The 286,152-nt window shown below is 44.1% G+C and overlaps 16 protein-coding genes and 4 long non-coding RNA genes across 27 annotated transcripts in view; 14 read left to right on the top strand and 6 right to left on the bottom strand.

Moving 5' to 3' along the window:
- Window positions 1–22,413, top strand: part of cecr2 (CECR2 histone acetyl-lysine reader) — a 35,511-nt gene extending 13,098 nt beyond the window's left edge. Inside the window, exons 2-19 of the mRNA XM_030365439.1 lie at window positions 1,508–1,602; window positions 3,763–3,946; window positions 6,460–6,587; window positions 7,494–7,577; window positions 8,139–8,197; window positions 8,327–8,487; window positions 11,283–11,372; window positions 11,574–11,724; window positions 12,376–12,505; window positions 12,612–12,649; window positions 12,762–12,853; window positions 13,006–13,132; window positions 14,553–14,917; window positions 15,222–15,371; window positions 16,105–16,921; window positions 17,325–19,266; window positions 21,035–21,124; window positions 21,270–22,413. Of these exons, the coding sequence (XP_030221299.1) occupies window positions 1,508–1,602; window positions 3,763–3,946; window positions 6,460–6,587; window positions 7,494–7,577; window positions 8,139–8,197; window positions 8,327–8,487; window positions 11,283–11,372; window positions 11,574–11,724; window positions 12,376–12,505; window positions 12,612–12,649; window positions 12,762–12,853; window positions 13,006–13,132; window positions 14,553–14,917; window positions 15,222–15,371; window positions 16,105–16,921; window positions 17,325–19,266; window positions 21,035–21,086 (4,665 nt within the window). The 3' untranslated portion in view covers window positions 21,087–21,124; window positions 21,270–22,413. The remainder of the gene's footprint in view (window positions 1–1,507; window positions 1,603–3,762; window positions 3,947–6,459; window positions 6,588–7,493; window positions 7,578–8,138; window positions 8,198–8,326; window positions 8,488–11,282; window positions 11,373–11,573; window positions 11,725–12,375; window positions 12,506–12,611; window positions 12,650–12,761; window positions 12,854–13,005; window positions 13,133–14,552; window positions 14,918–15,221; window positions 15,372–16,104; window positions 16,922–17,324; window positions 19,267–21,034; window positions 21,125–21,269) is intronic.
- LOC115550431 (uncharacterized) lies at window positions 418–7,072 on the bottom strand. The gene is made up of 3 exons (XR_003977898.1): window positions 6,993–7,072; window positions 6,347–6,530; window positions 418–600 (listed from the first exon to the last, which is right to left on the bottom strand). It is a non-coding gene; the product is annotated as an uncharacterized LOC115550431 (long non-coding RNA).
- LOC115550430 (uncharacterized) lies at window positions 22,330–33,979 on the bottom strand. The gene is made up of 2 exons (XR_003977897.1): window positions 33,863–33,979; window positions 22,330–22,780 (listed from the first exon to the last, which is right to left on the bottom strand). It is a non-coding gene; the product is annotated as an uncharacterized LOC115550430 (long non-coding RNA).
- On the top strand, window positions 24,261–29,609 carry ada2a (adenosine deaminase 2a). Of its 2 annotated transcripts, none has more exons than XM_030365440.1 (10): window positions 24,261–24,418; window positions 25,051–25,377; window positions 25,835–26,054; window positions 26,155–26,368; window positions 26,461–26,588; window positions 26,700–26,790; window positions 27,050–27,158; window positions 27,655–27,812; window positions 28,129–28,331; window positions 28,839–29,609. In XM_030365440.1, the coding sequence occupies exons 2-10, from the start codon at window positions 25,080–25,082 to the stop codon at window positions 28,924–28,926; spliced, it is 1,509 nt and encodes a 502-aa protein (XP_030221300.1). In that variant the 5' UTR covers window positions 24,261–24,418; window positions 25,051–25,079; the 3' UTR covers window positions 28,927–29,609. The 2 variants fall into 2 exon arrangements, with proteins under 2 accessions (XP_030221300.1, XP_030221301.1); XM_030365441.1 differs by having other exon boundaries at window positions 24,263–24,359.
- On the bottom strand, window positions 29,432–33,355 carry ribc2 (RIB43A domain with coiled-coils 2). The gene is made up of 7 exons (XM_030365442.1): window positions 33,132–33,355; window positions 32,929–33,010; window positions 31,667–31,987; window positions 31,435–31,553; window positions 31,094–31,273; window positions 30,071–30,237; window positions 29,432–29,878 (listed from the first exon to the last, which is right to left on the bottom strand). Exons 1-7 carry the CDS (start codon window positions 33,243–33,245, stop codon window positions 29,800–29,802), a joined length of 1,062 nt encoding a protein of 353 aa, XP_030221302.1. The 5' UTR covers window positions 33,246–33,355; the 3' UTR covers window positions 29,432–29,799.
- A 15,424-nt stretch (window positions 33,980–49,403) lies between the features above and the next one.
- On the top strand, window positions 49,404–66,613 carry LOC115551486 (solute carrier family 41 member 2-like). The gene is made up of 10 exons (XM_030367269.1): window positions 49,404–49,793; window positions 50,048–50,155; window positions 50,842–50,913; window positions 51,959–52,103; window positions 62,783–62,929; window positions 63,131–63,278; window positions 63,469–63,548; window positions 63,671–63,802; window positions 64,316–64,464; window positions 66,160–66,613. The coding sequence occupies exons 1-10, from the start codon at window positions 49,437–49,439 to the stop codon at window positions 66,358–66,360; spliced, it is 1,539 nt and encodes a 512-aa protein (XP_030223129.1). The 5' UTR covers window positions 49,404–49,436; the 3' UTR covers window positions 66,361–66,613.
- A 6,805-nt stretch (window positions 66,614–73,418) lies between these two features.
- si:ch211-106e7.2 (uncharacterized) lies at window positions 73,419–89,226 on the top strand. Of its 2 annotated transcripts, none has more exons than XM_030366143.1 (4): window positions 73,419–73,677; window positions 84,771–88,244; window positions 88,424–88,483; window positions 88,848–89,226. In XM_030366143.1, the coding sequence occupies exons 2-4, from the start codon at window positions 84,809–84,811 to the stop codon at window positions 88,979–88,981; spliced, it is 3,630 nt and encodes a 1,209-aa protein (XP_030222003.1). In that variant the 5' UTR covers window positions 73,419–73,677; window positions 84,771–84,808; the 3' UTR covers window positions 88,982–89,226. The 2 variants fall into 2 exon arrangements, with proteins under 2 accessions (XP_030222003.1, XP_030222004.1); XM_030366144.1 differs by having other exon boundaries at window positions 73,450–73,677; window positions 84,774–88,244; window positions 88,848–89,204.
- Window positions 89,227–103,264: 14,038 nt separating this feature from the next.
- Window positions 103,265–110,048, top strand: LOC115550237 (uncharacterized). The gene is made up of 4 exons (XR_003977871.1): window positions 103,265–103,347; window positions 103,661–103,763; window positions 109,632–109,728; window positions 109,900–110,048. It is a non-coding gene; the product is annotated as an uncharacterized LOC115550237 (long non-coding RNA).
- Window positions 110,049–114,252: 4,204 nt separating this feature from the next.
- Window positions 114,253–120,213, top strand: amn1 (antagonist of mitotic exit network 1 homolog (S. cerevisiae)). The gene is made up of 7 exons (XM_030366433.1): window positions 114,253–114,373; window positions 115,129–115,261; window positions 116,038–116,167; window positions 117,995–118,212; window positions 118,679–118,735; window positions 119,273–119,384; window positions 119,814–120,213. The coding sequence occupies exons 1-7, from the start codon at window positions 114,348–114,350 to the stop codon at window positions 119,882–119,884; spliced, it is 747 nt and encodes a 248-aa protein (XP_030222293.1). The 5' UTR covers window positions 114,253–114,347; the 3' UTR covers window positions 119,885–120,213.
- On the bottom strand, window positions 119,769–121,369 carry etfbkmt (electron transfer flavoprotein subunit beta lysine methyltransferase). The gene is made up of 3 exons (XM_030366432.1): window positions 120,938–121,369; window positions 120,677–120,807; window positions 119,769–120,601 (listed from the first exon to the last, which is right to left on the bottom strand). Exons 1-3 carry the CDS (start codon window positions 121,228–121,230, stop codon window positions 120,243–120,245), a joined length of 783 nt encoding a protein of 260 aa, XP_030222292.1. The 5' UTR covers window positions 121,231–121,369; the 3' UTR covers window positions 119,769–120,242.
- Window positions 121,370–145,140: 23,771 nt separating this feature from the next.
- On the bottom strand, window positions 145,141–168,589 carry si:ch73-62b13.1 (Carbohydrate sulfotransferase 1-like). 2 transcript variants are annotated; one of them, XM_030366147.1, is made up of 3 exons: window positions 168,461–168,589; window positions 148,862–149,032; window positions 145,141–146,791 (listed from the first exon to the last, which is right to left on the bottom strand). In XM_030366147.1, the coding sequence occupies exons 2-3, from the start codon at window positions 148,998–149,000 to the stop codon at window positions 145,665–145,667; spliced, it is 1,266 nt and encodes a 421-aa protein (XP_030222007.1). In that variant the 5' UTR covers window positions 149,001–149,032; window positions 168,461–168,589; the 3' UTR covers window positions 145,141–145,664. The 2 variants fall into 2 exon arrangements, with proteins under 2 accessions (XP_030222007.1, XP_030222006.1); XM_030366146.1 differs by lacking the exon at window positions 168,461–168,589 and adding an exon at window positions 151,695–158,152.
- Window positions 161,018–163,221, top strand: mterf2 (mitochondrial transcription termination factor 2). Its single transcript, XM_030366148.1, has one exon. It carries the CDS (start codon window positions 161,315–161,317, stop codon window positions 162,437–162,439), a length of 1,125 nt encoding a protein of 374 aa, XP_030222008.1. The 5' UTR covers window positions 161,018–161,314; the 3' UTR covers window positions 162,440–163,221.
- zgc:153031 (dihydrofolate reductase) lies at window positions 163,137–168,539 on the bottom strand. 3 transcript variants are annotated; one of them, XM_030366151.1, is made up of 6 exons: window positions 168,408–168,539; window positions 165,083–165,132; window positions 164,102–164,201; window positions 163,761–163,887; window positions 163,511–163,626; window positions 163,137–163,308 (listed from the first exon to the last, which is right to left on the bottom strand). In XM_030366151.1, exons 1-6 carry the CDS (start codon window positions 168,494–168,496, stop codon window positions 163,209–163,211), a joined length of 582 nt encoding a protein of 193 aa, XP_030222011.1. In that variant the 5' UTR covers window positions 168,497–168,539; the 3' UTR covers window positions 163,137–163,208. The 3 variants fall into 3 exon arrangements, with proteins under 3 accessions (XP_030222011.1, XP_030222010.1, XP_030222012.1); XM_030366150.1 differs by lacking the exon at window positions 168,408–168,539 and adding an exon at window positions 165,309–165,529; XM_030366152.1 differs by lacking the exon at window positions 168,408–168,539 and adding an exon at window positions 165,232–165,451.
- Window positions 168,590–172,178: 3,589 nt separating the features above from the next.
- Window positions 172,179–223,536, top strand: btbd11b (BTB (POZ) domain containing 11b). Its single transcript, XM_030366909.1, has 17 exons — window positions 172,179–173,299; window positions 201,399–201,551; window positions 207,906–208,110; window positions 211,500–211,652; window positions 212,202–212,367; window positions 212,807–212,896; window positions 214,623–214,724; window positions 215,733–215,826; window positions 216,242–216,377; window positions 216,646–216,869; window positions 217,143–217,321; window positions 219,224–219,329; window positions 219,660–219,762; window positions 220,415–220,496; window positions 220,703–220,771; window positions 221,252–221,365; window positions 221,730–223,536. The coding sequence occupies exons 1-17, from the start codon at window positions 172,423–172,425 to the stop codon at window positions 221,937–221,939; spliced, it is 3,063 nt and encodes a 1,020-aa protein (XP_030222769.1). The 5' UTR covers window positions 172,179–172,422; the 3' UTR covers window positions 221,940–223,536.
- A 1,922-nt stretch (window positions 223,537–225,458) lies between these two features.
- On the top strand, window positions 225,459–232,297 carry mlc1 (modulator of VRAC current 1). Its single transcript, XM_030366024.1, has 12 exons — window positions 225,459–225,823; window positions 226,459–226,958; window positions 227,881–227,970; window positions 228,173–228,226; window positions 228,354–228,455; window positions 228,693–228,794; window positions 228,906–228,977; window positions 229,060–229,176; window positions 229,819–229,875; window positions 230,279–230,401; window positions 230,736–230,897; window positions 231,504–232,297. Exons 1-12 carry the CDS (start codon window positions 225,784–225,786, stop codon window positions 231,579–231,581), a joined length of 1,497 nt encoding a protein of 498 aa, XP_030221884.1. The 5' UTR covers window positions 225,459–225,783; the 3' UTR covers window positions 231,582–232,297.
- Window positions 232,298–233,151: 854 nt separating this feature from the next.
- Window positions 233,152–242,094, top strand: panx2 (pannexin 2). The gene is made up of 6 exons (XM_030366021.1): window positions 233,152–233,420; window positions 236,512–236,997; window positions 237,964–239,075; window positions 239,604–239,739; window positions 239,846–240,028; window positions 240,174–242,094. Exons 2-6 carry the CDS (start codon window positions 236,769–236,771, stop codon window positions 240,494–240,496), a joined length of 1,983 nt encoding a protein of 660 aa, XP_030221881.1. The 5' UTR covers window positions 233,152–233,420; window positions 236,512–236,768; the 3' UTR covers window positions 240,497–242,094.
- A 72-nt stretch (window positions 242,095–242,166) lies between these two features.
- On the top strand, window positions 242,167–249,587 carry trabd (TraB domain containing). Of its 2 annotated transcripts, XM_030366023.1 has the most exons (11): window positions 242,194–242,238; window positions 242,349–242,421; window positions 242,683–242,726; window positions 243,060–243,126; window positions 243,481–243,647; window positions 244,786–244,926; window positions 245,184–245,294; window positions 245,748–245,887; window positions 246,449–246,621; window positions 246,811–246,907; window positions 247,028–249,587. In XM_030366023.1, exons 3-11 carry the CDS (start codon window positions 242,703–242,705, stop codon window positions 247,200–247,202), a joined length of 1,095 nt encoding a protein of 364 aa, XP_030221883.1. In that variant the 5' UTR covers window positions 242,194–242,238; window positions 242,349–242,421; window positions 242,683–242,702; the 3' UTR covers window positions 247,203–249,587. The 2 variants fall into 2 exon arrangements, with proteins under 2 accessions (XP_030221882.1, XP_030221883.1); XM_030366022.1 differs by lacking the exon at window positions 242,349–242,421 and having other exon boundaries at window positions 242,167–242,238.
- Window positions 249,588–252,498: 2,911 nt separating this feature from the next.
- LOC115550861 (uncharacterized) lies at window positions 252,499–253,908 on the top strand. Its single transcript, XR_003977953.1, has 2 exons — window positions 252,499–253,010; window positions 253,209–253,908. It is a non-coding gene; the product is annotated as an uncharacterized LOC115550861 (long non-coding RNA).
- Window positions 253,909–267,405: 13,497 nt separating this feature from the next.
- Window positions 267,406–275,900, top strand: selenoo1 (selenoprotein O1). The gene is made up of 9 exons (XM_030365827.1): window positions 267,406–268,066; window positions 268,176–268,379; window positions 269,384–269,561; window positions 270,577–270,707; window positions 271,086–271,363; window positions 271,635–271,791; window positions 272,761–272,946; window positions 273,344–273,500; window positions 275,046–275,900. Exons 1-9 carry the CDS (start codon window positions 267,525–267,527, stop codon window positions 275,241–275,243), a joined length of 2,031 nt encoding a protein of 676 aa, XP_030221687.1. The 5' UTR covers window positions 267,406–267,524; the 3' UTR covers window positions 275,244–275,900.
- Window positions 275,901–276,397: 497 nt separating this feature from the next.
- On the top strand, window positions 276,398–283,420 carry mapk12a (mitogen-activated protein kinase 12a). 2 transcript variants are annotated; one of them, XM_030365828.1, is made up of 12 exons: window positions 276,398–276,719; window positions 277,721–277,850; window positions 278,124–278,182; window positions 278,755–278,866; window positions 278,954–278,983; window positions 279,137–279,184; window positions 279,388–279,502; window positions 280,038–280,109; window positions 280,660–280,739; window positions 280,865–280,943; window positions 281,122–281,295; window positions 282,225–283,420. In XM_030365828.1, the coding sequence occupies exons 1-12, from the start codon at window positions 276,601–276,603 to the stop codon at window positions 282,290–282,292; spliced, it is 1,086 nt and encodes a 361-aa protein (XP_030221688.1). In that variant the 5' UTR covers window positions 276,398–276,600; the 3' UTR covers window positions 282,293–283,420. The 2 variants fall into 2 exon arrangements, with proteins under 2 accessions (XP_030221688.1, XP_030221689.1); XM_030365829.1 differs by having other exon boundaries at window positions 276,686–276,811.
- The last annotated feature ends 2,732 nt before the right edge of the window (window positions 283,421–286,152 follow it).

The following is a 286,152-nucleotide window of genomic DNA, read 5'->3' as shown; positions in this document are numbered from 1 at the left end:
ACGAGATTTGGAATTCTTCCTGCGCTGGGACAGGGACAGAAAGGGCCATTAGAACCTGTTTTACGAGCTACTGCAAGTAGACTGACCACCAATAGCTTTTTGAATTGGCCATTAAAAAGTGCTTAGGGGGCTTGATGAGCTGTGCCTTGTTTGAGTAATGACTTAACCGTTGGGTAATTTCTCGCCACATACTGCCTCCTCTGGTTAGCTCCTCAACGATGCAACCTTTCTGCTTGGACGTCCCTTTTTGTTGTGAAAAGCTGTATAACTTCAGGTTCGACATTGTTAGATCGTTTTCCTTTGTCACAGGATAAAATCAATCGGCACTTCTTAAACTTCCCAGGTTAACCAAGGTCACATTGTGCAGGTTTAACTTCTAGTGAGGCTTACCATCTTGTTTCATTTCTTCCCCTATTCTATTTTACAACCATATTACCAAACCATTTGTCGTATCCTGCTTTTCAACGGGTTGTTTGGTCCCTTCTGCTGTTTCTCATCATGCTGACTCGTTGGCTCCTGGCTTCCGTCTCCCTCTGAGGCCAGGAGGAGTGGAGGTCGACCTTTGAACTCTCCGGGGATCCTCTGGAGAGGGGCTGCAGTCTGCACACAGAGGGGGTACATGCGAGTGCAGAGTGAGAAACCTCGCCTATGTGGGTTATTCTCAACCTACAGGGCTCTAGCTGAATTATTGCCAGAAGACAAGCATATCCTGGCAAAGGGTCCATTCTGGTACTGATGTGGGGCACTTAACATTTATATGTCTGCAGTCTCGTCCGCCTGCTCCTTCTCATCAGTGTCCTCCCCATTAGGGCCTTGAGGCTGTCTTTGGGGACAGAAGTGCATTCTGGGAAACCCTGTGGTTTGTTTTTCAGGGGGTGGTTACCAGGAGGGGCCCGAGGCTGTGATGTGGCTCTAGGGTTCCTGCTGCCTGCTGTTTCTCCTCGGTTCTCCCAGGGCTTTAGAGTTTGCTCTGGCCGTTATTACCGCTTCATAAAACCTCAATGGCTGTCACACAATGCATGGCAGGAGAGGGGTGGGCTGAACTTGAACCTTGTCTCCAGTCAAACAGCCAGCGGCGAAACAAGCAAACCCTTGCCAGAACACTTTGAAATTCCTTTCCACCCACCTGCTGACTACCTTTGCCAGCCTACCTCCCTTGGTTTCCAAGACTACTAAGCTTCCCCCTAGGAGCGGTTAGCTTTTTCTGGGTCTTGCGTTATAAATGTCTGACACAGACAGGAACTCCTTGCCTTCACCTCACCAATGTTCCCCTTCCCCTCTGTGAGACAGCCTGAGTGTTCCATCTCTATCGGCCCATTCTATCTATTTAATTATTATTTTTATTTTTTATTTATTTTTGTCTAATTCCGCATCCTATTGTATCATAAAACTGCATTTTCGAACGTGTGTTCACACCTGTGAAATGTGTTAATACTACTGAATTCCTCACTCCGGTCCTTTTGTTATGCTATGTGTTGTCTGACCACTGTCTTTCTCTGACTTGCAGGAGCTGGAGAAAGCCCTGTCGGAGCAGGACTTTGATTTCCTGGGTGACCTCATCGCCTGTCTTTTACAGGGATGCTACCAGCGCAAGGACATCACGTAAGCTGCCCCATGTTTTACAGGAAAATGAGTTGCCATTGTTGACATATCATCTAGGTGGGGTTGTAACTCCTCACCTAATCAAAAGAAGAAGCTGACAAATGTACCATCCTCTGTGATGCGGCTGACGGAGAGACCAGAGTTCCCCACTGTGTAGGACGGGGCGACAGGGAATTAAGGCCTTGCTTTCTGCCCGGTTCAGAGAAGCTAAGACGGTGTGCGGAAAGACTGAACCTCGTCCTGAAATTAATCTTGGATCTGCAGCTCCCTTTGTGTGAACATAAACACCACTTTGCGTCACTATTTTTTCTTCTTTTTTGATTACACTTGAAAATAAATTCTCATATGTTTAGAAATTGACATGCATGAATCATCACAAATGGTTCAGAATTTGATGACTTGTAACATGAGGTTTTCCTCCTATGTTTAAGTAAAACATCAATAAGAGATGTGTACAGAGCGTATATATTTCATACATTACACAGATTTCTTTGTATATATTTTGCATGCCATGATACCTATCCATAGCTGGCATGAAGCTATTGCACCATCCTTCTTTGTGATTATGAAGGTAGGCACACGGAACCAAAACTACTGTTTGGTACAACAGCTGCAGACACATCAAAGAGTGAGCATGGCTCTAGAAGGAGTCAAATTAAGCTCCGGCCGCCTTTCAAAACGTCCTCATAAAGCGCTAGGCCAAAGATCTGCTTTGGTATTCAGTAGTTCAGGTGGTTGCTATTCAGATCTACATTCGGGTTTCTCCAGACACCCCCCCCCCCCTTTTTCTATCTCCTTTTATTCCTGGTCATCATCAGCAAGCAGCCCAGTAGTGCCAGTCAGGCCATAATAGAAAGGCAGGAACCATTCCAGGCGTCCACCTGGAGCGGCCGGCAACAGAAGGACAACTGGCTTTATTGGAGCGGACAGGCGCTGGCGTCCTGGGGACGGCTGCTCAGGCCTTTCACTGAGCTGCCCTTTTCATCCGCCCGCGCTAAACGCTCCGGCAGAGCGGGGGCCGGGGGAGGTGTGAGTGTCCGCGGGGCCTATCGGAGAGAATAAGGAGAGGCAGGAGATAGAAGGAGAGCCGGCAGTGCGAGCGGAGGACAGAGGGAGGGGGTGTGCCTGCAGCTGTGTGAAAAGTGCACGCTGCTCTTTCAAGATAAGCCATTTTTTTTTTTCCTCTTCCTCTTTCTCTGGGCTGTTGCGGGCATGCTGACCCCTGCCTCAGGCCCTTGTTCCTGTTCAGCTGAGCAGGAGCAGACAAAAAAGTGCAGATTAATCAGCCTCATCTGAGCTGGAACCGACGTTTATTTATCGGCTCACCCCACCCCACCAGTCCCCTTTCTGCAGCCGACGTTTAGGTTTGAATCGCTTTCTTCTCTGAGCTGTTTAAATCAAAAATATTCCCCCACTGCTTGCTTAACCACAGCCTGCTACAGTACCCCTTCTGATTTCAGTGCTAAGCATACCTATGCTGGCTGAAAGGTTACCTAGCCACATGTAGTGAGGCAGAGGAAACCCATCACTAGGCCCTTCTAGCAGTATATGTAGTACTAAAAGATTAAATCTTGCAAAGATTTAGAACATTTGATCGAAAATCCAGTCAATGGAAAGGAGAACAGCTTGCAAATGACTGTGGCCTTCGAAACGCAGGGCTGCACTTGGGTCTCAAATAGGGGGCAACATTCCTACAATAGCTGATACTTTGATTGCTCACGGTGTTAGAAAAGAGGCTAGTTTAAAGTCGAAACTTGGGTTAAGAAAAAGCATTTTTAAATGAATAGGCGGTATTGAGTGAAAAACATATCTGGGGCACTGGTTTACCAATGGATAACCTAATAATCGAATGTAACATGATCCTCTTCATGTTACATTTTCATTTTGGAGTGAATGGTCACTACTACTGTGGAAGAACATGAGGAATCCATACATCACAGAAGTCATTGAGTCATACACTAAGATGGTGTTCTTCGATCAACATCTCAAATACGCTGTAGCTTGAGCCAATGGCTGTTCTTTAATACGCACTATCGAGGAATCTCAGAGTGGCCAATCACCATTTAGTCGACTGGCGTATTGTTCCGTGGCGCGGTTTGACCCCATTTCAGGTTCAGACCCCTTAATGGCCCATCTCTCTCGCTCTCGTCTCCCTTGCAGCCCCCAGGCCTTCAGCGGTTACCTCGATGACATCATCAACTATCGCTGGGAGCTGGAGGAGGGCAAGCCCAACCCCCTGCGGCAGGGCCCCTTCCAGGAGCTGCCCGTCCGCACCCAGGTGGAGCTGCTGCACCGCCTGTGTGACTACCGGCTGGACGCCGCCGACGTCTTCGACCTGCTGAAGGTAGCACGCCTCGCCGGCACCAGGCACCCCCCCCCCCCCCCCCCCCCCCCCCCCGGCTCCCAACTCTGGTTCAGAACCCACCCGAGCAATGCCGATCCATCTGGGCCTTTGACTTGACACTAACTGGTGAAGCACCCATTTATCCGGCACCGTTCATCATCGGTCGATATACGCCCTAAACACCGTGATCGGTGATTGGCTGATCAACTTGATATTTGCCCTTCCAGGAGCCGATCCAAGACTCATAAAATGATTGTGCACAAGAGGTGCCATTATCTGGTTCAGTCACTGAGAAAGTATTGTTATTCTGCTTTAACATAAGTCGTAACGTAACCATAGAAATGGATTTTTGTTGATAGGATGCCATAACCTGCCTGCATCACGCGGTGCTTAACTCTCCCTATGTTTTTAGTTGTGTTTTTTTATTTATATAGGTTTAGCAGTAAATATAATAGCAGTAAACCTAGACATTTCGTTATTCACGCATCCCCATGTTAGCTATAACTACTAAATTACCTATAACCTGATACGTCAAGACTGCCTCGCTCACCTTCTCTGCTTTATGTGAAACTAACATAGTTCTTTCATTTCAACGTAGTTCCTACAATCTTAAGCATTGGCTACAGATTAGGGATTTTACTTTTGCCCAAAAATCATATTCGAAGTTTGTTTGTTTATTAATATTAATATTTGAATGTATTAGAATATTTATTAATAATATTTTGACCTGGATTGGGCTTCGCAAGGTTTGTTTACCGCGTTGCTATGGTTACCGATCTTGCGTGTTCCAACGGTTTATTAGGTTTCTAATAAATCGCTGTCTGATCAATACTTCATTCACTGCCTCTTCCGTGGTCATTACAATATTATGAATAAACTGCGTCGGGTTCTCCGACGTCTCTCCCTCTTGGCCTGCCCATAACCGGTTTGAATATTAAGGGCTGCTTGATATTCATTCGAATTTTGATTTATTTTTTGATATTCTAATTATATTCGAATATCGAAGTTCGGAGTCAAAGCCCTACTACAGATATAGGCATCTCCTGCGTAGCTTACATGCAAACGTTTCCAATCGCACCATCTTTATAAACAATCCAGAAACGCAGTATTTTCGGTTACACTATTAATTCTATAAACCCTTACAATCATAACCAAGGAACTGTCAGTCATCATTTGTTATCACAGCCTAGTGACAGAATTTGCTTTTTCCGGGTAGCTGTCCTTTTCTGTGCCTGTGAATATTGATGCGTGCCTACTGTATCACAGGTGATACACTTACATTTGATCATATGTTGGATTAAATCAGTGTTGGGCGTGTATTATCAATAAAAGCTATGTTACTATCCTTTTTAGCTCCTTTCCTTAGTGTGCAAGTAAGAGTGTGTTGGCCTTACAATTATTTAATGCTCCTTTACATTTAAATCTCTAGAAAACGGCTCCTAACTAGGGCAAACTAAACTCTGTAGTGCTATGTGTGGTTTGACTCTTATCTAGTCCAAACTAAACTCCATAGTGCTCTGTGTGGTTCCACTCTTAACTAGTCCAAACTAAACTCCATAGTGCTCTGTGGTTCCAATCTTAACTAGTCCAAGCTAAACTCTGTAGTGCTCTCATATATTGCTGACTAACTAAGAACCCTTATATAATTAATTATTCTATTAATATATATTTCACTATTAAAAGAAAATTGGTCCTTTGTATTTGATCGACTGATCACACATCTAAAAGATCGCTGGACGGGATCGGCCTAAAAAGACCTGATCGGGGCATCTCTAACATTGTATGCATGCTTTATGTCCTGGAAATTGCGTTGAATTTACTCATTCAACGCATAGTATACAAACAATTCATGTCCTTCCTATTTGTGATAATAGGGGTCATAGAGACACTGATAAAAGGCCTTTTGAAAAGGCTATTCACTGTGGAGTTCACTGAGGGAAGGGTTGTAAAGTTCAAAGTCTCCGAGTGTTTATCACATCGACACAGATAGTGGTTCTTATGTAACCTAGATGCTGGGGGCATGCAGAACCTTCATCCATTATTATGTTGCAGGTAGGAGGTTAATGACTACGCTAACTTCTTGTTTAATTCATTACATAACAGCAGCATAGTAGCTTGACACGCAACATTAAGAAATCCCACTTGCCCAATCCGATAAATAGGAAAGTGTGTGTGTGTGTGTGTGTGTGTGTGTGTGTGTGTGTGTGTGTGTGTGTGTGTGTGTGTGTGTGTGTGTGTGTGTGTGTGTGTGTGTGTGTGGTGGATATTGCAATCGTTCAAGATGACAAACTGGCCACAAAACACTCTTTGGCCCAATCCCATTTCTACCCATACCCCTTCAAAACAAGGGGTAAGGGGTAGAAATGGGATTGGGCCTTTGTATCCAGCCCTCCTTGGTACCAGTAATGACGCCTCTGTAGTTATTATTTGGTGCTTGATTGGGGCGGTTCGTGTCGTCAGGTGAGGTGCATCCCGTAGCCCTGGGTGTTGATCTCTCCTCTCCCCTCCTCCAGGGCCTGGACGCTGACAGCCTGCGGGTGGAACCCCTGGGGCAGGATGGGAGCGGGGCCCTCTACTGGTACTTCTATGGCACGCGCATGTACAAAGAGGAGCCCGTCAGATGGAAAGCAGAGCCGCTCAGGTAAACTGTGTGTGTGTGTAAACTCTATTCAACCGCCCATTCATTATACTTCCTTGTAGCAAACCTTGCCAGACAATGGTGAAGCATACTGATGTTTCCAAAGAGTTAATTAATGTACAGCCGTTCGTTCCTTATTTTGTACATTAGTCCTTTCCTTTCTGGAACACCGTGAGAGCTCAGGACAGACAAATAAACGAAATGAGCTCTTAGAAACAAAAAATGAGCTCTTAGAAGCGAAAATCGAAAACCTTACTTAAGCTTACCATCACCGCATAGTACATACACTCTACAGAAGCTAAAGTTAGTATGAACAGCAACATAAATATTAGCCTGGAGAATAAACAATCTTACATTAAGTCCGCTAAACACACATAACTCCGCATAAAACATATTTTTACAACATACCTTGTTCCAATTCTAGCCAGGTGCTTAACACATACAGGGAAATCCTTACAATCGCGGAGCGTTATTGATCTCTGACCGTCACATGTTATCGTCTGCTGCGTGCAAAGTCGTGGACTTCTGGTCCGGGAGTACCAAAATAAAAGCATGTAATAGTAAAGTAGAAACGACAATTAAAAGCATACAGGCAGCGATAATCTGTTATTAAAACCCCTTTTTAATAGTTAATTACATTCCTTGTTAATCAAGTATACAGAGTACTGTGTGTTTATTCGATTATTGCTACCAGATATGCTGTACTTGATTCTACAGTACCATTTTGTGACAGGGCTGCAATGTTTCCTACTTGGTGACCTTGTGTCAGGGAGGGTGGGGGGGGGGGGTGTTTGCATTGTGTCCCCCCTGACACAAGTTTTAACAAGGCCATTAGAGGTTGATTTGTTGGTGTTCTGCTCTGTAAAAGAGCCTGTGATATTCACCTCCATTCCCATCGGTGCTCTACAGTGAACCGCCTGAAGGGAACCCACCGGAGAAGAAGAAGAAGAGGGGGCGGCCCCCGAAGAAGAGGGTGGAAGACCTCCAGCTGAGGTGACACTAGTGAAAGTTTGTCTCAACTCTGACTTTTCTTTTGCATTTCCGTCGTCATTTTGCCTCTTTCTTCCAATTGTAGCTCTCTGTATCTCGTTTTCTCCAATGGAGGATTTATAGGAGGATTTATAGTTGGTCTTTCAGCAGAGACTTTAATCCACCCTGGAACAAGGACAGCCTTGAATCAGCCTTCTGGAACATACAATGCATCTCATAAAATGCATTATTTAGTTAAGCAGGATAATTGGTAGAACTGTGGCACAGCAGAAGTATAGTTGTAGGGGTGTACACATTCAGTTTACTTATAGTCCCATACAGCATCATATACAGTGCCTGGAGATTAGGTTAATTGTTAATTGTATTATTCTTTTTCTTCTTTGTGTTTTGACAATTTGGAAATGGAACAATACTATAACTATTACAAGAGGCATTCCATTGTCTTACTGTCTTAGTAAAAAAGTTAGATGATAAGACTAACTAAATAAATAAATACAAATCTCTCCCTTACAAAGAAGTGACGCTGAAGAGATCGTCATCATCACATTGATGTTTGTGTTTCAGTGAGGCGGAGAGCGAGGTTCAGACTGACACCGCCCTGGACAGCCCCCCCCCTGGCACAGGTAGGAGTCTTAACCGCCAGACAAGGCCCCGTTTTCAAATGGGAGCCGTCCAACATTCCACTCGGTGTCAGTAGTGCAGGGCCGGGGAGGCGGTCACCTTGGACCTGAGTCTGTCTCTCCTCCCCCCAGACCGCCAGAGAGGCTGCTGGTCCCTGGTGTGCGACACGGAGCCTCAGTGGGTCAGTCTTGCGGAGAGCATCAAGGACAAAACCTCCCCGCAGGACCGCCATCTCCACCGCATCATCAGCCAGAACTTCCTGCCAGAGATCAGCAGCATGATTGAGCACAAGGTCGGTCCTGCCGCGCGTCGCCATTGGTCCTCGTCGCAGCCGTCTGTTTCCCTCGCTCTATCTCCCACTCTCTCTCTCTCCAGTGTTCTTGTCGTTACATTTTGAGAAAAATGTGTATAAATGCTCTTTACTTGATTAAAGTAGGGTCATGTTCAGTGCTGTTTAAAAGAACGGCGTTAACGCTGTAATTTTTTCAGTAACGGGGTAATCTAACTAATTACTGTTTCCGTCGTTACAACGCCATTGCCTTACTGTACTTTAAATGCAGTGCGTTGCTTTGAATCGATTGAATGTATTGCGTAATCCTAACGCACCCCTGGCTCCAAACACAAACTGCTAGTGAGGAGTTGCTTTTTGGAACAAGTAGTGAGTAACTTTAACTAATCACTTTTTTTAAGTAACGTTCCCAACATCGTTCGTGTTACAAATAGGAGTTTAGAGAGCTAGTTTGGGAGAGAGGCCACTGCAATCATGTTCTGAGTCATTCTGCTTGCTGTTGAGTCACAACAAACTCGGGTTCAGACAGTCCAGGCTTTGAAGACTATCAGGAAGGAGGGAGTTCTTTCGGGAATTCTTGACTTACCGCTGTGAGTCAGGGAGCAGGAAGAGAAGCATGTGCTTGTCCTCCATGCAGCGCACAGATGAAATTTGGATCGGGTTCAAGGCCTTGAGCCAGATCCTGACTGGAGGTGGAGTAGAACAGTGCACAGCGTGTCTTTCACTGGCTCGGAAGTGATCTGCTGAAGCCCACCTGTCAGGCCTGTAGGACACCAACTGGTTATTATGGGAACTGGAATTATTCTCCTGGGAGTTACTCTCTCTTCTGGCTTAGTTTTCCATCATATTTTTGATATTTATAGAAATGGAACTCGTCACTGCTCCATTACCTTTTCTATTTCCTTCATGGGAAATAATAAGTCTGCTGTCATTTGATGTGTTTTACCACTGTTCAGGTTCAATGTTTTAACATAAGGTTTGTGGACTTGCATTACCCTCTGCTCATTTATAGCCAGCCCTTTTGTTGCGTTGCTATGGAAACCATTGAACTCAAGCGGTTGTGTAGGGAGCCGAGCTCTGCAGATAGGTGTCGGCACAGGGGTCACTCCCTTATTGTCCCTGGACAAATGTGTTCTTGTCCTTCATGGTCGCGTAGCTCCGCTGTAGCGCTTCCCACTCCCAGATTACCACCGAACAACCTTCAGAGAAGCAGTCTGCTGAACGCAGCGCCTCTTAAACCCACTGGGGATTTCCGGGGACTATTCCCGGGCTCGTGCAATAATTGGAAGAACAAAATCAGAATCAGTATGCGCAGACACGCACGCCGATGCGCACGCCCTCAGATGCACACGAGGCCAACGCCCGCACCCTTTTGGGGTGCGGGCGTTGGCCTCGTGTGCATCTGAGGACGTGCGCATCGGTGTGCGTGTCTCAGGCTGCTGTCACCCACGGTCGGAGGAGGTCTCCTCACCTTGAGGCAGGACGGTGCCTCTTGATTGACGGCCTGGCTGTGCTGCAGGATTCTCCCCGACCTCTTAAGTGGCGACAGCAGAGGCACTCCATCTTGTGTGCGGGGGCAGGGGTAATTGTGTGTGTGTGTGTGTGTGTGTGTGTTTGTGTGTGTGTGTGTGTGTGTGTGTGTGTGATCGCACGTGTGGGGGAGGCTTGGATTGATAATGCACAGCGCAAGGGCCCCCAAGACATGTTAAGACTAAGCTGAAATAGGGTGTGCTGTGGCGGTATGGAGGAGGCTGGTGCGAGGTTACTGTAGCTCAGCTGGCCCGTTTTGCGGTGACAGGCCATCAGAGTCATCGTCCCTTTTGTCTCACTCTCCACTCACTCTGGTCCTCACTCCAGACCAGCAGTAGTTTTTCGGTGGCAGCCAGGGGCCTGGCTCTGACACGTCCCTGTGCTGCCGGCAGCGTCTGGCTGACAGATTTGCTCTCACTGATGCACCCTGACATGAGCCGCGGAGGCCAGGCCCTGATATAGAAAGCCTTTAAAGAGATCTACTTAAACTCCCTGGTGGGCGGCTCTCTCGCTCTCTCTGCCTCCTATATGCTATGTCCTCACCGTACAAGCATGAATCAGTCCCCCCAGAAAAACGCAGCGTTTTTTTGTGATTGTTGCGGCCAAAAATCCTTGATTATACGGCACGTTTTCTTAAAAAAATGCGATGAAATATGCGGCAAATTTATGCAATTTTATGCGAAGAAATTGCAAAAATTGCGGGAACTTCCGATAAAAATGCGGGAACTTGCGAAAAATGCAGCAATTCAAAGACGTTCACGTCGCTTAATTACGTCACTTCATAACGTTCCCATGGCAACACGGGGAAATGGCTGCTCTTGTGTGAAGTAAACGTAACATTTTTCAACTTCTTGCTAAGATATATGTGACTTTTTTGCAACGAAAATGCAGGGATTATGAAATCATTCAAGCCCCGCATATTTTGTGCGGAAATCTACAATTTATGCGGTGAAAGTGCGGCATATTTGAAAAAATGCGGCCCCCGCATGAATCTGCAGACTGGCTGATTATGCGTTGAATTATGCGATCGCATAATCACTTTTTTCTTGAGGGTCTGATGAATTCTGAATGCCATCTGACATGCTGGCTTACACATGTTTGTATTACCGCATTAGAATTACTCCTTCAAACATTCAGAGATGAAGGCATCTCGGCATGTGCAGGTTGCCCAGGTAGACTGGCAGGGAAGGCCATCTCTCTGGGTGTAGACTCTGTCACCTCTATGGTAGCCAGGCTCAGCTTCTCTGCTGTTCTGTGTTGATCTACAGGAAAAGGAGCAGAAGCAGAAGCTTCTGGAGCCCTCACCAATCCGCGCATCCGGGCGCCACTCCGAGAAACGGATCCACCAAGAGGAAGAGGTGCGTCTCACAAAAATGCACTTTGACCTCATTGAGGGCGTCGACGCAGGAACTATGTGAACCATGATGTTTTTTTCTAATTCTAATAAACAGTAACCTTCAATCATTCTATTAAATATCTTATGTGTGTAGTAACCTAACCTAACACTGGGTGGCAGGATGGGCCTTTGGATGTAATGTTTCCTGCATGTCTGCCTTCAGGACGACCTGCCAGCCATGGCCGAGGTGGACAAAAGGAAGGACGGGGATTTGGACCGGCAGCTCCTGTTGGCGGAGCAGCGACGGGAGGACGAGCGCTTCCTGCAGGAGGAGAGGCAGAGGGAGGAGATGGAGAAGGTCAAGGCCGTGGAAGGTAACGGTGGCGCCAAAGACAGATCTACACCTCTATGACGGGTACACCGACCCAGATGACCTTTGCAGTGGGATCAAGAACAGAACCTTTGGAGTGGGCCCTCCATATCCATGGGTCCTCACTGTATGCCTGTTGGGGGGGCGGCGCCTCTGGCCGGGTGATTTATATGAGGGGCGCCCGGACTGAGAGGGGCAGTGTTAGCAGGGGCCTTTTAAGCACAGTATCTCTTCTCCTTCCCTCTGATGTCATCTGCCAGGGTTAATGAACTGCTGATGGTGCTTCAGAGGAGCCTCATTAATGCGTTCTAGATGAACAGCAGGACCTGCTCTCTGTGTGGATTGCCGATGTGGAATACTCCTTGAAACGCCTTTAATCCACACAGCAGGGGACCGGCAGCCCTCTCTGCCTTTCATGTTAAAGATAAAGTGTGTGTGGGTGTGCGTGCATATATATAGTGCTCTCCCTGTACTGGCCTTTTGATCAACTGATCCTGATAGAAGATGGCTAGCTGATAAATAGTCTATGTTGAAGTGGTGTGGGCCTGGTTGGTAATGGCTCTGCTCAGAACCCAGGGGTTCCAAATGGATGCTGTTCAAGAGCGACAATGCGTTTTAGATTTTAATGTTTGATCCAATACCGTTTTGTTTGCAGAACGAGCCAAACGAAGAAAGCTGCGGGAAGAGAAGGCCTGGTTGCTCTCTCAGGGTAAAGATCTGCCCCCAGAGCTGATGAATCTGGACCCTCACTCGCCCATCCGCAGGTCGCGCAAGACCAAGGAGTTGTAAGGAGCCCCTTTCATTTCAGCCTCTTCAGGGCATGTTTCTAAAACGCATTGTTTCCTCTGCTTTGAAATGGCTGGTAACATTTGATGCGTGTCCAATTTTCAGTTATGAAATCGACGATGACTACACTGCGCTTTACAAAGGTAAGATATGGGTTATTTTTGTAGCTGTTGCACCAGGCCAATAACAAGACGGCTGTTGATATTTTTCTGCATGGTATGCTCTCTGAAGTCGTACCTGGTTTGTTCTCTCCAGTGTTGGAGACCCTCAAAGCGCATAAAGACTCCTGGCCCTTCATGGAGCCTGTGGACGACTCCTACGCCCCCAACTACCATGAGCTCATTCAGGTACTAGAGGCCGTCTAGTACAGACCAGCCCCACAGCAGCAGCAGGCTCTCATGTTTGTTTTGACTTCAGAAACCTCTGGCATGCTCTTCCATCGCTTCAGAAGGGATTAGGTCCTATTGTAGTTTGGTAATTGTGCTACTTTGTCATTTAGACTCCCATGGATCTGTCCACCATCGAGAGGAAGCTGAACGAAGGCGACTACATCGCAAAGGAAGAGTTTGTAACCGACGTGAAACTTATGTTTCAAAACTGCATGGAGTACAACGGGGAAGACAGCGGTGAGAGCGATTTGAACTGCAGCCTTCCTCACGTCCTTCGTGGGCGAAAAAAAGAGGATGTTGTTTTCTAACCTATGAGGATGTAGATCTTATGTACTAAAAGTGTGTGTGTGTGTGTGTGTGTGTGTGTGTGTGTGTGTGTGTGTGTGTGTGTGTGTGTGTGTGTGTGTGTGTGTGTGTGTGTGTGTGTGTGTGTGTGTGTGTGTGTGTGTGTGTTGATGGCCAGGCAGGGCAGTCTTGACAGTGATTAATGGGGAGTGATTGAGCTGTGCTCCACTGCTCAGAGGGGGGTGTGGGGGGGGGGCTGGCTCCGGCCCTGCAGTGCCAGAGAGACATTCCAGCCCTAAGCCCCCTGTCTGGAGCCATCCATCCGACTCAATGCTCTCCCCAGGGGAAGAGGAGGAGGAGGAGGAGGAGGATGGGGGGGGAGAGGTGGGAGGAATCTTTTCCAGAGGGGGCTGAAGGAGCCTAGGGGGTCAACTGACGCCCTTTGACCTGGTCAGCAGCAACGGCCCCTTCGTGTGTGTGTGTGTGTGTGTGTGTGTGTGTGTGTGTGTGTGTGTGTGTGTGTGTGTGTGTGTGTGTGTGTGTGTGTGTGTGTGTGTGTGTGTGTGTGTGTGTGTGTGTGTGTGTGTGTGTCATGCTGATCGATCAGTGGTGTGGAGTGTGAGGAAATGAGCTGGTGAGAGAATGTTTGTGACTGGAAGTGTTTTTCCTGGCTAATGCGGTCACATGCCACACCCCGGTGACTTCATAAGAACAGCAAATATTAAAGGTGCAAGTGTGGGTTTGAGGGGCATCTAGCGCTGAGGTTGCAGAGGTCAACCAACTGAGTACCCCCTCCTCAAACCTCCCTTTCAAAAGATGTAGGAGACACAATGGTGGCCTGTAGTGGCATGTTTTGTGTACTTCCAAAATGGTGTCATCGTCTCCGACAGCATCCAAGTGTGAATTAATGAGGCTCCTTGATCGATTTATAAATTCTATAAACACGTTATTTATGTTATGTTATTTATGTAAAATTATAGGTCATGTCTTAGTAAGTAGGATTTTGATTCTTAATGTAGAGGGACAGTGAACCCAATTTTTCTTTTTCTTTTATACGTATTAGTTGATTGTCCAAATAGTTTGCAATGCCATTTTGTCACTGATACTCAAATGAGACTATAATCAGAGAAGAAGTCTGTGTGTGTCGTTCATATCCGTATCTGAGAGAGGGTAAAGCTTCTGGGACACTTGGTATACTACCTTGGTCATTTAGGGAAACCATGCTCACAAGCGCGGTACGAAGAAATATCCCAAATGGGCCATGGTCCTGGGGATAACACCCCACCCCACACCTCCATAGAACTTGGCCCTAAAATGAATTATTCTGAATTTTGAGTGTCTAAATGAACTTGTGTGCTCGCCCTCCCCCCAGAGTACACCAACATGGCAGACTCTCTGGAGCGCTGCTTCAGCCGCGCCCTCCTGAAGCACTTCCCCTCGGAGGACGGCGACACGGACGAGGAGTTCCACGTGAGCGGCGAGGACCGCGAGCGCAAGGAGCGCAAGCGCAGCCGCGGCAGCAAGCAGCCGGGGCCCGACAGCCTGATCAGGGCCACGGAGCAGGCCCACCGCAAGCGCAGCGCCCCGGGGGGCAAGGGCAGCACCCCCTCCGCCGAGGAGGAGGGCAAGAAGCCCGGCCGGCCGCCGCCCCCGCCCCACTGGGCCACCGGGCCGCCCCATCACCCCCTGGGCCCGCAGCACCTGGGCGGCGGCGGGATGTACCGCCCAGGACCACAGGTAGCCCGCCACAGCGTCTCAATCCCGTCGGATGTCTCTGGAAGTAATGCGCCCGTGTTCAGATCAGTACCGCGCTGAAGCAGCTTGGTTTATCAGTGCACTACTTTCAATATATAAGATACCATTCCAGTGTGGCTGATCTGATCATGGTTATCGATCAACATGACAGTATGTTGTGCGGAAAGAGGACCAAAACGATAGCAATTAACACATAATTTTTAATGGTGTTAAAAATCAGAGTTGCAGTCTCTTAATTAAATTGACCCCCCCCCCCCTAACTCTTTCATAACTGTTTCTCTGGTAGATGCATGGACCTCCTGGCCCCCACGGTCCGCCCATGTATTCCCAGAGGATGGCCATGGACCCCCGCTTTGCCTACTCTGCTCAGGGGGCTCACATACCCAGGCACGGCGACCCCGGTCTGCATCGCATGCCGCACAACTTCAGCATGCAGGTGCGTACCCCCAGGGCAGGGGCGGGGTTGGGGGGTCATGGGAAACACTGATGACCAAGGGCTTGAGGCCTTTTCCAGCTAATTGACATGCTTTACTTCACGACACGGACAGCGTTGTTCAGGGGTGCAGCCTTTCCACTTTAATTGTAAATGTGCTTACATTTGCTATGCTATGAAGTACTATCGTTTTGGCGCTTGCAGATACAGAGAACCGATCTGCGTACTTCAAAATACCATAACAGTGGTATGTGTTGTGGGCTGAGAGTTGGAGGAAAGATGGGGGTAGTGTTATCGCCATGGGGGCCACGGCATCTTTGAGATGCTTTTTTTATTATGTGTATGTGCGTTATAATGAGCTCAGGTTGCTCTCATTCATTAGTGGTGTCGGGTGGTTTTATAGAAGAAGATTTATGAGTACGAAATACATGAGCACAGTATCGGGTCTGAGTTCGGCTATTTGTGAAGCGTCTTTGAGTATTTAGAAATCCGCTATAAATAACTGATCAATTACTATTATTATTAACGGTATCTGTGCATCCCTAACGTTGTTAGACGGCTCCACATTATACCATTCCAATTTGCCTCATAGTTGGCCCCCTGCCTGGGGGTCAAAATGTTTTTTTCTTTAGATTGTGCGCATAAGTTGCTTGACCTACTAACTATTGTTTATGTTTGAGGTAGTAAGGAATACCTTTGGTGAAACTCGACTGACACAAAACATTTGTACTTTCAGCATCACCTGCGTGACGGTCTGCACGGGGGTCTCCGATACCCCATGGGTCCAGACGCCCACCAGCCACAGCCCCAGCACCAACAGCAGCACCCCTACGTCGGCCCCACGCACGGGCCCTCGCTAGGCCCGCGCCCTGTGGCCCTTCAGCCCGGGCCCCCCTCCGAGGCCAGCATGTACCCGACCCGCCAGCGGCCAGAGGGGCACACCATGCACCCCCTGGCCAACAGATACCCCATCCCCGAGGGCCCCCCGCAGCACAAGTACCCAGGCTTCGGGGCCCCCGGTATGGGCCTGTCCAACATGTGGCCCGGTATGCACCACCAGCCCCAAGAGAGGCCGCACGGGCCCCACATGCATGACCCCAACATGGCCGGCCAGCCCCATTACAACCAGGGAGGGGTGCCCCCGCCGCTAGGACAAAAGCCCTGGCCAGAGCCCGCCGCAGGATACCCCCACATGCCCGCCCCCAACGCCCAGTACCGAGTGCCCCCGGCCGGGAGCTCCCTCGGCGGCGCGGCCCCCCAGCCCGCGCCGCACCCAGACGCTGGCCGGCGGCGGCTGGCCTCCATGCTGGAGAGCCCAGAGATGCTGGCCCTGCAGCAGCTGTCGGCCTCCTCCGGACCCCCCGCGGGGCCCCCTCGCCAGCACATGGGCACCCTCCAGCAGCAGAAGCCCGGGCCCCCGTCAGCAGTTGGCAGCGCCCCAGCATATGCCCCCCGGCCGCCCCCCCCTCCCCAGGAGGTTCAGCTGCTGCGGCCCGCCAGAGACAATGGGCCAGACAGACGGCCTCCCCAGCAGACGGACACGCCGCTCAGAGGTACCCCGCCACACATGGGCCACGTTGCCTCCTCTGGCGTTTGTTACACTCAGAGTCTAGAGTGGAGAGTTTAAACACAGCCACACATCGGGGACACACACGTCTACCGTTTGTTTCTTCAGTGAGGACAGGGTCATTACTGTTATATTCAAGGTTTCAAACCAAAATTATTATTTTCATTTTTTTAACATGTTTGTGTCATGTCTTTGTGTCTCTTCATTGCAGTCATAATGAATATCAATCAAACCTATCTTCTGTCGTTTATGTGGTTTAATGGGACAATTTACTGCTGCCGTTTCAACTCCCAATTCTTTGGTTTGTTTGTTGGTGCTTGTGTTGCAATGTTCCGGATATTGATTGACAGGGTATTTCTTTAACGCGCTCCATGCTTCTGTGTTCACAGCTGAATCTCAAATGGCGGCCAAACGCAACGACCCCACAACCCAGGCCTCAGCACAAATGACCTCTCTGTCCTCGGACCACGAGGGCCGGCCCCCGCCCGGCCCGGCAGAGTGTGGCCCTCCTGGGGGAATGCACGGCCCTCCAGGGCCCGGCTGGGGCCGAACCCCGGAGCGTCGGACCGCCCCGGGACCCGCGGCGGGCCGAGCCCAGGAGTCGGACTACCAGGGACAATCCCACAGCCACGAGGCCGCCCAGCACGCCAACCCAGCCGCCGCCTCGGCCCGGTACGGCAGCAGCAGCAACAGCAGCCCCGTCCACCCCAGCACCGCCAAAGACCCAGAGCACCCACACAGCCATCCCCAGCACTGCAGCCCTTCAGACCGGCCGAACGCACCTCAGCACGCCCCTGCGCCGGTACCAGAGAGGACCCCGCCACACAATCTGAACGGACGTCCTCAGAGCCGGGGACACCAGGACAGCCCCCAAACCCTCCAGCAGCCACCCCACAACGGCGCTCACTACCTCACCTCGCCACAACACCCCCCCCAGCACGCGCCCCAACAGACCAGCCCTGTGCACGGGATGCCCCAGGGGGGTCCCCAGGGGGGTCCCCAGGGTGCCCGGCACCCTCCGTCCCAGCCCGTCCCTCTCACCTCTCTGCCCCCCAGCCACCCCGTCCCCCAGCTGCCCCCCCAGCCGAGCCCTGCCGACCGCGGGGATCAGAGGCCCTCGGAGCCCTCTGGCCGACGGGGGGACCCGGGCGGCCCTGACTCCCCCCAGCGCAGCCTGCAGCCCGTGGACCGCGCCGCGGGCGCGTTGAAGCAGCAGTGCTACAGCCCCACGCCCCACCAGACGCCACTGGCAGGCGGCACCCACGGGGGGCGGGCCGTCCCTCGACCCGCCCCGTCCGGCCAGCACCCGGCGATGCACCCCCAGGGCCAGGGGAACGGACCTATGGGGCAGTACGGCCTGGCCAGCCCCCCGCACCCACACTACGGCCATCAGAACATGGGCAGGCCCATGCCGCCGGCTGCCCAGCACCCCTACCCCAACCAGACCATGAACCCAACCCACTACCCGGCCTACCACCACCCCCAGCAGGGAGGCGCCGGGTACCCCTTCCACATGGCGGGCCAGCAGCACCCGCAGGCCCACCCCAACATGTACCCCCAGTACCAGCAGCAGCAGCCCTACTACGGCCAGCCCCAGGCCCTGGCTCACGCTCAGCCCAGCGGCCGGGGGGGCTACCCCTCCGAGGACTGGCAGCGCGCTCAGTACCAGCCCCGCCACCCCATGGCCCCCGCCGCCTACGTCCCCATGGCGACCGCCGGGGCCACCGCCAGGCCCGTGGAGAGGGGCATGTCGCCGCGAGGGCCCGAGGCCCCCCCCGCGCCCCTGTCTGAGGCGGGGCCCAGGCCTCAGTCCGGCGGCGGGGATGGTAAAGAGCAGCTGTGTGGCGCCGGTAGCCCGGCCAGGCAGGTCCGGCCGGAGGAGAGCACGGAGCGGCCCGAGAGCCCCAAGGAGATCCTGGACCTGGACAGCCACAACGCGGCCGCCCGGCGCCGCAGCCTGCAGCCCACGCTGCTGCAGCAGCAGCAGCAGCAGCGCCAACCCACGGCGGCCGCCGCCCACCTGGCCGCCGGCTTCATGTACGACCCCCGCGCCGTGCACCCAGGGATGCAGCAGGGCGGGGTGCCCCCACCCCACATGCTGTCCCGGGCCGGCGGGGGCTCGCCCTACCCCGGTCAGCCTTATCCCAGTCCCTACGCCGCCCAAAGACCCCACCCGCACCTCATGGAGGCCCTGCAGAGGCCCCAGCAGCTGCCCTACTCCCCAGGGCAGACGCGCATGGCCGTGTACGGACACCCCCAGGGCGGGGGGCACTTCCAGGGCATGATGCTCCAGCAGAGGGGGCTCGCGCCCGACCACTTCCTGCACCCTGGGTAAGGTAGTCAGTATAGTCCTGAGGCACTTAATTAGAGCTTGTTTCGAATTAGCTGTGCATTTTTAACGGCGTGTACGTAGAATGCCTTCCATTTATTATGTAAATGCATACACATATGTTGTAAACCATCTAAACTTTTCTTGTTCGTTTAGTCAATGATGCTCAATATCCTCATTGCAAACAATGAGATCAAGGCAATTACAATCACCAGTAGAGGGAACTATAAGACCGGTTTGAATGAAAATACTTAATTAAACTTCAACAGTGTCTATCTGAGGTCAAACACGTTGAACTAATCCTCCTCCTCTACTTTATTATTATTTATTATGAATGAGGTGGGAACAAACTATGCCCTTTGGAAACCGACAGAGACAACAAGGAAAAACTGATTCTTAAAGGAGACATATTATGGTGTTTTCCCAACAAGTAAAACTAGTATTTGAGTTCCAGAAAACATGTTATTGAAGCCGTTTGCTGGAAATAGCTTTTAGGAAAATAAATCGTGGCTCCCGCTATTCCCCTCTGTTCCAGTCCCTTCAGAATGCACTGTTCCTGGTGTCTGTAGCTTTAATGCAAATGAGCTGCTGCCCATTGACCAATGAGCTGTCAGACTGAACCACAGCATGGAGGAGAAGGGATGGTTGACGTTAGCTGTATATCTATATAATATAATATAATATAATAATAATAATAATAATAATAATAATAATAATAATAATAATATTATATATGGGTATTTATATAAAAGTATATCTAATATGACGGCCAAAAGCTATGTGCGCCTCGGATGATATTATGAATCATAACGACTGCGTCTGACGTCTCTGGCGCTTCCACAACAAGTAAAGACTCGTAGTGGGGGACATCTCGGCCATGGTTGAGAAGAATTGGGGGAAAGGAAATTTGGCCTGGACTCTCTGAAGTCCATGGACCCTGACATGGAGGAGAAAGGGATTGTACTCCGTGAGCAGAGCTATCGGACTGTCACCGAGCTCCCCGCGCTGGAGCTGCCGGACTGCCGCCGAAGCTTCGGCTGCAGTCCGGCAGCTCCGGCGGTGTACTCCGGGGGATGAAATGCCGCCGAAGCTTCCCGGCTGCTCCGGCGGGTGTCCTTCGGGAGCTGAAAAGTCTGGCGGGGGTAGCTCGGCGGCAGTCCGGCAGCTCAGCTCCGGGAGTACAATCCCTTTCTCCTCCATGTCTCCTCCTCCGGCGGGGGGAGCGCGGCGGCAGTCCGGCAGAGAAAGGGATTGTACTCCCGGAGCTGAGCTGCCGCTGAGATCCCCCTGCCTGAGCTTCTTGTCCGCTGGTCCACAAAATCTTAGCTATGCTCTGATTGGAGGGCAGTAGGGAAGTGGGAGGTAATATTCAACTGTGCCCCCTTCCTACGTAGGAGGGGCGCCGAAACTGACTCGCTCGTTTGGTAACTGTGGGTGGGGTACTTTCAGAAATGCATATCTCACTCCAAAAATCATGTACAAATTTTTTTCAAAGTCTCTGTGTGTGGGAGCACCAGAGACCCAAAACATCACCCCAAATCCCAGGAAAAGTGTTGTTTCATAATATGTCATCTTTAAACCTAAGCCTTTATTTCCGTCTGTACTGTATGGCTGTATTCATAGCAATTGTACTTCGCTATGAAATCATAAAAGATATATTCTGAGTTTCGGTTTACTACTTGGTGATTGCTAACAGTTCCAGGTTTCTATGACTCTCGATAAAGCCATGGTATTGAAGGCTCTCCTGACTCTGGTTCCTCTTTGTCACAGGCAGCAGATCATGGGTGCTCCTGGTGCCCCGGGCAATAAGCAGGGCGTGTGAGAAGCCCCGGCATGAGGACCGTCGCTGCAAGGGAGACGGTACATGTCTTTGTGTTATCCTTCATCCCATAGCCATGTAAACTCTTTCAGGGCAAAATCTTGGTAGCAGATATTAGGACATTTTCTTTTCATTGTCCGGTTGTGAAGTGACACCCACTCGATTTGATTTTGTTTCCCCTTTTAGGCCAAGGATGAGCAGCACACTGCCAAACAGATGTTACCACGTGTTGTAACTCCTACAAAAGTCCGCCATGCTGCACGCTGCTGTTGAGGACGGCTCTGCAGGGAGAAGTGGTTCAACATGGAGTCCTGTTGTTCAGGGGTGTCTTTAAATTCATCATCGGGCCTGGTGGAACAACAAAGGAGAGCGCTCCCACCTGATGGATCACTGTATCTGAAACTAAACAGCTTAAGTCTCCTAACTGTCCAGTAAAGGGAACGCAATACACCCTTTGATTTCGTTTTTGTTTTTCTAGAGACTCCGTAGAATGTATGATTTTACTGCTGCCTGTGTGGAACCTTTTTTGTTAAATTTATAACAGTGGGACAAAAGGATGGATATTGCTTCCATGCCAGAGGATTTTCAGCTCTGGTCCAGTACAATGTGACAGTGTAAAGACCCTCTCATGGATATTTAGGGTCTGCTCATGGAGCTGGCCAGGGCTGTGCAGCCTGTGGGACTTCAACCCCAGGTTCTGCCTCACAACAGGACAGAGAGCTGTTGCCAGTAACTACTGGATCACAGTCGGTCAGGACAGCACAGAGTAGTTGTAGAGTCACACTGGACGGCCCTTTACTCTTCACTGGACTGTCTTGTCACCTCAATCTAAAATTGGCTTACTTGCCTTTTTTGATAGTTTGTTAGTTTGTCCTCCAAAGTGTGGCTGCTGGTCTGGAGCAGAGGACGTGTTGTTGTTGAACTATTATTTTTCTTAACTCAGGTCTAAGTAACAAAACATGGAGGTACTTAACAACCGATCTCTGCCGCCCACAGACGTCGGCCTCGCCGGAAGCCTTGGTCTTTGTTATTGAATGTATGTATGTGTGAATGACACCAGCCTTTAATGCAAGGTTAAGATGATTATCGCTCGCATTAAGCAAACAAAACTGTCCCAAGCTGAAGGGTCATTTTCACCTGGTCCAGTTTCACCAGAGTTAAACACATCCCCCTATATTTGTGTGTGTGTGTGTGTGTGTGTGTGTGTGTGTGTGTGTGTGTGTGTGTGTGTGTGTGTGTGTGTGTGTGTGTGTGTGTGTGTGTGTGTGTGTGTGTGTGTGTGTGTGTGTGTACCTGCCCTACCCCCGTGGTGCCATGTTCTCGTCGTAAAAAAAAAAAAAAAAGGATCCTTCCGATGCGCCCTCTGCTTTGAGTTTCCCCCTGAACCTGCTGGGCCCAGCCTGATGTAATAAAGGACATTATTTTGGGTGTTTCATACACCGCCCTGCAGGGTTGTTCAGCCAACTGCTTCTGTTCTGCTCTCCCCTTTTTATAGCTTAAGTAGATCAATAATAAATCCTCAGGGCGTACAGTTTATCTATACGGGTATTTTTATTGAATTGATCTGAGCAACAATACGATGGAACTCGGACTTGATTGAAGTGTGGAACCCAGTGATTACATGTGTAGGGTTGTGTTCATGTGGTCCACCGGGCTCCACTCGCTGTCAATGGATTTGCCGGTTTCTCTCTCTCTCTCTGTGTGTGTGTGTGTGTGTGTGTGTGTGTGTGTGTGTTCTCTATGTCGTTGGCTCGAGTTTGATTTGAACACTTCACCTGCATCTGTTTTTGATGCGAGGTGATTAAAATGTAAGGAAATCCACTTTACTCTATTACACACAATGGTAGCCTTATGTTGTCACACTTTTCCTTTTAAGTTGGAATGCAAGAAGCACCTGATGTGCTTTCTTGGGAAACAGTCGTCCATGCACCTTGTCCCAGAGGTGCAGTGAAGAATCTACCTCATAACGCCGCTTGGCAGTTCCTGGCCCCCACCGAAACCATCCACTTCCTTGTTTGTTATAACACAGTTGCGCAAGTCAACACTTCTGCATTGGCCTGTCATTTATATACACTTTATAGCTTAAAAAAAAACAACAACAGTACAGGCTCTTCCTGTCAACTGTCTGTTGCAAATAGCTGCACTGCTGTCCTTCAACAAAGCAATGTGGGAATTGTAAATGATGTGACACTATGTCAGGAGCAATGCTATCTTCAGCACTCCCTATTGTAACATACAAGATGGGGATGATGTGTGTGCATGCCTACAAGGGGACCATCAGGTGGCGAGGTGGTGAATATATATATATATATATATATATTTTGCTGTACAGCTGGCGATCTATTGATCTCTAAGACCGACTTCTAGAACCTAAAGACACACGAGATATGGTGGAACTCGGTGGACCATTTAGTAGTTGTATTGCCGTACTATACTAGTGCTGCAAAGTCTTGACTTTCTTGCCTGAATAGGAAAGCGTTGTATTGTGGGCATAATAGAGTTGGCCTTATTCAAGGCAATCTTTTCACTTGGGCTGTCTAGTGTATTAGGGATGCTGGGGTGTTCTTTGTTTTTGGGGAATCTTCCAGATTGTGATAGTTGTGAACTTTACAGACTGTTTGTAATGTTGGTGTGTAGACTTTGCAAATGAAGACTGGTAGTCTGCATACAATCCCCACCTCTCACCTTTACTCTGCTGTCTCAGCACTAGTGAAAAGCATGTTTAAATGTGAATCCTATTTATTTGTTCATTTTTTTTAATGAATTTTTGTACATTTATGAACTCGTTTTTAATATAAGTGATGTCTGTTTGGGGTTTGTTTTCTTTGGAGAAGTTTACTTTTACCTCAGTAGCATGGCAGCATTGGAAGAGGCCCTGTATGTTTATTTCTTATGTGACGTTTACAAGTTCTTATCTGACTGACATAGATTATTTTGGAAATGGACCGAAGTGTTTTCTATACTGTACAATTCTTAGAAATAAAATACTTTTTCTGAATAAGAATGTATGGATCTAAGAAGTTCATATAATCCAAAGAACAAATGCATGACACAGAGGAACTATTGAGTGAGAAGTGAAAGACGAATAGGGAAATTTAAAAAAGGATTAAAAGATGCAAATGCAGGTGCGATGGGCCACAACCACAACGCATACGTCATTAATGACCCCAATGTGCAACCCCCTCAGTGACTCACAGTTGGTTGGTTGCTTTCGGCGCCCGAGGGGGTCATCACTGGCTGGGAAGAAATCTGAAGCAGAAGTGTTTGGCTAAGTTGGTGTGTATTTAAATATTTCTGCAAGCTAGGCTTTTGGATCTCAAAGAATCGGCGGAGAGGTACGGTAAATCTTCCATTGCGACAGAGAGCGATGAAGCTCGCTGAACACCACATTTAACATCGAAATCCGGTTTGATATGGCTCGAGGTTATTGACAATGCGCGTAACATAACAATGGCTTTATTTCATAACTATAGCATTTAAATAGACGGGTGGTTTATCATAGCCACGTCTAAAACCAATCACCAATGCGTCAAGCGACGTTTAGTGTTATTTGTCGTGGACGCCACTGTTAACCGTTTACATTGCTTGTGTAAATAATACCTCCAACGCAAAAGCGTTGCTGTTCACCATGTGCAAACAAGGGGCGCCCAAGTCCACGTATCACAACACCCTTACACGCAAATAGTTTCTAATTTACAAGATGCCATTAAATGACAAAAATGCATCTACATTATCTCTTTTAAGTAGGCCGATATTGAATTGAAACCTCGGTAGAAACCCAGAGGTAGAGCTATCCGGAACAATGTGAATCATGCTTTAATGGATATAAAAGTGCTGTTATGTTCGCATGTGAAGGTCACTAGCTCATGCCAATAAAATCGTATATGATAGAGGGTGTTTCCACTTTGCATTGCCACGAAAAATGATTTGTACTTTAGTCGGCTTTATATCACTTTCTTGTCTTTAGTTCTTTCGCCACTGTGTCTCTTCCGAGAGATGGAGCTCCAGCGCCACTCTGTGGCCATTTTGTGCGTACTGTCCTGCTTCCTGACCCTGGGTATGAGCTACCCAGACCCCAGGCAGAGGGAAGAGTTCATAAAGATGGAAGCCTCCATGCGCATAGGGGGAAATGTTAGCCTTTCGCCGGAGGAGCAGCAGCTGGATGCTCATCTAAGCAAACTGATGCTCGAGGAGATGGCAAGAGAAGACTTCCTTCCTGCCTTACATTTCTTCAAGGCCAGGCCTCTGATCAGGAGCAGCCCCATCTACGGCCTGCTGCAGAAGATGCCCAAAGGTATCAGTTGAACAGTTGTTTAGTGTAGGCCTTTGATAACCAACACAGAATGTTTGTTTAGTAATGCTGCGTGTTGGTGAGTGCTGCTAGGCTGTTATTTAATCTACAGCACCCACTGCCTTTTCTAGTTTGGTATTGTAGCTCCTAGTGTATTTTCTCCACACAAGTACTGTAGACGGGAAAATTAAGCCACTAAATAAATTGTATCTTTTAGGCGGGCCTCACATCACTGTCTACGTTGACAAGTGATTGGTTATCATTGTACAAATATGCAAAACAACTTAATGAATGACCAAGCAAATTCTCACTGGTTATATCATGGCAATGCTGCAATTCTTGGAGCGATGGCACTTTGCTAATGTAGCCCGTCGTTTAGCCCCCAAAAACTGGTGAAAAGCATAAAATGTCACTGTAAACTGCCAAATAATCCAACCATCGCCTCTCCATGTGGCACCAGGGGCTGCGCTCCATGTCCATGACTTTGCAATGGTCGATGTGGAGTGGCTGGTGAGGAACGTGACTTATCGACCCCACTGCTACATCTGCTACACTGATGACCGGTCGGTCCGTTTCTACTTCTCTTCTGGGCTGCCGAAACCGTTGTCAAACTGCTCTACCTGGACCCTGCTGGAGCAGCTGAGGGCCAAGACGGTCAACGTTACAGACCTGGATGACAGGTAGGCTCCCCCTGTAGGTCCATGTCATCTTCTGTGTGAGGCGCTGACATGTTAAACATAGATCGTCTAGCTAATTGGTTCTTCTTCTTTGCGTGCCCAGCCTCATGTCCTACATGACCCTCTGGACCCTGGAAGACCCAGAGTTGGCCTATCCTAGCCTGACCGTGGTCTGGAAGAGGTTCGAACAGGCCTTTAAGGCCACCTGGGGCCTGGTGACCTACGCGCCTGTCTTTAAAGACTACTTCCATGAAGGCCTTTTGCAGTTCTACAGAGACAACATTCTGTATGTGGAAGTGCGTGCTTTACTCCCTGAGGTAAACGTTTGCCATTTGCCCTCAAATCAATCCATCTTCTCCAATTATCTTTTTGGGTGAGACTCCTCAGGGCTTTTTTCTGTTGCAACCAGACGTACGAGCTGGACGGAAGTACCCACGACACAGAGTGGACTATGAAGACCTACCAAGATACCGCGCGGCAGTTCGTGGAAGAGAACCCAGACTTCTTCGGAGCCAGAGTCATCTTCACTGTAAACAGGTTGAATAAATACTCGTGTCCCACACTATCATACAATTGTAGGATCACCTTCTTATTCTGATTATCTCAATGATTTTATGCGGAACTTTCTGATGATTGTGTGTTCTTCAGGGAGATATATCCAGCACTGCTCACCAAGGAGGTGCAGAAGGCCATGAAGTTACAAGTGGACTTTCCTGAGACGATGGCTGGGTTTGACCTTGTGAGGGATTTGCTCCTCATTCAATGCTAGCACAGGGTTGGCTTCAAACATGCCTCATCAGGGGGGGGAAGCAGTGGGATGTTGTATCAACCCAATGAATCAAGTGTTTATCCTATGGCTGTCATTTAAAATGTAATGCTATTGAATTTTCGGTTTTGTGTGTTTTAGTGGTCATGACAGAATAACAAAAGAGTAGTGTTAAGTGTGTGTGTGTGTGTGTGTTTGTTTGTTTGTTTGTTTGTTTGTTTTGTTTGTTTAGGTGGGTCAGGAGGACACTGGCCGGCCACTCTGGGAATACAAAGAGGCCCTCTCTCTACCAGCTGCTCAAGGCTCCAATCTCTCTTATTTCTTCCATGCCGGAGAGACTGGTGAGCTCAGCCAATCCCTAATCCAAAGTCAAGACTGCCAAGGCCCCGTTTATGGGAGTCTTAAGACCACAGACGTGTATGGATAAACTTGCAGGTTGTGATTTATAATTTTCTCCCCTCTGCTAAGGTCGCCATTAAGCATTTTGCACCAAATTTGTTCACGGTCGATGCAGTAGTCAAGAAAAAATAAGCAACACATCCATTGTGTGAGGATCTGTCAGTGTTCATTTAATCAAGTGTCCACCATCTGCAACAATAAACCTGTCCCTTTCCTGTTGGAAGTTGTGGCTTAGGACCTAATCAATGTTGGACTGAGATTTTACTGACTGAGGTTAGGGGAGGAAGGAAGGAACTAAAGAAAGAAAGAACCAAACAATGGCAGATATCTGAGCTGAGTCGGTGTAGTTCCAATTACATTTTTGCATCAGCGCATTCGGCTTTAAAACCCTTCCTATATGAAGTGAACAATCAGAGTTACGTCTTCTGTCTCATGCAGATCTGCAGGGCACAAAGTCGGACCAGAACATGTTGGATGCTTTGCTCTTCAACACCTCCCGCATCGGCCACGGCTTTGCTCTTTTGCGCCACCCGGTGGCCAAGATGCTATCCAAGATGAATGCGGTGCCTCTGGAGGTTTGCCCCATCTCAAACCAGGTATGGAGTCATGGAAAAGGGCACTTGTTGTCACCAGAACAACGTTTGTGCAGCTGCTGACGTACTTTCAAATTTCAAATTACGACATGGCTCACCTGGCTCCAAAAATGATAAAAATAAAAAAAAAGACCTGCGTTCATCTAATTCTAAAATATTCATATGCATACTATATTACATGTAATATAATTTTAAGAGTAGGGACTTGCATGGGAATAAAGTGACCCGGGGCAGGCATAGCTCGGTATGAATGACAACCAGTATAATGGATTACAAATGAGAGTTTGAATTGGACCAAGACCGTGTGTCTCTGCTGCAGGTCTTGAAGCTGGTCAAAGATCTGCGTAACCACCCAGCTGCGGCGCTGATGTCAGAGGGGCACCCGCTGGTGATCAGCTCTGATGACCCCTCCATGTTTGGGGCCAGCGGCCTCTCTGATGATTTCTACGAGGCGTTTGTGGGATTTGGAGGACTGAGCAACCATTTGGGCACTTTAAAAGAGCTTGCCATGAACTCCATTAGGTAGGTGTTTGTTTCAAGGTTCATTGACATTCAAACCCCCTGACTGGTCACTGCAGTATCTATTTATATATATCCATGGGTTTTGTCAACTACCCTTTGCATGAACATTAAAGTATCAAGAGAAATAAGCGACCCTGAATTCAAAAAGAAAATTATGAATTCAGTTGAAATTAGCGGAGGACAGTTGTGTTCTCAGCCATCTCAGCCAATCTGAGATTATGCATGCAACAGCATGTATTTTCCTCGAGAGGGAGCCATCCACTGCAAACCAACCTGCAGGTGATGTTGGATTTGGTTATCCTTAAGAATGGCCCATGTTCACAAGTCAACTTTTCTTAACAGATACAATTGATTTATAAAGAAAAACCTGGGTTCTGGTGTCGCGCTTTAGACACTCATTTTAAATAGACAGGTTTAACCAAATTAATGATTTGATAGATGTAAGTGTGTTGCATATGTTTCTAAATGTCAACAATATTTTTTACTAATATTCCCTACATTTTGCAGGTACAGCTCCTTGCCACCAAATCTGCAAGAAAAAGCCATGGCCTTGTGGCAAAGAAAATGGAACAAATTTGTGACTGAAAATCTATAATCTATCTCTTTTTTTTTTTTTTTTTTTATCCATTGAATCACGTGATGCCTTGTTTACTGCCGTCATGGAAAAGGGAATAATGACAAGCGCAATTGTAAACTTGTCTGATATAATTTTTGTATATCTTCAGGGATGAACAGTAAACAGAATAAAACGGTATCTGGAGGAGGCTGCACAGGGCAAACATGATAATACAGTATCTGGGTGAGGCTGTGCCCCTCAGGTGCATTGGGTAACCAGGGCACACGGAATGAACCCAACAGTGGAGGCACAGCTCTGACATGTCCGCACGTAACACCTGCTCAGCCAGAAACCTTTAGGTAGACTGTCAAATAAACTGGTTTAAAATACTGAAGTACATAGACGCCCCATTGACATTTACATGGGTTAGTGTCATTGACGATGACATTTACCCAAGTCCTGAGTGTCAGAGCCACTTCAGTGGTGTTTGGGAGGGTTTACTGTGACAACTGTGCAACTTAAGCTGTAATGATGCCTACCTCTGTTTCGTTGAAGACATGTTGGAGGTTTTTAATAATGCAGTAATTGAAATATCTTTACACTTGCCCTAATTTGCGGAGGATTTGCAACTGCTGTGATTTGTTCTACACTGCACATTTTTTAACATGTGAAATTGAATGAAATTGTACTTTTGAGATGTTGAATAAAGATTTTAGATTTTTCTTAAATGTAAATTTCTTGGAAAATATAGGCCATGAAGTAAATATTTCCGAAATAAACGACTGAATGCACACATTGCAGATTAACACATTTAACCTAATACGACCAGGTTAAAACAGCAATTGCAGGTATTTTGAAGCATGGTTAGTTCAACACAATCGCTGAATGGACCGGATCATTGCAGATGTCATCCTATCGGCTGCTGGTATTGAACTTGGAGAAGTAGCTGTCATCAAAGTCGCCAAAGCATTCCTTCTCCAGGGCTTTTTTCCTGATGATGGAAAGGGAATGAAGATGGGAGAGATCATTTATTTATCACATGAATGACAGTTGACTGATAGTTTCCAGCTATTCTACAGAAGACATCTAATTTGTGCTAGTGGATAAAGCTTTCAGAAGGGGATTTGATTGATCTAGGGACTAGGTGGTTCATTGTAAACGAGTGTGATAGTGAGCCACTGACTGCTGCCTCTGCGCCTGGGCCAGCTGAGCGTTGGTCTGGTCCAGCTCTTGTCTCTGCATCCTGTGAGTCCGGCTCTGCTGTCTCTCCAGCAGCACAGCCGAGCGCGCCAAGTCCACACGAAGCTGCTCCTCCCGCTGCTCCTTCTGCTGCTTCTCCCATCGAGTCCTCTGCAAAAACAGTCAGTCAGACACACACAAACACACATGTTGTACAACAAAATACTAACATCCGTCCATGATACATTTGCCATTGCCTTTAGGATTCATTCAAGATATATGCTTACTATTTTTTAGAGGACCTTTTGTTCAAAACAACTCAAATTGCCAACTTCCATTGCAGTAGCAATTTATGCTTATTTTTTAAACACACGAAGAAGAGTGGAGACAAACAGTGGCTATCTTATTCCATCTGTCCAATAGCTGGTAATCCATCTATTGCAATAATCAGGGAATTCAACTAAACACACACATATTGCATCTTGACACATAAAATTGTGCTGAAACGTCAACGTAGAATAACTTAATTTTTATTAACTGTGAAGGCCATCATGTTGGATGTTGTTACTGTTGACAAGTCGGAGCTCTGAAATATTAGCCACATTTTCGACCTGTAATTCTGAGTAAGAACCGTTCTCTCGTCTTGAACGCAGCATTATTCCAATTTTGCACCTACCAAACTTTGAATCATGTGATTGTATTAAAGGCATATAACAAAAAAGAAAACAACGTCTGTTTGGATAATTAAAGCCTGCATTGCACTGTAATACAAGGTTATATATTGTAATCCCTTTAAATTGTGTTTCCTGGACGTGTGTGTGTGTGTGTGTGTGTGTGTGTGTGTGTGTGTGTGTGTGTGTGTGTGTGTGTGTGTGTGTGTGTGTGTGTGTGTGTGTGTGTGTGTGTGTGTGTGTGTGTGTGTGTGTGTGTCTAAGGACTTGTTTCAACACTCTTTTGAGCACTCTGAAACCAAGTATTGTTGTTCCTCTCATAAAAGGTGCTAGGTGCACATGACTTGCAGACGGACCGTCTTCTCCTCCACTTGGTGCAGGTTGAAGTGGATCCTCTGCCTGAAGGCCTGCAGAGCTGTTTCCTGAGAGGCCTCCATCTCCCGGTCAGCCTGGAGGAGCATCAGGACGTCGGCTTGGTGTTTGTCTTCCTCAGTCTTCTCCCTGGCCCGGCGATGCGTCTCTCTGTTCTCTGCTGCCTGGGAACGTCACAACACCCGTCGTTAACATCCAGGTACGTACAGGGATGTCTCAAACCTATACAAAAACTCAGAATAGAATAATGAGAAATATTGTCCAAACATTATTTGCTCCTAGATATTTGGTCATGCACTTCTTCAGGTGTTTGCGTGAGACTCACCTTGGCCAGATTGAAGTCTTTATCAGCATGAGCTAGTGCCTTCCTAGTTGCTTGCTCAACCTCCTGAAGCTGAAGAGCTTTGCTGTCCACGCTTATTCTGCTCTGATTATAAAGCTCATCTGGGGGCATGCAGGCATACAAGCAGCACATCAATTAAGAAGAGGAGAAATCAAACCTTATCTGATGACCAAGAGAGGGCAGAATGACTGACTGTTCTTTCAGCAGTGCACACCTGCTCGCTTCTGCTGGTGTCTGGCTGCTTCTAGCTCCTGCTGCTGCTGCTGAGACCAGCCTCTGAGCTGCTCCTTCTGCCTCTGCAGCCGCTCCCCGCTCCCCGGGTCCTCTCCCAACAGACCCGGGAGCGTCTTCTGAAGCCCCGCGGTGCCCGGCGCCGCCATGGGCTCGGGGTGGCTCAGGTCCTGCTCCCGGCGGTGCTGGGGCTGCTGGTAGCAGCGTCGGTAGTCGTCCAGGGCCTGCTCCAGAAGCCTCTCCTCCTTCCGCTGACGGCCGTCCAGGATGCAAGCGGCTTTATCGTTTTGCAACATGTCTGCAGCTGTGATTGCCGCATGTGCACACACACACACACACACACACACACACACACACACACACACACACACACACACACACACACACACACACACACACACACACACACACACACACACACACACACACACACAACTTTATGCAAATGATCAGCAACATTGACATATCAGGAACACATCAGCGGGAGCAATCTTGGTTATTTATGAAAATGCCTTAACGTTGCTCCCATAGGGCGCTCATTAGAACAGTCATCGTGTCTAACCTTCATCACATTAGATAAGTGGTTGTGGTGGCCTGACCAGGGATAGGCCTGCTGGAAATCTGATTGACCAGGAGTCTCTATTATTAAATAATTATTTTACAAATCCTGTCTCTGATTGGATGAGTGCCGTTAAGATAAGGCTTGGATAGATATAGGCAACCTAACCTTTTAGTTAGTTTTATGTAACACAACTATTGATTTACATGTGTTATGTTTAGACAACATAACTATATGGATAGGTTGAGGGTCATTGTCAGTCTAAGCCAACCTAAAGGGAGAGCAGGGCGGGTCATGCCTTTGCCATAGTATGATTATTCGTAATTGAACGAACGGGGGGTGGAGGGGCAGACATAGGAGCAATTGGAGCAAATAAAACATTAGCTCTAAATATTCTGGTTCTCAGGCTAGTGATTCACTGTTATTCAACCTTAAAAAACACTGTCGAAATAATTGATCAATATTGGACGATGATGGATCTGAACGTCGCTCTATCAAGGAATGAACCGTGTCGACATACGTGCTCCTCAAAAGTTGGATGAGAGATCCAAAGGCAAACGACGAAACGCCTATGCCTACATGATTAGTTACCACAGTGAGTATCTCTAATGTTCAATTAATCAACGCAGATCTTATTTGGATGACAAACTGATGTGACCATTTAATAAGGGTGATTATGTTTTTACCAAATGCGTGCGATGAATCTTTTGCAGATTCCCCTTTTTTCTCATTTTCTTTCACCTGGTGCTGAAATCCAATTTGATCAACCTGTAACGTTAAAGCAAACATAAAAGTAGTAATGCCAGTAATACACCTGAAACCTACATGTCCAATGTTTAATTTGTCCTTGAGAAAGCTAAATATTGCTAATACAAAGTGCGAAGCCTACCCCAAGAGTTCTAACTTTAGAGTTAAAGATCCTCTCTTGTCGGTGCAGCTCTCGGTTCTGGTGCGTTGCGAGGTTTGCTGCGGCCAGGCGATCGGAGAGCAGTTCAATGTTCATTTTGAGATCCTTTCGCCATTAAAACCTGGGCCTCAAAACGAACACAATGCTCCCAGCACAAACACGGGTTGCTAGGAGACAATTCCCGTGAATCTTTGGATTCTTTTGGCCTCGTCAAACATCCACAAGTCAGCCATCCCTGTCTCCACTAGTTGGTGGCTAAATGATACTCCATCTTGGTTATAAAGGCTTTATCATTTTGAGGACTGTTTTTTTTTTTTTCAGGGCCAATTTAGGAACCCCCTGTTTGTACTCGACTACATCATAATCTTGCATTAACTTTAGCCATTTCATTTTCGTATATTTTCCTTTATATATATTTGTATGTAGCTAGTATACTATTTGATAATTGAAATAAGTTGCATGTAATTATAACTATTATTTAAAGTGTCTGCTAATGTGGATAAATACGTTAGCTAAAGCCCTATGCTGTTTATACGGGGATAAAGCCTTGGATGTTATTTAATTAGCCCCGAATATAATCTTTGGGAAAAAATTAAAAATGAAACATGTATATGTAGCCTAGTCTAGATAGACATAGTCCTTCTGGCAAGAGAATAAACAACAACCTGTTTACCACCTCAAGTGTAATCCTATCCCCAGTCAGATCTGTGCACGTGTGTGTGTGTGTGTGTGTGTGTGTGTGTGTGTGTGTGTGTGTGTGTGTGTGTGTGTGTGTGTGTGTGTGTGTGTGTGTGTGTGTGTGTGTGTGTGTGTGTGTGTGTGTGTGTGTGTGTGTGTGTGTGTCTGGTGTGTGTGTGTGTGTGTCTGGTGTGTGTGTGTATATGTGTAAGGTCTGCCTCACTGGTATTCATTTGCAATAACTTGAATGGAACTTTAGACATTTGGGGATAGCATAGCAGTCAGGTAGCTATTTAAAGCTATAATAAACTGCGTATTTAGTTTATTTAGATAAAGCATTATGAAAAAGTATGCATGCACTATAAAGCATACACATAAATTTGGCGCGCAGCATTTTCATTTTCAATCTGGGTTAAGCCCCGGATGTTTATGAAACCTAGAAATCCCCGCCCAAATTCTCTTGAGTAGAGGCAATAAAAATTTGATATTAGTGGAAGAGAGACGGAAGGAGAGGAGAAAAGGATTAGAGGGGAGAAGGAGAAGAGAGAAGGAGGAGTAGTATTTAGTGACCAAACTGTATGGAGTGTATCTTTTGTGTGTGTGTGTGTGTGTGTGTGTGTGTGTGTGTGTGTGTGTGTGTGTGTGTGTGTGTGTGTGTGTGTGTGTGTGTGTGTGTGTGTGTGTGTGTGTGTGTGTGTGTGTGTGTGTGCTCAAATGGCCCCATTGTTCTCTGGCCTGCACTCACACTGGGCCATCTGGCCGTGGCCGTTGGCCGTCCTAGGCCTGGCCACGGTAGGCTCTTGTACATACGTCATCACGTCGTAAGTAACACGTCATCACCAAGCGCCCTTATTATGTCCGTGGTCGTCGCATGGACTATACGTCATCCAGCTCAGGTTGCGTAGCCGTGCGTGTGCGCGTGTCGGCTCATTAGCATCTGTACCGTAGCGGCCCGTACCGTAGCAGCACACCTCTCCCAAGTGGGCAAATTGGCCTGGCCTGGCCACACTCACACTGGCAGATTTGAGCACGGTTAGGTGTGAAAACGGCCACGGCCAGATGGCCTAGTGTGAGTGCACTATTAATCTTTGGTGTGTGTCTATTTGGTGTGTTTATCTTTATGGTGTGTATCTATATGGTGTGTAACTATGGTGTGTGCGTATCTATATGGTGGATACCTATGGTGTGTGCGTGTGTATATTGTCACGATCCTACTGTTGGGTAAGGTTAAGCTGGTTGGTAACTGGTGGTCATGGTAACGGTGGGAGTGGCTCCCTTGATTGGTTGATTGTGGTCACCTGGGGGATCCAAGATGGTGGATATACACAGCATGGTGGCCAGTGGTTACAGCCCGGCAGGATAAGACTTTGTAAAGCCATTCACCCAGATGCCAGAACACACCAGAGCTAAGGAGTCCGACGGGGGAACGTGACCGCCCATTCACCGTCTTTGTTTGTCAAGTGTTTGTCTAAACATGAACGAGACAGCTACCGTTCACCACAACGCTTGGGCTATCTCCATAGCAAGAGAGAGAAGGACCAGCGCTCACCAGGAACCCAGGTGAGTCACTACACACGTGCCCCGGAAGCTAGTTGCCTACCAGCTGTGGTTATACCACGTATGTGTCTCGACTCCTGCCTAGACAGAGGGCCGGTTTTCCCTAGATACCAGTGGGGTCGTGACGTAATATATATGGTTTGTATCTGTCGTTTGTGTGTGTGTGTGTGTGTGTGTGTGTGTGTGTGTGTGTGTGTGTGTGTGTGTGTGTGTGTGTGTGTGTGTGTGTGTGTGTGTGTGTGTGTGTGTGTGTGTGTGTGTGTGTGTGTGTGTCAATGACTCCAGTTTAACCAGTGAATGAGTTTCTCTGGTCTCTTTGATGAAAGCTTCCTTCTCACACACACACTCACGCACAAAGTAAGGTGAATTGAATGAAGACTTTTTTTCTAGAGCTGTCAAGCGATTAAAATATTTAATCAAATTAATGTCATAGTTAACTCACGATTAATCGCAAATTATTTTTCTATGCTAAATATCCCTTGATTTTTTTGTCCCATAATGCTTCTCATTTTAATTCTCTTATCAACATGGTGAAGTGCATCGGCTTGCCTTGTGCAAATGATTATTTATTGATAACAACATTGGCATGAGATCTCGTGCCACGAGATCTCGCAAGATTAAACTCGACGATATTACCCGTCGCGTTAAAAATCGGTCTCACGAGATTTGTGATTTATCCAAACTTCTATTTGTCGCCTGTGGGGGCAGTAATGCGCCTTTTCTACATCTAGCCTGCCAGAACCTAAAGAAGGAGAAGGAAAAGAAGAGGAGGAGAAGGAGGGGAAGCAGGGGAAGCATCGAAAGCAGCCATAAGCTGTGTGCGAAATCGTTCCCTATCACGGATATAGTGTACTATTTAGGGTGCTCGCCATTTTGTAGTGGTGTTCGAATTCTCAGTGGTTAATTTCATGCACTATATAGTGCACTTAAAATACCCAAAATTTGAGTGTACATACGATGTAGCCTACATGTTACTCCCGTATACCACAATGCAATGCGGTCGTGTTTTTCCGGAGGAGAAGAGGCTGAATAACCGCGAAAACGAATACCTTTAATCAAAGTACATTTTGGGTACTTTGATTTTGTTTTGCACATAATATTGTTTGCAATTGAAAAAAAGAGAATTATTTAATTTAATTTATTTTAATTTAACTTTTATAAAGTTTAGTTTCAATTTCATGCATCTAAAGCAGGGGTACTCAAGTAGAAATGATGAGGGGCCACAAAAATTTTTTTCAGTGACTCAAGGGGCCGGTCGGTATACGTGTGACTGAGGCCGATATATGCTCTGTTTTAGACGTAACGCGTAAGCACGTAAGATACATAACCCCCCCTTGCGCGGTAAAATATCCCCCCTTACGCGCTTAAGTGCGTCGGCCAAAATTCCTGACTATGCGACTGAAACACACCCTACGCAGCTCGCAAAGACTGTGATTCGCCAGCTAACCACATCCTTTCAGGGGTCTCACATTTCCGGTTTTACAGCATAATAGCGCCATTTTTAAAAGGCCGTGACAGAAGCGAATGAAGAATTTTGAAGAAGGAGAAGAAGAAAACACAAGAACGAATTATGATATTTATAAATATAAACAAGCCAGCGATTTCCACTTCCACGCCCACAGATTCGTTCGTTGCTCCCCCTACTGTTCTGGCGGAGAATCCCCTTGCAACACGCGCAATCCTTAAGGAACCTTAAAGGAACCGTAAATCAAAACTTGTCTAAAACAAGTCCCTTGTGTAAATTACGTGCTTACGTCTCTGCGTCTAAAACGACCCTAAATCGGCCTTGACTGCTGCTGAGATGGACTGTCTGCCTCGAGTTTGGGAGGGCTGGAGCGGTCTGTGGGCTGGAGTGCTATCTGTTTATCGTTGCAACCCCCAGCCTCGTATTGAGATCGCGGCGCGCGGTTTCAAAATAAGAGCGCCCAACACGATTTTTTTTTTTTTTTTTTTTTTTTTTTAATAATTAAAAAAACTTTTCAAAACAGCTCGAGGGCCATTAATAGACACCCCGCGGGCCACAAAAGGCCCGCGGGCCGCTACTTGAGTATGACTGATCTAAAGAGTTATACTAAAACATTTCAACATGCATGCGCGACTTGTTTAAATAAAAGTCTGTTGGTCCAGTCATATAATTTGTCATTGTAGTTTTCTTAAAATCTCGTCTCGTCTCGTCTCGTGAACCCAATATCGTGTCTCGTCTCGTCTCGTGAGCTGAGTGTATCGTCACACCCCTAGCATATACTGATCAAAACAGGACGATACAAAAAAAGAGCCTATAGTGCAATTAAACGACTGCTTTGAACAAATGTCATTTGAACGTAGCAGTCAGGCTACTGCTTCTTTGTTTTGAGCTAAAGAAAATAATAGCCAAAATAAAATAATTGCGTTAATCGCGCAATAACATTTTTAACGCCGTTAAAATTGGTTTGCGTTAACGCCGTTAATAACGCGTTTAACTGACGGCTCTACTTTTTTCGTTTTGAAGTTTGAATCTAAATCAGTCAAATCAGACTCATCCCTTTAATTAAAATGAGGGAGGTCATTTAAGATCAAACACAGTGCTGAAATAGCCTCTCACTGTTACCAAGAAGACACAGGGTGCCGAACCTGCATTGAGTTTTACTAATTAGCTCACCTGCCGCTGCTCGCCTGCCAGGTGGTTTTCTTAATTAGTTAATTGGTTTCATCTGGTGCGTTTCACTTAAAAGGGAACCGGACAGTACATTTGTTTGTTGTATTGAGGTCTGTTGTGACTTATTTAACATCTCTTCCAGTTTCACAGGTTAAAGACTTTTTGAAGTAAAGAGGAGCATCTCATCTGAACCTGATGTGAGTAGAATTGTGTGGCAAAGCACAACTGACGTGACTTGTATGTTGAATATAAATCACTGATAATGTGTGAAGGAAATCGGGGATTGTGGTGGTTTAACTCTCGTTTGAAATTTGGACCATGAGTAAACTGTTCCTTCCTTCAAAGGTCTATCATGGATATTTAACTGCAGTTCTGTGAGTATCCCAACTTAACCATGAAGCATAACTGCAAACTGTAAGTCATTAACTTCTCATTACTCTTGGGCACATTGATGTATTTTGGCTTCCTGGTGAGTTAACCTGTTACCTGAATGTTGATCTGAGTATAAGGATGTTTTATTGGTTCATGGGTTACTAAGGTGTTGGGTTTATGTTGGTATTAATGATTTGTTAAAATGGTTACAGGCTCCAAGTTATTGTTGTAAGCTGGAGTAATTGGTTGGGTTCTGATATCTTCAGTCTTCTTTCATTCTACTCTCCTGAGCTCTGCATCTTCATCACATGAGTGTTGCTTTACTGATGAGGGTGTGGTCTGAGTTGAGCAGAGGTGCATACTGGGATACAGAGCTGTCTGAAGTCTACAGGTCTGTAGACACGCCCCCTCAGGGGAAACCCAGTGTTTGAGAAACTGTGGTGACGTCAGTTACATGGATTGGAATGTTCTTAAAGATGGAGACAGGTATTCAGAAAGGGAAACACCAGGGGGAGATGAGGGGGCTCCTCATCTCAACGACTAGAACACAACTTCAGTCTGACATAGAGAACCATGGAACACATTCAACAGTCCCCTCCAGGCATCGTGACTCCTCAGGAACAGTTTCATTTCACTTATTTGGGGCCATCCCCATATGGATCCTGCTCCTCAAGAGCCAGCCCCCTCCACTGGGTGGTCTTCTGAACAGATGACCTCCTTCCTGTCCTCAGGCTGACTCAAGCTGCACCGTTTGCATCTGTGAAGGCCCCTCATTCAGGAAACCACTGGACTATAAAGACATGACTTCAGAGATGTTGAATCTACCTGGGACACATTTTGGAGACGCCAAGCATAATCCATCACCAATGTGGGACGCCACTGAAGAATGTTGTACATAATTTACGTCTCTGGAGACATTGGTTGTTCTGTTATGGGTGCCCTGGCAGGAGAGCTGGGGGGGATGATGGAATGGAATTTTGCGAAAAATTATTGGATCATTCTTATAATTGACATTTCTCTGGGCCAATCGGAATCTCAGCACTTGCTTCAGAATCTTTCTTATAATTGACATTTCTCTGGGCCAATCGGAATCTTGAAGCACACAGCGCCAACTGAGCTCGCCATTGGATGAGACGGTCGCCTGGCTACCGCGCATCCGCATGCATGAGGCCAAACCGCGCAAGAGAGCTTGCGAAACACTCGTCCAGAGGGGTGTTCCACGAACGGAGGTTTAACAAACACTGAGTTAACGCTGAACTCTAGGTTGATTTACCCTGTGCCGACCAACCCAGAGTTTTCGGTTCCACAGCAGCGGTTATGCATTAGTTCAATCAACTCGGGGTTGGTTAACCCAGGGTTGTGCGGGTCCACGCCAAACCTAAAAAGACGTGATGTATGGATCATGGAAACCCTGATCGAAATGGCGAAACGGGCCGCTTATTTCAATGAAATGGAGCTTCAGGTTCTCCTGGAGAGCTATGACGAGGAGAAGGATATCACAAGAAAAGGGAACGCTAAAGCCTCTGCAACCCGGAGAACCAAAGCCTGACAGCGGATCGCTGACCGCGTAAATGCGTTAGTTACACGTCAAAAGCATGATCCTTAATATTTGAGCCACGAATATAAATATCCCAGTTAAGCATTCTTAAAGATCCTACCACATAACCCCTTTCTTCTAAAAAAATATGTACTCCGATGGCTTCCAAGCGGTCAGTGGAACAAGTATAAAAATGAAGTATAAAAAACATACAAACTGGTAAGCTTTTCCCACCATCGTATTGGTATAAATTTAAATAAGCCATTTTTTTAAGCCAATCGTGAAAAGGCCGACAGTCGGCAGACTGGATCTGGCCCTCAAATTGTCTTGACCCCTGTGGAGGAGCTGTTAATAAACATAAATTCAGGGCGCCCTGGCATGGAGGGGGTACCTGGAGGTACCTACCTCCTCAGAGAGTCAGGGGCCATACCCCACTGGTTGAATGTAGGTTTTTGTGTTTTCTTGTATTTTAGATTTTTTTTTGCCTTCGAAGTAACACATGCAAACAATGTGCTTGCCACAGCGCATACTATTCCTAATGTTTCTTTTTTTGGTAACTGGGTAGAAAACCTAAAAGTGACAATTCATCAACTTCACAGAATTATAATTATTTTTTGTCTCTCCAATAATAAGAGACAAAACAAAAAAATTGCCCCGTGACACTGTCACCTTTTTTCCTCTGAGGAGTTTGCAGGTCTGGTGTGTGTCCGGCTTGCTTTGACAGTGATAATGTTCATACGGGGGTCTGTGTGATTGGCTTGGGATATTGGAATGGTCAACTAAATCATTCCTGATGGACGGCCACACGTTTACTTAAGGGCCTCCAGTAGACATGAAGAGCCCTGAGCGACGCTCCGGAGCGATATCCAACACACTGGGCAGGAAGGAGAGTATCGAACTCAAGTGTAAAAGGATGCAAGCGACGTGTTCAGATCAGTGACTTCAAACTAGGACTACACCAATCAGGATCAATGGAGGATGGACACCAAAAGGAATTCAACAAGGAGAGTCTGACGTTGGAAAGGGACCTAAATGGATATTCAAGATGACCTTCAGACATGTAATGAGACGGCTCTTCCTACCTGGCTGGATTGATGGAGCCCTGTGGATCTTGTCTTGCTCTCAGTTGCACGTCTTCTCAGGCTGAACTGTATTTGTTTCGGACGGGACTAGCTGAACGATTGGTTCCCTTAAATCAGAACCAATCTGGGAACTCCAGCTAGTGCGCTCTTCGAGCTGAAGTTGTGCTCGTCAGCTGAGGCGGTAAGGAAACCTTCACTGGGGCTTCAAGGTGTAAAGAGGAGAATGTTTCAAAGTGTTCCATGGTACTCTGATGAAGACCGTTGTTGTGTTCCACTGGCTGAGAGGAAGAACGACACATCTTCCTCTTGGCCTTCTCCTCTGAGAATCCTGGCGCCATCTTGAAGGATATTCCAGCTCATGTAACTGATGTCACGACAGATTCTCAAACACTTGATTTCTCCTATGGGGCGTGTCTATGGAACTGAAGACTTCAGACAGCACTGTATCCCAGCATGCATCTCTGCTCACTCAGACCACAACCCCATGGGTAGGATGCAACACTCTAGTGATGGAGATGTAGAGTTTTATAAGTAAGGGGAGGGAGCAGACTAAGGTGATTAGACCACAATGTAAGGGTGGTCTGTAAATCTTTAAACCATGAAGATGGTTGGATAGTTCAGGAATTGGGCTTCTTTTTACTATGGGCAGTTCTTTCATTCAGATGCCCACTTCGCACTGGAGCTGTACATGTGTTGGCTGGCTGGCATGATTTGCTGTTGGGGATGAGGCGGTCAGGGTGACGTTGCAGGGCTATGGTCGGCTCTCTGTGAGCTCAACGTTTAGATTTGCTCTGTATGGTTTGTACCCTGAATAATCTAGATAATTGTAAAATGTAGACACGGTTTTGTATTGAATGTTTCCAGGATTTTAGGTTTAAAGTTGTTGTGGGACGTACATGGTAGTTTGGTTCTTTGTATGGTTTTGAGTGATATAACTTGTACACACTGGGTGCATAATAATGTAAAGGTACACTGAATAGTAGAAATGACCAACAGCAACAAACAGATCTCCTCAAGGTAAGTCTGTTGGCTGTGTTTCAATGAAGACCATTGCTGGACTTCAGGATCTTCCTCCGTTCAGCTCAAGGTGAGGCGCTGGTTCTGTTTTTTCTTTGGTTGGTTCCGGCCGGAATGTTCGGATTCCAGTCGGACGGTTTGTGCTTCCCGCCGTGGAAGGTTCTGAGTGAGGTCACTTGATTTAGTCCCAATGGTTAGCATAGAACGCTGTAGTCTTGACAACCATTAGAAACCACCTGGCAGTTAGTTGGACGGGAGTCCCCTGAGGGAATCTGGCGGAACGTTCTGGATTGTATTTGCGTAACCTCGAGCCGTTGCCAACGGATACTATTTTTCCTAACCCTAACCCTTTTTGATATTAAATACATACTGACACGTACGTCGTACAATATGTTGATAATTTCCGATGGTTGCGCCGTACTTTTAACTGCGACGTTGCGGGACTCTCAGTGCGCACAAAACAGCGTTCTACTTGCGGGCCCATTTTTGACATCAAGCGAGGGCTGAAAATCATTTCAAGGTGGAAGATAATTTGACATTTCTTCAACGGAACCCAGCACCTGAATATGGCTGAGTATATTTGATTTAATATCGATAATGCTTAGTGTTCTTTGTTACTTCAGCTTTTGTACGTTCTAAATATCTGCTGTCATTAATTGCCACAGAAGTTAAAGCCTACCCAATGGAAAGACGTTAAACAACGACTTTGGTGCAGAGTTACCAACTGGATAATATCAAAGCTAAAATAATGGCCGTCATTCCCACATGTTACAGTAGAAGATACTCTAGAACTGTACAAGGTTAAAAAGGTAACATGTAGTTTGTCCCAAGGTGTCTGCCTCCTCACCCAGAGCAAGACCTCCACCTCCTCCCCCAGAGCCAGACCTCCACCTCCTGTCAGAAGTCCTCCAGAACAGGTCAGTGCTCTGTGTGAGTAGAGTCTTCTCAGGTCAGTTTCAATGCATGGCCTGAACCACTTTCTTTAAACTTGTGGACTGCTCTGTCTTCATTGGCCAGGGTGGACCGGAGACTGAGGCTGGAGACCAGGGGCCTGCAGCACCGGACCAGAGGGTAACCATCACCAAGCTCATCTGAAACACTAAAATCCACGGTAGTTTAGGTCTGGTTTTGATTACTTTAATTCTAGGCCAAGCTGTGATTTGAGTTAATTCATACGGGGGTTATGCAAGAGTCATATGAGCCATTAATGTTACTAGTGCTGCTACGACTGTAGTGGATGAATTGCTGAAAGCGACAATCTGCAGACGTTGTCTATTTTAAGTGTTTAAATTTGTCTTCCATTTTACAAGTGAACCTCAGATGCAGGAGGTGGGGTGTGTTACCTCCCCAGGTGATTTACTGCTGAGACCAACTGGGTTTGTAACCAGACCAGGAATCCATGTCTGGAGGAGCCGTGCTGAAGGAGCTGATGGAGATGCCGTGCTGAAGGAGCTGATGGAGATGCCGTGCTGAAGGAGCTGATGGAGGAGCCCTGCTGAAGGAGCTGATGGATGAGCCCTGCTGATGGAGGAGCCGTGCTGGAGGAGCTGATGGAGGAGTCGTGCTGAAGGCCCTGCCTGGTGGAGGAGCTGGTGGAGGCCCTGCCTGGTGAAGGACGTCTGTCGTGGGGTAGATGGAGCTTGACTCTGTAGTGATCATCACACTCACTGCCACTAGAATACTGCTACCACAAACTACCGGCGTTTGTACCATGTATACCAGACGACTACATCTGTTTTACCACATTGAAGCAAGACTTTTGCTGTTTGTTCCAGACCAGGACTCTGTCTGAGGAGAGCTGCTGGAGGAGCTGAGACCCTGGAGGACGACTAGGAATCGACCAACAAGGATTCCTTGTAAGTTTGTATTTACTTACGTGGTTGACTTAAAGGGAAAAATACAACTGTTACTTTGACATGCGTTAACCAACTACCGCTGTGTTTTCTTACTAGAACGTGTTTCTGGAGCGGAGGCGAGCTGGTAGGGGAGCCGTGAATCTGGAGGATGACCATCACTCTACCAACAAGGATTGTAAGTTTGTATTAACCAAACAAACTGGGAATAAAGGGCTTAAAAATAAGACAAACTACATGTTTGTTACCAGACTTTAGGGCCAGACTCGCGCTGTTTGTTCCAGACCAGGACTCTGGCTGAGGAGAGCTGATGGAGGAGCCAAAACTCTGGAGGACGACATCACTCCACCAACCAGGATCCTTGTAAGTTTGCCTAAAATAAACAGAGTGGACTTGTAGTAACGCAGGATTAGTTTGTCCAGTACAAGTTACGGCATACTACTATGGTTGGTTACCAGACAAACTACAGCTGCTACTTTGTTACGCGCCATTAGAGCCCAACTACTCCTGTGTTTGTGACCTTACATTAGAGCCCAACTACTACTGTGTTTTTTTTTTACCTGACATTAGAGACAAACTACTCCTGTGTTTGTTACCTTGCATTAGACCCCAACTACTCCTGTGTTTGTTACCTTACATTAGAGACAAACTACTACTGTGTTTGTTACCTTACATTAGAGCCCAACTACTACTGTGTTTGTTACTTGATATTACAGACAAACTACTACTGTGTTTGTTACCTTTCATTCGAGACAAATTACTACTGTGTTTGTTACATTACATTAGAGACAAATTACGTTTGTAACCCGACCAGGAATCTGGAGGACTGATGGAGAAGCCGTACATCTGAAAGGCAAATCCTGAGGACCACCAGGACTCTACCATCAAGGATTCCTCATATGTTATCTATTATCTGGACATATTGGACTAGGTAGGGGGTTGGGGGTTCAACTCTCAAACCAATGGTGCCGGGTTCAAGTCCTCAGAATACAGTGATGCGTCCTTGAGCAAGGTGCCCTAAAGCCTGCCTGCTCCTTAATGACTTATCTTTGGTTCAGATAATGTTGCATCTTTTGAATATTGAACCTAATCAATGTCCTTGTTTGGTCCGGGCAGACACACCTGAGCTGAACCTCACCTGATCCTGTTTGGTTGGGGGTAGACGCACCTGAGCTAAACCCGCCCTGATCCTGACATCCTGCTGGTCCCGTCTCCTCAGTTCATCTGAGCCTCGTCCTCCAGATGACCTGCTGAGCTCAGCAGTCTGAGGCTGATGGATCATTGACCTCCAGTGGGAGTGATCTTCTTGACCCCACATGTAACCGTGTGCTTCCACACGCCTTTCCCTCACGTCTGTCACTAACCTCACTACTTCACTACTCTCTACTGCTTCCTCTTTTCTTCCTTCTCTGTGGTTCAAACCTTTACACTGAAGGCGCGTCTTCCTGCCCTCAGAGGGTTTAGCGTTAGGGTTGAGAGTCAGGGTTTAGAGTCAGGGACAGAGCTGGTCAGGGAGGACTGCTTTTACACAAACCTCTTCATTTGCTTTCGGAATGGTGGTGGAATTTTGAAAAGATTCATTTGGGAAAATATTTTCCTCTGCTTTCCTTTACAAAATTGTATTTAACTTCTGTCAATTGTCTTTGTTTAGATATTAAAATCCCACATTGACTTCTACATGTTTGGTGCGGTTCATTTAATTGTCCTTTTTCTTTGTTGATGTCAAGCTAAACTCCTGCAATACATTTAATATGCATGATTGTTATTCAGCAATGTTCACATAATCCATTTTGTAAAAATATGAAACCTCCATATTACTACTAAATTCAAGCCTATTCATGTATTTAACAATGTACATACTGCCCCGCAGGCCATTCTCTGCTACTACAACACATTCAATCCACCAACCCGTCTCACATCAATGTACTATAGCTACGTTGGTTCAAACTGAAAATGTAGTTGGTGTGAGACTGTTGTCCAGCAGAGGGAGCTGTCATACACCTTAATTATACTGGAATGTCTGTGTATATACATTTTAAAATGTTCATGGGCTGGTCTAGTTTGTCTGCAAATAACTGCCTCTAGCAAAAGGATTGGTCGAAACATATGAAGTGAAAGAAATAAAAGCCCAGTTCACCAGATCTAAGGGTCAGCTGCGGTCAGTTTTTGGATCATGAATGTATTGAGTGAACGACGTCTGAGCTAGGGGTCTCATTTAAATTGGCGTAGGCCTACGTGACTTTCCACGCCAAGGTTGTGATCTAGAACCAACTTGACGGGAGAATGTGCGCAGCCCTAAGCAAACTCTGACCCATGCGTACGCATGGTTTGGAGGAAAAGGAGAATTGGCGACACAGATGGTGTGGTGGTGAACTGAAGTCAGACAGAGGAATTGTAGAATGAGAAGAATGATAATGTTTTATCGTCGCACTTCATGAATGTAATTTCAACCCGTATCATGCGTTAAATCTATGTAATCAGAATAATTTAAGTCAACTGCGTTATTAACCCAGACAGAACTTGGAAACGTCTCCCACGGAGCTCGGTCTCAGAATTCCACCCACACACAAACTCAGGACTCTAACCCTTATACAAATACAAACTCAGGACTCTAACCCTTATACAAACAAACTCAGGACTCTAACCCTTATACAAATACAAACTCAGGACTCTAACCCTTATACAAATTATTGCGTAATTCTTCAGGGAAAGTATTCGAATCCAAAGGAATAGCTTTAAAGAGACTTTATTTGTATAAAGTATTTTCGGTATGGTAAACTGATGCTCTGAAGTAAAGAGAGATTGAAGATGTGTTCTAAGCACGTGCGAGAGTGTTCTCCTAGCTGATCCTAGCCACAAACCCACGTATGTCTAATCGCTGCCGGGAGAGTTCTGAAGACAATGTGGATCTGTAGGCTGTTATGGTCTGACCAGCGCGGTCCGGAAGTAGTGGGGGGAGCCGATGTGAGATAACCCTCGGCTTTCTCGCCTGGTCTGTGGTGCTGCCCTCTGTGGCTAAAGTATGTATTACAGCCTTCAGTAAGGTCTTGCTCCCCTTGTGGCTATGTATGGTATTTACGGCTTATATGTTTGGCCCTGCTTCATTGGGTCTATGTGTGGGTAGCTTAGATTCTTAAAATACGTAACAAAATACAAACTCAGGACTCTAACCCTTATACAAATACAAACTCAGGACTCTAACCCTTATACAAATACAAACTCAGGACTCTAACCTTTATACACCTCTTCTCAAAAGAGTTGAACACAATTCTTCGTATATTCAGTGATTATTGGTCTCAAACCCTTATCCTTTCTCTCTGGTATTGTAGTTGCAATTTTTGTTAACGACTTATCTAATTTACTTCAACTATATGAGCAATAGAAATCGGGGAGTCCGGAAAAAGTAATGACAGAGACTTTATTGTTACCCACAAAATAGGTACAACAGAGCAGAGCATGTGGTTTTGCAAAAGACACACTGACTGGGGCTCCGATCCCAGTCCCTCTTATCCACACCAACTGAGCTGTCATGCATGTAATATATGACTGTCCTGGTATATGTTCAAAATGGCCTTACATTCCCTTACGTATGTGCTCATCTCCTGTAGTTAATCTAAAAATGGGAGGATGTCAGTAGTCTGGGCCCCAAAGTCCTTGGTGCCTTATCAGGCCATTACTCAGTATCAATCTGAAGTCAGATTTGCGAGACTACATAATTGTAAACGTCATAAGTTGGTAACTTGGTACCCCCTCACCACAGGTCATGGACTTCGATCTGAGAATCCAAGATGGCGACCACGTCAGCCGTTGCAGCCTGCCATCCAGAGGTCCTAGCCGTGGTCTGCCCCAGCTGATCACTGTGTGTCACTCTGGTCATGAGGAGGCCTGGATTCTGCTCCTCAATATTCAGCTACATTTCCAGGAAGCTAAGTGACTGGCACGAATATGAGACAGTACTTACTCTGTGACCCATCGTCAATACCATCAAACTCCCAGCCAGGTGAGATCGTTTCTCCAGCCATACTGTTATCCAAGTACAGTATTGTTGCGTCGGAAAATAGTTACGTTTGGCTGGAAGGTCCCGTGATTTGACTCATGACCGTATTGGCCACCAGTGGTTATGGGTAATGAAGTTCCGGGTGGAATGGAAGCACAACACTGCCATAATTATAACAATGAAAACATATCAGATAGAAAACAAGTAAAAATGTGTGTGTGTGTGTGTGTGTGTAGTGGGTTCATATTAGACAAATAATCTAGACGTATACTAAAATTATTAGGTTAATTATATTCAAGATTACTTCTAAGAACTATAACCAATTTCACTGTGAACCACTTGACCAGAGTAGCAAGATGTACTCAGTGTCTGGTGACTTTTTAGTTCATTTTTTCGCGGATGTGCACGTGTGTGTGTGTGTGTGTGTGTGTGTGTGTGTGGGGATGTGTGTGTGTGTGTAGCACTAGGCACGTGCATGCACATATTAGTGTGGATGGGTGAGGGTGTCACTTGTTTGTGAGAGAGAGAGAGAGAGAGAGAGAGAGAGAGAGAGAGAGAGCGCTAGTGCTAGTGAGAGGGGTGAGTGAGTGTGCGCCTGGTGAACAGGGAAGATGGTACCAAGAGAGCAGAGGAAAGGCAGAGATTTGGACGGCAGTGAACTGGAGTAAGACACTTCATTTAATCTGCTTATTATTTTAATCTGCTAATAAAATAATAAGGTTTATAATAAAATATTGATTTGCTTGACTAGAGGTGTAATTGAAGAAACCAAACAATAAATGTTCAATACAAAGGGAAAACTTGGGGTCAGTTACTCACTAAAAACCTTGTTGATTTGTTTTTTGTTTGACCTAACAATTGACATTGAGATTAATTCGAAAATAATCTTGATGGGGATATGTTTCAACCTGTATATATAACCTCTAAAATCTAAATGCTAAGGATTTGTAGGACATGTACCAGAAATATTTTTGGTTTCTAAATAGCTATCCTGGGCTATATGTGCCCATCTGGTGACATAGCTATGAGCTGTTCCAATGAAATGAATCAATGGACAAACGATGGTAAGAATGTCCTATAAGGAAATTTGAGGTATGTCCCAGAACAATGCGGGTGTTTGTGACATGATCTTGTCAAACCACTGGCATAATATGGTATAGCATGGATTCAGGGATTCATTCAAATGACAACTCAACCATTAATTTGATTTCAGCAGGCCTATCGTTTTTATCTTAGTATAAATAGTGAAATCAGTGTTAGTTTTGTTTTGAATAAAACCTGGGTTATCATTCTCCCCGGCATGATGGCCCAGTAGACCTACTGAAGTCTCATCGGCATCCCCCGTTATTATAATGCAAAAGACGCAGCTTACATGTCATTTTACAACCACTCTCAAAGAACTCTGCAAGTGTCCATATCCTGACCACGGGTTTTGATATTTTCAGATGTGCTGTGAGCCGGCAGAACCAGTCTAGATTTCCAGCTGGGTTTGAAAAGTATCAGGAATCAAACTCTCATCCGAGAAATTCCCTGAAAGAGTTCCCCGTTCTCTCCTCACCATGGGCAATGCAATATCCCTCGCCATGGGAACAGGTGACGGCCATCTGCACGAGTCCACGCAGCCCTCAGAAGACCCTCAGGAGCTCCAGGACCTACGCGGATACAGGACCCCACGCTACACGTCTCTATCTCGGGTTCACGTGGACGAGGCCGAGCCCCTGCTCCCCGGGGGCGTCCGCAGTGCGAGGAGCCTCCACAAAGCCGGGGGCACACGGGGAGACCCACAGAGCCGGGAGGGCGCGCCGCCAGCCAGGCCCACCGAGACGATGCCTGCCCTGGTGCTGCAGATCTTGGTGCCCTTCCTGCTGGCTGGGCTTGGCACCGTCTCGGCCGGTATGCTGCTTGATCTGGTTCAGGTGAGAACAGTGAGAAGATGAAGGGGGAGCAAGGCTAGAGCCCCCGTGACTGTATGTTGTGTTCATCTGAGACTCAGCCTGTATGTTAAGTCTGGGTTTTATTTAATGAAATTCATCTCCTTAATATTGTCAATGTTTACCATTCAGAAATATATACAGCTTGTGAAAGTAAATATGTATTATTTATGTGTGTGTGTGTGTGTGTGTGTGTGCGTGTGCGTGTGCGTGTGTGCTTGTGTGTGTGTGCCTTAAAGCACTGGGAAGTGTTTCAGGAGGTCACAGAGATCTTCATACTGGTCCCTTCAGCATTGGGCCTCAAGGGAAACCTGGAAATGACCCTTGCTTCCAGGCTTTCAACTGCTGTGAGCACTTGCAAATGTTAACACATCAACATCTTATATTGTTTATTGTCATGAGATGTCCCCGCCTTAAGTCATTTATATTTTTGATCTCATTGTGAAAATCCTCTTCCAGGATTTTCACAATGGCAGAGAAGTTCAGTATCCAATGTTATCGTTTCAGCCTCTGACACAGTCCCCATTCATAAGAATGCGACCCACTGCTAAAATTAGTATAGATCTTTTTTGAGAAAGAATACCAACTGTCATTATATTTAAAAACCCACCTCAGGCTGAGCATGCAGTGCCCGGGTAGTACTATAGACTACTAGACTATCGTCTCCTCTGTAATAAGTGGATCGAAAGGGCATTCCCTGAAGGCCCGGGAATGTTTTCAACCGTAGCTGATTGGCATCATGTGAATGAGATACTTGAGGGTTGAATATAAATACCCCGATCTATTTCGGCATCTTTGCAGCTTGCACCGTCTTTAACAGTACTGTACAGTACTGACTATCACACACATGTTTTTTACTTGATAGCAATGTTATCAAGTTGATCTATCAACTTCTAACAACTTCCAAAAATTATTGTTCATGGCTGAGTAAAGATTTGTCTATGGTGGGTATAACCAAACCCTTGAGTATTGTGAACCCACTGGTAATGTTATAACTAATAATTAAAGCAAATATATAATCTGCTGTTGACAGGTGAATACTGGGAAAATGGAAACGGCAAGAGAAAGGAGGAGTCTGATCATCGGGAATTTGTCTCTTAAACAGGTAGAGGATTTTTTGAAAGATATGCATTGCTATGATTTGGTTAATTATAATGATCTACTTTTTATAATCAGTTAGTTAGAAAAGAGCTGGTTCGATCCTCCGTGTCTGCTCCCCACTTGTTGTCATCCTTTAGGTAGAGGCCTAACCTGTGTAACTTCTATCTTTCAGCCGAAAGTTGAAAGATAAAGACTTTATTATCAATCATTTAACCAAAAACATGAGTGGGTTGGCAAAGAACTCCTGTTCTCGAATCAGGCTTCATGTTATATATATATATATATATATATATATATATATATATATATATATATATATATATATATATATATATATATATATGTATATATATATGTATATATATATGTGTGTTTATATAGAAGACACTTGCATATTCAGTTAGTGGGTCACTTATGTGGGGGACACAGGGGAGGTTCCTTATTCCAAGGCCCAATGCATAGGTTGTTTAGATTGGTTAGTGCATGTAGGATGATTCAACCCCATTTTAGCAAAATCAGCTGAGGTCTGTGTAATGGGAAAATTCGGTTGCCACACATGTGAGGTTTCCCTAACTGCCCCTCTGTGTCCCACCGTAAAAGCTGTAATAGAGCCCCTGTTCCAACGGGGTCCTCTTTAGCATCTGGGGAAGGTCAGAAGCCAGGGATCCAACTGATAAGACACGGCTACATCCCCCTTTAGGACCTCCTGAGGTGGTTTATCGATGCTTATACTATAGTTTATTGGGGGGCAGAGCTGAGTTCTGAGGCAGTTCTGAGCATGCCTGATTCCCACAACACCTCTTTCTAAATCACAAACTAAGATTTTGCTGTTGCTTCTGTACAAGTGATAATAAAGTCTTTATCTTTCAAACTTTGGCTTCCTCTACCTCCCTTATTTTTTGTTGTGTAAAGTGTTTATCCACAACATCAACTTATCAATTGAACTGATATAAAAAATACACATTGTAATAAAGGGGTTCACGGCTAAAACATTGTATTAAAGTCTTGTTCAACAGAGTTTAATCTCTTTACTGTCACTCTTTTCCCAGTTGCAGGCCACTGTACTGGGTCTTCTGGCAGCTCTGATGGCGATTGCTTTGGGATGGATGGCAGAGGGTCAGATGCCCTTTAACCATGCCCTCCTCCTGTGTTCAGTCAGTCTGGCTACTGCCTTCATGGCCTCATTGCTACAAGGTAAGGCCCAAGCCTGTCCTCTCCCTGCTTACTTTGGTAATATCATTTTGATAATGAACATTGTCGTGGCAATTTCTTTATGAGATTTTGGAGACGAAGTATGCAAGCCAAGACTCTCCTCTCTGGCAGGGTTAAACCTGATCATATTGTAACTGAGTTTTTCAACACAGTTTCAGGCCCTTAAGAGTAGTAAATATCATATCCCCCTATGAGGTCCCCCGGACCGTAGCTACTTCCGGTCTGTTTAGTGGGTGGGGGCCGGCTGTAGAATTATGTAGCATTAGTCATGATATATCTAAAATATAGTAATGGTCTAAGAAATACTTACAGCCAATCAGCATGTTGTCGTCGGGTGGTTCACTGTTGCCAAAGAACTTGATGGTGTGAACTGAGTTGGCCTTTTGGAGCGTTGCATGGGGTATTTATAACCCCGGTCATCACCCCCACCCCCTGCGTCATCGGGCTCCAACCCATAGACCCAGGGGTCCCCTTACCTCTGTCACTAATTGTATGTTCACACCCCCCACCTAGGCACACCCCTCTTTGTGAATGATCATATTAATACCACTCAAATAGTAGCGACCGATAAAAGATGTCTTAATTAATAGAACAGTATCTTAGTTTCATCATAGTTAGTCATCTGTGATGTTGTTGTAGCATTTTTGTTAACGACTTATTTAATTTACTTCAACCAGCTATACGCAATAGAAATCGGGGAGTCTGGAAAAAGTAATGACAGAGACTTTATTGTTACCCACAAAATAGGTACAACAGAGCCGAGCATGTGGTTTTTCAAAAGACACACTGACTGGGGCTCCGATCCCAGTCCCTCTTATCCACCCCAACTGAGCTGTCATGCATGTTATATGACCGTCCTGGTATATGTTCAAAATGGCCTTACATTCCCTTACGTATGTGCTCATCTCCTGTAGTTAATCTAAAAATGGGAGGATGTCAGTAGCCTGGGCCCCAAAGTCCTTGGCGCCTTATCAGGCCATTACTCTGGGTCCAGGTGTGGTTTCTCTACATTCCACCATTAATGTTTATGCCTGATGTATATAGGCCTGATAATACTCATAGTTAATATAAAAGTAATGGTTAATTTCTCCCACAATGTCTGTAAACAGCAAACATCTCACTGAAGGACCTAGTGTTTCCCGCATCACGCACCTGCAGACACCCTGATAGTAACACACAGGCCAGATACTTTTATTACTCTCTATTCCTAGTCCTCATCCTGGATCCCACAGTCTGGCCCCCACCAGAAATTTGGAACAGATTAACCCCACCTGTTAGCCCCCCCCCCTTTCTACGAACACACACGCACGCACGCACGCACGCACGCACGCACGCACGCACGCACGCACGCACGCACGCACGCACGCACGCACGCACGCACGCACACAAGACCCCTGACCCCGTGGACCATAAGGCCTCAGCTAGCTCAACCACATCTGGCATTTCTATTACTGCTCTGTATTCCTTCTCTCCTTATGGTAATCATAGTTAGACCCAAACACCAACCTTTTAACCCCTGTTCTATGGTAAACCATGATTATTATTAGGCCTATATATCTAATGGTAGAAAACATTTAAAGCGTCTCTGGATTCTGATCCAGGGCTTGACACGGTGCCAAGGAGTCTGGGGTCAGAGCATATGTTGGACCCCCCCCACAGGTGCAGGAAGCTACGGGGTGATGAAACTGGACTGTATTTTATTGAGATGATGAAACTGGTTTCATTCTCAAACGCAACAAAAAGTTGTTTCTGATTCGAGTATTTACATTTATGTATATGCCATTTAGCTAATAAAATAATAAGGTTTATAATAAAATATTGATTTGCTTGACTAGAGGTGTAATTGAAGAAACCAAACAATAAATGTTCAATACAAAGGGAAAACTTGGGGTCAATGAAACGAGTGATAAAAGTGCAAATATCTTTCCATAAATGATTTGAATGGGAACAATTCCAAAATAAATGTGTCACATCTTCAGGGTACATATTACAAAATGAGCAATTGACATCAATGTCTAATTTAAATCTTAATCTTGCAAAAATAGTTTAGAGGGATAGTAACGGTGCATAATCTTAAAAGATACCTCTTTCATTTTGTTAGTGATTAAATGGTGGTAAAGTCCAGATTTTCTTCCAATTAAGGTCAGATACAAAATTATTCCAGTAGGCAACTACATATGGGACAGAGACTACATCATTTTGGAACAATGATCGTATTCCACAATTATTGTTACGGGGAGAAACAAACCCCACCAACTGCAGACTCGGTAGGGTCAAGAGGTAGCAAAGTTGGCTCAACCCCTACTGTACTTCTTAGAAGCATCACAACTCCTGTAGGGATTGCATCCATGACAATAGCAAATTCCCTTGGAGGAATTGGAATACCATACTCCAGCATGTAATTTAATTGAACAGTTTCCATTTTTGTACATAGTTTTGATTGCATTGTTAAAGTATGAACCAAATCCAAATTTCTCTAAGGCATGGAAGATACATTTATGCTCAATTGTATCGAAAGCCTTCTGAAAAAGAATAAGACTTTCATCTAAACATAAATCTGAATAGTCAATTAGGTCAAGAACTAGTCTGACATGTTTGGAAATGTGTCTGTGTCTCATAAAACCTGACTGGCACTCATTATTAAGAAGGCAGATTGGACGCCAGTTATCAATAAGGATTTTATCTTTCCTAGGTTTTGGGATAAGAGTTATGAGGCCTTGATTAACGTGGGTTGGAGGGTTTCATTATCTATACATTCTAAAAAGAGCCCGAGGAGGAAGGGAGCAAGTTGGTCAGAGAATGCTTTCTAAAATTCAGAGGTGATACCCTTTCGTCCCAGGGGACTTATTGAGTTTGAGATGTCCAATAGCAAGTTCAACTTCCCCTAGTGTTATAGGTCTGTCACAGAAGTCTGATTGGTCGTTATCAATTGTTATGGTTTCAGTGAGAGAATCTAAGAATTGGAGGGGGGACTCATCGCTGTAATTTGATTGATATAATGTGCTATAGAAATTAGAACAATACAGAGCTATTCTTTTAGGGTCATCTGTAATAACATCATCAATATTCAATTTCTGTATAAACTTGTTTTTCGCACAATTTTTCCAGTCGAAAGAAGTAAGCACTATTCTGCTCCCCTTCCTCAAGCCATTTTCTTCTACTTCTTACAAAGGCCCCTTCCGCCTTCCCTCTATATAATTGATCCAATTTATTTTGCTGAATAATTATGGTGTTATTTATGTAATCTGTGTCATCTCTGATATTATTTTTTCCTCCTCAGCTCTTTTAGCTTTAAATATAGAACTTCCGTATGCTCTTAAATATTTGGACACCTCAAATATAAAAAGTTCCCAACTACTACTAAATATTTTATCAATTAAAGCTTTATGCAAAAAGCGTTCAATTAAAGACTGAACCGTTTTACAACCTTGTGCGTTAGGATAGAGCTATTTAATTTCCAATATGAACCCATTCTCTGCGAAATATTGTTGTTATTGTTCAGTGAAATATTTATTGAGATAGCTTTGTGATCCGTTAGGGGTATTGTAAGAATATTGACCTTAATGTCATTATTGTCTAAACAGTTGGAAATCAGCCAGAAATCTATTTGTGATAAACTACTACAAGCCTTATTACTCCAAGTATATGAACTCATTCCAGGATTCTTTTCTCTCCATATATCTTTCAAGTTGAATTTCAGCATAAAGTGCGTCAAGTTAAAGGCCATATAATTGTAAGCTCGAGGAGGATATCTATCTAATAAACTATGTAATGCTATGTTAAAGTCACCTCCCATTAATATTAATAAATTTGGATATTTCGACAACCAATGTGAAATTTGGATTTCCAAATCATCAAATAAAATGTCATTCTCTTGTTTTGAATTATACTCATAAATATTGACGAGTAAAATTATAGCATCATTTATGTCAACATTCCAAAAAAGTAATGACCATTTGGGTCACCCTTAGAATGTAAAATATTCCCATCGAAACAGTTCTTTAAAGTAGCAGCACCAGCTGCTCTTTCTGTACCATTCGAGAACCAACTGTCATTCCCTCATTGTGCTTTCCATAAAGATGCATCATCTATAACTGAATGTGTTTCCTGGAAAAAAGAAAAGTCTGTTTTTTGCTGCTTTGCAAATAAGAATGAAGCCTTTCGTTTAAAATTCTGTCTCAACCCCCTGGCATTAAAAAGACAGTCTAACAATGAAAGGTGCTATAAAATTACAGCAAACAATTTCTATCCCTTAATAATAGAAAATATATTCTAAGTAACAGTGTTAAACAATCTCCCGAACCTTAACAGTAAGAAAGAGAAAAAAGAAGCTTTACCCACAAAAAGGTAATAAATGCTCAGCACTTAGGTGGAAGCAGGAGGAGTGGTGTAGTTAGTTCAAGGTATGCATCATCTTGGGAGGATGTGTCCATTTGAGACCGGCCGGACGTGTTTATTTTGGGGGCAAAGATGGACGTACCTCCTTTCCATCGATTATCACACGAACGCCTGCAAAGTCTGCTTTTTTCCCTTCCTTCTTCGCAGCTTCTATTATGGGCCACAGTTTGTCTCCTAAAGTTTTGTCCGCAGAAGTCAGATCCTCTACAAACATCAACTTATTCTTCGTCAGGTATTCGCAGGTCTTCGCCTTCTTCCACAGGAGGTCCCGCGTGGATCTGTTTGTGAAGCGGATGATGGTCGTCCTGGATCTCCTAATATTTTCCTGGTACCTGCCAAGCCGGTGAACGATGTCAATGTCCTCTCTGATCTTTGCATGGGCATCAGGCATCATGGAGCAGCAGATGTTGATGACTTTGGCCTTGATGTCCTCCTGTTTCTCTTCCGGGACGCCATGGAACCTGAGGCTCCATTGTGGTGGAATTAACCGAGATCTATCACTTCGACTAACTAAGAGAGAGGATAAGAAATCGAGGGGTCCGGAGCAAGTATGCCAAAAATACTTTATCGTTAAAAAAGGCAACAACAAAGCCGATAGTTTACAAAGCACTGCCGGTCAACAGATCCCGGCGTCCTCTTTGTCCACACACACAAAGCAGTTTCTTGTTTGGCGCGTCCCCCACAATCAGTCATAAATTCCTCTAAGCGAATGGTCAACAAGATAATCTAGAACACCAGGCTGAGGTTATGGTAGAAATTAGCCTTACATTTTATGTTAAACTATGATTATTATTAGGCCTGCATATCATATAGATACCCTAATGGTGGAAGATAGCTGATCACCGTTGTGCTGCTGGTTCTCGAATGGTACAGAAAGAGCAGCTGGTGCTGCTACTTTAAAGAACTGTTTCGATGGGAATATTTTACATTCTAAGGGTGACCCAAATGGTCATTACTTTTTTGGAATGTTGACATAAATGATGCTATAATTTTACTCGTCAATATTTATGAGTATAATTCAAAACAAGAGAATGACATTTTATTTGATGATTTGGAAATCCAAATTTCACATTGGTTGTCGAAATATCCAAATTTATTAATATTAATGGGAGGTGACTTTAGAACACCAGGCTGAGGTTATGGTAGAAATTAACCTTACATTTTATGTTAAACTATGATTATTATTAGGCCTGCATATCATATAGATACCCTAATGGTGGAAGATAGCTGATCACCGTTCCCCTATATGTTAGGTGTTATGTGGCGCCAGTGAGTGGGTTCTCTCTATTCTTATTTGATGTACTTTCTGAAGACAATGCTGACATTCACACATGTACATCATCTCTGTTTGCATAGAGATAATATATGTTCAAAAGGCACAGTTGTGACCTAGAAAACATGAGAATATGCTGACATCCACACACATACATCATCTATCTGTTTGCATAGAGGTTAATATATGTTCAGAAGACACAGTATGACCCAAAAAAAACATGCTATGCAAATCAATATTGTATGAAAGTCCAACTTGGTATTGTTTAATAATTGGGGGTTTAAGGAGCAGGACGAGAGTCATTCTGCAGAGTCTTTGCAAACCTTACTCGGCTTTGCTGTCTCTCGTTTGCGGGTTACAATGAACTCTCCATCTATACTTGACCCGGACTCTCCGATTCCTCTTGCGTATAGCTAGTTGAAGGGATTTAGATAAGTCGTTAAGAGAAATCTACGACAAGGTCAGCCCGCATTGACCCCGTAGCGTCCTGCTCCTGTGGGGGGTTCCAACTTAGGCTCTGACCCCAGACTCCCTGGCACCGTGTCAAGCCCTGGATCAGAATCCAGAGGCGCTTTAGATGTTTTCTACCATTAGATATATAGGCCTAATAATAATCATGGTTTACCATAGAATATAATCATTAATTTCTTCCACACCATCTCCGTTGGTATCTTTTAGCATCATTGAGTTTGAGTTCTAACTCTGACAGTTTCTGCTCATTTTTTTCAGTAGTAGTTTTAACCACCTTCATGTCGATCTTCAAAGAATCAACCTCCGCAAATGAAAAGTCAATAGACTTCTTCAGGGCGTCAATGCTCACTGTGTTATCGTTGATCATGCTTCCAAGGTTATCTGCCCGCTCATTGATTTTTGTTGAGATTCTCCCAGCGATGTTGTTCTGTAACTCATGCAGAGACATTTCTGCTCTCTGCTTTTTTCCTTTTGGCTTGACTGGTGTATTTGGGTCAGAATCTGGCAACGGCATAGCATCTGGGCTCTGTTCGCGGCCGCGGACAGGGGCGTGAGCATAGCCATGGTCGGGGTTAGCTGCAGTCGAGGTTGTAGCTGCATAGCTAGCATGTGTTTTGGGAGAGTTAATAGGTACACCAAAAACCATACCATCAGTCGGGCGCGTTGATTCTTTTTCCTTCCGTTTTGCTCCTTTATCGGAAGGCTCCATGTTGCTTGGGAAAGTGCAGGCTCCTCATTCCTGGGCAGTTTAGCTGATGCTGGATTAGCAACGATGCTGTAGTAGCCTTGGCAGCAAATACGCTACAAACTTACTTCAATAGGGTGAATTACGGTGTTAAAAGGCCGGGAGATGGAACGTTGTAGTTCACGAGACGTTTAGAACATAATAGGGGAAGCAAAAAGTTGTTGTTAAAGGTTGTATAGGTGATTTGCTTTTTTGGCCATTTTTGCAAAATTACTTGAAATCCTTATCATAACCCGCTTACAGCCACTGAGTTAGAAGTACTGACATGAAAATTAAACAAGTCAATCATCTGTGGAACGGGCAGGGCTCGAAAAACTCCAGCCAATCATTTCCATTGCCACCGAGTTGCATTGGACAGTAAGTACGTCAATCAAATGGTCGTACTGCACTCCCCCTCCCCCGCGCCCCGCGCGCGACCCCTTCGTGCAGTACTCGTGACCCAGAGCTCGTGACCCAGAGCAAGCTCCTGTTTGTTGTTATCCTGCGGTAGCTACTGGAACTAGTTAATCCACATTTGGACCTAGCAGTAGAAGACAATTTCCATGGCAGACAAGACGCCACCATCCCCACCACCACCACCACCACCACCACCAGCAAAGAGAAGGAAAACTCTTTTTCAGAGAGTAATTGATAATAAAAACGCTGAAAGAGAAAAACTGAAATCAAGAATAATCCTAGGCGCTGCTTTCGAACGTTGGCGGCAACTGAAGGACGAGAAGGGTCTAAAAACCGATGCTTGTGTGGCGGTTGACCTAGTTTCAAAGTTTATACCGTTTATACTCGGTAATACCGGTGTGGAGACGAGTGTATTACTCGGTGTGAAAATGTCCACACCGCGGCAACCCTAGTGAAAACCAGGACTTGCAATACAATTATATGAAACAAACATACATTTTCTAAAAATAGTAATGATTTATGTGACCGTTTAATGTTTATAACATCTGGTCCAACCATTGCAGCGAGAACGTATTCTCAGCAGGGGGTGCTGGGAAAAAAAAAACTCAGCCTGCACTAGACTCGCAACTCGTTACATTGATAAAAAAAGATGTATAGCAGCGCAGCTCAATTACACCAGTGCATGCGCGGACAGTTGAAAATCGATCGTTCACATCCAGCTGCTCACAGAACAAGTTTAGCGCACCACCGCTACCCTCACACTTTTTCATATAACCTTTTTTCAGCACTAGGTCATATGAGCATTAAATAAATGCTGCGTCTCAAAATGCCTTGGACAGCAGCGAGGATGACTCGCTTTGCCACGGGCCGAAACAGTTCGGAGCGACCACAGCCAGAGCGAACACAGCGGGGCAGAGGATTGTCAGGAATAGTCTTTGGTGTACACATCAGTACGGCCTATTTGCACTACTGTTTAGTGGCAATGCAGTGTTTTATTCGATGCCTTTTTATTTTCGTATATTATTTCAATGAATACAATTTATTTATTCATAAAAAACGGATCTGGTCTTCAAATCTTTTTTCCAAATATAGGTCGTCTTACAATGGGGTTTGTGTTTATAATCGGACCAATACGGTACAGCGGGCGCTCACATGACGTTAAGCATTTCCTGGTGCATAATGTGACGCTTCAGAACCTAAAATCCCGTTTCTCCCCGTTGACACGACAACACATAACGGGCGTTTTCAGAAATCTCCACTTTGGCCGGAGTTTTTAGAAATGATCGTTTTCTGTGATGAGACAGGGCCTCGGACAGGGGGTGTTGCAGCACCCCCAGCACTCCTACTTCCCGCGGTACTGGGTGCAACTTACAGCTGAATGTAGTGCCATGTTGTTAAACGAAAACCTACGCTAGCCTGGCTCGCTCTCGCGCATCTCTGTTCGCGCTCGTGCATGATTGCGCGTCCAGGTACTTGGAATGGGTGGAGTCAGAGTCAGCGTTGAAGGAGAGGGGGTAGGACCATTTGAGTTGTGTATTTTCAAAATCTGCTGGCGTTTCGCAAATCACCTACCCAACCTTTAAGGGACAGAGCTTGTAATTTTGCTTAGCCTCGTAGACAAGCGTCAGCCTTGGTCGCCATCTTGCCTCGACCTCGCAACATACCCATCGTCTTCTTCCGAAATGCGTGTGTCTCACGCCGAATGCGTGAGACTTGAGAGCCCTGTTACCGGTATATTATCCCGGATGTTGACAGTCGCAGTTCAGCAAAAGAGGCGTAGAAGAAGAAGGGGGCCGGATGTTGACACTAATGCCGCGTTTCCACTGCAGGGTGCGGAACGGTTCGGTTCGCAAAGGTGCTGTAGGGAGGGGGTGGTATAGCCCAGCTCTGTTCCGAGGTCGCGTTTCCACCGCAGACAGTACCCTTTAAGGTAGGCCGGATGTCGATCGCCGCGGCAGCTATGTAAACATCGTAAACAACGTCTTCCTCCTTGTTCGCCCCAAGCAAGCGTTTTACGCGACATGTTAATTGTAAAGAATAATACCTCGAGGCTACTGTTTGTTTGTTTTTATCCCCACGTCGCCCGGAAGTGATGATTCTGTCGACCAATCAACGGAGGGGATGTGTAGCTAGAATTTCCCGGGACCCTTTCAGGCGTCTCGTCTCGTTTTCAGTACCCCAACGGAGGAGTACTGAAAACGAGGCCAAAACGGGTACAGCTAAGTCCGTGTCACGCCCACCTTTGGCGGTGGAAACGCAACCCGTACCGCACCTTTGCGAACCGATCCACCCGCAAATGGCGTGTGGCGAGTGTTCATTTCCATCCCTGACACACACACACACACACACACACACACACACACACACACACACACACACACACACACACACACACATAAACCCACCAAAACACTCCTCTGCACAGTGGGCAAGAATTCTACTTACGGTACCCCTCCTCCCTGCGCCCCCTACAGTCCACCGGGTGTAACTGTCTTCTAAAAACGCTCAATATGGGGTATGTGATTATCTTCTAATGAATAATAGACATAATAGGCTTTAAAGTTCAATGTCTCTTTTATTTAAAACATGTCTTTCATTAACATAGGGTGCATTTTAAGGTCAAATTAATAACATTTCTATCTCACTCTCTTGAACACCTGGTTGAGTGTGGCTTGACGAGGTTGGCTGCTAGCACCAGCTTCAGGGGCTGTGGCAGCTCGTGCCTGCGAGCTTTCTACCAAATGTTTTGCATTGAGATGGTATTTAAGGGTTGACTCCGGTGATAGGAAAATGCCTCACTACAGAGATTGCAGATAACCGTGTTCCTATCTACAGTTCCGTCTGGGAGTTGTTTATACTTGAATTTTCCGTTCACGGGGCCGAGCAGCGTCTTCTCGTCTGCCTCCAATTTGTTTCAACGCAAATGACGCACCGGGTCAAAGAGCACTATAGAAGCGCGATTAATCTGCGTTAATTATTTTTTCTGTGATTAATTACTTGAAATTAACGTGGCAATTTGACAGCCGTAGTTTAAATTAATATTGATATAATAATACTAAATAAAAAAAATGTACATCTGTATGTCATTGCGGGCCGCCAGGATTGTTTCTGCGTGCCACCATTGGCCCGCGGGCCGCACTTTGAGAACAAATGCTTTATAGGAACACATGAAACATGTAGGCTTGATATCCACAAACCCATGGCATGGAGACCGATACAGTACGTACAGTGTACAGTGAGTACAGTGTAGCCATAGGAAGCAGAAATATAAGGGTATAATGTAAACATAATTTTTAATGAAGAAACAGTTCATATCACATCATAGTACACATATTGATTAAATTCATATTGATTGAATTCTTGTTCTACACTTCTAAGGCGTCATCATGGTGGCTCTGATCCTTGGCTCCAAGAAACTGGGTATAAACCCGGACAATGTGGCCACGCCTTTGGCCGCCAGTTTCGGAGACCTCATCACTCTTGCCTTCCTCGCCAGCTTCAGTCGGTGGTTCTACGGATGCCTCGGTAACAAAAGTAGCATTATGCCCTTAAAACATTTTTATCAACCATGTAATTTAATGGAATCACTAAATTGAATTTAATCTCAAGCAATGACTCCATAATGAAAACATGACATCTAATTACATTTCTTTATTTTCCATAAGGGAGCATGAAAAAACAAGATAAATATAATGTTTGTGCTGAATCAAGTTTTCCTTATCACAGAGCCCTACTCCTATGTGTTGGTCCTGGTGAATGTGGTATTACTGTGTCTTATCCCGTTGTGGGTGGCCATCTCATCCAGACAACCAGCTAGCCGTATCCTCCTTCGTAAAGGCTGGGAACCAATCATTACAGCCATGCTGATAAGCAGGTATTCACAACCGTTTCAGATCACCACCTTCATCTGAGTTCAGTAAAATCAGTCACTCTGAATGAAAGTGTCAGCTAAATGAGAGAATAGCAGGCTGGTAGTAAGTAAATGATCAAATTGAAGTTATCGTAGTAGTTAATAAAAATGGTATGAGTTAATACAACTCATTGGTTCACCTCTTCCTTTCCAGTTTGGGAGGACTAATCCTTGACAAGACTGTAACAAATGCAAACTTGGCAGGAATTATAATTTTTGTTCCGGTTATAAACGGTGGGTTCTCTTCCATCCCTAAATCGCTTATATCAATACAAATTAACCAAGAAAAGATGAATGGCTCATTCTTTTATTTTATTTATGTCTTCTCTTCTCCCATGATTACTTCCTTCATGTAGGGATTGGAGGAAGTCTGGTCTCCATTCAGTGTAGTCGTATTGCTACGGCCCTGCACATTGGCAGCTCCCCTGGGGAGGTTCCAGAGGGCCGTAAGGGACCCTGCAGAGCCTGCCACATGTTCTTTGGATCAGGTAGGCTCTCAATGGGTCCACATTGTGGATAAAAACCACCACTGTTGCTCTTCCTCACTCTTTACCTTTCAATAATAAGGACCTAACAACGAGTATGGAAGGAATTAACCATTACTTTTTATCGCGAGCTATGAGTATTATCAGGCCTATATATCATATAGATACATTAATAGTGTAAAGCAGCTAAATCACCTCTGAATTCATAGGAGAGACTCGACATGGCGCCAGGAGAACTAGTATGCATGCTGTGGGTGGGCCTACCATACTGGGAATAGCTTGGTGTGTGAGGATAAAAAGACGGGGATCGTATACATCCAGCAGTGCTTTGCAAACTACTCTGCCTTGTTGTTGCTTGTTCAACAATAAAGTCTTACGTCATACTTGCTCCGGACTCCTCGATTCCTCATGCTCTCTAAGTTAGTAATTAGAATCGTGTGGTAGAATTATTTTCTACCACACGAGACGTACGATGTAGAGATTTTCTGTATTAATTAATTTCTATTAATAATCCAGGGGCAAACTATCGATCGGCCCAAGTGCTATTCCTATTGGTCATCCCGGGTCAGCTGATCTTCTTATACACGATTCATCTGATGGAGGGCGCTCACACGGTGCCGACGCCGTTCTTCCTGTTCATCTTCCTGGCGGTCGCCCTCCTTCAAGTGAGTAGGTCTTGCCTTCCTGGTCCGGGAAACTCCAGGTACTCCCAATCAGGGAGAGAGAGAGTGTCTATGGGGACGGAGAGACAAGAGATAAAGAGGAAGGGGAGGGAGGGATGCAGACTTAATTCATGCTTTTTCCCCCCCTTGCTTGGCGAAGATGCCGTTGAACAGCAATAACTTGACATCACAGAACTAGTTGAGCCCGGGAATTTTCTGCTGGCCTTACCCCTGGGGAGGTCCGCATTGTAATGTATGGTGCTTTCCTCCTGTGATCAGCGGCTACTGCTACTTGTTAAAGGGGCAATACCGGTCAGTAATGAAACAATCCTAACGGTCTCTCTTGGCTTCACTAAAACCTACGATACCGATGTAATTTGTCAAAAGATTTTCATTTTACAAATTGTGCCTAAGAGTGCTTTGCGTGAACATGCAAAAACTTTTTTGAAAGTATTTGTATGACGATTCACATATTTCTTCTATCCTCAAACTCTGCACTGACACGAAATTCCATGAATCCAAAAGATAAAAGTGCTATACTGTCAATGTATAAAGTGGCAAGTGGATGTTTGAGTTTGACCAAACAATAATGTTGGTGTAAATCTCTGCACTCTATTTGCCTCCCTTTTTAAGACGGGGCTTAGGTTCATTGTGACTGAGAATGCTTCCCTGCTGCTTAGAGAGCCCAATTATTAAATTCCTCCCTGCTCTCCACCGTCTCTCGGGGGCGGGAAAATCATTGGTTTGGCTCTTCTTGTTTTCCCCTTCCTATTGTTTTCTATTCCCTTAGTATCTGCAGTGTCCTTGTGGCTCTGGCTGGTGGGGCTGTGTGTGTGTGTGTGTGTGTGTGTGTGTGTGTGTGTGTGTGTGTGTGTGTGTGTGTGTGTGTGTGTGTGTGTGTGTGTGTGTGTGTGTGTGTGCGCGTGCGCGCGTGCGTGCGTGTGATGTGATCAAGTTGCTGGGGCACCAGTGTGCTCGAGGCATACATAGAGAGATAGAGGTTCATTATCATTTACTCAGAGATTGAATCAGCAGAAGAAATAGTAGAGAGGGGGATAACAAGCAGGGCAGAGATAGAGGGAGAGATAGACAGAGCGAGACAGAGACAGAGAGAGCGTTAGTAGTTGTCGCCTCTGTGCCTTAATATTCTAGGTTACGCTAAGCCATGCCATGTTCAAAGTGATACCTCCCTATCAGGGAGTACCGGGAGCTGATTGGGAGTACAAGCTTTCAAAAAAGAAAAAGCGTACATTTTTACATTATTCACTTGAAATTGTTGAAAGGCCATACATTACTCGTTTATGAATATTAATTTCGCAAAAATAACAACAATAATAATAAATAAATAAAGGTTACCACTCACACTCCCTCACCCCAATCTGTAAGAATTGAGGTGGTGGCTTAACTTGATAAATAGTAGACCGCGATTATGACAAATGTTTGGTATGGCATACTAACCAGGTTCAAGGCAACTACTGAGACTTTGCAAATGAATGACATAGCTTTGCAGAACCTCTTTTGGAGTCACTGTGTTCTTATGTGGCATCGCAGAGGAATCAATGTGAGAAGTAAGAAAAGGCCTCCACATTGTGTCAATACGAGCCTGCTCACAATCCATCGACGTCCAACTGTCCATTGTATGTAATCCCTCCTCCTCCTCCTCCTCCTCCTCCTCCTCCTCCCCCTCACACCCCCCAGGTGTATTCCTTGCTGTGTGTGGCCGACTGGTTGGTTCCTTGGCTCTGGCAGCGGGGGAAAGACCCTGACAGCTTCTCCATCCCCTACCTCACTGCCCTGGGAGACCTGCTGGGTACTACTCTGCTGTCCCTGGCCTTCCTGCTGTTCTGGTGGACCGGGGAGCCTATCAGCACCTCCTTTGAATGGTTCGGACGGACCTGACTGTCCTTTTGGGTCCTTTTAGGCATATACATCATTCTTATTGTACATATACAATATTGCTTGGCAATGAGATGCTGTTTGAGCGACTCGTGATTGAAAGGCTACTTTATAACATATTTAATTAACTTTTTCAATTTTTTGTCCAGTTTAAAATGTTATGATATTCTTATGAAATATGGACACTGTCAAATCTGCGTTGATGGAATGTAAAAGACATTCTGCAACAAGTTATGGAGGTGTATTCTCTGCTGGGGTCCCCGCGTATGGCGTCACATTAGTGCCATAATTCACTAATGTGATAAAAGATGCATTCGGGCGTATTACATTATTCCACACGCGTAGATATTAACTGCGAGCGCGCAAATGATCTCTGCGCGCGCAAAACAGCCTCTCGCGCGCGCAAATTACCTCAGCGCGCGCAAAACAGCCTCTCGCGCGCGCAAATTACCTCAGCGCGCGCAAAACCTCTCGCGAAAGATGTTTTTACGCTCTCGCTCGAATTTAATTTTGGCACTATGGGGGAGGGAACCAAGGCAGGGCGGGCTTTCCTATGATTGGCTGTTTCTGAAGCGCGATATTTGATTGACAGCCCTCCTCAGCTCTCCTCTCATTCAATTCTGAATTGTACAGTTAATGGCTGAAACGATAGTTACTTATTGTAACTCTAGATTCTATGAGTATAGGGGCAGCCTTTTAAGGCTATCGATATTGGGTTATCCCTAGGCGTGAGCCGTAGCACTGAAAATTTGTAATCCCCGACCACCAACAGCGTCGGCCTCAATAACGTCCGCGTGCGGCGTGCCTCAACGACGTCCGCATTTCGCAGATATAGTCGGGCGCCGGCGGACGTTCTGCTCCCAATAAACAGCTTTTCTTCAGCTATTTAAAGGACAATGAGGCCGACACTTCAAAGGCTGCGCCTATACTCATAGAATCTGGAGTTACAATACGTTCAGCCATTTACTGTACAATTCAGAATTGAATGAGAGGAGAGCTGAGGAGGGCTGTCAATCAAATATCGCGCTTCAGAAACAGCCAATCATAGGAAAGCCCGCCCTGCCTTGGTTCCCTCCCCCATAGTGCCAAAATTAAATTCGAGCGAGAGCGTAAAAACATCTTTCGCGAGAGGTTTTGCGCGCGCTGAGGTAATTTGCGCGCGCGAGAGGCTGTTTTGCGCGCGCTGAGGTAATTTGCGCGCGCGAGAGGCTGTTTTGCGCGCGCAGAGATCATTTGCGCGCTCGCAGTTAATATCTACGCGTGTGGAATAATGTAATACGCCCGAATGCATCTTTTATCACATTAGTGAATTATGGCACTAATGTGACGCCATACCCGCGTATCCAAATCCACCGAGACGCACTTACTCCAGAGCTGACCTTCTGAAGCTTCAACACGCCTGCCAGACATTTGACTTATCACTCGATCAACTGGATTTTATACCAAAAACTTTGATAAAGAAGACAATACGGAGGAAAAGAGGACCCAGAGGAGGAATTAGGAACAGGATTAGGAGACAAGGGAGTAAGCTACCGATACTTGCTTTCACTTTGTAAAATGTGCGATCACTGCGTAATAAGATGGATGAGCTTGCTGCACTGTGTCAAAAGCCCCGCCCTGCACTTGGGTCGTCAGATCATAATGTAATTTTACTACTGCCTAAGTATAGACAAAAATTTAAAACACACAAAATCCCGACCAAAACCATCCAGGTCTGGAATAATGATTCTCTAGAAAGTGACGTGTGTCCCGAAAGGACCCATTGTATTGATGCATTTAGCCGCTCCAGAATCAATCATGAAAAGGACACAAAACCACGCTGTCAACAAATGTTACTTCACATATATATGCGTGCCTTATCTTATTATGTCGAAATTTAGAAGCACTCAAGATATGTCTGCGTCAAATTCAAAGTGCGATCAATGGTAAAGAACACATAGACGGGGGGAGACATGGGCTGCATGAGAGGGCCACTGTGAGGAACACAAAGAACGTGTGTCTCTGTATGCCCCATGGTAGGCCCTAGTGTACGACCTCACGCCATGCAGACCTGCTGATAGCAACACAAATGCCTTTGTGTTACGATCCCGAGGCCCCCATTTTGGGGGGTGGGATTTACTAATGATGTGGTCTGTTTTTGGGATATAAAACACTTCGACTAATTTAAGAGAGAGTAAAAGAAATCGAGGGGTCCGGAGCAAGTATTGACAATAGACTTTATCGTTTAAAAAGCAACAACGATAACAGCCAAATTATTTGCAAAGCAATTTGCCGGTCAACGGATCTCGGCTTCTTCTTTATTCACAAACACACACAAAGCAGTTTCTTTGTTCGAGGTTTCCGCCCACAATCAATCATGAGTTTGTCTAACCAATTTATCAACAAAATAATTTAGGACACCAGTCTGAGGTCAGCACGCATAAACCCCGTAGCTTCCTGCCCCTATGGGGGGTTTCTTCCAACATACGCTCTGACCCCAGTCAAGCCCTGGATCAGTATCCAGAGACGCTTTAAATGTTTTCTACCATTAGATATACACGCCTAATAATAATCATGGTTTACCATAGAATATAATCATTCATTTCTACCACACAACGTAAAACAAACACATGTTGAGGCTGGGTGTCTTCCTTGATGGGGAGAGTAATAATAATAATAATGCATTGAATTTATATAGCGCTTTTTCCTAGACACTCAAAGACGCTTTACATTGAAGGGGGGGACCTCACTCACCACCGCCAGTGTGTAGCACCCACTAGGGGTGATGCACGGCAGCCAATCTGTGCCAGAACGCTCACCACACACCAGCTCGAGGTGGAGGGTGAGGGAATTAATGAGTCAGCCAATTATACAATTATACAGGGAGATGATTAGGGGGCCAGATTGAAGGAGCCTGGTTGGGCCAGGACACCGGGGGAACCCCTACTCTTTGCGATAAGTGCCCTGGGAACTTTTATGACCTCAGTGAGTCAGGACCTCGGTTTTACGTCTCCTCCGAAGGACGGAGGCTTCGGACCTGGGTTAGTTCAGGCCTTGCTATAAAGATGTCAAGCCAGGTGTGAATCCCAAGGTTGATCTGCTTAAAGTGTAACGTAAAAAAAAACATGTTGAGTCTGGGTGTCTTCCTGGAATGCGGAGAGTAAAGGCAAAAGTATAATTCTCTTACTCCGTAATCCGACTTTGATTCTACGGAGACCCCTCGAGCATTCACAGTTCTCCGTCGGGATCCCAGATACGCAATGCAATTCGCCGCCCGATCAATCTTATATGTTGACTACTAACCATGTAAATAGTGTTGTAAATAAACTTCCAACGCTTTTCAAATCTTATTTGGTGTTTTATTGGTCCTTAACGCACAAATTAAACAATGTACAAAGTAAATAAGGTGCAAAGTCCAACCGGGAAAAAGTGATTCCGGAAATGATTTTGGTAGAGACCAAATTCCAGCCCTTGCAATCTTCGTCCGTCTCCATTGCGTCGACAGAGGTTGAATAATATTGCATGCGCACGTAAGCTACGGAGAGGGTCTCCAATGGGCCCTCCGATGACGGAGAGGTCTCTCCATGTCTACCTACAGCACTATACGGAGGAGTATAAACCGGCCTTAAGGTTTCAGACCTGGGTCAGTTCAGGCAATGCTTTGAGATTTTATCTTTCATGTCTTCCAACATGCATAGTTAAAGTGTTAAAATGTGGTTTTATCTAACACACTATTCTATGAATCCCCTTAAACATATTTATGTTGGTAGCATTATACCAGGGGTCGGCAACCTTTTCATCATGCAGTGCCAGTTTAAAAATGTTCTCGTCAATGAGTGTGCCTTAAGCAACAATATATTAAATATTAAGCTGAATTATGACACAGCGACCAAAAACATTTCCAGAAGACCTGGAATTTTGTAATGTTTTTTTTGTTATATTTGCAACATGGGATTACAAATTATAATTATATGTGTCCCATCTTAAAACACCACTTTCAGAAACTAATTTAAAAACATATTTGCAATGTGAGAAATGTAAAAAACGAGAATATATGAGTATGTTGGAACCATCCCCATCATATCTTTAAGACATGTACAGCTTTGCAAAACCATGTGACGGCGATGCATACAGGCCACTTGTAACAATATTTTAAATATTTTCTTCTCTATTAATCACAACCAGGGACGTCCTTAGGGGGGGGGGGGGTAAATTAGGATGATTCCAGGCGCGCTGCACTGTGTCCAAGAGGACACTGGTGGTATTATTAAAATATATGCAAAAAAAAAATAATAATTATATTTTTCGGATTAAATCATCAAATTAAGGTGGTTTGTTTCGTTGTTTTGTTGTGGTTTGTTTCTCCATTTTACAAAATCATTAGAAAGTCTTCACCCTATTATCACCCCTCTCATTTTTCATTATTTGGTACAGCCCAAGTCTTACACTATTGCAGAGCAAAGTAGCAGCCAGGCAGATCATTGTGAAGCAAGTGCAGACTGCTAGTGTCTTAAACTAGCAGTCTTAAGTCAGTTTGTGTGTCTCCCGGTCGGTGAAATGAAGAAGTCAGGTTGTCAGGGGAGGAAAGAGAGAGAGGAAAGGGCTCAAAGCGGTCGACAGTTCGTCACCCAGTTTTTTTTACCAAGAAAGGTATATTCCTTCCTCTACACTTTCCCAACAACCTGATAACAAGCCTAGCCTAGCAGCTAGCGCTACTGTAGCTAAAATAATTACAGCCTGCACTGGATGATAAAACTGAAATGATCGTTTGCATTACCATTCACATGATATCCAATAGCCTACCTATCTACAAAAAACCTACATTATTTTTACAAGTCGAGCGGACTATTTAATATCTCCCGTATGCAGGTGTTGCCAAGCAACGTGGCCTTCATAGGGTCAACGTCTTTCCTGGGTGTAAATTAACACTTTTTAACCTACACCCTCCAGCCAATCAGAATCGAGTACTCACCCAGACCATGGTATAAGTAAGGAATAATCACCGAGAGGCCGGGCAATAAACAGTTTGATATGCCCGGCTCGTGGACGGCTTACCGCCCGAGACGAAGTCGAGGGCGGTAACCTTCCGCGAGCCGGGCATATCAAACTGTTTATTGCCCTGCCTTGAGGTGATTATTCCGTTTATTCTACTTCGCGCCGGCCTACATAATAAAACAATTCAAATACTTTAATAATTTGCCTTTTTCTTATTCGTATTGCATGCTTATTAAATGTATACTCTGTTTAAGTTCATCTCCCTCGAAAAGTAGTTCCCTTTAGAACTACGGTGAATAACGTTAGCTCAGCTGTAGGTAACTCGTTTCTATAGCAACCACACAAGGCTGGATCTGATCACTAGTTTAATAACGTAGTTGCTACATTCGTATCAAGTCAGCTTTAATGACGATCGATCAAACACGCACTCCTTGGTTTATTTTTACTATGGACCTCATGTTGGAAATGTATGTGATAGAAAATGATACAAGCGGCGTATTGATCTACTGTGCTCAGTCAGCAGCAAGTAGAACCGACAAGTCAGCGGGCAATACGCCGGATTAATGCACCCCTCCCAGCCAATCAGAATCGAGCATTCTTAAATGAAGTAGAATAAATGGAGATAATGCGATGATTAACATTCCATACTGCATGCCAGCATGATAATAACATTTATGTAAACAGATTTTGAATATTTTGATTGGCTGCATTACAATATTAGCAGACATTAAACTATGGATGCTTACATTTTAGCTGACTTTTAGGTTTTAAGTCAGCTAAAATTACAAGTAGTCTACCCTTAGATTAATAGCTGCTATTTATTGTAGGCTAATGCAGCAAATCAAAACATACAAATACATATTTAGTCATGCCCAGCTCAATCCAATAGACTGTTGACAACATTGTTTAATATGTTCAGATATATTCTGAATAATATGATGTATCTTAGAGTCAGTGCCCTCTTCAAGCCATGATGATCCGACATAAGAAACTAGTGAGGTTGAAATAGAATAAGGGGAGAAGGAGGACAGTCTAAGCAGAAGCAGCACTGTCACAGTCTATTTGCTTATTGCTGTCTATAGTAACTACAACCCAGGTAAATGTGTAACTAAATACTAACTAACTATCTAGTGTACAAAGTAGCCTAGGTAAGTAGGTAGTTTTATCATGTTGTTATACAGTTGTCATTAATTTTCTTCTGATGATAATGACTACCCAATTTTGACCCAGTCTAACCCAATATTTAATGATTATAAAATGTGAATGATTATATAAAAATGTAGGCTAAATATAATTGTATTTTCTTTTGAAAATATATATTTTTTTTTTTTGGGTGGGGGGGGGGCTCCATAACTGAATTCTGTCAGGGGGCCCAGAATTCCTAGGGACGTCCCTGCTCACAACTTAGGTTTAGGCTACAGACTATTAATTGCAAAAAATCGGTAGTAATGATTATGCTGCCGCATTGTTTTTTTTTCTCAAGTGTGCCAATGATTATGCTGCCACGTGCCAGTGGCGGCACGCGTGATAGGGTTGCCGAACCCTAACCCTAACCCTGCATTATACTGATATGATGTGGATAGCTGTATATTATCACATGTCAAATTAGTGTATGGGAATGAATCGGAATGGTATATACGAGATACGCTAATTATTATTGTAATAATTCAATAATAAAAGTAGTAAAACATACTTTTGTAAATCGAACTATAAATGTTCTCTCTTCATTTATCTTCATTTATCTATTTGATACTTTCCCCCCTCATCTGTTTCAATGGATTTCTACTTAAATATATATATTTGTTAAATTGTTTAATCCTTTATTTATAAATACATTCTTTAAATTGGTTAATTATCAAGTGTGAGGAAATTAATTGTTTCCATGGCCCAATTAGTCCTACATGCTTTTAAGTATCTTCAATCATTTTCATCATCATCTTTTTAATTAAAATTGTATCAATTGTCATTAGTTCTTACCGTTGCAAAGGATTCAGACACACACCTATGTGGAGGATCCAGCGATGGTCCAAGTGCAACTCATCTTTCTGAATGATAGGAGGAGTCAAAGTGGGGGAGGAGGAGGAGTCAAGGTGGGGGCGGAGGAGGAGGAGCAAAACTTCAACGTTTTCCAAACTCTAAATGTCTAGCTTATTTCATTGTTTGCTTGTGACCGCAACGGACGCTGTCGCGTGTAATGCGTCCCTCTGCAGTCACAGCCCACTGAGGAGGACAAAGTCGAAGAGGAGTCGGGGAGTAACGGAATGAGAACGACTCGGATTGAAACAGATTGCACGCTTTTCCTCATTAATGCCAGCGACCAAACCCGACTACATTCTACAAGGGCATGTAAGTGTACCATCTTTTGTGTTCGGCTGGGATGTTTTTTATTATGGTTTTTCCTATGTTGTAACCTCGCCGGAATGTGTGATTGGACATATTGTTCACTCGAGCGTGACACGAGGTTTTGCAGCTGCATAAGTGAACGTGAGAACAAGGATTCATTCGTTCAAGACGCAACTGATTCACACATGTGTTCTCATTTACATTGTCTCAGCTAAATAAGTCCGTCGCGGATTTAGTTCCGTCAGGCCCTTCCTCAAAATGCTATTTACGTAATGGAAACTAGGAATATTATTAATAATGGGTTCGCACCGTTCGCTTTGTATCTAGGCTTTATGGCTTCGTTTACACAGGCCTTATCAAGTATCATGTTGCATTTTCTAGCCAAAAAATGTTGACACCCCTCTGTGCTCCGGATGTGTAGGTCCAGACTGTTATATTATGCCAGGCTCATGCATTTAGCAGTAGGCCTACACGTTATTTTAGACACGTGACAATAACACTCCAAGTTAACACAACACAAGTAAGGTTATTCAACATCGTTAATGTGTAGGTTGAGTGTGGTTATTGTCATTACGCAGCAGCTTTCTCGTGATGGTCTTTTGAGATTGGATAACTTTTTGGAACCACTTTTTTTTTCGGAATGGTGTGTGTGTGTGTGTGTGTGTGTGTGTGTGTGTGTGTGTGTGTGTGTGTGTGTGTGTGTGTGTGTGTGTGTGTGTGTGTGTGTGTGTGTGTGTGTGTGTGTGTGTGTGTGTGTGTGTTCACACATGCAAGCCTCTTGCATTTACTAGCCTTTGATCTGACTAGAGCTTGGAAAGGTTTGTGTAGCAGTATTGTTTAGCAGTCCTCCCATTTTGGAGTGGGAACGAGAAGATTTCCATATAAACAATCCAGTTGCATTCATTATGCGTTTTTACGCTGACAATTATGCCCTTATTACTTGATTATTTTTTTTCCCGGCACGGCCCTCGTGTTTACATAATATACCTTCTTGATTTCACACCCAATGTCCCCTCTCAAACCCTTCACGTATTGGGGGTTTCATTTTCATGTAAAACGATTAGACGGCATCGCGGTACCAGGGGCGGGACTCTGGTACTCTGGTAGGTCTTGATGCGTTGTCTCTGCAACAGAAACAAAGCGGCGACATCAACGTGAGACGGGAAAATCAGTGAGCTTGTGGATCACTAAAGATGTGAACCTCTCTATCTAATCTGGCTCACCTCATGCTGACCGGAAGAGAGGGGGAGGGCTATATGACGGCCATAAAGAAAAAAGGTGCCCCCTTCATTCTCATTTAAATTATACTTGTTTGACTAATTCAATGTTAGTCAAAGTGAAACATTGCTTGCTTTATGAATCTTTTCCACAAAGCCATGGTCCGAAATTTTCATGTGAAACGATTAGACGGCATCGCGGTACCAGGGACGGGAGTTTGGTAGAGGTCTTGATGCACTGTCTCTGCAACAGAAACAAAGCAGCGACATCAACATTTGACGGGACTATCAGCGAGCTGCTGACCATCATGCAGTCCCTCCAGAAAAACGTGATTATGCGATCGCATAATTCAACGCATATCAGCCAAAGTCCGCATATTCATGCGGGGGCCGCATTTTTTCAAATATGCTGCACTTTCACCGCAAAATTGCAGATTTCCGGGCTTGCATGATTTCATAATCCCTGCATTTTCGTTGCAAAAAAGACACATATATCTTAGCAGAAAGTTGAAAATTTTGAGTTTACTTCACGCAAGAGCAGCCGTTTCCCCCTGCATAAAATTGCATAAATATGCAGCGTATGTCATCGCATTTTTGAAGAAAACATGCCGCATAATCAAGGACTTTTGGCCGCAACAATCACAAAAAAACACAGCATTTTTCTGGAAGGACTGATCATAGAAGGGAAGGTGATAGTCGCATTTAACGAAGATGGTGAAAGAGGGTGCGATCTATGAGAAATTAGTATGGGAGAAATTAACTCTTACATTTAATGATATGTAATTATTATCTTGCCTATGCGTGCTATATTAATTAAATAAGTGTGGGGAAACATTGAGTCAACATGGTACCACTCTCCCTTTATACAACGGCCTCTGGAGCGACCCCTAGCTTGTCCCTAATGTTAGATTTCAGCTTATTTCTAAACTGTTCGGACAGACTCTGCGTTGTGTATTTAGTAGTAATTCTTGAAGTCGAAATCAAAGCAGCTTGACAGGTTGGATTAGAGGGTTGAATAGATGGTTTATTCCAGGATGTACAGCGAGATACAGACTTAGGTTGAATAATCTATAGTGGACCTGGTGGTCGATGACTTGTTCCTTGGCTGTCGAAACCCTCTTCTCGTCGAACCAAAGGGTTGGGGCGAGTATAATACACAAAAGGGATAGATGTATAACACGTGAACAGACGCACTCTCAGCCTTGATAAGGTATTTGGCCCTGGCTATGTCCCGGAGGCCAGGTTCAACCTACCTTGAGACATAACAATGGCAGAATGTTGGGGATAACACCTTGTATCAGTATGAGAGGCCCTGGCCTGTTCCTAGACTAGAATGTTCGTCTAATGTTCTAATGTGTCTAATGTTCGTTGCTGACGTGTTCCATATGTTGTGGCATTACAGACTGTGGTGTGGTGAAGCAACAGGATGTGGTGTGGTGGAACGACAGAATATGGTGTGGTGGAGCAACAGGGTGTGGGCAGAGAGGAGATCTAGGGAGATATGGATAACTGGATGGGCTTGCAAGGGGCAGGATATGACGTAGGTTCTAAGTTCGCAGGAGGCATTATAGGTGCCGCTGTCACACTAGTTTTCTTTGGTTTGACCACAGCATGGAGGCAGACGCACAGAACTCATCGCGATCATCTTAAATGTTGCTGCGATGATGCATCTTTTTATTCTGTTTCAACATCGTCTTAGCCGAGCTAAGACATTTGGTTTTCAAACATAATGGCTCCGCCATTGATGCACGCACAGGTTAGAACACACACACACACGCACGCGCACACACCACAGTGTGAATGTAGGCTACTGCTGCCTGCCTTGGCCAGGACACTGGAAGAGATGTTTAATCTCAATGATGATTATAATTTTCTACTAACCAATAGTAGTTGCCTTGCATTTTAAAATGGCAATGCACTTTTCAGCCCTGAATAACAGTAAAAGCTATTTAATAATTTGCATGCATAGTATGCTGCACTTTCCATTGAACAAATACCCGTTACCATAAATTGACTAATTTTATAATTTAATCAAATGATCACACACTAGCTGCTTTCAGACACATGAGCCGTATGTGTGAACAACATATCCTCACATTCGTACCCTGAAAATCTCCTGAATAATACTACACCTGAGGTAGTAGTATTTTCTCCGTAGGAAATGTAAATTACCTTATATGTGAAGGAGGAGTAGAAAGTCTGTATTTCTCACACCACGTCAGTGGGTGTGTTCTTGGGGATGGCTCTTCTGCATGTCATTGAGTGGCCCCCTAAATGATAATCAGCCTGGTGCCTTTTGTTCGCTTAATGGTTAAATATTTAAAGTTTGGCACTGCTTTTAAGGGTGCACTCACACTAGGCCATCTGGCCGTGGCCGTTGGCCGTTTTCACACCTAACCGTGCTCAAATGGCCCCATTGTTCTCTGGCCTGCACGGTAAACCCTTCAATTTGTTAACCACATAAGATAAGATAATAATTTAGCAGCAGGAAGCAAGTTATAATCCAAATAAGGATAGATACAAAATAGTGCCAAAGTAAGGATAAACGGTATACAAATAGAAAAACGGTAAACGTATAGTTGACGTACGATGTAGTATAAAAAAAAAGTAAATGTAGTAGGCCTATACACATAATGTGCCTGATCTCATCAGGCACATTATGTTTTTACCTGGCTAATGTGATGGGTGGGCCTGCTTGCGTTTTTAGTAGTGTGTGTGTGTGTGTGTGTGTGTGTGTGTGTGTGTGTGTGTGTGTGTGTGTGTGTGTGTGTGTGTGTGTGTGTGTGTGTGTGTGTGTGTGTGTGTGTGTGTGTGTGTGTGTGTGTGTGTGTGTGTGTGTGTGTGTGTGTGTGTGTGTGTGAGATGAGTAGTGAAATAAATGCATGCATTATTTTATTTACGACCGGATATTCAATTGGTTCCTGTTGGTTGCCAGTTGAGGTCATGGGTAGGTAGGTAGGGAATTTATTTCATTTTTTCCAGCGGTGGCGATGATAGGTAGGTTGTTTTCATTTAAAAACGAGAAAATTCGCTCATCCTTGTACAGAATGAAGAGGTGCTGTACCAAAACATAATTATAGTTTGCATAAAAAAAAAAAAATATATATATATATATTTTTTTTTTATAAAGCTCATAAAATAATTTGGGTCGCACATAAATTGACAGTGTCGGTCGGAAACCGGAACCAAACAATTTTTTTTTTTAGGCCTTAGTTATCCAGTAAGACGATAATATAATGCAATCCTGTCTTCTTTCAGCGAGCGATAGCTGCTCAGCTGTTACAGCTCTGTTTCTTCAGCAGGAGGTAGTCCCAGCTCCAGCAATGACTCAGCTTTCAAATTCAAAGGGATTTTGAACACACCCTTTGTCACTCAAAATGTCATATCGCCACGTTGGCTTAAACTGATGAAAATGATCAATGAGAACAACCAGGTGTGTCTGAATAATTCAAGTCAGATGTTTCACATCTGTGTCAGTGACATCATCTTCTTCTATCTGCTGTAACACACTGGGAATCGTGTTGTGTCTTGTGTTTGGCCATCGGAGTCGTGCAAGTCAAAGCTTGTAAAGTAGTGAAAGTTTCCAGTAGGAAAAGTCGAGCAACATAACACAACATAAGTCCTTCACAGAGACATTTTCCCACATATACCTTATGACCAGTTTAGCTATCTGAGACTTCTGTGCTCTCATCGAGCTGAATTGAGATATAAGGCAAGATACATTTTTCAGCAATGGTGTGGGATTGATCCTTCCTCACCTTGTTATATTTATATTAATTGTATGTTGCCAAATGTCCCGCCTCCTTTTTAATCTAAATCATATTTTTTGCTGTCTGTGGGTCGGTGGGTGGGTTGGTCGGTTGGTCGTTCCAGACCTTAAAATACCATATTCAATGCTGGGATAGCTAGTTACTTCAATTAAATTGCATTTGTATAGCACTTTATCAAAATAAGGGTCTCAAAGGGCTTAACAGGCCCTATATATTGTCTATGGGGATGGGGTGCGGGCCGCTGAGCAGGCGGGTAGCCGTATGGGGTGTACTGGCATCCAGTCTCGGTCAACGCAACACTCTAAAACAGACAGAATGAGGGTTGGAAGGGGCTGGGTGGACGGGGACGTGTAGGCATAGGGCTGGGCGATATGGCTGAAAACTGTATCACGATTTAAGTGTTTCATATTGGTCGATATCGATAATTTGTGTGACCTTTTTTAAAATGAGGACCAGGAGAAAAATATACTACATTTTTACTAAATTATCCTTAACCTTACTCTGGTTGTAGGCAGACAATGGAAATGAATGTCAACAACACAGCCATGGAAAACACTGAAATACATGCCCATCACAATGAAAACTTAAAGGGACACTGTAATATTTTACGTCATTTATTACCTCAAATCAACGTATTCATTCATAAATAAGTCCTCATTGGTGTAGAATTATCTCTGCCAAAAATCTCACTTATCCTCCCTGAGCGAAGAATAATTATTATGTAGTTACATAGGACGGGTAAGCTTCATGGAGGCTTCCATGTTCTTCCGGTCTATGAACTGCCGAGAGGGACAAAAAGCACTAAGTGGTACAGGAAATGCAAACGCGTTTTCAATCTGAGCCAGCGTGAATGATGACTGAAATAATTCACTATCTTGCTCGAGGAGTAATTACTCATACATCATTAGCTTACACTAATGATTCAATGCAGTTTGAAATTTGTTTGAAATAACGAACCTCATCATAACTCGAATGACTCGATGAGGTAGTATTGGATGTTATGACACAGCTTCTTGGCACATACTGCCCACCGTAGATTTTGAACAAGCGAGCACTATTAGTTTAAATGCAATGTATTGTACCACCAGATGGGAGTAATTTTTACAGTGTCCCTTTAACAATTATCAATAATAAAGTGCTCAACAAAAATATATGTTACAAAAACATGTGAGACCCGAGAAGAACTATCTACATATATATTTTTTACTGCAGGTTTAGTGCAAAAAAGTTCATCCTCTGAAACACCGGGCTTCTCAACGGTACTGAGTAGGGGTGGAACGGTTCACAAAATCCACGGTTCGGTTCGGTTCACGGTTTCGTGGTCACGGTTTTCGGTTCGGTATATGTTGATTATTAGGAAAATCTATTATGTCTTGTATAGTCAAGTTAAAACTGAAAGAATGAAGCAGTCTGACATTTGATACATCATTGTGACAGTCTTAGGTTGAGATTCTGGCACTGCAAGAGAGGAGACATTGCTAGTTCCAACATGTGCTTCATTTATTTGGTAAACAGAACTCAAAACTCAAAACTTTCTCTTGAACTGAAAGTGCAGTGTTTGAAAAACAATCAAAGAAAAATAAGGCTGGATTTCTTACAAACTTAAAGTGCCACTGTGTTATCTCAAATAACAAAATAAATAATCCAGTAAATAATCATCAATATAAAATATAGCATAAACCAAACTAACACATACTGCACTGCTTAAACAACAAGGCTCTACTCATTGTATTCTCATGTTCTTCTGCAAGAAGATCAGTTTGTCCACATTCTCTGCCAAAAGACGAGATCTACTTGCAGTGACAATGTCTCCTGCTGTAGAGAAAACTCTCTCACTTGGTACAGATGTACCTGGGACTGCAAGGTAACGTCGAGCCAATTTAGCAATATGAGGGTACTTGTGCTCGTTGCTTCTCCACCATGCAAGTGGATTTTCATCCACAGGAATGCATCCTGTGAGCCTGTATGCCATGACCTCCTCCTCAGTGATCTGGGACAAAGTCTTGGTGGTTCCCTTCTCTGATGTAAAGAGCTCTCCAAAAAGCTCTGCCATGACAGATTTTTTCTGAGGAGGAGATTCTTTTGATGCCTCTGGCTCTCCAGCTGAGGATGAACTGGCCACCTGGGCTTCTCTGGGTTGAACCTGCATGATAAAATGACATAGTATGGTAGTTTTAAAAATATTGATAAAAACAAACACTCTCATAGCAGCAAAGACACTAAAACTATATGCTCTACTGTACACTGAGAAAATACAATAAATGCAAAGGCTCAAGTATTCTGTTTAGTTTTTAAAAAAAGAGAGAAATTGTAATTATGTAAAAACACATAAATTTAGTACTAATTACAGAATAAGAAACAATACCTGCTCTTCAATTTCCATGATCTCTCTTGTGAGAACACTGTAGATTTTCTGAATAGTCTTCTTCCAAGTAGGGCAGGGACTTAAATCTTGGATCCAGGGCTGTGCTTCTGTGCAGATAGTCCTGAAGATCAGGGTCCCCGTATCTGTCTTTCAGGTTTTTAGTGATGGCTGCCTTAGCATCTTTGATGGTGGCGCTGTCCTCTTCACTGGGTGTCATGGATTTCAGTATCATCTTCTGCAGAGGGATTATCATGGACACTGAAGGGGATGTTTCTGTGCTCATGAGTGTTGTTACATTCTTCAGAGGTTTGAGAATCTTGGTTAGGTCCTCTGCCAGTTTTACCTCACTGTCAGTCAAAACAGCAATATCTTTGACACTTTTCCTAACATCTTTGTCCATCAGAGCAGAATAGATGGAAGCTTGCTGCTCCAAATAACGCTCCAGCATGTCATATGTTGTGTTCCAACGAGTTGGGACATCATGAATTAGTTTGTGAACTGGCAATTGCAGCATCTCCTGTTTAGTTTTTAAGGCGTGGGTGGCTGTTGTGCTCCGATGGAAAAATGCCACCACTTTCCTCATCTTCCCCAGGAGCCGGGATACCTGATTTATTGAGACTGCATTCTTGGCTGCAAGATTAACAGTATGTTCAAAGCAGCCAATTTGTGGCCCCAGTCCAGCTGTTGCATTGACTGCATTCACCATATTTTTTCCATTGTCTGTAGTAACAGGGATTGTGCTGCTGCCCCTCTGCAACTTCCATTCTGTCAGTGCTTCAGAGAGATGCTCGCTAGTATGGCTCTCATAAAGGGGGCGCGTCTGTAAAACGGAGCTTTTCATCTCCCATTCTGAGGTAATGTAATGGACAGTCACAGTCAGGAAACTTTCAGTAGCCCTGGAGGTCCATCCATCACTAGTTAGCGCTACTGATGCTGTGTCAGACAACTCTTTAACAATTTCTTGTCGGGTCTCTTCATAAAGTGCGGGTATTACCGTGTTGCTGAAGTGTTTGCGGGAGGGGATTTTATATCGTGGCTCCAGTGCTTTAATCATGTGACGGAATCCCGCACCCTCCACCACGGAATAAGGCTGCATATCTTTGGCGATGAAATATGCCACTCCTTTAGTTATGCATTTCGCCCTGTCTGACTCGTCACCGTATGCCTGTTTAAAAGCTGCGGGGAGTAGAAGTTGTCCTTTCGCCTCTGCCCCTTTCCCCCTTGCACTGCCAATTTTCTCACTGGGATGATGTCTCCGCAGGTGAGCCGACATGTTGCTTGTGTTGCTATTAACATACACAACACGCGTTGCACAATGTTTGCAAACTGTGGCACTTTTGTCGACAATTTTCTTGCCGCCGTCATCGTAGGTCACTCTGAAAGCAAAATGCTCCCATGCAGCAGACCTATAATGTGCTGCTGGCGCGTCTTCCAGCTCCTGTCCTTTCCCACTCGCCATCCCCACACAACTCTCCACAACTAATTTTCATCTGCTGCCGCCTAGGTTGCTTTGCTACTTCTTCTTGTTTACTACTGGCGGTTGACTTTAGGCGCAGTACCGCCACCTTCTGCTCTGGAGTGTACACGCTTCGCCTATGAGAAAAAGGAGCAGTGCATGAACCGAACGGAACACACGCAAATTGAACCGAGACAGTCGAACCGAACGGTTCGGAGTGTCTTCATAAACCGTTCCATCCCTAGTACTGAGCGGAAGCATATCCTTAGCTATGTGATATGCCACTACCTGGGTTATGTCTTTGTAGCGTTTGGATGCTTTGTCATCAGGCACTGATGCCGAGTACCTCTCCATGGTGGTCAGCTGCTGCTTTTGCGGCGTTGCATTTGCAGATGTTGCTGGCGGTTTTTTGATACGGCTGTGCTCCAAAGGGTGAGAGTGGCACGACGCTGAAGTTGGCATCCGATTCGCAGCATCCGATTCAGCAGCTGGTCCACTTTAAATCGGTCCTGATTGAAAACCACTACACCTAGACTCTTCAAATCTGGACTAAATTATCACAGTGAGGCTATACATTATAATAAACATAGTTACAGATTTGTGAAACCTTTTTTCTATTTGTGAAAATGCAATACAGGCTCATTTTAATGCTTTTTAGGGGTCCAGACTGCATTAGAACGGGTCCTGATTGAAAACCACTACACCTAGACTCTTAAAATCTAGACTAAATTATCACAGTGAGGCTATACATTATGTAAAACATAGTTTCAGATTTGTGAAACCTTTACCCTATTTGTGAAAATGCAATAAAGGCACATTTTAATGCTTTTTAGGGGTCCAGACTGCATTAGAACTGATCCTGATTAAAAACCACTACACCTAGACTCTTCAAATCTGGACTAAATTATCACAGTGAGGCTATACATTATGTAAAACATAGTTTCAGATTTGTGAAACCTTTAACCTATTTGTGAAAATGCAATGCGGTCTGGACCCCTAAAAAGCATTCAAATAAGCCTGTATTGCATTTTGTCTGACGCCATGTGCAATATACACGGACAATATCCGACCGATTTTTTTTTTTTCCAATTTGACCGGTAAAATGAAACCTTTCCGGTCACATGACCGGTGTAGTAGATTAATCGAGATATAAACACTTAGACTAATTCAAGAGAGAGAGTAAAATAAAACGAGGGGTCCGGAGCTAGAATTGACAAAAGACTTTATCGTGCAGAAAAACAACAACGATAACAGCCGAGAAAGTCTTAAGAGTCACTGCCCCAACGTCGACTCCAGCTCCTCTTTATTATAATAATAATAATAATAATAATACATTTAATTTAGAGGCGCCTTTCAAGACACCCAAGGTCACCTTACAGAGCATATAGTCATCATTCAAAACTATGTAAAACAGACTAGGAATAAAAGGAAAGCAGAGGTTAAACATGAATAATAATAATTAATAACACTCAAAGACGCCTAAAGTGAAGGGGGGACCTCACTAACCACCACCAATACATATACATTATACACATATAGGAATTTCTTTGTTTACAATGGAGCCACAATGGGGTTTCCGCCCGTCAATCTTCGTCCCAGCATGTTATCAACTGCCCAGTTCTGTGGTCCGCGTGGATCAACCTCATTAGCCAAGATGACCCAAAGCTGAAAAGGCTGAGGTCAACTTTAGCTTGACCCAAGGCTGAAAAGGCTGAGACCAACTTAGCTTCCCCCCAGTTCCCTAGACATTCCTGTGCACCATCTGTTCTGATCCCAGATTCTGCAAGCACAATGCTTTCCACCATTTAAAATATAAAACCTATTAATAATCATGGTTTACCATAGAATATACTCACTAATTTCTACCACACGGGCACCAATTTCTTCTAGCGGAAACACTGGTACAACCGTGGCCAGAAAACATTTTCTATTGATATTATTGATTACGTGTCTATCGTGGTACATATCGTTATCGTTTTATCGCCCAGCTCTATGTAGGCATCCTCTAATCTAGTTATCTGATCGCTTTATCTGAGAAATCACTTCCTTGTTATTTTTGATACCTCTGTTAATTTTTTTTTAGCATTTTACAAATGAATGAATAATTGTGTTTTTATAATACCACGGGATAACTGTCAGTGGACCGGTCTCAAGGTCACTGAGCACATTACCAGTATATGTTCCGGATTTTACACCGACTTATCCTACATGAAATCATGCCAAGGAATGCTGTTCAAGTATCAATGTCACCGCACTAATTAAATGTCCTTGCGTTCCATTTCTTCCAGAAGGATTTCAACATTCCTGGACACACGATCAAGGCAAAATGGATACCACTCTTTGGATGTATGTTCAGCAAAATAATCAAGTCCAGCAAAATTCACAACAGCATCAACAATTCTGGAGTCAGGCAGGCTACTCAAATACTTACCCAAAATATGCAGAGGTCAATGACTCACAAAGTGCTCAGTTCAATCCTGGCTATGGTCAGCAAACCACTTATCAGCAGTTGACAACAAACCCAGGGTATAAACCCCTTCAGAATAATTATGTAAATGGGAACTCAAACCAAAAGACTGCATATGATGATGCACAGACAAGAAACTTTCCCCGTCAATGGCAAGTAAGTGCATGTCAAATGACAACTCGGCAAGATCCTACCTTTCCTGGGAACTGGTCAAACCAGAGACAACCAAAGATGACGGAACAGACGGAAACATACCCATACCAAAACATGCAAAACAGTGTTGGTAATCACAATTTAATGCCACTGAAATTTAATTACCTTCCAGAAAATGTTAAGAAAACAGTGCCACATAATAGAGGAGGGCACAGGGAGTCAAATACAGAATTAACATCTACATTCCGATGGAAACTCCCTGCCACACATGGCAAGCAAGTGGAAGCAACAAGAAAGAAAGAAGGTGCAAGAAAGAACCAAACTCAAACCCCCTATACAGCATCAACACGAACGGCTTCACCACGTTTTACTATGCCAAGAAAACCAATGCCTCCCCTTGATACAACATTCATCTCAAGTGTACCACTTCCTGTGTCGCAAACACATATGCAACTTCAGAGTGGTGCAGGGGCGGCCCCCGCTTTCAGTAACTCTCCTGTATTCAGGCCCCCACCTCCGCACACCAGCTGTCTTTCTCGTGTCAAAAATGTTGAACTACCTCAAGCCACTCATCTGATGAATCCAAACAACCCGGGCAGAAACCCACCCCCTAGCTATTCTTGCCAAAAGGCTGTGGCGGTTGTACAACCACTGTCGCAAAAAAACACCCAAGTACCTGCTAAAAAGAGCTGCCCTGAGAGGATGGGTCGCCAGAAAGATACCTCAATAGATGGTTGTGTTGACAACATCCAAATAGACGGCAACACATTACCACATCTATTTCAACCTTTGCCTGAATCTGACGGTTCAGAAAAAGACGGTTCAGGCTCTGACCAAAAACACCCACCAAATGCCAACATAGAGCCTACCAATGATGGGACAGTGTCCCCTTCACTGCTACCAAAAGGAAATGTGAAGGAGTCTGAAGCTCATCAATCAGTGACCCTGGATTCAAGCCACGGTAAAGAAATCCCAAAAAGTGGGGTTGAAGAGTCTGAAACGGATGATGTTGGGCTGTTGAGCGTAGTTCCTGTAAGGACATGGACACATAAACAATTGACTGCTTTAGTTGAAATTACTACCGGAATTGAAATGATCAAACCTTGTCATTCAAATGCGGTTGTAGACCAGTTAATAAAACACCTTTGGGATAATGACCCGAAAAAAGCATTGAGTCTGATCAAATCAAACTATTACAAAGAGCTAATGACTGGGGTGATCGACTTTTGCAAGGACACACACGACTCGACTATACTGTCACACATAGATAGCAAAAACTGGGATAGGGTTAAAGAAAAGTGCACTGTACTTGAAGACGATGGTGTCCATTTTGAGTCTCCTTATGTGTCCCCGTGGTTGAATGTTAACAGGCAGCTGGATGACATTGATAACGAGTTTGGCTTCCCCTCGTCGTTGAAGAATGGTGAAAGCAAATGCAACACTGAGACGAATCCAATGGAGACAAAATGTGTAATTCCTGTGGATATTGTGAAGCAAATGGCAATTGAAAATGTGCCTCTAATTGCACCTGCTCTAGATGTTGTAGAGGCAGCTAAGTCAATTCTCCAAACCAAATGTACCCTATCCATAGTTCCTGATGAAGCATTAACAGTGGACCTGAATGATCCATTGGACCTCCTTGAAATAGAAACGATGCATCCTAATCAGGCCCGGATCGTCTTTGAGCAACTGAAAAATGGGTCTAGTTTGATTGAGTTCAAATCCAATGAGTTTTCAACAACTGAGGAACGGACTAGTATGGAGGAGTTTTGCTGCATCAATAGGTGGATAGAGAAGATTTTAGGGAAAGAACCTTCATTCGAGTGCTCGTGCAAGTCACTGTCAGAAACCAACAAGCCCTGTGTCATTTCGACAGGTGACTTGGAACCCAGTGAGAAGGAGAATATTATTGAAGTGTCTCTGAATCCTATGCGTTCAAATTCAAAGAAGGGGAGCAAAACCGTTGACTTGACCAAACAATTTGAGGTGCCACAAAAAGGGTATGACAATACGCCTATTACTCCTCCCTCGACCATGGACTTTAATGAGGAAGACGAGATTATTAATATCCTGAGGAGCATCAAAGGATCCATCTCAACAACAGCTCTTGAAGATAATTTCAATAAAGAGTTGAAGCCTGTACGCACAGGAGAGACACTAAATATTGACCCAAAACAAGCAGAAGATCATGATGAAGATCATACAGCTGTGTGCGCTAAGCATCCCATCGCAGAATCAAGTGAAGACCATACGTCTACACCAAAGGCTGTACTGACTATTGCACAGAAACAATCAAACAGCGACAAACATGATTTGAAGTCCATTGGTTCACATCTCACAGCTGGTCCAAACAGGCTCTCTCCTACAGTGGACCAAAAGGATGCCTGTCCTCAAAGCCTTAAAATGAGACTTGGGCTCAGTAGAAAACGTAGAAGGACAATAGGAAAGATATTGCCATTTGAAGAGCCGGTCACATCTGTCTATCAGCCTGCTATTAAAGATACCTCAAACGATTTAATCAAGGAAAAGGTTGTTGCTGATGACTCCACAACTGCTGCAGAAAAGACTGTGAAACTTGCCTTATTTGGCAGCACAGAACATAGGAGTGGTGTTTCAGGACCCCGCGGAAAGAGTCACTCTTCGAGTCAGTGGTATTCAGGACTTCCGCATCCACCTCCATCTGTCGTTACGCTGACGATTTGTTCAGTCAGAGACCGAATTTGTGAGGAATGGAGAAACAGTTATCTACCTATAACAATAAAAAATGGTAAAAGCAGAACCATTAGGTTGATGGATATCCATCAGAACTCTAACTCGGCCACCAATGCTCCTGTAGAGGCTGAACTCATAGACATGGAGAGGCTTCCCGCTTCCCCTGAGCAAACCTTTCCCCTAGGATCTGGCAAGAAACGTGGAAGGAGGAAGGCCCATGCAGAAGTCCTCCCACTTGAAACAACACAAATGCCAAACAATAGTGTGACAAAGAAATGGCTAGTTAATAGTAGAAGTATATCTAAAACACTAAAAGTTCCTGACATGCGGCGGAAGGAGAACCGAGGATTGAGGTTAGGTCTGCTTCGCCACCACTTGGAAATCAAAGCTGGACCCAGACGCCGAAAGGACAAGAGAGCTTCTGCATTGGGTAAGTCACCACATGGTTATTCTACACCTTTGGTGAATCAATGGGGCAACAAGGCAAGCCTTGTTTCAATGACAGCATTTCTAAGCTGCCATCGTTTTCTTGTAAAGACAAATCTATGTTGCAAAAAATAACTTTTTTTTAAATATAATTTCCTCTAAACAATCAACGTCTTATTTTAGATGCCTCCAAAAGTGCTGCTATGACCAATGGTTTGAAGACCACCATCCAAAGATCAATAGGTAAAGTAATTCCTATCATTTCTTATTTGTTCCCTGCTCAATTCAAAACGTATGGCAGTTGTAATTCTGCTGAACCCTCATCGTCTTATTGTTGGTCACCAGTGAAAAGACCGAAAACTGCAATTATCTGACTTATTGTCTACAAGTGCCGCACATTGGAACTTCAAAACAAGTACCAGAAATTTAACTACAATTTAGATTGCGTTTATGTGCGTCTCTGGTGTTTTAGATACAACTTTATCGATCCCAGATGGGAAATTAAGAACAAAGAACCTAATACAGCATCAGTGTCTTTCTTTATGCAGTATTCGCCTGGCTATTGCATGTACTGACCAACCCTTAATGCTGATGAATTCTCCTTCAGCTGGATGGGCTCGTATTCCAGATAAGAAGCACGGTCTTCTCACGTCCTCTAATGTCGCCCTGCAGTGCAAGTCCACCTTCCAAGAGTCTCAGAAGACAAATGCCAAAAGGAAAAGTCTGGAATATTGTGACTGATTTGGGGTGAATAAAAGTATTAAAAAGGTTTCTTTCTCATGGATATGTTAGGCATTTGTTACCGTGTTTGCTTTGAAGGACACATTTATTTTTCTAGCGACATTGTTGATATTTCAAATTTGTATTTTCTCATTGTTTTTTACATCTCTTTTTTTGCATGCAAAATATGCAATATTGATATATTGCTAATTAATATTGAATGTATGTTGTGCACAATTGCAATAAATCCTTGTTTTTGCTATGACCATCTTTCTATTTATTGTTTTCTTATCGTATTAACCAAACTAGCCCAGAGTATAGCATATCTGCAATCTGGAGGGACAACTTCATACAAGGAACTATATGAGGATGTATTTTATCAGTGGATCGCCCAGGAAATTTTGGATTTCCAAACATACACCAGTGAAGGTTATTGTAGGGAAGTTATGCGAGAATTTGACTATACTTTATAGTAAATATAACCAGAATATACTTAACATATAGATTAAAACTGTATTAATCCCATGGAGGGGGAATTCCTTTAGTTGCAGCAGCCCAGCAGCAGTGGAAGACAGGATATAAAATACATAAAAATACATGAGTGCTAAGGAAAACATAAATAGATGCTATAGTAAGGACTAACGGAATAGACCGTCTAAATGACGAAGAGGCCCAGTAATGCAATGTTAAACGGTGCCCAGTGATCAAGTATATACACATACACATGCATATATGCACAAATACATAAATGCATGCATGCATACACAAAACACAAACATACATCAGGCACTGTTGTTCAGCCTAATGGCTGCCGGCACAAAGTCTTACACCTGGGGGTAATGAATCAGTGGCTGAAGGGGCTCCCCATCTGCCAAAGTTCATAGAGGGGATGGGAGGGGTTGCCCAGGATGGACATGAATTTGTCCCTCCTCCTCCTCTCCTCCTCTGCCTCCAGACTGTGCAACTGTAGCCCAACAACAGAGATGGTCTTCCTCGTCAGCTTTTTAGTCTGTTGGTCTCTCCAGTCTTGTGACCACCTCCACAGCATACCCCAGCAAAGAACCAGTCTCCCGAAGATCTTCATGACATGTTGGGGAAGAATGTATTTATGTACTTTCATAAGTAAAATCAATCCGGTAGTAAAAGCTATGCTGTAGCAATATCTATGTTTGTATGTCATGATAGTAACAATACTTATCGGTGATTTTAATTTTTGCAATGCTGTAAGGTTAGCTCTAAACTCGTAGAATAGCCAGGCCTTAGAAGGCCCATTTGCTCTAGCAATGTGAGAAAGGTTATTTTTAGACAAAGAGGTTGTGAGATGAGTGTGGGGATTGATGCAAGATACAAGATACAATACAAGATGTTTATTGCTATATACACAATGGAAACATAGTTTGCACTGGGCAATGAAATTCTAAATTTGCAAGTTCCCTTCTCACAAAATATACTTAAAATAAAGTAGATAAATAAACTAAACTACAAAAAAAAATCTCTACAAAGGGCAGAATTTAGTTAAACAAAAACAGTTAAATATAATTGAATATAAAGTGCTGTTTAGCATGTGCAATGTTCGCATACAGCAGAAGGCACTGAAAGACATTGAAATATAAGAAGTTAGAATACATACATTGGATATTGAATATTATTATTAGATAAGCACATAGTGCAAATGTAGTTCACAGTTGATAAGAAATATAGTTCACAGTATTGAATATAGTGCAAAGACAGTGTTTGATAGAGTAATTCAGCAGCCTGATGGCCTGTGGATAAAAACTGTTTTTAAGTCTGGTTGTTCTGGCTTTCACGCTCCTGTAGCGTCTGCCAGGTGGAAGCAGTGTGTGCTGGGGGTGTGTAGTGTCCTTGGTGATGTTGTTGCCCTCTTTGTGACTCGGTTGTTGTAAATGTCCTGAAGTGATGGGGGGGGGGCTGCTCCACAGATGTATTGTGCAGTTTTAATCACACGTTGGAGAGCCTTTCTTTCCTGTACCGTGCAGTTCCCAAACCACACTGTGATGGAGTTGGTCAGGAGGCTCTCCACTGTACACCTGTAGAAGTTGCTGAGGAGTTTGGTGGACAGTCCAAATTTCCTCAGCTTTCTTAAAGGTCCCATGACATGCTATTTTATGTATTCTTTAATATAGGTATTAGTGGGCAACTAACACAGTATTCAAAGACGTTCCCGAAATTCAGCCGTGGTGCAGAGTTACAGCCACTCCGAGCCAGTCGCACATTGAGCTTCCCCCAAATGCGCTGTTTTGGTGTCTGTAGCTATAATGCAAATGAGGAGGAGCAAGGCGGGTCAAGGAGGAGGGTGGGGGTGTGGCCCTGAGCAGCTTGCAGCCACGGTACCATGCGCTCTGTTTACAGTGGATGTATCGCAATGGCGAGGCGCACACAGCCTTTAGCCGTGTTCTGTAAATATTCTAGAACACACGGGAGTCGTGGAGCTCTATATCTAAATATTATCATATAGCCTACATAGATATCTATATCATATAATATATATTATAACGGCCAAAAGCTGTGTGAGCCGATATTATGAATCTCAAACGACCGCGTTGGGTTCTCCGACGTTCCTGGTTCTTCAACGTCCTCATCAATGTGAAGTAGACCGCGACAAGGAGGAGAAAGGGATCGTTGCCGGGCAGCGCTTAGGCACCTCCGCCTCCGGCGGTGGTCCCTCAGCGGGTCTCAAGCTGGAGACATTCGCCGCCAACAATCCCTTTCTCCTCCATGTCGTGGTTCATGTTCTTGAGGGAGTCAAAGCCAAAGTTCCTTCCCCCCAATTCATTCTCAACCTTGGCTGAGATAACCCCCAATACGAGTCTCGTTGTAGAAATACCAGAGACGAGAGTCCGACAGAACGGTTATCCAAATAACAAGGAAGTGTACAACAGTTGCGTTACAGTCCTGGAGCTCTATATCTAAATAATATCATATAATACATAGAAATCTATATCATTTAATACATATTATCACGGCCAAAAGCTGTGTGCGCCTCCAGACGATATAATGAATCACAAACGACTTTGTCGGGTTCTGCGACGTCTCTGGTTCTTCCACTTTCACATCAACCTGAAGTCGACTGAACCGCGCGCTGCCTGCTGCCGGCTGCCCGCTGCCGGGCGATGGTGCCTCGCGGCAACAGGCGGCATGTCGCAGTTCATGTACTTCAGCCAGTCAAAGCCAAAGTTCCTTTCCCCCAATTCCTTCTCAACCATGGCTCAGATAACCCCCACAACAGTCTTGTTGTGGAAATACAAGACACGTCAAAGAACCGACAAGAAACACTTGCGTTACAGTGTGTGTATTCACACACACACACACACACACACACACACACACACACACACACACACACACACACACACACACACACATGTGGCGCTCGCACGGTCGAGTCTCATTGGCGGGCCAATGTCTCTGGGCGGGCCAGGCAGAGTAAGGGGAGGAGCTGAGATTCCTGATGACGTCATGAATACAGACATTCCAAATCAGCGCACTTGAGCCTCCGTTTTTTCAAAGGCGAGCAGAACAGCTAGTGCTCGTTTTACATCAAACGCAAGTTTTAGCCATTGGGGGACCATAGGCAGGCTAGGGGAACTCATATTTACGTTAGAAAACCTCATAAAGTGAGATTTTCATGTCATGGGACCTTTAAGAAGTACAGACGCTGCTGAGACTTCTTGGCAATGTGCTGGGTGTTGTGAGTCTACCTGAGTCTCGCCGAGGTGTAATGGATTGTGCTGGTCTCCCCTCTTCCTCGGGTTGATAATCAACTCCTTAGTCTTCTCTGTGTATAAGGAGAGATTATATGTGTGGCACCAGGACACCAGCTGAGCCATCTCCCCCCTGTAGTCTATCTCCACCCTACCAGTGATCAGTCCGATAACTGTTGTGTTGTGGTAGAAATTAATGATTATATTCTATGGTAAACTATGATTATTATTAGGCCTGTATATCTAATGGTAGAAAACATTTAAAGCGTCCTGGATTCTTATCCAGGGCTGGTCACGAGGCCTGGGAGTCTTGGGTCAGAGCAAGGGTTAGGGCCCAACCCCCCAGGAGCAGGAAGCTACTGAGACAATGCATGCTGACTCCACTTCCTGGGTCCTAGACTATCTCGGTGACACCTAACACAAGAAACTGCTGAGTACTGTGCTCGTGTGTGTATAAGGAGAGGCTGGAATATGTTGACGAGAAGTGACTCTGCAGACCCACCCGGCTGTTATCGTTGTTGTTGCTCTTCACGATAAAGTATTTTGTCAATACTTGCTCCGGACCCCTCGATTTCTTTTACTCTCTCTTAAATTAGTCGAAGTGTTTTATATCTCGGTTAAAATACACTACAGTGTCATCCGCAAACTTGATGATTGTGGTGTTGCGCTGGGTGAAGGCACTGTCGTAGGTGAAGAGGGTGTACAGCAGAGGACTCAGCACACAGCCCTGGGGGGTCCCTGTGCTCACCGTCCTTGTGCCTGATGTCCGGGTACCAACTCTGACTGTCTGGGGTCTGTCTGTGAGGAAATCCAGAACTCTGCTGCAGAGGGAAGGTGTTGGTCCGAGGATGAGGAGATTCTCAGCCAGTCTGCTTGGGAGGACCGTGTTGAATGCTGAGCTGCAGTCGATAAACAGCATTCGAACATACGTGTCCTTGTTCTCCAGATGTGTGAGAGCTGTGTGGATGGTGGTGTTTACTGCGTCATCAGTGGGCTGGTTCCGACAGTACGCAAATTAGGGAGTCCAGGGTGTCCGGGATGGTCTTTTTAATATGGGACATGATAATCTTCTCAAAACACTTCATCACAATTGAAGTGAGTGCGATGGGAAGGTAGTAATTCAAGCAGGTTATGGTGTTTTTCTTAGGGAGGGGGACAAGGGTGGTGTTCTTGAAGCAGGTGGGCACAGAATATTGTGAGAGGGACAGATTGCAAATATCTGTTAGCACCTCAGCCAGCTCCGCTGAACAGACCCTCAGTGCACGGCCCGGGATGTTGTCAGGGCCTGCTGCTTTCCGGGGTTTCGTTCTCCTCAGCGCCCTGCACACCTCAGCTGATGTCACCGTGAGTGAAGAGCTCTGTGCTGCCTCTGTTGGTAGAATCCCTCTGTTGGTATTGAGGTCGTCAAAGCGAGCGTAGAACTAATCTGGCAGTGTGCTTTTTTGTAGCCTTCAGCGTCACCAGAGGCAAATGCAGTGGAGAGGGCACGCAGCATGGACCGTACATCACAGTTATTCCAGGGGTTTTGGTTTGGGTTTGCAGCACTTAGTGGGGACAATATTGTCTATGCATGTGCAGATGTAGCCAGTTACCACAGTACAGTCCTCTCTCACAGCAGCAGTCTTAAACAAATCCCAGTCAGGACTGTTAAAGCAGTCCCGCAGCACAAGATCAGTCTCTTCGTTCCATACTTTAACAGTTTTACTTACTAAAGGGCCTGTTTGAGGAGCTGCCAGTAAAATGGGTAGAGGAACACGGAGATGTGGTCTGACTGTCCGAAGTGGGTGGCAGCCTTGATGGCATACAAGGTTGAATAACAACTTTGTTTAAGGGAGTGTTCCAGTTCCGGAATTTCCTTCTTGATAAGGAACCAGCTGCATCTCAGGCCAGGTTCATGGACAGGGGAGAAGAACAGCCAGGTCAGGCCCAGAAGTAGATACTCTCGTTCACTCCAATAAAAGTGGGGAGGAGGAATGTGTCTTCGCAAATGTTTTTGTTGCTGGTTGATATGTAAGCATTTATTTGTACATAAGTTATTGATTGCATTTTTCGTAGAGCTGTAGCGACGCGTCGATGACGTCGACGTGTCGACGTCAAAAATTCGTCGACGTCAAATTTCTCTGTCGGCAATTTTCAACGGAGAAATGGACGAAAGTCACAATAAAGGAAAATGTCCGCGCACAAAATCATCAAAGGTATGGAAATACTTCAAGTTAAGTCCTAAACGGAAAGATGTTGTGATTTGCACTCTTTGCCAAATGGAGTTGGCATATCACAAGAGCACGACAGCAATGTTGGAGCATCTCAAACGAGAAAGTATCTCGTGCGCATGAGAAAGTATCTTGTGCGCACGAGAAAGTATCTCATGAGCACGGGGAAATATCGTGCGCATATCACTGGCAGTATGTGTGTGTGTGTGTGTGTGTGTGTGTCGTCAGCGAGTAGGTGGACGAGCGAGGAGAGCGAGCGATAGCGTGCGTGTCAGTCTAGTGAAGTCATGAACGAGTCCGGTTGTGTGTAAGAATAAAGTACCCAGCCTGTCAAGAATCGGTGGCCGCTTCATTCCATCATATTCCGACCTATAAGCAGACTCACTGTCGGTCAAAGTGAAGGGTGTTGCCCCCGAGAGAGCATCGGCCCTGGAGGGAACGTATCACCTGTGCTCCTCGGTCTGGGAGCCGACAGCAGGAAAGATGTAACTCACCATCTCGTAGTTGGAGGCGGAGCGCAAGAGAGTATACGCACTCATTTTCATGTCCCTTTACGGGTTCCGTATTAAATAAAGTATATTATTAAGAATTTTTTGGTATTTATTTGAGACACAGATTATGGTTTTTATTAATCGAGCAACAGAAAAATAGATAATCGTCCAATTAGTCATTAGATTAGATTAATCGATAAAATAATCGCCCGATTAATCGTTTAATAAATAATCGTTTACCCCCAGCCTTAATTTTTCGTAACTAGTTAGTTGGAAGAAATATGTATCTTAAGCAATAACATTGAACTACTACTTTTTTCTAGGCCTGCATTCATTTACTATTTTGTTGGTGTCATATGGAGCAATCATTCATATTTAAAGTCCAAAGATCAATAAAGTTATATCTATTTTTATTTAAACTGCCTGTATGTCCTCTTGATTATAATATTACAGTGTGTACCTTGGTTATCAGCTATCATAAAATGGTGTCCAAATGGCTGCATGTGTAAGAAATAGGACTTGAACAAAAAGTGTTACAATAAGAAAGCTTTTATTTCAAAAATCCTCCCACCCCCAATTTTAACAGAACGTTTTTTTTTTTTTTTTTACTTTGGGGGGACAGCTACATAGAACGTGGAGAGGAGAGTAAGCATGTTTTTTTTTACATGTTCTGACTGTCTGAGTTGTGCCTGAACGCGTTCATGAACGATAGTTCATGAACTCGTTCATATTTTGGGCGAACGTGAACTGAACGTACTGTATTACTGCCTGATGAATGTTACTGTGAACTTGTTCATTCTGGTGTCTGTGAACGCTCACTAGGTTTAACTTCATTCAATAGGGGGGTTATTAGTTTATCAACACAGCGGATGCGCGTTCAGAACGCTGTGTTGTTTGACCGGTAGCCATGGTTTTCTCTGTGTGGTTAATTTGCAGTTGCAGTGCTGTCAGCTTACTGTTATATTAAACTGTAATCAGAAAACGCGGTTATATGCTATAGACCCTAGAGTATCTGTGGTATAAAGGCTGAGACGAATTTCAAATTATAAATATGTACAATCCATAACGTTAGCCCTCTGGCTCATAGCTCAGCGGACTAGAATACCTCCTAGAATCAATGCTTGTTGGCCGGAAACGGAAAGGGGGGCTGTTTACGTTTGGTTGTAGTCTTTTCGCTCGGTTCTCCGTCTCAACAGCAGGGCTAGAGCCGAGCAAAAAGACTACAACCAAACATGAACACCTCCCCTTTCCGTTTCCGGCCAACGAGCAATGAGCCTTCGAGCAATGTTGTGACTGTCTGAGTTTGTGATGCGGGTCTATGGTCTCGTATTTATGTACATGTTTCACGTATTTATGTTTTTTACATGTTGTGACTGTCTGAGTTTGTGATGTGAGTCTATGGTCTAGTGGTCTATGGTCCAGTATTTATATGCATGTTTCGTGTATTTATATGTTTTTTACATGTTGTGACTGTCTGAGTTTGTGATGTGAATCTATGGTCTCGTATTTATACGCATGTTTCATGTATTTATATGATTTTTACATGTTGTGACTGTCTGAGTTTGTGATGTGAGTCTATGGTCTCGTATTTATCTGCATGTTTCATGTATTTATATGTTTTTTTCATGTTGTGACTGTCTGAGTTTGTGATGTGAGTCTTTGTTCTCCTACTCTTGGCCTGCACCTTGACGTGGTGAGTGGGCTTTAAACTAAGACAGGCCTTTCATATGTTTTTGATTGTTAGTGATTGTTTGTCACAGTTTATCTTATTAATGACACTAAGCCTTAATTAAACCCATTCTCTTCTGTTTGCAGAAACTGGAAACTTCAGAGTATATTTTATCTTAAGTTAGAAAATCGTTTTTGTTTCCTCATCAGATGCCAGTCCATCCAGCTCCTCTACTTGTCTGCCGTGCCACCATCATGCCTCATGCATCACCTCTCAGCGCCCTGCCCAGCTGAATCTTATTCTGTTACTCCAGCACTTTCCAGCTCTTTCACAAAAGTGACAAACAGGCTCCACCCAAGTGTTTTTAATCTTTTATTAATTATACATGTAAGGTGTGCTTAATTGTCCTGAAAAGTTCCCATCAATAAAATGCATTTTATTATCATTATTATTAATATTACATTATGGCTCCATCAAAAGCAATGTACACCTGCCATTTACCGTTATCATTTATACTATCCTAGACATCTTTAAACGTATTGACATAGGACTACAGTAGGCCTGAATTCCTCTGAATGTTGAAATAAAAAAAATTCCCACAATTGTATTTCTGCATTCAGACCCCTGTCCATCATACTCCTGTTGTTGTGTTCCTGCACACCTGACTGTCTGCTCTATCAATTGCTGCCACAGCCCTCTCACTGTACAATATTTCATGTTAAATACATTTCAGGATCAAGTTTGAGATTCAGTTTCAGTATTACTTGTTTTTTAAACCTGACGTGGGGCTGCAGCCATCATATCTGTCTTATTTATGGCACCCACACATAATAGGTCTCTGATACCATGTGGGGTCATTTCAGACTCATTTGCTTCCTAACATCTTGACTGAATCAGTGAGTTCCCTGGGTACACCAGCTGTTGGGTCTGTGTATATTTTTGGCATTTGATTCTCGTTTCAGAAACAGAAATATATATTGTTTTAAAATACAAAAAGGTATATACAAGGTGTTTTTCTTAAAAAAATCAAAAGGGGCAAACTAATCAAAAATAATAATTGTTAAACATATAGAGAATCATCGAGGGGTTTAGTAACTTATACTTCCATGGTCGTTAAACAATGCGACTGCGATCGCTCAGACCTCTCGCTTCTGATGCTACAATGCCAGCAATGCAAAAAAACAAGAATATTTCTGCATCCGGTACAACATAAACTAGGGCGTGGCTAGGCTACCATGATGCAGAAGCATATCTCTCCTTGATGTTACGCTGCGCCAGGGCCGTTGCACCAAATCCTGGGCCCCTATACAAGAGGTACTGATGAGCCCCCCCCCCCCCCCACGAATTCCCCCTACCAGCCCCCTGCGCTGAATTGTTGACGGGGGGGGGGGGGGGGGGGGGTAGAGAACAATTGTTGACGGGGGAGGGGGGGGGAGACGAGGCCGTGTGCGACTCCTAACACTATGGGCTGGTGGATAATTCGAATTTCTCTTTTTTTTTTATTGCCATGGGCCCCCCCTCTGCCTTGGGCCCCCCCACGACTGCCTCACTTTCCCCCGCAGTCCGTCGGCCCTGCCCTGCGCCATTGAGCAGTTTACATAGGAATGAATGGGCGCCATTTTGGAATCCGGTGTCCATTCTATAATATGTCCATGATTCTAACGGCTAATCACACCACACCTGGTGGCATGTCATGGGACCTTTAAGCCTCAGAGAGAGGTTGAAGAGGTGTTGGAACACTTAGTGTTGTCTGGACCCACTGCCTTGTTCATCCGTAGCTTTTATAGCTCCCGTCTCACCTGGCTGGATGTGTTGACCACCAAAGTAGGACCCTTCCCTAGAGGTCTTGTGCCACTATTATGGTTAAACTGTCTTGATTCTCGTGAGAATCTCAGACCATAAGCCATCAACAGAACTTTCAAAATATTGGATGCTTCTCAGCCAAATTTGGGGGGGGGCTGTTCCGGGCCCTGTCCCTTTGTCATTCATAACACCTCAGAGGTTCCTGGGTTGACCGACGATCACTCAGACAGATATCCCTCTGTAGTCAATGACATCAGTCTATTTCTCAGTTCACTTAGATATTAAGTATAAGTAAAGTTAACTTTAAGTATGCAAGAATATAAGCTACATATTGCCACAATGGAGCCAAATGTTAAACACTGTATTGATATTACCTGGCCTTCCTTGGTCAACAAATGCCTGCATTCCGATGAACCCCCGACGCCTCATTTACGTTTAGGTGGCCCCTTACAGAGACGTCTGGCCCTCCTGCGGTTCCCACTCCTTAACCTAATCCATACCCCGGTTAAAATCGTACACTACCAGCTTTATGATTATGACTGTGCCACAGACAAATAAAGTGGTATTGTTAACTATTACAAATGTATGTTTTACCCTTTAAATTAATATTGCTTTTACAAGGCTCATCTCTTAAACACATGTGGTAAGTCATGGCGATTTAAGATCAGGTTAATTAACGGGCCTTCGGACGTTCACGCCCACGATATCCAAGATACATTTCATATAGTAATCCAAGAATTACGTACTAAAGGTTTACATATTAAACATCAGTTACATGAAGTTACATATTACACATTAGTTATATGAAGTGAGGTCTTTCTTAAAAATCCATTCATCGCCTTGTTTATTAACCTGATCTTAAATCACCATGACTCAACACATGGGTTCAAGAGATGAGCCCTGTGAAAGCAATATTCATTTAAACAGTAAAACATTAATTTGTAATAGTTAACAATGCCAGTTTATTTGTCTGTGGCATATACAGTCATAATCCTAAAGCTGGTAGTGTCTGATTTTAACCGGGCAAAGGATTACCTTAACTCTAATTTAAGCCTTCAGAATATACATTCTAAATCTTCAGACGAGGAGGCATGGGAGGGCGTTTCCTCTCACCGTGACGTGAGTCAGCCTTGGAGTGGCCACTTATACGTAAACGAGGAGGCACAACTTTTGTAACACGTCCATGAGGAACACATGTAAATGTCCCTCCTGACGACTCCGCCGTCGGTGTGTGAATGTATTTATGGACAAGTCGCCTTAGATAAAATCATCTGTAATATGCCCTCAATGTAAATGTACTAAAGAAAAAACGAACCAAAGCAAATGCAGTTCCAGGTATGACATGGATAAAGGTTGTACCACTGATCGTGATGGCACCAGAGCCGGGCCCAGAGCAAAGATAGGTCTGTGTAATGGGAAAGTTTTATTTTCACATTCTGTTACTCATTCTGTGGTGCCTTTTCCCTGAGCCCCTTGGGGTGGTCGAGGGTCAAAGGCTCCAACTGATAAGTCACTGCAATGTCTCCCCCTTTATGACATCTGTCGTGGCAACCCCAGGCCCAAGGTTTACGTTAGATAACACTGGGACCACGTAGGGTGGCTACACTGTACAAACTGGGACTGGGGTTAATTAATATTCAATAGATAAAAGATAGCAACCTTTATGTAATAAAAAATACTTTGTGCAGTTTAGAATCACATTGAGTTGTATTCAATACATTTTATGTTTTTATTAATTGTTTTTTTTACTATATTTTGATGGAGTAAAATCGCTGTTATTCCCTAGTATTTAATTGTATTCTATGAGGAAGATCAAATTTCCATAAAAGCTATAAATTTTACCCATTCAGAGATCTTTGGTTTTAATAATTTTACACAGTAAAAAACAGGGAATAGGGTTAATTTATATTTAATAAATAAACAAACAGTAGCAACTGTGGTAGAAATTAATGAGTATATTCTATGGTAAACTATGATTATTATTAGGCCTTATATCTTAATGGTGGGACACATGATATGAGCAGGAAGCTACGGGGTTAAGGCATGTTGACCTCAGCCTTTTGCCTTGGGTCAACTTGGCTACGGGTGTGGTAGAAATTAGTGAGTATATTTTATGGTAAACCATGATTATTAATAGGTTTTATATTTTTAATTGTGGAAAGCATTGTGCTTGCAGAATCTGAGTTCAGAACAGATAGTAAGCAGAAATGTCCTGGGAACTGCGGGGTCAAGTCATGTTGACCTCAGCCTGTCAGCCCTGGGTCATTTTGGCTAACGAGGTCAATCCATGCTGACCTCAGACCAGGGCGCGGTTGATAACATGCTGAGACGAAGATTGACTGGGCGGAAACCCCATTGGAACAAAGGGAACCTCCATTGTAACAAAGAAATTCTTGTATGTGTGTATGTGCATAAAGAGGAGCTGGAGTCTATGTTCGCGAGTGACTCTGCAAACCCACTCAGGCTGTTGTCGTTGTTGTTTTTCTTCACGATAAAGTCTTTTTCAATTCTTGCTCCGGACCCCTCGATTTCTTTTACTCTCTCTCTCTTAAATTAGTCTAAGTGTTTTAAATCTCGATTAATCTTCTATACGGGGTTAATGCATGCTGACCTCAGACTGATGTTCTAAATCACTTTGTTGAAGATGTGGTTAGACAAGGATTGTTGTGGGCGGAAACCTCGAACAAAGGAACTGATGTATGTATGTGTGTAGAAAAAGAAGCTGGGACCGGTGATCCAGCAGTGACTCTGTCAGACCCACCCGGCTGTTATCGTTGTTGTTTTTCTTCACGATAAAGTCTTTTGTCAATACTTGCTCCGGACCCCTCGATTTCTTTTACTCTCTCTCTTGAATTAGTCTAAGTGTTTTATATCTCGGTTAATCCACAACACAACCTTTATATATATATAAAAAAACCTGTTTGGATACACATTTTGCTGAATTCAATCAATTTAATGTTTTTTATTAGGTAATTGTATTTTACTATTTATGTTAGAAAAAAATCAGCTGTGATCCCCGTAGTAGTACTTAATTATATTTTATCAGCACTGGTCTTTGGTTCTGATCACCTTACCTCCTTGCAGCCGACTCTGGATTACTCACCATTCTCATCCTCCTCGATCTCAGCGCAGCATTCGACACCATCTACCACCCTCTGCTCCTGGACCGCCTGGCTGGCATTGGGATCACTGGTGCTGCACTCTCCTGGTTTACATCCTACCTCACCGGCCGTCAACAATTTGTTCAACTAAGCAACCACAAGTCTGGGTGTTCAGGTGTCTCACTGGGTGTCCCCCAGGGGTCAGTCTTGGGTCCACTCCTGTTCACCACTTTCCTCCTCCCGCTGGGCACACTCCTCCGTCACCATGGGGTCCATTTTCACTGCTACGCTGACGACACACAGGTCTACATCTCCACCAAACCCACCGCTGCCATCACCCCCACCTCCCTCATCACGTGCCTGGAAGAGATCCGGAGCTGGTTGAGCAGGAACTTCCTGAAACTCAACGGAAACAAGACCGAGGCCCTGCTCATCGGATCCAAATCCACCCTCACTAAATCACAACACACCCAAGCTCCACTCATAATCATCGATGGATTCCCAGTACCCTTCTCCTCCAAAGTCAAGAGCCTCGGCGTCATCCTGGACAACACCCTCTCATTCGCACCCCATATTCACAACATCACCCGGACTGCATTCTTCCACCTCTGCAACATCGCCAGACTCCGCCCATCACTGACCCAATCCAGCACTGAAATCCTAGTTCACTCATTTGTCACCTCACGCTTAGACTACTGCAACGCCCTCCTCACCGGACTCCCCACCAAACTCATCAACAGACTGCAGATCATTCAGAACTCAGCCGCCCGGATCATCACCCGCACCAAATCATCTGACCACATCACCCCTGTCCTCATCCAACTTCACTGGCTCCCAGTACACTACCGCATCCAATACAAAACCCTACTCCTCACCTACAAAGCTCTCCACAACCTAGCCCCCTCCCTCCTCTCAACCTCTGCTGGACTACTATGTATCCCCACATCACGACTCACTACAATGGGTGCCCGGTCATTCAGCTGTTCAGAACCCAGGCTCTGGAACTCCCTCCCCCACACATAAAACAGTCAGACACTATTACAACCTTCAAGTCACAACTCAAAACTCACCTGTTCAAACTCGCACACAACGTCTAACTGCCAGTGAAGCTGTTTCGATTGTTTGTTTGTTTTGTTTTTGTTTTATTTTTTTATTTATTATATTTACTTATTTATTTATTTATTTATTTTCCACAATGTCTTGTTTTTTTAAACGATTTATGATGACTATATGCTCTGTAAGGTGACCTTGGGTGTCTTGAAAGGCGCCTCTAAATTAAATGTATTATTATTATTTATTATTATTACACTTCCGCCGAGCGGGCATTTTGCGCCACATGGACGTCTGTCAGCACCAGTCAGCACGATTCTCGGACTGCCACTTCCCAAAAGGTAAATAACTTTTCCTTTTATTCGTTAACAGATACTATAACCAAGATGCAGTACCACGTGAACATTGTTTCGCGTTTGTTACCAAGAATGTCAACCTTGCTCTTCTGTAAAGTCAATATTAAGCTTTGTTGCAGTGATTCGAAGTCAATACAGAGGCCAGTTTTCCTCGACCAAAAGAATGACAAAGTGCGAAAATTACGTAGGGTTTTTCAAGTATTTTCCTGTTATATGCTATGTAATGCCCTTTTAAGACACGTCAAAGGATCTACTTTTACTAATTTTCCTTCCTCGCCCTTCTCCCTCCCTCACCCAGGACCCAACCCCTGTGTCACACAACAACCAAGATGGCTGGCTAGCTAGCTAGCAAGGAGCTAATCTCTCAGAGACCAGTAAAGAGGTTTTTTTTGCTTTCAGAGGTAAGCCATTTACATGGTTTACTGCATGTCATTGTGGAGATAAATTAACAGAATTAACAGTTAGGCCTACTCTCGTAATATTTTATTAAGGCCATGGATTTTGTTAATTTTTTAAAACAAAGTTTGTCTGTTTGCTCGTTCTGTTTGATCAATTTGGCCTTACATTTATTGGAAATAGTTTTGTGCTTGGTGGTTCTCCGTGACCGTGTAGAGACGGAAGCTACTACCGGGGCTCTAGACTGACTGCGGTCATGCCAGCCGACTAATCGAGATCGGCGGTCAAGCCAGCCGACCCAGTTTTTTGCCGTACCTGTATATACTAGCCATTACGGTAATAGCGTCTCAGAACTAGTTTAAAGTAAAAGCATTCGTCGGGTACATACAAAAAGACAGTCAATAAAAGTAAATACTATCAAAGGAAGTGTACGGCCGTTGTGGTATTTACTTTCAAAATAAAAGCCCACCAAACATTCCAATCTGAGACGTATTACAAATGATTTTTGATTCGATTTAAAAGAAAATGCCCTGTTATTCCATGCTCATTTCACTTCAGGGTTATAGTTCACAACCCCGTAGGGTCACCCAAGAAGTTCCAGAACATTCTGATGTGGAGTTTCAAAATAAAAGCCCACCAAAAATTCCAATATGAGACATATTACAATGATTTTGGATTCAATTTAAAGGAAAATGCCCTGTTATTCCAGGCTCATTTCACTTCATGGTTATAGGTCACGACCCCATAGGGTCACCCAAGAAGTTTCAGAACATTCTGATGTGGAGTTTCAAAATAAAAGCCAACCAAAATGTCCAATATGAGACATATTACATATGATTTTGGATTCAATTTAAAAGAAAATGCCCTGTTATTTCAGGCTCATTTCACTTCATGGTTATAGTTCACGACCCCATGGGGTCACGCAAAAGGTTTCAGAACATTCTAATGTGGACTTTCAAAATAAAAGCCAACCAAGGTTTCCAATATGAGACATATTACATATGATTTTGGATTCAATTTAAAAGAAAATGCCCTGTTATTTCAGGCTCATTTCACTTCAGGGTTATAGTTCAAGACCCCATGGGGTCACGCAAGAAGTTTCAGAACATTCTGATGTGGAGTTTCAAAATAAAAGCCAACCAAAGTTTCCAATATGAGACATATTACATATGATTTTGGATTCAATTTAAAATAAAATGCCCTGTTATTTCAGGCTCATTTCACTTCAGGGTTATAGTTCACGACCCCATGGGGTCACGCAAAAGGTTTCAGAACATTCTGATGTGGAGTTTCAAAATAAAAGCCAACCAAGGTTTCCAATATGAGACATATTACATATGATTTTGGATTCAATTTAAAAGAAAATGCCCTGTTATTTCAGGCTCATTTCACTTCAGGGTTATAGTTCAAGACCCCATGGGGTCACGCAAGAAGTTTCAGAACATTCTGATGTGGAGTTTCAAAATAAAAGCCAACCAAGGTTTCCAATATGAGACATATTGCATATGATTTTGGATTCAATTTAAAAGAAAATGCCCTGTTATTTCAGGCTCATTTCACTTCAGGGTCATAGTTCAAGACCCCATGGGGTCACGCAAGAAGTTTCAGAACATTCTGATGTGGAGTTTCAAAATAAAAGCCAACCAAGGTTTCCAATATGAGACATATTACATATGATTTTGGATTCAATTTAAAAGAAAATGCCCTGTTATTTCAGGCTCATTTCACTTCAGGGTTATAGTTCACGACCCCATGGGGTCACGCAAAAGGTTTCAGAACATTCTGATGTGGAGTTTAAAAATAAAAGCCAACCAAAGTTTCCAATATGAGACATATTACATATGATTTTGGATTCAATTTAAAAGAAAATGCCCTGTTATTTCAGGCTCATTTCACTTCGGGGTTATAGTTCACGACCCCATGGGGTCACGCAAAAGGTTTCAGAACATTCTGATGTGGAGTTTTCAAAATAAAAGCCAACCAAGGTTTCCAATATGAGACATATTACATATGATTTTGGATTCAATTTAAAAGAAAATGCCCTGTTATTTCAGGCTCATTTCACTTCAGGGTCATAGTTCAAGACCCCATGGGGTCACGCAAGAAGTTTCAGAACATTCTGATGTGGAGTTTCAAAATAAAAGCCAACCAAGGTTTCCAATATGAGACATATTACATATGATTTTGGATTCAATTTAAAAGAAAATGCCCTGTTATTTCAGGCTCATTTCACTTCAGGGTCATAAGTCCTTTTTCCATCAAAAAGATAATGCGCTTTAAAATGATGCGCATCAAAAGTTAGTGCGACATATGTGATGGAAAAAGGGTTATATCGCTCTAACGCCGATTTTGTCGAAGTTAATTCGCTCTGCAGAGGTGGTTTTGGGAAAGTTCTAGCGACATAAAAGTAATGGAAAACGGCTGAAGCGATATAGAATGTCGCGCATGCGCATTGTTGATGGAAAAATCATCTAGCGGGTCAGAAAAATGCGCTTCAACACGGGGCATTGTGACACAATTTTAATTCACTATAATCATTCTGTCGATGGAAAACCGTTTAGGCGCTTCTTATGTCGCTACAAATTAATTCGCTTTAAGAGTTAATTCGCTTGAAAATCTGATGGAAAAAGGACTATAGTTCAAGACCCCATGGGGTCACGCAAGAAGTTTAAGAACATTCTGATGTGGAGTTTCAAAATAAAAGCCAACCAAGATATCCAATGTGAGATGATTTTGGATTCAATTTAAAAGAAAATGCCCTGTTATTTCAGGCTCATTTCACTTCAGGGTTATAGTTCAAGACCCCATGGGGTCACGCAAGAAGTTTCAGAACATTCTGATGTGGAGTTTCAAAATAAAAGCCAACCAAAGTTTCCTAACCCTATGGGGTCGTGAACTATAACCCTCTATAAAACTCCACCTCAGAATGTTCTGAAACCTTTTGCGTGACCCCATGGGGTCGTGAACTATAACCCTGAAGTGAAATGAGCCTGAAATAACAGGGCATTTCCTTTTAAATTGAATCCAAAATCATATGTAATATGTCTCATATTGGAAACTTTGGTTGGCTTTTATTTTGAAACTCCACATCAGAATGTTCTGAAACTTTTTGCGTGACCCCATGGGGTCTTGAACTATAACCCTTAAGTGAAATGAGCCTGAAATAACAGGGCATTTTCTTTTAAATTGAATCCAAAATCATATGTAATATGTCTCATATTGGAGATTTTGGTTGGCTTTTACTTTGAAACTCCACATCAGAATGTTCTGAAACTTCTTGTGTGACCCCATGGGGTCTTGAACTATAACCCTGAATTGAAATGAGCCTGAAATAACAGGGCATTTTCTTTTAAATTGAATCCAAAATCATATGTAATATGTCTCATATTGGAGATTTTGGTTGGCTTTTACTTTGAAACTCCACATCAGAATGTTCTGAAACTTATTGTGTGACCCCATGGGGTCTTGAACTATAACCCTGAAGTGAAATGAGCATGAAATAACAGGGCATTTTCTTTTAAATTGAATCCAAAATCATATGTAATATGTCTCATATTGGAATGTTTGGTGGGCTTTTATTTTGAAACTCCACATCAGAATGTTCTGAAACTTCTTGCCTGACCCCATGGGGTCGTGAACTATAACCCTGAAGTGAAATGAGCCTGGAATAACAGGGCATTTTCTTTTAAATCGAATCCAAAATCATATGTAATATGTCTCATATTGGAATGTTTGGTGGGCTTTTATTTTGAAAGTAAATACCATGACGGCCGTACACTTCCTTTGATAGTATTTCAGGGTTTTTTCTAAACAAGGGAACAGGGGCGCTGCGCCCCGATACTCCCGGAGTGCGCCATCCTACCGAAATGCCGACTGAACCTGTCAGACTTGGATCTGTACTTACATGCTGCTGTACAACATACACTATTTCTCAAAACGATCTTTTCTCCGTGAAAATATCCCAACACCACCACCTGACAATGTGTCTGATCCTCAAATAACTTATAATTACTCCAAAAATATTCCGATCCGAATTGAAGTTTCCCAGACCGAGTCGAAATGCTAACGTTAAAGTTATTAGCAGCAAGCTAGCTAGCTACTATGTATTTGAATGGGTTTTTGGTCTCTGCGCTAAGATGCTAAGCAAGTATACAAGACCATTCCAGTTCTCTCTGCACAAAGCGGTTTCAATGAACGACAGAAATAAACAAATGCTGAGTGTTGATCAAGAGTTTTGCGAGAGCAAAACGAACAGTCGAACAGTCGAACAGGGTTCCCTGTTACCAGGGAACCCGTAGCAGGGAACTAAATGGCAGCTGCACGGCCGAATTAGCCCAATACAAGTGTAGTAACCCAGAGAACCAGCTACAACATAGTTTTCATCCAAACGAGCCGTCTTTAGCGAACGGTGAATTGCATTGGCTTCTACGAGCAGTCGGCTTTCAGCCGCGAGCTTAGGGACCGTCTGCAAAGTGCAAAACTGAAAACGACAACAATAGTAACATTTCTATAGCGTCGCCATTATTGACTCTAGAGCCCCAAAACTTGTTCCATAGAGGCATGGCACAGGAGGTCTACCATGACTAACGCTACCCTGAACCACCTCCTCAGGATCAGTATTGAGGGGCCTGCAATTGATCAATTTGATTTTGACAAGGCAGTGAGCCGTTGGGGCAGTCTCAGGAACAGACGGCTGCTGTTGTGATTTGTCCTACTTAATAAAATTTTAGCCAATATTTTTGAAATTTGTCGTGTTTATTTACAGGGTAAAGTTGTACAAGTCTACCAAAAGTTGATAGTATTTTAGTTTTTCAGGATGACCACAAGAGCTAGAATTTCTCTCTAAGATAGCCCCAGAATGTACCATTTAATCATTATTTTTTCAAAGGCTTCGCGCCGTGGAAGGGGGAGACCCCCCTTCCACATCATCCCCCGCCTCGGTCGCGTTGCTCCCTCGGCTTTGCGCAGGGGTCTGCTCCCTGCTACGTTTTTTTCTAGAAAAAACCCTGGTATTTGCTTTTATTGACTGTCTTTTTGTATGTACCCAACGAATGCTTTTTATTTGAAACTAGTTCTGAGACGCTATTACCATAATGGCTAGTATATACAGGTACGGCAAAAAACTGAGTCGGCTGGCTTGACCGCCGATCTTGATGAGTCGGCTGGCTTGACCGCAGTCTAGACTGCGACCATTTTGATCGCATATGCGAATGGAATTTTTACCCGGTCGCACTGGTGCGATGATCATTACAGTTTTTTTCTGTTCATGTCAGCCCTATTTAACTGGCCTCCTCACTGAGAAAGAGAAGGATGAGGTGCTGACAAAAGTCCATGCTGGCCACTTTGGAGCCAAGAGGATGCAGGACAATGTCAATGTCACAATGTCATAGTGCTACAGAGATATATGTTGTTTTTTAAATTGTTGTATGTTAATGTTACATTTTATATGGTTTATTGTCATATTGTTTTAGAGTTTTATGCTATTTTTGTTAAATGTATGACGTCTACTGCGTAGATGAATGATGCTTGCCAAGTCGTAAGAATTTTGCTGTGCTGAAGCAATTTGGTACATGCAACAATAAACACACTTTGACTTTGACTTTGGACAAGGTCAACCAACGCTTGTACTGGAAGAAAATTACCAGAGATGCTCAGGACTGGGCAAGTTTTCAAGTTGTGTTTGATCCAGATCAGCTCTAATGTTTCCTGTGAAACGCTGATGCCACTTGCACATGAGATTTAAAGAATAATTTATAGTGATTGCCTTATATAAGTAATTGTTCTTTAAAACTACTGTGACACTCAAAGAAAATCGTCTCTACTCTAGAGCATATTATTAAATATGTTGTGTTTAATCTCCTTGTGTTGTAAAGGTGAAAACCTTTATGTCATGCCAGAGGTTGGAGCAAGTGAAGAAGGAGGCACCAGAGCTGAAGCCCATCAAACCAAAGTCACCATGGCATATGATTGGTGAGATATCTTCCTTTTGGGTTCTGTGAAACGGCTACAACTTCTCGAAGTCATAGTTTAGTTTTTTATTATTTTCTTAATGTACTGTATTGCCTTTCCTATATCTATAACGTAATCGCCTGTGGGCAGGTACTTGTATGAGTACAAATGTGTTTATGTCTGTCCCTATAGGTGTTGACCTTATTGGACCATTCAAAGCCTCAAAGAATGGGAACCGCTTTTGTCTGACAGCAACTGAAGAACTAGCCTCATTACAAAGATGTCCTATTCTTAGATCACAAAATATCTGCCACTTTGTTAAATAAATATATTTCCCCATACTGTGTTTTTTCATTTTTTTCATTTTCAACTTTACCTTACTCAAATTAATGCTAAGGTTTAGCCCAAAGACCGACTACCGTATTGGTCCGAATTTAAGACGACCCTGATTATAAGACGACCCCCCGTTTTTCAACCAAACATTTAGAAAAAAAGATTGGCAGACCAGATTTGCAGAACAAATAACTTCATTTTATTTAAAAATAACAATATTAAAAACCCAGTGAATTAAACACTTGTTATATTAATGACAATAATAATAATGCCAGTAAAGGCCACGGCACTTTCAAGGCAAAATATGTACAGTATGATTCAAAATTTATATCAAGCAATAATCAAGCAACATGAATGTTCTCAACTAATTTTAAGGCATATAAAACATTTCAGTACCAAGATTCGGCTTCAGATCATTTTCTGGCAGGAGGGAAACAACCTAAATGTCTTATATTTACCCATGTCAATGTGTTTCAGCTGGTAATAGACACTGGATGGGATATAACCTATGTAATTTGATGCTCATGAATGTTCTCAACTCATTTTAAGGCAAATAAAACATTTCAGTACCAAGAGAGGGCTTGAGATCATTTTCTGGCTGGAGGAAAAGGACTCCAATGTGTCATATTTTCGCTTTATAACGTATTACAGCTGATAAAAGAGACTGGATTTGTTCTTATCTACCCCACATAGCCCACATGAATGTTATAGTGTCAGTTTGAACCCTAATCTATTTAATGTGATAGTAGCCTACCTACTCATGAATGTTTTCAATTCATTTTGAGAAGAAAAAAAATTCTTCTTCACAAATCTATAATCTGGGAAAACAATGCATAGTAAGAAAATACATGTTTTATTGTATAAAATAGACACACAGAAATAATTTCGATTACAGTGGTTTAAAAACATAAAGAAGGATAATTGACTCACGGACAATATCCTGTAGTGCTATTGACTAGCCTATGACTGATCAGACGTCGATCCCCGTACAACGTCAATGTCTTGTCACCTTAAAATACATATCTGTGTTAATACAGCGGACAATAGTCCCGTAGTGCTATTGACTAGTATGACTGATCTGACTTTGCTGCCGCACACACGTTTCGAGGCGATATAGCCTGGCTTTAACAGGCTGTGCGCGCTCCCGCGGCTGAAATCACTTTCTGGCAGCTGATCACTTTTCGGCACAACACCGGTGTTGTGCCGTATTATGCACCCTTGGCGTGAAAAGCACCCCCTCGCGGGAGCGCGCTGAGCCGCTCCGCTGTTGGAAAAGTGAAGCAATTCGCCTCAATATCGCAAACAAACACTGGGGGAAATGCTGCCTCTTGATTTAATGATTTGTAATTCGCCTCAATATCGCAAACAAACACTGGGGGAAATGCTGCCTCGTGATTTAATGATTTGTAATTCGCCTCAATATCGCAAACAAACACTGGGGGAAATGCTGCCTCGTGATTTAATGATTTGTGAAGGGAATAGAAGGGAATGGCATTGGTTCGCGGGACTTATTGAGCTCTAATGCTCAGTATAAAATATATAAAATTTTATATAAAAATTACATGTGTTCAAATGCAATAAAAACAGGTGAGAGTCATAGAGGAGGCTTAGATCTTCTGTTCTGTGTTGATTTCGAGCAAATAGGTCACATGACCTGGGAGTTATTGAGCTCTAATGCTCATATTTACAGTATAAAATATATTAAAATTAATATAAAATATTGCATGTGTTCAAATGCAATAACAGGAGTGTATCATAGAGCAGGCTTGGCTAAATATTATGTAGCTTTTCCTGCAATTCAGGTTAATTTAGGTCAACAACAATAACATTCTGATCTAGAATGTGGCCTGCAATGAAAAGGTAAAGGTGAAGGAATTTGAAGTGCACTGATTGTCATGTGTTTCTCAATATTAAAGGATATGCTCTCTCTGTCTTGTTTTTAAGATATGAAATATTTTTCATGCTGCTTAATAAAATGAAATATAATAAATATATCCACATCTGTAGCCTACGCTGTTTAAAGTACCTGATGCTGGGATAAAAGAGGCAGGGCAGGGCTGTGTTTTTCTACTTGCCACGATGTGCACCCCTGGTTAACTTGAACTAGGAAAGGTCCACATGGATGAAACTCACTCTGGTTATACACACTAGTCCCATCTCTAGACTGTGAAAAGCGTTTGATGCTGGGATCAACCAAAAATAAATACAGGGGGGGTGCTTTTCAGGGCAGGGCTGTTTTGTTGTAGGCTACTTGCCACGATGTGCACCCCTGGTTAACTTGAACTAGGAAAGGTCCACTTGGATGAAACTCACTCTGGTTATACACACTAGTCCCATCTCTAGACTGTGAAAAGCGTTTGATGCTGGGATCAACCAAAAAGAAATACAGGGGGGGTGCTTTTCAGGGCAGGGCTGTTTTGTTGTACTTGCCACGATGTGCACCCCTGGGTAACTTGAACTAGGAAAGGTCCACTTGGATGAAACTCACTCCACACATCTGAATCAGTCAGATTAATTGTCACAAACCATTTACTTAATACTGAACAGATCATCGTGGCAAGTACAACAAAACAGCCCTGCCCTGAAAAGCACCCCCCCTGTATTTATTTTTGGTTGATCCCAGCATCAAACGCTTTTCACAGTCTAGAGATGGGACTAGTGTGTATAACCAGAGTGAGTTTCATCCATGTGGACCTTTCCTAGTTCAAGTTAACCAGGGGTGCACATCGTGGCAAGTAGAAAAACACAGCCCTGCCCTGCCTCTTTTATCCCAGCATCAGGTACTTTAAACAGCGTATGCTACAGATGTGGATATATTTATTATATTTCATTTTATTAAGCAGCATGAAAAATATTTCATATCTTAAAAACAAGACAGAGAGAGCATATCCTTTAATATTGAGAAACACATGACAATCAGTGCACTTCAAATTCCTTCACCTTTACCTTTTCATTGCAGGCCACATTCTAGATCAGAATGTTATTGTTGTTGACCTAAATTAACCTGAATTGCAGGAAAAGCTACATAATATTTAGCCAAGCCTGCTCTATGATACACTCCTTTGTTATTGCATTTGAACACATGCAATATTTTATATTAATTTTAATATATTTTATACTGTAAATATGAGCATTAGAGCTCAATAACTCCCAGGTCATGTGACCTATTTGCTCGAAATCAACACAGAACAGAAGATCTAAGCCTCCTCTATGACTCTCACCTGTTTTTATTGCATTTGAACACATGTAATTTTTATATACATTTTTATATATTTTATACTGAGCATTAGAGCTCAATAAGTCCCGCAAACCAATGCCATTCCCTTCTATTCCCTTCACAAATCATTAAATCACGAGGCAGCATTTCCCCCAGTGTTTGTTTGCGATATTGAGGCGAATTACAAATCATTAAATCACGAGGCAGCATTTCCCCCAGTGTTTGTTTGCGATATTGAGGCGAATTACAAATCATTAAATCAAGAGGCAGCATTTCCCCCAGTGTTTGTTTGCGATATTGAGGCGAATTGCTTCACTTTTCCAACAGCGGAGCGGCTCAAGCGCGCTCCCGCGAGGGGGTGCTTTTCACGCCAAGGGTGCATAATACGGCACAACACCGGCACAAAAATGTATTAAACTATGCCAATGAACAAGTTACTCCTACTGACATGATATAATTAGTAAAAGGCTATGTGCGGTAGCTATGCACCATCGCATGATCTACTCTGAGTGTAAAATAGACATTCTGAGAGAACCACGTAGAAAATAACAAACAAGTGTATGACAGCAGAATCCCCAAAACGATGGGACGATTATAGAAATAGAAAAAAACTAGAAATAAAACGTCTGAAAGAGTCTGAAATAATAATAGATTTTGATAACTCTCAGGGGTTCAGGTTTGGAGTGGTTGATTTGAGCGTTTCCCCCCACAAACTTTCAATGTACGAGACCAGATAACAATAATAATAATATATATTTTTTTTTTTATAACGCACTTTATATCAATTCAATGATCTCAAAGTGCTAATATACAATATTAACAATAGTGTGGCTTGCTTTGCAACAACACGAATTAATGACCATAATTACTTGGATGACAATACATCCAGGTATCCAGTTTTCTATGTTGAAAATAAATGCCGTTCTCTGTTGAAAATCATTGTCTTTCGCTGTTGAAAATAAGTCCTTATTACCCCCAGTAGTAGGAGACAAAGCACAATCATACAATTCAGAGACATAAAATAAATAAAGAAGAAGAGAACAACAAACACTGAAGCATTTCTCTAAAATGAAAACGCCAATTTAGCGAAATGGCAGTGAATTCGCTCTTAAACATGTAAGTTGGCTGCTATAGTATTAGATCAAATTGCATTGTGCAAATGTCCTAATGCGAGCATTTACTATAGCAAGACACCTCTCATTTGGCCATCCCGCATCAGCAACAATGCAATGCATACCTGTCTAAATGATGCAGCCTTTTCTTAATGTATCCGTTAACCTAATTACTTATCTAGTTGGGCGATGGTTATGAATAGACTAAATCAACACTGAAATAACAATTCAATTATTGGAACGACCGAATTGACAAAGCAAAGCAGAATGTACAAGACTTGTTCAGTGTTCTTTTTCAACATCGATGTGCGGTCTGAATTTGAGTCGATATAATTAAACATGATTCATTGATAGGTCTACGTTTTTTATCGTTATTAATAATGTTGGATTAATCAGAAACTGTCAAGCCAGCCACTGATGTGTAGCCTACTCTGTTCCAACAATCAGATGCTGCTATATTTGTCATAACTGCTCATTGCGACTCCCTGCAGCTTTCACTGATGCTTTACGGCTATAACATTAGTTATTTATAATATTTGTTGTTTACGTTTGTTGATTGTGCCAAGAGGGTGTTTGTTACTGCTTTCTTCCAATGGCCATGTATTAAACAGCCTTCTCTTCAGTGCTACCATTGAACTCAACACTATTCTAGCCTATTTTTTTAATATTCCATAGCTGACCAATGCAAGCCAAGTGTGTTCAAACGCTATGCTGCAAAGGTTTTAGTTTATGTGAATATCTTGTTCTCCCTTTGTTTAGCTGTGCAGATTGCGTGGCAAACTCAGCTGTCTTCTACCTGAGGGAGATCCACTCCTTGCCCTCGGGCATCAAGGACAAGCTGGTACAGATAATGTCTTCAAGAGGGACCATCAGCGATGGTAACATCAGTGAGGTTGGTCCTTCAGCTGGGCATGGAGTCGGTCAAATGGAAAAAGGCTAACTAGAATATGGGTGTATCCCAAAATAAGCCACGTTTACATAAAATGGATTTAGCAGACGCTTTTATCAAAAGCGACCTACAACGGGTCATACACCGACGCTAACATGCAGTGAATTCCTTCAGTGAATGTTAGGGACACCTCGACACTCAGCTAGGAGGAACCAGGGATCTAACTACCAACCTTTCGGTAACTTGCAAGTCAACCCGCTGTACCCCCTGAGCTAAGCCGACCCACGTCATTAGTGTAATGGACAATGGTATGTGTACGCTGTTGTCATCGCTGGTGGGTAGCTCTCTATAGCGTAGGCCCACCTTGGATTTCTTACGAATGTATTTGTTCTCCTGTTCTGCAGAGTAACTCTTTTGAGAAGATTAGAATTCATAGTGGTGTTTTCCTGAGGGGTTCAATCTCACTCATCAGACTGAATTGGTCTTCAAATTCCTCTATCCATCCAAAGAATGAAACGATAGCAGACCGATTTTATAAAAAAAAAAAATTGCATTGAACAGGAATAATATTTGTAGGAGTGTGGATATCAAGTAAATAGGTCCAATAAGTATTTCTCTATATATACTTTTTTACTTTAGATGGCAAGCATATCTAGGGAACCCCCTATTCTAGTATGTGTCACAATAAGCATTGCACAGCATGTTTTCATTACTCAATCTTATTCATGGTTCCTGTGTGTGTCGCCGTCTTCTGAAGAGAATTCTCATTCCCTCTTCAGTTATTGCATCCAGGCTTACAGACACTGGATCTTCAATGCTGTCAAGTGTCAGACCTAGCTCTGGGCCGGATCTGTTGCCCTCGTCTGAAAACCATATTCCTAAACAACAGTCCGGGGATCACCTCAGAAGGTGGGCTTTAATTGATGATTTCATGTATAACTGTAGTAAAATGTGATGGATCGGGATTTTATGGTGATAATGTATTATCCCTCAATTCAGTTTCTTGAATTAGCATTTTGATTATGTCGTGGTGTGAAATATTCATGTTCCCGTTGTTATCCTTGAAAGCATTTAGTAGGAATTTACATGTTCTGTTCTTTTTAATGTATTCATTTTTCTCATGTTATTATTTAATATTATTGAGTCTGTTGGATGTAATTGATTCAATATGTGTAATATAATCTGACCCATTCCACTTAATAAGCAGGTCTGGTCAATGTATTATAAAGAAGATTAAAAGAAAACATCAGACGCAATTGCTCTTTACAGCAAATTACAGCATGTTTTCATATTTTCAAATAGACAAAGCATTTATTGTTTGTTGGGGCAGATTACGGCCCTTCTATGAAGAGTCTGTCCATTTATCTTTAGGGCTGTAATGTCAAAATATGTCGATGACGCAGGGGAGGGTAGGGGAGAGTGTTTAGACAGGGACATAGATAAGCTGGATGATGATACGTGTGACAGATCTCAACAATGGCGAAAGATACGGAAGTTTGTTGATGGTGAAGCTGCCGTGTTCTTTTTGGAAAAAGTCTGCTGAGTCAGGATCGCTTTAACTCACTTTATTTAGCAAAGGTTTAGACCAGCATACATGAAGCAAAAGGAGGGGAATTGTACAAACACGCGTGGAGATACACTTAGTAGGGCATTCAAAAGGATGCTTTACCTGGAGCGTTCTAACCCCCTGGGCTATGTGTTGGGACTTATACTGGGCAGGCGTGGACTCAGTTATGTGCTCTGATTGGCTAAGCATGGTGCTGAACTCCCGCGCCCCTGGATACCTGTGTGTGTCTTTGTGCTGTCCCTTGCGGCTATGTGTTGGCATTGCAACTTTGTTTGTGGCTATGTGCGGGAATTACACTTGTTCTTGTGGCCTTGAGCGTCTGGGTCTCTCGAACATCTTGACCGCTCGTATCTCTAGAATTGACACATGATGAATGGCCTCCTGTATGAGCTGGACGCCTCCCTAGGCTCCGGATCCCTCCTTAGCCTGATAAAGAAGACTCTTTAATTGGAAAGGGCATATGTGGCCTTGGTATGAATGTGTGAATTACGTTACAAAGCCATGCATGGGAATTGTTTAATATCATCCCTGCCTTGGAGTTTATGAAATAAATCACAGTATATTGAATAAGAATTGTGTCCCGAAGCTGAAAAAACAGTTCCTCTGCAGACCTGCTTGGCTTTTGTAATACTTTCTTATAGTTCTAAATAATGGTCTTGAACTCAATTCTGTGGTTTCCAATTTCTCTTTTTATTTATTTTTTGAGTTTAAAGGTTTTATTCACTGGGGGATGTCAGATATGTTTATACCCATGACCTTGCTAGCCTGTTAAAAATAACTTTTTTTTTTAATGAGTAACTCAACCTGTTTAAACTGTTGGGTTGAGAGACTACTCGACATATGTTAAAACATTTAAATGGATTTGATAAAATAATTGTATAAAAATGGTCATAATGGACTTATCCACCATGAAACTGCTGAGCACGGCAGGAATCACTAGACACTGATTATCCTTCCATCAAACAGCCTATATATTGTCCTGAAAATGTTGCTTGTTCCCAAGTGTAATGCCAAGGTATGTGTACTGAGCAACAGTCTCCACACTCAAAAGCTACGCTCCTTTTAAAACTTGCTTTGTGAACACCAAGCGGCCCCGGAAGAAGGTTTCCTGTGTTCCTCATTGCGTGTTCACACCTAGAGTCAATCTGCATTTCTGCTTCCTATTGTAGGCGTTCTTTCTCTGGCCTCCTCCTGCCCCAACCTCCAGAACGTGGATCTCGGTGACTGTGTGGGCGTGGCAGACGAGGCAGTGCAGGCCCTGGCCCGGCGCTGTAAACACCTGGAGGTCCTTTCTTTGAGTGGATGTCCTGCTGTGGGCGACGTTGGTCTGCAGGCACTGGCGGAGAACTGCAGCCTGCTGCACACGCTCCTCCTCTCAGGAACACGGGTACTCCTCTCCACAGCCCCTCAAGGAACATAAGACTATGGCCCTCGTAAGCTGTTCCGCCAATAGGGCCCTTAAAATAGGTCCTCTGCCAACGCAGATCCTTGATCTATCCAACCTTTTAATTAGCATTAGCTAAGGTACCTCAGGTAAATGTGCATTTAACTTTTGTACCAGGTTGTTGTGTACCACTCCTGGAAGTTTTTCATAAGCTATTCCCTCACAGACTGCACAGAACTTCTCACGGTAGGAAAGAGCCACGGTCTGGATAATTCCCAACTCACAGCACTTGCGTGAGTAGCTATATAAACTCTTCTGGCCGACCTCTGGTTTTCATTAAATTGGCCAGGGCTGAGGCATCTTGCCCATGTAAACTGAATGGATATGGGGAAAGGATAAGGACTGCTGAGCGTTATTTTAATTTGTTTATTTTGTTTAAAGTTCTATGTAAATCTTTTTTATTTACTAGATTACAGATGCAGGGATCATTGGACTTCTGAAAGGACTGTGCCGCAATAACTTGTGTGTAAGTAAACATTTGCTTGTTAGTAGGGCTGGGTATTGCCAGGTACCGCACAATTCAATTAAATTTGCTTCGATTCTTTAGGTCTTGAATCGATTCGACTTCCATTTGATATTGATCTTATGGCTTCGATATCGATTCAATAATACGTGCAGATGACAAAAATACCTAAAATAATATTTAGAATGAACCATTTCTAAATGAATTAACCATTTCATTGTGCTTTAACTAGCAAAAAGGGAACACACTATTGTATAGTATTGTTCCTGAGCTAAACTTGCAGCATAAAAGTAATAATCCTGACATGGACAAATGTAAAAGGGCATGAACATTTAGGATACTCGCTTCTAGATTTCAATGACTGAGTATGCTTCTTTTTTTTTTAATGGAAATAATGTATTTCAAAGAAAATCTGAATCGAAATTGAATTGAGAACAAATAAATTACAGTGCATTGATGAATCGATATTTTTACCCAGCATTACTTGTTAGTACTTTTTATTTGTCACGCCAATGTACGAATAAATGAAGTGTGTTGTAGGAACTACAGGTGGCGCGATGTCCAGTGCTGACAGATGAGACGGTGAGGGCTGTCTTCAAAAACTGTCCCAAACTCAAATGTTTTGTCTTCAATGATTGTCCCCACATCACAGGTAAGTGCTCATCCACATCTTTAACTGCGAAACCCGAATTCCACCACTCAATGCCAATTGTGATGCTGATTGACGAAACAAAGGAGACTTTTGAAACAGGATTCTTTCACATTCTGTTTCTCTAGCTACTACTTGTTGGTATGTGCCTGTTTTCTTGACCCCCTGGGGAATGTGGAGGATTAAGGCTTCCAACTGATAAGGCATGGCTTCGTCCCCCCATTATGACATCCTGAGTTTACATCCCATAGTTTACAATCTGGCTAACAAATACTATAGTTTTTTTGGGGGGCAGAGCTGTTCTCGGCACTAAATCTTTGACTATCATTAAATGCTTCAGTTAAGAAATGTATTGTCTTTTAAAAATAAAGAAACTGAATGTATGACTTCAAATATATATTAATCATCGTTTATTGGCTCTTCCCTATTCAGATCAGATTTGGCTACCATTGGACGACATTGGTCAACGCAACCTTCAAAATCTGACCTGGACTGTGTATTAGAAACATTAGTATTGAAGCTTCCATGTTTTTGATTGGAGATGTTACACTTTATATTATCACATTGTTCCTATATTGACTTTTTTTCTCTTTTATTTATATGCATTCTTTGCTACTGATCAAAACTTGTTCATAGTAATAAGTAAAATATTCTAAGTGATGAAAGGGGCTGTGGTTACAGTTCAGGGCGTGGCCTCCTGCTGCTGTTTCAAAACTGCACTGGGATTTTGTTTAATTTAAATATATTTATCTAAAATAATTGTATAATGTTATAATTCCTATTATGGGAATTTGAGAAGAAAAACAGATTTCACATTAAAAACTTGCATTCGGATGTTTGCATGTATGAAATATAAAAGTCCTAAATTGTTGACAATTTAGGCTGATAGCGCCAAACGGTACTACATGTCAGTCCATAATTCTCCATTTGCACCGATTTAGGGAGCTCAAACTCAGCTATTTGCTGTAGGAGTCTTTTTATGTCGTGCTCCTCAAAAGAGGCTCTCCCGGGGTCTCCTATAAGGACTGTGGTTCCGTGGGCGTTTATGCAGCTGTCCAACCACCGGTGAAGTCCATCAGCGAGGGCTTCATCGTAGAACATGTCTCCCAACAAAATTAGGTCATAGTGCTTGGGTTGTGAGCCAATCATGTTGTCACTCAAACATTCAACTGGCCCAATACCATTCAGTTCACAGTTTATGATGGTGGCAATGGCAGAAACTTGAAAAAGAAAAAAATGCAAGTCAGCAATGGCTATTAAGAGTTATTTTTAGGTTCATTATTTGAATGCCTTACCGTTGTCAATGTCGTTAGCTACTACGTGAGATGCTCCACAAAGGCTTGCAGCAATGGCTGAAGCTCCACAACCACTTCCAAGATCCAGTACCCTCTTGCCTTTAGCAACTCCAGGGTTATTCAGCAAATATCTGTAAGTCAACAATCCAACATGTCGAGAGACATAGACCAACCACAGACCATATATACACGTTTGTTAGTTGTCATATATTTAAATCCTAAAGCACTTGCAATAATACTATGTTGTGGTCAAATTCATACCTAGCAAGAGCTTGTCCCCCGGGCCAATATATCGCCCAGTAGGGGTCAGGAAGAGGCCACAGTACTGGGTTTGCATGCCAAAATCTGCATTTAGCCGTCAACAACCTCAACTTGATCTCTGGTGTCAAGGAGTCCTCTCCAACAATCTCTGTATTCTCCACGATAAACCTCCCGATGTCACCTGAGAGCAAGCTACTTGAAAATCGTTGTTTATTACCGCAGCAGGACACCTTTTCTGATATTTTTGTGGTTTGCAACATTCCCCAAAGGTTTCTGATATGATATAGCTTCATTTTATATAAACGCCTACTAAACCACGAAGGCCAAATAGTTACACATTAGAAAATGAGCAGAATACACTGTTGAACGAAGCCCATGAAACGGCTGCTGAGCTGCATGGATGTGATACAATCGGACATGTACTCCGACAGTGATACGCCTCCCCGAGGTACGCTGGTTCCGAGATGAAAAGTTCCTAGATGAAAAGTGTCGTCCTATTTTCCCTGGACGACGTTTCGACCTTAGCTTTCAATGTTATTTATGACATTTTAATATACTGAATCCTTGTTTCAGAAAAATATGTTATATATTCTTAGAAATCTTCTAAACCGTTGCAACACGTCGGCATTATTACCTATAGGCCTTTGCTTTAATTGTTTCTTAAAACAAATCAGTATGCCAGTAGACCGAGTTAATTTAACAGTCCATAGCCAAATAGGAAACATATATTTCTCATAATGTCACGGTTCATAAACATAGTTCATGCGTATCATCATTTTCTACATATGTCACTCTTTCATGTTTGCTCTGAGGAATTACAAATATGTTAACAAATTATGCTTTCCCAGTAATGCCTTTCTCTGGAACCTGGCCTAACATATATGGCCCATTATACCACGGTCTGCGGGAATACTCGATTCTGATTGGATGCAGGGTGTGCATTAACTCCTGATATACGGACACCTGGACAAGTAGTTCCGTCAAATTGTCTGTTTACCGTTCTCAATGAATGCGCTAGCTGGCGTATCTTCTCTAAAATAGTAGTAACCATAGCAACGGGAAACAAAACAAAGCTCAGCGGACTATAATAATAATAATAATAATAATAATAATAATAATAATAATACATGTAATTTAGAGGCGCCTTTCAAGACACCCAAGGTCACCTTACAGAGCATATAGTCATCATACATTATTTAAAAAACAAGACATTGTGTAAAAATAAATAAACATAAGCAATAAGAAATAAATAAAACAAAAACAAGACGAAACAAAACAAAAAACAATCAAAACAGTGATCAGTTAGACGTTGTGTGCGAGTTTGAACAGGTGAGTTTTGAGTTGTGACTTGAAGGTTGTAATGGTGTCTGATTGTTTTATGTGTGGGGGGAGGGAGTTCCAGAGCCTGGGTGCTGAACAGCTGAATGACCGGGCACCCATTGTAGTGAGTCGTGATGTGGGGATACATAGTAGTCCAGCAGAGGTTGAGCGGAGGGAGCGGGAGGGAGTGTATTCTTGGAGGAGGTCACAGAGATAACTGGGGGCTAGGTTGTGGAGAGCTTTGTAGGTGAGGAGTAGGGTTTTAATACCTATAATACCTCCCGCTACCTCCCGTTCTAAAGTCGTAGCTATGGTCCGTCCTAATTACTGGAGGAGTGAACAACGTTTCCGTTGCATGAGAACCCAACGGGCGTGTAATGGTGGTTCCGGGTATTAGTCGGACCCTCAGGCGTAACCAGGGAAACAAATGTATGTTTTGTGGAAAACTTTATATTCAGATTGTAAAACGCATGAAAATATAAATTAATGGTCTTAATTTGGTCACCGTTGGTAAGTGACCGTGGTATAAGCGGGATAATGCCCTTGGAGGTGTCCATTATCAGGAATTAATGGACTTCGCGGAGGCAACCCCTCCACGTCGTCCATTAATTCCTGATAATGGACACCTCGTCGGGCATTATCCCTTACTTATACAACGGGGGACCTAAATCCAGCGATCTGATTGGTTCCCAACTGTTGTATAATGAGCGTATACATAACTGCTATGACGCCCGATCATTTAGTGAAAGTTTGCATATCACTCCGCGCCTGGAAGTAGAAACAGTTACAGTAAAACATATGTTGGATGACGGAGAGCGTGTAAATGTTGTTGCTCCGGGAGTGAGCAAGGCGATGGAGAGACTAACGAAAGCTTAGGCACACGGCGAGTGAACTGCTCCATAGGATAAATTGCCGGCGAACCGCTCTATCGGAGCCTTCTCTCGGAGGGACGCTAAAGTGTGTTGCATAGCGACCGTCGATGCATAGCGGCAGCCAGGAGGGACTACTTTTTTGTATTCTTTAATTAAACGGCTATTTGGACTTTCTTGGTTTCTTTTTAAACGTAGTGTGTCTATGACTTTCGTTTCGCCATAATAGTAACCGTTGTATAAAAGCAATAGATCACTTCAGTCAGTGGCATGTGCTCATTATACCACTGTGAAGGGGTTCGCCGGCCCTCCGCTGCACGTCGGGGCCGGACAACGCCCCTTAACAGTGGTATAATGAGCACATACCACAGCCTGTCGTGATCTATTGCTTAAATATACAAAGAGCTTTGTCAAGATTCTGACAAAGCCCAAATATTTATTCAAGCCTCTAAGATGCACACGATGAAATATAAACTAGGTCTCCTTCCATGACCCCATGACTTCCATGTTTTGATTCAGGCAACATGTTGGGAGAAATTATGTTATTTAATTTTCTTGCCAGTGGCCAAATGCTTTGCACTTCAAAGACCAATTTCAAGTACCGGTACCAAAAGTGTGATGCGTCTGTTCTCAGAGATTACACTGCGAATAAAAGGCATGTCCTTGATCTTTTATTGCATTGCTAAATACTTGGGAGTCCACATAACTGAGGATCTGATATGGTCAGCACACAATGACACACTTGTGTGTTGGTACACACTGGGGCGCCTATACCACCTCAGGCTGAGGAAATTCAGAGTCTCCCTGGGGATCCGTAGATCAATGGGCTTAGAGACCTACCGAAAGTAGTCAAAATAGGAAAGGAAGTGCAGGGATAAAGTCAAGAGACCAGCATTAAATATGGACAATATAGGAGAATTATGTAGACATAGCATAAAAGCAGTGCAAGAATAGAGTTTGAAAAATAATAATAATATCAATAAATCAATATGGGCATTATAATGAATAATGAATAGTGTAAACAGTGGGTGAAGCATAGATCTGCAGTCAATCAATATTAAGAGTTTGAAGTGATGTGGTTGCAAGGATTAAGTTAGGCTTTAGTCCAGGCTAGGGGAAGGAGGGAGGGGCTGTGCATAAGGGCTAATATAGCCAGTACAGTGTACTCTCTACGTATGAGGTAAACAATGGTGGTTGACACATAAGGCCCCAAATATACAAGAGACATCATTCAACCTTTTTTCATTATAATAGACGGTGGAGAGGGTCAGAACGTACACTTCAGAGTCAGACTATGCTGAGAAGTATATTTATCATTTCCATTAATTGACAGGTTGCACAGTTGTTTGGCCCTTGGACAAGGTTAGTTTTGCATGGCAGTGAATGTAGTCTCCAGCTGATCAAGCTCTTCTGCTTAGTGATGGCATTGTAGAGTGGATGACAGTCGTTGTCCAAGATGGTGGGCAGTTTGCTAAGTACCCTTTTGTCTGATACTGATTTGATGCACTCCAGTTCAGCCTTCCTTACCAGCCTTTCCAGTCGCCCAGCATCCCTCTTCTTAGTGCTTCCTCCCCATCACATCACAGCATAGAAGAGGACGCTGGCAACCACAGACTGGTAAAACATCCAGAGGAGCTTGCTGCAGACATTGAAGGACCACAGCCTCCTCAGGAGGTACAGCAGGCTCTGCCCTTTCTTGTAGAATGCCTCAGTGTTGGCTGACAAGTCAGGTTTATTGTCCAGGTGTATCCCCAGATACTTTTACCTGTTTACCATATCCACATTGACCCCCTAAATGGAGACTGGCAGCAGAATGGGCTTAGAGACCTACCGAAATCCACCACCATCTCCTTGGTCTTAGCAGTGTTGAGTTGTAGGTGGTTGAGTTTGCATAATTGCACCAAGTCCTCCAAAAGGCTCCTGTACTCCCCCTCCTGCCCATTCACTAATGTACCCCACAATCGCAGTATCGTTCGAAACCTTCTGCATGTGGCATGACTCTGTGTTGTAGCAGAAGACAGACGTGTACAGGGTGAACAGGACCGGAGCGAGCACAGTTCCCTGAGGTGCTCCTGTGCTACTGAATGGATATATAAGGAGGGGCCCGGGAGCGGCTCCCCAGTTCTTTGTCAAACCAACTTGGCTTTGTTCTTGCTTTCAAAGAAAGAACTTCATCTCTTTTTAATTGTTATTTTATTTCGTATTTTAATTATATTTTTCACCTTATTTTAATACTTTATATTTTGAATGTTGAACAATCTCTGCAGGCACTGCCACTTTTAATTTAACTTAATTTCTTGCAGATGTGTCTGAACGATAAAACTCTTGAATCTTGAAACTTGAATCTTCTTGTCTGCAACCGGAGCCAATAGATGGATAACACCTGAGGAATCATGGAATCATGTCGGAAGTTGAATTACATTTTCGTCCAAGAACCTAAATTTAAGTCAAATGATTTCTAATGAAAACTCGTACTACAGACGTACGACTTTTAAGGCTACGTTCACTATAAACATGTATCACCACCCGTGTACACTAACTAGATTCTAGTAGAAGTGTAGGGGACCTATTTATAACCTAATGTTATTTAGACTTACCCACAGACCCTTACAGAGCATCATCCTGACCTCTTAAGTGGCAATGCTCATACAGTGCCACTTAAATTAGCCCTTATTACCCCAACTAATATGACGCTTTTTTTCTGAGAACAAGCTTCTCAATTGGATGATACTTTGCGGAATACGTTTGCCCCATGTTGCCTCATCTAAATATATCTCATACAATTCAACTATCACTTAAAAGGCAGTGAAATACGCTTAACTTAAGTTTTTGAGTGTTCTGGTGATGAAATTGTCAGCAACATAAACCCTGGCCAAGTAACTGAAGGATAACATGCGCCATTTAGTTTGTCAATCAGAAAACAAAAGCGCATTGCAAGTACATTTTCTTCTCAATGTTGGACAACCTCTTTGACAATTTCCAGATGTATGTTAGCATGGGAGAAATTAACCATTCCTTTTATATTAACTATGAGTATTATCAGGCCTATATATCATATAGATACATTAATAGTGGAAAGCAGCTAAATCATCTCTGAATTCATAGGCGTTCTATGGGACTCGGCACGGCGCCACAGAATCTGGGGTCAAGGCGTAATATGCGCGAAACTAAATTGGGCCCTCCTCGTGGCTAAGCAGTGCTTATACTTGTCTGGTGCTTCTCACGGTTACCTATATTTCCATTGTCTGTGTTATGTCTACCATTATCTTCTCACTCTTGCCACATTTTCCTGCTTCCCCATTAACCCCATAGTCAACTTCCTTCAAAATTAGGCTTTTCATTGGGGCCTATATCCTATATCTAGCACTGGAATAGAATGAGCTCATCATTCCCGGAAATTATTCTGTTTTCCCAGAATAAGCCCTTTTGGAAATATGGGATGTACCACAGCAGCAGTTTTTTATCCCAAGGGTAAGATAAGTGGTAAAATGGTCTACACGCTCTATCCAGAGTCCAACATCATATGTTCAAATTGAACGCATAAAGGAAAGACAAATGTTTGAAGTTGGATTCAACATCTGCCTTTGGTCATCCCGTGCCGTATTTGTCTGTTTATGTCCGTGGACAAGGTCCTGACCTGGGATTACCTCCAGTCTGTCGTGTGGCAGTCTGCCGTTGGCCATTTTTGAGCTTTGACATAAGAATAATGGTTGCTGCTCCCGGAGACATGCAAATATAATGCAAAACGCTCTGCTCCGGTACTTATCCGAGACGGACACAACTTTGCATAATTATGTAAATCGGATAATGTCCAACGGACTCTTCTCACCCTAATGGATGTTCAGACTTTTAATTGTAATCACGATCAGGCCGAATAGAAATCTGATAAATCCAGAAGCAAAATGTTAATATAAAGATTACTTGATTAAACATCATTATGATGAAATATTATAATGCAAAGAAGACAATATATAGGCTATATATTGTCTTATTTGCTATATATATTGTCAAGGAAGGTTTATTCATCGGTGAGGTCCAGCCATAGGTCCCATGGCATGCTACTTTATGGATGCTTTAATATAGGTGTTAGTGGGCCCCTAACACAGCATTTGAAGACGTTCCCGAAATTCAGCCGTGGTGCAGGATTACAGCCACTACGAGCCAGTCGCACATTGAGCTTTCCCCAAGCGCGCCGTTTCAGTGTCTGTTGCTTTAATGCAAATGAGGAGGAGAGAGGCGGTTCAAGGAGGAGGGTGGGGGTGTGGTCCTGAGCAGCTTGTGGCCACAGTACCATGCGCTCTGTTTACAGTGGATGTATCGCAATGGCGAGGCGCACACAGCCTTTTGCCGTGTTCTGTAAATATTCTAGAACACTCCGGTTGCTCCAGCGGGAGTCCTGGAGCTCTGTATCTAAATAATATCATATTATATTATACATAGATATTTATATCATATAATATACTATCACGGCCAAAAGCTGTGTGAGCCTCAAGACGATATTATGAATCTCAAACGACTGTCGGGTTTGCCGACGTCCCTGGTTCTTCCACTTCCACATCAATCTGAAGTAAACTGAACCGCGACATGGAGGAGAAAGGGATTGTTGCCCGCGATTGTTGACCGCGATTGTCTCCCGCCGGAGCCCCGCGATGGCGGAGGTGCCTCGTGGCAGCGGGCAGCGGGCAGCGGGCCGCGATGGCAGCGGGCAGCGCCGAGGCACCTCCGCTCCGCGGCCGCAATGGTGCCCCGCGGCGCGGGTGCCTCCTGGCGGTGGTGCCTCCTGGCAGCGGGCAGTGCGGCAGCGGGGCTCCAGCGGGAGACAATCGTGGGCAGCATCCCTTTCTCCTCAGTGTCGCGAATCATGTACCTCAGGGAGTCCTCAGACTAGGCCAGAGGTACTCAAAGTGTGAGGGGCGCCCCACTGGTGGGGAATAGAGACGTGACAGGTGGGGCGCGACAAACGGGAGGAAATTTCACTAGCCGCGTCTACATTGACATTTCTGAATAGATCTATTCCTTTCATGCAATCCGAATGTACTGTATGTATGGCATTTACAAAAGTGGTAAGTGTACGTTCGTATGTCTCTCGCGCACAACCGTTATGGTGGTCTGGGCTTATATGATATATGTAAGGGATAATGTTGTACAGAACGCCGGTCATTATCGGAAATTATCGGTTGTCTTGCTTCGCCCTGAAGGGTCTTATTTTCGATAATGACTTGCGACGTTCTATTCATTATCCGGCTTATTACACGGCTCCTTGCCAAAACAATATCTTTGTGTTTTTTTACAATTACCTTTCATAGTGTTGATCAATAGAAAAATAGTCAGCCAAATACGTTGACGTCGCTTAGCAACCGACACGCTGGGGTTGATAAGTTACCAGACGACTTGCGGAGTGCTAACAAAGACGTGAATCAGGCAAAAAATCCACTTTCCTTGACAGTGTTCAAGTTCGGTGTGCATTAAAGTACCGATGGACCAATTGCGAATTTCTGCAGCTGCTCTTGCCATCTCTATAAGTTAAAAAGTGCCGCACCCACCCCAAACCAATCGGAATGAGTGTAACCTTAATATATCTTATTTAGTAGAAATATTAGAAGCACTCGAGATGTCTGTGTCTTCAAAATGTGATCAATGGTAAAGAGCACACACTGTAAAAACGAAAACTTAAAATTGTTGGTCTCATTATGATTTCTGAGTAAAATGAATATAAAACATTAAGTATTCATGTCAACTGTGCAATGCAATTTAGTCCAACCAACAATGTTGAGTTTTGGGTCAAGAGTTGGGCTCACTGTAGTCTCTTTGTTAGCAAGACACACAGGTTTAAGTCAGACTCTGTCTGAGGCTGGGCCAACTAAGGTGCGCATGCGCATTTCGACACTACCCCCCGGGGAGTCTGGGTATTCGTGATGCCGGTTGGGAAAAAGGGGTTTATGGCCTTTTGTCAATTTGTTTCTGTTAGGTTAAGTTGGGTTAACGGGTTTGGGGTCTTTATTGTTTGCGTGTTGTTTATTGTGCGTAGTGTTGCTGTCACGTTAAAATTGTACCGGGGGCGAAAATTGTACCGGCCTACGTCATCGTTTGTTTACATCCTGACAACCTGCCCGGCAACAGACGACGCGATGCAGAAAACATGTTTCCAAACGACGAAATAACATAATACAGATAGCGGATCGCTATCTGTATTATGATAGATAGCGATAACACTTGTTTTTACTTTATATTTGTATTGTATTTAATTGTTTAATCGAAACAATAAAAAAAATTGCCCGCGAAACGGGCGATCGCGTCAAATGACGCGTCAAATCACGTAGGAAGGTTCTTGAACATTCTAGACTATGAAACCTGCTTAAAACACTCAGTTTACTAGCTAAATTCGATTAAACAATTCAATGCAATACAAATATAAAGTAAAAACAAGTGTTATCTAGCGATCCGTTATCTCTATTATGTTTCAAGAACCCTCCTACGTCATTTGACGCGATCGCCCGTTTCGCGGGCAAAACATTTGTCATTTGACGCGATCGCCCGTTTCGCGGGCACATTTTTTTATTGTTTCGATTAAACAATTAAATACAATACAAATATAAAGTAAAAACAAGTGTTATCGCTATCTATCATAATACAGATAGCGATCCGCTATCTGTATTATGTTATTTCGTCGTTTGGAAACATGTTTTCTGCATCGCTTCGTCTGTTGCTGGGCAGGTTGTCAGGATGTAAACAAACGATGACGTAGGCCGGTACAATTTTCGCCCCCGGTACAATTTTAACCTGACATTGCCGCTGTCATGCCAAATTTGTACCGGCTGCCGAATTTGTACCGGGCGCGTCATCCACACGTAATCCATTCCAAACCTGCATGGCAGCAGATGATCGCGTCGTCCGTTGCCGGGCAGGTTTCAAAAAACATTCGCGCTCATGTTGCCAAAGAGGAAATAACATAATACAGTTAACGGATCGCTAGATAATGTAATGTTTTGTTGGGTTCCTTAATAAACACACGATGTATCTTGGAACAGACATCAACATGCAGCGCGCCAATCCAACTGCGCATGCTCCGTGTGACGGTCTAATAACTGATGTTGATATCATTACAGATAACACTTGTTTTTACTTTATATTTGTATTGTATTTAATTGTTTAATCAAATTTAGCAAGTAAACTGAGTGTTTAAAGCAGGTCAAGGACGAAATAGCACAATACAGATAACGGATCGCTAGATAGAAGGTTCGCGAATGTTCACGTCATTCGACGCGATCGTCCGTTGCCAGGCAACGGACGAAGCGATCATCTGTTGCCAGGCAGATTTGGAGTGGATTACGTATGGATGACGCGCCCGGTACAAATTTGGCAGCCGGTACAAATTTGGCATGACACCGCCACGGACATGCCGACTTGCATGTCCGTTGGTTGGGTGTGCGGTGCGCTGTGTGTTGCGTGTGTGTGTTAAATAAAGGCAGCTCTCGGGATCGTGCGGTGTATGAGGCACGAAAGTTGCGTCACCGTTTAACCTGGGCTCCCGTCTCGTGCAGAACAAGTTTGACCATAATGTCAAACTTGTTCTGCACTTGGTTTGCGGCATTTAGACAGCGATTCTCTGCTGCTGAACTAGCTACATGTTGCTTGTTCTATTGCTGTCTGGCATTCAGAAATGTAAAATGGAAGTTTCAAATTATTAATTTTAATAAAGTGAACTTAAAACTCGTTTTGCATTCATTCTTTTTAATAATATTAACCTTAATTTGAAATATTAAGTTAACACCCCTTACTTATTTTTTTGAGTTTGTGAAATAGTTGGTATAACTCTAACTTCCAAGTTTGTCTAAAGAAGAAAATGACCTTTTTGATGGGCTCAAAACTCAAAAATTGATTGCAGTAAGTTGCCTTGCAATTTTGAGTTTGCTCAACTTTTTATTTTTTACAGTGCATGTGGGGAGACTTGAGGGAGCCACAGTGAGGAATACAAAGAACGTGTGTCTCTGTAGGCCCCATGATATGAACAACATACGTTGACTATAGCCTGTGATCCTGAGAAGAACACAGGCATATTGTAAACCTGTGATGGCTGGTGCATCAGCTCAGGCATCATGTGCCGCCCTGCGGGCGAAATAGGAAAAGTACCCAGAGATGTATGACAAAGAAACATTTGTTGAGGAATTGTATGGGAACTCAGAATGTTAGATCACATCGGGCCGCCACCTCGGGCTCCGCTTTCTTCTGCTTTTCTGCTCTTAGAACTGTACACTGAACAGTGTCCGGGGAACTTAGCAATAGCATTTCATCTTAGGAACTCTGATATAACCTCTATTAGTTTAGTTTTAGGAGAGGGAAATCTCAAAGTTACTGAGAACGGAAGCCCCTATCAGTTTAGGTTTAGGATAGGGCAATCTCAAAGTTACTTATGCCGCTTTTCCACCGCACATGTAGCTCGACTCGACTCGACTCGACTCGACTCGACACGACTCGACACGGTAGCAGCACGGGTCGTTTTCCACCGCAAATAGTACCTCCTGGACGTGGGCGCGGTCGGCTGCGCGAAAGGGCCGTGACGTATTTTTGTACACGACGCAAACAACACCTACGCAACCCACACACGGACAGAACCCACATAACAACAATGGAGGACATCGATATCATTACTATTATTAGCTGGCATGTTGAAGAAGTTGAAGAAGTGGAATATGTTGGCTGCGGCGCTGCTATGGCTGTTACCAGCATGGTTGCCATGTCGCTCTCGTGACTTCGTCACACTCTCTGGCCAATCAGTGGCCGGCCGTCTGCCGACGTCACCTTTTAGCATCGGCTCAGCCGCTTGGAACCTAGAGCGAGGCGGTACTAGAAAAAGCAGCCACTTCAGGTACCAGATACCATGTTTTCACGGTGGAAATGCAAAAAATGCGAGCTGAGTCGAGTCGAGTCGGGTCATGTCGAGCTGGTACCATGCAGTGGAAAAGCGGCATTAGAAAGGAAGCTACTAACAGTTTAGGTTTAGCATAGGGCAATCTCACGTTACTAAGAAAGGAAGCCCCTATTATTTCATTTTAGTTTAGGCATAATCTCAAGCCCGGGCTGAATAAACTGGTGACTGAGATACTGGGTCTGTCTTATTTTAGTTTGGTTAAGATCTATTCCTTATTTTATCTTGTTTATCTTACATTTGTCTTTTCTTTATCTTAATGAGAACTCTCTCAATCTATACTCAATTGTAAAATATATTGTGTTTATTGGACCTAAAATAAATCCACCTGACTACATTTGTAGTAGGTTAACTTATCATCCGAGTCCTTTTCCCTGTCGACAAATCGGCCCGGCAAAGCAGACCGACACACTCTCCCAGAGCGTGTCTTGGTCCCGAGGGGTGTCCGACACCCCGACGCCGACACTGCTTCGGTGTGTCGCACGTATAGGCCCTATAATCACCGCACGTGCGGTGAGAACGCTCAACGGTGTATACATGTCCATTATAGCGGACTACACCACCTCTTCTATTCCGCATGGAATTCTATTCCGATCAGAGAATTGTATACCGATTGAGGCGCATATATGATAATTTTTTATTCCGATTGAGCTGTTCTTCCTCTTCTAATCGGATCAGATGTGTCCATGTAACAAGGCTACTGAAAACTCCATATTTCTTATGGAAGGAGCGAAAGCTTGACAGACAGCAACTATTTAAATTTGTGACATAGACCAAATTTATGACACAGCTGCACTTTTATTTTCTCTATTGTTGAACTTGCTGTTATTTGATGTTATTGAGTTAGAATTAAGATACAACATGATGTTAGGCTACTTTATGTTACTTGTTACTAAATTTGAAAATGTTAAGTTTGGCATATTTCATTAGAATTGTGTTGGGGCGACGAGGGCAGATGGGGCTTGAAAATACCCCCTTTACCAAAGTGGGGGATGACCATTGGCCTATTAAAGAAGGGGATGACCGAAAAAGTTTGAGAAACATTGCACCTTCTTTAATAGGTCCATGCACTGCACTAGGCTATCACTGGGTACGGTTGCCTCTTGTAGGCCTACATACATCAGCACGTCGTAATATGTCATCACCAAGCATCTTCTGCTTAGTAGAACAACAATGGGGAACAACACAGAGAACACAATTGACACTTTACTGACTTTGTTGCTTATTTGGAGCCGTTCTACTCAGATGCAGCCCTCTCTCACTGAGCGTTTTTACACGGCCAAATATGCCGTTTTATGCACGCCTTTTTTCGCGACGGCTCCGCAGTTTTCGCTTGCTGCAATGTTCCAAATATTAGTCTTGCAAATAAAACTATAATCAACCCATCCTTTTTCATCAATCAGTGAACACCTTTTTAAAGAAGATTAGAATAGCACTTTGTGATCAGTCAACAGAATCAATATAGCATTGTGGATCTTAGAGCTTACTTAGTCAAGTTCGAAGAAACATATCCCTAGAGTGAGTTATTTCCAAACTCTTAAACAATCCCAGCAAACTTCCAAGTGCACGGATCCCAGGGGAGAGCTATCACAGACGTGATCGGCAGCCACGGCCCTGACCAGCGTTATGCTCAGGGGTGGGGCGCTTAAGCAAGCGAGGTAGTGTGGTAGAAACTATATCCGGGTTCTATCACTTCAACTAACTAAAAGAGAGTATGAGGAGTCGGGAGTCCGGATCAAGTATTGACAGAGACTTTATTGCTACCCGCAAACAAGCAACAACAAAGCCGAGTGAGGTTTGCAAAGACACTCCAGAATGATTCTCGTCCTGCTCCTTATATACCCAATCCTTACATAATATGAGGTCAGACTTACATAAAATGTTGATTTACATAACATATTTTTCCAGGTCACAGCTTTACCCTTGAACATACATTAACCACAAATGTTGATAGCATATTTTTCCGGGTCACAGCTTTACCCTTGAACATACATTAACCATTATGCATACATAACGACATGTGAGCTTTAGGCCTACCCTTGAAAAAGCACACGATAGGAACAGAGTGAACTTACTCCCTGGGGCCATGTCAAACCTAACTTATAGGGGAGAGGTGATCAGCTAACTTCCACCATTGAAGTATCTATATGATATATAGGCCTAATAATAATCATAGTTTTACCATAAAATGTAGGGTTAATTTCTTCCATAGTAGCCTAGGTGTCTGGTTTATAAGATAGTTAGGGGCTGGGCAAGTCTCCCCACCAACCTGTAAACAACCGTTAGGCCTACTGGACAACAGGTTTTGCTAAATCCACCTCCCGTGAGGCAGTATAGTCGACGGATCTAACAATATATATACATGTTTATATATATATATATATATATATATATATATATATATATATATATATATATATATATATATATATATATATATATATATATGTATATGAGCCGTTGATACAAATCTATATGTTACACAAAACACCCTCTATTTAAAACATTGATGCACAACAAAGAAAAGCTTGAGGTCTATTTATAAAGAGAAGATTGGTTCCCAGGACTCTCTTCCTTTTTATTTTCCTTATTATTTATTTTATATTTATTTTACTTCCTCAGAATAACTATAAATGTTAAGTACGACTTCTGGACTGCTTGTACAAGGTACCGCTGTGGAGTTGTGTTTTAAATAAGCAAGACACTTAATTCCTGAAAGATTATGGTAAAGAAAAAACACAACCATAAATCACTTTACCTCTCCTAAGTGGGCCCTCTATCTGAGAGTGGTCATCGGCTTTCATAGTTCATGGGGAGTCTCGGGCTTAAGCAGGCATTGAAATGTCTTTCTGGTTGTAACTCATTTAGTGTGGGAAGGGGTTAGTCCTTTTCCTGGGCTGGGGGGGTTCAGAGACCCACACTTAAACAAATGCTTGGCAGGCCGCCTTGCAGGCCTCTATGCTTCTGACTGGTGTTGCTATACATTTGAAATCCCACAATGTTGGAAGGCGCCAGGGCTTACGTCCGTGCTGACTCACTGAGTGCGTATCCATCCATTTTGTCCGACTAGCATTCAGCGGTAAGGGGGACAACTTCAGTGTCTCTGATGGGTTGAATCCTGCCATGAAACCACCCTTGGGTGTCTGTCAGACCCATGAAAAAAAAAGTATTTACAGGAGGAGAGGAGCTCAACATTGCATAACCTCATACACAAGGGCATTCTGAGAGCTTGTGTTCAACATATTCCTGCTCTAAATCTCAGCAACATTGCCTCCAGGTGAATGGCTTAATGTGAGGCTACAGCGAACACTGTTCTTGACCAGCAGGTGGCGATGCCAACTCGGGGACTCTTATTCAAAGACCAGGCTAGACCCTGAATAATTTTTATCTGTGTTTAAAGTGTCAGCCTGCATCAATGTGAAAATAATAAAAAACACAGAAGCTGAAAATTAGGCTTGTGTATTTAATTGTGGATAAAAGCATTAATATCTAATCCATAAAATAATGGATTATTCTATATTGTTTTGTGTGATCGTGTGTTTGTGTGTCTGCGTGTGTGTGCCGCATGTGTGTGTGTGTGTGTGTGTGTGTGTGTGTGTGTGTGTGTGTGTGTGTGTGTGTGTGTGTGTGTGTGTGTGTGTGTGTGTGTGTGTGTGTGTGTGTGTGTGTGTGTGTGTGTGTGTGTGTGTGTGTGAGTGTCATAGAAAATAAAGTCGTATTAGCCTACATTACCTTGTCACTAGTAAATCTAAACAACCTTTGTGCAAATTCACTTTTTACCATTAAATTTGCTCAACAAGGTAGGTACCACAGGGGAATGTCCATTCTCTTCAAGACAACTTATTCTGGATACTCTAACCATAAAGATGTCACTTTCGTAAAGTCTACTAACAGGCGTTGAAATGTCTTTCTGGTTGTAACTCATTTAGTGTGGGAAGGGGTTAGTCCTTTTCCTGGGCTGGGGGGTTTCAGAGACCCACACAAATGCTTGGCAGGCAGCCTTGCAGGCCGATATGCTTCTGACTGATGTTGCTATACATTTTGAAAATTCCATGATGTCGGAAGGCGCCACGCGCCAGGGCTTACGTCAGTGCTGTCTCACTGAGTGCGTGTCCATCTATTTTATCCGACCACCATTCAGTGGTAATGGTGACAACTTTAGTGTCTCTGTTGGGTTAAATCCTGCCATGAAATCACACTTGGGTGTCAGTCAGTCCCATGAAAGCTGCATTGTCTGCTTGGATACAGCTAACCTGCCTTACGGCCCAAGACCAGCAGGTGGCGAGGCCGACGGGGGCCTTCTATCTTAACCAAATAAACGATGCCGTTTATGAAACCTTTTGATCAGTGACGTAACCACTCGCATGAGCTTGCTTGGATGACAACCCTGAATAACAAAAAATCGGTGTCTAAAAGTCTCCTAGCCTACATTGCATGAAGGCTATTACATAACAATACTAAAGTAAAAAATAAAACACACAAGCCTTAAATTCGGCTTGTGCATTCAATTGCTGAGAAAATAGAAATTGAATATCATCAGCTTATGGCCTTTTCTATAATGGTTTGTGTTTGCGTGCACGTGTGCATGATCAGAATAAATCTGTCTGTCATGCAATTTGCTCTGGACCCCTTTCTCTCCTCAACAGACAACTTTGAGCATTTTTTTTGGGATTGCAAACAAGGACTCATCCCGTTAATTGTTTAAAAGGCTTTATTTTCCTTATACCATGACAACTACCTTTTGATTCCTCTGTGTGCTCTGTCTATGTTGTGAACGCTCCTCTTTCCTCTTTCTGCTCCATTCTGTACGATTGCTTGCTTCACCCATTGTCTCTGAAGGTGCTTGGTTGAAGTCTATGCAAGAATTGCTGTGATCATGCCTGATTCATTCAAATACTTTGGTGCCATAGGGGCAGAGTGCAGAATGTTTGGGTTTAAATTGAAAGATCATAAGTGAAGTGCAATTAATCATTAAGATCTTGTCTATCAGATTACTCTATTCCATTTCAATTTAATTGAACTCATTAGAGAATGAGAATGAATACTAAAAGCAGTACATCAATTTAACTTAAAAACATAAAATTGCACACACCAGATCTGTGTGCAATATTTTGCACACAGATCTGGTCCTCATCCGTTTATGATATTTTTAATATGTCTGCACTTATCATCTTGTTGTTGTGCGCACACTGACAGTTCTGGATGGTGAGGGCGAGTAACAGTAATTAGCTAATAGTCTAGTGTACGCTCAGGAGTGCTGTGATTAAGTCCTATGAACATACCCTGCATCGACAAGGAGTGAGAATGTCAGAAGCACTTTTGACTTCAACAATGTTCCCGGGAGTCACTGGGGAACGCTGAGATCGCTCCCACTAAAGAAACGGAGCATTCCGCCGTCGCCGACTAGGTGTTTTCAAGGCTTTTATTGGTGCTAATTAATCTGCCATCTGGAAGAAGCCCTGAAGACATGCCACTATAATCTCGATGGTGAACATCTAACTCACTGAAGGAACAAAAGGCAATTACAAAGAACCTTTGAAGTATAACTATGGAGTCATACTGAACGGAAACTCGGGCTACCTAGGGTCGATGGGATTCTCGTGGAGCAGAGGTGGATAGGACTTCCAATCAATGAGTTCTCACACTCCATCAGCAGAGATTATCTGCTCTCTGAGGGAGCTGCTTGGGTCAAGACTTGCATTATTGAACGACTAATTAGATCCTTTTTTGTTGTCCTGGACACCATCTGTCCCGCAAGGAAACATAATTTGGAGACTGTTCGATTTTTTAAGTAAAAAGATCCTTGAACCTTCAAATAACTTTGCCCTAAACAAGCACATTTTGCATAGAACTTCCTCCGGCTCAGTTCATTTTATGTATTTGTCACATCAATTATTATAGACTAAAGGCGACACAAAGGTGCACTGATAACATATTGAATGTATTTTACATATACTAAAAGCTGTACATATACATATACTCAAAGCAGTTATTTATTACTGACCAGCAGTCCAGAGGAAGATCCTCGACTGCTTTGTAATCACCCAATCCACCGAGTGGAAACACGATCAGTGGAAACACCCTCAACCTTCCTGCCATCATGTTATCATCCCCCAGAAGCCACAGGAGTCCAGTGTGTGATGCATGACCGTCTGTCTCACATGGCACCAATCACACACAGATACAGACACACACACACACACACACACACACACACACACATACACACACGCACACACACACACACACACACACACACACACACACACACACACACACACACACACACACACACACACACCTGGTGCTAGCAGACATGTCACCCTACGCACGCATGCATGCACCCCAAAGGCACACACACACACACACACACACACACACACACACACACACACACACACACACACACACACACACACACACACACACACACACACACACACACACACACACACACACACACACCTGGTGTTAGTGGACATGCGTGTGGAAAAACACCAGTACGGGGACACAGGCGACCCCTCCTTTCATCACAAACCCATCTGATTACATTTATGAAATTCAATGGCGCTACGCTCACACTCTGACACAGACAGATGGACCTGTTGTCAGGGCGGGAGGACTGTCATTTGTTAGCATCAGCAGACGTGTCAGCCCGGGGGCTACTGATGTGGCCAGAGTGCTGTGACTAGGAACCAACAACAAAGGAGAAGAACAGGATGGATAGAGGGAGAAAGACAAAGAGGGGGGGGGAGCGAGCATGTGGAAAAAACATGTTGTTTCTCATCTGCGAAGACGAAGGGTTAATGCAATTCTAAGCATTAGTATACTTCATCAGCATAGGGTTAGGGTTATGGATGGGGTTGGGGTAAGGGTTAGGGTGAATCTTTACCCTAATCTTATGGAATAATGATTAAATTAATACCTAAACATGAACACCATTTCCTTAGTAAACATGAACACCATTAGTGAATAATTACAAGAACATTATGATGATAACCCTATGAGTTAATTGTTAACTAAATTATCTATCCGTCTGCTGAACACAAGGTTGCCTATGTCAAAACATTGCACCTTGCGTTCAGGGCCGTATTCCACGATATCATAGGCATTTCCAGCTAAATATGCAGAATATCACCCGGATATCATCATCATCATATCACCAGATATGGCAAAAGTCCAAGCTGTGGAAAAACACAGCGCCCTCCAGAGGAGGAGCCACCTGTATAAGTACGCACACAACCCTAGATCGGTGGACAATTGGAGCGGTTCATTAGCCGAGTGGTTCCAAACTCCCTGTGCACCGTCTTAGACTTACTGTAGCCGCTTGCCAGACTGTGCTTTCTATGAATAAACAGTAACCTCAACTGAAGCCTCATCCTTTAAAAGATCACGGCAAGGCATACGATTTTGTTTTTTGTAATAATTCCAGTTTCATTCTCTTGCTATTTCTTTTACAGATAATAAGTAACCTAAAGTAACCTTTTAGCACAGTTTCAGTCACTGTGCTTTAAGTCACATTTGAGGAATTGTGTGTGGGATATTCAGCTGTAGCGCGTTTTGATGCTTAAATCTGGCTATGAAATGAACAAGACTGAGATATCCATGGGTAACGCAATGCCATCTTAAAAAAAGAAATTGTTCAAGTAAAGCAGTTAGTAAACTTAGTTACGAGTCCTCGCTTGGTGATAGAAAACAAACCGAATGAATAGACAGAAAAGGCTGTGTTGAATAAAACCCAACACTGGAGCAAAGTAGAAGGGGTTGAGAAATACAAAGTTTGTAAGACAAAGTCTTCATTATTTATTTAAGTTGATTATCACTTGCACAGAAGTAATAACCACACCTTGGTGTTATCTATCTTGCCAGTACCATGGCTACCTGCATTGCAATGCTGTCTTCTCTGGAAGCTAAGCAGGGTTGGTCCTGGGGCATCCATGGGGGGCCAGGGGGGCTCATCCATCCGGCCCATGTTATATCTCCAGCGCCCTAGGCCAGAGTCTTTCGGATGAGACGTTAAGCTGAGGTCCTGGCGGACGGTTGTCACTACAGATCCCATGGCACTCATTCCAATAGTAGGGGAGCTAATGCTGGTGTGTTGGCCTCATTCCCAACCCGGCTCTTGTACACGGCCCCCCTAATCATCCCCCGCTCACTAATTGGAGAGTTGCATCATTCCACGACTCTCCACTGTGACAGCCCCCCCCCCCCCCACCACCACACACACGCATACTCACTATGTAAAGCGCTTTGGGTCCTTAGAAAAAGCACTATATTAATGCAATTAATTATTATTATCTAGCCAGCCCATCTGTTATCTAATGTTATTTAGTTCCCCTTTGCTGTTCACCATTTGCCTGGGGTGAACCGGTCACAATATAGCAGTGACCCCCTTAACTTCAGAGAACCCATGCAACTCTGTCCTTTACGTCAACATGTACCTCACATGATGTAAGGACAATTGCATTGCTTTGTCGGGGTGCAACTGTTTAAAGGTTGTGTGAAACTGTATTCTGGGCTCACTCTGCTAGAGAGGAGACTGGTGTATGCATACATTAAATAGGTACATTTTCTACAACTCTTGCGTGCTTTTTTTGCCTTTAGAAGTCTCACTTGTCCTGGACTAAATATTTCATAAAGAAATCGCCACGGCAGATGCTACTTATTTGACCAGGCTCAAACCTGACGTCCAGGACCTTGTTATAGTGATTGAAAGTGTGTGTTCTTCAAATAAAGAACAAAGGAGGCATATTGAAAATACGTTTTGTTTGATAACCTGCAGATGAGGACACAGTGACAGAGAAGGTTGTAGGCACTGCAGATTTCTAAGCATATCCAACCCTGTCCTCGCCACAGCAGACAGTCAGACAGACAGACAGACAGACAGACAGTGGCTGGTACTCTTCTTTCCTTCCATGGTTGAGGCCTGGCAGTGTCTGGCTGAGTTTGCCCTTGTGACAAGCCGATTAGGCATGTCACAAGCTGCGACGTGACCCAGAGACCCAGCTGTGTGCTTGCCAGCTCACAGCCCATCCCCAGGAGAGGACAGATCTTGAGCAGGGCAGACCACTGACTGGCCCCTGACGACCACCTTACAGGGCAGCTGGGAGGGCAGTACTTGTGTGAACTCTAGGTCCCAAGATGCACTGGGGCACGCTGAATAATACAGAGTTAAGAATTCTGGATTCTGAAATAAAGCTTCCCTGATACTCTGAGCCTACCTGTGTTGTCTGTTATCATACGTGATAACAATTAGACTATTTTGGTTATATTCATCTGTATTTACACAGTCTTTTTGCTATCGTCTTGAGGAATGAAGAAATAGTTGGTGTGTGTGATTTAAGCAAATCCTTACCCTTCATGACGTGATGACTTTTATCCAATAAGATATTAATATTATACTAAATTTCTATCTATATGGTTAGTAGTTAATACTTATCACAAAATAAATATGATCTACATAAGGAACTTTAAACAGCAACTACCAGATAAGAGAACACTAGATAAAACAAATGCAGGTGATACAGCAGCAACCAGTTCATAGAACAGTAACAGAAGAGACAAAGACGAATAAGAATAAGAGTTGAATCATAGAAATATGAAATAAACTGTATACTCAAAATAATTCTTATAGAATAAACAATACAATATATATATATATATTTCTATCAACTAAACAATATTACGTACATTTTCAAATTGGTATAGGTCAATGTGCAATAGATTCAAACCCAACCCCTGCAATACAAGCAGGTTCAAGGGGATGTGACACCACCAGTAGGCTACAAGTTGTGTATTCCACACTGTTCTGACCTTGCTATTCTCCCCGCCCACACTAAACGGCAATGTAGGTTCAACATTTGACAAAAAGTGGGATGTCTCAAGTGCCAGTCTGGCACTTGAGACATTAAAAGCCAAGAAGAGATCAATTTTATGCCAAGCGTTGTTGCAAGGAGTCTGCCTAGTCCTAGTAGACTTTTTGCTTCCTGCTGGATTCAGGGCAGTATAGCATCCAATAGAGCAGGGCATTTAAACTAAAAGATTACATCTTTATGTTTTTACAGATTTATTCCTCAATATTTTTCAGCAATAATTATTCTTTAAAACAAAAAGAAATGTAAATGCTTGATAGACAAATTGTGCTCCGTTGGTAAGGATCAGAAATTACTTATTATTACAGCTTCTAATACATTGGTAGAGAATTATATTTAAAATATTAACGACGACTTCTGTAACATCCACCATATAAAGGCTGAAAATAGCCTCTCATTAAACATAGTCACTATTCAAGATTAAACTTTATAATGCCTACTACCGAGGACTGTAATATTCCCAATTACCTAGAGCAATATCGCAGCAATTCATAAAATACTATTAACTTTACTGACTGCGTTTTCCACCCAAAAGGCCCATCATGGATTAGGCCAATTATGCATTTAATTATTGCTATAATATGTACTCATGATTTAGACAGGGCTGACGGTTAATACGAATCTCTTCATCCAATAACAGGGGCGTATGGTCTTTTTATATGCATGGCTGTTGTCGACCTGCACAAGAGGAAAGCTTTTAGCATATTCACTTTGACATAAAACACTTGAGTGCATGGTTAAAATTCACTGCTGTCTGTGTAAACGGCATTATGTGATCGTGCTGACGGGGCCAAGTCTAGCATAGCGGACCTCTTTCTCCTTTGAGGAGCTCTTTTCAGCCCTGAATACACTATGCTGATGTGTCTGTGATGAGCCTGCTCTGAGAAGCTATAGGTTTTAGCTGATTTTAATGGCAGAACATTTATCTAGTGCAGTCTTTAAACTCTCCCACTTCAGAATGCTGTGCACATCATTTATCCCATTCTAAATGGCCCGCATCTTATTGTTTCATATTTATATGTCTCAGGTCTAAATGTCAATATGTGGCCAACAGGGACGTAGAGGAAGGAGAAAGAGATTTGGGAAAGGGTAGAGATGACTGATGAACTATGCTAATCTATTAGTTCGATGTAGAGCGGTGGACTGCTAGTGCCATGGAGGCTTTTGTGTCGGTATTTTATTGGGTGTGTATATTTATGTGTGTGTGTGTGTGTGTGTGTGTGTGTGTGTGCGTGCGTGTGTGTGTGTAACTCAATGATAAAGTTGTGTGTGCGTGTGTGTGTGTGTGTGTGTGTGTGTGTGTGTGTGTGTGTGTGTGTGTGTGTGTGTGTGTGTGTGTGTGTGTGTGTGAGAGTGAGTGCATGTACGGGGTACTGAGTGCATTTAGGAAAATAACAGTGTTTGAGTGATGAGTGTGACAGAGGCTGATGCCTGCCCAGGGCCCATATGGCTCCAGTAATAAAGACGCTGAGGCTCAAAGGGCTTTCATTCTGCCCTAAACGCTGCCTAATCGCTCCCTAAATGACATACTCTGCTCCTGTTGTGGCAATTGAAAAATGGTAAGTGTTAGCTGTGTGGAGACAAGGGGATATCAAGCTCCCAAGGAGCACCCACCGCTCTTCAGTTATTTTTTGATCATGGATCTTAAGTACACACAGCGTTTTTCTTGGACTACATTGAGTACCGGTTGATAAATAAGAAACGCACAAACAAACATCTAAAAAAAGAAAACCAGATAGTCATATAATAAAGTATTACAAAAATGAATTGAATTCAGTTGCAAGCACTGATGTGCTTGTGAATGTGCGGTCCCCGCTTGATCATCTCTCTTGGGTGTTTATCAAAAGGTGCATGTTTTATTTTTCAGTAGATTAGATTTGTCACCTTTACGAACCACCAGAACATACTTTTGAATATTATCCATACTACTTTGCAGGCAGTTATACAATTGGTTGAGTGAAAGCTTTATTAATGTAACTTAAATATTTTGAACTCTTTTTGAGCTCTGTATGAACTGAAATGGATGAGTAAGCTCACAGGATGTCAGAGATGGCTCTGATGGTATCAGACAGGGTCAAAGTAGATGCCTGGAGGTCAATATGGAACATTGTGCATTCATTGCCATTGTTCTGTGTTTGACATGTTATTGTTATGATTTCTGTGTATGAGAAAGAAGATTATCATCTCATCATCATTCTTAACATGTCTGCCACAGGCACACAAACACACACACACACACACACACACACACACACACACACACACACACACACACACACACACACACACACACACACACACACACACACACACACACACACACACACACACACACACACACACACACGCCCTCATATCCATTATCCATTCATCATCATCTTCCCACCCATCCCTACCCTTCACCCTTCACAAACTAGCCTATGTTGCCTTCCCCGTTCCACTCATACCAGTGCCGTCCGGCCCGGCCCTCGTCAGCAGGGTGGATGGAGACGGAACGCCGCAGCCTGGATGGAACGTAGAGAGAGGGCTGACTAATCAGCTGATGGCTGACTCAGGGCCTTCGCAGCTTTGGGTGTCAGGGCCGGGATGGAGCAGCGCAGGAAGAACATCTCCCTGGGTGTCATAAAGCCTTGCCTGATGTGAGGTCGGTAGAGCCGTGCAGATTAAGTTCAAAGTAAGACAGCCCCTCTTTTCTCCTCGCATCTTAAATCCTCCTCCTATTCAGAGGGATCTGTAGATCTATTGTTGATTTAATCCTCCGTGCCGCATCGCACTATCCCTAGTGTCAGCAGATATAGCCCAGCTGTGGGAAGTCTGGGGGGTGGAACGGGCTGGAAAAATCATTATCAGAAGGCCAATTCAATTTTTTTAAGGTTAGCAGTCAGGGCTAGTCGAAGAACATATTTATTTCCTCATTTTGTTGTGCAATGCTTCAGCCCAAGCATTGACGTTCCCGGTTCCCAGGGGACTCCTTGCTTTGGAGAGTTGCGGCGCTGGCCGCTATATGGGCTGAAAATCAACCTTAATCAATAGCAATGCAATGGTGCTAAAATTAGTTTTCTGCATAGGCCACATCCAGTGTTTATCTCAAGAGAGCGACTGAACTCCAAAATGCGCTGGCATCTTGAGGTGGCACACAAACAAAGAAAGATAACTAATAGGCAAAAATTGGCAGAAGGCATTTTTGGCCTCCAATGTTCACTTCTATGATAGAGATTAACGTGTAAATAATTTATTTAGAAAATCTACAAAATACACAATCTGAATAGTGACATGGTCAAGACCTGTAGTTAACTACAATGCGTAACGTGACAGCGCAGTCCAAAAATGTTTAAAGTGGATTTTCCAAGCACTACACTTTGCCGAGCGCTACAATTAATCAGAGCCTTCATCTCCCGTTGGAGTTGACATAAGAGTCAAAAAAGGGTCGGAAATATAACAACAAGAGAGGAGGCAAATTGCTGCAGTGTTTCTGTATGTTTCGTTATTGTAGGTTCTCTAGGTTGGCATGTTAACAAACAAATACTTAACAAATATATAAGTATTAAACAAATACAGTGTCCTAATTTAACCTGATTTCCAGATGTTATTAATGGCAGTGGGATCTAGCTGGCCCTACCCGTTTTAAGGACTGATGGCTACCACCATGACCTAAAATATTAAACCGTATGCATGTATCATGAGCAACCAAAACAGCAAGTATCCACATCATTATTATTTTTTTAAACATAATTTCAATCTCATAGCGGAGGCTGGAAGGTTCTTGCTTCCACCAAACTATAGGACATGTTTCTGAGCTGCACTAACGAGTGAGCCTGTTTATAACCCAGCAGAGCCAGAGTGTCGCTACACAGACTCTGCAAGGTCTTCACAATGTCATAGTCCAGCCGGAGCCTCCAGCTCTCCGCCGTGGCTCTGGAGTCCCGGGTGGTGGAGTATCTGAAGTTCCACTCGGACGGAGAGCACGCGTCCCTGTTGGTGTTCTGCGAGATCCACGACGACACCCGGCTGTCCTTCTGCAGCCCCACAAACCTGTGGATCTCCGAGGCCCTTTCCTCGGGGTTGGAGGCCAGGTCCTCGTAGCGCACTAGCAGGTACCGCCCCCGCAGCCAGGAGGGCCTCCGCAGCCCCGTCTCCACGGAGGCCGCCATGTCCTTGCAGGTGCTCGTGATCTGCGACAGGTCCACGTAGCGCGGCTGTCGCCGGGTGGCGTTCCATATCTTCCAGGCGCGGAACTGATCCGAGAACGCCATCATGCGCGAGGCCAGGATGGCCCGGGGGTCCCGCACCAGGTGGAGGACCTTCAGGTCCAGACGGGGGTCCTCGATCAAGGTGCGCAGGTCCGCGATCTCGGGGACGCGGACCGTCTTGATGGCCACGTGTCCCTTGGACAGGCACGACGCGGAGGCCAGGGTGAGGTTCAGCGCGCCGCAGTCCTTGGGGCACCAGGTCTCGTCCGGCAGCCCGTCGGCCACCGCCTCGCTCTTGGCCGGGCACACGGGGGGCGTGCAGAGGGCGTGGCTGGAGCTGCGTCGGAAGAAGGCGCCGGTGACGTGCTCCTGCGGCTCGGGGCGGATGTAGTTCTCCATGAAGCGGAGGTCGCAGGTGTAGAGGTTCAGGAGCAGGTCCCTGTAGGCGCCCAGGAGCGCTCGGCGATCCAGCGTCCGGCGCTGTCTGCTGCTGGTGTTGGAGAAGGCCTGCTGGACATGGTAGAGGGGCTCGAACACGTAGAAGACCCCCGGGTGCTGGTTGAGGAGCTGGCCGGTGAAGGACGAGCCGCTGCGCGTGGTCGCAAACAGGAGGATGTGCTTCTGGGGCGAGTCGGAGGGCAGCCAGGTGTCTTCACACAAGGCTTTCCACCTTGAGTCTAAAGAGGAGGCAGAAAACAATACAAAGGGAGGGGGTAAAGAGTCGTTTGGCAAGGCATTGATCTGTTATTGCTATTTCTCAAGGAAACATCTGACATCCGGGGGGGCCTTCACAGATGTTACCAGGAGCAGACAAGGTTCTGTTGCTGATATTTTGAAAATCAATGGCCTAGTGTCTTCCAATAAGGACCTTATTCTAACCACAGGGGTTGTAGAGGCCTCACTCATCCCTATATACCGTAGTTGGATATGGTTCTGCCTCGTTCTGTTTTCATCCCCCTCCCTCCTGCTGTCTCTTACCCCCACTGTTAGTTGATGACACCTTCAACCAGCCCTCGAGCCCCTGCCAGATCCTTTTCTCAGACCCCCACGTTTAGTTGATGCGACAGTAATTATGTTTCCTCCTGAGGTTAATCCCCCTCCCTACCTAACAATTGGTCGCTATCCCTCCACTGCTCTTAAGGGGTTGATCATAAAATGTATGCGTACTTCCCCTCATCCTGTTCTCCTCCTCCGCCCTGCCAGACTTCTGTCTCTAACCCCCTATGGTTCTTAAAGCACTTGATCAACTGAGGGGTTGGTATTAGCATCATAACGCCCTTCTTTTGTCTTACAGTTCAACAACAGATCCCCCTCGGACCAACGGGCGGCGGGCCCATCTCGCCCAGCTGTCACACCCGGTCAATTGTTCAGCCGAGAGTGGGTGTTGGCGGTTTGTCATTGACTTGATTTGAACAACCTTAACCCAGTAGGAATCAGTGGGTCACACCTTTTTGAATGTTAACAGGTAATGGTGGGAGGTAACTGATAGCCACGTCCTTGATATGCGGTTCCATATACTGAGTTAATCAGAATTAAAGAGAACAACATTGGGAGAGCATGCAGGATTAACACGCAGAAAATAAGGGAATTTAAATATGTACAGAAAGACTGTGGTGGTTGTTTTGGATATCCTGCGTGAGCCCACAAATAAGGAGAAGTATAGACCTTGCTGTTTGGAAGAAACAGACTTGGAAACTGCACCTTGATTTGATCTATAGTACATCTCACCCTTTCCAGCATGGTGATTGTGTATACACAGGGTATTTCTCAATGGTGCAATACAACTCTAACTTTGATATTTCCTTTGCAGCACCAATCATAAAATCCCTTTGCGTCTAGAAATGGGTGAGAATCTCCTGCAATTGTGTTTATTGCAGAGGCGTCAGCTGAGTATATTTTCCACATCATTCCAGTAGAGAGAGTTCGTTTCTGTACATAATGATCTGCCATCTTTGATGATTTCCACGGTCCATAATTAAATTAATATTTTACAAAATACGGCAGAGATTTAAAGGTTTTACATATAAAATATTGCCTAGCTAACTCATTACTTAAGGATGAAAAGACATAAACAAACCCGACAGAGTCAATACTGGTTAAATATTTAAGATTGTAAACCTGCATGAGGAAGTGGCTTGTCTGATGGCGGTTACCTAGGGGATTATGAAATGGTGAATCTCTAAATGTAACACTGATTGCCAATGTGTAATTACTACTGATGAAGAGATGATTGCAAACGGGGCTGTTATTTTTGTCCACAGACGCTCTGTGCCTGCGATCCAGGGTTCTGTAGAAGCGGCTTAATGGAGATAAATTGGAAGATAATAGGGAAATAAATCAACGATATTGCAGATCTAGATCCTTCCTACTTCAGATTATAATGGGAATTCCCTAGCCTCATTGTGTGTGATTTGATCTTCTCCGGGTCAGTCTATATGCAGTGCCTCTACGTTGGAATCACTTAAAAAATGCCATATGGTTTAGTTAAGGCTTTTTAATTTCTTGTTTCTGAATGCTAAAACATGTTTTCTCATTCGAAGTGGTGAACCTCATGCCCTGAATTCTACCAAAAATGCATATATTTTTTAAAATACACAAACATAGAATTGCATACATAGATCGTGCAACACATCCTCATTCAACGCTTCACATAACACAAAGTGCATACAATCCCAGCCATGGGTCCGCCCCATGGGGGGAACCGACCCCCTCCCCCTGGCGGCCTTCAGGCCACGGGGGCTCATTACCTCGGGGCTGTCTTGCGTGGCAGTTGAGGGATCCCTGGCAGGGTCCGGGGAGGGTGTCGCTCAGGGTCCGGATGGCCGTGTACTGAACCCCCAGGGACGCGCACACCAGCAGCAGCACTGTCTTCCAGGAGCACTCCATCCTCCCATGTCCTCTGGCGCCGCGCCGTCACGCTGAGCACAGCGGGCGGGCCGGGGGGAAAGGAGAGAGACGTTGGAAGGGGAGCAAGCGACGTTCTGCCTCGCCCTATCACCAGCCACCCAGGCCGGCGTCCTCAGGCCACTCGGCCGTTATAAGACGAGCGCCCTGAAGTCTCGGAGCGGGCGCTGATCCCACGAGGGCAGGCGGTTTTTGCCTAAGTGCATCTTTTTCTGAGTGATACTAGAATAGTGTCTCACCGCCGCACCCCACCGCTGTTATTCCAGGCAGTCTTAAGAGTCGAACGACGCGCTCCTGCGTTTGTCAATTCAAACACTTTGCGACTGTCGTTTATTTTATTTAGGGGACTGGGACTGCGTAAATATTTCAGCGCTTGGTACACAGAGGCATGCCGTGGTACTGGAGTCTGGAAACAGATACTGAGCAAAGAGCTCTTCTCTCCTGATGTAGCTTTCACATTAATAGCCAGGGACTAGGTAATTACCTGTATGTCTTTTAGCCCCGTAGCAGTTTGATTGAAATAACTACAGCTGACTCCAGCTTGGTAGGAATAGAAGTTTCCTTAATGGATTCACCAAAGCCTCTTTGCCATTGGGCTTAAAAGAGGAACAAGAGATGGGATTTTCCAAATGGGTTGTGGAGAAATGCCCTTGTCCATTTATCCCTACAGAGTGAAATGATGGTGGGTAATCACATGACATCCCCGGGCATCTCAGCATCCCTCAAAATGGCACCATAGCCTGGCTATCATCATCAAAGCCAAAGGTAAGTATCCATTCATTTTCTCTGTCTCACCGCCTTACTCAATCCCTCTCTCTCTCTCTCTCTCTCTCTCTCTCTCTCTCTCTCTCTCTCTCTCTCTCTCTCTCTCTCTCTCTCTCTCTCTCTCTCTCTCTCTCTCTCTCTCTCTCTCTCTCTCTCTCTCTCTCTCTCTCTCTCTCTCCTTGTCTGTCTCTGAACTTTATGTGTTATTGGCAGATTCATATTACCTGTTTCGATGTTCCATTTATCATAAGAAATGCAAAAAAAAAACAAAGTCGCTTTTGCTTTGAGTGTTAGGGTAAAACAATGGACTAATGAACGAGAGAGAGGGGGAGAGAGAGAGAGAGAAGACAAAGACCCAAGGCAGAAAACACAAGCATGGATGATTGCCAATAATAAGAAACTTTGGCTAAGCAGCTTATATATTCGACACTCAGACAAATCAAATCAAAACCTATTAAATTGTCAAATTTACTTCACCCCTCTCCCCCCTCTCCCCCCTCCACGTGACATGGCTGGCTCCTCGCCACCCCCCACAACAGGTTGTGGGCGAGACTCCCAGGCCACATAGCCTAAGCTCCCGTTTGCTTTCTCCCCCTGTCCTCTTGAGACAAGAGACAGAGGACAACAGTACGGATTAAAAGAAAACATAATTCACCAGTCTCCCTTTCCCCATCACTCATATGGTTTACCCCCCCCCTCTCTCTCTCTCTCTCTCTCTCTCTCTCTCTCTCTCTCTCTCTCTCTCTCTCTCTCTCTCTCTCTCTCTGTTCCACTCCTAGCCCATTTTTGGAGTACGAGTGTTAAAGTGAAACATGTTTTTTGTTTTTTACGGCGTCTCATAACCCTAGCCGTGAAAGCCGCAGAGACGACGTCAACAGACATTACACCAGAGGCGCTCTGGTTGGCACCTCGTGAATGCAGCGCACAGAGCTCTTGCCACCGCCGGGATGAAATATCTAGAAGCTAAAGTGATAGAGATAATGGTATTTGTGAATGGTGCCGGGAGGGAAATTGCCTCTGTTGCAAATACAGCCAACAAACAGAGTTAGTGTGGGAAGTAAGTGATGAGGCTAGAGCTGCTGGGATGCAGGTGATACAGGTGATGGAGGAACGTGACAGCGCAAGATATGATTCTATTACACCGCTTCTCTGTGATTGAACTTGGCTAAGTAGGATGAATACTGTCAATCTATGTGTATGTGTCTGCCTATATCCATCTACTATCTATCGATCTATCTATTTCTCTATCTTTCTCTCCCTTTCTCTATCTCTCTCTCTCTCTCTCTCTCTCTCTCTCTCTTACACACAAACATACCTACCTATGTACACACACGCACACACACATATACACAAGCACCCACTTACCGCACACACACACACACGCACACGCACACGCACACGCACACACACACACACACACACACACACACACACACACACACACACACACACACACACACACAGACACTTGCAGAACAGCTGAGCGAGCACAGCGTTGCAGAGAGGAAACAGGATATACAAATACAATCTTAATGGGTCAAAGATCAGATATTTTTTTGTAAAATATTAAGAAAGATCGGAGGCAAACCATAGTTACATTTCACTAGAACTACACACATATCAATACTAGACACCCTATGTGACCTATAGTAAAATAAATTAACAAACGTAACAATAGCTAGTTAACACATTATAAGGTGGGATGCTATTTTGGATCTGAGCGCATTGTAAGCGTCAACCAACTCCAGCAAAGTGCTCTTTTTTACTTTACTTTAAGTTTCACCATCCCTATACTATTGAATATCACACCTACTGCACCTGAATAACAGAATCGACCGCGAATTTGGTGGGATTGCCTAAAGGAAATAGGTGCGTAAACGCACAACCAAGACACGGCGTCCAGACGCTTACCATTAACACGCGAGAGTTGAAGTTCCTCGGAGATTCAGGTCATATATGTCGTTTAGCTTTCAGAGAATCGGTCCGATGCAGTAGGGGTCCTCCCGTCTGTCGCCAGTTGGTTGTGTCCAACGCGGGAGTGAAATGAACAGCACACAGCACACGGCACGGCGCAGCGCGGGAAGTGCGAGGCTGGAGAAGTGTGAGCGCGTGACCACAACGCCCCCCTCCCATGCATTCCTCAAAGCTTCTGACGAGCCTTCTTCAGTTGCAAAAAACGTTTCCTCAAAATGTCTCTCTATTGTGCTCCTCTTCAGTAACTCAAAGTAGGTTCGATAAAACCATGATTCTTGCTACATACAGTTGCCTGCATTTTTTTTTGTAAAATTTGATTTTCTTCAAAGCACACTCACACACTCGTTAGGAGCAGGGTTCTCCCTTCAATGGCTCGAAGGGATGACAGAAAACCATCACGATAATCAGTAATGCTCGTTCTTGGCAGCTGTACCACTCTCATACCATCCACAGTGTGATGGTTGACGAAGTATCCTATTATAAACGTCTCAAATCGGGCAACTGCAGTAAACTACATGTCAGAAGACCTACACACAGCATGCACAGACTGACTCAAACACACACACACACACACACACACACACACACACACACACACACACACACACACACACACACACACACACACACACACACACACACACACACACACACACACACACACACACACACACACACACACACACACACACAGCCTCTCCTGTATTAACAGTATGACCCCTATTCTTTCTTTCATCCCAGTGAGGATGACAGATATCATCTACCACAAACAGGGCTCCCCCTGCAGAGCTGGTTGTGTAAGGGGGTTATTCTAGGGTCAGACTTTACCAGTGACAGCTCCATTACTCCTGGGATAGGGTCAATTCTGTTAACAGTGCTTCAGATTTATACCCCTGTGTGACAAAGTCACATTGGCTGCAGTGTGGCTCCCTGGGGACACAGCTGGGAGATAGGCGATACAAGACCAGCACTTTTATTTATTTTTTTGTATTCCTGCTGCATCTCAACATGGAGTACGTGGGCTGCCCTCTACATTGTATTGCATTTGAAACTGTGTCTTATACTGATGGAGGATTGGATGAAGTGATAGCTCAACTTTGGTCGGTTATAAACATCGATTTTGGAGGTCAATGTTTTTTTTATCTACTTGTGAAGCTTCCCAATAGATAATCTGTACATGTTGCTGTCCCTCACTGTTATCCATAACACTGTTGTATGCTATAAGGTGCTGATTACAGTATCCAAGTAACAATGAAGCCTGTTATGTTCACCTTACAAATTTTGTTCTCTCAGTTAACGTTAATCTTACAAGCAAACATTACTTTAGTAAGAATCCAGAAGACAAAACTACTCTGCAATGGTACTCCTCTGCCAGTGTGTCTGAAGATCACCAGATGAGGACGAACAGAAGGCAAATTACCTTCTGGCCATATTGTCCTCACACTGGTCCACTTCGTCAACACATATAAAAAATCATAACAATAATATTAATAATAGTATTATTAATAATATTGATATGAATAATGCTAAAATAACTTTATAATTAATAGTACTTTAATATCAAAGCACTCACACATCCTTACTATATTGTCTTCCAGATACAACTTATCTGTAAGGCATCAGGCCACCCGTGTGGTAATGGCCGATGACCTGTTAAGAGTCTCTGGCTGATGATATGGTGAGGACCGAAATCTGTCCTTTTCTTCTCTGTGCTATTAATGTGACGTGTGCTATTGGCCTTTTCTCCTACTGTGGCCACATTGCTTCCATCTTGTTTCTGAACACTAGCTCGGTGAATGGACAGAATGCAGGATTCCACTTTCAGCTCCTCCAACCAGTTAGTATTGAGAAACAAAAATGGCCACTGGGTGAATAAGAACAATGGAAACACATCAGCGGGGACTAGACAGTGACTCGACATTGTGTTCAAATAGAACTACAAGGGGATGGCATAATAAATACAGAAAGGTATTGAATGAATACCTCAGACTTAGTCTTCTAAAAAACACAGACGATTATTAGAAGTCCCCTTTCGATCCCAAGGAACAAGGCTGGTAACACAAGAATTCAACAACAGAACTAAGACATCCACCTTCTCTGGCTCTGTTTCAAAATTGTGGCCCACAAGCCTCATTCAACCCACCTGAACAACCTGGGGCTATCTGGCAAGAGGAATTGGACATCACTCCAGTATGTTGTACAAAGCTTGATAAACATAACTCAAAATAATTTACATTTATTGTAGCATGAATAAAAATACTACAGAACAGAGCAGAATATTAAATACTGGAGAATCAGCAAAACATAAAAATGTGTCTGTACCTTGGCTTTTCCACAGGTCGGTAATTGACACCACTGCTGCATGTGCACGTGGTAAATTCCAGTGGCATCATTTATTTGAACAATCTTCCATTTTAATGTCATTCTCTGAGTCAATCACACCGACAGGTATACACGATCAGCATCATGGCATCCAGAAGATCAGGGACATTAAGGCTATTCTATGTTGCATTGCTACAGAGACAAGACAGATTCACATCCAGAGAACTGTAGATGCACCATAAATAGCAGGCCTCCAGCTCCCCCCTGAACAGCATCGATCCTGCACTCCAAGCTGCAGCCTCACTCCCACACACTGTGAGGCTTGGTTTCATCAGTGACGTTTTTTTCTTTTTAAGGGATGAACTGAATGTTCACTAAATATTCCTTTTAAGTTTCACGCTGCCCACTCTTAACTTAATACGGTCCGGCATTATATACACAGGATGTACACTCACACAAAGACACTGACGTTTCTACAGCTCCATGAGGCCATTTCTAACTATAACCATCTCCCAGCACGATTCAAACAAACATGGAGCCACCGTCTGTGTCTCTTTGTCATTTCGTTTTGATCCACATGATTATCTTGTGGAGCAATGAAGCAATTTCCAAATCCATCTGTTATTTGCGAATCCCAGGACCCATACCCTCATCAAATTTGCTGAAACACTTTACGATAAGGGTCCATTAATTAACCATTCATTAGTTACATTTGTTAGAGCAGTAATAAGTATTAACTCACAGTTATAAACAGTGAACTCATGGTATACTATGATTAACAAAATACGTTTAAAAATTGTCTTGATGTTTTCTAAGATAATGGTGTTCATGTTAACTAAGGTTTAAATGTGTACATTATTGAATAGGGTTGGGTTCAGGTTTAACCATAAACCTAATCCTGACCCGCCTGCCCTAACCCTAACCAGAGTAACCCTAACCAAAGAAAACTGAAAAGTACATTACAAGACCTGACCTAACCCCTATGCTAATGCTTTATAATTATCAGTATAACATAAACTAATGTTAACTTAGGGTTAATTAATGTATCGTTGTGGGAAAGTGGGACCAAAATTGCTTTATACTTATTTTCTGGACCTTCTCAGAAACTTCTGTACCTCCTCCTTTTCGGTCCACTTTGTAACTCCCAAACAAAATCTCTGCATACCATTTGAGTTAACAAAATATATTTTCTTGACTTGGAACCCGAGCAAGAGGAAAGAAATCTAATTCCACCCACTGGTACGCCAACAAGGATTGCTAAATTGAATCTAGCAAACAGCCAGCACAGGGCAGCTCAGACAACTTCTCATATTTCTCTCTGGTATTACACAATGCACCTTTAAGAACTGCTGCCAAGTTATTACAGACTATGAAAATAAGAAACAGAAAATGCTATATAAAATGTTAAAATACATACACAGGCATACAGAATTTAGATGTATGTTATCTTTGAATTCTCCCTATGCATTAAACTCTATCACATGTAATCAGGCTTAAGTTCCTTGACATTTCATATTCGTGTTTCAGTGTAATCCCACATCTCTCAGTTGTATTACTGAGAGGTCACCAGTGAATTAAACACTTGTGACCCCAATCAGTATTTAGCCTCTAGGAATAGTTTGGGAGCCTGTTTGACTGTCTGTTATCTTAAAGCCCACTCAGCCCCTGTCCAAGCTGCTCTCCATTATCTCTCTGTTTTCTTAAAACTGCCGAATTTATCGAGCTAGAAAAATATATGGGATGAATATGTCCAACCCTTCAAATGATTCCATCACTGGGTTGGTATTCATGGTAAGACCACATGGGCCAAGAGGAGCAGAAGAGAGTGCTCATTTAGAAACCAAAGACGCTGCGATGGTGCTCGGCTCCAACATGGGGTTTGCAGTCCATATCGCACACAAAGAACTTTGTGCATTCTTTGGAATTGAGTGAAGTACAGCTTTACTGACATGATGAGAATTATTGAGCAAGCATGAATGGGTCTGGTAAAGAAAAAAAGAATGAAGGAAAAAAATGAGGAAAAAGAGAAGAAGAGATTACATGAGGAAGATGCTGAGTGTTTACTCACGTGCACGCCTTGCATCAAAGCCTGCGCTGTTATTTTTCTGTGTTTGTAGTCCGCGTCCTTCCGTGATTGTTTTTGAATGGAATATCTTGTGAAATATCTTGAATATAGATGGTCTCATTTTGCCGTCCACTTTCTCCTAAGATCTTTTTCCTTTTATTTTAGCTTCAATAACTGAATAATCACATGAATAAACAGGGCTGTTGGATCCTGCAGAGTTTGAAAATATGCTTTGCCATGAAGTACCCATCGGTGCCTGTATAGGGTAAGGCACATGCCATTGATAATTATTCATTTCTATGATGTGAAAGATCTCTACTCATAACACACCTTGATGGAATATTCCTTTAACAAGGAATTAAGAAAGGGTTAAGAAAGTACTGGTTTCATTATAAAAACATTATAAAATTAAATCATGGCTTGCTTTAAGTTTATTTTCTTGCTTTAGTTTAACTTAAACTGGCATCATGGGCTGACCTATATACCTGAAATCAAATGTATTGAGAGCAAACCAAAACATTAGAGACTTTGCTGCCTCCTCCCTCCCTCCTTGCTCTTTATTCCCCCAAGTGTTGTCACACTCACAGTGCATATAGCATTAACAGTTGCAGTACAAATGAGTTTGGGAAATTACACCTTATTTCCTCACAGCCAGCGCAGCTCAGAAACTGTGGTGAAGCAGTTAGGAGCCACGGAGACTTTCACAGCATGTTGTTTCTTGCCCTACGATGGTCTGGATTAATACTGTATTTAGAAATAGTGCATGTATTTGTGTGTTCAGATATTGTAACAAAACGATATATGTATTCAGAGGATACAAGCGAAGTTCAAGTGAGCTAAATGTTCTTTTAGTCAAAAATTAGTTTTGGCATGAAAGCCTGATAAGACCTTGAAGTTTGTTGCTCACTGCTGTAATAGCGTGGTCTGTGCATATTTTTCACAACACCACCCACTCATGCACACAAACACACACACACACACACACACACACACACACACACACACACACACACACACACACACACACACACACACACACACACACACACACACACACACACACACACACACACACACACACACACACAAAAACACACACACAAACACACACAAACACAGATGGTCAGGGGGACGCTCTAACAATTAAGAAAACCCATTTGCGCACTCTCTCCCTCGGCAGGGAGTGAGGAAGAGAGAGAAGGGGAGACCGAGAGAGAGACCGAAAGAGAGACATTGGCCCTTCTATCTTTCTCTCTATGCAAAGACACTGGTTATTGGGCTGATAGCTCTGCCTGCTTACTTGTGGCTGTGCTACACTAAAGCCCCTTCTTAACTACGCTTGACAACATGGAGCAGCTGGCCCTCGCCCGTCTGCGTGTCCATCAGTCCACCTTCATCCAACTCTGCAGCTGCTGACGACGTGAACACCAAGCACTTTGGACATTTTGCAAGATGCCTTGTCTACAATCCTCTTATTTCATCTCTTTTTCCCTGCATGCATTCATCCACATGAGGAAACCATTACAGGGGGAGAAAAATATAGTGTTATCCATTGAACTGCTGGAGAGATAATTAGAATCGGAAGGTTTAAAGTATTGGTTACAACCTTCGTTCTGTCGTAATAATATGCAGAATTCATGATATTATCAGTTATTCTTATATGCAGACATATTCATAATGTTTGCTTTAAATTATATCATTGACGTCAGTGGAATCTTTTTTTTATTTTTTTCAGATCACTCCCTTCAAAGCATACACGGTTTCTTTATGGGAGTATGGCTTCCTTTTGTCCATTAATAAAGACTGAATCATGGAACTAAGGTAAATATCCCATCCTTGCAGATTTTATCTGTAAAGACAACATTTCGCACAAGGAAATGGACTGGCATGTATGCATACCAGCATCGACCTGCCCACACACCCACACACACCCACACTTATCTCACACTTCATAATATTCACTACTACTACCTGCCAAAGCATATTGTAGTGTGTAGTGTAGCGTTGATAAACCATCACCACACTATATATTCAAATTGTATCATTTGAGTTCTACATTTTTATATATTACATCCAGATATGATATACTCTAGTCTAGACAAAGGGTAAGGGTTAGTTACTGTCACATAACAATATAGGGAAATGCAGTCGATGTCTTTATTAGATCAAACCGATCATATTCATTATTGCATGGGAACATGAATAAATACACTGATTCCTTCCCACCCACAGCTGAAAATAGATAGTCAATTACACGACTAATTTCATTTTATCTCTCTTTAAAAATGTCATAAAGGCATCCTACTTAACATGCATTAGATGGCTCATTGGGCGCTAACATTTCAGTACAACTGGGATCACGAGCCATTTCTGTGTCCTGATGGAAATTGGGCCGCGTGTCGGTGGCTACGCCTCCCTGCCTGAAGCAGCCCTTTGACCTCGCCTTCATTACAGCCACTGCCGCCATCACCCCGACCAGCAGCAGTCCTGCCGCCCACCCAGCGCCCAAAGCGTACCCGGGAACTCCAGGATGCGGAGCCAATGACGCGTCGCCCCTAACTTTAATCGGGGTCAATGCGACAGTCAAAACAATCTGCTGCTTGGAAATGCATACGTGGAGCCGGCCGTTGCCATAGTCATTGTAATCATTGTAGCCGTCGTCCAAACCGTCATAGTCACTATGGTCACCATCGTCTTCTTCTTCTTCCTCTTTGTCTTCTGTGACTATACACCAGTATACCCCCGCATCTTCTTCTGTCAGGCCTGATATTTTGAGGGAGAAACCGTCCTCGGACAGAACCATTCCACGCCTCGGGTTGCCTGTGCGGGCCGCAGCCTCGTCCGTGGTGTTCTGAATAAGGCTGGCTTCCCCAGACGCTCTGTCACGATGCCACTCTACGCTGGTGCCATCGCCAGGCGCTTTTTGATGTACATTGCATTCTAACAAGATATCTCCTCTTTCCACAATACTTATTTCTCTCGATTCCATCCTAGGGCAGAAAGCGATGAGGTACACCCTCTCCAGGGTGGGTGAGAAGCAGGAATACTGCCCCTTGTGTTCGTCAGAGGCAGCTGGAATGATCAGGAAACGGCTTTTCGATTCGATATCCCTCAAGATGTACATTTGACTGCCCTGCGTGCTGCCCTCACTTGATCCAGGAGACTTTATAGAGGTTTTGATCTTTCCCAACGGTGTCACCCAACTCTGGCTCTTGTTTTCAGACGAGCAGGCCAGTGCAACTCTGTCCCCATGCGAGGCATACATTGTCCTCGCATGAACATACCCTGGCTGGTATATAGTTTGAAAACGGAGGCAATCTTGACCCTTCATCACGACACAATAAAAGGAAAAAGAGTCCTGCAGCACACTGTTGGACACATGGAGCAACGCCCCGCCATCTCTTACCTCCACCGCACCCTGCTGGCGCGCAAACGACGGATCAAGTGGCACAGCTCCGGCCCATAGGGAATAATTGCTGTACGGATCATAGTACCAGTGTATCGTGGTGCCAGCCAGGGCCCCGGCGCTGCCGTTGCACCGAACCTCCGCCCAGTCATCTTCCAACGCAGACATCTCCCCAAACTGAACCTTTTCTCTGCATACTACCAGCTGTTTTCTGAGGTTGCTGACCAGCGTCTCATTCTGCCAGCACTCTGTCCTGTAGATACCTTCGTCCCCTGGATTCAGCTGACCCATCAGCAATCCAAGCATGGAGTTATAGTCTGTTATGTTGGCACGAACCTGGAGGTCTTCGGGAAAGTAGGAGAACCCCCCATCGGCTGAATAGTTGACTAGAAGTTGGTCTCCGGTCTCATACGACTTAAAGGCAATCATGTTATCTGCTCCAAAGCAAGAACCGATCTGGAAATCAGCTCCCTGGGCTTGAAATACAAATCCTGGCATTTCTGTGACTGCCATGTTGAGTGAAAGGAGGAGTAGAAGCACTGTTATCCTGAAGGGAAGTGGCATGTTGTCTCGCTATCCTTGGTCTGGCACAAACTGCTGTGTGAGGGGGCATGCCCTTTTTGAATAACCTGCTTGGAGGTGTCACCTAGTTTCAGATGGTATAATGCTTCCTGCTCTTATTAAACATATTTGAAATTTAAACCAAAGAAAGCCAGAGACACCACATCCCTCTGAGGTAACACACATGTAACTATGCACAATGAATTGAACAAAGAACTTCACTTAATTTAACTTTAAATGTTGGTTAAATGTTAATTTGAAAAAACAATGACAAATTAATTTGTATAAAATATAAATTAAATAATATAATATTTAAATGAGAAATTTAAAAGTCAAATGAAATAAAGAGATTTAGATATGAAAGGATAGCGTTGCTTTGTCTTATCATGTGTAGTTGGACTGGTTTGACCCAGTAGGCGCAGCCTACCCTTTAACAAAACACTGTTATTATGCAATGCTTGATAAGCAATCATACCAGGCTTACAGGTTTCATGTGTTCACAATTTCAAACTGTAAAATTTCTAATGGAAATTTTTGAAATGACTCATATCTAGATTTGTGATAACCAGAATAATGTGACATAAAGATCCTAACAGTTGCTTTAATATAGATACATATTTCAATTAATGAGGAAACAGAGACAATGAGGCAAAATTTAGAGACATACAGTAGACATTGAGAATAGGCTAGACAGACAGACAAGACTGACAGCCAGACAGACAGATAGATGGATATTCTTATTACTATAGTGTGTCCACATTGCCAATAAGGACTCGATAAGAACAAGAAAAAGAAAAAAATTGAAAAGGCTGGATCATAACTATAGGCCTATTGTGGGTTAGTAATGTATTGCGTCGCAATACTTCTTGTCTCCACTATGTAGCGCTATAGGAAAACGAATTGCATTTACAAAAGGAAAAAGAAAATCAGTTTCATAACAAGACATCCCACACAACTCGGCTTCGACCCCTGAGTAAGGACATTCTGCATCCCCCTGCCGTCTACGCTGCTTCTATAATCCCAACATCGAAGTGCTCCAATTAATAGCACACCGCTATCTGCGTAAGTGTGCCACACATTTATTTTCTTTGTTGCTAGAGTGTTAGAGTGTATACACTACCCGGCAACACGTTGCTACGCTACATGCTTGCTGTCACTGCACCTGCTTTTTCTTAAGATCAGTGGGCTAAAAACCTTTCTTTAATGTGGAGGCTGATCACATCCCTGTGCCTACGGCATCCGCGAGGTACAGCGATTCAAATACATGAGCGGCTATGCACCACGCAACGTGCAGAAGAGAACCGGCATACAGTGGAAGCGCTATATCTACTGTCCGTAGACATCCAGAAGGTCAGAAAACTGAAGTGCTGGATCCTGTATCAAACCCCCACTTATGTTAATGAGGTAGCCGAGCTGATGAGGGAAATGGGGGCTTCTGGCTCTATAGTTGCTGGGGTTCTAACTCAGTACCCCGAGGCGGTCCTCTGCCACCCTGAGCAAATGCAGGCTCAGCGGGACCTGTGGTTGTCTGTGTGTCCAAACCACAGAGAACTTGTTGGCGTCATTGAAAAATTCCCTGCCTCCTTTTTCACCTGTGCCAGCCACCACGCCAATCAGCGTGCCAACATAACATACTTCCGCCAATTGAACCTCAACAAGCGCATCATCACGAAGCTGATGTCTGGGGCTCCCATGAGCTTCAGCCGACCAGTAGACGACAACAAAAAGATGATCCACACCCTCCAGGCAGCCTACCTGGAGCTGGGCGGAAAGGACACCAACGTGAAAATCTGGCTCCAGAAGCTGCTGAGCCAGAACCCGTTCGTCCTCCTCAAAGACCCGGAGCTGCTGAGGCACAACTTCCACTTCCTGACCCGGAAAGGCTTCACCACCTCCGAGCTGCTGGGCCTCCTCTCCAAGCTCAGGGGCTTCGTCACGGAGCTGAACCCCGACGCCATGCAGCGCACCCTGGCCTTCTCGCAGCGCACCCTGGGCTGCTCCGACGACCAGCTCCGGCACGTGGTCCTGGACTGCCCGGCGCTGCTGTACCACTCGGAGGTGGTGCTGGCGCAGCGCTTCCAGGGGCTGTCTGCGGTGGGCATCAGCGCGGCCCAGATCTTACAGGCTCCCACCATCCTGGAGCTCACCACGGAGATTGTGAACCACCGCGTGCAGAGCCTGAGGTCGCACGGCTACGACATCCAGACCGGGGGGCTGGCGGCTCTCTGTGGCACCAAGAAGGACTTTGAGGCGAGCTACGGGAGGCTGCAGCTACGCAGAGAGAGGCCGATGTTTAACCCCGTCGCCCCTTTGAGGACGGACGACTGACGGGTCATGGTACCAGACTGAATAGGGGGACGGAAATGTGATGCTGTGAATGTAGTCTCTCTGTATTTATTTGAATCTGTGCGCAAGGACAGCTCCAGTGTGGTTGAGAGTCGGCCTGCTTATTTAATACCAACAGTTCATTTGTGAGACAATTAAAGAGTTCTGAAGGTGAAAACACCTCAAACGTTTAGTGGAGAGATATATCTCCCTGCCAAGGGATGTATATATTATTTCAGGTTTTATATGTTGGTCCAGTTTTATGATAAGCTGATTTTCAAGTGCATTATATACAGAAGCATGACTTGCACCCATGTGACTTGATTACAATCTTGTTGTATTACTAAGTGCATCTCAGGGATAAAATGCAGTGTTCCATTACATTGTCATTTTACCAATGTTAAAGCCTGTCAGGTTCTGCTTATTATGAGTTGTTTATAGTTAAGAACCGAAAATACATTTGAATTCTAATATTCACCAGATACTCCTTAAACTTGGTTGCCAATTGTGAGGAAGGCTCAATGGCATCCTCCCAGTACAAATGCAAATGTTAAATATGTCTGTCTGGAAAGTGTTTAACCTCCGATAACCTCCTGTCCTCTGCCCTCTCCCTCTGCGGTAACACATGGCACGTGTCAATATGATTGATGCATCCTCTAAACCCAGCTATACACTTAGGAATAAAAAGGAGCATCGGAAGTGACTGAAATCCCCTGACATGTTTTATTATTTTCTGATTTGAGGCACTTGAAATAGCAGAATAAATATTATTTTACATCAGCTTATCTTGATGGTGAATGTCTTTCTTATAAACTTCATACTTGTATTTGACCCCATTCTCTTCTTGGATTTCACTCGGCACGCCAGGAAATCTACAGTAATGCAAACAAAACCAACCATATAGATCAAGATCGTGGATTAACACATTTGTCATATCAATCGATGGTAACAATTGTTAAATTTAGTCTTTGTGAATTCATTGTACAACCCTACAGAATCCAAACAATCCCACACAAATATTAAAACAATATAAATACGTTTACTAAGCAGTTAGAGGGGATTCATAAATCATACCTGTCTTGCTTTTTAAATATCTGTCTGTCAAAATTGGGGAAGAAAACATCACAGTCAATGTTGGCCATGACATCCGTGAGGTATATCAGGTCACACCATGGGTGCATCAGGCTCTCCTGGTGGAAAAGAAAACAGAAACACAGACCTGTCAACAATGGTGCAACAGAACGTTCGCCTTTGTGCACCTTTTACACTCTTTCAATGGCGTCACGTTACAATGAACAGCAACATGTTGGTAGTGTGAGTGTACCTTGTAGACCCCGGTGCCGCCGACGACCCAGATGGTTTCTATGATGTCACTGAGGGGAGGGGAGGCGGCCAGACGAATAGCCCCCTCGAGGTCCTCTCGTAGGTACTGTGCGTTATCTGGAACAACGCTACAAGAATAGAGACAGCGATGGACAGATGTCGGACATGGAGGCGATGTAGCCACATTAAATAGATTCACACTTTTTCTTTGTGGGCAGTAGGTACTGAATAATAGTAGTGAACAGTGTTCCCTCTTAAATGATGGCTTGATGCAAATATTTACAAACTGGTTTATTTGGCGATTATTAATATCAAAAAGTTTGTGTGTGTGTATGAGCTTACCCTAAGGTTTTACTCAAAACCACATGTATAACATTCTCTTTGAGAAATTCCTCTTGTGAGAACCAGTTCAGTCTTCCCCACACCACCAAATTGAACATTCCTGTAGCAAGAAAAATATTAGATGAATGGATGGCTTACTACGGATCAAGCAAGGTAAGAAAACAAGCAACAATTCAAATATTGAAGGGTTATAATTGAGAATATGAGTCCTTTTTGAGAAGCATTATTTTTCGCCACGCTTGTCCCTCCAGCACAGATGCTGTGTATGGAGCCACTAAGAGAATCTGAATATTGCTTAATGTTGGATTTTAAGATTCAGGGGATTGGGGAAATATAGAGGAGGGTAGAATATTTTTGTTGATTTAAAAAGTGTTAATGTGATATGTACATATTTTATGAGTTGGTAAGAAGCTTTACATAATACTCAGCAATTTTGGTTATTGCACTGATTTAGTTTGTTGTTCTGGGTAGTTAATACTCTTGACTGCACTCCCCATTCTAGCTTACATAGCGAGTGTATTGCCTTACTGCTTTTATGTCCTTTTTTTCCCCAAGTTCATATCGCAAGTTTGTAATGATGTGGGGAGAAACTTGCATACACTCAGCATATTGGATTATTATTGCTGTTATACATTTTATATCCATGTTTTTTTTCTTCTGTGACCCCATTCCTATCTCTGAAGATGTTTGCGATCCCAACTTTTACTTTTGTGCATCTGCTTCCACACGAAAGGCGTTTACCAAATCAACATCTAGGCCTACTGGTATTATCAGTGTCCCGGTGGACGCATTCGGCATCGCTCTACTTCGGCTATGAATCATTAGGTAGTCAGTTTGTATGCAATATAGTTTCCCAAAAAAAAGAACATGGTTTGTTAAAATATATAGGTTTGTTTGCACACACTCCCCCATGAATCATACCAACTCCGAGGTTGTGTATCACTGGGCAAGCTTAATAGATCGATCGATGATTTTCAATACCTGGACGTGAGACTCGACTGAGGTTGTTCAAATAGTACTTGAACTCGTTCCTGTGGTAAAAAAAAATGTAAGGAAAGAATATAATTGCATCGTAGTTTTTCAATGTGTTTTTGCTTCTGCCATACGTCACCATCATCATGTCATTTTACCTATAGTCTAGACCCTGTCGACCTGCCATCGCTAAATACAAACACAGAAAGAGAGATTATTCATTTAACGTTCTTACGGTAAACTCCAAGGCAGCTTTCCATTCTTTCCGATTCCCAAATCATTGCATGCTGCCGCGATGAGACGAACGGGTTTCTTCTGTAGACTCATTTTGAACTGGTGTGCAGATTGTGCTCAGATCGAACCGAACAGGGGCGACAGGATCTGTCGACTGAGCTGCTGGAGGTGCGTCCAGCAAATGCACCGCCATGCATTTGATAAGGCTCCCCCCCCCCCCCCCCCCCCCCCCCCCCCCCCCAAAGCATCTGGACGACCATAGACGCAGGTCATAGGCTACTGTGTCATAAAGTGACCAGTTTTCTATTAGTATGGATATGGAAGGCCATTAGTGCGCAATTCGAGGGGTCCAGCCCTACCCTTGCGTAACACAAATTGACACGTTAACGTTACGAAAAATATGAATGCACACATACTGCAAACATACTGTCAATTCATTGCCAGTATGTTAGCATCATATTTCTCGTGTTTCTATGGTCATAATTCACGTAAAAAAAAACAGGCACACAAAGTGAATATGGAAAACCAGTTACAGCTGGAGGTAAACGATGTAGGCTAGATGACGTGCTCTACATACTATAGATCAGATAGACATTATGCTACTGTCTAGTGTTTATATCTGATCTTTAGAAAGAATAATTATTTTCATCGACACATCTGCGCACCCAGGGCCGGCGCTCGGCATAGGCGACCTAGGCTACGGCAAATGTGCTGGGGTCGCCCTCTGGTGGCGCCCTTAATTAGTCAATTATAATGTACGAAACAAACGGTGTAACACCGGCTCTGTGCGCACTGCGCACCCTCTGGTGCGGCAGCCGCAACGCAACAGCTACTCTTTTCACGAATTTCCCGCGGGATCAATGAAGTACAATCCTATTCCTTATCTTATTTTATAGTAGGCTACATTATATTCTTCTCTCATAAAGAATACGTGATAGTATAATTTCGGCGTGCTTGTCTCACAGTATAAGTCTAACTTTGAAGTAGGCCTTAGGGACCATGGTCCTATTGAAGTTACAAGGTACAAGGCTCATAACATAGGCCTACGCATAATATTTCTCTTGTGCTTCTAGTGACTTAATCATATCCCAAAGTTATCTTATGTTAAGATATTCACATAACCAACGTGAATAAGGATATGCAAAGCAACAGCTCGAGGTATAATTGGATGTTCACAGTTTCTTGATTGAGTGATGTTTAGTTAGTTAGTTCAACTGCCCGTGGGGTTTTCTCCAGTAGCGCCGAGATCGTTTATTGGCCTGTGGCACGTAAAGCCGGCCACACACATAAAGATTTTATAAATAAGGGCTTAAACGTTTAAGCCCGCCCACATTTAAGGAAAATTCCGCGCAGTATCATACGTTCTCCCGCTTTCGAGCGGAGGAGCTAAATGTGGGCGGGTCTAAACGTTTAACCCATGGTTTTATCCTCTCGGGCGCCATCTGGTGGCGGAGATCCGGCAGCACATTCTCAAACATCAATACAGCACAGCACAGCACAATGACTTACCGGTAATATGGAAAAGGGTTCATGCATTTGATAGACTTAGACATTCCTACTTTTAACTTGTCATTTCAAATGTCTTTTTTAGTATAGACACATATTATTTCGTACACTCGTACACAATTATATTAGCTAAGTCAAATAAACCAAAGACAGAAGCGGGAGAACGTATTTCCGTCTGGTCCATGATACTGCGCGGAATTTTCCTTAAACGTGGGCTGGCTTAAACGTTTAAGCCCGCCCACATTTAGCTCCTCCTCGATCTGCAAGCTGCAGTCAGGGGCACTTGGAGTAGGCAGCCGCCCGGGGCGCCATATTTGTGGGGGGCGCCAAATCACATAGGGGGCGCCACGAGCAGTAAAAAGGGTTAGGGTTAGGGTTAGCCTACTTCAATGAAGTAGGCTACATAACATTGTGTGGGGAATTGGTATTTTGGCGCCCCCTCTGGCTGCAGGCGCACACCTGCTCGTTGAGAAGGAGCCGTGCACAGACGGAATGAAACCCCCTCTGAAGTCCGTAGGGTCATGATACAACATCCCCCTCCCCAACGAGTTGGGTCTGTCTGCGTCCTGCAAGACGGAGGCGTAACTTGTAGTAGGAGGCGTAACTTGTAGTCGGAGGAGGCGTAACTTGCACTAGGAGGCGTAACATGTAGGCTAGTCGGAGGCGTAACTTGTAGTCGGAGGTGTCTAGTACTTTTCTAAATCGCGGAAGTGATCTGTATGTAGCAGTGGTGCGCGGGTACATAAATGACCGCAACTCGGACCTCAAATATTAGGCCTTAAGTTTACTTACCGTCATGAATATCGGAAGACCCGACTTCAATTAAGATCTCGTGTGAACCGTGATTTACAACGCTTTTCGTTTACCGCGAAAATAGAAAGATCTCGCGTGGACCGCGATTTAGAAAAGAACAAGTAACGCCTCCTACTACAAGTTACGCCTCCGTCTTGCAGGACGCAGACAGATACTATTGGACCCAACCGCCACTGGTCACACCGTGTTAATACTATGGTGAACACAGCCTGTTTAGAGGTTGCTGCCTCTGATCGGTTTGTAAATAGTTTGTTCCTGCAATAGAGGAGATTTCTAGGACTGCATTTCTAAGACCCTGCTTTTTTTGTAGAGGGAAATGCTACTTTCTGTGCAAATACTTGTATTGTTAAAAGGACTTTACTTTTAAAGGTTTATTTCACCCAACTACTACTGAAATTGCAGACTTTTTTTATGCTAGTCCGTACTGTTTCACAAGATGAGACATTACTTCAAATAGTTGCCGTTTAGCACTATTTCAGAGGTGTGCAACACGCGACAAAGTCCTTGACTATGTCATTTTGGTTCATGCCGGCTCATGCAGTTCCCAAACTGTGACTATAAATTAGGTATGACTTATGCACTTTTATTTCAGACCAAAACAAAAAAGCTCTGCAGCACTTGATCTTCAGAGATGCTTTGGAAAATGCAGCTTGAGTGAACGCTACCAAACCACTTGATCATTAAAGCAGCTTCGCTACTGAAAAGAAAACAGCAACACTACGACCACTGAGTAATGTAGGTAAAGAGAGCAAAACAGAGTTGAAATGGAGGCTAGAACCACCTTATCGCCGGTGCCTCTTGTCCTCTCTTGGCCTGATGTAGCCCTTTACGTACCCCCTGAATGGAGACAGATGCAGGCATTGCTTTCATCCTGTTGAAGTCCACCACTCCTTCGTCCTTCCAGAGATCAGCTGCAGGTTGGCGACGGAGGAGTCCATAACACCTCTGTACTCAGCCTTCGTCCTCTCGCTGCTGCAGTTGTAAGTGATGTCTGAGATGTTGAGGGTGAACAGGACAGATGGATTTGTACTCCCAGGGGACACTGGGCACTGAAGCTTATAAACCCCCTCCCCAGCCAGTAAATCCCTAATTCAATATTTTAAGCTCCCACCATGATCATGGCCTGTCAAATCAAACCTGACCATAATAACATGCCATTTGTTCAAAGGTTGAACAACCAGTCCAGCTGAGCATATTTGCTTATAAAGTTCCATGGGCCAAGTACGATTACACTCACAAAACAAACAACAAAGAATCAGAAAACACGAGGCAGGCTATAACTTTAGACAATGGCAATATTTTTGTTCATTGAAAACCACCCAAGCTAAGACAGGACACAGTCGGTAGTAATGGCCTGACTGGGAATAGGCTGACAAAAAGGCTATTCTAAGGTTCAGCTAAGCCCGCTGAAGGCAGTTCTCAAAATAAGGCAGAATAAGTCAGCTGGGGAACTTTACATCGAACTGCTAACATGTAATGAAGATGAAAAACATAAACAACATATATTGCAGCATCACCACTACCCAAGCCGTCTCCCCATAACACAGCCAACCATGGTACTTTATTTTCTTATTATCCAGATCAAGGGAATGGTTCAAGCATTGTCGTATTCTGTGGAGCCTGACATTTCCATTTTTTTTGCTCTCATCGCGCAGCCCTTTTGAGCTCAACTTGAGATCGGCCGGCCTCTGCTGATGAATTTTATTTATTGCACTTGGATAAAGGTTATAGCGTTCAGGAGCAGACCTGACATAGACAGTGAAACCCATTCAGTAGTGTGTATACGACTTAAAATGTAAATATCTCAATCAACACAGAAAACATAATTATAGTAACATAAGTAGGTCTCCTTTAACCAACATACATGAAGATATATTTTTAGGCATAATCCATTTTAATTATCGTTAACTCGGTTTGGAAATTAAATTAGTTCTGTAATTTGATAATACCATGCCAAGGATGGATATCATTTATTTATAAAATTTCATGTGATATTTATAGTAGTTAAAACAGTCACAGTAGCATACAGAGAAATAATATTTGTCTTTCGTAGTTTATTTTTGATCAAATAATGAATAACTATAGTGTTTCATACAGTCACGGTTAAATTGTAGCGTAAGGCAAAATAATATTGAATTTGTATTCAAGGAGTAGGACAATCATTTATTCATGTCTTGGACATTGTGTGTGTGTGTGTGTGTGTGTGTGTGTGTGTGTGTCTGTGTGGTCACTCTATGTGGTTGGTTATGATAATGCAAACATGCATTACCTGTCAGATTGTCAGAACGCTGGACTGTGTTAACACAGTTTTGTTCGTCTCGAGGAGGACTGAATGTTTTAATGATTGATTAAGTTGGCGTGCTTGGTGATTAAAGTTAATTAATATATTTTTGTGGGGATGACATCAATCTATGATGTCGTCTCTTTCCTTTCCCCCTCACTGCCCCCTATCCCTGGTGTGTCCCTTCAGACATGTGGCTGGGGCAAAACCATGGCTGGGTCCCCTTCAGTAAGGCTGGAGGTTTAACTCTAGTGCAGTCTTATTACAGCGCAATTAACCTCTGCTGTGCCTTCCTTTGTTTGACTTGCAGTGCTAATGTTCATGTCCTGGTGAATCTGCTCATCCACCCAGGTTGACCCCTCTAATAAAGAGGAGATAGTCTGGATAGGGGTCTTACCTGACCAGATATCTGGGCTGAACTGATCAGATACGATTTGCCATCCTATCTGGTCAGAAATGAAGGGGTCACAACCTACTATTTAGTAGACTGAACACATGCTTTTACCCAATGCTATTTTAGCTCTGATTTAAGCAACATTAGGGTACGGCTCGGGGGAATGGCTCTGACTCAATCAGGAAACAAAAGCGAAAATGGAGAAGTTAACAATATTTGAGTAGGAACAAAATTAAAATAAACGTTATAACATGGGTTTGCTCAATTTATTGTTTTTCGTTTAAAGGCTGTTAGGTTTCTTGTTGAAAGATGGCAACCGGTAGACTGCAGACACTAGGGATCAAACCTTTTGAGTGGTAGTTGAAAACCGCCTGCCCACTACACTTTATGTGACTTACCTGACAAACTGACACGTGCATAGCATCCGGACTAACCACCATCACATTGGTCTATTGAAACCGGTTTCTCAGACATGTGTCTTAGACTGCATTCCAAAATATAAACGACAGCAATTATTTTAAATGATTGCTTTGTTTAGTCTGCTTTCACAGCCGGTGGAGTCGTACAGTGTAAAGCATTAAGATCCAGTTTGGCGCTCTCTACTGGTCCTTTGATACTGACCATGTCCTGTGTGTCATCAGCCCTGAACCCTGGCAGGATCCGGAGTGTGTAGCAGCAGCCAAGGAAACACTTCGACTGATAAGATACAGCATTACAGTCCGCAGGGTATCCAATAGTGAATTGGAGGAGAGGTGGATTTCAAAATGAACAATCTGTCGCTCGAGGGATGATGGGTGTTCTTTGTGTTCGTCTTCAATATTGATAAGCAACCAACAACAACAGACATAACACAACCCTTTGCATCATAAATGTGTATGAAGTAGCTTGGAACTGCATAGGGAATAAAAGCATTTTGTTGAATGCTTTGCGACCTTGCAGCTGACAAATATTTTGTTTGTAAACGGCAAACAACATTCAATATGAATGAGACCTTATTGAACACTAAGAGTCGGTAATATATACTATGTAGTCTACGTTTGTAAGCCCATATAGGCCTATATGATCAAAAGTGAGCTGTGAGTTCATTATAAATTATTTACAAATAACTGTTTAGTCATTTGAATCTCATTAACATGATGAAAAACTTGCTGTTTGTGGTCAGATTGTTTTGACTGTTGTTGCTATCTTTGTACACCAGGGTTCACTGTTGCTCTAGAAATAATGCCCCAGTACATCTATAAAGAACATTGTCAAGTAAGTATTTCATAGAAAAGTATACATTAACAAAAGGCATGCATGAAATCAATTAAAATTGATAGCGTGCAAGTTCTGCTGTTTACCAATAAGATCATCTAGGCCTACTACTCTTCCTAATTTGCTCGCGACTCTTGACCGGAGGCCTTTATGTTGCTGTCACGGCCACCATTTTTCAACCTAATGGTTGTTTAATTCAGGAATAAAAAAGAGCATTATAGAAAAGGTATAAGGTAGGCTACGACCACGACTAACTGCAAGAATTGGAATCGTATAAATGAACCCTATGGAACGGAGATCACCTAGAGAAATGCATTATGCATACCATCAATTATTCAAGCACCTGAGTCATGTTACCATCAGATATGCTGCTAGAAAATAAAAAGCAGCTGGATTCCCTGAAAGAGTGTCTTCTCTAAACATAGCAATAGTGCTGCTGCCTTACCGCATCACCTTGTGAGATAGCCATGCATGCAAAATAGCTGCCGCGAGGAGCCCTATCTCCAATAGAGTTTAAGTTGCAGAAGAGCTGCAGCCGCCCCAAACTGTTTTGAGTCATTCCAAGTGCGCATTGGCTGCGCGCCGCACGGAGATCTCAACGGGCCCCGCCTCCAACTGTCAGAGACTATGCGTAAAACACCAAGTGAGCGCCTAGCAGCACTGTTGATTCTCGACTCGGATGAATGTCTCAGATAAGATTGAAACACTGAACGACGTGGGCTATATAAAATACAGTGGACCTTTAAAACAGAAGGTTCTTCACTGGATTTAGCACAACGGTGTAAGAACAACGTTCAAATCCATTTAATGTGGAATATTTTACCCAACTTATCCCACAGCCTTTAGTTTGCAGTATGAAGTGCAGCTATGGCAAGCAGGAGTAACAAGTCCGTGGCAAGAACGCTGGAGGATTTGACGCTCGACTCGGGTTATGGTGGAGCCGCGGACTCCTTCAGGTCGTCCAGTGCGTCGCTGTGCTGTTCCGAGGCACACGCAACTCATGCGCATGGGGGCAACAATCACTGGCCTTTAACCGACTCCTCGATGCACAGTCGACACAACAGTCTGGACACTGTCAACACCGTTCTGGTCGAAGACGCCGAGACCCTGGAGTGCTCCGGGCGGTGCGTTAAGCTACCCGAGCTAGAGGACGAGGTACCATGGAGCCTCGGGGAAGTGGCGAGCGCGCTCCAGCGGGACGAGGAAACCCGGCTACCAACCCTCCCGCAGGGCGTCCTGCTCCGGCTCTCCACACTGGTCAGCCGCGCGCTGGTGCGCATCGCCAAAGAAGCGCAGCGGCTGAGTTTGCGCTACGCCAAATGCACAAAGTACGAGATCCAAAGCGCCATCAAGATCGTCCTTTCGTGGACGGTTTCGGTGAACTGTATCGCCGCCGCCGTGAGCGCCTTGTCTCTGTACAACATGAGCACCGAGGACAAGTTTAGCCGCGGCAAGGCGGTGCGGTGCGGACTCGTGTTCAACGTGGGGAAGTTCTTCAAGTGGATGGTGGACAGCGGCGTTGCCGTCAGGATACACGAGCACGCCGCTATTTACTTGTGTGCGTGCATGGAGAGCCTCTTCCGGGAGGTGTACACGCGAGTGTTGCGCAGTGCGCTTTTGGAGAAAGATAACGGAATTCCTAAATTCACCCTGGAGTCCATGGCGCAGGTGATCAACAGTGACGCTGAGATATGGGGGCTACTTCAGCCCTACCAACATCTCATTTGTGGGAAGAATGCAAATGGTGAGTTATCAGTCGTTGGTTGAAGTTCACTACAAACACACACTTGTCTTTTATCACAAGTGCACTTGACGTTACGCACATGATGCCAATAGTTCAAAATGCCATATCATACCGAGTTCCTGGCAAACCGTCGACATTATTGCATACCATTGACTTGTAAACATGTAGAATATTTGAATAGTTGGGAAGTGGCTGACTTTTATCCAACACTGTATCACAGGTCTCAAATTGCTTCACTGGTCCATGATGTGCAGATAAGATTTTACTTCACCCCCCTAACCTCAAAACCCTCAAACAAACAACAAGGAAAAACCACTTGGGGGCAAGAAAATCCATGAGAGGGTTCTGAGTAATATCCCTGCTAGGATGGCCATCCCACCATGCATGGCTGGCCTGGAAGCCCTTATATAAGCCTGATGTCTGCATTTAGATGAACACAACGAGACAAAACACAACTTGAAAGACAATTCCAGTAATGAAGCAATATCAAATTCATAGTAAAATAGATTAACAAAACCACAAGCACAATCAAATCATAAAGGTCATCAATAATAATTTGTGGTCGTAGGGATTATATATGTTTCAGAGGAAAGAAAAAGATGGAAGTCCCATTGGTGCAGAGTTGCATGAAGGTTCTAGCAGGGCCATAACCACCCAGAATACTGCCAATTATCTTTAAACTCTAGCCGATAAGTCTCAACATCTAACATTCATGTTTAAACATGCTAGTGTCAAGGGTTAGCATCCAGACCAGAATCTCCTACTGTCTTACTATAACCAGCCCCCTAGATAGAACATCTGTTCTCCGAATATGATAAAGCACCTCTGTTTGTGACATGTATGTTTTTTAGAGGCATGTATTTGTGCAAGCAAGATAAATGGTGTCCTGCACAGCGGCGGTGTGTTCCCCTTTAACCCTGTGAATAAGAACCTGCGTTATTCTGCCTCACGCGACCGCTGCTGCTGTGAATGTGCTGCTGTGGCCTGTACTCCAACAGGTTTATGTAATATACGGCCTGGGGGGGCAGGGGGGGGGCAGAGTAGTGTGTCCATGTGCTTCTCTTTATAATGTAGGCAGATGAATAGGAGATGTGGGTAGAGGGGGATGAGAGAGAGAGAGAGAGCAAACAAACCAGTGAAATAGATAGAGGGACACAAGCTGCTACAGGTCATGCCTCATATCTCGCTGCGGTGTGTAAGTGTATAAATGCTCATTTCCTCTAGACTTTTTGTAGTCAGCGACTCCCATAAATCAAGCCGCACTGGTCATGGGCACAGCAGCGATGGGGCTCCTGCAGTGTTTCCTCCTCAAACAGAGCACATATTAAACCAAAACAACAGCGGACCGACAGAGAAGAGGGACATGCAATGTGAACACATTACCATAACAGATGTTGCTCTATAAACTCCGTCATTACTCAATTCAGCTGGCATAATCGCATCTGTACAGGGGATGGACAAGGGTTCACTGATGAATGGGGCCGGTGTATGAGTGATGGTTTTTGCATTCCAAATCAAGTGTATGAAATACTTTATGGCACTCACTGTGTAGGTTCAACTTGAAATTTAGTTTAACTAATATATTTGACAAAGCATCATCGCACAGAGATTATGAATTCAAACAATATGTGCATAATGCTTAAGCTATAATAAGCATTGTTATGTTATTTGTAGTTGCTATGACGACAAAGAGATTCAGGTGTTGAAAGAATTAGCATGAAAATAAGAAAATTGTCATTTGACAGCTGGTTTAATCTAAAAGTCTCCAGTTGTTAACAAAGGATCACAAAATGATGAAAGTGTCTGGCTCGACGCATCATGTCACCCTGAGTAAAAGAAAACAACAGCTGACATGCGTCTTGAATCCATGATCCGGTCACTGCTGTGCCAGTAAAGGCCAGCTCAGTGACAGCACCTCAGCAGAGCCAAAGAGACACTCCATCTTAGAAAAGATTGACCTTATAACCCAACCACTGCCTGCCTGCCACAGCAATACCGCATCCTGACTCCCTGTCCGCTCTTCCTCTCAGCCATTTTGAAGTAATTGAAGCCATTTTTCAATATTATGATAATCGCCCCACCCACCCCGCCAGTGACCGCATTTTCGTATCGAAGAGCCCCGCCATGCCTAACTTTATTGCATCTCATCAGCCAGAGCAATCTCCCCAACCCTCTGTTGGCGCTGTGTCAATTCATCAACCTGGTGTCTACCAAACTCAATGCTCATTCTTGTTGATGATATTTCACATAATCTCGCCGTCATGATCTTCTCGTCGAGCTGTTATTCTTTAGGATCTGCCAGGCTTCAAATTGAAATAGTCCTCATGGGTGAGATGTTCCTATGCTTCATGGTTGCGCTGTTCTCATGTACCTTCAGTCATACCTGCCCGAACCCTAATGTGGTTGTTCTCACATATGGTGGCTCGCACGTTCACACCGGCACACGCAGCATATGGTCGGCCTGCATGCCACCGCACAACAGTAGGCCAAAGCGAGCACGCACGCATGCACATACACTCTGAGGCTGTATCGTCAGTAGGCAAGGCAAGGCAAGGCAACTTTATTTATATAGCACTTTTCATACACAAGGCAGACTCAAAGTGCTTCACATATAAACATTGTCATACAATAAAATAAAATAATAGATAAGTAAAAGAAAAACATATGCAAAGAAATGGGTAAAATTGAAAAAGGCATTTTAGTATTAAAATAGAAAATAAAGGCAAAGTTAAAAAAGCTTTTTAGAAAGTGCAATGTATTTAAGATTTTAGCAGAAAGCTATAGCAAACATAAAAGTCTTCAGTCTTGTTTTAAAGGTGCTCAGAGTTGGGGCAAGTCTTAATTCCTCTGGGAGTTTATTCCAGCTATTTGTTGCATAGTAACTAAGCTTGCATGCACACAACACACACACACACACACACACACACACACACACACACACACACACACACACACACACACACACACACACACACACACCACACACGTGCCACACACGCTGCCACACATACACTCTGGTTATATCATCAGTAGGCCAAAGCTAGCGCACAAACACAAATACACACAAATGCACACACGCACATACAAACACACAAACACACAGAGGCTATGTCATCCCCACCGGCTCAGTCCCCCTCCCCCTACACCCATGCTCCATCCCCCTAGAGTCTGAAGGCTTCATTTTTCAGGTGGGTGTTGGGTTGCTTCCGCGTGTCAGAGCAGAGAAAACTCTGCGTCAGGCGGGTTTCGCTTTCAGTGCGTTTGCTTCGCATTAACTTCCAGAGAGCACATTAAAGGTCTTCTTTATCTTATTCTAAACAAGTCAAAAGAAGCAAGTTGGAGGACGCCTACTGAAACATGAAGCCCCTCAGCCTCAGACAGGCACACATCGCATCAGGCCGCGGCTGACATCTTGGCTCCAGAGTCTTGTTGTGTCTGGGTTAGCTCTGTAGGGAGATGTTGGTGGAGAGACCGGGCCAATGGGTTCAGGCGGTATCTATGTTAGGACAAGGTTGTCACGTGACACGTCACACTTTTTTGCTTTGAGACCTAGAAGTCCAAACCTACAGATGCGGTCTGTAACATCTTAACAGATGCGTTCTGTAACGGATTTAAGTGGCATATTAATTCAGTGTCTGCTGGTACAGTCAGAAACATTGCGGAATGCATCTGTTGCAGCAGTAGACTCAGGAAAGCTTCTGTCGATTGCAGTAGTCCAAAGAGAGAGGCTGCAGCTGGCTGATGAGGCGTAGCTCTGCTCAGTCTCAGGTCTTTGGTGTCTGACCCAAAAGGCTGTACTTCTGTGTGAGGTTGGCGCCTGGCACACTCAGCGTCAAGCTCCATGGGGAGAGGGGGGCGGAGTGGTTCTGCAGACGGGACCGGCTGAGGTACTGCTCCGTACCAGCCGACTCCCGGTCCTGCTATGTTGACTCCCCGAGGTATATATCTGTGGTGGTGGGGGAAAAACATGCATTGTACCCAATTGCACGCTCCCACACAACACACACGCACATGCACATATGCGCGCGCACACAATCACACGCACACGCGAGCGCGCCCATGCACATGTGCACACACATTCACCAACATGCACACACACACACACACACACACACACACACACACACAGACACTGTAGATGCATGACACGCACGTACACACGCACAGCCTGCCAGCAGATCTGGGTTTATTGAGAGCTTTGAAATGGAACGGGAAACATTGGAATGGCATGGAGCCTGGCACGGAGAGTTTTCCCTCAGTTGATTAAGAACAGGGAGGTGACAGAAGAACTGTTCATTCTTCTCCCCCCGGCCATTTTCTGTAGTTCTTTCCTCTTTTTTTATCCATTCGTCTTAATGAAATTCTACTAATGAGTTTCAGAAGCTGCAACTCTCTTTCCACTGATGCGACCTGGTACTGAGCCACTACATTTGTTTGTGTTACACACTACGGCGAGGGAGGGCCGCCATTGAGCAAGGAGACCTTACATCAACACTAGCACCTGAAATCACATGTTTTGTCCTTCACCAATATGTTTCACTAATAATTATCACAGATTGCAAAAGCAAGATATGCTTTGACACTATGATTATTCTAATACGGGCTTGAAATGGTTTTAGATTGGATCGACCCATTTCCAAAAGGAATGGAATCTGCCCTTTTTTTGTTGTCCAAATATCATGCACAGTTCTTTGTCAACTCTTGGAGACAATATTCTCCAAGATTCCGGAGGTTCTTTCAATGCTTTCCCCTTGTGAAGTAGAGGCGACGAGGCAACCGACAAAGACAGACATGACCCGACTGTCATGTCACGCCACGGAACACAGATTGGTCTGCTTGTTTTCCTCTCTTGATGAGGACACTGAGAAATAGTGCGTCGTTAAGGAAGGAAGAGTGTGAAAGGCAGAGTAGATGAGAGGCAGACAGAAAGAGAAGGAGACGCGAGAGAGAGACAGAGCGCAGATGGCGAGGATCAGAGAAGGAACATCAATAAGGAAAAATACTCTGCTCGACAGATGAGACGAAAACAAGCAAAGTTGAACTTCTTAATATAGCACGGAGAAACTTTGTCAGGAAACCATGGGCAACAAGTGCAGCATTGATATTTCAGATCCACTTTTTTTTTTTTTTTCCTTCACCGGAATGTGTAAATTACAATTTTATATTGAACACAGACAAGCCGCTGACTTTTAAAACCAATGTATAGTGGCATGTATACAATATAAAACCAAGTGAAAGCAAATAACCGATTCTTTCACTTATTATTATATATATAAATACATATGCATACATATAAGGATCTATGCGGCATAGATCATTTGTGAAAAGGAAAGCCTCGTGCCCATGCATGTGACTGCACTGCTGCGTTTTATTCCTCACTCATGACATTCCTTAAAAATATATACATGACAGTCACACCAGCTTGTAAGCCTATCATGTACACCTCATTCAGGAAGTTGGCTGAGGGCTGGTTTAGCATGCTTAAGTTACACTGTCTTGGGTAATGCTCAGAGTAGGCAAAAGGGTAAGGAGAGCTGTGTCATGGGCTTCGGATGGGATTCGGTGGAGAGACCAGCGGCTATTATCTTGTTCTTGCGCCAACCACTTGAGCTGTGTTTTCCGTGCACACTTGCACATGCGATATAAATAGCAACGTCATCTGTATGAACGCTGACCTACAGTTCATGTGATGGAGAGGATCCGGTGGGATAATCACCCAAATGGCTGGGTGGGGTTCCCCCAGCAGATAGAATCCAGGCTGAGAGTGCTTTTTGTGCAGGGATGTCAATGTTATTTCAGGGTTGAGATTCCCTGAAGGGAATCTGGAACCCTCCTGTTCCAGTATATATTATGTAATGTATTAAACAGCTTTTTGTCGACCTCTTGATCTGACGGGACGCTATTCCCAAACGTAGAATCTATCGGAACGTTAGTTAAGCAGAAGTGGTTTTTTTTTATCAATAAGATATTTATCTTTTGACAAATGATTGATTTCTTTAATAAGTAGCCATATAATAAGCAAGATAATGTATAGCTCGCTGTTCCCGTCTCGCTGTACATTATTCCCTACGTATTAAACAGCCTCTCCGCTTTCTAACTAGTTTGAGTGTTATGGAAGCCCAAAATGCTATTGTCATATAAAATAGTATCACGACAAAGGATATTTTGGATAGCAACATTAAAAGTAATGTCATGGAAAGCCTCTCTGGATTCTGAAAGTTCTGATAAAAATATTAGATTCCTGAAATAATGTGTAAAATTTTCACTTACCCTTTCAATGGGAAACATGTGGATGTCTGAAGAGTTGATGAAGGGTTTCTGGTTTCTGTTCCAATAAAACCTGTTTAACCATCAATCTCCCATTGGGAAGTCAAGGCTACCTTTAGAAGCTGGGTGTTTAATGTGTGCACATACAGCACTTTTCACAAGTTTATGAGACTCCATTAATGTTTGGTCTCTCTCTCTCTCTCTCTCTCTCTCTCTCTCTCTCTCTCTCTCTCTCTCTCTCTCTCTCTCTCTCTCTCTCTCTCTCTCTCTCTCTCTCTCTCTCTCTCTCTCTCTCTCTCTCTCTCTCTCTCTATATATCTCTCTATATCTCTCTCTTTCCCTCCCCTGTTCCCTATTATTATTACACTTTTCTTTATTTTTATTTGTACTATCCAGAGGTAATAAGTCTAGATTCTGCCATCACTTTGATTGTGACTGTGTGCTAAGCTAAGCTAACCTTTTCCTGCCCTATTTGTCTGTCGGTAGGCCGAAATGCTCTATCAGCCAAAAGATAGAAGGCCCCCCCCAGAAGCCGTCGATGTATCAAGCCTGACGGGGCATGGCGAACTGCAGACCACCACATGGGCGTGAACTTTGATAGATCTCCTTCAACTATCAGTCCCCCTATCTCTATCCTCTTATTGCTTTGGCGTAGCTTTTCTGTAGACAGTTTAAGCTAGGAAGCTTTAGCTTAGCAGATAAGGTTGTGTGAACACCATGGAATTCAATTCACGTCGCAATGCTTTGCCCCCGCGATGATCAATAAGAACATAGTGTGGGCTGGCGTAGACTGGGAGCCGAAGAGAATGAAATTACTGTGTTTGAGCATCTCTGACAGGCATACAACTCACAATTTTTACACAGAGCAGCAAAACAAAATGTTGTTGCATACACGAGACGGCTAGAAATCTGTCTTGAACTCCAAGCATAGTGTAGAGTTCAGCTCAAACCACAGCTGAACTGCCAGCACGGTACAGATTACCCTGGGAGAGGGTATATATGTTTGATCACTAGCCTATGCCATGTTTGAACTGGCCCTTATTAAGTATGAAGGTTATTTGGTGGCAGAGTAAATATCCACAATCTTACCTTCACCCTAAACTGCTACTGCAAGCTGTTCCACTCAGAGCAATACTGTTTTGATAGCTGTGAACTTTCACTGCTCCAAATGGGTTTCACTTTTGCCACATTCAGTCCAAGCTTTGCATAACTTTTCCCAAATTAGCCAATAGCACCAGACAAAAATGCTTAACTATTTCCATGCTACAATTGTAAGATTAATCCACCATTTATAATCAAATTCTAGATACTAAATCTAAATGAAATCTAAAATGTATTGGATCTCTTTATGATACATGTCCGAATTAATCTCTACTAAATGCTAAATATGCATGAGCAGCTGGACCCACATTCTTCAGTTCTGTTGGTTTTGTGATTTATGTCACTATGACAACAACGTCATATTGATTCGAAAGACAATGACTTAGAAAGCGCAACTAACCTCGACATCAAAGGGAAAATAATTACTGCATACTTTCTGTCGGTTTGCAATTAATAACTCCTTATTTTTTCCCAAGTGAAATGCTCCAGCTTCCTGCTGTAGCATAACACATCTGTGACCAAGGTGATGATGACATACTCTTTCCTGATGCCTAAACCTAATTAACAAATTCATACAGCCGCCTTGGTGACGGGCAGAAATGTGTAATACTGTGCTACTCTAACTGCAATTTCCATAGCAACCATGAATGTTTGAGGGACGTATTTTCATGTGAGGTAGGTCTGTAAACAACGAGCGAACCAACAAGCGATGCAGTCAAAGAACGCAACGATCCCCACACAGAGCTGGGCTACAGGGCCGCCAATAACACTGGACTCAGTATGACCTGAATATGTCTGCTGAACATTAACAATGTATTCCTCCTAGCACAGTCTTCAGCAATACCTGCCTTGCTCAGACCTCTGCTGGACCGTATTTTGAACTTCATTTGCAGTCATCCGCAGCAGTCACGCATCGACACATTTTCTGCCCGTGCCCACGCAGTTGATTTGCGAGGAAAACAAAAAATGAACGCAGCAATAGATTGTTTTCAACAGTCTATGTAAGTGTCTCAGTGCCATATAGAGATATGTTAGATATAATACGTAGAATACTCAGGAGGATCTTGGGTGGTAGACCCATTGGAAATACACAAACTGAATTCATGTATTTAGTATTTTGTCATTTATTTATGTGTGTGTGTGTGTGTGTGTGTGTGTGTGTGTGTGTGTGTGTGTGTTTGTGTTTGTGTTTGTTTATTAAAATGACAGAGAGAGAAATAAGCGAGGGGGAGAGAGAAAGAGGGAGAGATAGTTGCAAAATATAAGGCTTGGTATATTTGCTTGAACCTCGAGATAGGAAGGGCAGTCCCTCCAAGCACAAGCTCCCACAGACTGCACCATCCTCCACTTGAAGCATTGGCGCACACTCAGCTACTCAGACACTCACCCAGGGAGAGGAAGATCACAAATATGAAGGCTGACTTGCTTGAGAGAGTAGGAGTTAGCGGGTGTAATAAACACCGGTGCATAGAGAAATAGTTGGTTTGTTTCAGAGTTTTTAGAGTAACTAATATGCTGCATGGTGATGCAAGGGTACAACGTAAACACTATTTATTATGAAATAGCCAATTTTATATATGGAATCATCGCTGCACATGTAGGTTATGAAAAATTATGGAATAAGTATATAAAGACAGTGCTTCTTTGATTGAATATTGAATAATTACATTGAATGACATTATTGTATTTTTTATTATTAGTTATTATTCGTTTTTATTATTTAGTGTTATTCATCGTTTATTTTATTCATTTGTCTAATGTTTCAGAAGATGCTGACACTCCTGTTCCTGACACTATGGTGGTCAATGCATTGGGCATCTAGTCAGCCCCTTACTGCTTCCGGCCTTCGTTTGAACAACGACACAGAGACACTCTGGGCTATGGAAGGCTGATCCGCCCTTGCATGGCGTGGGATAGCATAACAGTGGTACGGCCACACAAAAAGAATCCTTCTCCACACACTATCTATCTACTCAGCCATAGCCTAAAGGGCTTGTTAAGTAATACAGCCCGCCTCAGGAATGACGAAATCCCTACTGACTTCTTTTCAACATCGGCTATCCCACTCACTTACCCAGAACAGAAAATGTAAAGCCAGCATTGATTTTTAGACAGATTTCGTCGATCATGGAGGAAAGGTCGGGGCCAAATTGCACCCTGATATGAAGCTTGAATACCTAATTGACCTCTGCTGGAGGCTTTCTCCACCAGCGGAGGGAGAGGAAAAGCATATTTTTAGAGTTGTCGTGTATGCCCCACCAAGGAATAGGATTCCTCTCAAATACTCCTTTAATTTTCCTTCTGTATGAATTGAGGGATGGAAGAACTAAGGGATGGAATAGAAGAAACAGATATTATAACCTCATATAAGGGCATCATATAACATCAATAAAAACAGCATAAGGTTAAATAAATAACAGGGGAATGCCTTAACATTTAGATGCTTTAACTTTGTTAAACACATTTTCACTAGATTTTCAACAGATTAAGCACATTATTACTGGAATACAAGACAGTTTCCTTTGTACTTTTCTAATCAAAGTTTGTGTTTGTCAGTTGAAATTTAATGACTTAATTAATAAGTAGGGATCCGACATTGTGAAGGTTCTGCTGTCGACTTTATGCAACTTTACCCAAAAATTAAAAAAAGTTGTCAAATTGCTACTGATGGGGGTAATAGGTCTGCTACATAGCTGTAAACTCAAATACACCGTCAACAGTGACAGGAGGAGTCGTGCTCATTTGTTTTCAGAGAATTTATCGAAGCAAGACAAAAACTGAGTCTTGACGTCCTCAATGTTGACCTCGGGAGAACCTTAATTCAATATGACGTGTAATAATGTCAGATATCAAGGAATGGGAAACCGATCTGTCTAGTACTACGTCACCCCTCTGGGGGATATGCTTTGTTTTAACATTATATTCTTACAAGAAAAACTGGTAGTTCCCTCAAGAACAATTATACAACATGTAGGCATAATGTCAACCAAATGGTACACCTAATCCATATATGTGTATTTCTCATGGGTTATCCTTCATTCACAGTACATTAAAAAGTCATTAGTCGGAAGTTGGTTGTATTGCATTAGCCGACAAAGGAAACTTCTCCTAACTTGATGTTGAGACATTGTGGGTAATATGCTGGGTATTGTTAAGCTCTCCCCTTCCCCCTGCGCTAGCTCCCTGCCCGCAGCCGGCTCGCTGGAGTTTCAGCATCATTAACCAGCCATTAGGATATGCTTAAAAGCCAGTTTTAATAATTCTTATTAAGGAGGAATTCAGCTCCACCGTGAGCCTCGGAGCAAATTCATTTAGAATTCCCCTGATGTAGGAACTCAGGGTGTATGTGTATGCATGTGTTGCAGTTTATCTTATATACAGTAGCAATGTTCACACCAAGCTATCCAAAAACAGAAAAACAAAAATAAATACACTTATTCCAATTGTCTGTCATTTTATCATTGTTTTCCACACAACTATCGAAACATACCATAATATACATGCTATGCATTCATTTACCTTGCCTTTTAATTAATTTACCCTACTATATCTTACTCTATCTCGATTTACCTTCGCTTAAACTTGACGGTGACTGCTACACAATTTGGATATTTAGACTTACATAATATGGACCTACCTTTTACAGAGATTTAGAGAAGCCATCATTTCAGTTGAAGGTCAGTCAAAGGTTGCAGCGTGGTACTTCATGATCCCTCAGTTTGTCTTAAATGTCAGCCCAACATTAACTCTAGAAAAGTATACAGCTACTGACTGCAGTGCCAGTGCTTAATAGCAGATTAGAATATTGGTAAGTGAACGATTTTTTGACACGTAACTTACTAATTAACTTTTGCATATAGGTTATGGTTCGATGAGTGAGACTGATTACTTTTTAAGACGACGTAAACATTTCTGACTGCTTAACTCCTATTCTGCGTCACATTCCGATTTTCATTTCTGTACAGCTGCCCATGAAAACACTGCATGTGATTAGTTCCTTTAAACAAACCTTACAAACCATCAAGCATTGTTGGACTATTTCTTTGAGGATTTTCAACAGGCATATAGAAATCCCTCTCGCAGTTGAGGCGAGCTCACTGAACATGTTTTTGATTTGGTAATGGGGAAATCCAAAGCCTGTAACGATGGATCTAAAAAGTGTATTACTTCCCACATCTAGGGACCCAAACCATCATACTGCCATTTAAGAAAGATATGGCTGCAGTCCAAGGAAAAGTATGTTTTGCTGACGCTTTTCTACAATAAAAATGAATCATCACATTAAATGTGTACCTTCAATCTGCTAGTCTTTTCATCCTTCATGGATAATATTTCCTTATGTTATGTCAAGCTTTGATGAAATGTGGACTTTACATAACACCACAAAGCCTGTTCTTACATACATGAACCCTGTTCTTAAACATATATTTGTATATGTATAATTACAACAAAAGTGGTCCGGGTAGACTGGGTTTATTAGGCCTGTTTAGAAAAGAAAGAAAAACCAGAGCCATTATGTACGTGGGCTCCATCAAAGCAGGACAACATAATCTGCATTGTCTTCATCTGAAGCCATTGTATTGCATTTACATATTTACCATGGTAGTTTACGAAATTATACCGTGCACAAAAACTTTAACGATTCTAGCTTTTTTCAGTTTAGCGTGTGATTTACCGGGGCATCTCATTGCAATGACTAAAATTACTTCATTGTTGACTAAAGCAATGAAGGCGGCGACACAGATTTGCTTGGCTGTGCTTGTCTGTCGACCACATCCAGAGATTGGAGTATAAAGTCGACTTTCCACTCAAACAATATGGGGAAGGTGAGCGAGAACAATCGAACCACAGTTTTTTTGGTCTTCCAGAACATAACGTTAGTTTAATTAATTAGCGTTTTGGTTGTCAAAATAATGATCACATTTGAAGGAGAGTAATTGAGATGAATGGAGTGTGTGATCCTCCCTGTTCGTTCAAATCGGAAGGTTGAAGTGCTTTACAACTACAGCACCAAACGCAACAGTGATATTAAAATATATTGTCTCAAATACATTTGTTTTGAGGAAAGCTTTTTGTCTTGGACCATTTCATAATAACGGCATCTCCATACAAATGTAGTTTGACTCTCAGAAGGCACAATGTTTGCACAAAGTGGTGGTTTGTACAAAAGTTATAATGATTTGGTATTGTATACGTTACCATGGCTATGCTGTTTTCGGATGTAACTTATATTGGATCTCATTTAACTGAGAAAGTAATCGGGATGAATGTAGACACTTTTGATGTGTCAAAACAGTCATTGTGCCTGTCCCTTTTGTCGATTGTGTTGCAGTCATGAATATTCATCATGCATCACAACAGTGTCTTTGAAGATAGGGCGGTGGAGTTCAGGAAGTAAGCAAGACTCTGCTTACAGGGAGAGGCCGGGCGCAGATTGTTTTGTTATGATGCTGAGAGCGGCAGGGCTAAACCTCCTCTTGTACCTGCTGTCTTCGGCTCCCGTCTGGGGGAGGTGATGGCACTATGCGGTGAGTAGACAAGCAGCAGACTGCCGGCGGAACAGCCCGGTGTGTATTTGTCCTTGGAACCCACGCGGGTTATGCAGGGTCACCTTGATTAGCACACAAACCCTCTTTTAGAGACTCTTCTCAAATGGCTCAACTCAGGTTTATAATAGCGTCATGAAATAAATGCAGGACATTTTTCTTTTACTGGGTTTGATTTAGCCTTTCCTCTCGAATCGTGTTCCTCTAATACGATCCCATCTTTCCTGCCCAGTGTGCGATGAGGGCGTTAGCCAGGTGCATTTGCAGCTGGACTCATGGTCGTGGATCAATAGAAATACCCATACGTTTGGCTGTGAAATCCACTGAGAGTGGACGTCAGAAGGGAAAGAGATGCGAGAAATTGATTTTTAATGCAGTTGGACCAGCGATACGTATATAACCGCTCAAACAGTAACACAGTAATGCCAGAGGGCACATGTTCCACAAGACCAACGCTATTGATGTAGTATAGTGTTTGTATGCGTGTGTGTCTGCGTCATATTGCAAACATGGTGATTGCCGTGTGTCTCTCCAACCAACAATGGGCTTGATATGGGTCGGGCCTGGTGTTACTGTTGCTGCTCAAAGGCCATGGGAACACATGGAGGACTTTGCATGTCTATTCCGTCTCTGCCTCAATGTAGACCAGGCTGGGGCTGCTTAGTGTTGGTAGAGGATAACAAATCAATGAAAGCCCCCATCAACTCCTTTGCACTTACTCTTTCAACAAGCATGTCTTTTTCATCAAGCCGTGCTTTTCTTTTAAGCCATTTTCCGTTTAAATGGCTGATTCATGAGACGGGTGATGTGTTATGGCTCGGAGCACCTGGAGAGGAGAAACCAAACACCCCTACAAAAGTGGGGCCGATGCTCTGAACATTACCCTTTTGAACTGAATTATTTACCTACTCGTATTTTTTCTGATTCTGAAATATAACTGTATTTTGCCCTGCCCAGTCTGAAAGCTCTGCAACAGGTGTAGCGACCAGGCACCGAATATCCTCCCCTTCGCAGGGCTGGACGGATGCAGCCGGAATGCCATGAATTAAACAGGAGGGCCATAGCGGAGATGGCCTCAAAGGGGGATTGACAATCATTTAGGCTGCTGTTTAACCTGCATTTGCATTCTGAGAGCAGCTTTTTCATGACTCTGTTGTTGCTGCTGACTGTGCAATTGGCAACGGTTAGCATAGAGAGTGCAGTCCAACGCAGTGGGGAGTCCACTCATGCCGAATTAAAGTGAATTTCGATGTTACATTGAATCACCCACACAGTCCTCTGTTTTGAATAAGCAGGGGCAGTGATGAGATAACTCTTGCCATGATGATGATGATGAGGGAGAGCGAGAGACTGAGAGAGAGAATTCTGTGTGTCTTTCTTAGTGCAGTCTTCTGCTGTGTGTGTGTGTGTGTGTGTGTGTGTGTGTGTGTGTGTGTGTGTGTGTGTGTGTGTGTGTGTGTGTGTGTGTGTGTGTGTGTGTGTGTGTGTGTGTGTGTGTGTGTGTGTGTGTGTGGTGGGCAGTGCTTGGACCAAACAGCCTGTTAGCTCTTTAGTCCAGGCTCTTCTGGCTGGCCTTCCTTCAGAGGCTGCCTAGCAGCAGAGCAGGATCCAATATGGGGAGCTGCAGGAGCTCTTAGCTGAAGGGCTGCAGGCCAGTGGCTCGGCCGCCTCCAGCTATCCACGTCATCGCAGAGTTGTCCAGGGTCCACACCCTCAATAAAGCTGTGCTCACCCACATGCTTTGTTTGAAGAGCACTATTGTGTGCCCTATATATACAACATGTAACAATTTCTTCTTCTTCTTCTTCTTCTTCTTCTTCTTCTTCTTCTTCTTCTTCTTCTTCTTCTTCTTCTTCTTCTTCTTCTTCTTCTTTAAATGTAAAGGCAGATTAACGCAGTGGACAGACTCTGTGTTGGTGTGAGTTTCTAAATAACGACCAGCGAGGTCAATAACAGGAACACATTTCCGAGCTCCATGGCAGGGGAAGAAAGTAGCTGATACAGTCTGTCATGAAGCTGCTGAGGAAAAGATAGTGTTTCACATGCTACTGCAGGCTGTTCCCTTCCTGTTCCCAGAGCCCAGAGGGCAGGCAGACATTTTTCCGCCAAAAAAAGGACACAAGCAAAGTGAGCTCAGTAGACTCATTCTGCAGTTCAGCCCGATTTAATATTTCCATGATGTGATCTAAACATCATGTGAGAGTAAGACGACACTGCTCAACTTTAGAAGAGCACTTTGAATATCCAATGGCTGTGTTAACATATAGATAGATATATAGATTTAGATATATAGATAAATATATATAGATATATCACTTTATATATAGGTCGATGGGTCTATTGCGTTTCTCTTTTTTCCTCTATTCTTTCGCTGGTTCAGATTCTGCTCCTAGTTTCTCCTCCCACCACCTTTTTTTATTGTACATCTGTCAACTGTACAGCTTTGACCAGCAAGCCTCAAACACATCATAAATACCATGCACACACACACACACACACACACACACACACACACACACACACACACACACACACACACACACACACACACACACACACACACACACACACACACACACACACAGTTACCTGCTCTGAAGTGAGCATGACTCACTATCTGAAGGGAGTCAGGAGGGAGGATAATGCATTCATTTCTAAAGCTCCTGCACTCGGCATAAAAAACTAAACCAACTAGGGTTATTCAGCAGGTCAGCAGCTGAATTCGAAATATGGAAAAATACACTGAAGCGATGCAATCATAATACTTTTCTTTTAATAATCACTTTCACAAAAACAATGATGTACACTCCAGCAAGGGCCTCTCAGCCGGTTTATGTCTGCATTTTCATACTGTGTATATATAAAATTGTATGGCATGTATTACTAGTATTGGATATTCTAATGCCTCCTGAGTCCACAGAGAACTTTTAATCCTAAGTGAATTATTCACAGCTGTAAATTCAACAGGATCCTACTGCAAGATGATGAAAGGAAGTTGGATAGAGATTCACTCTCTCACAGACGCATGCACACACACACACACACCCACTGACGTGACACACGGAAGCCCACACACACACACACACACTGACGTGACACACGGAAGCCCACACACACACACACACACGCACGCACGCACGCACGCACGCACGCACGCACGCACGCACGCACGCACGCACACACACACACACACACACACACACACACACACACACACACACACACACACTCTTGCACACACGCACACACGAGACGCAAGATCTATCCTGCAGCCCCATGCTGTGGGGCACTGCCCTTGGGGAAAAGCGGCGTAGTGTCGGATTACCTGTCATTCCGAGGACCGCTCTGTCTGATGACACAGGTGGGGGGACGCAGGCTCCTCCCGCTCCGCTTAGCTGATGCAAATGTAGACTGTTGAGTGTTCAAATCTCCCTCACCCCCCCCCCGGGGCTCCCTCTTTAGCCTCTCAGGCTTTAACGCATGCACAGGCTTAAACAAAGACACAGCAATGAATGTCACCACAGCACAGGTCACGGATACCCGCTCCCATCAACCCCCCCCCCCCCCCGTCACAAAGCCTGTCTGATGTGCCAGTGGGCGTGCGCACGGATCTCGTGTCTCGTATTCAGGTAGCGTGGGACGGATCATCATCCAAAGGTGCATCTCTAGTGATCCGGTGTGCGACGGGCAAACAGCCATGAGCAACACATCTGCAATCTCGCCCACAGTGGCGAGATTGATTGATAGCGCTTTTTGTTGCGTCTGGTTTGCTTTCTACACAGGCCACGCTCACTCGGCCTCCGGGAAGTTGGATATTAAGTTAATGGCGTAATTATACTAACCCTATTTCCGACCATGTCGAAGATGGATGTCAGAGAACTTGTGCAGCATGCGAGAGCGAATGTAGTGTGACTTGATTGGCACTTTGCCGTGACGCGTGAGAGGAGGTTTGTGTGCTTATGAGTGGGCACGCAAACAGTAGGCGATATGAATGATGTGTTCCGACATGCAGTGATGGACGAATACACGTGCACACCTCACTGACACTGAGGTCACATGCATCCCAGAACGCCTCTGAATGTGGTGTTTGTGATGGGATTTTAATGTGTCCTTAATATACCTTGGATGAATTCACCTATGTTGCTGTTATTTTGCAGGTTTCGTGCTGATAGACTTTTAATGGCAGAGGTGAACCTCGTCCATTTGCGATGCATTGCACGATATGAAGTCCGGATATTATTTTTCCATAACAAAGCCTTTTGTGTACGAGGAGCGTGACGGTTTCGGTTGTGTTACACGGATTAGCCGCTGCACCGTGTCCTGCCCAGCTCTGCGGTCGTCAGTTTGCCTTAATACTGGAAGGAAGAGAAATGGATGCCAGAGTGAGTGATGAGGTCACTAAGTGGTCATGGTAGGATTCGCTTTCTGAAACACAGATAGTCATCATTTTCCTCTGGAGCACATATAGGCATAAATAAAATACAGATGTGGGTGCCCCCCCCCCCCTTTCAAAACTTGAAGGCACCGTCGAAGATCCAGTGGGATATGGTCTTTATAATCCATACAGGGCTATTTTGTTTTTGGTCAGTCATATAATCTGATTTTAGATGCCTTGGTTTTGCAACATATGATTGAATGTTTAGTCTGGTTGTCTGTTCAGTTCCTGTTAGTCGCTAAAGGCTGGGCCATTTGATACCATGGCCTAGGCGGATCCCATTGAAAGGCCTTGCTTCAAATCATGAGCATGAGATCTCGATATTTTTGTTGAATAGTCAATAACATATGAAACTACCTGGTGCTTTTAGTGTATTACAAATGCACAAGCCCACTGCGATACGCCACAAGTTGTGGCTTCACAGAGGAATGTCCGTGTGTCACTGCAAATACCTCCATGTATTTGACATGATGTGCAGGGCGCTGAAAAGACCAAATGCCACTGCCTGTCACATGTGACTTTAGATAAGTTAAAGATATCCGATGTGACGGGGCTTTAAAGTATTTATATATATTGCACATCCAAGGAAATTAAAAAGGCCACCCTTTGCTTTTTTTTCTTTGGCCGATGTATCTCACGCACGTTTGTTTGTTCAGGCATGCTTAAAGATGGAGCGTATAGAGTGTGCTGTGGGGCATTTGTCTTCTCAGCACCATTCCTTTTTTCACACATAAACGACACAGAAAACACTCGGGCGAGCGTGAACACGCGCCAGTGGTCCAAGTGGTCGTCAAAGCTTCAAAGTATCGTGAGGATATTGACGTGGAGCTGTGGAGTCAATCGCTCTTGCGGGAGGGTTCAACTTTGAAAAAGCAATTGGAGTAAAAAGGAATGAAAAATAAAAATGAAAGCAGAGAGCAGTGTGATTCAGCATGCGATTTAGACCCCCCCCCCCCCACCCTCTTTACTACTCCTTCAAAGGCTTTGCTGTTATATCCCTGGCAGCCAACGCAGCTCATTATATAATACACTTGAAAGTGTGCATTGTGAAAATGTATTAGACAAGGGGGGAAATGTAGATACTTTTAAGAGTCAAGACAACAACTTCTTAGTAAGGAACTAATGGTGGTTTAGGAAAATCAGATCAGATTAATATCAGATGAATGAGAGACGCACTGGAGAAACCTTTTTTTCCGATTTACTTAAACATGAATTGAATGAAGCCTTTATACATTGTTTTCGCTTGCGTGCATGATGATCTGTAGTCAATGATAATCTCTCAATAGAGATAAGCTATTTGGTCAGCGAATCCACATCGTTTCCTTGAATCAGTTTTGAATAATAACAGCTTGAGAAAATAGTTTATTGAATTGATTGATCAATTTTTAGTTGGATTGATCGAAATGTGCGTTCTCACTGCCTGATGAACACATACATTTCTATCTATGTGATCTCCTAGATGCTGTTCATTAATGACTCATAAGAACATTTAGCATTTACAAATCGTACCGTATTCAAAGTCTGCTCCACTTTGAAGTCAACCTTTTAATCTGCAACGTGGACCGAGTCAAGCCAACCACTGGCGATGACTTCACCCTTTAAATCTCAGACGTGGTGCCTGGAAGGAATGTCAAAATATTTGGAGACGGATTGAGTGCATGCTGTACAGCATTGCACCAAGGTATAAATATTAAAGGGCGACTCTTGGTATATTCTGATGCTGAGTTGTGCTGTGTCACTTGGAGGCTTAACATGCACGCTCCGAGTGTATCAGAGGAGGTCTGTCTGTTAAAGACTTCACTGTCTTCTCTGCTGCTTTAAACTTCTCACCCGGCCCCGATCAGGACTGTATTTTTACACTGCGCCTGTCAAATTGAACAATTTATTTTTCTGTTCATGTACATAGGGTATAAGATCTCTGCACAATTAAGTATTAGTAAATGTGAGAGAGAGAGTTTCCGTGTGCATTCATGTGTGTGTGTGTGTGTGTGTGTGTGTGTGTGTGTGTGCGTGCGTGTTTTTTTTAAGCGAATGTGCATGCAGAAGTGTGTGTGTGTGTGTGTGTGTGACCATGCAGCCATGTGTGTGTGTGTGTGTGAGTGTGCATGTGCATGCAGGCGTGTGTTTGTGTGTGTCTGTGTGTGCATGTGCATGTGCTTGCAAGCATGTGTGTGTGTGTTTGTGTGGCTCTACCTTACTGCCAGCTTCCTGTATTCCCATCAGCAGAGCTGTTGAGCCGGGGCGAGAGGGGATGGGAACACATCTGGAGGGACACCGAGAGAGAGGGAGAGCTGGCTACCTGCTCCCTGCATCTGGGACCAGTCTGTTAGCGCTGGGGGCACACACCCCAAACACTACTCCTCTACTGTTTGCCTTGGCTCTGGGTTTCCCTGCTGGGTCAAGGATGCTCTGTTACCTGAAACTATATATAAGAAAAACAATCCTGCGTCCGGGTACACGGTATATACACGCCATTTTGATTGATTGTGTCCAGCTTGACTGCGTGAAGGAATTCGCCTTTTTCTTCTTCAAATTACGCCATTAGAGCCTGGCTGACGCTGCCTGGCTGAGTGTACCGGCACGTTGGCGTGCTGGTACACTCAGCGAGAGAGAGCGAACAAAGACAAGCATTGTTATCGGCTCCTTTTTAACATTCTGCGAATGGAAACGAGGGATCCAAGATGTGGCCAGGGATTTGGAAATACTCTGAAACGGCGGCAGCTCTATCCACATTATCCTCACATGACAGGGATATCTGCTCACTGAGCCAGCGAGGGTCATCTCCCGGGGGGGGGGGGGGGGGGGGGGGGCGAGAAGACTGACTGCCCCCCTGGCTCTGATGCAACGCTAAACAGTGAGGCCTGGATGATAAATCACCCTAGTTGAGTTAAACAATTAACAGTCTAATGTAACCTAATGGCAAGCAATCGTTTCTGCTCCTTCTCTTGGCACCGTGCGACAAAGAGGGACGATGAATTGATACTCTGGAAGGAAAGAAAAGTGTTTGCTGTTTTCCCACAGTTCTAAGCTGTAGCCTTGTGAATCCATTATAACATCAGTGGGTAGATGTTAATTTCCCTTCTCTTTCTTATGTGTGAAAAACAGCTGTCACTCATATTACATAAACACTTTCATTCCCTCACTGATCCCCACTGCCATGCCCGGCTCCACCACCACCACCACCACCACCATCACCACCACCACCACCACCAACACCACCACCACCACCACCACCATCACCACCACCACCACCACCACCACAATAGCACTATCAATATCACCACCATCACTATTTCCACCACCACCACCAATATCAAACACAGACTTTTGTTCACATCTAGGAATGGTGAACATCAAAGTCCTGACAGTGTGCAGGGCGTCACCAGGAAGATGAGTGGTGATGCAGAAGTTGAACCATTGTAATAGCAGTGGGGGTGGGTGGGGGGGGGGCATGTTCCGGGGGAGTGGTCTTTGCATGACACTTTGATGGCGGGGGCTTGCCTGGTGCGGGGGGGTCATATGGTGTGATCTCTGCTGGAACACCGACAACTCTTACAGATCACTTCCTGTTAGTTTACTAACAGGAAGTGATCTGAGGTGGGAATGGAAACATGTGTGCCATTTATCCATAACTATAAATAATAAATATAAAAATATATTTATATATATACCTATTTGTGGACGCTGCTATCCAAACAATGCTGTGAGTGCATATATATATTCTTGTGCGTGTGTGTGTCTATATACATGTGCGTGTGTGTGTGTGTGTGTGTGTGTGTGTGTGTGTGTGTGTGTGTGTGTGTGTGTGTTTTAAAACTCAATCCAAAGACAGCATCGATCCTTAGTGAGCCAATAAGAACGGACAAAAGCGAGAGATGCGGCTCTGCCTGTGTTTGGAACATCTTGTTTATTTATCAATGAGTATGGTCCTAAAATGCAACCAGTTTGTATTTAATATCCGTATGAAATGTCACTGCCAGAACTTTTTAATCATCATATTTTGCCAGAAAAATATCATTCTCTCCAACCTTCCCTTTTCTAACTGCTAATACATAATGTAAGAGCATTTTAACACCTGAACTACTGGTTAGGGAGCTGGTTAAAGGAGGCGTATCAGGGCTGGTGCCCCTGTGTGCACACCGGGGGCTGGCTACTTTTGACATTAAAAGATCATTTGATATTAGCATTGTCACTCACAATTGCCAGTAGTCTCACAAATAAGACAGGGTTCCACCATCTTTGGCTTCTTATTTGTTTCGACCAATCGTGTTGCTGGAGGTGGGTCATCTGTAGATGAGTAATTGGAGAACACAGCCATGGCCAGCAGTAGTAAATTGTAAAAGAAAAAGTGTCTTTAAAGGTGTCAACAACACCGTGTAGACTGCCCACTGTAGAAATACACTATTAAAAGCCCCTTCTGAAAGAGAATGAGATTTGTTCCGTAGAATATCTCTCCCCTGCAGAAGTTCTGCTGTAATATAGTCGTACTAGTGCTGGATCGCAGATTAGTGTGATCAGTGATCCACAAAAAAAGTATCTAGTTAGTAGCAGCAGTATTTTGTGTCACGTTCATATGATTGTCATCCATGGCCATTTAATTGGTGTTACCAAACCTTTTGTACACTCACAAAGTTATTTATTCTGATCAGCCCACTAAACAATTTCTTAATTACTCTTGCCTCCTCATGTTTGAATAAGCAATTACGTCAACACCGTGGTGGCACCTGTTGACACTCAGTCATCAGAGTGTGATGATGAGTGGATATGTTACTGTCAATGTGTGTGTGTGTTTGTGTGTGTGTGTGTGTGTGTGTCAATTGACCTAAACACTCCAGTCCTGAAGCACGTTCCCACGGCATTCCTGCTCAGACCATCTTGTTTGTAAATGTACAGTGAAGCACCATGTTTTTTTCCCCGCTCTCTGAAGTGCGTGTGGGTATGTGTGTGTGTTTGTGTGTGTGTGTGTGTGTGTGTTTGAGTGTATTTATGTGTGTGTGTGTGTGTGTGTGTGTGTGTGTGTGTGTGTGTGTGTGTGTGTGTGTGTGTGTGTGTGTGTGTGTGTGTGTGGTGCCATTACGGCTCAGTGGCTTCAGATCTGCTACTGATTGCATTTATTGTCTGGAAAGCATCCTGGTTGGGGGTGGGTCGGGGTGGGTGGGGGGTAGAATGTGATTTGAGGATATTTTAGAGTTTCAGCCCTCGACAGACGAAATGAGATGAAAGCTGAAGAAATACCAATTGAAATTAGCGCTAGAGAGCTTAAAGCTTGTGAAACACATAGCAACTTAAGCATTTGGGTTTCTTTCTGATTGGAGTATATTGTGCAATTCAGCCGTCCCAGTGGATGAGTGTGTGTGTGTGTGTGTGTGTGTGTGTTTGTACGTAGTCTTCTGTGCATTTTCTATCAATTGTATTATTGTAAGGCTCCCCTGTAGCCATATTCATTGGGTTGATTGACAGGCCTGTCTCTCTCTCTGTCAACCATAAGTGTCTTTTGAATGACATCATCTTGACCTCCAGTTGCTGAGCAGCAGTGGGTTGGCTCACAAATACACACTGGCTGATGTCTTTATAGTCCCTGTCACACTCGCACAGTCTCTCCTCTGTTACCTGGCTCCTCCCACCAACCACTCAGCTCACGTTACCTCACGTACCGTCGATGCAACAGCACATTGGAATGAGATATGTAGGATTAATTATTGATTTTCTCTTTCGTATGGATAGTTCACGAGATAACATTTCTTGGATATTGTCCTTAACTGTTCAAGGGATGACTTTACGACATCGATCAGATAACTGGAGATGCTGGACGGGCGGGCGCGTTGTAAATAGGACAGACAGACACAAGAGCTGTTGTTGACACTAGATGCACCCTTCTTGTTTGGGAGATTAGCCATGACAACAAGGCCAAGGAGAGGACGCCTACAACAATGTCAAAAACGATCAGCCTTTCACCGGTGGGCCACAGATTGAGTTGAGATTCAGTTTAGATTCAACCATTTCTCGCAGGATACGTTTCCCACTGCCGCCGTAGCCCTGTTCCCAGGTCCGTCCTAATTAATCTCACAACCAACCCTAGCACATATTTTCTGCACGTTTGCCTGAGCATGCATGTGTGAGACACCGTGCTTTAGATGTGAGTGTATATTTAGCATTGAATTCCTCATATCGCCACACAACCAATATATGTGTATTTACAGTTTCACACACATGCTAACCCGCACGTGCAGCCTGCCAGCCCCCGGTGTGCACACAGTGGATCCAGCCTTGATACGCCTCCATTAACCAGCTCCCTAATGAAGGCAGAGTAGCCTGTGCGCTCATGCGTGTGCCTCACACACACCCTCCTGCGGGGATATTCCCCGGCTTGTTAGGGGGGGGGGGGGGGGGGGGGTTGTAGTACACCTTCTCCAGCATGTCCTGGTGGCACGCACTGTAGGCCCACTCATCCATTGAAACCACAAACGTGTGGTGTGTGGTTTTGTGGTTGTTTATCCAGACCAGTATACCGTGCGGCCCCACCGTAGACCGCCATGTGGTTTATTTTCTAACACTCAAGATGGGATCATCCCAACGAAAGGATCCTTTTCTTTCATAGCTGCATAGGAATTCAAACTAACTTTTAATTTGCTCCATCTCTTGCTATTTCTTCCTCCCCCCTCCCAACACACACACCCCTACTCAAGGTGGTCTCTTCTCTCTCTCTCTCTCTCTCTCTCTCTCTCTCTCTCTCTCTCTCTCTCTCTCTCTCTCTCTCTCTCTCTGTATTCGGTATACATATGGTAGCCATCTGGCCTGGCAGAGCGGTGCCGGAGCCCAGAGTGAGGCAGCAGTGCTGTGGCCCGTGTACAGTAGAGGACTATGGTTAACCCTTCACAGCCACACTGTGGTGAGCTGGGAGAACCCAGACCACTTTCACTCTGAGACCAAGCCGCGGCCATGACTGCCTCTATCGGCCTTTAGGTGGACATAGAGCTAACCAGCATCATTCTAAGTCAACTGGAAGAAGTGTAATTTCGTTCTCGTAACACAAAACCAATACATTTTTTCTTCATTCCGTTAGGATCTTGGTGGCTAGTTAATTAGTTAATAATTAGTCATTTGTCTTGTTTGACAGCTAGTTATTTAAAATGTAAAAGCTATTAAGGATTTAATATTAATGCCATTTGGCCAAAGGCTGCAGCAAGGCGTCAATTCAAACATATGGTTGTGCACGTTGCTGGTTGAAAGAATAGACAAATCCATTTAGGGCAATTCGACACCCTCACGGCGGTGGTGAGCCTATAGGCGACGTCACGGACGCTGCATCCATTCATTTTTTACAGTCTACAATATAACAGTGAGGATCTATCCCTCGGTATCTTCTAGTCAGTCTCTCAACACTCCCGGTTTCTGTCCCGCCGTTTCTCTCTCTACTAAGCTGTCCGGTGATTTTCTCTCTACCCCTTTTTCTTTCGCTCTCCCCCTCATTTTCTTTCTCGATCTCTCCCTCTCCCTCCCTCACCTCACCTCACTCTTCAATTGAAACCTCTTGGGGGGGTTGGGAAGTCTAAGCTGCTACCTCTGCTGCTACTACTACTTCTGTGTTGTGCGTTGGTCAGACCCCCTGACGTGCCGTGTGTGTAGGCCAGTAACTACGCACGCTCTGAAAAGTTGCAATTAGCCGCAATCTGTTGGCTGTTTTGCTCTGACTCTGTGTTTAACCCGTAGTGCTACAGTGGTGCTGCTGAGTTGCAGGGGTTTCTTGGGAAGAGGAGTTCTCCAAAATAGATTTAAGTGCTGGGTTGCAGCCACATAGAGGTCAGAGCTGGTGCACAAGTTAACCCTGGGATACGTCAGATTGGCTCCCATAAACAACTTCCTTTGCAACCATGATGCAGAGGGCAGGAAGTAGAAAAATACACTCCAAAACACTTCAATCAAACAGCCTTGAACTGACGCAGTGTTCCTTGACTCAGTGCCAGAGTCTACACTGAAGAACTCGGGGCTGTCATGTCCTAGTAACCGTGACTACGACCGCCCATCACCGAGCATTCCCCTTTTTGACTGTGATGAATTTGCTGCACAATGACAACTTAATGGGAACTCCTGTACCCATTACTTCTTCTCCAGTAATGCTGGTATGCCCGGAGCAACTGACTTTCCTCCCCCCTCCCCCTTCTCTCTATAGCTCTTGCCCTCTCTCTCTCTCTCTCTCTCTCTCTCTCTCTCTCTCTCTCGCTCACTTGCTCCATCGCTCTCTCACTCTCTCGCTCTCGCTCTCTGTCTGGTTTTCTCCCTCTCTACCACATGTCAGACAGGGCTGGTCCATTTACAGCGGCTGGGGGAGGGGAGCTACCCTGACTTCTTTTATTTTCAGGACGGGTCGAATATATTCCGAAAGAAGTACATTCAGCGGTTAAAAGAATCAAGCTGCACCAGCCGAGTGATATCCTCACCAAGCCAACTCCATCCCATTGCAAAGACAAATAAAAGAAAATAACAACACCAAAGATGAACCCCAATCAAATAAATAGCTAAACACAAACGCATGGCCTGGATTCAGAGAGGGAGAAATGCAGGCAAGCCCTCTCAGCCCTAAAAACACAGAGAGCTGGTCCCGTCGCTAGCTGGCTAGCATGCACACGCGCTCCCTCATCCCCGGCCTGAGGCTAAGCAGTGCCCTGCATTAGGCTGCAGTAACGTGGTTGAGTCACCTTGCCATCGCCGCCTAGCCTAAGAGCACGGAGCATTCACTGTCAGCCGGACCGGCTTTTAGTGTTTTGCTCTCACATTAAAGGCCAAGGAGTCGGGGAGGATAATGTCAGCCGCACGTTGTTTAAGCATACCATATTTCTGCCTGGTCATTTTTTAATTATTGCTCCTCATGGGACCTATTCCAGACTTGTCTTCGACTTCCTGCCTTCTATTCTAGTGAAGTGAGCCGTAAACGATGCTGGCAGTGTGCAGGCTTCACTAGAGTGGATAAGAAATGTAGCGTCAGTGGGAAAATGAGACTTATGCTTCATGCAGAGATTGGCTTTGACTTTGTTATTAAGTCATTTCAAATTGTAGTCTTTAAACAAGACGGTTGAATCACTCTGCAATGCCCTTCAGAATGACCCTGAGTGTCAACCTCGGACCATCTGGGCAACAGCTTCCATCGACCTCCTTAAAGTCTTCTTATTGAGCGATTTGACTGAAGGAAAGCCAAGTGATGTTGAGATAAAAGATGGCGAGAAGAGATGGCAAGCAACCCTCCCAGCCGACCTTCCTTCGCAGTCACCTAACCTCTCTCTGAATGTGTCTAACACTCTCAACACATACAGACAATAGATCAACAATAGACAACAGGGTCAGAATAGCTGGAGGCCGTTCCGAAGCCAAAAGAAGAAATGTCAAAATTGGGTTGATGTACTGCAGTAAGAATCTAGCTTTGGCTTAATGTTCAGTGTTTATCAAGTGAGTCCAGTCATTTGACGCTGCTGACTCAATTTATGAAAATGGTGGCCCTCTTCAAGGCCCTCTTAGTGAGAAACTGAATCTGCCGTTCAACCAGAAGTATGATTGTGGAGCAGGAAAGTTAAAATCCAAGTCTGGGGGGGAGCAGTGGCAGGGTGGCGTTCTTGCTGTTTTTGGAGGCTTTAATGTGGATTTCCTGAAGCACGGCACACTTGATCTGCACAGAGAGAGCACACAGCGAGCTGGCGAAGCAATAAAGAGCTCTTTCCCCATGGCTTTTTCCTGTTAAATCACAAAGAAAAGTATAAAAACAAAACTCCAAAAACGAAAACTTCACAGGAGTCAGGTAGGGTTATTTTTTGGTACCGAACGAGATGTAAGACTACATTCGTTAAATATTTTCGATATGAACGGGATTGATGGTGTGGTTTTATCAAGGCCTATTTTCAGGGAATTGGGGACTTGATTTCAATATTTCATCATTGGACAAACCACAAGGCGCTAAGTGGGCCATGGTACACAGCGAGGGTGAGCTCAGGCATCCGTCAGCAGAAGCAGGTAGGAGGCCTGACGCGGCCTGTCAAATACAGAGCCAGTGAGTTCCACCGCTGCCACAGAAATGAAATAAGAATAATTAAAAAGAACTCTCCTTACCCATATCTACTTTCTGGGAAACAATTAGCGAAATGGAAACCAGTGATCATCCAGTGGCGCGCATTGTGGTGGGTGTAATCAAACAACGAGTCTTGAGTGAGAGTCTTGAGTGAAATACTGCACCTCGGGCTCCGAGTGTGTCCTCTGCTCCACTTTTTGGGCACGGGGCCCAAACACTCTTTCCTTTTCCTTTTGTGATGTGGGGAGTCGCGCCTCGGGCCATTAAAGTTTGGATTCGAGTCAACGTTTCCCTTTGTCCTTGGAGACAGTGGTGAGGCGCTCGGGGATGCGTGATTGCAACAGAGGTACAGTTTGGAGCTATTCAGGTCTCGCTTGTCGGCTCTCCGCGGGTTCCCCCGTCCCCCCCCGTTCCCCCCCGTCCCCCCCTCCCCCCCATCTGGGACTGGCGCGTTCCTCTGTCGATGTCCTTTCAACCGGGAACAAACGCTCATCACACAGTTCCCTGAAGAAAAGATACAATTAAAAAACGATGAAAGCTGAGCTTTAACCTCTCTCTCTCTCTCTCTTTCTCTCTCCATCTCTGTGTGTGTGTGTGTGTGTGTGTGTGTGTGTGTGTGTGTGTGTGTGTGTGTGTGTGTGTGTGTGTGTGTGTGTGTGTGTGTGTGTGTGTGTGTGTGTGTGTGTGTGTGTGTAGGTGTGCTCAGCTTACCAGAGAGCTTGACCCTTCACCAGGACCAGCAGCAGAGAGCCGGCAAGAGTGCGGAGGGACGGGCCTACAGTCAGTCTGAGCTGCGCTCCATTGAGCAGTGCCTGCTGGCCACACGAGTGGGCAGCATTTCAGAACTCAGTGAGTCCTCTGTGTGTGCGCAAATGTGTGTGTGTGTGTGTGTTTGTGTATTTGTGTGTTTGTGTGTGTACATGTGTGGCTGTATGTGTCTGCGTGTGTGTTTGTGTGTGTCTATGTGTGTTCTTGTGTGTCGATTTTACAAATATTACAAATATTTTGCTAACTAAATGTTTACTGTGCATAAACAACACAAATCCAATATTTTCAAATGTGTACCCGGTGCGTTCAGGAATATATGGAACATCAGCAGTAGTTTGTGTCGTGTTCTTACACACCAACTTACACACAGGGTTGCGTTGTTTAGCTATGGTGCAGTAACCAGAGCAAAGAGAGGACCAAACTCATTTGATGCGACAAAACGATTTGTCTCTGGGTTTTGTTGCGTGCTATTCCGCAGCTCAATTCAGCTGACTCAGAAAAACAACCCCAAAAACCATTAGCATGACATTTAAACAGGCTGAAGAGTCCACAGTAGGCTTTTTTTCAACACACGCGTGCATCGACGTGACTCTCAGAATGCAGGCGACTTAATGAGCATTTCATCTTATGTAACAAACACGGTCCGAGTGCCATCGCTGTGACGGCATCGACCATGTGTTAAAAAAATATCCTTTAATTTCTCTACTGTAAATATTCATCATCGGAACCAACATTGCTGAAACAATATCATGAATATGGATGGAGGAGCGGAGTGATAGGAAGAAGGTGGCTATTTATATATCTGTGTGTGTTGTGCTGTGGAGGTCAAGCCGGCGTCCATTCTGTTGACTCTGCAAATAGCACCGCAGACCACGGGGAGGCGAGTGGACGATGCCAGAACCACAGCCCCGCTCCAATGTTATCACCCCACATCGTTGGTCGTTTACACCACCATCTCGGCAATTTAATCATTTAAAGATCATTTTCTACTTGGAACCACTACACTCTCTACTGCCATGACATGAAAGGGGACCACAGGATAAGCACCATTTTAAATCATTATAATAAAGTGTAGTGGCCTGAAATGGCATTCTTGGCATCGGCTGAATGAAATTTGCATCCTAGATACAGCCTGAAACAATGGCATTTTAAAATAGAATTTCTACGAGGTTTGTTACTTGTTTTTCCATTTTTGTTTTGTGTAATTTGTATCCACAAAAATGGCAATATTAGCATGTTTGAAGGCACGTTTGCCTAAATGCTGTATATATTTCAGCTATTTGTTTTTGCTGGTGAGCCAGGATCTATACCAGTAGAGAGGTTTATGTAATTCCATATGCAACTGCTTCAAACTGAATCTCTTTATAGAGCTGTCAATGGTAATAGGATACCAAACATGTCACTTTTCAAGCAGCCTCATTATGTAAATCTCTAGCCTGAGCCGGATGTATTTATCAGTAACTGGTCACAAGGTCAACCACAAACTCATGTCCTCTATTTAGTGTTAGTACGCTCCTTCAACAAACCCCTGTATTTAATTCAATTCACATGGGGTCTTTATGTACACTTCAAAGTGCACATAAAGACTCATAAGCATTGGTTTCATGCAAAATCATTATATTCAGTGGTGGTTTTACACCCAAACCCAACACGAGCCCTCCTATTACCCATCAACACGCCGCAATTGCCTCTCCAATCTCTCCTCCTCCTCCCTCACCGTCTCTGTCTTCCCCAGTCTCCGGTTGTCTGATGAAAACTGTGTTTTAAATGTACTGTTGGAAGGCAATCCAGTGGGCTGGTGCCTCTCAGGTCAGTTTGGGATGAGAGCCGTTTTTAAAATGAGAACGGCTTTGGCACAAGGCTGCATCACAGACAAGGACTGGGAGCAGATTGTTATTCATGACGGGGCAACAGGGGAATGGATGTCTCTACCTTCTTACCTTCAAAGAACATGGACTTTAAAGTCAGTCGATGGTGACGCACCATGTAAATGCATGAGCGGATGGAAGCAGAAGAAATGTTGAGGGAGGGACTAATGCATCTCAAGGACTTCATCTGAGGCACATATTGAGGCCCAATCCCATTTCTACCCCTTACGCCTTCCCCTTACCCCTTCAAAGCAAGGGGGAGGGGTAAGGGGAAGGGGGAAGGGGTAGAAATGGGATTGGGCCTGAGAGTCATGCTTTGGCTAACTTCTGTCACATTGAGATTGTTTTGAAAGGTTGACTCTAAATGGATGGATGACCCAAAGCCGAGGAAACGTAGGGAGTGCATTGGGAGGATTTCATTGTTTTCTTATTATTGAGGGTAATACCTGGCTACCTACTGTAGTGTTGTTTTGTTTGTTTACGCCACAGGGCTTCGGAGACCGAATCCATTAGACCTGGAGCTGTCCCCCTGGGCCCTGCCCAGTGGCTGCCCAGCGCTCCTGGAAGACGGGTTGAATAATACACGTTTCCTCCAGAACCATTAAGACTGTCTTAAGTTATAAATAGCAGCTAGCCTATTCAGCCCTTCAAGTGGTAACACCCATAGCTGAGAGGCTTAAACTGTTTAGCATCCTGCCCTTATGTATGATGTGTGTGTGTGTGTGTGGGTGTGTGTGTGTGTGTGTGTGTGTGTGTGTGTGTGTGTGTGTGTGTGTGTGTGTGTGTGTGTGTGTGTGTGTGTGCGTGTGTATGTTGTTGTGTGTCTGTCTGCGATGTTGGTAAGACTCGATTAGAAGAGTGCTATACCTTTTACTTTAATTAGTCAGAAATTCAATGAATGTATTGAAAGTTTCCTATGGTACCATAAACATTATCTGATTGAGCTAAATAACCCATGTATTGGGGCAGGCGAGTCGTCCAGCCTTGACTGATCCTCCAGCCCACATTGTATCTGCTCTTGTGAGGCTGTTGGGAGGATAATGTGGTCTAAGAGGGGGTGTGTTGAAGGATTGCTTCAAACTGCGTTCCCGTCTCTCCCACCTAAATGTGTCACTAGTTGGTGGAAATAGTCACAAAATCATGAAGCCACTGGTGCCTTGTATATAATAAGACGCTTATATATTGTATTAAGTCATTTCAAAGTTATTTGATGTATTGCATGTATTAAGTCCGTTTATGTATTACCTCACTTATTGTATTGTATGTATTAAGTCAGTTTTTTTCTTGTATGTATCAAGTCAGTTTATGTCATAAATATTAAGTTGCTTATATATTGTATGTTTTAGAGGGGTACTGTGTAGGATTAAGTCGCATCTAGTGATGAGGTTGTACCTCATTACCCCCACCCCCCCTCACCCCTCCCTTTCCAATGACGTATGAGAAGCTACGGCGCTTCCATAATGATGTCATCGTCTAGGACCGCCTAGAGTAACCCCACGTGATGAGGTCCCTTGATATATATATATCAATTGTATTTAATTATTAAGTCTCTAAAACTAGAGATAATAGCCTACAAATAAGTGATTATTATTGGGAAATAAAGGGTTTCTCCTAAGCTCACAAAAACACAATGATTCTTATTTCCATCAGATTATACACTAATTTAAACATACTAATGAACATAATAGTCAATTTCTCCAATTTCTGTTTTTTCTAGATGCCGCTTAATTCTAAACACTGCCCCTTTAAGTCAGTGCATGTCCCTTCAAGGTTAGATAGGGCAAGTCTAGGTCATAGTGTTGTTAAAGACTTCATGTTTCCTGGATGTCTCAGATGTCAAACAGATATGTTACACAAAGGACCGAATCTTTGAGCCCTCATTTGCAAACTGAAATTTGCACTGCCCACTTATAATATGGGTATTGTCTGATTTTCATGTGGCCTGGTACTGCTACTTGGTGGCTAAAGGCTCTGTCTCTCTACCCAAACGGAGAGAAAGCTAATAGCGCTATGAATAGCCTGACGTCTTGTTGAGTCAGAATGGCCGCGAGGGGCCATTAAACATGTTCATGGCTGTGTAGCAGGAAATAATTGAAACACAGCAGCAATGATGATGGCAACTGCAAAGCCAGTGCACAATGCAGCCGGTGTACATTCATCGGTGCCCAAAGGAAAGTGTGTGTGTGTGGTGTGATTAGATGCATACATGAAAAACACAACGGCATTGCTCCGTAAGGAATGTGAATTGATTGCCTGGGCAAATACTGGACTGCAGCCCGCTTGCTTGTCTCGTACCCAGTGTGTGTTAATCAGCCATCCCATTCAGCCTGGTAGAAGAGCCCTGCCGGGCTGTTTGACCAGCAACAGGGCCCATCGAAGGCTGGTATGAAAGCTTTTAGTAAAATCGCCCCTGTCAAGCGACGGCAGTATGCTGCCCAAGAAGGGCTTTGTGCACGCGCTCCGATTCTTAACCCGCGTGTTATGACTACTGCGGCTTTCTAAAGCACTGAAGAAATATAACGTTCAACAACATTGGATTCTTAAAAAGGAACCAACCCCGTGGTGTTTGGGGCTCAGATCCTTTCAGGCTTTAATTAACTGGGATTGGATATTGATTTCCAGGTGTTCGTTCGTTAATGAAAAAGCGATTCACTTCTTCCTTTTTTTTTCACTCCTTTTTAAGTGCACCTCTTTTTTCTTTCAGCTTGTACTTCTTGTACACCCTTCGGAGTGGTCTCCATTTTATGCCACGGACACCTCGCTGGCACTAAGTATCGCTCAAGACCACCAAATGTCATTCTGGCTTCAGTAGCATAAAACTAGAAGAGTAAATAATTGTGTGTCAGCTGCTTATAACTCGGCAGAGGTACGTGGAGAGTCGTGCTTTTTCAACGTCGCAGATTAGCCCCACAGCCCTCAGCTCTCAGCTCCAAGCTCCCACCGAACCCCCCACCAGCAGTCAGCCCCACATCAACCCACTCGTTGCCGCTTTCTGCCCAGCCATCCCAGGGACTCATTTGAGATGAAATATGAGGAAAAGCTGTTGCTGGCAATGCCTCTGAGCTCTCCATCTCACCCTCTAATTACCGCATGAGGAAGGCACGTTTCAGGGATCCCGCTCTGTGGTCCCTAGTGGGTTCTGAGATAGATAAGGAAGACGTGGAGCGTGTGCGTGAAGCGAGATGAAGGGAAAAAGCAAGAGGGGGAATAAAACAAGTTGCTGTTATAAATTGCAAGCTGGGACGCTTTTCTGTGGAGTGCGTGTCATCGCATTATATTATATGATGTCATTACACATTTCGCTGTGTGTCCTCATAAGCATGCCACCGCTGTTTCAAGGGCAGCCTAAAGACGGAGGGCTGTATTGTGTGTTTTTCTCCAGGCCTATTTGATTTGCTGTCATGGTATTAGTGTTTAGGCTGAATGGGACCTCAGTGGGGTGTGTCGACACTATTATAACACCGAACCTTTGTGTTTGCTGAAGCAGCCATTTGGTTGTCGGAGCACTTTGAATGTGCTCAATATGTTCACGGGAAATAGTTAATTTAGACTCGACAAGGCAGTTTTATCGTGTTATTTATTTTAATTGCAGGTTTTTGTGGATTGGCACGATATAAACTTGTTCTTTCAACTTCCTTCAGACATGTTGCAGAGGCACAGTTGGTTTGGAAGGGAAAATTAGAGAACAGACATTTGCCAGCATTTGACATGGGATTTGACTATCAGACGGAGCTATTTATTAGGTAATCATAGTTGGCTATTCATCTGCTACACATTATACCCTTTTCTAGAATAAGCTGCCGTTTCAATGTGAAAGGGGTTGGAAAAGTAATTCTACGTCCAACATTTATTTCTACTAAAAGGCCATCTGTCTAACACTAATGTAAACACACTCCTACAAAATGGTTTACCTTCCAGAAATCTATCATGAGCATATTAAAATCCCTTACCATCCAAAACCATTCCTTTCTGGTATAAAGCAGTCGAGAATTATACGAAGAAAAACAACGTTGCATCCGTATCATTTTTTTATGGCCATGGTTACTACTACTACTTCCCAGTTAACAGTGAACAAAGACCACTGAACTTTTGGGTGCCTCTGTGTGTGTGTGTGTATGTGTGTGTGTGTGTGTGTGTGTGTGTGTGTGTGTGTGTGTGTGTGTGTGTGTGTGTGTGTGTGTGTGTGTGTGTGTGTGTGTGTGTGTGTGTGTGTGTGTGTGTGTGCTGTGCGCGTCGATGGGTGCTTGTGTTTCCTGCAGTGAATGGAAACCCTCTGCTCCTTTCTGAAAGGAAGGGCTTTTAGAAGAAAAATGTGGTTATTATTCTACCGACATGATCTTGAAACGAGTGAGTCTGATTGTGTGTTCAGTGTGTGTGGGGACTTTGTGTTTTTTGTTCTCAAAACATCCATCTGTATAAAAATGTGTGTCTGTGTGTGCATGTGTGTGTGCTTGTGTGTGTGTGCTTGTGTGACTGTGTATATGTATGTGTTTGTTTGTATCTGTGTGTTTTTTGTGCGTAACACATCCATCTGCATATAAACGTGTGTGTGTGTGTTTGTTTCCAGGTGACCTGGTGTCCCGGGCCATGCAGTACCTCCTGCCACTACACATTAAGAACATCAGCAACGGCACGCCGGTCCACCAGAAGCCCTGCGCCGTCCACTGGGCCCCGGAGTCCATCTACACCCTGTGCTACTTCATGCACTGCCCCCAGATGGAGTGGGAGAACCCCAACGTGGAGCCCTCCAGGGTCAGCCTGCACGCAGAGAGGTGAGGAGAACACACTTCTGATGCCTCTTCTTCAAGGGCCCCGGGAGGCGGACCCCCACCACCACCACCGCCGCGTTCACAATCCGGAGCCCACGGACAGCCAGAGAGGGGGAAGGGTGGAAGAGCACACAGCTGAAGGAAAGGTCTATTCTCTGGATGTTTTAGAAAGGGTAGCCTCTGCTGACTTGTCAAAACTATTTATTTTCTTTATAAATCTAGCACATTATTATTTAATGAATAGACATACATTTATGTATGAATAGACTTACATTCCAAAGGCAGTTTGATCTCTCTCTCTCTCTCTCTCTCTCTCTCTCTCTCTCTCTCTCTCTCTCTCTCTCTCTCTCTCTCTCTCTCTCTCTCTCTCTCTCTCTCTCTCTTCCCTCTGCATGGAGAATAAAGGTTCCAATCGTCACCCTCACATGGCACCGGGATCTGTGTTGGCTTTCATCCTCTTCACACACAACACGACATATGGTCACATGGGTCAGGAGTCACTCTTATCAGCCCTGTTTTAAAGGGCCCATCCAGGAGTGGATGCACTGTGAGAACAGCAGGCGACCTGGTGGGGATAGGTCTGTACAGCCACGTGGGCGCTATCTATTGATTGCTGGTGCCACAGATGGTACAGATGGTCATTGTCAGCCTCCAGCTACAGATCTGGATCTGAGCACACATGAGTAAATGCCTCTATAGGGATCTGCTGGGTCTATAGCCGGGTCTCTGTGCTGCCATGAATATATGTTATTTAATGTACTTTATCACGGGGTAGACATTATATTTTGTTTTATATTTTCATATTTCCTACGGTTAAAGTGCTTTAGGTAAGATTGGAGAACTAAAATTAGAGCTCAATTTGTTTGAAATGGCAAAGCCATCTATCAGCTGTTTCTGGGTTGAGTGCGCTGGAGAATATCTGCTCTGGTTCGACTGTGCGTCTGCCTCTTGATGTGACCATTTAGACTTTAGAATACGCCCAGCTCATTTCTGACCAATCAGGGCATCTCTTCCCCGATCGGCTCGGGGAATCCATATTTCCTGTCATTCACTGGTGCATGATTGGAACAGTGTTCAATGGCAGGATAATTATAGCGAGGGGGGGAGCAGGGAAGAAGGGGATGTTTTTTGGTTGTTGTTTATTTACAAAATCTCTTCTTTCCTGCTCCCAGATCTTTCCTGCTCTCAGCTCTTATATCTTACAGCAGCATTAATGAAGGACCCTTCAACGTTATTATGCTGGGGAATTTTTCCTCTCAGCCTTTTTATTTTCTCGGTGGGACTATGTGCTCACCATGCATTCATGAATTTCGTTTTCAATATTTCCTACTGCTCGGTCACTCCCCCCCCCCGCCCCTTTCCCCCTAGTCTCTGTCGAATGACGGAAGAGCTGACAGCTGAGGCTGGGCAGTGCGGTGTGAGTGCACACCAGTTATCTGGTAAATGGGTCCCACAGCTCTACAAGTCAAAGTAGTTTCTCCGTTTGGTAATCCAAGCCCCCCCCCCCCCCCATTATTTAGCTTTCATGCACACCGTCAAACTCAAAGTGCCTTCATCACTGCCAGTGTCAGGGTTTGCATTCACTTTTGGTGCTCCCGATATATGCACACGATAAAAAACATCAAGTAATATTTTGGCCAAATTGTGATATCTAGCATAACTGTACTCTCCTACCACTGCTGATTCACTGTGCCTCATTGTGCTATATCCTAAGCCAATCACAGTGCTTTTAACATTCCATAATCACTATCTGCCTAAGTCAGCTATTTACCTCAGGCATTTTTGACGCCAAATACAAGATAAACCCGAAAATATGACTTAGGCAATTATGCTATGAGGCTAACAATATGTGTGCGCATACATTTGACCCTTTTTCATCATCATCATCATAAGCCCCATCATCTTCCTCATCATCGTTTTAGCAATATCCATAAATTCTTGAGAACACTGTGTGAACCCCAGAGCTTATAAAGCAGTCGGGTTGAGGGCAGGTTTCACTCGTGGAGCCACGCAATGCCTCTCCTTCATATGTTCCATGAGCCTTGATTAGACGCCGGGTCCCACTTTAATAAAGCCCGCTGAACCCATGACATCACCCTGGCTCTCGGTCACAGCGTTTCCATCCTTTCCTCAACTGAGAAGAGAGAGAGAGAAGAAGAAGAGAGGGAAATTAAAGCAGCTTTCCCTGGCTGATGAAACTGAGGGTTATTCAAGGAGCAAGGCTTTTCCTATAGGCGGTGAAGGATGTTGATGGTGAACTTGATAGTGATTGACAGATATGGGCTGAGCACATGTCAAGGACGGTGAAGCCGCTTTTCTGCTGCTGCACTTCCAGACTTCATTTGAGTGCTAAGATCTATAGATCCGAGAGCTTCTATAGAGCTGTAGAGCTCTTTAGAGCTCTTTGTCTAAGACTTATAAATTCTATAGGCCATTCAAAATTTCAGTGTCGGTGCTGTTTTGTCTTTTGTGTATCTATTTCCCCAAATGTACGGATATATAATAACACTTGATTGATTTTTGTAAATTAGTTTGTGATGGTCCATTTATAATGTCCCGATTCAAACAGAAATTCTATAAAAAGCACTGTTTTACACTCAATCTACAAGCCAAACATCTACAATATGTTAGTGAACACACAGCCTTCACAGGTTAGGAGTCGCCTTGTTTTGTTGTTGTGCCCTAGACACAGCGCTGGCTGAGTGTCCCTCGCTAACCTCTGCGTCATCATTATCATCATTTCCTACGTGTGTGCCTCTTGAAGGGCCTGACGCGCTGCCAGCAAATAACCACTTAACTAGATGACAGCATGAGCATAACACGCAAATTCTTGCACTTAGGGGCACAGGGGCGCTTGATGACAGGGGTGGGGGGGTGGTGGGGGAGAGGAGAGGGTTGAGATGGGAGAGGGGGGGGATAGGAGAGAGGGATGGGAGGGGGTGTTGAGAAGGGGGTTCCCTTTCTCCGCTGCCCTAGAGCATTACGGTGCAGCGCTGCTGTTCATTCATTCAGCAGGAGAGAGAGAGAGAGAGAGAGAGAGAGAGAGAGAGAGAGAGAGAGAGAGAGAGAGAGAGAGAGAGACATCACACAACGCACCTCCTACCTTCTTGAAGGTTGTGCAGGTTCGATCCCGGGGGAACTTCCTCCCAAGTGTCGAGGCGTCCCTGAGCAAGGCACTGAACCCCAACCGCGCTGCATGGTAGACACTGCCGTCGGTGTGTATGAATGGGTGAACGGGGGGGGGGGGGGGGGGGGGGGGGGGCATTGTGGGGGGGGGGGGGGGGCAAGTGCTTTGAGTGGGGGCCACAGGTCAGTAATAGCGCTCTATAAATGAGCAGGGGTCCTTTTCTGCCGTTTCACCACGCACCGTGCCCCTCTGTCTCCCCACGCAGGCCGTTCGCGGTGCTGCCCCCGCTGATGGAGTGGCTGCGGGTGGCCGTGGCCCACAGCGCGCACCGCCGCAGCTTCTCCGTGGACAGCGATGACGTGCGGCAGGCGGCCCGGCTGCTGCTGGCCGGGGTGGACTGCGAACCGCGCCAGCTCAAGTAAGCACACACAGGACGTAGCGCTGCTGCTCATGCTAACGCTAATGCTAACGGTGCTGCTCGTCATGAACACATGAGGCATAGGCACATAGGCAGCACACACACACGAGCCGCAGAGAGCGCCCCTTTAACAGGGTGCCACGTGCAGAAGTGCACGTGCCCTGTTCACGTGCAAAAAAAAAACAAAAAAACAAAAACCTGGATTTGAATATAAAATATATCCATTAGTCATTGACCTTTTTCACAGAGGCGTCATCGTAGGATAAATGCAGGTGTGGGTCATCATATGAATTAAAGGTCAGCTTCTCTTTTTACACAGCCACAGGTGGTCGATTAAACTAGTTAAGATAAGCCTACTGCCCTGGTACATAAAACTGATAAGAGCCATTATTAGTGTAATGAGCGACGCCTCTGTTTGTCCTACGATGACACCTCGGAAAAAGGGTCTGCAACAGGAAGAATGTCATTCAGGGAAAACACTAAATGCATCGCGATAGCCGACGTCCAATGAGAAAAGTGTTTCCCCGCACGCTCCGTTCTCCCTTCTAGGACCGACGACTGTTTCTGCGCGTCGCGGAAACTGGATGCCACGTCCACCGAGGCCAAATTTCTCCAGGACCTGGGCTTCCGGATGCTCAACTGCGGACGCACGGACCTGGTGAAGCAAGCGGTGAACCTGCTCGGACCGGATGGCATCAACACCATGAGCGAGCAGGTGAGAGACACACACACACACACACACACACAGACACTGAGATATGTTGGTTTTACGACGCAGATATACTCTCTAGATAGGCACTTGCGCTGAACACACTCACACGGTCTGATGCCCGATCAGAAGCATAAACCTGGCATCCTGAAGGCTGATCCTGGCATCCTTTGATTTGCAGATGGTGTCAAATGGGGATATATGTGAAAATAACAAGCTAAATATTCATGGCAAGGTTGCCCCTCTTGGTTGTATTTCAAATTATTTTAATTATTAATATTTTCTTCATCGCATTCATCACTTTTATATTTTCATTTAGCATTTTGCAGCCTTGAATTGAGTGAAGGGGCTTCATGCTATCATGAGCAGGAGGAGGTGGGGAAAGTCCCAGCAATATTCTAACTGTTTGAATCCTGTCGCCGTCCTGCGTGGGGGTGTTCTCTAGGGGATGACCCCTCTGATGTACGCGTGTGTCCGTGGAGACGAGGCCATGGTCCAGATGCTTCTGGATGCTGGAGCTGATATCCACAGTGAGGTCAGTTCCTATCACCCCATACATCCCCCCTCTGATGCAGGACATTAAAGATGTTTAATACCACACCTATTGCCAAGTCTCTCATGGGACTGAACTGTTTAAATTAATTCAAATTAAATAATAATAGTAAAACAGGGGGTTGAAGTGAACCAGCAGCTGGGTAATTGATGACTATTTAGAAATGCTTTAATACAACATGTTATGGGTATGGGAGCCAAGCCATCATCATCGTTTACATCAAGTTGTGGGCACAGTGGTTCCAATTAGCCTGCTTGCTAATGCCGTGTTGTGCTGTATAATGAATGAGTATCATTAAGAGTTTGCCTCCTAATGCCTCAGGGGTTGTGCAGTGGTATGAGAAACAGCACAAAGTTAATCATTTTGGTGATACATTGATGACACAAACTTTACTTTTTCTTCAAAAAAAGTATCCAGAGGATTAGTATAAAATGACCTAAAATGACCTTGGCTGCTTATTCCTTATTTTTGGGGTAAAACTTTGAAATAAGGGCAAATATTGAATCTTTAATTAACATTAGTTGTAAATTAGAAAATAGGCATTAGCTAACAATTAACTGACAGTTAAATAACAGTTAACAGTTAAACAACAGGTCTAGTAATCATTTACTAATGGTGTTCATGTTTAATAATGGTGCTCATTTGAACTAAGGCACTCATTTATACATTGTTTAAAAGGGTTTGGGTTAACCCTATTTAATAATGTATCAATGATTGCAACTAATTAACAGTTAATCATTCAACCCATTACATTTTACCCTTATTTTTTGATTTTGTGTCAGCCAAACTGGATTCTACAACATGGTTTATATTTCTGTAAAACAATGAATATAGCACCACCTTCACTACATATTACCAAAGCACAAAGTCCTCTCCCCACGATGGCTTAATTCAGCCTCATTCCCAACAGAATAGAGACCAACGGCAGCACTGCATGAATCATTTCCATTGAACAGCGCAGTGGTGATAACTTGCTTTCACAGCGCCTCACACCTAATTTTCCCATACCTCCGTCTGTGGGTGGTTCACAGTGCTCCTGTGAAAAGACCCCCGCGGCGGTCAACATAAACGTGTCTTCGATGTGCTTTCTCTGTGCCTCCTGTTCGTCCCTGTGTCTCCCGTCATCATCGTCTTCCTCATTTCAACTTTTTCAAAGGCCACCCTTGTGCTCATTTCGAGTCCCCTCATGCCTCCTGACACAACACCTGCAGGGGTGTGGTAGTCTAACAACGAGAGGTCAGCCCTCTGTCAGTCCTACACACACACACACACACACACACACACACACGATGTGTGTTCGCTTTGCGAACACACATCGGCGGAACTCTCTCTCGAGAGAGAGGAAGTGGACCGAGGAGAGACGTAACAAGCGACCCAGACGGATCAATCGGTGGTGTTCATTAGTCGGCTAACCCCGGTGACAGCGTGTCACCCAGGACAGGGGCCCCCAGGGGGCTCCCAGCTAATTACCCCCGCACTCCTGTAGAGAGAGCTGCCCCCCCGACCCTACCTCTGCGCTGCGCTGTGTGGTTACTTGTGTTAACGCCCTCATTGTTTTCTCTCTCTCTCTCTCTCTCTTGCTCTCTCTCTCTCTCTCTCCCTGACCTTGTCTCCCGCCACTTCCTTGACACACTTCCTTGACACACCCCCCCCCCCTCCCCCCCCACCTGCTGCCCTGCCTCCTCCCCACCTGTGTCACTTTTCCCAGGTTCCAAACTCCGCCCACAGGTACCCCTCAGTCTATCCCGAAACCCGGCAGGCGACGCCCCTTACCTTCGCTGTGTTACACGGACATGTGCCCGTGGTGCAGGTAGTGACCGCTCCTGTCTCTCTCTGTCTCTCTGTCTCTCTCTCTCTCGCTCGCTCGCTCGCTCAGCTTGTAACACCCTGTAGTCCAGTGACCTGTTCCATGTCTTTATGTGTTGTCATTCATCACTGTCACCTCATTTGGTTAAAGGGATGCGGGGGGGGGGGGGGGGGGGGGGGGGGGGGGGGGGGGGGGGAATAGGAATATGATGATCATAATGTGGATGTCGTAAATGAGATTTCAACCTGTATGCATTGTTTTTTGTCTCCCATAATTCATGAGAATTATTTTGCGTTGACCGCTCATTCATCATCCTTTATCTTCCATCTGTTGAGCCATTGGTTCTGAGGGATGTTAATTTATGCACGCGTTTCGGGGGGGGAAGACAATTATCAAAGGCCTTCCGTGTCCTGCTAGGCCTTTGAAAAGTCAATCGTGCTAATGGTCCAGGGAACATTGGATTTGCTGAAAGTGGCTAGATTGCAGTCTAATGAATATTGAACCTGTTTTAACGTGTTTGGTTTACTCACTAAATGTTCCCTCCGCTAGCAATGTAAAATCTTTACATTCTAAATGGACCCTGTTGTCAGTTTGAATCTGGTTCAGATTGAAAGAGTTTGAAAGCAGGAGTAGAAACAGAAACAGAGGCCTTTCTATATCTTGAGTCAAAGGTACTTAGTCACTTAGATTTAGATCAGATTGAAACTTAATTTACTCTATTTGGACCGCTAGACATTTAGTCCCAGACCCTGCTGGAGACACTATGTTCACATACTTTACGGCCTAGTTGTGGGAAGATTGCTCACTGTGATTTAAGGGTGGCGTCTGTTAGAGAGATGAGCTTTCAATTGAATATCATTCATCTAGAATCCAATGTAAAACTGTCTTATAGCCAATGGTGATCCATGTGGTGAATATGATTACACTGTCACCAACTATTTTACCCTCCTTCCCTCCCTCTCCCCCTCCCCTCCCCCCTTCCCTCCCCCCTTCCCTCCCCTAATCGTACAGCTGTTATTGGATGCCAAGGCCAGCGTCGAGGGCTCCCTGCAGGACAGGATGGAGAACTACACTGAGACGCCGCTGCAGCTAGCCGCGGCGGCGGGTACGACACAGCAGCATAAGAGACCTCTGACCTCCACCACAGCTGGCTGGACGACCGGCTTTAGGGCGATCCGTCTTTCTCGTGACAATACAAACCACGAGAATACAACGCGACACGTGCAATTCGTGCTATGAGAACGTCGCCTTGTCTTTCCTCTTGTCTTGACTTTATATTTTTGACTCAAGCACTCTTGAGGCCAAATCTCTGTTGAACCTTCTCCAACGTTTCCACTGGTTGTGTGGTTAAGCAGTGCTCTAGTCCCAGCAGTGCGGGGCGATCTAGTGTTCAGGCACTGCCGGTGAAAGGTTGTGGGTTCATCCACCCTATCTGCGCGTCTACCTGTAGGCCTACTCTAGGAAGGTGCTTCACTGCGGCTGCCCGCTCATTGTAGCCCCCCCCCCCCCCCCCCCCCCAGGTAACTTTGAGCTGGTGAGCCTGCTGATGGAGCGGGGGGCCGACCCCATGGTGGGCACCATGTACCGCAACGGCATCTCCTCGGCTCCCCAGGGAGACATGAACTCCTACAGTCTGGCCGCCGCACATGGACACAGGTTAGACACACACACACACACGCACGCACGCACGCACGCACGCACGCACGCACGCACAACACGTGCACACAACACACACACACACACACACACATGCACACGCACACACACGCACACATAAATTGACACAAACATAGCTGTGCAATACTAAATCTGTGTTCTCAACAGTGCATACAAATTTGGTTTTTTGAATTTACTTTGAAACCATCCAGCCAACAGGGCCTTCATGTGTGCTCCTTTCGGTGGCTGGTGTGTGGTGGCTCCCCAGGAATGTGTTCCGTAAGCTGCTCTCTCAGACCGAGAAGGGGGGGAAGGCGGACGTTCTCTCCCTGGAGGAGATCTTGGCCGAAGGGTCCGAGCTGGAAGCAAAAACAGCATCCCAGATGGACCTGATCCGGACTGGCAAGGCCAAGCTCAAGGCCTTGAAGGAGGCCATGTACCACAGCTCTGAACACGGGCATGTGGACATCACCATAGACATACGCAGCCTCGGTCAGTATGGAACACACCAGCCGGTTTTTCATGCCTTTATGTAGACTGTGCAATCCATCACTTAAGTGTAAGGTTCAATGTCAATCACAGAATGAATTGAAATATGGAAGCACTACAAAGAAATACACACAGAATTGGATTGAAGTACAAAGCCTGGTTTTCCCTGAGCTATGAGCTATGTCAAGCGTGTAAAAATAGAATTAGGACAAAGAACCCGGGGTGGCGGGAGAGACTTGTCCCGTCGGTCTAGCCTTCTGCCACCCCCTTCCCCAGGGGTCCCCTGGACGCTGCACACCTGGCTGGAGTCCCTGCGGACCTGCTTCCTACAGCACCGCCGGCCGCTGATCCAGGGCCTGCTGAAGGAGTTCTGCTGCATCGAGGAGGAGGAGTACACCATGGAGCTCATCACCCACGGCATGCCCCTCATGTTCCAGATCCTCCGAGCCAGCAAGGTACTAATGGACCGGGATTTTACTGGGGGAGCGCGGGGAAGGATTGGGGATGAGGTTAAGGGTGTGTGTTCAAGGGTGTGTGTTCCTCGTGCTTTACCACGACGTGTGTCCGGATTCATTGTAGATCATTTCGGTGGGGGGGGGGAGGTGTCTAGTAAATCATAGAGAATGGAATAAGAACAATAATCAGTAAATCATCCTTCACATTGTCGCCAGGTACAGTTGTGTGCTGTCGCAATTATCCCCTAATTGCTTTCTCAACTATCTCAATCAGTCTGGAGTTATATGTGGCAACGTAGGGTTTTAACAATACACTGCGAATGTCATCCCATCCGACTTTGTCTCTGCTTCAGCACCAAGTTTTGGTCGACTTCTGCTATCAAATCCACAGTTTTCCGTTTTCCTATAGTCCGGAGCAATAAGCCTAAATGGTTGTGATTTACGACACACTTGGTCTCCCGGTCCCCCTTGCTCCTCATTAGTCTCCCTGCTGATTGCTGGGATAGGTGAGATGAGAGGACACACCGAACACTGCTGGCTGGGCCCCATTCTATCATGTGTCTGCTACGCCTTGGCTGAGTTCTGCTGGGCTCAATGAGTTTTATACCCACGCACGCACACACGCACGCATATACTTGCACACATGCGCACATACGTGCACATACACACACACACACACACACACACACTCATAAACATACGTGCACACACAGCGCACCCACAAAAACACACACAAACACACACACACACGTGCACACACACACACACACACAGACACACTCACTCACGTACGTGCACACACACACACACACACACACACACACACACACACACACACACACACACACACACACACACACACACACATACATGCACACACACAAACACACACACTGATGCACCCACACAAACATACACACACATAAACGCAAGCACGCCCAGACACCCACGTAGACAATCACACAACCCTTACATTTGGTGTCAGTCCCTGTTTGTGTCTTGACTGATCTATGGAGGGGCCAGTGACCCTCATCTCTCCTAGGGGCCTCAGGGACAACACTGACACAAGAACTTCAGAATAGAGGTCATCCTTCTATCCTCAGACTGCTGCTATAGACTTCCACTTCAATCCCTGCACATTCATAAATATGGAGCTAAAGGCTCAGCCATCACTCTGTGTGTATGTGTGTGTGTGTGTGTGTGTGCGTTTGTGTGTGTTTTTTATTTAATTCTGCACTTGATAAACGACTCCATCCATCCACTTGATTGGGCCTCCGTGAATGCCGAGGATGTATTAAGAGGAGTGCTTTGCTGTGATGCAATGTGTCGACCCACACAGCACAGCCAGGACTCTGAGATAAATAAAGAAGGAATACTGCGGGATTGCATATTTGGTCGGCTCTTTCCGGATGGAGTACGTGATGGCAAAAAATGTAGTGGGTGTTGTGCATCAATGACAGCTGCAAGCCTGAGTGTGTGTGTGTGTGGGGAGGGATATGAAGTGGTGTATGCCAGTGATTTAGCTGGATCCTATTGTACCTCATGCTGACTTACAACCACACAAGCCACAGGAATGGGGGAGTACTGAAAATCATTTTTGCGTTTCTTTATTTATTCTGCGTTTGTGTGCATTTGTGTGTTTGTGCGTGTGTGTGTGTACGTGTACATGTGTGTGCATGTATGTGTGAGCGTGCATGTATGTGTGCCTGCTTTGATGTGTGTGTGTGTGTGTGTGTGTGTGTGTGTTTGTGTGTGCGTATGCATGCTTGTTATATGTTTGCCTGGGTGTGTGTCTGTCTGCCTGTATGTGTGTGTGCGTGCGCCCGTGCCTGCTTGTATTCATGTGTTTCTGTGGCTGTGTGTGTGCGTGTCTGTCTGCCTGCGTCTGTGTGTTTTTAACAGAACGAGGTGATCAGCCAGCAGCTGTCGGTGATCTTCACCCAGTGCTACGGGCCCTACCCTATTCCCAAACTCACCGAGATCAAGAGAAAACAGACATCCCGTCTGGGTGAGTGACATGTTCAACACTTTATCCATCCCAGGGAGGAAGAGAGAAACACGTGTTGAAAGGTTTTACTATGTGTGACTTTAGGTGACAGCGTTCTGTGCCATTCCCTCAGTTCCCCTTTTGCTGCCTTTATACGATGAGTTAATTCAATCAGCTGATGGGAAGAAGGGCTTGTTTTTGATAATTGAGAAAGAAAAGCTGCCTGTGTGGTACATTATCTCGGGCGAAACTAAACACTCATGTAAAGAGGGGAAATAATGCCCCCTAGTGTATGAAAATACGATGCTACATGTAGGCATCATTTGGCTGTTGTCTGTTCATGTCTTTCAGATCCTCACTTCCTGAACAACAAGGACATGTCAGATGTTACCTTTCTGGTGGAGGGAAAACCCTTTTATGCACACAAAGTGCTCCTCTTTACAGCCTCCAACAGGTATAGAAATACATACAATATATCACAAAATATGAGGTCATTTTTATTTATTTGTATATTGGCAAATCGCATTTCTGGGTTAGTGTGTGTGAATACATTTGATGTCGCTAAAAAGTAGCAAACAATTAATATGTACCTTTATTCTTATTTTGAAAGTCTCTCCATTTAAAATGTTTCAACCCAAAAAATGCTTACAGTAGGAAAAACGTGTAGAAGACCAGCCTTTATCTGATACTTTGGGCACCTGCATCTTTCTGCTCATCCATCAGGCTCTCTCGATGCCTTGCCACTGAGATATGTCAGCGTGTATCTCACTCAACGGGACCACTAGATTTCACATTCACTCCTGTCTTCATATGACGGAGAAGCAATGAAGTGTGAACCCCTGCTGACATGACCCATCGGGTAGAATATTTCAGAGCCTGATGTTGAGAGATTGTTTATAGACGCTCCTTGTTCGAAGGCACCACTGCTGCAAGAACAGTACGCCGTCTTAACACATTAATGACCCGTTGAATTACATTGCTTCGGCATAAACTTTTTTCGTCAAACACCGCTAACATATCTCTATGGCCCCCGCTCTGTTTCTCATCCTATTCGTAGTACCGTTCTGCACTTTTTATACCTTTGTGTTAATTCCTATATTTCCAAGGTTCAAGACTCTCCTAGCAAACCGGCCCTCAGGCGAAAATACTTGCATTGAAATAAGCCATGTCAAGTACCACATCTTTCAGGTAATTGAATACAATCAGAGCTGTACACAAGTGTGCACATTGCTTCACTCTATGCATACACTTTCAAATTAAATGTATACATATATGTATACTGTATAAGAGACACTGTGTCGCTATTTCCATAGCAACATCCATTGTAAGCTTAGGCAATGATCGCCTTATATAGTATATTTTGGGCTGTATTTATATTGATTGGATGGTTGCAGCTGGTGATGCAGTACTTGTACTTTGGTGGAACCGACGCCGTTCACATTCGGAACACGGACGTGATGGAGGTGAGTTCGTCGTTCCAAATATTTCACTTTACCTCATTCATTAATATAAGCTATGGCATATTGTTAAAATACTTTCTTGCCAGCCATCCAGGTGGCTCGCCAGCCGGGGTTTAATGATCCCCCACAGAATTGGCATTGCGACTTCCTATGAACATATGATCACAATGACTTGAGTTATTTTGACTGCTGATCTAACACGCGGTGATTTTCACATTAGAAACGTTGTTAAGCGTTGTTACCAAAACATGTTGTTAGACACTCTCATGCAGGAAATAACCCATGAGTCATTCGTTTTAATTGGAGTCTGAAGAGTAGCTTGTTATTATGTTCATTCATATGTTGATAATTAACTGGGTATTTCTTGCTATCCTAGTTTCATGAACCACAATGGAAGTGGGCGGTCAGCCATTGTTTTTTAGGCAGAGGACAAACTGTGTGTTTTGAGGTTTTCCCTGATACCCTTTGTCCATCGCAACATAGCTCCTCTCGGCGGCTAAGTTCTTCCAGCTGGAAGCTCTGCAGAGGCACTGCGAGATCATCTGCTCCAAGAACATCAACACAGAGACGTGCGTGGAGCTCTACAATCACACCAAGGTACCGGGACATCTACAGCTGGTTCTCTGAAGAAGAAGCTGACGAGAAGCTATATATAAACATGAGGAGGAATAATCTATAGCTTCTTATGTAGGCTGTGCATGGCGCTCACATAGATAGTTATTCAGGTCACTTGAGCTAATATGCATGTGCGTATCTCTGCTATGTCCCCCCCGCCCATGGTATGTACATGCTTTGAATGAAAGCATCAGTCACAGGACTTTACAAAGATATATTGGTGTCGGAATGTTTGCGATTGAAAATCAACAACCGCAACAACAAAAAGAACGAAAAAAGAACAAACCTCACTTTCTTCATAACCTGTGATGAATACCATACAAGTCTTCTCCTTTGCGCTCCGCAGTTCCTGGACGCCCCAGAGCTGGCGTCCTACATCGAGGGCTACTTCCTGAAGAACATGGTGATCCTCATCGAGCTGGAGCCCTTCAAACAGCTGCTGTACGACACACCCCCAGAAAGCCCCGGCGGTGACATCCTGCAGGAGCTGGAGAAGACGCTGGCGGTCCGCATCCAGTCCATCCACCTCTCCTCCTCCAAGGGATCCATCGTCTGAGCCTCCCCCCCAAATCCACCACCACCACGCCTCCTCTTTCCTCTTATAGACCACAGGACAGATCATGGAAATGATTCATATTCTGCAGGACTGCCTATCCTCCAGCGATGGATACACTGTCAAGAGGGTGAAAATGACAAACACAAAAAGAATAATGGGAGTTACAGACTGCCGCAGCTGCAATGTGTGTCGATGTGAATGTCATTGAAATGCTAATTAGTTTTTACCTTTCAGCATAGATTTAGTGAACCATCTGTCCGCCGGCTCTGTTGCTATAAGACTTTTGCTATGCACTACTACATAAAGGTCGCCGTCGTTACAACATTGCTACTTTATAACCTACTGTTGGATGGTAGCAGTTGTTGGTAATGCATCGGGACCAAGCAGAACTGTAATGTAGGAACTTTAAAGAGAATTGTAAGGGAAGAGCAGAAGGACAAAAAAGCTTCAGTACAGCTCTGTTGGATTAGCAAGCTAGTCTACAGCATTGTGTCGCTAGTGTTTTCTGGTAGAAAAGCAAGAGCCGTCGACACAACCCATTAGCATTGTCCGCTGTAGTTTAAAGGTATGACAGTGAAACATTCCAATATTTTTTTAAGTCAAGCAGTCGTTGTTGTTTCTTAGTAGTAGGCCGATACTACTGCAGGTCGTATAGTTATGTAAGAAAATATATAATGCTTTCCTCTCTTCTTGTCCACAACACCTATCCAAAAATAAGTAGCAATTGTATTATTTCTCTTTGTTTAATACAATGGTACACAAAGAAAAACTGTCATTAGTATCGTTGAACAATCAAGTATTTGAACTTCACTTGCAGTTACATTATCTAAACTAATGCTCCTTTACAAACCAGGACAAACGAATATATACCAATCATGCGACTAAAGCAAACTAAGGAAAATCAAGCAAATTAATTTTGGTAATCAAGACACTTTCCTTGCTCCTTTTATGGTGTAAATATTGTTCATATGTAAGTTAATGTACATATATATAGCCACAGATGTTTTCTCATGTCTTACCATTATAAACTTGTAAACAGTAAGCTGTACAAAGGCTACTTTTAAAGTAACTCTCTGTTAAAGCGTTGCATGTCAGAGGTATGACTGTTTTTGTATTTCTGTTTTAGTTTTAGACGATGCTTAAAGAGATGCATGGACACGGTGAAAAGGAAAGGACTGGAAAATTGTGAACATATTTTTGTTGTCTGCATGATGTGTGTCTCGATGTGTTTCGACCAAACGTTGTGTTTCGGTTGTTTGAAAGGGATTGAAAGTCGAAACCATTTGAGGAAATACCTTGGGCATTTCCGTGGTGAAAGCATACGCTGCTTAGCTGTGTTTTTCAGGGATTGTTAAATCACATCAAATGTATACAATGTGTGACCTTTAATGTGTTTTGTCTCTAAAGATTAATATAAAGAAGGCTGTATGAGGTGAGATTCCTTTGGCTATGATACTGCAACAGAACAACACAAGGTAGAATTTGTTTTGTTTGGTAGCAGTTGTAGCATCTGTGGTCCTTTGCTCATGTTTATTTTTTTTAATCAAAGGCATTGTTGCTCTCAATTGTTCACACAAATTAAATCATGTTATGGAAATCCGACTACTAAACGCTCAGACAAGACAACACACACACACTTTTTGATTCTAATCATCTTCTGGAATGGGCATACAAAAAGGGAATTATACCTGTCTGTGGGTGAGGGAACGCACTCAAGTAGATAGCCATTGAGAGGTACTTGTTGCTCCTAAGTTATAGAGAACTAATTAAAGTGTTTAGGGGGACAAAAATGTTTTCATCATTGTTCATCATAACAAAAATCAATCATTCAATCCCCCCTACCCCAGCACTGCTATCAATAAATTGCTGCATAGGGCTACAATAGATCCTTTGCTTCCTTCTATTACAGTGTGTAGCGTTTGGGAGTCTATCTAGACTGACAAAAGCTAAATTAGCCCTGATGATGGATAGCATTGATTTTCATTTACAGTCCTGCTTGCCCTGGGCTGGGGGCCAACCTGTTCCAGATGGAGCCACGTGCGAGCACTACTTCAGCAACGCTATACGCTCATTCATTCTCTGCTTCAAGAATGAATGAGCAAACCCAATGTCTTGTTCTGCCCTCCCTAGATGAAGAGGAGAGATTGACTGTTAGAGACCATAGGGCGACCTTTGTATTATTATTGACGTCCAAGACGCCCAAGTCTAATCAATCAAAATAGAGCGGCCAAATGCAAGTTTCAAATGATAGTCAACAAAGGCCAATCTACAAGAATATGTAGTTCTGTGTGTTTGTGTATGTGTCTGTGATTTTGTGTGTGCGTCTGTGTGTATGTGTGTGTCTGTCTGTGTGTATGTGTTGGGGATTGCGTGCGTGAGTTTGAGTGCGTGTGCGTGTATGTTAAACTAGGCAGCAGGGGCAGAATAAAGGTGAAGTATGGGTGACAGCCGTTGTCAAGTAGGCTAGTTACCATAGTTACCACCACTGCCCAACAACAATGTCTCACGGAATGTGCTGCCATGTGAAAGACTGAATGCAATCCAGGGCAGACACACTTGCCTCTGTGAATACATTAGTACAAAGTAACTGAGGTGAGGCACAGACGTACGCTGACCCACTGCGACACACATATTCAACCACACACACACGCACGCATGCTCGCACGCACACACAAATACACACACACTCTTGCACGCGAACACACGAAAACACACGCAAAAACACGCACACACACGAACACACACACACTCTTGCACGCAAACACACAAGCACACACACAGACACACACACTCTCTGTCTCACTCTCTCACTCATACACACACATACTGTAACGCGACACATTTCCTGAGTTCAACACTAACAACTACTTATCCGTGCAGAACTTGGAAACGACGGAATCGAGCCAAACGCCTTTTGTTAAAGCCCAGTTTGGCCATTTAGACTTAATGGGCCTGGTTGGTTGGCTGACGTAACTACAGGCAGTGTAATAACAAGAGGAGACCCAGAGAGGGGGACACCGAGGGGGGGGGGGGACGTTTGGGGCAATGTTCCTGTTGATTATTTCCCAGAGTCCGTTAGGTGTGTCTTTGTTTAGTATTCTGCAACAGTCCCACGGGCTCAGCGTGTTGCCCCAGTGCGTGTACTGTATAACTACCCCTCACACCGTGCGTTCCTGTGAACTCAAACTGGAATGTCTGAAAATTGGGTCCCTTAGTCTGTATGTGCTCCGCGAGTGGGTTGAAACACGGAGCGAGAGAGGGCGAGAGAGAGAGAGAGAGAGAGAGAGAGAGAGAGATCAGAGATGAAAACTGATGAAAACTAGCCTCTTACAAGGCTCACTTACATTTTGAATGTTGATTAGTGTGCAATGTCCCTGAACTAAACCAATAAAATAAAATAAATAGAGAGGGTACATGGGGGAGATCAGAGAGGGTACATGGGGGAGAGAGAGAGTAGCAGGGGTGTTATGCCCCAGTGAGAACTCCCCCCTGAGTGAGCCCCTTCATGCCCCCCTCTTTGTCATTCACCGCCCGTCGTCCTCTGGCAGAGAGTGCACGGCTCACACAAGAGCACTTTGTGTTTGTTCCATGCTTTGAACAGGGAAAAAACGCTTTACTTCTTTTTCATGAACATCGGACAGGACAGAGCAGGAGAGAGAGCGAGCGAGGAGTAAAGAGAGAGTGGGCGAGAGGGAGAGATAGAAAAAATAAGTAGAGAATCCAAGATTAAGGAGAAAGCAGGGTGAAAAAATGAGGAGAGGCAAGGGGAGAGATGGGTGGTGGAGGCAGCCGGAGACAACAAACTAAGTGTCCTCTGAGCGGGTGAGGGATTAGACCTACTTCAATGAAAATACTGGGACAGGAACAGGCGTGCAACACAACAGGTAAGTGGACAACGTGTATCTCTGCTATAGCCTACTAAAAAGAAAGTGGTTTTAGAGAGCCCTGCACGTCCTTGGCAACCGATAGTCATTAAATAGTTGAAGGCTGAAGCTGAAGCAAGCGTTGTGTGTTTAGTTTGTTGGCTCTGAGGGGAGAGGAGGCTGGGAAGAGGGTTGTTTTTCAAATGCACGGTTCAGTAGCCCCTAATGCTGCTTCTCATTCCCTTTAATGCAACATTCATTGATTTTGTTTTGGATGCCGTGCTCAAATTACCTCATACTTTTACTGTCAACTTCCCCAAAGTAGCTCATAACTTTCTGAGAGCTTCATGATTGTATTAGGGATAATGTATCGCTATTGGGTTGTCGTTGTTGCCACAGTATAAAAACTGCTGCCTCACAAGTAGAGGCTGACATCAGATGGTCCCTGGGTATTAAGCCCTGGGTCAAATGTTCAATGTACCCCTTCACTACTCGGAGAGATTAAAGAAGAAAACAACAACATGATTGTTGGGAGGGGAACCCCCTGCTTGGTTTTCGATCCCAGTTAAGCGTCAAAACACACTACAAACTCAAATGTCACTAAATAAGCTGTCGTCCTAGCCATCATCTCACCAGCACTCCGACTCCCTCCTCAGAAGCCGCTACGATAGCGTGCGGTCCCGTTTGGATCCCCCCGCACCGCCACCCCACCACCCCGCCTGCCGTCCGCACCATGCAGCGAGACGAGCTGTCGGCCCGCCGCGACCCGGAGTTCACCTACACTCACATGGCTGTCATGGAGCGGGGTACTCTGGAGCGGGGGAGCCTGGAGCGGGGTAGCCTGGAGCGGGGTAGCCTGGAGCGGGGTAGCCTGGAGCGGGGGAGCCTGGAGCGGGGGATTGTGGTGATGGGCATGGGGGGTGGTGGTGGGGGCGGTGGTGGTGGAGGAAGCTGTAGCGGGACCCTGGAGAGGCGGAGTGCCGACCGGGGGCGCGAGAGGTCCCACGAGAGGGGCGTGGTCGTGGAACAGGAGCGGCCGGAGCGCGACAGCTACACGGTGGACGTGAGGGCCAGTGACCTGCAGCTGGACGAGCCCAGGACCATGAGGCACGCCTGCTTCAGCTGCAGGGCCTGGCTGTACAGCGTGCTCATTGGGGTGAGAGAGAGAGAGAGAGAGAGAGAGAGAGAGAGAGAGAGAGAGAGGGGGGGGGGGGGGAGTTAGAGGGGACACGGGAGACGCACTGCTCGGTTGGGTGCCCCACAAATTGGATGGATTTGGTATTTCTGAGAGCGTTCTTTTGAAATTTGAGTAGGATCCAGCAGTGATTAATAGGCCATTTGCACAGAGTCGTCATCGTCGGATAATCACAGGTGTCACCTGGATGTCATAGCCCTGCTGTTTGTATCTATCTACCTGTGCCCTGACACGTAAAAGGAGCAGACCTGTAACAAGTGTGATGAGAAACACCTTTGTTTTTCCCAAGATGACGTCTCAGTGAAAAGGGTCAATTGTGTGTTGTGCTTCGTGTTGTATAACGAGGAGAAAAAGCAAGATGACATTTGATTGAACCATAACATCATTAAGCTCTGTTTTGGTGTTATTTTAGTGTGCCTGCTTTTACAAAATCCATAGCAGAATAAACCAGTAAACTCGTTTATGAAACATTTTTGTAGGAAAAAGGAGTCGGCTAAATAACAAGGGAGAAGAAGAGTGGGCACAGTTGAGGAGGATGCAATGAGCATTGCTTACAGTTGTCGAGAATGGATCCAATTCCTCAATATGTTGTGATTTTTTGGGGTATTTGTTTAATCAAAATGTACAAAGTGTGTCCCTAGTTTGTCTATGTATGTTTCTATGTTTCTTTTGTGTGTCACATTGCCTGTGGCATTTTGACTTATCATTGTGTGTGTGTGTGTGTGTGTGTGTGTGTGTGTGTGTGTGTGTGTGTGTGTGTGTGTGTGTGTGTGTGTGTGTGTGTGTGTATGTGTGTGTGTGTGTGTGTGTGTGTGTGTGTGTGTGTGTGTGTGTGTGTGTTTTCACATGTGTATGTGCATGGGTATATGTGCATCCACCCTAGGGAAGTCTGCTGATAGTGTCTGGTTTCTCTCTGTACCTGGGCAATGTCTTTCCTGTTGCTATGGATTACCTGCGTTGCGCTGCAGGCTCTGTAAGTGACCATCTCACACAAGTGTAAATTGCCCATATCTGAAATAGAAGCAGGCAGAAGAAGAAGCAGCTATGACTCTGATTGGTTACACACACACACGCACGCACGCACGCACGCACGCACACACGCACACACACACACACACACACACACAATGAAATGGTGTTTGACTTTCCAAATGTGATACATGTTATTTTTATAGGGCATCCCTGCAGCCTTTGCTAGTTTTGCCATTGCCAAAAACAGACATGTTGCAGTAAGTTGGTTTTAATTATGCAAATAACTTCTCGTCAAGGTTTCATTATACATATATTTTGGTTAAAGTAATTATGCATTAAACATTAAACACCAAGGGTTTTTTCACATATTTGTTCCTTCCTCAGGTGGCTGATTTCCAGGTGATCTATGTATCCACCTTTGCTGTGACAACCACCTGTCTGGTTTGGTTTGGCTGCAAACTGGTCTTGAGTCCATCTGCTGTTAATGTAAATCCCTTGCACAAATGTGTTTGCTTACCTAGTTCCTTTTACGTTTCCTTGTGTGCTAAAATAATTCACCCTTCCGTCGTCCTAAATCCCAACAACAGTTGAGCTAAAATCAATTAGAATATATATATTCAATTTTTTCATAGCGCCTTTCGTCATGACCCAAGGCACTAGAAAACCCAGATTTAGTTTCTACTCAAAGGCTTGTTCCATGTGTCCTCCCGAAACACCCTTCAGATCAACTTCAACCTGGTCCTGATGAGCTTGCTGGAGGTGTTGATGGCCTGCACCGTCATCCTGTCCGCTCGCTCGGCTGAGGACTGCTGCTGCCACAAAAAGGTTCTTCCTTCCCTTCCTCGCTTGCTCCCGATGTCCCTCTCATGCCACCATGCCTTGTGTCCTCAAACCCATGCACCTCTGTGTGTTTGTTCCTTTCCCACATGATGTCAGCCAGCCACATTCGACTCGGCCCTGGTGTTCACCCCCGCAGTCTTCCCCACGCGAGTGCTTAAGGCATACTCGGTGAGTCAAGTCAATTTCCGGGTGATGCGGCTTTTCTCTGATGCGTTTCACTCCATGAGGTGTTGTTGTTCCAATGTAACAGGTCATTGAGGTGATTGTGGGAATCTCGGCTGTATTCGGAGGCATCATCGCTCTCAACATGGACGCGCTGCAACCCGGCCCCTACCTGTCTGTCACCTTCTTCTGGATCCTGGTCGCTGTAGGTTTCTCTCCGGGTCTTTCAATGACAATCGTGTCTCACTTGAGGGAGAACACAAAATGGCATACGTGACCTTAGTGTAAGGACATCAACTAAAAAAAAAAAGCATGTTAAAGCGTGTTAAAGCATATCATGGCAAAACACTGAAATGTAACAGACAGCACTTCCTGCCTGGTGTCCTTTCATTATTCATTAATTGTACCTTGCTACGATAATGAAATTATCCTTCAATGTATAATGGTCGAGAAGATATCGATTTTGCCTGCGAAGTGATGCTTCATACCTAAATTTTCAATAATGGCTAATTAAACCCACAACAGTTTAACAATCAAAACTAATTGCGTAAGAAATGAAATGCATTCACAGATCACAGATTATTATTACACTACTGGTTTACTTTACATCATTAACAGTACTTTAATGTAATAAATAGCCAGAGATGTAAAGTATTGCAATGCAAATATACTACTATAGGTTACAGGTTACAGCTTTATGACTGTATGATGTCGTAAACTTAATTCAATGATGGTCATGTTAAATGTTGGGTCTATAACGGGCTTTAAATGAATAATTGAAATTGAATTGCTTAGTCTCGCAAAAGCCTTACTGCAGACCTTTGCTTTTATTCTGCCTCTCTCACAGTGTTTTCCCAGTGCCATTGCCAGTCACGTTGTGTCTGAATACCCAAACAAATGTCTGGTAAGAACCTTGCCTTCTTCTTATTTAAAGAATTTCCCTCTGAGAAGGTAAGCATTCCTCTGATAATGTCACTGGCTTTTATTTCAAAGGCAACTCACTGCAACTTCCAATAAAATCCAAAATAATGAAAAAAATCCTGTGTCCACCTTTATCAACCTGTAAGTAAATCAATATCAAGCTTAGTCCTCGGCCGAAAGGCCCCAAACAACCATGGTGAACACCCTTTGTGTATGGCTCATTTCATTAAGATTACCTCAGGTTACCAGATCTGGGTCTCTCTTGGTAATTCTCTAATCTCCGACGTACACCGCCGCTAAATGAGTCTCTGTTCGTTCCACAGCCTGCCTCTGATCCCCCGTTCCTCCCTGGTCTTTAACCTATTAGTACCGCCTTCCTCCTCCAGGTGGAGGCGCTGATCGCTATCAGCAGTGTGACGTCCCCCCTGCTCTTCTCCGCCTCTGGTTTCCTGTCCTGCAGCACTCTCAGCTTCGTTGAGATCTTCCTGCAGGAAGTGCCCACGTCTAAGGTGGGTGTGTCTTTGTGTGTGTGATACTTAGAATAGATGGATGTTGTTCAGAAGCGGATACAGATACAGACGGACGCACACATTGACAGAACTCATAGATAACTTGATGTGAGAATTCAATCAGCTTTAGTTGACCCTTGACTGTAGTGATTATAATTGGTTGTTTGTGTTCTGTATGTGTGTGTGTGCGTGTGTGTGTGTGTGTGTGTGTGTGTGTGTGTGTGTGTGTGTGTGTGTGTGTGTGTGTGTGTGTGTGTGTGTGTGTGTGTGTGTGTGTGTGTGTGTGTGTGTGTGTGTGTGTGTGTGGGTGTGTGTGTGTGTGTGTCTGCTCCAGCAATCCTATGACATCCTGCTGCTGATCCTGATGCTGCTGCTGCTGGTGCAGGCGGTTCTCACGCTGGCCACCGTGGTGCACTGTGCTGCCTACAAGAGCCAGCTGCGCAGAGGGGCTCCCGTGTGGGAGGAGCATCTCCGCTCTCCATCCAGGCTCTCCAAGGTACCAGCCATGAAATATTTACACCAGACAACCCAGTGTGTGTGAACAACCCAGCACAGTGTACAAGATGGACCAGACCCCATCTGACTTAGCAAGACTGGACTACAATATAGACTGGAATAAGCAATAGACTCAACAGGATTAAAATATAGACTGTACTTGGACTTTACGATATTTTAGACTGGAGAAAGCCACTGACATGCCTTGACTAGAATATAGACTGGACCAAGCTATAGACTTGGACTTGACAACAATTTAGACTGGAGTAAGTCATAGACTTGACTTGACTAGAATATAGACTGGACTAAGCGATCGACTCGACTTGACTAGAATATAGGCTTGATTAAGCTATAGACTTGTCTTGACTAGAATGTAGACTAGACTAAGCTATAGGCTTGACTTGACTACACTACAGACTGGACTATAATGTAGACTTGACTTGACTAGAATACACAGGATACTATAGAGTAGAACAATTGCTATGTATCACACAATCTTTGAATAAAACAAGGAACTAGGATAATTCTGCTGCATCTCAATCCCCCCCTCCTCCCTGTTTTCCGTTTTGTCCTCTTTCTTGTCATCTCCATTCTGCTTCCACTGCAGCAAGCGTCCAATGGAACGATCCGTGACTTTGACAAAGACAGGGCATGGAAGTCAGTGGTGGTCCAAATGGCTCAGTGAACCCTTTTAAAATGGAAGGAATGCAGAGATGGAGAATATCCATGTGTGTGTGACGACAATTGCACGAACTGCATGAGAGAAAGAGAGAGAGAGAGAGAGAGAGAGAGAGAGAGAGAGAGAGAGAGAGAGAGAGAGAGAGAGAGAGAGAGAGAGAGAGAGAGAGAGAGAGATGGATGTGTTCATTTCATTTGCGTCCAATGTGATGACTAGAAGTAATTCTTTATTCCTGTGCTTTTAGAATGTCGATGCGTGCAGAAACAGTTGACATTAAGCAAGGTGCAAAGTCAAAGGGTTAATGTAAACAGATTAATTAAAGACCCTAATTTGCATACAAATTGAATTTAATGCACAGTGGCTCCTTAAAACAAGTTTATAAAGGTCTAAAATAGAAAAGAACATATTGTTCCACACAATGGGAAACTGCTCGAAGGGGTTATCATAAGAAAGATATGTACAAATATCGATGACAGAATCGTTTTGCATAAGGTATTTTTTAAAAATGTAAGAAAAAGATATATAAAGCATTTTGGATGATATGTCATCGATAAGCAATGTCATCAAAAACGTTGAGCAATTATTTATTTTGCTGTCAGGGTAGAGTTGTTTTTATTTTAAAGGCCGCAGGCTCTCTGTTCATGCCAAGTCTACTGTTGACCAACAAGCCTTGGTCGCTGTTTCCCTTGCATATAGACAATAAATATATTTCTAACTTTAAACCTGTATTGTTTTATACGTTTATTCTTTTCATTTTATAGCAAGCGTATCTATTATATCCCATGCATTGTGCACCCTCTATTTGGTCAGTAAACCATTACGATTGTTCTACTGTTTCCAAGCTTGTGCCTCCCTGTGTTCCGCAAGGTGAGTTGTGTCACCATGTCAGGTTCAACATTCATTAACGTCTTGCACTTGAACGTTCCCGCATCGCTTCTGTGGAATCAGCACCAAGGACAGCAGCAACTGCCAATAAGGACCGTGTGGGCGATAGATCATTTCTCAAGATATAGAGGAGACCAACAGCGGCGCGCTTCATCTGATGGAAACCTAATCTGACTGCGCTGCATTAGTGATCGCTGTATATATCCCAGTTTGGAAACAGCAGTCGTGAGGAGCGGCAACCCCAACCGGTTAAATCCGGTTGGAAGAGGCGGTCTCCTCGCCGCGTCGCTTGCGCTCATGTAGCCTATCTGCAGCTGGAGCAAACATTGTCGACCACTTGTAGCCTAAGGAATGCCCTCATCTGGGCCAAAAGTGTGGACTCATGGTAGAATGTAGATCATACCAGACCGACACCTTGATTCAAACATGTTAAGAATGACAGCCGATAACAACACAGGCACGTCACTGTAGTGTTTCCGCAGACATCCCAAAAGCACCGACGTCTGACGAATCCCATGTATATCATTCATTCGTGATGGATATTGCATTATCCATCCGAATATTATCATGATTTCAACATAATGAACCTTTGAGGATGTATACGAGCCGCTATTGACACCTGAAGACGTGTTAACGTATGCATCAAGTGAGGCGACTTAATGATGTCCGAGAGGATGAGGTAGCCTCCTCAGCTTCAGCATCACCCGCAGAGCATCGTCACTTTGAAGCGCCAGCGTGATCTGCTGGTGTTTGCACTCGATGCCGACAGCTAAGACATATGCACTACTCTTATCTCATCCTCTGATCGCAAGAGGAGGCACCAGTAGGAGTGGGGAGGGTAAGAGGCAGACTGGGGGGGTGAAAGCGGAACAAACCGGTGAGCCCGGATACACGCTGTATAGCGGCTAGCCCGCACTGCAGATTAACTCTTTACTGCACCAGGGACGTACACAGAGGCCGGTGAGTACACAGACATTCGTGATATCCCTGTATGGACATGTTGTACTCAAGTGTGTGTTCATCGTTTGGAAAGAAACGGCTTCTGCACTGCATGATGGGGTTGGCGTGTTTCTTCTAAAGCACGAATGCGCACAGGTAGATTGTTGATGCAGGTGCATGCTTGCTGAGTGTCACTGAGCCCAAAAAGTCCGACATATCGGACCGCACTCTGCTCCGGTCGACCCGAATGTTGAGCATCTCGTGTTTGGGCTGTTTGGGTGTCGAACGCACAGCCGCTGCTGCTGCTGCATGGCGCGGGTCCGTGGAGGATAAAACCGCGCAATGCAATGAGATGCCTCCAATTGGGGTTCATTTATTCCTGCAGGGCTTGGGATATTCTGTTTAACATAAGCAATTGACTCAGGATTTGTTTTTTATAATAATAGCCTACATTATAAAACATGCAATATGCCTGGATATTTCCCGTCATTGGTCACACAGATGCCATAAGTTCACACGGATAGGTGGAATTCCTTTGGTGTTATTTTTGTTTTTTTAAAAGATCGGTTAGACGTTATGTCATTGGGAGTCAGTAGAATGGCGCGGTAAAAACTTTATTCTACCCATAGGCTAGTATGCTACATCTGGAAAAGAGTGGCTTACAGTTTATGATAAGCGTGCAATTCCATTCATATAAACTATAAGTTTTGCATGTTACTGTTCCTCTGTAGTTTTCTACGGGGAGGATATTGGTGAAAATCTAATGTAGTCAAACTTTCTTATAAACATAAAAAGTAAAATAAGGAATGACTGAGTTCATATGGTCGTGAAGAGTTTTGTGTTGTCTACATTTTTGGATTGACGAAAATACGCTAGGATATTATTAGGAACACTGTCAGAAATAGTAGTCCATTTCTGTCCCCCAAGGTACAGACCGCTACACCTTTTTGAGGGCTATAATGGTACATGCTTGCTCCTAAGGTGTGTAAGGCCAAAAATAAAACAGTTTGGTAAAACATTGTTTTGTGTTTTGTGTTAGATTTGAAAGTTTTACTATTTCCTTATTTATTGAAGTTAGATTTAACTTAAGTTCTGAAATAACTTGGTAGGCCAGGTGGGCTAACTTATCAAGTTATTTCAGGCCTATTCCTTCTTTCATTTATGTTTATAGCCAAATGTGGACACGACAGTAACCATGCATGTTTTTCACAAGATGGCGCTAATTCTCTTATACTTTACCATTTTTGTGGTTAGGGTCAGGGCAAGGTTTGAGACAAAAGAGACTATAAAAAGTAGGAAGTAAAATGAAAATGTATTATTTAAACAACGTGCAAGATATTCATTCATTTTTTATTTGGGTTAGGTAAAGTATTAAACTTTCAGCAGTCCAGATTTTCCTTTGGTGGTCAAGATTTTCCTTTGGCGGTCTGTGAAATCATTTTGGCAGCCTCCAAATAATCTCCCCAAATTCATGAAATTCACATCCAGAAGTCCATTTTTGTTGTTTTAATGAAATGATGCACCCTTATGATGCTTAATATTGGACAGATTGCAGACAATATCCCAACAGTATTACATCACTCATTAGGCATGTCCAGATTCCACGTATAGACAGTCCATGATATGTAGAGACAAAATCGAGCAGAAGTCCCTTCATCTACTGCCTGGAAGGCAGGTCACGCTGAGGTCATTTATTAGTATTTTAATCATGTTATTCTGGCGGTTGAGATTTCCTTTTGGCTGTCTGAATTAATTTTAGCTGCAGCTGTCAGATAATTGTCCATGTGCATGTAGGCCCATATCAAATCCCGAAAATTACAGTTGTATTGGTCCACTGATGATTTGATGTTATATTGAAATTATTTACCATTTGGATACCTTTTATTCAATATTTGACAGATAACTGACATGAAAGATATGTCACATCATGTATATATTATACCATTTCCTTATACAACATTCAGCTTACACATTCAATGATATCCCAATCGTTTCACACTGAAATATTATGGTGCATTATTAGGTTGAAATCTTTTTTTATCACCCATAAGCATAATGTATTTATACAATTAATTTGCATAATGAGCTATTTTGCATAATTTGTCATTAATGTCACAATCCAAAAATGTAAAACGTGATTTACTTAAATAAACACACAATGCAGAAGTGGTTTTGAACATCACATTGAGACCAGAATAAGGCCTACAAACTTACATGTGTGATAGTAGCTTTATTGAAATTATATCGCTTTTTTGGACAATATTTGACAAATCACACACATGAAAGATATCCTAACCGTCACATCAGTTATACCCTGCCATGTCCACATGCCACATGTACAAATTCAATGATTGACCAAATCATGTAAATCTGGAGAAAAAAATATGTATTCAGTTGTTTGCCATTTGCAACCTCCCTGCTAGATTCCATGTTATCCTACACAAGCTTTAAGATATCTAGACCTTGATGGCACGTGTTTATGTAGCAATAGTGCAACAGTGCAATAGTGCAAATTGTAGACTTCTGAAGGTTGAAGGATGTGCTGTAGCAGCTGTTTGTATTTGCAAAAGCAACCCTGTTTTCTACCCTGCCAAAGCAACTCTGTATTCTTGTTAACTCTCTAATGAGTTAGCACCCTCAAGAAAAATGTAAATGTCTCCTTTCTTGTCCTTGATCGATCAAAGGCAAAAACACTCAGTTGTGAACCGATTCGCACACTCCACTGGCCAACGAATCAGTCAGAGTCAGCCTGTCTAAAAGAAAGACAGGAGAGGGTATAGTGCTTCTGAAGAAGGATAAGCTACACCGAGGGTCATATAGACAATCCCCTCGATTACTTTATTTTCCCTCTTTTAACAGACTTGTACAAGGTCTGGGTATTGTTAGTCTCATCATATCATGCATTATGCATTTCAGGAAATACATGCTCATCGATTCAGTAAACCAAGCTCCCTTGGGACCACAAGGAGACTTCTTAAACATATCTCATTCATCTTCCTGCCTGAGTGTGTGGGCTGCTGAGGCCAGCAGACGGTACGGTGAACCAATAATGTACTCAATAAAATGAAAGCCAGCAACTGTTCAGCCTAACATCAAGTCTTTTCACCTGCAGAGCGGGGCAGGACGGGAGTCAAGGAGAGAGAACAACGCAACCCCGGAGAGGACAAGCCCCCATTCACACCTGGCCCTCCTTGTGCGTTGCTGCAGAGACTGAAGTGGCCCCCTGCAATTTTACAGGTGTGCATATGCTCGCGGGCACCTGCCCACGTGTGTGTGTGTGTTCCGACTGCGAGTCTCTAGCCAGAGGAGGGAGAGGCAGCGTTCTCCCCGGCCCAGAGGGGGTGGTTGTGTGTGTCCCCTGGCTCCCGGATGCAGAACCTCTTCGAACAGAACTTAGACATGGCCACCGCTCTCCTGGCTGGGGAGAAACTGAAGGAGCTCATCATGCCCGGGTCCTCTCAGGATGAGAAGGGCGGGGCTCTGGCGGGCTTGATGGTCCAGCTCAAACTGGAGTTGCCTTTCGATCGGGTCGTCACCATAGGGACCGTCATCATCCCCATCCTGCTCGTCACCCTTGTATTTACCCGCAACTTTGCTGGTAAGTCTCGTAGCCACTAGAGGGCGATATTCTCTCGAGTGGCCCGGCACTACATATGTCCCGCACAAATGTTCTTCTCTTCATACACAGTGCCATGCTCACTAACTTTTTTTTCTTCTTCTTTAAAGCCAAGGCCACCTAGCCAAAGCCAAAATTCATTGTTCATTCATAGCATATACACACTCATTTGCATCGGATGTGAAACTCAATCCTATCAAACCATACCTGCATCTAACCATTTTTTTTCTTTATCCCTCAACTCAAACAACTCCAAAATATTATTCCCCTTAGAGGGACTCATGGAAAGTGTGACTTTCTATTGTGGCTATCTATCTGGACTGGATGGGAGGATTGCTGGGTTGCTGCTGAGTCAGGCTTGCTGCATAGCAGCACTGACATGCTGAAAGCTTGCTGATACCCCAAATAATGGCAACACTATTATAAACATGAAACGTCAGTGATTTCAAAGACAATACAGCCCTTGGTTTGTGGAGATGTATGAATTCTGATGATCTCATCTCCCATCTCATTTTCGTCCGCTTATCCGGGGTCGGGTCGCGGGGGGAGCAGCTCAAGCAGGGGGCCCCAGACTTCCCTTTCCCGGGCCACATTGACCAACTCTGACGAGGGGATCCCGAGGCGTTCCCAGGCCAGTGTTGAGATATAATCTCTCCACCTAGTCCTGGGTCTTCCCCGAGGTCTCCTCCCCACTGGACGTGCCTGAAACACCTCCCAAGGAAGGCGCCCAGTGGGCATCCTTACCAGATGCCCGAACCACCTCAGCTGGTCACCTCTGATGATCTCTTCTTACGTTAAAACAAATCAGAATTTGGAATGGTTCTTAAACTGGCAGCATGTAAACTGATCTGATCTGTTCATTGGGCTGATTCTTTTAAGATTGCATCATATGAAATCCAAATTGGCTTTTATGAAACAATAACCTGCATATCTTTCTTCCACCCTCAGAGGAGTCCATATACTGTTACACACCACACAACTTCACAAGAGACCAGGCACTGTATGCAAGAGGCTACTGCTGGACAGAGCTGCTGGACGCTATACCTGGCCTGGAGGCTAACGTCCGGCCATCGCTGTTTCAACACAAATTTTTACCCTACGCTCTGCTGGCCTTTGCTGGCATCATGTACATTCCTGCCTTGGGGTGGGAGTTCCTAGCCTCCACGCGGCTCACGTCTGAGCTCAACTTCCTGCTCCACGAGATAGACAACTGTTACCACAGAGCGGCCGAGGGGCGGGCCCCGAAGATTGAGAAGCAGATCCAATCCAAGGGGCCCGGCATCACCGAGCGGGAGCGGCGGGAGATCATAGAGAACGCGGAGAAGGAGAAGAGTCCGGAGCAGAACCTATTTGAGAAGTACCTGGAGAGACGAGGCCAGAGCAACTTCCTGGCTAAGATCTACCTGGCGCGCCACCTGGCGATCATCTGCCTCAGTTCCATACCCATCTCCTACCTGAGCATCTACTATGCTCGCCAACGGCAGAATGAGTTCACCTGTGCTCTGGGCGGGCCCCCGGACACCAGCAGTTACCAGGAGTTGAAGCTCAGCGTCAACTGCAAGCTGCCCTCGGTGCAGCTGCAGCGCATCATGGCGGCCGTGGACATTTCCCTGCTCTGCACCATGAACCTCATCATCCTCATTAATTTGCTGCATCTGTTTGTGGTGCGCAAATCCAACTTTGTGTTTGACAAGCTGCACAAAGTGGGCATCAAAACACGCCGCCGTTGGCAAAAGTCCCAATTCTGTGACATCAACATCCTGGCGATGTTCTGCAACGAGAACCGGGACCACATTAAGTCCCTCAACCGCCTGGACTTTATCACCAACGAGAGTGACCTCATGTATGACAATGTGGTGAGGCAGCTGCTGGCGGCCTTGGCCCAGTCCAACCATGATGCCACGCCCACCGTCAGGGACTCTGGCATACAGACCATAGACCCCAACATGGACCCTTCCATCCTAGGGATGGGTGAGCTGGGAGAGCCAATGGTGATCAAACGCCCCCGCAAGAAGATCAAATGGATACCCTCATCCAATCCTCTTCCTCAATCGTTCAAAGTAAGCCATTCACCAAAAGGATTAAGATGATTTAGGTCACTTATCAGAGAACTAATTAGACATGTGTTTCTTTCGAGTATTGTCAGTCTAATGGGGATGCTAGGGGTAATAGAAATATAACCTAAATTTTACATGGTCCCTTTGCTCTGAAGTACACCCAAACTGTGTCTCCTATTCGGAAATCCGTTAACTTTGAACATCAGTGGTAGACACTTACTGTGTGGGTGCACAGCAAAAAATATATATATATTTAAAAATATATATATTGTTGATAAGCATGAATAAACAAACACAGGGTTCAATATAAGCTAAAAATATCTGAACACTTTTTATTCAGATGACTCAGCAGGGGGTGTTCAGTTAAAGAGGCCCTGCGGGAAATGTAGCCTCTCGAAACGAGTTGTGTACGAGGGCTGTTTGAAGGGAAGATGGAGAGCCTGGTATTTAGCGAGCGGTGCTATGATCATTGCTGTTAGCTCTTTGAGCTGCGCACTTGAAACTGAGCTGATCTCTGTATTCCTTGTGAAGGAACCCTCGACTCTGACACGTATGGAGAACAACGGCAAGCCCGATAAACCTAAGCCACTCAGGCGGAAAACAGTGGCGGACAACTTTGTTGCCACACGTGTGGACAGCAAGAGCACACAATACCCTGCCACTAAAGGTATGCAGCACTTCAGACTGGGTAAAATTTAAATTATGACATACTTCTGCAAAATAAATAATTTGGTATTTTTCATTGAACACGCCTAATACCTGTTCATCTTCAGATTTAGGTGGGAAGCATAATCGCAATTTCTCTCTGGACGTGCATCCCTACATGCTGACCATCCGTAAGCCCAAGGTGGAGACCGTCACGGTCACCACATCGGCCCTCTCCTCAGAGCACCCTTTGGATACGGTGTTCATTGAAGGCACACACACCATCGTCCACGTGTCCACTGCAATTACAGGTACCCACTTGTTTCGGGACCGAATGCATGATTCATTCCTGTTGTCCTCATCTTGCAGATGGAACAGTGCTGCTTGTTAATCCTGCTGAATATGTGGATCTGAAAGCATGCTTACTCTTTTTTGCCCATGACTTTGTCTTCACAGAAAAAAAGGAACACTCTCCTGAGGCGACCATCACTGCCTTTTCCACAGAGACCCTTCCTATCACCACCTACGTGAACGGCATCAGCCCCAACCCGCCCTCCAGCGAGGACGCCCTTAGCCCAAAGCCTTCCCCTCCCCTCAACGAGCCCTTCACAGGGCCCATGCATCCGGAGAGCCAGGTGTTGCCTTCCCTGACCAGGGCACCTACCCACCAGCTGCTGAGCATGCACCACACTCTGTTTGAGGCGGGCGAGGAGCAAGGGGGCGGTAGCGACAGGCTAGCCTCCAGGTCCGGGGAGCTCATTACCGCAGGAGAATGTTGAAGAGAAAGGAGCCATGATGAGTCTGGTGTCCGTTGAAGGCACAATATCCCAACGGTACACGACCCCCAACCCCAGCCCCTCTGTCATCTGATCTCTGACTGCACATGCACAATGCACCCAACTCGTCTAGTGGTAGGACGACACGGTACGAGAAGCAAAACGTGGGCATTAAGGAACGAAAGACTTGAATGACACACACACAAACACACACACACACACACACACACACACACACACACACACCAAAATTGCATAACTTGAAAGAATGGAGTTTGGTTTAGTGTCTAGCACACTAGTGTTGTGGCTGCAATGCATTTCTGCTGTAGGAAATGATTTCACCATGTCTCAGGATGACTGATGTGTACAGCCAATCGCCCTCCAACAAAACCAGCAGTCATTTTACAGGGTGCAGCAGTGCATGATGGAGGCATTATAACTTAGAAGAATATTGTGAGTCATATGGGGGGGGGGGACACATGGTAAACACAATTTAATAATGTGATGTGTGCAAAAAGAACGGTAGAAGGAGTTCAGACTAAATGTATTTTTGGATGCCTCGCGCTTCAGTCCCTTTACCCCCGTAGCCAAGTAGACAGGTAGCTCATGCAACACACTTAGTGGGATTGCAGATCAAAATATGCAAAAGATCACGAATGATATGTGGCAATAATATATATATACGCTTACAGCAAAAGCTTCACAGTGCACTATAGTAAGATGCATAGACACTGTACATGGCTCAGTGTATGTAGTGTAGGCTACAAAAAATAAAATCGCACATAGACTTCTAATGTAATTTCATCACCACACGTTAGAATCATGTAAATGGTAATTCATCTGTACTTCGTTTGAGAAATTGGCTTCACCTGTTCTTCAAAAATACCAACATTTTCACATTATTCAAATGTACCACAACGGGTAGACTATTGTATATTTTGAAATCAGGCGAAGGGGCTTGTGTTTGCGCTAGAAGACTTGCAACTCCAACATAATGAATGGAGCTGGACTCACTGGTAGAGAGTTGTTGTAATTGTAGTCTGCTGTCTTCTCGTGGGAGTGCTGTAATGTGAAGTAAATGAAGTGATTGAAGATTAACAATGGTTTTTCACCTCACAGTTGTCACCACGATTGAGCATTGAGTTATTCAGCATTTGATTGGGCATAATAATCTCTTAAAATCACATGCTGCTGCAGATCCTGACATCATCAGTAATTTCACTCTGTCACACATTATATTGGCAATGGGTTCATTCATTTAAATATATAGATACAAAATAAAATAATGAAAGACCCTCACTAGCCAGAACAACGAATGAATAGATAGTATACTATTATTATTATATTAACATATCAAATACACACATGAAAGACCCTTGAACACATGGAGTGTGTAACACATGGATTGTGTAACGACGGGAGGGGTATGGAGTAGTGAGTTGCCTTTATAATAACGACCTGCCCAGTTGAGCTGGCAGGTACATAGGGCATAGGCAGGTTGGTTTCAGAATGCAGGACTTTTACAACCTATGGGAAGTAAAATTACACTTACAATTTACACTAAATGTAATTTCATTAACAATAAATATTTGTTAAACATTTTCAATGGCATTTGTTTTAATATTAAACTTTATTGCAACATTCTGATGTGCACTGAAATAAACCACAAGTACCGGCATGCACTTCGCCATTGTCGTGTCCCTACGCGAGAGGTGAAGAGCAGCAGCAGACGAACGGAGTTCTGTGTAAGTTTCACATTGTTTAAGATCATATTCGAGATGTACTGTGAATTACGATTGAAAGATCCCATTTATAGCAAATAAGTATCCTTCCCCGTGTGTGACATGACTGCCAGGGGTGGGAGAGAGCTACCCAGTTCTTGTTGACTTCAAAGCTAGTAATAGCTTGCCATCTAGCTAGCCGAACAGGTGAGATTGAGTAAAAGTAAAGACCGACCTAGCCTCTTGATAGTTTGCTCAGCAGCCTTCATATCATGCATCTTGGCTGTATTACCGTTATGGAGATAGCTCGCCAACGTGTGGGTTATCCTATTGGACTTTCTTGCGACTAGGGTTAGAGTCAATTGTTTATTCAATTTGTATTGACAAGCTAAGGCTACAGTGTAACGCCGGCTACTTTTTGGTGTCATACGAAGATGCCGCGTTAATCTTTCCACTCGTCCCTCGCAGGTTATTCTGACGTTAGCATCATGGACCAGGACAACACTTCAGAGGTGTGTACGGGGGATGCTTTGTCACGGTATTTTCTCATAGGATAATGCATGGCGTTAATTGCTTCTCCTCTGGCTTTAAAATGTGTTGCATTACATGAAGTGCGATGTTGAGGATTTGGATTGTCATACCACGATAGTGTGTACAATTTGCAGCTCTACTCTTGAAAGATGTTCACCATGAAATATTCAAGTATATGTTATGTATGCGTGTGGTTCAAGCTGATGATGTTACAGTGGTTGTCAATGAGTTAGGCAATTTCGGAAGTTGTCATGATTCTAAAACGATATCACCTCAAGCTTTTGTTTGCTAACGTAGTGTCTCGTTTGTCGCAGGACGAGACTGTTGGGCCATCAGAGGATCCGTACGAGGACGAGATGCCTAGGCTGCCTCCGGGGCTCTGTGAGTAACTTTTGGATTTTCATGTCTATTTTCTCTTAGAATATTGACACAGTCTACCAATTGTTGCAATGACTTCGTTTAAACATGTACAGATGTGCTTGCTGTAATAAGGCATGTCACAATGATGTCACTATTATACCTGTTGGCCAATGAGCAGCGTCCGTGTATAAAGTGCATGCGTACAGACGTAAACAGTATTATATGGGTCATATTAAACACTGTTGGCCAGCTGATATAATAAACACGGCCTACGATAAGAGCAGCCTTATCTCATCAGCTGGCTATTTCTCAGCAATCCCTCCCCTACTGTAATCTTGTTTGTCATCATTTCCCTGTGTGTCATGTCTTCCGTAGCCGAGGCGGAGGCCGCTGAGGTGCTCTGGAACGTCCGGGCCCAGCGGCGCCAGGCATCACCTGACCTACCTGAGACGGTCACCCGCCTCACTGCCTCCGATGGCAGTCTGCTTTATCTGGTTGGCACCGCCCACTTCAGTGACAGCAGCAAGCAAGATGTGTCCATGGTAGGGATGCCAAAAACCTTGAATCAAAAACACGGCCCATATCTCAGCGGGTATTCTTGTACTGGTTTTGTAGCTGCTTGTTTTTTGTTTTTTTGTGGAAGAACAAGTCTGCTATAGTTTCCACCAACATTGATATGCGTGATTATTTTAACACACCACCATAGTATTGCTATGCTGTTAGGAATTAAACTTTCAGTTTTGATGTGGGGACATTCCGGGCAGGTGGTTAAAAAATTCCTGGCAGGTGGTAAAAACTCGTCGAACACTGAGGAACTCCCCCTACGCATGCCATTTGCTATACTAAATTTATTTTAATCTCAACAAGAATATGCAACAGCAAAGGATTTATTGTTTACTATTTCCTTATATATTCTCCTTCCAAACGTCATCATAATACATATAAACATTAACAAATGACTACAAAACTGTTTTTGAGTACATGTTTGCACCTGTACACCTGTACTGATTCTATATGCATCCAAACACCAAAGATCGGATGATTTGTACGATTGTAAAAATTGGTAGTGTCTGTGATTTAAAATTGTGTCTGGCAAAATAGAGAATACTAAAACAATGGAAATTTAAAAAGGTTCTCGTTCTAACTCATTGACCTCCATTTTACACAGTTTGCTTGCCTTCTCTGTCTCACAGGGTCAGATCCAACCTCGTTATCCTCTTCTCCCTCTACCTTTGTACTAGGGCTGCTCGATTATGGGAAAAACCATAATCACGATTATTTTGGTCAATATTGAAATCACGATTATTCAAACGATTATCTTATCTTGAGTTTGAAAACGTGTTGTATTTATTCACCATGTCTCTCCCAAAAAAAACGTTGCAACTGGGAACTTAAAAAAATACACAAAATGGTCAAAAAGAAAATGTTCCAATCTAAAATGATATACAGATATGTGTCCAGCTGTTCTGCCCTTTCTATAAATCATTAAAAAAAAATAAAAAAAATAATAATAATAATTAACAAAAAATCGGATAACTCGATTATGTTAATTTCCTGATCGTTTGACGCTAAAATCGTAATCGCGATCAAAATTCAATTAATCGCCCAGCCCTACTTTGTACCCTCTCGCGTCTAAACCATCTCAACTCCTATCTATCCCTCTGACTCCCTGTGACCCAGACGATCCGGGCGGTGCAGCCAGACGTGGTGGTGGTGGAACTGTGCCAGTATAGGGTGTCTATGCTGAAGATGGATGAAGTCACACTGCTGAAAGAGGCCAAGGATATCAACCTTGAAAAAGTCCAGCAAGCCATCAAACAGGTTGGCCCTCTTTAGTAGCAAATTAAATTATGAAAATGTTATTGTTTGTATTTAAATAAACAAATAGCCATCTGAAAGCCTAACTAATGGATGATCAAACATTTTTTATATAATATTATATCAGTATTAACTAACTGTGTGTGTGTGTGTGTGTGTGTGTGTGTGTGTGTGTGTGTGTGTGTGTGTGTGTGTGTGTGTGTGTGTGTGTGTGTGTGTGTGTGTGTGTGTGTGTGTGTGTGTGTGTGTGTGTGTGTTAGAATGGACTGATGTCTGGCCTGATGCAGATTCTCCTGCTGAAAGTCTCCGCTCACATCACAGAGCAACTCGGCATGGCTCCTGGCGGAGAGTTCAGGGAGGCCTTCAAAGAGGTCACACTCGCTCACCTCCTCATTCACTCAAGTGTTTTAGTATGATATGCACAGTAACACATGACAAGCAAAAAATGCGTAAAAGGAGTATGGTCACACACATTTCCCCACCTCATATTTGTGTTGATTACTGTTGCATACGAGTTTCACATTACAGATTTTATGCTTTTAATATGTAGTCAACATTTACTAACAAAAGCTGTAGAAGGAATGAACACAGCTACGCGATCCAGTAAACTGGATCAGAACTTCTTCACACCCATGGCGTGAGAACTGTGAAGCATTAACAATGCATTCCTACTAGACTACTTTGCCATTTCCACTGGGGAACAAGCGGTTAGATTCATTTGATATTTAATGGGGAAAATTATGTATTTTAAGGTTTAATGTTAATCAATAATTGTCATGCCAACTGCTTCGAATGAACCATTACCTGAATGTCCTTTCTTGCAGGCTGGACGTGTGCCCTTCTGTAAGTTTCACTTGGGGGACAGGCCCATCCCTGTGACATTCAAAAGGGCCATTGCAGCTCTCAGCATGTGGCAGAAGGCCCGCCTAGCCTGGGGACTTTGCTTCCTGTCAGACCCCATTAGGTAACTACTATGTACAGCACTTGCACTGTATGTTTCTGTCATCTAATGGATTTTACAATTTTACAGACTGGTCACCATGACTGTACGAAAAAATTGCTATAAATATATTTAACACAATAGCCCAATGAATACACCTGGTTATGCTTAATTCAACTTACAGGAAATTTTTAAGTTAAACCAAATCCAGGCGTGTATCTACATATTCTTTCATTGGTTCACTAGTTGCTTTTATTATCCAAAAGGCATTCTACTGAGAGCTATTGACTACAAATGTTTCAGGTAACCAAATGCAAAAAAAACATTATCATGGCTAATGCCAAGTGGGAAACATTTCACCGGTTCCATAGCCAAATCTTATTTTCTCCTCAAATAGTGCATTTAAATATCTAACAATACTGTAATGAATTGCACCACGACAATATTCAACCACCACACGAACAAAGGATTCTCATTGGGGTCTCGTCAGACAATTAAAACATTAACCCTACCGCCATCATTTCCGCGAAGCACCGTGGAGGTAGCTTGGTCTTACCCCGTGTCTGTTTGAATTGGGGTTGTCAGTAAAGAAGACGTGGAGAAGTGCAAGCAGAAGGACCTGCTGGAGCAGACCATGCTGGAGATGATCGGGGAGTTCCCTGCCCTCCACCAGACCATCGTGGCCGAGAGGGACATCTACCTCACTCACACCCTCCGCCAGGCCGCTCGCTGTGTGGAGGCTCCCCCTAATGCCCAGAGTGTGTACCCCCTTCATCCACTGAGCTCCCAGTCCAGCCTTGCTCAGCTATAGCAGTGATCTTTCTCCATTCAAGTAGATTAATGGAATTCAGTTGTACGTGTCGTGATGGGTAGCCTGGATAATTGTGTGCACGCTAAAATATGGATATTTAGTGACGGAAATGTATTATGCGTGTCTGTCTTTGTAGAAGTGCCTGCTGTGGTGGTCGGAGTGGTAGGCATGGGGCACGTTCCTGGCATTGAGAAAAACTGGGAGAAGGAGCTCAACATTCAAGAGATCATGAGGTCTGTTTTCGTTAACAAAAAAATAACTAATACAAATAATCAGATGTAATGTGAATATGTTATCTAAAAGTCGCCTGACTCCAGTCATCATTTTACATCTCATGTCATTTCCTCCATCAGTGTCGCACCGCCCTCACGCCTGAACCGGGTGATGGTCACGGTCATGAAGGGCGCCGTGATAGGGGTGGTGGGTTACGCCTGCTACCGAGTAGGGGGGAGCTTAGGCAGGGCTCTGCTGTCCCTACCTTCCGTTAAGTCTTTACTGGAGACGATTAAGCCACCGCCTCCCGCTTGACCTCCCCCCCCCCCCCCCCCCCCCCCCGTTCCCACCACCCAACCATGCGTCCCTCTTCTGAACATGCGTCACCGCCCTGAGAATATGAAAGCAATGCATCTGCCACCACTGGCCTTAACAATAAGAAGAGAGGCTGAAAGGACACGATGAACCGGCAGTCTCTTCAAGACAAGGAAGTGATCCACCGCTCCGGGGGAACCAGCACATACTTGTGTTTTAATGTCTGTCCCTGGTTTGGCACAGCAGGGCCATACTGCCAAAGAAACCCTGTACTTTGTTTTCTTCGGTTTTCTTGTACTTGGAGCAACGGTACATTTTCTACATGCCGTTTAATCTTCCGCCGCATTCCTTCGATTGGCTAGGAATAGATGTAGTGGTACGACTCTGTTCAACGGTTTCTTTCAAAGCACCATTCTTTGACACGATGAGGTGCCGGTTTCAGGTGGTCTGTCTTGAGCCCTGTTTCCATTGACATGCGTTTCTAATACAATCTTTTCCTTGTACTTCTCTGGATCTGGGCACTAAATGTTTCTTTTTTCTTAATTGGCCCTTTTAATTCCAAGCACTTTATAATTGAGTGTTAAGAGATATTTATGTACAACCGGTAAATGTTTGCTTAAAGAATACATTATATATGTAAATAACCTATAATATGCAGTAGTAATAGAATACGGCAAATGTATGCATACCAGTGTTCTGGAGAAAATACCCTCAAGCCATTTGTTTTGAACACTTTTTATATGTGGAATATCTCCTGGTATCTGGCCACTGGCTTGAACATGCATTATACACTTCGCAACTGGAATTGATTTACAAATATGTTTTCGCAAATTATCCAAGCATATTCCAAATCACTTTTTGGAATTGATATAATTATCTTTTATTTCCTAAAATATATCATCATGCCCGCAACAATATACCACAAGAAGTGCCTCATATCGCAGATCTAAAGGGCTCGTTTTGAGTGTCATCTTGAGAAAGTCGGTTAAAGGCAAACATGAATGATTTATGCGTTTTACATTGACCTTTACCAAATCAAGCAAAGAACTTTGATGCAATTACAAACTTTATACTTGTTTATCCTTTTGGTCCTTTTTTAATATACAACTGATGTTGGCCTACACATATGTTCATACTTAGTTGTCTTTGTTGAATGGCAATGGTACCTCACCTACTGCATTTTCGAAGCATACATCTGTACAGCTATAACCTGGTGTAACTAGCTTCACTGTGCCTCAGGATAATGTGTTGGCTTTGCATTTTTGTATTTGATTTCACCTTGAATGTGGAAAACACTTAAAAAGTAGGCTTTGAACTGACCTAAGATACACCTTGAAGAGATGGCCAACTAGAAAATAGCAACATGTAACTTTTGAGTAGCTACACATATACCAATATGAACATCTGTAGAATTTCCCAAATTATTATTTTAAGATGACGTGGTGCATAGAGTATGCACACTGGGACCTTCATGACAAAAGTTTTGTTTGAAAAGATTCAGAATCATGAACCAGAATATTTTGTCTTACTTTTTGTTGAAAGTAAAGCATTGTGGGGTTTTTGTAGTGACAGTATTGAAAAGGTCTATAGAGGTTAGGTGGTTGGGAGGTAAAAGCCTTACATATGTTCTCTGCTGCTGCCTTTGGTCTGCGTTTTACCTCCATCGTAGCTCTCAACATTAGCGTGGGCTACAACTTGTAAAGCCAATTTGTGCTGCACAAAATCTACTCCCTATTGGGATGTCTCAATGGTAAAGGCAAACGTTGGACTTTTTACTTTTTTTGGTCTTGTGACCCTGTGCACAACTTAAGCAACTGGAGGGATACGTGTGTGTGCGTGTGTGTGTGATTGTACAGTTCAGATGGCGATAGTAACAATGGCATGTTAGGAAAACCATTTAATGTTGGGATCCACATAATCTGGTATTTTGGTAATTCCCAGGTAAAAAGTCCATAAGATGTCTTAGTGTTATGTCGAAGATAAACCGGACATTCCCGGGGCTTTTATTATTGGGGTGGACTCTTCACTGGGTAGTGCCAGCTGTGATTGTAGCATGGGGTATTGCACCCAACATTGTTATTTTCTGTGTGTCAGGTAATAACAACAATGTATTTCTCCTTGATTACACCAGCCTTGGATAAACCTGATGAAGCAGCATAAGTCTACTTTTTTATTCACTGTCAATTTACAGATCCTTAGCAGCATGATGCAAAGTCAAGTATGACGTTCCTACTCATATATTTTGATTGAAGGAAATAAAACGAGCGAATGTATTTCTTGTATTAACATTGCTCCCTCAAAGCCTGCTATATTATCAAATACAATTATAATCAACATTTTCTGCATTGGACATTAATAAGTAAAATAAACTGATGATTAATATTATTATGTCGAAGTAATGTGATACTTCCTATGCTACAAGTTTTAAACCCTTGGTTCGAGTTGTATAACGGTATTACAGACTGAGCTCTTAATAGGGACTGAGCCCAGTCTTTAATCCAGAGGTGTAGCCATGGTTTCAACATTAGGGGGGAGAAATGCCTGGGGGCGGGGTCCATTTTGAACATGCATTAATCTGGTGCACTCTGAGAGCAAAATCTCGATACCTTGCAAGACCTTTTTAGGGATGATTTTTTTTAGGGATGTTTAAAACACTTTAATACTGGATGTGACCAAGCAGTCTGGGAGTGTGGAAGACTTGAAATTAGGAAAAGGTTGACACACATATACTTCAGAGCTCTGTTTTCCTTTACTTTTTAAATTGAATATAACATTTTGTGCTCCTCAATATTTCTTTTTTTCCACATTACATTCATTGATGTTTTGTCTTTTTTACAAAACACACACAAACAAACACCTGCACCACCACAACATGGACACAAAATCCAGCCAGTCCTTACACATTTGTACTTCATTTTTTATTGCATAACCATCACATTTGCCAATGTTGAGTAAAACCCACCCAGGTGCATCTATCTCATGGACCTAAATAGAAGTCACCCAAAAACTTTTGTTACCCCTCAGAAAACATAGATTTTCTGATATTTTCATCCATTTGTAAGTACATAGATGAGTTTCACGAGAGAGCGCACTGAGCTAATCTCATGGTGAAACCATTAGCCGTATTGAATGATGCACTGTTAAAGAATTAGACATGTCAAGGACATAACCTAAATGTTTTCTGATTAGTTATGGATTAATCTATGAATACATACATTATACAATGTTTTGTAACCTTGAGATGAAGATGAAGACAGCGATTTTAGTATCGATACTGTTGCACATAAGTATCTAATCCGATATTATTATTTTTAATTTTGATCGATTAGTATCCGAGTAAAAATAAAATGGACAACCCTACACTATATACATGTGTGTTAACATGATTCTGCTTGAATGTCATGATTCGGTCTTAACCTTTCATATTTACTCCTCTCTTAGGCGACTCACCTCTATGCCACCACTAGATTGACAAACTCTCCCTGTGCGGTCATCCTCCAAACTTTCTGTCTCTCCCGCTGGCTCACTAGCTCTACTCTGAACACAACAGAGGAAACATGGAAGGAATAATATCACAGATATCAGCAAACTATTTACCAGTAGACTACTGAAACACACTATAGACATCAGTGCCAACAGGATTCTGCTCTAATGTCACAATTCGGTTTAAACCATTAATATTTACTCTTTGACAATCATTTTGCAGACGCTTTTATCCAAAGTAACTTACAAATTGCATTGAACATAGGAAAAGCCAAGGCTCTATTAGTTTCCAGAACTCCTCTCTTAGGCTACTCACCTCTATGTCACTACCAGATTGACACACACTGCTTTCATCCTTTCATCCACCAAAGTGGACATGCCACAGGGAAGAAATATTATCAGATAACAAGTACTAATAAGTATGTGACCGGGGAACATAAAAAAAGGGTTCTATGTTCCTCGGTCTGTTACTTTTTCCACCATTACTGCCAAATACCGGCCGAGATAACTACCATTGCATGTGTTTACCTTTTGTGGAAGAGGGAGAGACGTCGGAGAACCTGAGGCAGTCTATTCATAAACAGGTGTTGTGTCGAGATCTGTTTCCCCGTCGAGATGTGTTTCCCCTAGTCCCCGCCCCCGTCCGAAATTACCTGAAGGGCGAAGGAAGCGCGCGTACACAAAAAGCTCGCCCACGAGCTGCTGTGCTCGTACCACAGAGGCACTTTGGAGAGAGCATTTGAATAATAATAGTTTGTTCTAAAAAGTTAGTATACACTGTTTGATGTTATTAAAGTCTTTAATGCTTGTCTGAGCCTCCTTTCCTATGGAACGGAGGGGGAACAGTATCTGACAGTAATATTCTAAGCTGTCAGGATGCGTTCCCCCTGTTCTAAATGGTCAAATTTAGTGATATCAGCCTGAAAACCACAGGACTTATCTGTTGTGGGGAAAGAAGTTAGCAGTATGAATTTGAAAGATTTGTGAGCCTCCTTTCCTATGGAACAGAGGGGGAACAGTATCTGACAGTATTATGAATGAGCACACTTCCTGACAAAAGTCCTAACATTAAAAATGTTAAAAAAAAAAGTCTCACAAAAATAATATTTTTTATTGATAGAAATCTACAATACAACATCTTCAGATAAAATTCGCTAAAAAAAGTCAGTTTTGAACCTTAGCTCTCTCCAAAGTGCCTCTGTGGTACGAGCACAGCAGCTCGTGGGCGAGCTTTTTGTGTACGCGCGCTTCCTTCGCCCTTCGGGTAATTTCGGACGGGGGCGGGGACTAGGGGAAACATCTCGACGGGGAAACAGATCTCGACGTAACACCTGTTAACAAACCCCGAGAAGCCCAATCCCTACGAGAGCTCCCCGCGCTACGGCCATCCGGAGGCGCACAGAGCTTTTGGCCGTGATATTATTATACAATTATATTATATTATATAGTATTATATAAAGAGCTCCGGGAGTCGCAAACGGCAACAATCACTTTCTCCTCAATGATGCAGTTCACCCCGGACTGCACTGCACTGAGTTGGCCGGTTGAACGCTGATTGGCTGTTACGTTACACATGTCACTCAGTGGCCACGCTGTTGAACGCCGATTTGCTGTCATCACGCGAATGTCGCGTCAAAGTTTAAATATTTTTAAAGATTGATAGATTGCGGGGAAAATAGGACCCTTTTCCCAGAAAAGGGTCATTTTCCCCGCTTTTCCCAAAAAGGGTCCATATGCTCCCCGGTATATATGAGGGGAACATAGGACCCTTTTTGGGAAAATCGGGGAACATGGGACCTTTTTTTTTTTTTTTTAAAGGGTCCTATGTTCCCCTAGCGGGGAACATTGGACCCGGGGAACATAGGGATGACTCCTTGGGCTCCACTATCCTTCACGCCACGGTTCTATTCCCTAGCGTCGCCGCCCATGAAAAAGCGCAAATGCGTACATGAGAAACGGGAAAGCTTCTACGACCAAAAGGGGACGTGCCTCCGCAAATGCCGCAAGAAACCTGGGAGATTGGCAGTTTACCACTAGCACCTACCGGCGTACAATACAAATGGATTACACCAGACGTTATTTGCTCTAACCAATACGCAGGCCTTGCCCTTTGCCGTCTCTCGTCTCGAGCTTCTCGCTCACAACCAATCACGTTCTTCTGGTCACTAGTTCTTAATTGATTTCAGCTGCGTCTCCCCCGCCTCTCCTCATAAAGGGCCCCCACCGTGTCGGATGTTAATCGTTTATTTTGCGTTGGATTGCGTGCGCTGAACAATCCGGACATCGTGGCCACCGACGTGGACACCCCGCCACGAGACCCACGCAGTGAGTAACGCGGGGTACTTCCTTCATGAGCACTGCACATGTTACACTCTCCCCATCTCCTCCTGTCGTCTGTTCTCGCTCCTCTATTGTTGTTTTACCGCTGGAGGTTAATGTGGATTTGCTGATGGAAGTGGTAGTTTGTGTTGAGTGGTTTATCTATGGGATCGACTGACTAACTAACGCTGCGGACCGCTACAGCACCGACCACCACACTGGGAAGTGTCCTCTGCTCCCTGTGGAAGCAGCATGGAAGAACTGCAGCAACTCTGATGGAAACTACCGGGCCTCCACGCTGTTGAACACAAACTGTAGGCCTACTACAAACAGAGGCGGTCCCACTCGGTTAAAGATCTCGAGGTCAATGCGGCAGACCGCTGGACCTGGACGTCACCTTCTGCAGATACTTCACTGCCCTCAGGAATCCACGGATAAGGTGAAACATGTCCGAAAAATGTCCGAAAAATCCAGGATGGAAACTTGTGGAAGGAAGAAAGGGTTCTATTTTTGCTCAACCCATAACCCCACTGAGACCTTCTGTGGAAACCTGTCTGACTGACTGACCCTACTGACTGGGGGCCTGTTGATGTGTGTTTGGTTGGTCTGGTAGAAGGTTTGCTGCTTGTGATCTGCAAGGTGGTCCTGGGTTAGATGCGGTGTCTGACTTGCACACCACTCTCCCAATTCTATTCTTCTCTTTACTACTTTTCTACTTTCAATACACTTGCTGCTGCTGCTGTTGACCGCTGGTGGTGCAATGTGGTTTTTATTCGCGTATGTTCTGTGGACTTTGCATTTGTATTTATGAACATGTTTGCCTGTTAGACCTCGGATTGGCAAACCTAAACTCCTTCACTGGCAAAATGTAGATGCAAATTAAATGCCAAAATTAACATTTCAATATTCGTTTTGCGTATTTCACCAATAGCTTCGTAACTAGACGGACCATATAATTTGCTCTTCAAAGATGCGGTCAGGCGCCCCTCCGTTATATAACGTGTTCTGCCCGCTACGAAATAGACCGAGCAATAGCAACCCTTTAGGCTATCTAATGTGAGGTTGGATATACGCAACATGTAGAGGTGTTTCAACAACAAAGATGGAAGTTAGTGAACTAAAGACTGTATATGCTCACTAAAAGAACGAACGACTACTACTCTTAAAGATTTTGAGGAATATGTATTTCTGCATCACCCGTTCCAATGCTATGATTAGTCGAGGCCTATCCAACAGCATCGACCCATTTTAGGTCGCGCCGTTTAGACACGCCCCTTGGAAATTGAACAACGCACTTCAACCATGACTTCAACGCAGAGGATCCAGAAGGATTTCACAAAGAGTCCATTGGAAGATATCGAGGAACATGAACATCACCAATGAAGGAGAGTAACGTTTCCACTTGCTATAGGATTTTAGTGAAGCACTAAATAGATAATAATAATAATAATAATAATAATATGTGGTCACCATTTATTGACTTTTTGGGTAAGACTTGCTTTACTAATATAACCGTGTTAAAACCGCATTCCTTTACTTTTCTTGTGTAGTTTCCCACTATTCATTAAATGTGTTATAGAAGTAAAAAAGTAATCAATAGAACTATACACATTTTTACAACAATTAATCATTATACAGGATTTGAACATTTTCTATTAGAGCTCATGCTTCATAATATTTCCAAGGATTGCAGAGTACCAAATGATTTATGAACAGTGGTTTGTTTTTGTTCAGGAGCGGATTGTACTCCCAGAGGCTTCAACAGAGCGGGTCTGGAGCTGGGAGCTGCAGGTGGATGTTGGCCAGGAGCCGTTCAGTCCTACAGGAACAGACGGGTGAGCCGTGGAACTGCACATCCTATAAACTCCTTGGCGTGGTCAAACGGTTCAGAATAAAACTGGAATTCAGTCATTGGTTGTGATTGGTTTGTTAGCCAAGCGTTCTCAGCCACTAGGACTAGTGTCCTTATGAAGATTAGATGTGTGTGTGTGTGTGTATGTGTGTGGCTGGGTTTGGGAGTTTATAGGAATTGATACTTCTCAAGAACGCAGAGAATGGGAGAAGATAAGCTATTGACATCTGAGTGAGCGCGGAGAAAAAATCTCCAGTGTTTAAATAGATTTTGTCTTGTTTCAGTAGAGGTGATGGAGGCGGTCGTCTGGAGGTGCTCGTCTGGAGGTCCGTGGCGGTCGTCTGGAGGTGCTCGGCGTGAGGTCCATGGCGGTCGTCTGGAGGCGCTCGCTGCAGGTGGAGGGAAGGCCGGGAGCCGTGCAGCCCAACGGATGCAGAACGGTGAGACACACAGCTGCACATTTTTTTTTAGGCCTGGTGAATTGTTTAGAATTAAAACTGACATGCAGCCACAGCAACTCTGAGGTGTTCTGAAAAATGTCAGATGCATTCTCAGCCACTAGGACCAGCGCCAGGATGTAGGCTAGGTGTGTGTGGCTGGCTGTTGGGTTAAATAATGCCTTACTCAAGACTGCACAGTAGGGCATCAGTGAGATCTGTGGGAGCTAAAGCAGAGGAGGAGTTGATTATCTGCATCATGTACGGGGAGAAATGTGCAGTGTGAAAATGGAACGTGTCATTCGCCTTTCAGAAGGACTGAGGCGGAGGTCCTGGAGGGAGAGGCCAGCCTGGAGGGAGAGGCCAGCCTGGAGGCGGCGGTGGCCTGGAGGCGTCCAACCTGGAAGGGGAGGCATGGAGAGCCAGGTGGCGGCTCCTCATCCAGTAAAGTCCTCATCTTCTTCAGTGCATCCATGATGAAAGGGGAGAAATGTTCCAGTGTGCAACTGGAACTTGTGTCTCACATTTCAGAAGGGCCTGGAGGCGGCCAACCTGGAAGGCCTGGAGACGGTCGAGGTCCTGGAGGCAACGGCGGGCCTGGAGGTGGAGGCCAACCTGGAGGTCCTGGAGTCGGTGGGCCTGGAGGCGGTGGTTGGGTCCAACCTGGAGGCGGTGGTGGAGACCAACCTGGAGGTCCCGGCGGTGGCGTCCACCTGACGGCGGTCAGCCTGGAGGGTCCGGCGGCGGCGGCGTCCTGGAGGGTCCGGCGGCGGCGGCGTCCTGGAGGGTCCGGCGGCGGCGGCGTCCTGGAGGGTCTGGCGGCGGCGGCGTCCTGGAGGGTCCGGCGGCGTCCTGGAGGGTCCGGCGGCGTCCTGGAGGGCCCGGCGGCGGCGGAGTCCTGGAGGGCCTGGAGGCGGCGGCTCCTCATCCAGTAAAGCTAAACTCTTCTCCAGTGCATCATGAACGGGGAGGAATGTCCGGGTTGCAAATAGAATGTGTGTCACATTTCAGAAGAAATGAGGCGACGTTGCGGAGGTCCAGGCGTTTGGCCCGGTGGAGGTCCTGGAGGAGACGGTCCCGGCGGTGGAGGACGGCTGGGGGATCCGGCGGTGGAGGTCCGAAGGCGGCTCGTGATTAGACCAACCAGCTCCTCATCCATGGAAGGTAAGCTCTTTCTCCAGGTCAATCTGATCAACAAGAAAATCAAAGGGCGCAGCCATGAACTGGTGGTATCGCCATTTGGGGATTAAACTCTAATGTTTAACTCAAGTAACTGCAGTGTTTCCCCATGCACTGTATGGTTAAGGCCGTCTTAACAGTAGGGCCCCGCCTTGACTACCAATGTAGAAAAATTATATATAAAAAATAATTATGCAATAATAGTCTCGCAAAGCCAGACCAAACTACAGCAAGTAGTATGGTCTGGAGCCACGCTACCTCGAGCCGTCTATCCGTGGGGAAACTGGGCGGGCCTGTTTTTATTTCTTTAAACCAATCACAATCGTCTAGGGCGGGACTAAGCCCGGGAAGCAGCAGCGGTGTCCATGCAAAATAGAACATCTTTCTTCCTCAGCAAATGCTGTAAGCAAATCTTTTGCAGTTCTTTGTAATTTTCGACGGAAAGAGCCAAACATGCCAACTTTACAGCGCCGTCAAAGTCCTCTTCAAAACTCGCCATACTGCCTAGTTTCCGAGTTTGATGGGAACACAATACGGGAACGCCAGCAACCGGAAGGGGAGGAGTCGCGGCCAAATCCGACACTAGGCAATAGACGCTGTCCATTTCCGTTCAGCCAGACTAATGCAATAACAAAGTGCAAAACTCGTAGGGAATGAAAACATACTTTCCTCAAGTACAAAAAATATAGATAAATAATTAGTCGGTTATATTGTATACAGTCGAGCCATAAAGCATTTTGAATGCAATTGAAAAGGCGGTTGTATGTATTATTGCGAACTGAAACCCTCACCGAAGACCCCCCCCCCCACCACCTTGACTAAGACATTGTCTGGGGGTAACACTGAACTGGGTTGTAGTACACTAGGGTAGCTGGGTTATCTCCAAATGGTAACTGAGTGTTACCACCAATTGCTCCACCAGGATTGAAGGAGTCACTGGGGATGAAGATCACTGCTCAGGGGCTGACGCCCCCCCCCCCCCCCCCATCTTTCTGGAGAAGGTATACAGGTGCTGGTCAAATTATTAGAATATCATGAAAAAGTTGATTTATTTCAGTAATTATATTCAGAACGTGAAACTTACATATTATATCAATTCATTACACACAGAGTGATATATTTGAAATGTTTATTTCTTTTAATTTGGATGATTAGTACTGACAATTACTGAAAATCCCAAATTCAGTATCTCAGAAAATTAGAATATTAGTTACGACTAGTACAAAAAATGATTTTTTAGAAATGTGGGCCAACTGAAAAGTATGAACATGGAAAGTTTCAGCATGTATGGCAATCAATACTTAGTTGCAGCTCCTTTTGCCTGAATTGCTGCAGCAATACGACGTGGCATGGAGTCGACCAGTCTGTTGCACTCCTCAGGTGTTATGAGAGCCCAGGTTGCTTTAATAGTGGCCTTCAGCTCTTCAGCATTGTTGGGTCTGGCATCTCGCATCTTCCGCTTCACAATACCCCATAGGTTTTCTATGGGGTTAAGGTCAGGTGAGTTTGCAGGCCAATCAAGAAGAGGGATACCATGGTCCTTAAACCAGGTACTGGTAGATTTGGCACTGTGTGCAGGTGCCAAGTCATGTTGGAAAATGAAATCGTCACCTCCATAAAGTTGGTCCGCGGCAGGCAGCATAAAGTGTTCTAAAACTTCCTGGTAGACTGCTGCATTGACCCTGGACCTCAGGAAACACAGTGGACCAACAGCAGCAGATGACATGGCACCCCAGACCATTACTGACTGTGGAAATTTTACACGGGACTTCAGGCAACGTGGATTCTGTGCCTCTCCTGTCTTCCTCCAGACTCTGGGACCTTGATTTCCAAAGGAGATACAAAATTTACTTTCATCTGAAAACATAACTTTGGACCACTCAGCAGCAGTCCAGTCCTTTTTGTCTTGAGCCCAGGCGAGACGCTTTTGACGTTGTCTCTTATTCAAGAGTGGCTTTACACGAGGAATGCGACAGCTGAAGCCCATATCTTGCATACGTCGGTGTGTGGTGCTTCTTGAAGCACTGACTCCAGCTACAGTCCACTCTTTGTGGATCTCCCCCACATTTTTGAATCGGTTTTGTTTGACAATCCTCTCCAGGGCGCGTTTATCCCTCTTGCTTGTACACTCTTTTCTACCACATCTTTTTCTTCCCTTCGCCTCTCTATTAATGTGCTTGGACACAGAGCTCTGGGAACATCCAACCTCTTTGGCAATGACCTTTTGTGTCTTGCCCTCCTTCTTTAAAGTATCAATGGTCATCTTTTGGACAGTTGTCAAGTCAGCAGTCTTCCCCATGATTGTGTGTCATACAGAATCAAAACGAGAGACCATTTAAAGGCTTTTCCAGGTGTTTTGAGTTAGTTAGCTAATTAGAGTGTGGCACCAGGTGTCTTCAATATCTGACCTTTTCACCATATTCTAATTTTCTGAGATGTTGAATTTAGGGTTTTCATTGGTTGTCAGCTATAATCATCTTCTTTTTGGCAAAAAACACTTATAATGTATCAGTCTGTTTGGAATGAATGTATACATTCTACAGGTTTGACTTTCTAAATGGAATTAATGAAATAAATCAACTTTTTCATGATATTCTAATAATATGACCAGCACCTGTATATATCTACAGCTGATGTGATTAAAGTTCTGCAGTTCAGATCCGCTGATAAAGGGTCCCATACCATATCCACAGCGTCCTCATGGTGCAGGCGGTCAAACCTCCACCTCTTTGAAGAGACCAAGCAGCTTAATGACTGACTGGTTCTTTATACTCCGGAGCAGAGGACAGACCTAAGGCCTACAGCGCAGCAGACTAGAGACTCTCTGTGGAACCGGTAAGATACTGGATTGACCATCTTGAGGACATTTTCATTTATTCAACAAGGTTAGTTTTGTTTGGCGGGTATGTTGCTTTGATACTAGGGGCTTCTTCTGTAACAAACTTTCTAGAGAATAAGATCTGCCAATCAGTGGGATGTCCTTGAACAAGAGCAATGGCTGAAGGTGCTCAAACGCATTATTTTGACTCGCTCCTCTACTATTGCTGTACTCAAGCTGGATGGCTATTTTGCTCCTTCTACTGACAAAATCAAGTCTGCCACCTGGTGGCCGATGAGGGCGTAGCAACTCGGGGCACATTGGAAACATGATAAGAAGAGCCTGTTTTTGATGGTTGGATCGTACACCTAAGTGTTTTTACATCAAAATATAGCCGAACCCCATGTTGGACAATGCTTGTTTTCAGCCTTTCTATGTTTAGCTTTGATTTATCCTTACCTTTTCTTGTGATCCATTCCCCTTAGGTTCAATAAAGTTGACCTCTCCTTCAGGTGACTTAAAGGGAGACCAGATGTGCGGCAGCTGGGTGTCATGGTGCAGAGACCCAACGCTGGTAAATATTTACTTCCTCCTGGTGGTGCACAGACCTAACGCGTCAAACGGCAATTATATAATCCCTCCTGATCTTTATAAAGGTCTGAAGACCAGTCTTTTCTGTGAACATCTCCACTGACTAGTGTGCTCTTAATTAAATTAAAGTTAATTAAATGCAGTAACTCCAATGCACCTGGAGGCTCGTATTGACATTTTTTTAAACCTGGTTCTCTAGGACTGTTCAAATGCTGATTGAGACCAGATGGGGCTGTTCCTGCATTTATAGACATTTGATTGCCCTTGAAACTGATTCTACTTTTTGCATCAATTTACTTCACAGCACTGAACTACACCAGTGTGTCCTACTCCCCATAAACCCTGAGGATCCCTGGCTACACCAGCCCATTAATCCACACCCAACATTAACACACAGTGCACACTCTATAGAGCTTGTAAGTCCGCCCCTTGCGGCGGGACCTCGTGAGATCGCAAGATATGACTGGGTTTCAATGGAGAGAAAGTAATTATTTTCTCCATTATGTTGCACCACATTTTGGGGGAAGAATGTTTGCATCAATCTTTGTCATTTATTTCTGTACTCCATATCTGTAATCCCAGCTGTTGTATTTTAACACGGTAGCTGGGAATCCTCTTTATAGGGAGCGGCTAGAGGGACGAGCCTGGAAGCAAACCTGAGCCTGGATCTTAACCTTCTTTCTAAACCTAATGCCGCAATTTAACCGCAAATAAAGTGAGGCCTAAAGTAACTTGACTCTCTTACCTAAACTTGCTTGCCTAAACTCGCTTGTCTAAACTCGCTTGCATAAAACCTAAACTCGCTTGCATAAAACCTAAACTCGCTTGCATAAAACCTGAACTTGCTTAGCTAAACTCGCGTTGCTTGCCTAATGCCTGAACTCGCTTGGCCTGAACTCGCTTGGCCTGAACTCGCTTGGCCTGAACTCGCTTGGCCTGAACTCGCTTGCCTGAACTCGCTTGCCTGAACTCGCTTGCCTGAACTCGCTTGCCTGAACTCGCTTGCCTAAACTCGCTTGCCTAAACTCGCTTGCCTAAACTCGCTTGCCTAAACTCGCTTGCCTAAAACCTAAACTCGCTTAGCTTGACTCGCTTGCCTAAAACCTAAACTCGTTTGCCTAAAACCTAAACTCGTTTGCCTAAAACCTAAACTCGTTTGCCTAAAACCTAAACTCGTTTGCCTAAAACCTAAACTCGTTTGCATGTACTCGCTTGCCTAATACCTGAAGTCGCTTGCCTAATACCTGAAGTCGCTTGACTGAAGTCGCTTGCCTAATACCTTAAGTCGCTTGCCTAAAACCTAAACTTGCTTGTCCAAACACGTTACGCAAAGTTAACATCCATAATCTTGAACCCAAACCAGACTTGTCCCTGGGTCGCTCCACTTTAATTTAGAAGTTTCTTCTTTAACCTCATCTACGTTTTGAGTTTCATTCTTCGAGGGCTTGAAGTGCTTTGGAGGATATTTGAACCTTTGTTTTCCGCATCAATAAACATGCTTTATCTTTACCCATTTTGTTTTGGATTGCATTTCTATGTGTAATCCGGCCAAATGTTCAGTGTCCTTACATGTAATGTCTATGGTCTGACGATAATCTGACCTCTTCATGAAGCAGAATGTGATTGTTGTCCCGTGAGCTCCAGGCGCTCTGTGGGCCTGTCAACGTCTCTTTAGCAAAAGGTTGGAGTGAAATTCATTTTTGTGCCATTTTCATGTGTTCCTGAGTATTTCAGACCTGTGGTGTTTCACATGAGACCTTAAAGGGAACTTTTCCTTTTCTGCCTGCATATGTAATGCCTACATTAGTAGGGTCATCACTGTTGATCCCAATATTGATCATTAACCACCTCATTCTTTTATGATTTTTTTCGTTAAGGATTACAAATCATGTAATTTATGAGCATATTTGCAAATGGCTCCAAATATCAGATTGTGTAAAAACTAATGAAATATAACCTGCTTGATTTAAAGAAAATAAAACATCCAAATATTATAAACCTGTTTTGTGTTGCTCTCTTACCATTTGGAAATGAAACGCAGATAGATATTTTTAGCTCTGATTTGCTGCCTCCCTTTGGTGTGGTGCTGGGATTTGTTTAATATACTATTATCATTTCCAGGATAAGGAAATAACCCTAATATAGCCTACCCGGAAAAGAAGGGATATGATGGCCAGGGCAGGCTGTTTCGGTGTCCTGTCAACATATTGTGAGCGGATTTGTGAACACTCGGTGAGGGAAATTCAATTGTAAACGTTAATTAACATGCAGGACTATTCAGCGAACACTTCACATATTTCTCACCACCAGAACGGTCACTCTTTGCGCTTTTTGTGATTTTTAAAGTCCTGGCGCCCCCTACTGGAGTTCTTTGATTATTCTTGCCCGCGGGGACCTCGGTCACATTTCTTCTTCCTCAACTCTCATTTCTTGGCCAAGAGATCTGACATCTGTATCTCTTTCTCCTTCTCCCTCTCTCTGGCTCTCTCTCCTTCTCTCTTAAGCCCACCACACACCGGCGCCGCGGTGCGCATTTTACGCGCGTCAATTGCCGCCTCTATAGCACCAATGCCCAGCTTGAGCCATTTCGCAACCAAAATCTGTGGTTACCGCCGATATGTTACTCATATAGATTACCGTTAGATTTAAACAGCAAAGATGGAGACGTGTTGGAAGTCGACAACATAATTTATTGCACCAATTTTAAATTCCAAAAATACATGCGGAGCCGAAATGTGCTGATCAAACGCCACGTCACAAGGCATATAGGCTACAATCAAATGATTCCATTGCTCTTGTGTGGGAGGTCGCTTTCGAGCTGCACTTGGTGTGTCCACTCTGATTTTAATTCAACCTTAGTGGTTAAAATGTTATATTGATCAATGACAGAAGACATAACCTACTCTACGTAAGTCATGCGGAGACCAGCGGGTGTCGGAGAATTTCTGCAGGCGTTTTTTGTTGCGATTGTTTGCCGTAAAGCACTGTAGGCGCTTCGGTGAGGCTGTGAGATGAAGTTCATTGTTTATTGGGCCGTGTCTAGTTACAAAAATTCCTAACGGTGCACAATCGGAAGGTTGAGAGCGTGGTTTCTGCAGTGAACGTAGACTGCTGCGGGGAAACTGCTGCGATGCGTTCCTGAACGCCGCACGCTTTCCCACCATCATCACACTGCCAAAAATATGCCGTCGTATGCACGCGTAGGCGCAGAGGAACTTTCTTTATGAGGCTTTTGTCGGGATAAAAAACAAGTGCTCAGCAAAATGAAAAATAAGTTGACGTTTTTGCACTTGTAAATAGTTAATTTCGTTTGTAGCCTTTACTCAGACGTGAACTCATTCTTGCATGCGGGTGTCCGGCTTGGCAGTGTAGAAAGGCCTGTTCATCATCCTGCCCAACAATATGGGCAGGATCTAGACCAAGCAATGCCCAGAATCTGCGTTTGAATGATAATGAATTAATGGAATGTTGCATTTTTTGTTTTACATCAAAGATTCTAAATTGCGCGCCAATCAATGAAACCTTATGCGGAATCAGATAAAGTCGGCTCTCTTTGCTGCACATTAAAGGTCCCATGACATGAAAATCTCACTTTGTGAGGTTTTCTAACATAAATATGAGTTCCCCTAGCCTGCCTATGGTCCCCCAGTGGCTAAAACTTGCGTTTGGTGTAAAACGAGCACTAGCTGTTCTGCTCGCCCTTGAAAAAACGGAGGCTCAAGCGCGCTGATTTGGAATGTCTGTGCTCATGACGTCATGAGGAATCTCGGCTCCTCCCCTTACTCTGCCTGGCCCGCCCAGAGACGTTGGCCCGCCAATGAGACTCGACCGTGCGAGCGCCACATGTGTGTGTGTGAATACACACACTGTAACGCAAGTGTTTCTTGTCGGTTCTTTGACGTGTCTTGTATTTCCACAACGAGACTGTCGTGGGGGTTATCTGAGCCATGTTTGAGAAGGAATTGGGGGAAAGGAACTTTGGTTTGACTCGCTGAAGTACATGAACTGCGACATGCCGCCGGTTGCCGCGAGGCACCATCGCCCGGCAGCTGGCAGCAGGCAGCGCGCGGTTCAGTCGACTTCAGGTTGATGTGAAAGTGGAAGAACCAGAGACGTCGCAGAACCCGACAAAGTCGTTTGTGATTCATAATATCGTCTGGAGGCGCACACAATATATTATATGATATAGATATCTATGTATTTTATGATATTATTTAGATATAGAGCTCCAGGACTGTAACGCAAGTGTTGTACACTTCCTTGTTATTTGGCGCTTAACGCGTCGGACTCTCGTCTCTGGTATTTCTACAACGAGACTCGTATTGGGGGTTATCTCAGCCAAGGTTGAGAATGAATTGGGGGGAAAGAACTTTGGCTTCGACTCCCTCAAGTCAAGAACATGAACCACGACAAGGAGGAGAAAGGGATCTTTGCCGGGCAGCGCTTAGGCACCTCCGCCTCCGGCGGTGGTCCCTCAGCGGGGCTCAAGCGGGAGACATTCGCCGCCAACAATCCCTTTCTCCTCCATGTCGTGGTTCATGTTCTTGAGGGAGTCAAAGCCAAAGTTCCTTCCCCCCAATTCATTCTCAACTTTGGCTGAGATAACCCCCAATACGAGTCTCGTTGTAGAAATACCAGAGACGAGAGTCCGACGCGTTATGCGCCATCACACCAACAGCAGAACGGTTATCCAAATAACAAGGAAGTGTACAACACTTGCGTTACAGTCCTGGAGCTCTATATCTAAATAATATCATATAATACATAGATATCTATATCATATAACATATTGTGTGCGCCTCCAGACGATATTATGAATCACAAACGACTTTGACGGGTTCTGCGACGTCTCTGGTTCTTCCACTTTCACATCAACCTGAAGTCGACTGAACTGCGCGCTGCCTGCTGCCGGCTGCCCGCTGCCGGGCGATGGTGCCTCGCGGCATGTCGCAGTTCATGTAGCCTACTTCAGCGAGTCAAACCAAAGTTCCTTTCCCCCAATTCCTTCTCAACCATGGCTCAGATAACCCCCACGACAGTCTCGTTGTGGAAATACAAGACACGTCAAAGAACCGACAAGAAACACTTGCGTTACAGTGTGTGTATTCACATTGATGTGGACGTTGAAGAACCAGGAACGTCGGAATATCGTCTCACACAGCTTTTGGCCGTGATAATATGTATTATATGATATAGATATCTGTGTAGGCTATATGATAATATTTAGATATAGAGCTCCAGGACTCCCGTGTGTTCTAGAATATTTACAGAACACGGCTAAAGGCTGTGTGCGCCTCGCCATTGCGATACATCCACTGTAAACAGAGCGCATGGTACCGTCCCTGGCTGCAAGCTGCTCAGGGCCACACCCCCACCCTCCTCCTTGACACGCCCACCGAAACAGCGCATTTGGGGGAAGCTCAATGTGCGACTGGCTCGGAGTGGCTGTAACTCTGCACCACGGCTGAATTTCAGGAACGTCTTTGAATACTGTGTTAGTTGCCCACTAATACCTATATTAAAGAATACATAAAATAGCATGTCATGGGACCTTTAAGATAAATGTAGTTGTCACACAAGCTATTTTTGTAATTATTTCAGGGGGGAAAATGCCTTGAAAAAATGTAGTGCGTTCAGGATAAGGACTAATGTCAGCCTAGGCCTAATCAATTGTGTTTTAATATCTTTAGCATTCATATTATTGCAGTCTAATCTTTTCGTAGGCTATTCTGTTGATGGGGAGATATTTTAACGCTTTTTAACCCCATTTTCCTGCATCATTCCTGCGTCGCCCTCTCCTACGGAGCCCATTTCAGCACCGTGTCAGTAGACAGTTACAATCCTACGAACGTCGTGAGTGCAGTGAACGCGCGTTCAAAGCGCTCCAAATAAATTGACGATGGCTTGCAAGATCCATCGTGAGAATGATCGTACGAGCATCGTTATCGGGCCCTGATGCCCATGATCCTCTGTTTGTGCTTACATTGATAGATAGATTTTGGCTCTTGTTATGAATATTCATGACATGCAAGCATCTCGCCTCTGCTAGGCTAACAGCACTGTCCGTAACACACGCAGGCACAAACACAGGACAGGAACACACACACGGCCACGGTGGAGAGGTCATCTCTCTTATGAGGTCACAATGAGCTGCATAACGTTGGAATTGTTTTCTAAGAATCTTTAACGTTTGCATGTCTACTGACTACTGATGTCTACTGACATCGCTCGACGATTTCCCTCTGATTATTAATAAGCGTATTCTGTCTTTGTTGTTTCTGCAAGGAACGAACGGAAAACAATGGTCACTTAACGAAAAAAATAAAATGATTTACTAGGGAACGGGCTGTTAAATATGATTCATTTGAGTTTATAATAGGCTAATAATAATGACATTTATATAGCGCTTAATATACTCTAAGACGCTTTATAGGCTCTGTCGTATGTGTGCGATCGTTTATCTGACGCATCGTTTCATAACGCGGCCCTCAAGTCGGACAAGTCTTTTTATTTTTCCTATCACATTTAATCGGTCACCATAATGCAAAATTGCATTGTCAGCACTTTGAAGTGGGCTATAGAGCTATATATAGAATTTCACTTAAGTTCAGGCACTGACTGATATGACCATATTAACCGGTGTGCTGACTACTTGTACACAAGGAACCATGTTATTTTACTGTATAGATTTCGAGAAAATGACCTTTGGAAAAACACACATATGCATATTTTCGCCTTTGCTAATTGCATTATGTCAGCACTCTGAAGTGGGCTATAGAGCGAATTTCACATAAGTTCAGGCACTGACTGAATTTAGAGAAAATGTCACTGACTGATATGACCATACTAACTGTTTTACCGACTACTTGTACACAAAGAACCATGTGATTTTACTGTATAGATTTTGAAAAACGTACACATGCATATTCTGCTGGCCAATGGAGTCGAAGGTCCGCACTGGTGGCCAACTTGCCACAGTCAGCTGCTCACCCATAACACTGTTGACTTGGTAGTGACATAGGCTACTTTTTAAATAACCTTAACCACCTTGCTACATTTTCAAACGGTTTGTTTTGTTATAAACGTCAGAGATGTAGTTACGGCACTGCATACTTGATACTGATGAAAAAATTGAAATGTTCTAAAATAGGTACAATATTATAACCACGTTAATAAGGTTTGTAAGAAACCAAACCGTTGGTAAAACGGTTGAAAATTTAGCAAGTTATGGTTATTTATAAAGTACATGTACCACTACCAAAATAATGTTATGGGTGAGCAGCTGACTGGCAAGATGTCCGTCCGCAAGTGCGGACATTCTAGACGCCGCCGTAAGACAGCTAGTGTTCTATATATCTACACACGTAGGTGAAGGGTTTTATTTTGAAAACGTTGCGAGATTACCACCCAAAGGCTGTTTAGAGTAAAGGCGCACGAAGATTTTGTGTGACGGCTGGCTTAACCGCGGATGAACGAAGTCTGCTTTTGTCAGGGCGAATGGTTCCGCTCTGACGTTGGTTCCTAGTACGACAGATAATAATGTAGCACGGTCGGATCTTTCACACACCCGCAAGTTGTTGCATGATAAGTCTTTGCTTGCTGTTGAAGCTAACATTTCCAACCAATCGTATGGCCACGACTGGATGGCTTATTTAGGACCTCGTTTGCTACAACCAAATATTCTCCGCGCTGTGGTTGTTGCCAGACTAATCGCCATGGACAGTATGGGTGTATCGATGAGCCGTTCGCCACTGGATCATCTTGAGTTTGACAATGTCGTACTCAGAAGGCTTCCACTGGATTCGTCGGAAGAACCCGGCGTGCGAATGGTAAAGGGAGCGTGCTTTTCCAAAATGAAGCCGACACCTGTGACCAAACCTAGATTCGTAGCTGTCTCAAATAAGGCCCTTTCGTTGCTCGGGCTCAACGGGGCAGAAGTCATGAGTGACCCCCTTGGCCCAGAATATCTGAGTGGATCCAAAGTGATGCCTGGATCTGAGCCCGCTGCCCACTGCTACTGTGGACACCAGTTTGGGTCGTTTGCTGGACAGCTAGGCGATGGGGCAGCTTGTTACTTAGGCGAGGTGAAAGCTCCAACCGATCAGAGTGCCGAACTGCGTCATGAAAATCCAAGTGGCCGGTGGGAGATCCAGGTGAAGGGCGCTGGGAAGACCCCTTTTTCAAGGTTTGTCGTTTTACTTTTTAAATTCAGATATCATAAACACTGCCCTATGGCTAAAGTAAACAAACATGTATACTTTATTTTTGTTTTGCTTTGCCAAAAAACCCTTTAGACAAGCTGATGGTCGTAAGGTGCTCCGCTCCAGTATACGGGAGTTTCTATGCAGTGAGGCCATCTTCGCCTTGGGTATTCCTACCACCAGAGCAGGATCGGTGGTGACTTCTGACAGCAAGGTCATTCGAGACATAAACTACGATGGGAACGCGATTCACGAGAGATGCTCTATGGTTCTACGTATTGCGCCGACCTTCCTCAGGTTCGTTAAACAGTCACTGCTAAACAACTGCTTTTCAAAGTTGTCGCTGGGTTTGAATGAACGTTATATGCTTTGTCACATACGACGCTGAAGTTGGCATCCGATTCGCAGCAACAGATTCGGCTTGAAAACCACTTAGAATCTTCAAATCGGTCCTGATTGAAAACCACTACACCTAGACTCTTCAAATTTGGACTAAATTATCACAGTGAGGCTATACATTATGTAAAACATAGTTTCAGATTTGTGAAACCTTTACCCTATTTGTGAAAATGCAATACAGGCTTATTTGAATGCTTTTTAGGGGTCCGGACCGCATTGCATTTTCACAAATAGGTTAAAGGTTTCACAAATCTGAAACTATGTTTTACATAATGTATAGACTCACTGTGATAATTTAGTCCAGATTTGAAGAGTCTAGGTGTAGTGGTTTTTAATCAGGATCAGTTCTAATGTAGTCTGGACCCCTAAAAAGCATTAAAATGTGCCTTTATTGCATTTTCACAAATAGGGTAAAGGTTTCACAAATCGGAAACTATGTTTTACATAATGTATAGCCTCACTGTGATAATTTAGTCTAGATTTGAAGAGTCTAGGTGTAGTGGTTTTTAATCAGGACCCGTTCTAATGTAGTCTGGACCCCTAAAAAGCATTAAAATGAGCCTGTATTGCATTTTCACAAATAGAAAAAAGGTTTCAAAAATCTGTAACTATGTTTATTATAATGTATAGCCTCACTGTGATAATTTAGTCCAGATTTGAAGAGTCTAGGTGTAGTGGTTTTCAATCAGGACCGATTTAAAGTGGACCAGCTGCTGAATCGGATGCTGCGAATCGGATGCCAACTTCAGCGTCGTTTGTCACATGTCATAAACGTCACCCATGTATTTGTCTCTTGGGCGGATAGTTATGCAGGACACGACACAAGGATTGATGTTTAACTTGCCCTATTCTACAAGTATTCATACATTCTGTGTGCGTTTGTGGGGGAATTGTGTGAGCAGGTTTGGGTCCTTTGAGATCTTCAAGAGGGCAGATGAGAACTCCGGGCGCCAGGGTCCCAGCTACGGACACGACGAGATCAGAGGACAGATGCTGGATTATGTCATTGAGACTTTCTATCCTGAGATCCAGCAGAACCACAGTGATCGGGTCGAGAGAAACGTGGCCTTCTTCAGAGAGGTATGCTCCTCACTGGATGCACAGTTTCAAAACCTTTCACAATACACCCCACCCACCCATTCACTCAACTTAGGGAACAAAAAAAATGCAATTGGTTCTAAAGTGAATTAGGGGGAGAATTTAGGATGTCTCTTGCAGTCATCCGATCCTCTATGATAATCTGCATCATCATGCTGAGTCATTCCCTGCTTGCTATTATCCAGCCACAATATTCAGGGAGGTACCTCACTGCTTTCAATAGGACCACTGTCACCCAGTTATATAGTATATAAAGTGTGTATGATGGGTCACTCACCAGTATTTGCTCCTTTCCTTCATAGTAATTGGGCAGATTTTATTGTTTATTAATGTATATGAACATGTTATTCAGAGAGATCAACTGTTAAACACAATGATGTCATGGATAGTCAAACCATTGCAACCGTCTGCTTCACTTTAGTCTTTTGTAATCAATGTGCGTCAGTCAGCAAGGTGTTTGTGGACAACTTAAGAAGGACTCGCATATAAATAAGGAGTAATGAATACATTACTTTAACAAATGTTTTTTCACAAACTGCAATGATACAATTGTTAACATTCAAATTATGGGATTTTGCCAAATGCGGCACACCAACTAGGTATCTACGTAACGTGAAATCAGTACTCAACAGTGACCTGGGGGTTGTCAGGGACGTTAATATAATATGTGAAAGGGAAAATTAGGCGGTCATTGTTTATTAAAGGTATTTCAAAAACGAGCTAGCAGCCATCCCGCTTGACTCAGAATAGGAACATGTAAGCTACACATGCTGCCGATAGTGCTGAGAGGATTATAAACAATGGAGTCGGGAGCGCGCTCTGCTGGACAAACTGCGTGATGACACCATTTCCTTCATATGGGTGCATGCATATCGGCAAACACGTACGCCGATACTGATCCAACTGTGATAGGTCAATGTTGACCAATACTATTGTAGAGCTGCTCTATATCAGTCACGCTCTTAACTTTAACACTCCGGCCCACCCACGGTGGCAGGTGGTCCTGCGTACGGCCCGCCTCGTGAGCCAGTGGCAGTGTGTCGGGTTCTGCCACGGGGTCCTGAACACGGACAACATGAGCATCCTGGGACTGACGCTGGACTACGGCCCGTACGGCTTCATGGACAGGTCTGATACTTGATGTCTTATCGCTACCGCCATCACACAGTCAGAGTTGTAGAATAGCAGCCTGTGTTATGCTCTGCCAAGGGACTGGTCTCATGCATGTAATGAGCTTGTCTTATTAGTCGTTAGTCAAAGTGGTTACGTACAATACAACTTGTTAATGTACAGTTAAGTAATGCAGATGGTTACATTTCAGGTGACATAGTTAATTACTTGGTTCGTTATAACTCTAGTCACAAGGATCTTGTCTAGTATAATGATATGTATATAAATATGTGAGCGCAGACACAATTATTTGTGTTAATTAAGAAGCAGAATTACTGTTAAGGATAATTATTCTGAACATGTCGTGAAAGGTCAATCTTCCCTCTTCTTTCCAAGGTTCGATCCGGATTTCATCTGCAATGCCTCGGACAACTCCGGCCGCTACTCATACCAGGCCCAGCCCGCCATATGCAGGTGGAACCTGGGGAAGCTGGCCGAGGCGTTGGCCCCGGAGCTGCCCGCAGGCCGCGCCAAGGCCGTCCTGGAGGAATACATGGACCTGTACAACGGCTTCTACCTGGCCACCATGAGGAAGAAGCTGGGCCTGCTGAGGAAGGAGGAGCCAGAGGACGAGACACTGATCACTACACTCCTGCAGACCATGCAGAACACAGGTGAGACTGGGCCGAACATAGGTGAGACTGGGCCGAACACAGGTGAGACTGGGCCGAACACTGGTGAGACTGGGCCGAACACTGGTGAGACTGGGCCGAACACCATGGGCAACACAGGTCAGAGCATGCGGAACAGGGGCATGATCGGGCATAACACAGAATACCCTGACCCTCATAAAATATCCTGCCCCTTAGAATTAGTTAGATATTACCAAGAGTCATTTTGATGCAATCATGACTTAAAACGAATGCTTCTGCCCCCTCCATACAGGAGCTGACTTCTCCAACACGTTCCGCTGCCTGGGTGAGATCCCCTGCCCCAGCGAGGGGGAGCAGGGCGTGGTCAGAGAGGCCACAGACCTGCTGCTGGAGCAGTGCACCTCCCTGGAGGAGCTCAGGGTAGCCAACAAGCCAACCATGGAACCACGGTGAGCCAGTAGGATTATATTATATTATAATCCTGGTTAACAATCAGAGTTATCAAGGAGAATTTAGGGATTTTTCTACGTTTCCCCTATTTCCCAATCATTTGGGTCTATGGGATTTATGCAGACCACAGTTTTTGAAATCGGTGCAGCAATGAGCCAGAACACTGCAGGCGTAATCCGCGAGACAGGCAATGTAATGTAATCCTTTGAAGCCAATGGGCCCCGTACAAGTAAGTACTATAAGAGTGCTTGTTTCTGCTACAGACAGGATCAGATAAAATTCAAAAATGATTGCAAAGGATCCCTACTGAGGAAGATTTGTATTTATTTTTTTCTCTTCCCTTTTTATTGATCCTGTCTGTTTTTTCTTGGGACAGCTCTCATTCGTCTTTCAACCATTCTCAACTCGTCTCTTGCGAGACTTCTTGTTGGGCGAGACTTGGTTAGACACAGTAACCTAACCAGAAATACTGTATCTAGCGAAAGGTTAAGAAAAAAAGTTGTGTTTCTGTGTAGGGATCCTTTCCATAATGTTAGAATATAATCAGTCTGTCAGTGGCAGAACAATCACTTTTAGAGAACTACATTAATGGGTTGCTATCGCCCTATAAGGATGACATTAAAGCTTCTTTCTGCATACTAAAGTATCCGTGTTCTCGCTCACTACTTGACCAATTTAAAAAGAGAATTGCCCCCATTAGTCCTCTTAAACATGATTATATATCAAGCTTTTTAATATACTACTACCTTATCACTCAATGATCCCGTTGTTGACTTTAAACAATTATTTTGGTTATTTTTTAGATCTAAATAATAAAGTCAGCAAAATAAAAGCGCATCGATGAGGGGGAAAAAAAGAAATAGCCATTGCATTGCTAGCATCTGTGTTAAAGTTTTGGCTGGTAGAGAATATTTGCGCTTTGCCATTGAACCCCATCACCTCCAACCTATTACGGCTGGGTTTGTCAGAGAGCTGGCCATGCTGCTGTCCATGGCCCAGAGCAACCCGGCGCTGTTCCAGATGATCTCAGACCGGAAGACGATTGGCCGACAGCTGGAGAAGCTCAACAAGACGCAGGAGCTGGCGGAGGTCAACCAGGAGGAGCTGAGGGGCCAGCAGGCGCAGGAGTGGACCGACTGGGTCACCAGCTACAGGTAAAGAGGACACGACCGTTAGGTGTTAGTGTTTTTGGTGGGTGTGTCTGTATTGTTTTGGGCCTGAAAGCAGATTTAACCTTTAGTTATTCGGATTAGAATCAATCCTATACTTGACAGAAGATGTGTTTTGTAGATTGTGTAGAGTGGTATTTCAGTAAAGGGCTTAAAACCATGGAAAGAGGGAGAAGAGATAAGGACAAGAGCTAAAACAAACAGGCTTTGTCGTCAGGATAGGAAACAAAGGACACAATGTTGATAAGGAAGGGTAGAATAGGGGCTGGTTACTCCGCTGTCAGCATGAGTTGTCGGAAAAAATGGCCAGTTTCTGCTGTTCTGTGGCTGTAGTCACAGAGGAGCCTTCTCGACCAACCTCAGTGGGCTATTATTCACACAGGAAGCGTCTTGCCCGAGAGTTGGAGGGCCAAAGTAATGTCCAGGAAGTACTGGATGACAGATTGAGGGTGATGAACAGCACCAACCCGCGTGTGGTCCTCAGAAACTACATTGCCCAGAATGCAATTGAGGCTGCAGAGAATGGAGACTTCTCTGAGGTGAGTTTTTGAGGGTTATTCTGACTGACCTGTGTATATTAGTGCTGTCAATGTCATTGTTAACTCGCGATTAATTCCGAGTTACACATTTTTTCATATTCTGAATATCCCTTGATTTCGTGCTGCTAGCCTTTTAGTGAGATCAGAGTGTTGAGAAGGACAGTAATAAAATATATTTGGTAAGACGGATATAAGAAGAGAGACCAGCAATGAAATCAACCCGGTCCACTTGACATCGGGTGCATGACAGTGGTAGGCCTACCGTAAAACTTCAAAAGCCCAGGCTTTTATTTCTTTCAATCACTGAACTTTCTAACAAAACAGCTAATGACAACATTGGACTCTCGTGCAGGCTCGAACTGAGTGACACACAAACACACACACAGTTTTTAGGAGTTTTTCACCCTCTCCGTATCCTTGCTTGCCCCAACAAGTTTGTGCGGCGTGGTTTTTGTTTTGTTGCCGGTGTAGCTAGATCCGGTATGGTGTTGTCGTTTTTCTAACGTTTTTCTAACGTGTTTTCTAGTTGTTGCTAGACAGTTGGTGAAAAAACTAACGTTTGCCAAGCCAAAATAGCATCGATCGCACGACGACGAATTAACGCTGTTAAATTAATTAACGCCGTTAAAATTGGTTTACATTAACGCCGTTAATAACGCGTTAAACTGACAGCACTAATTTATATATATATGCACTCACACACGCTTTGATGGTTCACACAGAAACCAAACGACTTCCAGAGAATACATGGCCATTTGTATTGCAATCTGAAGATTAACCAATGAGAGCCAAACATTACAAATACCATGTTTAGAACCAGGTTATCAAATCACGTATCAATTCATTATCATTATTAAGCCTAACAAGTTTAGAACAAAGCCCTCAGACAGAAAAGCTTCTGTGTTTTAGGGGTTAAAAGAGAAAAGGCCTACATTGCTTGGTTAGGCTATCTTATTGAGCAATTGTCTGTTGTGCAATGTTATATTAATAATAATAATTTCAACATTGAATATATTTGGTTGGTTGCAGATAGACCTTCAATAGCTGCCTTTTGTTTTGCTTCCAATCTCAATGGCTCATTGAAAAGAGAAGTCTTGTTTAAAAGCGGATACGTTCGACAATGTTTCCCATATAGACCCAGAGTGTCAAACGATGCGTGTTTTGGTTCCTTATTATTAGGAACCAAAAGAAACAAGTCTCATCTCTAAGAAATCTCAGGGGGGCTGTTTCTTTTTTGCAAGCGAACTCCGTCAAAGTAGATTCACGACGGTACTCATCCATTTGCATCTCGGCGTCATTGTCCCTCACGCGGGTGTACGACCATAGCATCGGTAGTTGCATGGTTTGGAGCTTGCATGTTTTCTCCCGCGGGATCCGTCCTAGCCTATACCATGAATATGCACAACAACACTGGCTACATCGAGGGTACGGTAGTAAACTGTGAATGTCTCAAGATGTGCATTCTGCCTCCGAACAATATGATCACGTCCTCACAAGTCTGCCTTTTCGTCTCTGCAGTTGCATATCGTTATTTTCCTTCTGTAGGTCCAGCAGGTGCTGAAGGTTCTGGAAGATCCGTTCTCGGCCCAGCCGAGTGTAGAGCAGCCTGCGAGTGTAGGGGCAGAGCAAGCTGTGTCAGACCCTCAAGGGGGGGTGTCGTCCACGGCGGCAGCGGCCTCCAGGAAGGTTGTCTGCTACCACAACAGGCCACCGGCTTCGGCCACGGCAATCTCTGTCTCTTGATCCTCGTAACTCCTTCCTCGACCAGCCTGCTTACCTTAAGGAAAAGCTTACGGAGAGTTTATTAAGGGCCCACCATCAGTGTTTATCTTTGCACTGATTTCAAACCTACTACTGTGACCTATATAATACTCTCTCCGGGCCTTTTTTCGGTAGCCGGTGTCGGGGAATGTAACGAGACACGTGACCCTCCATTGAGAAGCTAGTCTTCACCTGGGCATTGCTTGGTGGTTTGGCTGGATGTTAATGAAGGCTCAGATATCCAGTCCTTCAGGGGCCTGTCTGAGTCTGATGTGCTCTGGAGCTTTGCCGTGACCCAAATACTGTTGTTGTTGTTGTTGTATGTATGAATGGGAGTGATTTTACCTGATTGGTTGAACTGCAATTGATAAACACGCACAGGATATTTTTGTAATATGTGTAAGATGTATAGATGTAGCTTTTTATGATTCATAAGTCATAGCATTTACTTAAACACCCGGTTTAACCTTATGCCACTCAGAAGAGCTGCATTGCCTATTATTTTTTCAGGGAAATTGATATTGCTAAATCTGTCTGGTTGAGAAAGAATGTGATAGGCGTAATTGGTTGGTAATGAACATTATGTATTCCTCACCTTGGTTGTTTTAACTCTTACCAATAAATATAACCAAAGAATTTCTTTCTTTCAACCGTGTGGTTTGTCTATCCGCTGATTAAAAAAAAAAATAAGACTAAAATGCGATACTAGGTTAGATTATGTAATTGCGTGTAATCGGCTTGCACATAATGCTTATTACTAATTATGTTAAGCACGTTATTTGTTGTAGTCTTGGCAAACATAAGTGCTATGTCTCCAGGCGTGTGGAATGTTGACGCACAGGTACCAGCAAGTCCCAGGAAAAGAACGCTCGCCTGAGGGTTTCAAGTGTAAAGGTACACTTAGTTAGGCATAGGCATATAGTGGTTATTTGACCACCATTTGGTTCTTTTTACAGAACCTTTTATGTTGCAAACCTGTAGGTCTTCATACCTAGATGGTCACTGAGGGGAACTTAAATGTAATCGGTTTTTTATTTATGCATAAATATTTATTTACTACATAATTTAACTAGTCACTGGAGCTGACTATATGCAAGTAGCCTACGCCTACCGCGAAATTCCAGAGCGTTTTTGTGACATGGTCTCCGGGAAAAGTCTTCAAGATATCCATGCAGACTCTGGAGTGCCTGTTTTTTTTAGTGACCTCAGGGTACGCCCTGCATTGTTGACGCCCAGTACAATTATCAAGGGTGAAGACATAGGTGGGATAATGTGTCTGTAGGACGGAACAAACAAATAATCAAGCTAAAACGTACCTCTTATAATACAAAAAAGTAAAATGTCTAGTCGGGTAAGACCTGGCTACTGCCGTCAAGACGTCAACAAGACCACATGGGAGGTACCGGAGCGTTACAGGGATTTGAAGCAGGTGGGAACGGGAGCGTACGGTACAGTATGGTAAGTAAAGTCGGAATAGTAGCCTTGTGTTGCAGGCAAATAGGAGACAAAGCTGTGATCAACCTCCGTTTATCGTGGACGATTGTCAAATGGTAACTTGATTTCACAGAACAAAACAAATCCAGCGTATTGCTTCCGCGAAATGAAGCCGTAGCAACAGAATTACGTATACTTTTGTAGACATCCTTGGCGTTTCACTCAACGGCGCACTCTTAATTTACTTCCTTGTCTGATCAGTGAGCTACTTCAACATACATCTTTACTTTTCATTGATCCAACACTCATTTTATATGGGTTTCATTGATGGATGGCTATTTAGTGTGAACGCATTAACGTGTTCATTTCGAATATGTTGTAGGCTACGATTATAACTGCGCTTGTGACGCCTTATTTAAATTGTGCGCCGCGGTCATGCTTAGCGCATAAGGACGCCGTGCCTTTGTGTACCATGCACTACGAGGTCCCCCATTGTTGTTACTTATTAACCTTGTGGGCGTGGCCACACCGTGTGGGCGTGGTCACCGTTGTTACGCTGAATCCATATTACTCAGGCACTTGAATTTACTTCGGCCACTTGAATATACTGTAAGAATTCTAGGTGCTAATGTGGCTACAAATAAAGATGTTTGTGGAAGTACCCTGTGGGGCGAGAAGAGCCATTCTATACAAATAGTCTTATTGTTAACTAAATTGTCTTAACTAAAATTATTCAGTATTCCAGTAGAAATAAGCCTATTCCTGACAAAATTTGTGCAGTAGATAACTTGGAAGGGCAAAGAGATGTTGATCAACTCAATGTTTGCTTTAAAAAACGATTATTCTGTGCAAATACAAATGTTTTTTCTCTATATTTGTTAAATGATACTTGAGACAGAATGCCTTTTGTGGCAGAAATAAACTTAACCTGTAGTGTGTTTATATAGCTGTATAAAAATTAAAGAATGCAATGTGAAGCAAGTAACAAAGTTCCTTTTACGTTTCACATCTGTTCTTACGCCCAGCTCAGCAAAGGATTTGAGGACGGGAACCAAAGTGGCGATCAAGAAGCTTCACAGGCCCTTCCAGACAGAGCTCTTTGCCAAGAGGGCTTACAGAGAGCTGAGACTACTCAAACACATGAAACATGAAAACGTGAGATCCTGGGCACAAACACATCGATGTTAGGCTGCAGTGATAGAGGAACAAGGCACACAAAGCATTCATATTATTAATATTGGAAACAAATGTAAATGCAATTGGATGTACCTATAGGCATACATATATTCTGTGTGTGGGTGTGTGTGCGTGTGGTTTCGTGTGTGTGGGGGGGAGATTTTGCACTTAAGGGAAGTGCAGATGCTCACAAGAACAGGTTTCTAGAATGTCAGTGTGTCACACATCTTCTTTTGCATTTGACCTTTGCAGGTGATTGGCCTTGTCGATGTGTTTACCGCAGACTTGTCTCTAGATAGATTCCATGACTTGTGAGTACACATTTACTGTACGTTTAGATATTGCATCTTTGTTGATTGAATTGTTGATTATATTACTCTATAATACATTTTTGAAATGTGGGAAGTTAGATGTATCAATTTGTTAACATTAACAATTGAATCCTTTATGTGCATTGGTGGCGGTATAGGTCTGCAAATATCTGGGTGATTAGATATCATACACACAAACAATACATTATGCACATTGGAATGTAAAGTGCATGATGTTTAGTAAAAATAAAACAAAAGCAAGCATAGATAGATAAACACCTGGCAAAAACATCAAGTTTGGACAAGAACGGTCTGGCAGCCAAACTGAGAACCCTTGGCAGTTCAACTCATGCAGAGTGCAGCATTCCATTCACCAGGACTGGCAATGTGTTTGAGACCATTTTGCAATTTGTCACTTGATGATAAAGAAGATTTTATTGTTGATGCTTTTAAAGCGTTACTTTTTAAAATATTTAACTGTAAAGCTCAATCGCTGCGTCCTCCCCGGTTATTTTTGTATAATATTTATATTCATAATCAATGATAATGACCTGTTTAGTTCTCTTTCTCAGTTACCTCGTAATGCCTTACATGGGGACGGACCTGGGCAAACTGATGAAGCTACAGAGGCTCTCGGAGGACAAAATTCAGTACTTGGTTTATCAGATGCTTAAAGGGCTAAAGGTGAGGAGCTCATGTGCCATCAACAGTCTTAGTTCAGTTCAAGAAATTACACATGTTCATGATTTTTCAATTTTTCTTTCCAAACAGTATATTCATTCTGTTGGTATAATTCACAGGGTAAGTTTTTTTTAATTTTTTTTAATTTTACTTACAAACATAACAATGATAGTGTTTTCCTTTATTCCTGGATGCAATGCAAAATTCATGTATAATTGCTTGAAATGTAAGTTTTCTTCAAGTAGCTGTTTTCCTCTAAAACATTTTTTATAGGACCTGAAACCAGGAAACCTGTCTATCAACCAAGACTGTGAGCTCAGGGTACAGTGAGAGTCACGCGTCCTTCACCTACCCTATTAGCTTCACTGAACCAAATCCTGAACACGGCTCATCAGAGTTTTATTGCTAAGCAACTGTTGCGTAAAAATAACTGACGAAGCCATGAATGACAATGCTTGATCCATTGGTTCTCACCGTCTTCTAAAAGGATAGACGTGTGTGTGGTGTTTTGTTTGTCTCGGCAGATCTTGGACTTTGGTTTAGCACGGCAGGCCGACAGTGAAATGACGGGCTATGTGGTGACCCGCTGGTACAGAGCTCCAGAGGTCATCCTGAGTTGGATGCACTACACCCAGACTGGTAAGGAGCAGGGCCAGACTCTGGTTGGTTGGGCCTAGGGCCTTTTAATTCCCTAACCAGCTGGATTCTTGTCTGACGTTTTGGTTTGAATGTGACCCTGCATCTAGGGATAAATGGCGCTGGTTGGTATGGTTTAAATAAATAGATTTCATTTTTAAAGTTATTGCTATTAAGGTAAGCACAGACTAACTTTGCATTGCGTACTCATTTTAATACCAAACTAATACAAAAATGTAAGGTATAAATGTAAATCAAATCTGCCTTTGCTGTGAATAGTCATCATCTTGACTGGTAAGATGTGGTTCAGCCACTAGGTGGGGCTATGACACAGTGTAGGTCACAATAACAACTTTGCTCTTTTTGTGCAGTTTGCGCTATGTTCGTCTTTGTTGTATTTGTTTTGACAGCATATTTCCACGTTATTTCTTTATGAAAATCATTACTCCTTCAACATTTAGGAACAGGTGGGTTTGATATCTGTGGAACCTGTGTTTGCATACCTGAAGTGAACATGTTTGTGTGTTCTCCTCTCCAGTGGACATCTGGTCCGTGGGATGCATCATGGCAGAGATGCTCCAGGGGAAGCCTCTCTTTAAGGGAAGCGACCGTATCCTTTGTGCGCTGGTGGAACTCTTGTCATACGATGACTGGTGTTAGTATTAGACTTAAGTACATTTTTCATTTTATATATAGCTTTTGCCTTCTCGTTATTATAGTCTTGCCTTTGTAAGTGCATTTGTTTATTAATTTATATCAAACAAATAATCTGCTACTAAACAATAATCTGATAACCATGTTACAATCATATTATTGTGTTATAATTTTACCCACATCTGTGTTATGATTTCATATAGTCGTAACAAAAGCAAGAGGCGTTTGTTCTTCTCAGGCAAAGCCTATTGTCTCACTTTGAAAAGGTCCCATTCACCTCTCACCGTGAGACCTGGACTACTGAGAGTGCACCCCTCCGTGGACCTGAGCCGAACCTCCGCTCCTCAAGGCGCTGATAGATCTGCCATACTGCTTTGGTCAGACATTGCACCTTGCATATTTGGTTTAAGCTATCCATACAGACAAGCTTAAGCCATCAGAGGGTTATACGCTGTGAAATAAACTCTACAAATATCACCTTGTGAACCTTGACCTCCGGTTCTCAGACCTGGATCAACTGAGTGAGATCATGAAGATCACAGGAACCCCCACTCAGGAGTTTATCTCCAAGCTAGAATCCCCGGACGTGAGTTGTGGCCATAAAATACATACACACACACCCACATGCACACGTACATGCACACACACACACACACACACACACACTTGAATGTGAACATAAATATTTGATGGGCGGATATCTGTTCTCAGGCCAAAAGCTACATCAAAGGTCTTCCGAAAGTGGAAAAGAAAGACCTCAAAGACGTTCTCTCCACAGCAAACCTGCTAGGTAGGTCATTTACAATCTTTTGATCTTGCTTCTTTTATTTTGTATTTTATTATATTAGACAACCTCAGGTATGTGTTCCCAGTCATATTCCGATTTTTTGATCTCTTTCTCCAATGACCCTATTCGACCTCCCTCCCTTTCCCTCCCACCTCTCCCCCTCTCCACCCCCTCTCCACAGCCGTCTCGGTGCTGGAGCGGATGTTACTGCTGGACCCGGAGAGCCGGGCGACCGCGGCCGAGGCCCTGACGCTGCCTTACTTCTCGGACCTGGGGGAGGCGGAGGACGAGACGCAGCCCCAGCCGTACGACCACTCGCTGGACAACGCAGAGCTGACCCTGGACCAGTGGAAACGTAAGGACACGGGGACGTTTCAGGTGGGGGGTAGATGAGGAGGAGGGGGTCGTAATGGGTGGAGGAAAACAGTCCCTTGTGAAGGAGCACAGACGCAGCCCAGCGCTTGTTAAAGGGAGGGTAGGGGATGTTAAGAAACCGGCCAGAAACGGGTGATTTTTTAAATATTAGACATGAAACATCCCACAACTCCCTTCAGGCCTCTCTCCAAAGCCATTCCCCCAGAACACATGACTAGCTCAGTAGCCTCGGCAAAAGGTCTGCCTCTTCTTGGGGAAGACTCTGGTCATGTATAAGGAGTTTATTGGGAGAATCTGTGCAGGTTGCCGGGTAGGTCGGTGGGTAGATAGACGAGTAAACAAACAAGTATATCATCAAATCATCTCATTCAGGCCGAATGAAATGAATGGACAGGCTTATTACAGGCCTAGGATAACCACAGAAACTGATTATTAAATGTTTTCTGTGAATGTGTTAGATTTATTGATTGCGGACGTTCGGGTTCTAAAGATAGCGTTTACAAATTATGCTTCTAAAATAAATTGCCTACCCTATCTTTAAGGCCTTTTGAAGAGGAGGGATAACAATAATATTTGCTCTAATATTATTTTACTTATAGGAAGATTGAATTCCCTCGCCCAGGAGTGTTAACATCTTTCCTTTCATGGATCCCATTTGCTTTTGGACTCGGCTCAATAATATACTCTGTGTTAAGCTCTATCGAGCAAAAAAACAAGAACAAATCATAAACAAAGTACAAACACATGAACTGAAAGGGATTGAGATGTCGGTGAGGTTTTCGCACAGTTGCCAAGGCTGGGAGGAATGTTAGCTGCTATTTTTGGCAGATCTGTCTGTCTTCATGAGCGGTCTAGTTTTTCCACGGGTTCTGATCATCTGTTTTTGCTGTCATCTGTGTTTTTCCTTAGGTCACACATTCACAGAGATTTTGACTTTCAAGCCCGTGGTTATGGAGTCCAGGGAAACCTCACTGTAAAATGTATATATATATACCACACACACACACACACACACACACACACACACACACACACACACACACACACACACACACACACACACACACACACACACACACACACACACACACACACCTGGATTTTGCTACGAGGGCTTTAGACTGCAATGATATTTGCCATTGTGGTTGTGTGTCTGTGACATCCAATCTTGGGTACTCTCCAGTATGTCGATTTACTGAATCCTGTAGAAGCCTGCAAAGCCATGAATAGCTCAGTTACAGAACTGTTTATCATTTTTGTACACTTCAAAAAATGCAAGTACGACCACTCGCGACCACTGTATCAAATCATGTATGTGATTTGATGCATCAAATCACATACATCGCTTTTTTGGCCGATTTTCTTTGGGTTTTGAAAGTTGGTCTTGTTATACAAAGATAGTACAAGCTTTATTAATTAAACCATTGATAATTTCCCCTGTGTCTTTAAGAAATACTGACTTGAGTGAGGGATTTGGGAGGGAACCTGGTACGTTTGCACACGTATGCATCAAGTGTGGATGAGCTTTACTTGTACTAGTGGTAATGTGCATTCATCCAATATCCTTAATAAGAATAATGCTGGGATAAGAGCAGAGGCCATAAAACAAATTTTGCACATGTTACGCACATTTATTGATTCTGTACATACACCAAAGATTGTCTTTTTTTTAATTGCTCTTTTTTAAATAATCAAATGTTCCATGTGAATAATTGTTTCTAGATTCACTGTGTTTATTTACAACTAGAACTTTCAACGTGGATAATAAAACATGGAAACATTGCACTGTAGATTATAAATGTCTCTGTAACACATACTCCGCTGAACAGTAGTTGGAGGCAAATAGACACACTAGGTGACACACTGTGGTCCTATTGCTCTTAATAGATCCTATTTATGTATAGCCTCGTTAGACAGTCCTGTTATTCATGTTTTGGTTTCATGATGAATTTCAGTCTGGCCTTGCCTGGGAAGCAATTGATATCCCAATACGGTCAAAGACTTTTTGACGATTGTTCCATTCGAGTGACGCGTGTGTTGTCTTGGCTCTTGCCAGTCCAGATAAATGTACTTTGAATAAAAACGGTTTTGTTTGCTACACTTTCCTTGGGCGCTGCCATTGATTTTTTAAATTGGCAGACTTAATGTGGCGTAACCTCGAGCGCTGATTGATCCTGGCATTTTAACTTTTCTGGAAAAGGCTTCCCACCGGATTGAGGCCTCACCGATCTGCAGGGAGAAACGGAATGTGACCTCACGAGATCACGACGGTTTCACAAGGCTACTTTATGCAGTGCTAGTTTGGTTAGTTGGGAGTAGTTGTTTATGTGCTAATCCTTAAATTTTAGTTCGTCAAGGATACAATCACCGTGTTTATTCCTGCGGTCCATGTCGGGTCAAGCCACTGCTTTGACAGCTTTTGAAGACATTCTAGGGAGAAATGGATTGTTCCCCCCCCCCCCAAAACAAGCTCATCCCTCCAGAGAGGCCTCCAGAGAGTTGGACTTCCACAGTTGACCCACAGAGGGGATGTGATTTCCTATCTGAGCGTGGCCAGGGTGTCCTGAACCCTGGGTGTGCGGTGGGGCTGTCCTCCCCTCGGCCTCCCTGCTCTGGGGTGGCTGGCCCAAGTGTCAGCCAGAAGTCAAACCGTTCTAGCTGCAGATGGGAAAACAAGAGAAAAGCCCTTTTTTTTTTTGGTCACACATTCACCAGCCGCCTTCCCACCCCCCACCCACCCTAAGATACACCAGAAGCACATGGATGGACCCCTCCGCCCCCCCCAATCCCTCCTGTGGGGGGGAGGACCTGCCGATGTCTCGTCTGTCAACCCTGTGGTTTATTTTCAGAGCCTGGTGGATTTTGAGATGCGCATTTCCTGTTGACACACACACACACACACACACACACACACACACACACATTCACACACACTGACACACACTGACACACACACACACACACACACACACACACACACACACACACACACACAACTACACACATTATATATCTCACAAGCATAGCAATATACAAGCGGTTACACACACACACACACACACACACTTCTCATGTGCATGCCAATGCGCGGATGCATTACTCTACTAGCACTCACTGGAGTGAGGGGAGTAGCCTGTGTGGAATGGCAACGATGCCCAAACCCCTTGACTGACCGGCCAGGGGTCACTCTACTTTTGGAGAAGGAGGAATGTCAGCAATCTGTTTATTTTATGGGTCTGCATGAGGCCCGTGAAGAGATCTGATGATTCCATGCTGAGGGTGTTCACTTCACACGTTCTTGGGTGAATCTCAAAAAACACCTGGGATCCATCAAAGGTTATAGTGTATGTATATGTATGTTGTAGAAGCCAAATAAGACAGATCACAGCAGTGGTTGATATTTATGTTCAATCGCAGATAAATCATGTAGTGTGTAAGTATGACAAGAGGAATTTCAATTTCAGAATAGTAAATAATGAGATGGAAAATTCTAGATAAAGTCTATGTAGCGTTCTTTTCTGTTTATATTAGCTTGTCTCTGCTTATTGCAAACTGCTTCGGCTAATGATGAGATTAAAGCAAGCCCCACATTCACATCGTTCCTCAAAATCAAATGATATCCCTCTTCAATAGGTGGTAGCCCCAAGTAGCCCTAAATTACTGTATCAGATGGCATGAAATCAAATCAAGGTCCAGGAATCCATTTTGATTTAATCATAAAGTATGTCCAGATGACAACATGTTCTCCATTAGGGACATTTTGGTGATCTATGTTCACACACACGGCATGTCCACAAGGCTCACACTCTTATTACGGAACAACAGCCTGCTGTTTGTCTACCCCCTTGTTCATCCTGTTGTGCTCGACTCCAGATGTGGATCTGCGAGGGGATTGGTTGGTTCGTTTGGATCTGGAGACCTCATGGTCTTCTACGGCGGTCTGCATTTCCTCAGAACACGAGCTCACCAACTGGAGTGACATCATGTATTTAAAGTGTGGTTCTCGTGCTGACTCACAGGTTGAATCCTGGGGCCTTCACAGTCTCCATTCCCCTGGTGTCGTAAGAAACCCTGCTGTGTCTTGCATTGATGTCTCCAGTATTCAGAATAGCTTCCCTGGTTCAGTCCCAGTCTGGAGACCTATGATGTTTTCAGGTGAATTTAATTAAGTGACTCATTACTTTGTTGGAGGTGTATCATTAGTGTTCAATGTTTTTCCTCTGGACTGCTTATAGCGTTGTGGGGAGGTTGTGGCAGTTGACCCCGCCTTACGCCACCCAAGTGGTTTTGCTGGGCTACTCCGACACACAGGACACGGGTGACTATTGTACACACCAGTTAATTGGCAAACTGTGGCAGACAGAGTAGGGGTGACATGCTGTGTATCTGAATTGATGGCTGATTTAACCTGTGCCTTAAATGCCCACTGCACCACAGGTGTGCAGCCTCACTCAGCCCCAGAGTCTAATCAGTCGGACTCGGGCCAGGGGGGGCTGCTTAAAGCAGCCATCCTCCACAAACACTCCACAGGACTTTCATCTAGACAATAACGTTTGACTCGAATTTAAACGTGGCTTGGTGTCTGTGTGACTATACATCTATGTGTAACTGTATGTCTGTTTTTTCAGTTTGTATCAACCATTAGTACCTTTCCCTTGAACCGTCTGTCTATCTATGTGTGCACAGACCTCCAACAGATATGTGGCAAATCTCTCTCCCTTCATTTCATTTTCAACAATCTCTCCGTGCGACGTGACCTGCGCCGTTACTGGTTCCAGAAGCCCAGGTGCCTGTGGGCAGCTCTCGCTAGGGAGCCTTGGGTAGCAACGGAGAGGAG

Source organism: Gadus morhua, chromosome 9 (assembly GCF_902167405.1).
Source record: "Gadus morhua chromosome 9, gadMor3.0, whole genome shotgun sequence".
Lineage (NCBI taxonomy): Eukaryota > Metazoa > Chordata > Actinopteri > Gadiformes > Gadidae > Gadus > Gadus morhua.
This window is presented reverse-complemented; position numbering and strand designations above follow the sequence as displayed.

Excerpts from the sequence above, each read along its gene's own strand:
- mlc1 (XM_030366024.1), top strand. The coding sequence starts at position 225,784 with ATGAAAATACTGGGACAGGAACAGGCGTGCAACACAACAG. Across the intron at positions 229,876-230,278 it reads AATACCCAAACAAATGTCTG|GTGGAGGCGCTGATCGCTAT; the intron begins GTAAGAACCTTG and ends TTCCTCCTCCAG. Across the intron at positions 230,402-230,735 it reads AGGAAGTGCCCACGTCTAAG|CAATCCTATGACATCCTGCT; the intron begins GTGGGTGTGTCT and ends TGTCTGCTCCAG.
- mapk12a (XM_030365828.1), top strand. The coding sequence starts at position 276,601 with ATGTCTAGTCGGGTAAGACCTGGCTACTGCCGTCAAGACGTCAACAAG. Across the intron at positions 276,720-277,720 it reads GGAGCGTACGGTACAGTATG|CTCAGCAAAGGATTTGAGGA; the intron begins GTAAGTAAAGTC and ends TCTTACGCCCAG. Across the intron at positions 279,503-280,037 it reads GATGCACTACACCCAGACTG|TGGACATCTGGTCCGTGGGA; the intron begins GTAAGGAGCAGG and ends TCTCCTCTCCAG.
- mterf2 (XM_030366148.1), top strand. The coding sequence starts at position 161,315 with ATGTGGAGGCTGATCACATCCCTGTGCCTACGGCATCCGCGAGGTACA.
- LOC115551486 (XM_030367269.1), top strand. The coding sequence starts at position 49,437 with ATGGGCAATGCAATATCCCTCGCCATGGGAACAGGTGACGGCCATCTG. Across the intron at positions 52,104-62,782 it reads CATGGCCTCATTGCTACAAG|GCGTCATCATGGTGGCTCTG; the intron begins GTAAGGCCCAAG and ends TACACTTCTAAG. Across the intron at positions 63,279-63,468 it reads ACAGCCATGCTGATAAGCAG|TTTGGGAGGACTAATCCTTG; the intron begins GTATTCACAACC and ends CTTCCTTTCCAG.
- panx2 (XM_030366021.1), top strand. The coding sequence starts at position 236,769 with ATGCAGAACCTCTTCGAACAGAACTTAGACATGGCCACCGCTCTCCTG. Across the intron at positions 236,998-237,963 it reads ATTTACCCGCAACTTTGCTG|AGGAGTCCATATACTGTTAC; the intron begins GTAAGTCTCGTA and ends TTCCACCCTCAG. Across the intron at positions 239,076-239,603 it reads CTCTTCCTCAATCGTTCAAA|GAACCCTCGACTCTGACACG; the intron begins GTAAGCCATTCA and ends TTCCTTGTGAAG.
- ada2a (XM_030365440.1), top strand. The coding sequence starts at position 25,080 with ATGGAGCTCCAGCGCCACTCTGTGGCCATTTTGTGCGTACTGTCCTGC. Across the intron at positions 25,378-25,834 it reads GCTGCAGAAGATGCCCAAAG|GGGCTGCGCTCCATGTCCAT; the intron begins GTATCAGTTGAA and ends ATGTGGCACCAG. Across the intron at positions 28,332-28,838 it reads CTTGCCATGAACTCCATTAG|GTACAGCTCCTTGCCACCAA; the intron begins GTAGGTGTTTGT and ends TACATTTTGCAG.
- ribc2 (XM_030365442.1), bottom strand. The coding sequence starts at position 33,245 with ATGAACATTGAACTGCTCTCCGATCGCCTGGCCGCAGCAAACCTCGCA. Across the intron at positions 31,988-32,928 it reads AGATTCATCGCACGCATTTG|CTGCAGACATGTTGCAAAAC; the intron begins GTAAAAACATAA and ends CGGCAATCACAG. Across the intron at positions 31,554-31,666 it reads ACACCAGCAGAAGCGAGCAG|ATGAGCTTTATAATCAGAGC; the intron begins GTGTGCACTGCT and ends GCATGCCCCCAG.
- trabd (XM_030366022.1), top strand. The coding sequence starts at position 242,703 with ATGGACCAGGACAACACTTCAGAG. Across the intron at positions 242,727-243,059 it reads ACCAGGACAACACTTCAGAG|GACGAGACTGTTGGGCCATC; the intron begins GTGTGTACGGGG and ends CGTTTGTCGCAG. Across the intron at positions 245,295-245,747 it reads TCAGGGAGGCCTTCAAAGAG|GCTGGACGTGTGCCCTTCTG; the intron begins GTCACACTCGCT and ends CCTTTCTTGCAG.
- si:ch73-62b13.1 (XM_030366147.1), bottom strand. The coding sequence starts at position 149,000 with ATGGAGTGCTCCTGGAAGACAGTGCTGCTGCTGGTGTGCGCGTCCCTG. Across the intron at positions 146,792-148,861 it reads CCACGCAAGACAGCCCCGAG|ACTCAAGGTGGAAAGCCTTG; the intron begins GTAATGAGCCCC and ends CCTCCTCTTTAG.
- selenoo1 (XM_030365827.1), top strand. The coding sequence starts at position 267,525 with ATGGCTTATTTAGGACCTCGTTTGCTACAACCAAATATTCTCCGCGCT. Across the intron at positions 270,708-271,085 it reads CCGTACGGCTTCATGGACAG|GTTCGATCCGGATTTCATCT; the intron begins GTCTGATACTTG and ends CTTCTTTCCAAG. Across the intron at positions 273,501-275,045 it reads AGAATGGAGACTTCTCTGAG|GTCCAGCAGGTGCTGAAGGT; the intron begins GTGAGTTTTTGA and ends TTCCTTCTGTAG.
- btbd11b (XM_030366909.1), top strand. The coding sequence starts at position 172,423 with ATGGCAAGCAGGAGTAACAAGTCCGTGGCAAGAACGCTGGAGGATTTG. Across the intron at positions 214,725-215,732 it reads GACATGTGCCCGTGGTGCAG|CTGTTATTGGATGCCAAGGC; the intron begins GTAGTGACCGCT and ends CTAATCGTACAG. Across the intron at positions 216,378-216,645 it reads GCCGCCGCACATGGACACAG|GAATGTGTTCCGTAAGCTGC; the intron begins GTTAGACACACA and ends GTGGCTCCCCAG.
- amn1 (XM_030366433.1), top strand. The coding sequence starts at position 114,348 with ATGGCAGTGAATTCGCTCTTAAACAT. Across the intron at positions 115,262-116,037 it reads GCGATGGTAACATCAGTGAG|TTATTGCATCCAGGCTTACA; the intron begins GTTGGTCCTTCA and ends TTCCCTCTTCAG. Across the intron at positions 119,385-119,813 it reads TGATTGTCCCCACATCACAG|ATCAGATTTGGCTACCATTG; the intron begins GTAAGTGCTCAT and ends TTCCCTATTCAG.
- zgc:153031 (XM_030366150.1), bottom strand. The coding sequence starts at position 165,400 with ATGAGTCTACAGAAGAAACCCGTTCGTCTCATCGCGGCAGCATGCAAT. Across the intron at positions 163,888-164,101 it reads GTTTTGAGTAAAACCTTAGG|CGTTGTTCCAGATAACGCAC; the intron begins GTAAGCTCATAC and ends CTATTCTTGTAG. Across the intron at positions 163,627-163,760 it reads GCGGCACCGGGGTCTACAAG|GAGAGCCTGATGCACCCATG; the intron begins GTACACTCACAC and ends CTTTTCCACCAG.
- etfbkmt (XM_030366432.1), bottom strand. The coding sequence starts at position 121,230 with ATGAAGCTATATCATATCAGAAACCTTTGGGGAATGTTGCAAACCACA. Across the intron at positions 120,808-120,937 it reads GGGGGACAAGCTCTTGCTAG|ATATTTGCTGAATAACCCTG; the intron begins GTATGAATTTGA and ends GTTGACTTACAG. Across the intron at positions 120,602-120,676 it reads AGCTAACGACATTGACAACG|TTTCTGCCATTGCCACCATC; the intron begins GTAAGGCATTCA and ends TTCTTTTTCAAG.
- si:ch211-106e7.2 (XM_030366143.1), top strand. The coding sequence starts at position 84,809 with ATGGATACCACTCTTTGGATGTATGTTCAGCAAAATAATCAAGTCCAG. Across the intron at positions 88,245-88,423 it reads CAAGAGAGCTTCTGCATTGG|ATGCCTCCAAAAGTGCTGCT; the intron begins GTAAGTCACCAC and ends GTCTTATTTTAG. Across the intron at positions 88,484-88,847 it reads CACCATCCAAAGATCAATAG|CTGGATGGGCTCGTATTCCA; the intron begins GTAAAGTAATTC and ends ATTCTCCTTCAG.